Here is a 252,460-nt window from a genome sequence, read left to right as displayed (position 1 = left end):
CATCGGTTAGAATTGCCGCCTTCCACGTTGATATCAAAAGAATATAAACACACAGACTCACACGTAAGAAGCACAGACATGTACCTGTACATGCAAAAGCGATCGACAGCTCATTTATCGTTCTGTAGGCCTACTGTGCTTGTCATTGTCGCCTGTTGCCTCAAGTACGACTTCATCATTACATTATTCTAAGTGGGGCAAGCAACTGCCAAATAGTGGAGAAATATGTTGGAAATATTATGATGAGCTGATTATATTACATTTCACGCAAAACCAAATATTTCAATGATTTTCAATCTGTCAGTAAACAAGGTGCTAACAAAATCATCATACAAAGGAAGCAAGGACAACTAACAAGGGGGGGGGGGGGGGGGGCGCCAATTGTGAAATTCAGATTCGATTCATACTGCGCATAATAAAAGCTCATGGCCAGATGTGTAATGTGGCAAAGCACCAAGATGCACTTCTCAGCCGTTGTCGAGAAAATCGACAGTTAAAAGAAACCGTTGCGGTGAAATACTCTCTACGATTACTCATTCTATGCAGTGTCGTGGCGCAGCGGTAAGCGCTCGGGTTCGTAATCCGAAGGTCGCCGGATCGAATCTCGCGCCATGCAATATATATATATATATATATATATATATATATATATATATATATATATATATATATATATATCCGCCTTCACCAACATGCATAAGCAATTCATTAATAGTTTTTATAAACTATTAATGAATTGCTTATGCATGTTCGTGTGTTTATACACACACATATATATAATTCCCGGCAATCAGTTGCAACAATTATGCATATAATAAGTTAATGAAAGTCGTTTCTCGTGGAAAAACTGGCGACATCGAACATCATTATGTTTTCCGCAAACAAAGTTGTATTTCACAAATGTTGCATTTCACAATAGTTTTTATAAACTATTAATGAATTGCTTATGCATGTTGGTGAAGGCGGATCGCTCTCCAATTGTACCGCCTCCATTTTTCCGTTTTTTTTAACAGGGTGTACCAAAGCTCTCCTGTCCGCACTGATTTTCGACGATGTTATAAGTTGCGCTAGGGACCACATCTACCTTCCTTCGAAGTTAGCAGGCAACTACGCTGTTATGCGGCTGCTCGTTTCGGCCCATTCAACATCTGTCCTTCAAGTGTAACGAGCGAGTAACGTTTGAATTACGCTATACGTATTCGTTTCGAAATACCGTTTCTACGTCTTCCGTTAACTATACGTGGTTAACATTATGAAGACAATTAATAACATTTGTGAAATACAACTTTGTTTGCGGAAAACATGATGTTCGAAGTCGCCAGTTTTTCCACGAGAAACGACTTTCATTAACTTATTATATGCATAATTGTTGCAACTGATTGCCGGGAATTATATATGTGTGTGTGTGTATATACGCATTTGAATTACAAGAAACAAATACTAAAAAAAAAAGGTTGCATCATGCGAGATTCGATCCGGTGACCTTCGGATTACGAACCCGAGCGCTTACCGTTGCACCACGACGCTGTAGAAAATTATTAAACGTAGACAGTATTTCATGGCAACGGTTTCTTTTAACTGTCGATTTTCTCGACAACGGCTGAGAAGTGCATCTTGGTGCTTTGCCACATTACACCCCCGGCCGTGAGCTTTTATTATGCACAGTATGAATCGAATCTGAATTTCACAATTGGCGGCCTCCCCTTGTAAGTGACTAACAACAGAAGTGAATGAAATATATACCAAACATTACGCATTTGGAACAGAAGAATAACTGCATTTATTCTGAGCAATTCATCGTCAAAGCAGGTCTGTGTTGACGATTCACACGAATCTGGCACTGATACATGGAGAGTTGAACTGGTTGCTTCTGTGTCATTGGACTGTTTTACAACTTTAGATGGATTGTTGAAACCTTCTGACAGTTTCCTCTTCATCGTCAATGCAGGTGGCTTATTTGGGATGTCAAACGGCGTGGGTACTGCATTCCACACGAGTTTATTATTGTCTGCGTTCATGAACTGGTTTTGTTCGAAATGTAGGGAACAAAACCTAATATTATTATACAGGTAAATTGGGTCTTTTTTCACAAGGTCTTCTCGTCTGCTATTAACTAGCCATTTTCTGCCCCTAAAACGAAACAGTAATCATTAATACATATGCAGTTTGCAAGTGAATCCTGACGATACAATTTAGTAACATGATGGTATATACCTCTCAGCATCCTTAGGAAACCTAAAAAAAAGCAGCTGTGGTGTCTTCTTCCTGTTGTTGCTGCAATTTATTGCGCTACAAACGTTCCCGCTCGTAAAAACCATTGTAGAAATCAAAATAAACAACCACTATTCGGAGTATTCGCTTTCACGATCGCGCCGAACTCACAGTTTAAGTTACTGGCGTGGTAGGCAACAAAATTGAGGCGAAGTGTCGCGACTGTTATGTTAGACTGTGGTTGAGACGGCGTATGAAAATCGCAACGCTATTGCCAGCTTTCAGCTGCGATGCGCCAGTAGCTGTATGCGAAAACAGTATCCGCCTACGGAGCTGTAGATTTATTACCTGATTCGAAGGAAACATCTTTGATAGCTAAATATCACTCCGAGGCAACTCTTTATAAGGAAAATGGCTAATCCTCGAAGACATGAGCTCTTTGAGACCTCTTTTACATAAACGAAATATTTTAATGTTCCTTCAAATCAGTGAATAGCATTTTCTTAAGTAGCCTCATCTCTTTAAATCAATTAAATCCTTTTTTGCAAAACCGGATTTCACATTGGTCAATTTGATACCCCATTTGTCCCTGTCCTACTCTTCGTCTGGTTTTAAAAATTACTGACAAAGAGCCATTGTATTATTTATAGAGTGGTCTACTGCATACCTTTCCAGTGGTCAACACTTTAGTGATATGAGCGTTTCATGTTTTATGTCTAACTCTTCTTGATTGTAACTGTGTTCGCGCACGCCTTCTCCTGCTCACCGGTCAGCACTAGGACACACTGTCTATCAAGCATTGACATAAGTGCGCTTATGTAAAGAGAAGACCAAGACACACCCGATGCTACACACTGATAACGCCCCCTGGACAGCGTGCATATAGGTCGCTGCTGTAGACCGAGCTGTCTCAATCGCTCAATCTCTCAATCTATGTCAGTACCTCAGAACATCGCGTCGGGACTCAGTTCACATTGCATCTCAATACGTCGCACTGTGCTCTAGTCTTCCACAGTGGTAGTCGTCACCTGACACCGAAGCTAACTGTGAGGGAACGGTAGTCATTGTATATAGTTGTGATATGGACACGGACAAGATTCAAGAATTTCACTGATGTGCTCAATTGGTTCCCGTAGTGAAGGGTATTGTAACCACGTGTGCATTTTGTATTGTAGTGAAACCGCCTACCCACCTGTCAGACTACCCACTTCTCATCCAGCCAGGAACCACAAAACATTACAGGAGGACACAGCCACAAAAGTAATGAATGTGAGTAAAGTGTCGTTTCTGTTATGTATCCCTAGTATGGTAATACACCAGTAAGTTTCATACAAAATGAGATTCATGGCCTGATTAAATGGAAAGCAGGCCCAACAAGGAAATTTTAAAACACATAACATGTACAAAGAGCTAGAACAGTCAGAACAACAAAAAATCTTTATGACATCATTTTAAGGATACATTACAAGAGCTTAATTGATTACATCTTCAGCATGCAAGAGTGTTCCACTTAGCTGATACCAAACTAACTGAGCTACCATGAGATGCTACAAGTGGGACAGATACAGATACAAAACCGTATTTGTAGTAACTTAGTAACTGCTTCTTCAAAGCCCAGTCTGTTGAAAGGTATATTTTCGAGGGATTCCCCTATATGGATCTGTAAGCAACAGTTCCACTGGTTCCCACAGTATTTTATGTAAGTATGCAATCCTTCGTTACTGGTCTTACGTGCCCCATCTTACAGCACAGTCATCCCATATCGACCAGAGTGACGACCATACAGATTATTATAAAGCAAGCAAAATATATCTTTACAAAATATTTTCACTTAAAAACTCATGCCACATGACGCTATTCTCTCAGTGGTACACCCCATTCTCTCTTTCTCTCTCCTCCCCCCTCTCTCTCTCTGTCTCTTGATCTTCTTCTTCTCCTTCTCCTCTCCATACATAGCAGGTAATTGTTTATGTTAAGTATATTATGTGCCATGTAACAATACTCATTTTCTTCCAATGTGGCCCAGGTAAGCTAGAAGATTGAACACCCATGGGCTAGACCAATACAATATTATGCCAAGAACAACTTATTTTAGTCTTTAAAAACCAGTACTGCATCAAAAGAATTAAAAATTGTACAAGTTTATCACCACGAGTCTCAATAATAAATAACAAGCAATATATTATGTGTCAAAGTAACACACAGACAGTCAGAACGTGTTTTAAAGCTGGCCTCAGTTAGAAACACTGGATCCACACTTTAGCTGGGACACTTGACGATTTCATGCCATAAACTGGCGGCACACAGTAACTACAACTCTCAAAATAAAATTCTCATTAAATATGGCAATAAACAAGGATACACAATGAAAGGTATGAAAACAGACAGTTTCAGATTTAACATAAAACAAGAAAAACAAATCTCAGAGATTGGAATAAATATTTACAAAAATCTATAATCTCTACATCTTATAAAAATGCATATATGTGTGCATGTATGTATGTATGTATGTATGTTCAACTACTCCTTAACCACAGAATCGATTTTCAACCCAACTTGCTACTGTTATTCCGTGGTCATATAGAGAAATGGTCAAACAGGATACACAATTGATTATAGATCAGGGAATGTAAGGTGTATGCTTCGCCGGCGATGGGCGAGGCATGACAGAATCTCTGACCAGAGAATAGTTTATCGTTAGTTGTTGCTTGTCGCGAGTCTGCGCTAGTCTGCGCGAGCCGACAGTAGAAGTCAGTCTGCGCTTGTTTGCGCGAGTCTGCAGTAGTAGTCAGTCGGATACAGTAGCGAGTGGACGGTAGTAGTAGGGAGTCGGCATGCGTCGGCTGTGTGCTCTGGTCGCGACTCTGGTCAGGACTCTGGAGGATGAGTATTGTTTTAGAAGGTAAAGAAGCAGCCTTGCGCATAATTAATAATGTATGTTAATTGTAATTTAATTTGTTCAGAAAAAATGCCCCAATAATAATTTTTTTATAAAGTAACTCTTTTAAAGAAAAGTATTCATTTCAATTTAAAGAATTTTTCCACTCTTTTGAAGAAAAAGCATTCATTTCAATTTAAAGAATATTTCCTATGCATTCCTTCCAAGAATCAAAAAAAAAAAAATATACGCCAGCATTGCACGAAGCTGTGTCGATAAATAAGAGCAGATACAGTTGCTGTTTTTATTGAGGTAAGAATTTTGCTTTTGTTATTCAGAATACAGGGCTGAAGGTCAGCGCTGCTGTCCTTATAAAATTTACCAGATATTATTATTTCTGTTGAGAGGTTCCATTTGGTTCATGATTCATTATTTAATTGATATTATTGTGGGTTTTTGGACAATTTTCATTTATCAATTTTGTGGGGAGTTTACGCATGGTTCCATTTCACATTTTTTATTAAACATTATTTGCTGGGAGGTTACACTTGGCGACATCCGGCCAGGATCGTATTTCTTGGCGAATCTTCTGATAAGTAGTCATATATCTGCTCTTATTTACTTAAATGTAATTAGCATTTGGCACAACGCATTTTCTAATTTGTCACTCTTTCTTCCACAGATCATTGGCAAATTGTTGCTCTTTGTCGTAATAGTGTTTGTTGGGTTTTACATTGTCTTTGTTTCATTTGTGAACAATTTTGATTTGTGTAAAAATGCTGCGAAAAACTGTTAACAGTACATCGCGATGTACAATGAGTGAAATAACCGACTCGAATAATTTGACCGATAGTACTTGCGACACGCAGTGTAATGATGACAATCCTCCATTTACAGACAATCAGTGCATACCGACCACTTGTAATGATTTTTATCCTAATGATGAACAAACGAATTCAATTGTGTCCTTTGTTAATTTAACGACAATTGATGATGTGGGAAGTTCTGTTACAATGAACGCTGCCCAGCTTGAAACACCCGGTTTGCAAAACTTACGTAATGAACAGACAATTTTTTCTAACGAAAATGAACAGTGTAATCAGAGTACAACAAATTTATTTAATTCCGAGGTAGTGACTAACAGTGCACATCCGATTAGTAAACATTTTCAAGAATCACAAAATAACCAAATGGTTACACAAAATGTGACAATTGCAGATACACCATCACACAGCACAAAGGATACAGTAGCTAATTATGGCATGGATCGAGTTATAGCATTAATGCTACAACTTAATGAAAAACAAAACGAGAATTTCAAACAATTCAATGAACAACAGAACGACAATTAGAAACAAATTAATGAACGTCTTAAAAAACAAGACGAAAATACCAAACAGTCGAATGAAAGACAAGAGGAAAACCACAAACAACTTAATGTAAAATTAGACAACAATTCCAGACAGCTTAGTGAACAGATTACAGCCGTTGCCACGCAGTGTCATGATACTAAAGAACAATTACATGAGGAAATTGAGGCTTGTGCTAGGAAAAGTAGCGAAGAAATTAGATCTGTTGCACAGGAATTAAGGGATATGCAAACAGCTGCAACAGAATCACTTAGAGACGAAATTAGTGCAGTCAGTAAACAATGCTCTGAAAAACCAACACAGTTACGCGACGAGTTTAAGTTAATGAGAGCAGAACTTTCGCGGACACTGGATACAAAAGTAGACGCGAAATTCGACCAACAGAACAGTCAAATTAACGAACGTTTTAATCAGCACCTACAAAACAGTGAAACGCGTTTCCGTAAATTTATACAGGAACAAAATAAAGTAAAACGACAAGTCATGGAAACAATTACCGCACAGAGACACGAAGATAAACGTAAATTCTTTACGAAAGCAAAAACATACGTAGACAACAATATTGCTACAATATCGGAGGAAATTAATACCATCAAACAGTTGAACACCGAATTGCGTGGTGAAATTTTCGATCTTAAATCAAAAACAGATACACACACAGTAGACTTTCAAACAGTGACCGACAGACTCGAACAATTAGAACTAAAACAGGATTCCGATGTCGTCAAAGCTGACGTTAAAAAATTGAACGAAACCACACGTAAAATACAAAAACAAATTAATGCTTCTGACACTAAAAACGATGATCAGGTAAAAATACTGACTGAAAAATATGATGAATTGGCCAGTCGTATTGACGTTATTGAAAGTAATAATGACAGCAAATCAGACGATACTTCACCGATTTCGTTTAATCAAACACCTGAATTCCAAAATTTACAGCAGACGATCAGTGAGATAGATTCGTCTAATAATACATTACGTAGAAAATTGTCAACTTTACAGCAAGAGGTAACAGAGATGAAAAATTTTTCAGCGTTTAATACATCACAGCAGACGCCACTTTGCAAACATTTGTCAGACTCACACAGCCAGTATAATTTAGGTAATTTACAGAGAGTACGCGACTTAAAATCCGAAAAGCTACGCGACTTAAAATCCGAAATGATACAGACAAACAAATTCTCACATGAACCTGAATGTGTTCTCAAACTCAGAGGCGATAACGTTGATTATAAGCAATTTGTATCTGTAAGAAAATTTAAGGTATTTGAAAATGACAGAGCACAGGTACACGCATTGAACTGGATACGTCGATTTATTTTTGTACTTACACCGCCATTAGCTGTAATGCAGAAACTACAATTAGCATGGATACAGCAATTTATTTTTGAATTTTCACCGGCATTGCCTTAACGCAAAAGCTAAAATTTATTTGCAGCGCGTAATAGACCTCAGGGGATTCATTATGCTTTAATGAATATGTGCGTAGCGTGCACAGGGCCCCGAGCCGTAGTAGTGCTGTTTCATCTTTAGTTTTCTGCACTGTTGCCTTCTCTTCTACTATCCTTTATATCTATCAAAACAGCTCTTTAACTATTGCTCTACCTAGTATTAAGAAAAGTGTAAAGAAAACCTGATATGACAAGTTTTTACCGAAAGTGACAATTTTTCATTAGACACTCCCGAAATGACAACTGCCGCCGCAACATTAATAACAGATAAAATTATAATCATCAGTATGTGTAAAAAAAATATCAGCAACAGGAACCACATTTTAGTAATAATAGACGTTTTTCACCGCAACAGCATGAAAGCCAGCCGGTTAGCATACCTAACCAACAATGTAGTCTACAAGGTCAACCAAGCTTTCTTGTTTCGCCGCGCGCCGTATACTGTCAGCTCCAACAAATAGTAACGCACAGCAACAAGGAAATAAGTACGTACAGAAGACACACTACTTCAATTCCTATCACACTGCGCCGTATAGAAATGACTATCATGACAGACGTAAAAATAATGAGCACAGCTTTCAGCGTACATCTAATAACAGTCGGTCTTATCAGCAGCAAGAACATCCGCCACAACATATAATCATGAATGAACCAGACAGTAGGGATCATCCAGAACGTAATACGTCTGGAAGAAATAACCGAACAGTTCAAATAGTCGATATGCGACAGCATCCTCCTGAAAATAATAACACGTCAGATAGAATTTGACTAGATACAGTACAGGTTGCATATTCCAGTAACGCAAGCAGTACTTTTGACACGCAGAATCTTGTTCACGAGAATGTTATTTGAAACAAGCCTTATTGAATGCACCACTTTTATCACACCCAGATCTTACCAGAAATTTTTCCATTGCCACTGACAGTTCTAACACCGCTTTAGGCGTACATATTTTTCAGGAAATTGAAGAAGATGGTTGTACAGTAGTTAAAAACATCGCCTTTGCGAGTCGCATTCTGTCAGCTGCTGAGCGCAATTATTCTGTTACTGAACTTGAAACATTATGTGTTGTATGGGCTTTTACGAGATTTCGGCATTTCCTTTATGGAAGACATACCACCGTTTACACAGACCACAGAGCGATACAATTTTTACTTTCGGCTAAATTTACACACGACAGATTAAGGAGATGGAAACTTTATCTACAGGAATTTAATTTTACAATTGTTCACAATCCCGGCACACAAAATATTGTAGCAGATGCACTATCCCGTTCTCTCAGCAACAATCAGCAAGTCATTGCAACCAACTTCTACAAAGCAAATTTCAGCGTGATGTACGTTCAGCAAGCGGCATTTGAAAATTTCATTTCGTCGTCATTACAAGACATAGCACGAGAGCAAAATAAAGACAGTGTATGGAAAGAGATTAAACACCTTTGGCAAGATAGGAATAATGTTACCATTAGAAACCATTACACTGTACGCAATGACATTCTGTTTCGCCGCTCTAATCCGAACAGCAACAATTGGTAATTATGCATTCCTGACGAACTTGTTAACAAATTAATCTGGTATACTCATTTAAGTTACGCACATTACGGAGCCAGAAAATGTTTTCTTATACTGAGACAGGACTGTTATTTTACCAACATGGTGAAACGTATTCGACGAGTTTTAGCGTCATGTAAAATCTGCCAGAAAGCTAAATCAGATACGACTTCACATGCTCCTCCATTACATCCCATTGTACCTGTTAAATTGAGACATATGGCCGCTGTAGACATTTTTGGTCCGATTCCCAGAACTAATAGAGGTTTTTGCTACATCTTTGTCGCTGTTGAACTCACTGCAAAATTTGTTACCTTCACTCCGTTACGCAAATTTACTGCTAAAACTGTTTCGAAAGCATTCGTAAAACATTTTCTATTTCATGTAGGACATGTGTTGAAAGTAATTTCCGACAATGGATCACAGTTTCGATCTGCTATATGGACACGTATGTTACGAGCTAGAAACATTTCTCCGATATATATATATACAGGTACCATGCTTCTTCGAACCCTTGTGAACGATTAATGAAAGAAATTGGTAAACTGTGTAGAATTTACTGCCATAAAAAACATATTGTGGGACACACACATACTCTCATTCCAAGATGTAATTAATTCCATACCGAATGAATCTACTATGCTATCTCCGTCTGTTATACTGAAAAATGTTGAACCACCTAACAAAATTAAAGAATTAGTAACATTTCCTGCATCTCGTCGACTACGACACCATGAAATAATTGACATTGCGCTGAACAACATCAAACGTGCCGCAGAGCGCCGGAGAAGATATTAGTACGTACACACTATTTATCCAACAAAGGAAAGAGTAAATGCAGTAAATTTGAACTTCTATACGCAGGTCCATATCGGATTCGCAGCATTCCTCACCCCAATGTAGTACACGTCGAAACTTTGAGAACCAGAAAAACCAAAGGGAACCACCACATATCCAACATCAAACCTTTTATTGAATGAAAATACTTTATGATTTATCACACTGTAATTCCATTTCCTAATTTTTTATGACCGCTTATGCAATTATATTCACATGAACACTTACTGATGATTATCGCATTTTTTCTTGGCAAGTGCTCGGCAAGGTAAGGTTAGCAGGTCGCTTTTCTTGTCGTTACACATCAGACTGTGCATATTTTTATAGATGAACTTACACATTTTGTGACCACTTATGCAATTATATTTATGTGACTACTTACTGATGATTATCGTAATTTTTTCTTGGCAAGTGCCCGGCAAGGTAAGGTTAGCAGGTCGCTTTTCTTGTCATTACACATCAGAGCGTTTATATTTTCCATTTTTATGTATGTATGATTGTTTTCCTGTTTTGTTTGTATGCACTATGAAATATTTAAGATATAACAAACACCAGTTGACTTTAACATTTTGCCTTATGATAGCTAAACATCGTGACTACTTTTTTTTTTTTTTTGCTGCTACATTGTGATACACTGTGTACATTTTTGCTTTTGAACACTGTCAATGTTTTTGACATATTACGTTTTCTGTCATGCTATGCTGTATGCTCAATTATGTTACTATAAACCAGTTTTTATCTAATGGGTATATGAATTAAATGCAAGACATTAATCTTTGTTCATAATTTTCAGAAAGAAATAACGTGTAAACGAAATAAATTAAACAGAAATGGGAATTTCACCTTCGGAATGAACGAAAGAGGATGCAATACCTCGTGATGAAGAGTAAATGGATCAGAAGTAACAAGCATTAACAAGAATATACTGTACACATCGTGGAATAGCACTCTTAATTAATTTTTTCTTTCAGAATACGAGGCGATTGATGCAGGCTGTCAGACAGAACTACACATCTTAGTTTTAGTGATGAAATATGCTAGAAATAAGGAATAGTTGTATAATGAATAATGAAGTGACTTTTTTGCAGATGATAATGAATGTTGATGAATAATGATGAAGAATATGCTAATATGGATAATGAAGTTTTTCTTTACAGGTGATGATAATAATGGAGTTATGATGATATGGATAATGATGAATAATGATGAAGAATATGCTAATATGGATAATGAAGTTTTTTTCTTTGCAGATGAAAATAATGATGAAGTTTATATATTTGCTGTTAGTTAAGAGATGCTATGTAGTTATTTAAGTATTTGTTGCAGTTCGTTTTGACAGTATGTATTATATAGCATGGTATGATGACTTAAGGTTTTGGAAAGGACAGCTAGAGAACACATATTTTTATACACATTTCACTACCTGTTAATTCGAAGTTCATTACTTTTCAGCATAATATGCGTTTCTTCTTTCAGCTTAATAATCCATTTTGTATTTTTTCCAGGAGAAGCTTTTCATGATACTTACTAAACCTGTTACTTATTAAACCTGTTCTAGTACTTGCATTTTTTTACCCAGTTGTGTCTATCATTTATGAATGTGATCACATATACTCTACTTGTTTCATAACCTTGCTACAGCTGACTCATGACGAATGACGTTACACATCTTCATTTGCAGCAATAACTCAAAAGCAAATAAAGTAATTACCAGTCCCAAATAATGCTACTAGTTTAAGAGAGTTAAAAAGAATACTGATCAGCTCTGAATAGTATGTCACTTCAATAATGATTTCTGAATAATACAAAAAAAATGGTTTGTAACTGGCCAATGAATGCCACTGTTTATTGTAATAAGATGACATATGATGCCAATGGTTACTATAATTAGATTAATTATGTATAAATGCTATGCCAATAATTAACTCATTTTGAATAATGACTTCTGAAGAATACAAAAAAAATGCTTTGTAACTGGCCAATGAATGCCACTGATTATTGTAATAAGATGGCCAATGAGTGCCAATGACTACTATCATTAACTGAATCATGTTAATACTATGCCATTCATTAGCTTCTGTTTTGAATGATGACTTCTGATAGTTTGTAGCTGGGCAATGAGTGCCAATGTTCTCTGTAAACAAATGATTTATGAACATTATTCTGTAATACTACATACATGGTACAGAAATGTTCAGTAACTGGGCGATGAGTGCCACCAATTACTCAAATCAGTTGTTAGACTAGTGTAATTCTCAATGAAGACTACTATGTGACTTAATGTCCTTCACCTTCTGACCTAATTACCAGAAATTACTGCAATATCCATTTGTCCTGTCTATCCTCATGATCATGGAGCACTACATGTGGTTTTTGCACTAATTCTACGTTGGTCTACTTTACAAGAACATGGTGTTGACACGACATGCTGTCCACCACCTTGAGCGATGGAGATGTTACTATGGTCCCACTGTTTGGTGTACCTAGTGTACTACCAAAATGATAGCATGGGATATTATTACGACATTTCAGTGTCTTGGCTACACTGATTAATACTTCAAAGAAAAGAGCTTCAGATTGTCTCACTTGGTGTTGTGCTTCTGTAGAAAGATATGGACTTTCAGTGCAGCTGCGTGCAACCTAAAGTGCTACAACCATGACGCAATCCTTCCCATTCCTTTCCTAATTCTTGTAAAATGAAAAGGACATATACTGTGGGTGCGCACTTCCTTTCATTTGTTAACAAGATCAGTTGTCCTAAAAATACTAAAGACTTCTATAGTGCATGTGCACTTTATTTCACTCCTTAATATGTTTATTTGTTGTAAAAAAATATTAGAGAGTTTTATAGTGCATGTGCACTTTTATCATTTCTCAATATGATTTGTACTCGTTGCCTATACATTTGTGATTTCCTGATATGTTCACTACTTCAGTGCGTGTGCACTTTTGTCATTTATCAATATGATTTGTACTCATTAGGTTTATTTGCTTTAAAAATATTAGAGAGTTTTACAGTGCGTGTGCACTTTGTCATTTCATTTGTACTCATTGTGTATACATTTTGTCTTTACTTAATATGTTCTGAACTTCAGTGCGTGTGCACTTTTGTCATTTGTCAATATGATTTGTACTAATTAGGTTTATTTGTTGTAAAAATATTAGAGAGTTTTACAGTGCGTGTGCACTTTATGCCATCTGTACTCCTTACATATACATTTTGTGATTCCCAGATCCAGATATGTTTTTTACTACAGTGCGTGTGCACTGTCGTCATTTTGTTAACATGATTTGTATTCATTGCATTTTGTGATTTGCTGATATGTTCTGTACTACAGTGCGTGTGCACTTTTGCCATTTGTTAATATGTTTTATACTCATTGTGTATACATTTCGTCATTGCCTGATATGTTCTGTACTCAGTGCGTGTGCACTATATTTTATTTCATGTTCTGCACTTATATATCTGTAAATATTCTGTGATTGTAAACTTAGTTAATTAAGAAAAATTTGTTGCTCATGGCAAGTCCAATTGACTCACCATCGCTGCCAAATTTTGCCCCCCCCCCCCAGTGGAGGGTTATGTAAGGTGTATGCTTCGCCGGCGATGGGCGAGGCATGACAGAATCTCTGACCAGAGAATAGTTTATCGTTAGTTGTTGCTTGTCGCGAGTCTGCGCTAGTCTGTGCGAGCCGACAGTAGAAGTCAGTCTGCGCTTGTTTGCGCGAGTCTGCAGTAGTAGTCAGTCGGATACAGTAGCGAGTGGACGGTAGTAGTAGGGAGTCGGCATGCGTCGGCTGTGTGCTCTGGTCGCGACTCTGGTCAGGACTCTGGAGGATGAGTATTGTTTTAGAAGGTAAAGAAGCAGCCTTGCGCATAATTAATAATGTATGTTAATTGTAATTTAAATTGTTCAGAAAAAATGCCCCAATAATAATTTTTTTATAAAGTAACTCTTTTAAAGAAAAGTATTCATTTCAATTTACAGAATTTTTCCACTCTTTTGAAGAAAAAGCATTCATTTCAATTTAAAGAATATTTCCTATGCATTCCTTCCAAGAATCAAAAAAAAATATACGCCAGCATTGCACGAAGCTGTGTCGATAAATAAGAGCAGATATAGTTGCAGTTTTTATTGAGGTAAGAATTTTGCTTTTGTTATTCAGTATACAGGGCTGAAGGTCAGCGCTGCTGTCCTTATAAAATTTACCAGATATTATTATTTCTGTTGAGAGGTTCCATTTGGTTCATGATTCATTATTTAATTGATATTATTGTGGGTTTTTGGACAATTTTCATTTATCAATTTTGTGGGGAGTTTACGCATGGTTCCATTTCCATTTTTTATTTAACAAAATTTCGTGTGGAGAGGTTACACTAGGCTCCATTTTCTTGTTTTTCATTTAACATTTCGTGCGGGGAGGTTACAGGAATAATTGAGCAAGCTGTAAGTTCATACAACAGCCTTTTACAAGTTGCTCCCTGCCGCCGCTGGATAAGCAGGCACAGCATCAAGTCGTATACTCTTAGCTCACTTATTTGTTACATAGTTTAATTCTTAATTTCTTTGCGTGTTTTAGGTATTTGCATTGTTTAATTCATAAATTTCGGGTGTATTATAGTATTTGAGAGTTGTAGCATCGCGTTTTAGTACCTCAATAGTGTAAAATCGCGTAGTCTCCTTCCGCCGCCGAACAGTGCGTCAGCAGTGCGCAAATAGCAGCATTACTGCGTTTACTAGGCAATCTTGTATTTTAATAACAGTTTAAATTTTGTGTCGAATTTTTTGTGCTCTCTGTAGATTATTTCAGACGTTCTTTGTACAACAGTTTTTAGCATGGATAGGGACTGCCACTGCTGTGTTCGGATGCAGGCTGAGTTGGCATCCCTTCGCTCCCAGCTTCAGGCAGTGTTGGCTTCGGTCGCACAGCTTGAGGCTGTTGCTAATGGGCATCACTGTGGGGGTCCGGATTGGGGTTTGTCGGGGGCGTCCAGCTCGTCCCACGCATCCCCTGATTGGACTACGACTGTGGCTGCCCGAGATACTGCCCACATTGAGGCTGATCCCTCACCTGTGGTAGAGTGGGAGGTCGTCTCGAGGTATGGCATGGGGCGAAAGACATTCTGGAGGGCTGAGCGGAAGGCCTCTCCAGTTTGTCTGACAAACCGGTTTCAGACTCTGTTTCAGGCTGATACTGATCTTCGGCCGGACATGGCTGATTGTCCAGTTCCAGAGATTGCCCCTGAGTTTGCAAGATCTGGGCGGTCGCAGAGGGTGGGCTTACTGGTAGTTGGGAGCTCCAACGTCAGGCGCGTAACGGGGCCCCTTACGGATATGGAACCAAGAGAGGGGAAGAAAACCAATGTGCACTCCGTGTGCATACCGAGGGGAGTCATTCCAGATGTGGAAAGGGTCCATTCGGATGCCATGAAGGGTACAGGGTGCACCCATCTGCAGGTGGTCGCTCATGTCGGCACCAATGATGTGTGTCGCTATGGATCGGAGGAAATCCTCTCTGGCTTCCGGCGGCTATCTGATTTGGTGAAGACTGCCAGTCTCGCTAGCTGGATGAAAGCAGAGCTCACCATCTGCAGCATCGTTGACAGGACTGACTGCGGACCTTTGGTACAGAGCCGAGTGGAGGGTCTGAATCAGAGGCTGAGACGGTTCTGCGACCGTGTGGGCTGCAGATTCCTCGACGTGCGCCATAGGGTGGTGGGGTTTCGGGTTCCGCTGGACAGGTCAGGAGTCCACTACACGCAGCAAGTGGCTACACGGGTAGCAGGGGTTGTGTGGCGTGGACTGGGAGGTTTTAGAGGTTAGATGGCCTCGGGCAAGTACAGGAAGGGCAGCAGTCTCAAAGGGTGCGGGGCAAAGTCAGGACATGCGGGGGCCAAACAGCAATCGGTATTGTAATTGTAAACTGTCGAAGCTGCATTGGTAAAGTACCGGAACTTCAAGCGCTGATAGAAAGCACCGAAGCTGAAATCGTTAAAGGTACAAAAAGCTGGCTGAAGCCAGGGATAAATTCTGCCGAAATTTTTACAAAGGTACAGACAGTGTTTAGAAAGGATAGATTGCATGCAATCGGTGGTGGCGTGTTTGTCGCTGTTAGTAGTAGTTTATCCTGTAGTGAAGTAGAAGTGGATAGTTCCTGTGAATTATTATGGGTGGAGGTTACACTCAACAACCGAGCTAGGTTAATAATTGGCTCCTTTTACCGACCTTCCGACTCAGCAGCATTAGTGGCAGAACAACTGAGAGAAAATTTGGAATATATTTCACATAAATTTTCTCAGCATGTTATAGTCTTAGGAGGAGATTTTAATTTACCAGATATAGACTGGGACACTCAGATGTTTAGGACGGGTGGTAGGGACAGAGAATCGAGTGAAATTATAGTGAGTGCACTATCTGAAAATTACCTCGAGCAATTAAACAGAGAACCGACTCGCGGAGATAACATCTTTGACCTACTGATAACAAACAGAAAAAATGGTTCAAATGGCTCTGAGCACTATGGGACTCAACTGCTGAGGTCATTAGTCCCCTAGAACTTAGAACTAGTTAAACCTAACTAACCTAAAGACATCACAAACATCCATGCCCGAGGCAGGATTCGAACCTGCGACCGTAGCGGTCTTGCGGTTCCAGACTGCAGCGCCTTTAACAAACAGACACGGAAGTGCAGAACAGGGAATCAGTAATCATAAGGCCGTTGCAGCATCCCTGAATATGGAAGTTAATAGGAATATAAAAAAGAGAGGAAGGTTTATCTGTTTAGCAAGAGTAATAGAAGGCAGATTTCAGACTACCTAACAGATCAAAACGAAAATTTCTGTTCCGACACCGACAATGTTGAGTGTTTGTGGAAAAAGTTCAAGGCAATCGTAAAATGCGTTTTAGACAGGTACGTGCCGAGAAAAACTGTGAGGGACAGGAAAAACCGACCGTGATTCAACAACAATGTTAGGAAACTACTGCGAAAGCAAAGAGAGCTTCACTGCAAGTGTCAACGCAGCCAAAACCTCTCAGACAAACAGAAGCTAAACGATGTCAAAGTTAGCGTAAGGAGGGCTATGCGTGAAGCGTTCAGTGAATTCGAAAGTAAAATTCTATGTACCGACTTGACAGAAAATCCTAGGAAGTTCTGGTCTTACGTTAAATCAGTAAGTAGCTCGAAACAGCATATCCAGACACTCCTGGACGATGATAGCATTGAAACAGAGGATGACACGCGTAAAGTTGAAATACTAAACACCTTTTTCCAAAGATGTTTCACAGAGGAAGACCGCACTGCAGTTCCTTCTCTAAATCCTCGCACAAACGAAAAAATGGCTGACATCGAAATAAGTGTCCAAGGAATAGAAAAGCAACTGGAATCACTCAACAGAGGAAAGTCCACTGGATCTGACGGGATACCAATTCGATTCTACACAGAGTACGCGAAAGAACGTGCCCCCCTTCTAACAGCAGTATACCGCAAGCCTCTAGAGGAACGGAAGGTTCTAAATGATTGGAAAAGAGCACAGGTAGTCCCAGTCTTCAAGAAGGGTAGTTGAGCAGATGCGCAAAACTATAGACCTATATCTCTGACGTCGATCTGTTGTAGAATTTTAGAACATGTTTTTTGCTCGCGTATCATGTCGTTTTTGGAAAGCCAGAATCTACTCTGTAGGAATCAACATGGATTCCGGAAACAGCGATCGTGTGAGACCCAACTCGCTTTATTTGTTCATGAGACCCAGAAAATATTAGATACAGGCTCCCAGGTAGATGCTATTTTCCTTGACTTCCGGAAGGCGTTAGATACAGTTCCGCACTGTCGCCTGATAAACAAAGTAAGAGCCTACGGAATATCAGACCAGCTGTGTGGCTGGATTGAAAAGCTTTTAGCAGACAGAACACAGCTTGTTGTTATCAATGGAGGGACGTCTACAGACGTTAAAGTAACCTTTGGCGTGCCACAGGGGAGTGTTATGGGACCATTGCTTTTCACAATATATATAAATGACCTAGTAGATAGTGTCGGAAGTTCCATGCGGCTTTCCGCGGATGCCGCTGTAGTATACAGAGAAGTTGCAGCATTAGAAAATTGTAGCGAAATGCAGGAAGATCTGCAGCGGATAGGCACTTGGTGTAGGGAGTGGCAAGTGACACTTAACATTGACAAATGTAATGTGTTGCGAATACATAGAAATCTCTGACTGGTGCCATAAACATTTCTAAACAATTACTAAATAAGGCCACGTAAGCTATTTATTGTGAAATGCAAGAACTTTTACAGACTAGACTTTAGACAGAAAGTGACTTATTGCAGAACCGCGAGTTTAGCTTGCTAGTTAGCGAAATAATGCAAGCTCTACCAATACAAACTTTATCAACGTATGTAAACGTGTGCAGTGAACAGGAAGGCAAACGACATAGTTTTCTAATTCAAATTGTAAACTGAAACCCCTACAGAATAAAGAACCAGGTCTTTAAGAGGACGAGCCACTTCCTGCTATAGTAATTGATCTAAATTGCGTCCCTGAGACCTTAGTGAAGTAAGGTGGAATAGAAAACATTACGTTCGCTTAGCCAACCAGGGAGCGGTTTCAACTTAATAGGTACAGGAACGCAGGGTTTCGTACTATGAACCCGAAATAAAGAAGAAATGATTGAAAATACGAGGGGCGTTTGAAAAGTCAATGCAAAAATAAAACTACTTACGTGTTTGGGGTAGATTAGATTAGATTAGATTAATACTTGTTCCATAGATCATGAATACGACACTTCGTAATGATGTGGAACGTGTCAGATTAATAAAAGATGTCTGTACAAGATATTACATTACACAAAATATTGCATGACACTAATGTTTAAGTTGGTTTATATCTAAAAACTCAGCCAATGAGTAGAAGGAGTTGTCATCTAGAAATTCTTTTAATTTATTTTTAAATCGTAGTTGGCTATCTGTCAGGCTTTTGATGCTGTTTGGTAGGTGACCAAAGGCTTTTGTGGCAGCATAATTTACCCCTTTCTGTGCCAAAGTCAGATTTAACCCTGCATAGTGAAGATCATCCTTTCTCCTGGTGTTATAGCTATGCACACTGCTATGACTTTTGAACTGGGTTGGATTATTAACAACAAATTTCATAAGTGAATATATATACTGTGAGGTTACTGTGAGGATCCCTAGATCCTTAAATAGATGTCTGCAGGATGACCGTGGGTGGGCACCAGCAATTATTATGATTACACGTTTTTGAGCAATGAATACTTTTCTACTCAACGATGAATTACCCCAGAATATGATGCCATACGAAAGCAGTGAATGAAAGTAGGCATAGTAAGCTTATTTACTGAGATTCTTATCACTAAAATTTGCAATAACCCTAATAGCATACGTAGCTGAACTCAGACGTTTCAGCAGACCATCAATGTGTTGCTTCCAGTTTAACCTCTCATCAATGGACACACCTAAAAATTTTGAAAATTCTACCTTAGCTACAGACGTCTGTTCAAAGTCTATATTTAATACTGGAGTTGTGCCATTTACTGTACGGAACTGCATATACTGTGTTTTATCAAAATTTAAAGAGAGTCCGTTTGCTGAGAACCACTTAATAATTTTGTGAAAAACATCATTTACAATTACATCACTTAGTTCTTGGTTTTTGGATGTTATTACTATACTTGTATCATCAGCAAAAAGAACTAACTTTGCATCTTCATCAATGTGCAATGGTAAGTCATTAATGTATATCAAGAACAGTAAAGGACCTAAGACTGAACCCTGTGGGACCCGTACCTGATAGCCCCCCTCTTTGAGGAATCAGCTGTTGTTTTAACATTACATGAACCACTTATTTCAACTTTCTGCATTCTTCCAGTTAAGTAAGAATTAAATCATTTGTGCACTCTCCCCCTCAAACCATAATGATTTAGCTTATCTAAAAGAATTCCATGATTTACACAATCAAAGGCCTTTGAGAGATCACAAAAAATACCAATGGGTGATGTCCAGTTATTCAGAGCATTTAATATTTGATCAGTGAAAGCGTATATAGCATTTTCTGTTGAAAAGCCTTTCTGAAAACCAAACTGACATTTTGTTAGTACTTTATTTTTACATATATGGAAGGCTACTCTTGAATACATTACTTTCTCAAAAATTTTTTATAGAGCTGTCAGAAGAGAGATTGGGCGGTAGTTGTTGACATCCGACGTATCCCCCTTTTTATGTAATGGTTTTACAATGGCATATATCAGTCTATCGGGGAAAACACCCTGCTCCAAAGAGCTATTACATACGTGGCTGAGAATCCTACTTATCTGTGGGGAACAAGCTTAAAGTACCTTGCTGGAAATGCCATCAATTCCGTAAGAGCTTTTACTTTTCGGTGAGTTTATTATTTTACTGATTTCAGAGGGAGAAGTTGGTGGAAATACAGTTGTTTCAAACTTCGCAGGTATGGCCTCTTCTATTAGTAGCCTTGCCTCTTCTAGTGATGATCTAGGTCCTAGTTTCTCCACAACATTTAAAAAATGATTATTGAAAATATTTTCAATTTCTGATTCTTTGTTAGTACACTTGTCATTCAGTTTTATGGCACTAAAGTCTTCCTGTGCTCTTGGTTGCCCTGTTTCCCTTTCAATAATATTCCAAATTGCTTTACTTTTATTATCAGAGTTACTGATCTCAGACATGATATACATGCTCCTGGACTTTTTAATAACTTTTCTTAGTACCGCACAATAGTTTTTATAATATTGAACAATTTCGGGGTCAGTACTCCCCCTTGTTGTTAGATACAGTTCTCTTTTACAGTTGCAAGATATTCTTACTCTTTTAGTTAGCCAAGGTTTTTTATATGTTTTCTTGGAATTATGTTTAACTATTTTCTTGGGAAAGCAATTTTCAAATGCCCTTAAAAATGTATCGTGAAATAAGTTATATTTCAAGTTTGCATCGGGTTCCTTATACACTTCATCCCAGTCTAGCTGCTGTAGGCTTTCCCTAAAGTTTGCAATATTTATATTGTTAATTGAACGCACTGCTTTGAAATTCTGATTTGATATACTGCATGGAGCTATGTCATGTACTTAAACTAGCTGTGCACCATGATCTGAAAGACCATTCTCGACAGGATAAGCATTTATGTCCTTAAACTTCGACATAGTCTCCTTTTAGACTTATACACTTCGTCCAACGCTGTTCTAATTTGTTCATCCTTTCCAAATAATAGGAATTGTCCAAGTCCGCAAAATAGCTATTAGTTTCTGCAATCACCTCCTCGTTTGAATAAAATCTTTGTCCTGCTAGCTATTTCTTCAAATTGGGAAACAAGCATTAGTCCGAGGGAGCCAAGTCTGGAGAATAGAGGGGATGTGAATCGAGTTGGAATTCTATTTCCATTAATATTGCGACCACATCTGCTGAGGTGTGTGCTGGTGCATTGTCGTGATGAAAAAGGACTTTTTTGCGGTCCAATCACCGATATTTATCTTGCAGCTCGGCTTTCAAACGGGTCAGTAACGATGAGTGATATGTACCTGTACTAGTTTTACCCTTTTTCAGATAGTCGATGAGAATTATCGCTTTCGAATCCCAAAAGACAGTCGCCATAACCTGTTCGGCCGAAGGAATGGTCTTTGCCTTTTTTGGTGCAGATTCTCAATTGATAACCCACTGTTTAGATTGTTGTTTGGTCTCAGAAGTATAGTAAAGTATCGTAGTTTCATCCACAGTGACGAAACGACGCTTAAAGCACTGCCAATTCTTCCCGAAAAGCTGCAAACCATCCTTGCAAGACCTTACACGATTCCGTTTTTGGTCAAGCGTGAGCAATCGCGGAACCCATCTTGCGGATAGCTTTCTCATGTCCAAATGGTTATGCAAAATATTATGTACCCGTTCATTCAAGATGCCCGCAGCACTAGCAATCTCACGCGCCTTAACTCTTCTGTCAACCATCACCATATCATAGATTTTGTGTATGATTTCTGGAGACATAACCTCTACAGGGCGTCCAAAACGTTCAGCACCACTTGTGCCCATATGGCCATTCCGAAAATTTTGAAACCACTTATAAACTGTTCTAATCGAAGGTGCAGAGTCACTGTAATGTTTAGTAAGCTTCTCTTTAGTCTCTTGAGGCGTTTTGCCTTTCATAAAGTAATGTTTAATCATCACACGAAATTATTTTTCGTCCATTTTTGAGAATCACTCTACTTCCCCGATTCACAAGAATGCCAAACACAAAGAAATAAACCAATATGGCTTAAATTTGGTGTGCGTTCTTTCCAAAGATGCTACTAACTAAACATGATCTCGATATGCGCCCGTGGTGCCATCTCCCGGAATTTGCATGGACTTTTCAAACGCCCCTCGTACATTATTATTTAACCTAAACTACAAGTTGCAGGAATGCTGCTTACACCCTTCTAGTGGCGAGGTTCGAAAGAAGAAGAAGTAATGAATATCAGTTCTAATATTTTAATAAAAAAAGATAGAAATTTCATAGATAATTTAAAGGCAGAGATGAAATTGATGTTCTAAGATATAATCTTGTCCCTAATAATACTGAAATAAAATGTTTTGTTACATAGTCCACTTGAACAGTGGAGACAATGTCTATCATAGTACATGGATGTGGCATTCAAAGTCACTTTGGCTACTTCGGTCAGGAGTTTGAACACTTGACGTACAAGAATACAATCATATAAACACTGTAGAAGGAACATGCAGTAATTTTATTAAAGCAATTGTCATGTTGTAGCATAATAATAGTTTCTTGAAAACAATACAGGAAACTACTTTGATAAGGAGTGATAACCTTGTCGTGACACTCATCCAAGTAATATGAGAGCTATACATCTTTTAAAATTTTGCAGTATTGTACTAGGTGTCACGAATAAGCGTTAAAGTCTGAATTTGGTTCTACATTCAGGAATATATTGAAGTAAGATTCCATCTTCCCCCCCCCCCCCCCCCCCCCGCCTCCCTACTACCTCATTTGGACGCATTCATTAGAAAACTGACACTTTGAATGATTAAAGACGTCTCAGAGTACTGCACTATAAATTCACATTCATTCAAAATTCGGTACGAAATGCAGTACAAATGCTAGTCTTGTGGTACTGTTGTTGTGGTAAGTTACTTTAACAGGACGTATCGCTCAGGATAAGTATCATTTAGCATATGTTCTAAAATTTTAGGTGCGCACAGTTTACACTCACTTGAACCTTTTTTGATTTACGATATCAATATAGATGCATAGCTCTTTGCCGGCCGGTGTGGCCGTACGGTTCTAGGCGCTTCAGTCTGGAACCGCGTGACCGCTGCGTTCGCAGGTTCGAATCCTGCCTCGGGCATGGATGTGTGTGATGTCCTTAGGTTAGTTAGGTTTAAGTAGTTCTAAGTTCTAGGGGACTGATGGCCACAGATGTTAAGTCCCATAGTGCTCAGAGCCAATTGAACCATAGCTCTTTAGACATTGTCTTTGTTTTGAGTACGTATACTAATACAGGTAGCTTGGTATATGTGACATATAAAACGCAGTGCAAGTATAATGAAAAAAAATGATTTCAGCTTACATTTTATAATATAGTGGACTGTGGTGGTTGTCACATGGTCCAGCTGGCGAAGAGAAGGTAAGACGGACCCAAGGACGGGGGATGTAGGCGGCGGTTGCCGGCTGCAAAAGGACAGTATCCAGACACTGACGCTGTTGAGCTGAACGGCAGGTGGGGTGCCTCAGCTCAGCTTGGTAGCACCTCAGAGAGGCATCAGATAGTGCATCGTTATCAGGTTCCATGTACTGGTGCTCGTAGGAAACAGAACTACGTAATGCACGACTTACCTACGTTCTCATCAAAGAAAGAACTTTATTAACGCCCAGGTAATCTCTCATGTAAGTAATATAGAATGCGTCAAATACATGAAATGGATCCGTGATAGTATGGGGGAAACTCTTATAATTCATATTTATTGCATTACTTACCGTCCAGTGTTCATTTACCCCTTTGAATCAGCAGGTGCGGCCAATGGGAGTCTCGTAAAATTAATCTCCACAACATGCACCGACGAAGCGTCTCTGTCACTTAATTTTTCATCCATATTTACCGCACAGTTCAAGTCAGTAATGGCAGCGTGTACAGTACTTCACGCTGACAATCAAGTTTTGCTGAACGCAGACGGGATTCTCAGTTAGCCCACACCGAAGTACAGTGATGCGTCCATCATAGTTACTTACTGAGTACTATTGCAGATAAAAATATCTCACCACATTCAGAGAGGATTCCGATCTTTTACACAGCACCATTTACGAGAACACAGTTTACTGACATCGATTCACGAATCTGCGAGATACTTTACAGAGCTTTTATTGGTGTATTAGTCTAGTGTAATTGTCAATTTTAACATACGGTAACAAGATACTTTTTCTTCAAGTCTTATACCCTCATTGCGCGCTCACTAGTGCAAAAACGTTTTGAAAACTGAGTTCATTATTTTATAGTCTTGTAGTACTTATTTCTTACAGACAAGTGCGTTAATGTCTACACCGATCGTAATATTTTGTAGGAAGTGCAAGTAAAGTACTTAGAGCGTCAATACAAAGGCACACGTAATCATAACAATAAATAGGTTTTCTGTGAACAGCATAGTTTCTTAAGGCTCTTGTCTGAGCCTGTGAAACATCGTCATTCTTTATTAGGTCAGGACAACATTATTCATTCACTCATAGCAAAAGTAGTCTCTTATTTGTATGAAAACCATATCTAAGCACGAAATTTACACAGAATACAGGAAAGACGAGAAAGCAAGTTGAAATCAGAGCAAAATGTTTACTTGGTTTTCACGAAGTGCCACGTCCAAATGTGGTCCTACAAAGTCGACATACCTTTAATAATACAATAAATCATAAGACTTTTAACGCCATTAATACAAACACAAAATTTCATTTCCTCAATATAGTAACAAGTTATTTTACATATGTACAGACAACCAGTAGCGACAGAACCCTTTGCAATAAGTTCTGATTTCTTTCAATTCAGCGATACTAGGAAAGATAGGGAAGTAAATAGCTCTTGCAATAAAAAAATACTATGAAAAGAGATAAATTATCTACTTAGTGAAGGATTTAGCTTTACACACAAATGTCACCCCTGATTGAGAAACAGGTATACAGAGGTGTCCAGAAAAACTTAGACACTCTTTGATAGCCAACATCAATGGAACAAAGTGACATATGATTACAATTCTTGCACGGCGCAAAGTTACTTTATGTGTTCAAAGTGATCCCCATTAGCAAGCAAACAACGTCTATGCTGCTGAGCTATTGAACGAGATATGGCTGTCAGTAATGCCAGTGTGACAGCTGTACAGGATGCCACGGTGGTTTCTTGTACTTGTTCAGTGTAGCTGGCTTCTGTTGATAAATTTCATTTTTCAAGGTCCCCCCACAGGTAGAAGTCAAGAGATGGTCTGGAGGCCATGGTGAGTACTCAACGGCTCCTCTTCGACCTATCCATCATCCAGGTAGATTTTCATTGAACTCGGCTCTGACATCTCTATGGTAGTGAGGCGGGGCGCCATCTTGCTGCAGGTAAAATCTTTCATTCCTAGACACCTATCGTATGGCAGGTAACATCGATGTTTGCAGCATATGAAGATATACCTCACCAGTTATGGTAGCTTCAAAGAAGAATGGGCCAATTAAAGTGCGTGATGACACTTCACACCACACATAAACATCTGGTACATTAACATGTTTGTCCATGTGAATACGAAGATTTTGCCAGCCCGAGTACATTCCACTAGATATTTGAACTCACCCTTAGCTGATGGCAAAGGACTAGCGATATCGATAGATGCGATTTACTGTGATTTTGCTTGTGGTACAGGGTGCACTTGTGTGCGACAAGCTTTCTTTTCTTTTCTGACATATCATGCTGGTCTATAATAGCTGTTGCATATGCCTCCACATGTTGGGGAAGTAAACAATACAGATTTATCTTTCTTAAACATTTTGCAACTCCAAGTGTCATGTGTAAGCCAAATCAGAGCATATTGAGATGCAGGGGAATACAGACACACCAAAGGTCAGAGTGCACGTTTCACCTATATAACAGTATGTTATTTTGCTTTCTGTAGTTCTGGGTTAGTTTTCCAATGAGATTTTGTAGAGTAGGTAATTTAACTTCCTTCCATTGATGGCTAGATTCCCGTAAAGTTGTCATCTTCCTACACATTTTCAAGAAATATTGTCTGTAATTTTTGTCTTTCATGAATAGCACTCTGTAATCTGAGGTTTGACTACATGTTTTTAATGCCCAGACTATGGCCAGGGCTTCCAATTCTGTGGCAGAATGAGCTAGTTCACATTCAGAAGGTGTATTACTAGCAAAACATATTACAGGAACATCACATTTACCATTTTTTCCCTGAAATTGAAACATACTTGCCCAAGAAAGAGGCATTAGTGACAAAACAGAAATCTTTTGACACGTCAGGGTGACGTAAAATTTCAAATTCCACAACTCCACGGCATATTTTTCTGTAATAAAGTTAGTAGTGCTTTACTGTTCAGAAGTGTATCAACCAGGAAACATCTAAAAATGGGCATGACCTTGGAATGCTTTAAGGTATTTCATAGTTCATGGAGTCAGAAAATATTTTATTGGACTTGCCTTATCTGGATTCAGTGTTACACCAGTAGGAGAAATCACATGTCCCAGGAATTTGATTTTGTCTCTTCCAAACTTTGATATTTGGAGACTGGCAGTGCATTTGGAAAATTTGTAATGTCTGCTCTAATAAATCAATATGTTCTTCCCAAGCAGGAGTAGCTGTTAACAAGTTAGGTGCATATAAGGTTACTTTGTCCATTAGTTCAGGTCCTAACTCAGTGTCTAATACTGTGAAAAGATGCCTCCACTTACATTCAGTCTAAAATCTAACGCAAAAAGTTGACAGCTTCCTGCAAATATAAATGCTGTATATTCCCTAGATTCTTTGGAGAGGAGCCCCAGCCAGTATGTGGTGCTTGGATCAATGCTTCTATGGAACTTAACACCATGGATTTTTGTAGTGGCTCATCTAGATTTTCTGGTCTAGTATGAAATGGAACAATGATCTGATTAATAGCCCAGGCACCTAGTTCAAGGTAGACATAACACTGGATTTAGCTACTGCTAATAAAGGGCTGCCATTAGGTGACATTGATGGTTCTAAAATTTTCCATTCTAACATCTTTTGTATCTCTGTGGCAGCTGCCTCCTCATTTTGCCCATGGTATGAAGTATGAGATCTGGCAGTAAATTTTGGGTGGAAATACTTCACATGAAATTGATAAGTACATATGATATTCGGCTTCTTATTAAAAACATGAATATACTACACTTGGCTTCCTGTTGTGAATTAATAGTTGAAGTTTGTATCCCTTTGGCCATTTTTGTAATCTTCGCCATTCTTCACAGTACTACACTGAAGAGGTTGGCTACCTGTTGTACATTATAATACATTTCACTCTTGCACCTTGGCAGTATTTACCATGTTTGGCTTTTGTCTTTATCAGATCTAAAATAATATCTTCACCATTGATATTCATATAACACTTGCCTAAGGAGAATCCTGATTTTGCATCCTTCTCCCCCAGAAGTTCCATGCCAAAAATGCATTCAGCTATAAATCCAGTTACAGTTAGAAATGGATAGACTTTGGTTCCATTTCCTATAATTATCTCAACCTGCATCTGCACTTTTACATGTCTCGACCTGACACTAACTGTGTCAATAATCATGCAGTTTTGTACTGGGAAAGTAGACATACTTATAACCGCACTAAACTTGCAGTGTTGAGTAATCAGGTCTTCTGTCAGTTGTACATGTCGTTTTCACATGATATTTCGATGGCGAACTCTCTTGCTTTTTCCAGTGCTCCCTCAGGCTCGTCCTTTTTTCAATTTTTTTAACACACTTCATCCCTTCTCCAGAAAGGAGAAAGTGGGTTGCTCTAGGGCTTTTCTGGTTGCCCTTCGTCAGCCAGCGTTTACAAACACTATTTTATTTTTCATATGTCTGACTATATGCTATTACATTACATTGTATTGATTATCTTGAGGTTTTACAATTTTCAGTAGTGAAAATAATCGTAATAAGAATAGAAATAAGAGAAAGAATTTACAAAATTAGTACAATCAAAAAATTTTACAATACAATCAAAAAAATAATATTTAAAACTAATATGTGTATAATATTGCTTCTATTTTGTTGTTTTAACAGCTACCAAACATATAAGGAAGTACAAATGTTTATTCTGTATTTAATTTAAGGGAAAACTGGAGTTACAACACTGAGTCTCAAGTCTTATGTAGGAATTGAATAAAAAGATATGAAAGACAAAAGGTGTTGCTGGATAAAGACGTGGTGGTAGTGGTGGTAGTGGTGTGGATATCTTATGTTTGCATCTTATCGCACATATATTATATCTAGGGTTACAGGTTCTTGTTTCGTGTTCTGTTAGTACTATGACGTGGTTGCTGTAATAGTTCCTTAGATTCGTTTGCCTGTGTGTCTTATTATTATTGTGGTCTAAGTTTTGTATGTGTTCCTTTAGAGTGTATTGTTTGTATGGGCTAGGTAGGAACAGAAGGCCACTGTGGAGCATTGGTTTGCTTGTTACCTCATTACAGACTTTTGTCCAGGTGGATGAGAGGGGAAGGATTCTTTCTCCTTGTGTTAGTTGTGTCGCCGTAGGTCCAAGATCGTGGAATTTGTTCAAGGTGTTCTTTGCTACTACACTCCTGGAAATTGAAATAAGAACACCGTGAATTCATTGTCCCAGGAAGGGGAAACTTTATTGACACATTCCCGGGGTCAGATACATCACATGATCACACTGACAGAACCACAGGCACATAGACACAGGCAACAGAGCATGCACAATGTCGGCACTAGTACAGTGTATATCCACCTTTCGCAGCAATGCAGGCTGCTATTCTCCCATGGAGACGATCGTAGAGATGCTGGATGTAGTCCTGTGGAACGGCTTGCCATGCCATTTCCACCTGGCGCCTCAGTTGGACCAGCGTTCGTGCTGGACGTGCAGACCGCGTGAGACGACGCTTCATCCAGTCCCAAACATGCTCAATGGGGGACAGATCCGGAGATCTTGCTGGCCAGGGTAGTTGACTTACACCTTCTAGAGCACGTTGGGTGGCACGGGATACATGCGGACGTGCATTGTCCTGTTGGAACAGCAAGTTCCCTTGCCGGTCTAGGAATGGTAGAACGATGGGTTCGATGACGGTTTGGATGTACCGTGCACTATTCAGTGTCCCCTCGACGATCACCAGTGGTGTACGGCCAGTGTAGGAGATCGCTCCCCACACCATTATGCCGGGTGTTGGCCCTGTGTGCCTCGGTCGTATGCAGTCCTGATTGTGGCGCTCACCTGCACGGCGCCAAACACGCATACGACCATCATTGGCACCAAGGCAGAAGCGACTCTCATCGCTGAAGACGACACGTCTCCATTCGTCCCTCCATTCACGATAATGTCGCGACACCACTGGAGGCGGGCTGCACGATGTTGGGGCGTGAGCGGAAGACGGCCTAACGGTGTGCGGGACCGTAGCCCAGCTTCATGGAGACGGTTGCGAATGGTCCTCGCCGATACCCCAGGAGCAACAGTGTCCCTAATTTGCTGGGAAGTGGCGGTGCGGTCCCCTACGGCACTGCGTAGGATCCTACGGTCTTGGCGTGCATCCGTGCGTCGCTGCGGTCCGGTCCCAGGTCGACGGGCACGTGCACCTTCCGCCGACCACTGGCGACAACATCGATGTACTGTGGAGACCTCACGCCCCACGTGTTGAGCAATTCGGCGGTACGTCCACCCGGCCTCCCGCATGCCCACTATACGCCCTCGCTCAAAGTCCGTCAACTGCACATACGGTTCACGTCCACGCTGTCGCGGCATGCTACCAGTGTTAAAGACTGCGATGGAGCTCCGTATGCCACGGCAAACTGGCTGACACTGACGGCGGCGGTGCACAAATGCTGCGCAGCTAGCGCCATTCGACGGCCAACACCGCGGTTCCTGGTGTGTCCGCTGTGCCGTGCGTGTGATCATTGCTTGTACAGCCCTCTCGCAGTGTCCGGAGCAAGTATGGTGGGTCTGACACACCGGTGTCAATGTGTTCTTTTTTCCATTTCCAGGAGTGTATATGCACTGGGTATATGTACCTAGTTTTTGGTTGTGTCATTCTGCATGGCTTGGCCGTCAGTACGTCCTCCATGTTGGGTCTTTTGCGGAGGATGTGAGAGCCTTATCTTCCCCCTAACTTGAGGAGTCTGGCCTGTAATAGTCGTATCTGCAGCTTTGTGCACTTCGTCACTAGGGGTGCGGCATGGTAGTCTGGATATGCTGCATAAGAATCTTCGTTCTGTTGAGTACAGTTTCTCTGTTAATGTTTGGTGCACACCGCCTAGTGGTGCAGCGGTGTATTCCCAGATTGGTCGTATGTATGTCTTGTATGTGTGTATGGTGGAGCAGTCATATAGTCATCCTTGCACTTTTCGAATTAATTGTTGTCGTTTTCTTGTCTTGTTGAGTTGGTATTGTAGGTGAGTCTAGTAGTTCAGGTGCTTGTCAAGGTAAACGCCACGGTATCTTATGATGTTAGTTAGTAATAGGGTCTGTATCCATAGAGTGTTATGTCCGTGTTTTTGTTCTTGATTTCTGCTCAGGTTGCGGTTTTGGAGCAGTGTTAGCTGTATTTTGGTCACTTTGGCTCGTATCCTCCACTTAATCATCCAGTTTTCTAATTTGATCAGATGTCTTTCTGTTTTTCTTTGTATGACGTCGTTTCTGAGCCCAGTGCACAAGTAGGTGGTGCCATACTCGTATAGTGCAAGTTTTTCGTTTTGGTCAGTCAGGTTGGGTATGTCGTGTGTGTATAGTGCATACAGTAATGAGGATGAAATTGCAACTAGGGGGACTCCTGCCTCCAGGGTATTCAGGTCTTCATTAGGCATGTAAATTTTCGTGGTAGGCCTAATTTTAGCAGTTGTAGAGTAGCCCATTATGCCATAGCTGGTCGAAGGTGCACTCGGTATCCAGGAATACAGCTGGTTTACAGTGTGACTTATTGAAGCCTTTGGTAATATCACATGTAAATTTGAGTAGTGGGTCTGAAGTGCTGTGGTTGGAGCACAAGCCAGCTTGGAATAGGGGTGTACCTTTTTTTTCATAACCTGTAAGTCAGTATGCGTTCATGGGTTTTACCTATGACATCTAGTCATGAGATTGGTCTGTATGGAGTGCGTCTGTCCCAGGTTTGTTGAGCTTAGGTATCGTTATAGCTCTGCTTGCTTTCCATACTTCGGTCCATGCCGCACTAAGCGCTCCATCAGCGGTCGCACATGCGAGGGACGGTTCTGGTTGTCCACTCTTGTCACAGGTGCTCCGATGCTCCGACCGCCGTCCGCATCCGGCTTAAGTGCCCTCCGGCGTCGCGCCCGTCGTCTGGTGCTCCATTTTCCGTCCTTACCGCGTCAGACACTCAGTCTACGGTCTGTGCCCGCTAGGAGAGGCTCTAGTTATCCTTTCTTGTCATTGATGCTGTCTGTACCCGCGTCGTCGTCCTCAGGCGTGGTGCCCATCGTCTGTCTGATGCTCTGTTTCACGTATCGACCGCCCCAGATGCTCTATCCATCGACTATTGCCGCTTTGTCCATTGTCCGGTTGTCCACGCCGTTGTGTGTCAACTCCACGCCTGTTGGTAAAAACCTTCAGTGTTGTGCTTCTCATCAGGTGCTCCAAGTGTGGGAATAATCAGACGTTCGGTCCTACGCCTGCTACTGTTGGGCCTGTATAGTGACTTGTCATCTCTGGTCTCAACTGCCTGGTGCTCTTTCCAAGGGCTGTTTTCTCAGTCTCCACTCCCAATCGCAGAAGCTCACATGCTGGATTCCAGGCGGTGTTGAGATTCTCTATGACCTTGATATCGATGAATTCTTTTATGGCACTGTCCCTCTTTCTCTGGGTCTGCATCACAGCTTTGGTGTCATTGTAGTTCATCAAGATACAGAATTATAGACAGTGCTCCGCTGTTTCTTGTTTGATTGCCTGTCTATATCTAGCATACCTCGGTGTCTTTTACACCTGATATCCACCGTTCTGATGGTCTGGCCGATGTATGAACCAACACTGGCATGATATGTTGTAAATACCTCGTTTCTGTAGCCAGAGGTCATCCTTCACGTTTCCAACAGTGCCACAATTTTAGTGGGTGGACAAAACATGCTTTTAATGTTGTGTTTCAAGAGAGTTATACTGATTTTGACAGAGACAGATCTAGCGTATTGCAGACCTTTTCCGTCTCTTCTTGTTCTTTTGGACCCTCTGGCAGTGTGACAACGCGAATTATACGTGTTCTATTTCCACAGCCAAATTGTCGAAATCAGACTTGGTCTGTGTCTGATGGACTAGATTTCTGAGCACTTCGTTATTCTGTGCCTTACGGTGGCAACTATTGGCTTCTAGAAGTAAGTCGGTGTGAGTAGGTTTGCAGTATACAGTAGGCTCGAAGTTGCGTCCCTCTTTACTAATACATCCAGGAATGGAAGTAGTCCATCCTCCAGTTACATGGTGAATTTTTATGTTGGGGTGGCGTGAATTCAGATGCCCCAGGACAGATGACAAAGGTGTCAGAGCAGCCGCTAGCAGGTGCGGACCATGGGCGGAGCGCCTGACGCGGCTCGGACAAAAGCCGGAGCGAAACTTCCTGGCAGATTAAAACTGTGTGCCGGACCGAGACTCGAACTCGGGACCTTTGCCTTTCGCGGGCAAGTGCTCTATAAACTGAGCTACCCGAGCACGACTCACGCCCCGTCCTCACAGCTTTAATTCCGCCAGTACCTCGTTTTAATCTGCCAGGAAGTTTCATATCAGCACACAATCCACTGTAGAATGAAAATTTCATTCTAGAAACATCCCCTAGGCTGTGACTAAGCCATGCCTCCGCAATATCCTTTCTTCCAGCACTGCTAGTTCTGCAAGGTTCGCAGGAGAGCTTCTGTGAAGCTTGGAAGGTAGGAGACGAGGTACTGGCGGAATTAAAGCTGTGAGGACAGGGCGTGAGTCGTGCTTGGGTAGCTCAGTTGGTAGATAGAGCACTTGCCCGCGAAAGGCAAAGTTCCCGAGTTCGAGTCTCGGTCCGGCACACAGTTTTAATCTGCCAGGAAGTTCCATATCAGCGCACACTCCGCTGTAGGGTGAAAATTTCATTCTAAAAACCGGAGCGCCTAGCACCATCCAAGCAGAATTACTCGACCTAATCCACGCAAGGAAAGGAGAGTTCCGCTTGAGCAGCCGTAGCGAGAGGGTCACTGTTGCTGAGCCAGGTTGAAAAGAGTGGTTGCCCAGTGCAGCGCACAACAAAGAATTGTTGTGTTTTTGTTTTTACCGTGGCAAAAACACAACTGTCGCGTTTATAATAAGCGCTCTACAATCGGCAAAGGAAGACACGGCAGCCTAAAGGCGTATAAGCAGAAGAAGATACAAGAAGCAACGGCGGCCTCCTACACGATGTCATCAGACCATCACCACTCCGACAATCATTTGGACGGAGCAGCAAAAGAGGACATATCCTGCTACACCCTTACTGTGAACAGGAAGATGTATCTGACAAATGATCCCCAGGTCATTGCACAGAACAGCCCTGACGTGGATACACCAGCCCGTCCTCTGGGAAACTGGACGGAGTACCACGGTGCAATCGGAAATATTGCTTCATTCGAGGTCGATATGAAGTGCCTTGAGAACGACACGCTACTGGAGGTACAGGTGAAGAAGATGTAGGAGTACAAGCTATTGTGGTTGGCAGGAGAGCCAACACCGTGTTACTAGAGGAAGCCGAAAGGCACGCGTTTTAGCTCACGCAGGCTGGCGTGAGGTCTGGAACAGGACAAGGAAATTAGAATTTAAAAACAACGGACGTAGCTGGTGGAATACTTAACTTTAATCCATTAATGGTGAACGTCGCTCTTGACTGTACATTATTCACACTATCAATAGTAACTGGTAATGGCGCCTTGCTAGGTCGTAGCAAATGACGTAGCTATAGGCTATGCTAACTATCGTCTCGGCTAATGAGAGCGTATTTTGTCAGTGAACCATCGCTACCAAATTCGGTTGTACAACTGGGGCGAGTGCTAGGAAGTGTGGCGGCGCTCGGTCTGCAATCACTGATAGTGGCGACACGCGGGTCCGACGTATACTAACGGACCACGGCCGATTTAAAGGCTACCACCTAGCAAGTGTGGTGTCTGGCGGTGACACCACACAAGCCTGTCAAAACTTACTTTGACAGCCTAAAATGCGTCGTCTCAGCACCAGTGAAGCTGACGCAGAAGCATACCAAGAGGAAGAATACGATATCCGCAGCACAGCGTTGCAAGCGCCAGCAAGATGCAGTCGCAGAGGGCTGCTTTACGCTGGGTTTCAGAATGTAGCTGTCATACTACATAAACGAAAAAAATAAGAAGAAACCGCCGCTCTCCATCCGACCATCATTCCGGCGGAAGACACGCGACGGAAGAAAGACGTTAACTGTGTCTTCGAACCTAAGAGGCTCTTAAGCCCTGTACAGACAAGAACACATCTTGCACTACTAATGGTGCAGTAGGATGGTACAACTTCCAGCTCCAAGATCTGGCTTACAGTCTGCTAGATGCATTTATACACACAATAACTGCAGATAGCGCAACATTATTTTAGAAAATGGCTGATGTTGAACTGAGAGTGGTAGCTGCTCTTTATGCACTCATTACTGCAGTAATATCTCGGCGACGTGGTCGAAGAAATTTACTTTGGCGTAATAGAAGATGGTGGAGTAGACCTTGGATTTTGAAACGGTACGACGGCGGTCGAGAATTGCACAGTACATTACTCGATGAACTGAGTATGGAGGACAAGGAAACATACAAAAATTTTATGAGGATGGGCGAGGCGGAATTCTTGACATTGTTTCGCTTAATAGGCCCAAGACTAATCAAGCAAAACAGTGTTATGAGATAATTTGTCTCCGCTTCCAAGAGGTGAGTAGGTACCTTTATATAAGCAGCTATATGTACAGAGCATACTTATAGGCTTGTAACTTAGTCCATAATTTTCTTTAGATTAGGTCTAACACTGCGGTTTCTAGCTACTGTAGAAAGCTACAGAAGCTTAACGTATTCATTCGAAATGCCTGTAAACACGATATCCTCAATTATTCCTGAAACTTGTGACGCAGTTTGCCAGTGCCTGAAGGATTCATACATGAAGGTACGTTGATTTTGTAAATTTCTTCAGAAGGTGACCGCATTAAGTTTATGTAATAACAGATTTAACTAAACTGAAAAGTACAATAAGGGAACCATTTCTGTTTAGATGTGTTACTCTCAGCAAGAAACACGTTTCGGGGTGAGGTTGTGCTCTGGGTGCCTTTGCCACAACTTTGTAACGCAGTTCTATTTGCTACTTTTAGTTAACTGTCAGACTCCTAGCATTCCCTTTATTCCGCTAAATTCATTAAAAATAGCAAAGAATTCATTAAAGTGGCATTTTTAAAAGTTTCCAAAAAGTACTTCGGGTGAAGGATGTATCTCTGATCGAATCCTCAGCTATTCCTGTGTGGAGGTTTTATCACATGTTTTTAAAGTCTAGCAGTTATATTCAAAATGCAGACTGTAGTCCCACATAAGTTTATGTTAAGATATGATCATACTTCTTTCTCAGTTCAAGTGTGTATGAAAGTCCAGCTGACATATTCACATCAGATGTTTCTCTCTTTCAGATGCCATCAGCAAGAGATGAATGGAAAGATATATCAAAACAGTTTCAAGACATGTGGAACTTTCCAAATTGTCTTGGTGCTTTAGATAGGAAGCATGTGAAATCCCGACCACAACAGTGTATGGGATCATACAACCACAGTTGCAAAGGACATAACATCATTGTGTTACTGTCACTTGTTTAAGCACAGTATAAATTTACATTTGTGGATGTAGGTTGTAACGGGGCAGTTAGCGATGGAGGAGTGTTCCAGAACAGTCCACTCTGTGAAATTCTTACTGGTGCTCAATATTAAATAAACATATCTCCACCAGAGATATTATCAGGAACTCAAACTGCAGTGCCTCATATAATTGAAGCGGATGATGCTTTTCCATTATCAGAGCATATAATGAAGCCGTATAAGCGAAATCTCAGACAGTAAAAGAAAGTATTCAATTACCTTTTGAGCAGGGTAAGAAGAAGTTCTGAAATTGCTTTTGGAATAGTGAGGAATAGATTCATAATTCTTCTTAAGAAAATGGGTATCCGTTGGCCTGTAAAGACAATCACGCTGTACTTGTCTGCTACACAATTTTTTACCCAACACGTGTGGGAAGACTTATTTCGGACAACTGGAAAAGAAATAGAAATGTGTTATCATTCCAGAAAAATGGCAGCAATATCATCTGAGGGGCATATGAAGATTAGGTCAACACAAGTCAGTTAAAGAAGCTACGAAAGTCAGGGACATGCTTCAGGAATATTTCAACACTACTCGGTATACAGTTTTTGATGTTGCTGAGCAACAGTCATACAATAATTTCTAAATGGGTGAGCTACCGTACCGGCAATATTAAATGCACCACACAACTGAGATGTTCAGACACACCACGTATTATGCTCCTTGAGAAGGGCGACACGACATACCCCATGTATCAGCTCAGGATTTTTTTTTTTCACTTACTGCACTAACCATAGGAGAAACTGAAGGGGAAAATATTACTTACTGTGACGTTAGCGCTTTTAGTGTAGTCCATGCTTTCTTGTGCGAATTATGCACTGCAAGTGCCTTTCCTTGCCTGAATGTAGTATCGCAAAACCAGAAGTTTCTTAAAATAGGCTCATACACGGCCTCAAATTCCATGCCACTCTTTATGGAAGCTTTTATTTCTTTTTTACACAAACAAACGTCGTTTCTGAACTTTTCATCTTCGCTAAAATTTCAGCATGAGAGGGAGACCTAATCTCCCTCAGTGAATCAACTATTTTGTCGAGTATCTCCTGGCATGTTTCTTATATGTAGGTGATTTTGTGTCATAAAGACATGTTTCGTTTCTGTATGCCTCAATAAGAATTTCTATAGCTACCTTAGACAACTCTATTACCAAACAGTGCACTACCGATAGCAGAAACAAACAGATTTATGCTCTCAAATGGTAGCCATATGGCCATATGGCCATATTCCACGCCATATGGCTACCATTTGAGTGCATAAATTGCTTGCGACTTACGAGAAATGCATGGCAAGCCACCAGATAAGGTAACTGTTCACAAGACACAATTTACTTGCTGATTCAATCATGACGCAAAAAATGTCTCCGTTTGTACAGGGCTTTAGGATTCCAAGATACGATGAAGCCTCTCCCATCGAAACTCGACACTAAAGCGCAGTGCTTTAAGTGCCAACAAGAGGGACACGCAGCAAATTAGTGCCACAATCAAGCAACATGGCAACATGTGTCAAATACGCTGACGACCAGGACAACCACAACTGCACAAGGAAGAGTGAAGACCAGCGGACCTGTGCTCGCTGTGGCGGGCCACATGTCGCGAGCTGGCGCGGCTCCTAGAGCTTTACAGGTCGCGGCAACACCGGCGAGAGGAGAATTCAGAAGAAACCGACCCAGGCGTTCTTGGCGGGCAGTGACAACGCCAAAACCGCAATCTGGCCTCCAGAAACGACAAGAAGCGGACCGACGGCAGCCCGAATCCCCGCGCGTCCGGTTGTCCCCACCACCAGTGAGAGTGTTGGAGGGGTTCACCAGTAGCGCGACCCTGAACGGACTCTGTCTACGGCGGCTCTCTGCGAAACACAAGTCGTTGCAGTGAAAGAAGGCGGCGCAAAAGCGAACAACAAAGACGACGGCCAGCCCGCCAGCGTCAGCAACGCTGACGCCACTCTGCAAAGAGGTTGAGTCCTGCTGCCGGTTGGTACTCCACGTGGAAACGAAAGCTACCCGCCTCCTGCTGCGGGAGGCCTGTCATCAGCGCCGACCGCCGCGGGAGACGCAGGCAGTGCAGGCAGAGGCAGCCACGAGCGTCTCGGCGACAACGCAGATGGACGGCAGCACCCAGTGAAACGTCCCCTTAGAAAAATTAATGAATGACTGTGCTAATAAATCTCTTACGTTATTTGCTTTTCAAACAGCTGAGCAAAACTGAACGTACTCAGACATTACTCTCTCTACTTATTCTGAGCAACACTAAACTGACACACAATATTTTTTGCGCAACGCAATCAGTCTTTCAAAAATCCCTACAAAAGAATGGCCCTGACTAACAATAACCTATACCTTTCATGAATCACTTACCTCACTAAAATCTTCGTTACTCAAACTACTGCAATACAGCGAGTGCCAATACTACCAGCTGAATAAAAGATTCTAACTACTGAAGGCACTAACTACTGACAGGCATAGTTAGCAAATGAAAGATTTTGATAGAGAACAAACAATGTATTTACCTTAATAGTCTTCAAAAGTCATTATATATATACTCCTGGAAATTGAAATAAGAACACCGTGAATTCATGGTCCCAGGAAGGGGAAACTTTATTGACACATTCCTGGGGTCAGATACATCACATGATCACACTGACAGAACCACAGGCACATAGACACAGGCAACAGAGCATGCACAATGTCGGCACTAGTACAGTGTATATCCACCTTTCGCAGCAATGCAGGCTGCTATTCTCCCATGGAGACGATCGTAGAGATGCTGGATGTAGTCCTGTGGAACGGCTTGCCATGCCATTTCCACCTGGCGCCTCAGTTGGACCAGCGTTCGTGCTGGACGTGCAGACCGCGTGAGACGACGCTTCATCCAGTCCCAAACATGCTCAATGGGGGACAGATCCGGAGATCTTGCTGGCCAGGGTAGTTGACTTACACCTTCTAGAGCACGTTGGGTGGCACGGGATACATGCGGACGTGCATTGTCCTGTTGGAACAGCAAGTTCCCTTGCCGGTCTAGGAATGGTAGAACGATGGGTTCGATGACGGTTTGGATGTACCGTGCACTATTCAGTGTCCCCTCGACGATCACCAGTGGTGTACGGCCAGTGTAGGAGATCGCTCCCCACACCATTATGCCGGGTGTTGGCCCTGTGTGCCTCGGTCGTATGCAGTCCTGATTGTGGCGCTCACCTGCACGGCGCCAAACACGCATACGACCATCATTGGCTCCAAGGCAGAAGCGACTCTCATCGCTGAAGACGACACGTCTCCATTCGTCCCTCCATTCACGATAATGTCGCGACACCACTGGAGGCGGGCTGCACGATGTTGGGGCGTGAGCGGAAGACGGCCTAACGGTGTGCGGGACCGTAGCCCAGCTTCATGGAGACGGTTGCGAATGGTCCTCGCCGATACCCCAGGAGCAACAGTGTCCCTAATTTGCTGGGAAGTGGCGGTGCGGTCCCCTACGGCACTGCGTAGGATCCTACGGTCTTGGCGTGCATCCGTGCGTCGCTGCGGTCAGGTCCCAGGTCGACGGGCACGTGCACCTTCCGCCGACCACTGGCGACAACATCGATGTACTGTGGAGACCTCACGCCCCACGTGTTGAGCAATTCGGCGGTACGTCCACCCGGCCTCCCGCATGCCCACTATACGCCCTCGCTCAAAGTCCGTCAACTGCACATACGGTTCACGTCCACGCTGTCGCGGCATGCTACCAGTGTTAAAGACTGCGATGGAGCTCCGTATGCCACGGCAAACTGGCTGACACTGACGGCGGCGGTGCACAAATGCTGCGCAGCTAGCGCCATTCGACGGCCAACACCGCGGTTCCTGGTGTGTCCGCTGTGCCGTGCGTGTGATCATTGCTTGTACAGCCCTCTCGCAGTGTCCGGAGCAAGTATGGTGGGTCTGACACACCGGTGTCAATGTGTTCTTTTTTCCATTTCCAGGAGTATATATATATATATATCAGTTCATGACATCCGGTCTTACAAATTTACTCTCCCTGATGGACACACGTCCAGATCATCTGCTCTCAAAACTCCGCCATCTCTCTCCCCACATCCACCACTGCTGGCGGCTCACCTCCAACTGCGCAACACTACGCGCTGATAACAGCTAACTGCCCAACACTACAATAGCAAATTTCCACAATGCAAACAGGCCACATACTGCACACAGCACAGTCAGTGATTTTCATATAGAGCGCTACATGGCGTTACCAACATAAAAACCTAAACAGCCTACTTACACCAGGAAGAAACAACGGAGCGGAAGCCGAAAGCAGGAACCCCATCGCCACGCCCGGAGATGCTCAACCGACTGGTTCAGACTATCAAAGTGGTAGGGAATGGAGGGCAGCTTATGTCCTATCAGAAACGAGCGCTAGAAGATAAATCAGATGAATAAGGGAAGTAAGGAGAAAGCTCGGAAAGCCAGGCAAAAGGGAATGGGGGCTAATGGTAAGACGAGGCCTACAATGGTAACACCACCTATAGTTCTTAGAAAATATTGGTTTTTGGAGACGGTCTACCTTAGAAGTGATATCGAGCACCGTCAACGGACACACCGCGGGATGAGTGGGACAACCATGAGCGCCGCCTGGGTGCAATGAAGAATACAGAAGAAAAACCACAGACTGCGCAGTCGCCGATACCACATCAAACACCGGCAGACAATTTCCACATAATGAACTGGAAAGCCAATTTTATACGTAACTTTTTCTAATGTAAATTTCATCCCTCAAGTACGAGGGTAATCCCGAAAGTAAGGTCTCCTATTTTTTATGAGTACATAGACCTATTTATTTCTACAATGGTTTACATCAGTTTACAGCTTAAACATTTAGCTATTTTTCGACATAATCACCATTTCTGTCGATGCATTTTTGTAGACGTTGTGGCAATTTTTGTATGCCCATGTCATACCAGCTCGCCACCATGCTGTTCAGTAAGTTATGAACCTCTTCTTTGACCTCGTCGTCGGATCTGAATCGTTGGGACCACAATTAAAGCTGGCAGGTACTGTGAGACGCTGAAAAAACTCAAACGGGCAATTCAGATCCGGAGAAGAGGAATGTTGTGGAAGGGCGTTCACATTCTCCATGACAACGCTCGCCCACAGATCGCTCGGCAAACCGTTGCTCTCCTGCAACAGTTTCAGTGAAACATAATCACCCATCCACCCTAAAGTCCTGACTTGGCGTCCAGTGACTATCACCTGTTCCCTAAGTTAAAAGAACATTTGGCCGGAAAGCGATTCAGCTCCGACAACGAGGTGAAAGAACAGATTCATAACTTTCTAAACAGCATGGCGGCGAGCTGGTATGACATGTGCATACAAAAACTGCCACAGCGTCTACATAAATGCATCGACAGAAACGGTGATTATGTCGAAAAATAGCTAAATGTTCAAGCTGTAAACTGATGTACGCCATTGTAGAAATAAACAGGTCTACGTGCTCATAAAAAATAAGAGATCTTACTTTTGGGATTACCTTCGTAACTATTTTCTAATGTAACTTCTTGCTAAAGAAATTTTTCTCATTTATTAAATTCCAACCATTTGACGGTCAACTATTGTCAAAATAAAAAAATAGCACTATGCAATAGATATAAAGAATAAAACAAAATAACCTCGCACCCTTCAGACAATAAGAGGCAAAAGCATGCTCTAGCAAGACCCGCTCTTTCCCTCAGGGGAAGGAATGTGAAGTGCAAAAAAAAAAAAAAAAAAAAAAAAAAAAAAAAATTTGCGAAGACCAGTGTCAGGAAGCACCTGAAGAAGACGGAAAGTCACGCCATCACGCCATTGAAATATCGTAAGAGAACGACGCGAACAACCGGCAGAGGACGTAATTATTCAACATAACAACAAATCACTGCGAAAGCTTAAGAACTACCCCCAGTGTTACTAAATAGATTCGTTGACATCACATTTACTCTACTGCGTGTGTCAAGAACAATTTTCGCCTCCAATGGCGTTAATAGTGGCCTGAACTATATACGTAGGTTGGAACTTAAATAGTGGAAACACTGGTGTAGAGACACTATGCAATGGAATCTACTATTGTCACTGATAGCACACGTTGTTGACATACCTACCTTACCTCCGAGCAAATGGACTCGCCCGTCCCACGTCACCGGCGTGCGCACAATCGAAGCGAACACAATCACGGAGTTCGCTTGCAAACGCGGAAGTGTTAAGACGTGCTACGCGGTCGCTCTTCCGTGTGACGCTTGTGTTTATCTACTAGTGCACACGCGTAACAGCTTTCGTTTGGTACGGTTTTCTGTTAGGCACATTAACACCTGACATTACTATCGGTGACGGCAGGCCCCGCCATGTATGGTGGGGTGTATGGAGAAGGGGGTGGTGACTTCGACGCCCCTATGGGACAACATCAACAACAACCACCTGCCCAGCGGCTACATTCACATGCAGCACCCTTACCAGCTCCTCCAGGAACTACATTGGACAACACGACGGCTGTGATCAGCCACTCGTTAGCAGTTGTTCGGGGCCGGCAGAAGAGCATATGGATTTATCGGAACAGGATTCCTCCAGCTTCTCCGCTACGAGAAACAAGCGACAAAGTGAGGTCAGTCTGGATTTAAGAAATTCCAAAACCTTCGTAGCAGACGCTAACCAACTCTTACCTGTAACTGACGCTTCAAATGTAGCTGACCCCACTGTAGCAACTGCTTCTGGGCTCACTCCTCACCAACATGCTGCAACTAACACCCCTCCTGTGGGACCTGCACCTACTCCGAGGTCTCTCAACTTTTACGAACGTACAGATAGGGGACCATTCGTAGTTTACATGGAATGTTTGGACAAAAACTTAGGCCGCTTGCAATCTATGGCACTAGGGAAATTATTGCATATTTCCTTGCCAGAAGTGAAGAATTCTATACTTAACATCTCTTCAGCAGGAAAAACAAAAGGTGGAACTGGAAACCCCAGACAAGGCTAATTTCCTAGTTACCAGTGAGGTATTAAAGTCAAAAAAATATAGAAGCTTACATTCCTTCCTTTGTTGTCCATAAGCTGGGAGTAATCACCCGAAAGTAGACACCAACCTTGAAGAAGCGGAGATTTTGGAAGTCGAACAATCTCCCTTCCCTGTTATAGGCGTTCGGAGGTTTACGAAGAGTTATGGTAAAGACCAAATCGTTAAATTGCAGACCTGTTTGTTAACCTTCGACTCTCAAACCTTACCGGAAGCCGTGTCTATTCACGGAACAAGATGTCCCGTAGCCCTTTATGTACCAATTGTCAGGCAGCGCTTTAATTGTCTTCGTTACGGGCACATCGGCAAACAATGTCGATCTCAGATGAGATGCATTAAATGTAGTGGTCCACATAATGTTGAATCCTGTGTCTCACCTATCACTATTTGCGCTCATTCGGGGGACAACACGCATCCACGGACCGTTCCTGCCCTGAATACCATATACGGCGACGAGCTCAAGAATTAGCCACGTTCAACAACATTGACTTCAGGGATGCGCTGTCTATTGCTCGTCTGCCAACCTATGCATCCGTCACCGGGGTTCAACAACATCACTTGCCGGCTCCGATCATTCCTGCTCCAACAAATTTGAGCTCTCCGGAGTTTCAAAACCCACAACTCTTCCCGCCGCTGCCCGCCGCAAGCATGCAGAGTCAACAACGCGGAAGTGGGGACGCAACTCAGTGTGCAACTGTGCCCCAGCAGACACACGTCGCTTACCGGCCTCCCCGGCGGCAGGCGCAAGTAAACAACCAAAGTAACGTTCGTTAGTGGTCTCAGTACCGCAGCCTGTCATATCCCATGCAACATTCATTCACTCCTATCAGCCAAAATCCATACCAGCCTGCTGCTCACAGATTAGCAACCCCACAAGCGCCGAATCAACGACAGCCTCAAGGTCATGCTGAACTTATAGATAAGATAATAAATGTGATTGATATTGTCATGCAAAACATGAGACAGAATAGTGCTATGAACAATTCCGATGTCCGGCACCTCGTTACTGGCATATTTCAATTTCTCTCTCCCTAAATTAGCCATAATTGCAGTGGAATGCGAGATCGGCTAATTCTAATAGAGAAAGTTTGCAACGAGAACTGTTCGTAAGTCAGCCTGATATCGTTCTGTTATCTGAAACTTGGTTCAAATTCGAACGAACTGTTCGCTTTCAAAATTATTCTATAGTAAGGGAAGACCGTCTCGATGGGTGGGGCGGCGTAGCTATACTGGTAAGAACTTCGCTGCCGCATCGACCACACCCGTTACACGTACCTGTCACCAACCTTGAATTAGTTGCTGTGGAGATACGAACTGCCCACAAAACCTTTACAGTTGTCTCGTTGTATAACGCTCCCCACCACAGTATCGTGGAAGATGACTGGAGGCAATTAATAAGTCAGCTTCGTCCTCCCTTTATCGTAGCTGGAGACGTGAATGCCCGCCATGTAGCGTGGGGAGGAGACGTGACAGGAACGGCAGGACCTTGATAAGCGTTATCGAAGATAATAACCTAGTGATACTCTACGATGGCTCTCCTACTATGATAACTTCACCTCTCCGTAGACCCCCCGCAGTTGATGTAACTCTTTGCACCCCCTGCTTTACTGAAATATCTAATTGGTGCGTTAAAAAGGATTCAATGGGATCCGATCATCTCCCAATAGAGTTTCACATTAACATCAGCGTCGATACTACGCACATCTGTTACTCTAATAGTACGTAGAAAATCAAGGAAGCCAATTGGGCCTCTTATAAGGAAACGGTTCGGCGGGCACTCGCAAATACGAGACGTGACTTACGGAACGAAGATGCATACCCAGTTTTTTTCAATGCTATGAACGTCGCAGCTGGCATCAGCATCCCTAAGAAAAAAGAGTTTCCAGTCATGGAGACCCGTTCTCCTCCTTGGTGGAATTCTGAATGCTCTCGGGAAGTTGCGAAGCGACGACTCGCCTTGAAAACCTACCGTCAGAATCCTTCATTGGACAACTTCTTGGCTGTGCAAAACGTGAATGCGCGAGTTCACAAATTCCTGAAGAAAACCAAGAAGGACAGTTGGAAACAATTTTGCCTGTCCCTAAATAATGAAACCAGTATGGCAAGCATCTGGCATAAAATAAAAGCTTTTAGAACAAGAAGACTGTCTTCCTCCCCCCCTGCTACCACGGCCTGGTTAGAGGAATTCATAGATACAATCGCTCCTCCCACGGTGCCATTTTTAAACCATCGGTTCCCTGCTGAAGAAGACCGCTATCATGTTCTCCTTCGTCCTTTCTCTAAAGAAGAACTCAACGAAGCTATTAAAGTATCGACGACAGTTACCCTGGCATTGATCATATACACTACTCTATGCTTGCACACCTGCCTATAGAAGCGAAAGACTTTCTCTTGAACATTTTTAATCAGTACTGGATGAAGAAAGACCTCATATCAACATGGAAGACGCAAGTAATAATTCCAATTCTCAAAAGTAATAAAGATCCAAATGTCGGTACTAATTATAGACTTATTGCCTTGTCGTCGTGTGTTGCAAAAACACTGGAACGAATGGTAAAAAGGAGACTAGAATGGTGGCTTGAAAAAAGTAATTTGTTGCCTCGGAGTCAATACGGCTTCAGAAAAGGCAAAGCGACCATGGATAATCTGTTTTTGCTTAATATGGATATCACGTCAAGCCTTTCAAACGAAAGAGACAGTAGTGGCAGCTTTTCTTGACGTTAAGAGTGAATATGATCACGTACAAATACCGATACTCTTGGACAAGCTGGCAGGATTCGGAATTCCTTCACGGAAGATCTACGGTATCAGTACCCTGATTACTCAAAGCACGATCTACGTCCGTTTCAAAGGTACCATGATCGGACCTTTTTATGTCTCCCAGGGCTTGCCGCAAGGTGCAATTTTAAGTCCTCTCCTGTATATATACGCACGACCTAGAACGCATACTTACTCCCCCCACAAAAACCCTACAGTATGCTGATGATATATGTCTTTATTCTGCTGCTGCTTCATATCTTCAGGCCAAAACGGCATTAACCACAACCATCGCACACATCGATGAGTGGCTCCCTATCAATGGGCTGGAGATCTCGGCTGAGAAATCAGCAGTCGTTCCCTTCTCCAAGTCGACGACAGCTCGCACTGAAGATCACATTACCTGTGGCAAGTACACCTTGCAAATAAAATCTCACGTTCGATTTGTGGGGATGATTTTTGACTCTCGGTTAAGCTGGGCGCCCCACATCCGATCCACCGTTACCAAGTGTGAAGAAGGTTTAAATGTAATCAGATCACTCACTCGTGTCTGGTGGGAAGCACACCAGAGTGTTTTACTCACCATGTACCGAGGGATAATTCGATCTCGATTAGACTGTGGCTGTCAATTCTACCACACTGCGTCAAAGATTCATCTCTCCAAATTATATACTCTGTCTTGGAGCCATGCGATCGACGCCCACCATCGCCCTTTTAATAGAAGCAGGGGAGATGCCCTTGAGCATTAGACACCAAATGTTATCGGACAAATTCTACATTCAAGGCATGGCCATTATGGACAGTTCCGTCTATCAAAGTAGAGACTGCATTTATTGACTGTGGATTGCATCCCACAGAAGGAATAAAGTGCCAGCCGTTTGTGCCAGCTTTGACACTTGGTCACCTGTCATTCATTCTATACGGCGTTCAACGCATCTACCTGTCTTTGAATATGATCTTCAAACGCTCTGCTCCCAGATCCCAGTCCATTATTTAAGTACGACCTGGCTGGACAGTACTAATGTCAACGTTGGCTTGAATCGTCTCGTTCAAGCACAATGGCCGGGTTTTCTCTGTGTATATACCGATGGCTCCAAAATTCCGCAAGAAGAGTGTACAGGATGCGCTTTTTTCTGCCCTCAGATCCAGATCCGCAAAACCTTCCAACTGCCTACGAGCACTTCTATTTTTACGGCGGAGACAGTGGCAGTTTTGGAAGCACTTAAGTTTGTCTCTAGCACTCACTTCCCCAAGATATTGATAGTATCTGACTCGCAAAGCGTTCTTAAAAACATTCAGTACAGTCGATGGAACAAAACAACCAACAATTATATCTTGGATGTGATATTTGAATATATTCGCAGCACACGCACGGGCCGGACGATCCATTTGTTGTGGGTACCTTCCCACTCTGGTATCCTCTATAATGATGAAGTTGATGCATTAGCCAAACAAGCGGCAACCTTAGGCACCGTCCTGGATCTGCACCTTCCTTATACAGACTACTTACGTGAAGTCAAGGATCACGCAAGACAGCAATGGCAGGAAATGTGGAACGTTTCTCAAGAGACAAAAGGCGGTTATTACGCAGTGCTACAACTTCGGATTCCTTCACAGCCGTGGTTCATGAGGACACATCTGGACCGATCCACGATTTCTACCATCATAAGACTCCGCTTCAATCATGCCTCTTTTCCACAACATCTACATCGGATCAACGTTTACAGTTCACCAGCATGTGAGTGTGATCCTGAGTCGGAATCTGATGTCAACCACATCTTATTTATGTGCCCCAAATTTGACCGTGAACGGTTGGTCTTTCTGAAGACATTGCTGAGTATGGGCTACTATCTTCCTCAATCAGCTTCTTCTCTTTTGTGTACTAATGACGTTCGTCTATATAAAGTGATAGGTAACTTCATCTAGAGTACTGGTGACAATCTGTAGGTTTTAATGGTGCGTCCGCAGCTCGTGGTCGTGCGGTAGCGTTCTCGCTTCCCACGCCCGGGTTTAAGGTTCGATTCCCGGCGGGGTCAGGGATTTTCTCTGCCTCGTGATGACTGGGTGTTGTGTGCTGTCCTTAGGTTAGTTAGGTTTAAGTAGTTCTAGGGGACTGATGACCATAGTGCTCAGATCCATTTTTTAATGGTGTACGTAAATTATAAATATGTTTATAAATATGTCTTGCTGATGAAGATATTTCAGAATTGGTGTGAATTGTAAGCCAAGACACTTTTAATTATTTTCCAATTCAATTCAATTCAATTTTTAAAACATTATGTACAAAACTGTAACAGTTAAGCTTTTTATTCTTGTAAATATGCATTTCTGTATTTGTTTATTCAATTCTGTGTACATTGTCACTATGTGTTGCCGATGGCTAAATTGAGTACACACTCAAAGGCCAAATAAAAAAAATAAAACACAGTCACTTGTGAGCCAGCAGTCTAACGTAACGGTGTCACTATGTTTTCGAAACAGGAACAACGGAGTTGGATCAAGATTGAATGTGCCAGAGGTCGTACAGCACGACAGTGTCATCAAGGTCTTCAAGAGGCGTGCGGGGAATCGGCATTGCCGTACAGAGCAGTGGGACGTTGGGTAAAAGCCTTCAACGAAGGTCGGCAAACTGTGGTAGACATGAATCGGGAAGGTCGTCCTAGCGTCTATGAAGAAGAAGTGTGTTGTTGCCGCGTTAGTGGACAGTGATCGACGCCATACGATTCGTGAGCTCTCCCACGAAACCGGATTAGCGTATGCGACTGTGCTTCGCATCCTGAAGGAACGCCCCGGTATGCGAAAAACTGCATCACGATGGGTTCCGCATGACTTGACGGAAATGCAGAAATGAATGCGTTACGACGCTGCTCAGACGCACTTGGAGCGCTATGAGCGTGAGGGAGTGGCTTTCTTTCGCCGTATCGTAATACTGGATGAGACATGGGCCACATCTTAAGAGACAAAACTGAAACGCCAATCCAATGAATGGCGTCATTATGGGTCGACGCGAAAGTCTTAAGTGCGTCAGAGCCCCAGTATATTGAAAGTTATGGTGATTCTGGTGTTATCGTAACGCACTACGTTCCTCCGTGGCAAACCGTCAATGTACAGTATTACTCTTCGTTTTTGGAGCGTCACCTGCGACCAGCTTTGCGAAAGAAACGGCGACGCTTTCTGCGCAACCCACCCATCATTTTGCACGACAATGAGCTGGCGCATACAGCGCAAGCTGTGGCTGCTCTGTTCGGTCGATGGGACTGGGAAGTTCTGTACTATCCACCATACTCCCCGGACTTAGATCCTTGTGACTTTGATTTGATTCCGAAGATGAAGGAACCACTTCGTGGCATTCGCTTCAGAACTGTTGTAGAGAATCAACAGGCAGTAGACCATTCCTTTCGCATCATCAGCAGAACAGGCTCTGCTAACAGTATAGTAGTATACTGTATATAGTAGTATACTTCCACATCGCTGACAACGGGTTCTACACAACGCTGGTGACTACTTTGAAGGACAGTAATTGGTGCAAATACGTAGCTCTTTTGTATCGGTTGTGAATAAGTAATTGCCACTAGTTATGTTCCAACTCTCGTATCTACATTTATCATGGAATTTATAATCGTCAGTACCTAACTGACGCCGGCCGGTGTGGCCGAGCGGTTCTAGGCGCTTCAGTCTTGGGCCGCGCGACTGCTACGGTCGCAGGTTCGAATCCTGCCTCGGGCATGGATGTGTGTGAAGTCCTTAGGTTCGTTAGGTTTAAGTAGTTATAAGTTCTAGGGGACTGATGACCTCAGATGTTAAGTCCCATAGTGCTCAGAGCCACCTAACTGATCTCCAATGTCCACATCTTCGTTACATTTTGATAGGTTCATTGAATTGTGTTCTCTGCCCCCACTCCATCCCGCGACTATCGCTGGAGGACGTAATGTGCCGGGCCTTGTTTGTTGAAGTTAAAGGTGATTATAAATTATTTACACAAAAGTAATCTTTAATTGTGAGGAGGATAAATAACTTATAGAAACGTTTGATACATCAATAAATGCAGTATATCTTCAAGTTTTATTCCCGCCTAACACTGTTAGTTCCGAATATTCCCGCTAGGTGGCATGCGCGAATGAGTTTTGCCTACAGTGGTTATGGAGTTATGTAGTAGTGCACAGCGTGCGCAGCGTTGGTTGAGGTTTTATGAATCCAAAACCGCTACTTCAGTTCAGAAACAACTTAGGGCTAAATATCACAAGCCACCACCTCACGTAACCGAACATGTATGGTACTCGTTTAAGGTAATTTTTTTATTTTATTTTTTATTTATTTATTTATTGCTATTACCAGTAACAACATTTTCTGTGCTTTCTTTTTTGTCAAGTCATCTGTAGTTGGCAGATCCCACATAGGCATGCTTGAGCATTATTATTTTAATGCCTCACTTATAACAGGATATGGGCACACAATTTGTTTTCCAGCAAGATGGCATGTCACGCCGGCCGGTGAGGCCGAGCGGTTCTAGGCGCTACAGTCTGGAACTGCGCGACCGCTACGGCCGCAGGTTCGAATCCTGCCTCGGCCATGGATGTTTGTGATGTCTTTAGATTAGTTAGGTTTAAGTAGTTCTAAGTTCTAGGGGACTGACGACCTTAGAAGTCCCATAGTGCTCAGAGCCATTTGAACCATTTTTTGGCATGTCACCACATTATCGTCATGAAGTTGATGGAGGTCTCTGTAGAAATGTGCCAACTTGAATGGGACCTGGCAGTACAATATGCTGGCTACCACATTCACCTGATTTAACGCCGGTAGACTGTTGTGTATGGGATTAACAAGGCCGAGTGTTTGTTTCTCCGCTCCCGCGAAAATAATGTCGACGAGCTGCGACAGTGGATAATGCAAGCAGCTGCCACCATACGTCAAGACTTGCTTCAGCGAATTGGCAAGAAACTGATTAGATGGAATATTTGTCGTGTTACAAAAGATAGCCACACTAAGCATTTGTAAATAAAACTTAAATATTGCTGCATGCAGTGCTGTATGAAACATTTCTGTACATTATGCACCTTTTTCATAATTCAAGGTTTCTTGTATAACTAATTTATAAACACTCTGCCGTTATTATGGGGCACGATACTTCCATCAGATCAACAACACTGACTGTTGGATTTTGCTTAGACAGCGTGTGTCAACATTACGGTTTTTTACTGGGCCACTTTGCTGGTAGCACTGTTTACATTAATCTAACTGCGGTTTCGGTTCTTGGAATTCTACTGATTGTTATTGTTTTGTCCGCCCCGATAGCTGAGTGGTCAGCGTGACGGATTGCCGGCCTACGGGCCCGGGTTCGATTCCCGGCTGGGTCGCAGATTTTCTCCGCTCAGGGACTGGGTGTTGTGTTGTCCTCATCATCATTTCATCCCCATCCAGCGCGCAGGTCGCCCAATGTGGCGTCGAATATTAATAAGACCTGCACTGCAAGGGGCCTCCCGACGAATGACGCCAAACGCTCATTTCCATTTTTTCATTGTTGTTTTGATGCCATTGACCTAGTCCGTTACTGTAGTATGTGTACAGTGGTATATATTATCGACTCTTCTTTGTTTGTTAGAATTTGGCGCACCGTGGTTAGTATACTAAGTATTGTATAGCGGAGCCTCCACCAGCTGCATTAGAAAATTAATCTGACAGTCTTTTGGATATATCGTGAGTGTGTAGCTGTGTACATGATTCTCATTATTTATCTTAGAATCTTCATGTATTACATCAATAAAATCTAGTATGGACGTAAAGTGTTCTAGTTTGTCTCTGAAGCATGGACTTATTTTTCTCTTATGTTCAGAGGCAACTTCGCTTTAAGTATTCATAACACATTTCTATTCGAAATCGGTTCATCCCAATATCTGGTTCTATTTAAATGCATTTCTAAATGTCTTTAAAGACTGACCGGCCTACTGTACAACGGCACTGGCTACCTTGTGGAGTCCTTCCTGTATGTAGTTTGACCAATACTTCTACAAGAACGCTTCCTTATGTTGTTCACAGGTTTGGCAGATTTCAGCCATTACTGTTGCGCAAAGGGTGGCTTCTTCTAGGATAAAACTGGTAGTTAAACGTATTTTTTGTTGTTCTGAGAAATATATGTGAACATGACAGGGTAAAGAGTTTTCTGACCGCGTGCGAAAACCTGAGACTGTCGGTGACTCAGTAAACTTAATTCTAGCAAAACGAGTGATAAAAAAGGCTGCCTCCAACATATGCGACATAGCTAGGTGACAGACTAGCATTATTTGTTTCATCTCTACACATTCTGTCATATGATGCCAGACTATGGTAGTCACAACTTTCCCTAATAACAGAGGGTCATAACTTTGACAGCAGACAATTTACTGCAGAGTATTATTGATCTCAGAACTGACATTGTCATGGCATTCAGGCAAATCTTTACTTCGTTTTGATGTCGTTTAACTCTGATTTAACTGATTTCTGTAAAGTACCTATTTCAGATAACACTTCAGTAACAGGCTGCTATATAGCAAGTTGTAATTCTGGATCTAATTTTTCACAAATGTGGGAGTCCTTATCTAAAATCCGCTTTGAAAAATCTTGTAAGATACTTTTCCTGTGTGCATCAGATTCTTCCCTTGACTTAATTTCTTGTTCAACATTAAAACTAATGTAAGAAATCCTTATGATAACAATGTCAAAGACGTAATTCTCCTGTAGAGAGTACATCTCATAGATTGTGTAATATTATGGGTGTAAATTTTATGAATAAACTATTTTACAAAATTGATATACAACACATTCTTATTTCAATGCTTGCCTTGACTGGCTGTTATCTTTCTCTTGTCGGCCTCTGGGTGAGGAGGTCATGTACTTTTCCTTAAAATGTATATTAGTGAATTAATCTGACAAATTTTAAAACTTCATTCTTCTTCATGTAATTGCAAATTAATTTTTATCTCGCTAACTGCAAACTTTTTATATGATTTCAGCCAATTAAGCCATTTTGAAGTGGTTGTTTTGGTGATTGGCACAGTATAGTACGCAAAATTTACACTTTCGCAAGTCGAGTTTGCAGTCTATATTTCTTAACGAAATCCGATCATCATTACTATTTGTAGGCAAAAGCAGACCTTTGCATTAACAAGACAATTACATGTTCAGGCGTCATCAAGCTTTTCTATTTTTGTTCCTGACCATTTCAAGTCTTAAAGCTGTCAGGTATTTAGAGATATGACAACACAATAGGAGACTCATTTTAATTACTAATTCAGAAGTCTACAGCTCAATGCTATTATTATACTTCTGCTGTCATTAATGCGATGTGTCCCACTCCTCGCACGATTCAGATTCAAAGTACATCATCGTTTCTCTCTTTACATTTTATTTTGTGCAACACATTACAATGGCAAAGTTGAAAAAGGACAAAAGTTTTATGCATGATTGATGTCAGTTCTACTGCCATTATATTGTTAAACATTTCTTTGAGTCTATTTCATATAACAAAAAAGTCGACGAATCATATAATGACAAATTTGCAAGAGAAGAGAAAAAGAATTGTTGAGAACTCCAGTAACCAGATCACGTGAATAAGCAAAAACTTCAAAATAATCACAAAATATACATGCAGGATGTTTGTTTGAACTTGAGGGAACTAAATATCTCGAAAACGACGCAACGTATGAAAAAATTGCCCTAGGTGATAAGTTATTATTAGTAAAGGGGACATCTACCTGCGCTACGACTGGCCACCTCCGAACCACCCCTCCTGCGTGGGCGGAGTCAGCTGTATTTTCAAATGGGAACTTCCTCATTTCATTGCACATTCAGATTCTACGCCAAAAAATAAGTGCGGTTTACTCAACTGGCAAAGATGCACTGTAATCGAGAAATATCAAGTGTGTCTGTTTTTGCGATTACGGACCGACGCATTTGATTCTAAGTTTCATTTACGATGCAGATGTAAACCTTTGTGTTCTAACAGTTGTTACTTGTGTTCGAAATTTATTTTAGTGTAGCAAATTTGATTCTAGAGTTCAATACGGTTAGCTGGTTTAATGTCTGTTTAGAAATTACGTTTAGCGTGATCCAGGAATAACGAGATGGATGTAATAGTTTTCTGTTCCCATTGGGATGCTTGGTATTGGTGAGTCAACTTGCCTCTCGCCATTGGGGTGCTTGATTTCGGTGAATCCCCTCTCCTCTCACCACAACTGTAACTTTTCATTATTTGATGAAGAAATGCTTCCATGATAGAGGCAGGCGACCATTCAGATTGGCACAACGTTCAAATATAGAAAGGTCTTGATCCCATAAATGTTTATTAAGTGTTACGCGTTTCAAAATTTAACCATGAGAGTGAAACTGTGGAATGAAGTGTACAAAATACCAATGACAGAAAATATACATAAGTGTGAATCTCTGAGAACTGCAATATACAGAAATTTCAAACAGTATCGTATGTACATAACAATCAAGCTTCAGTACAAAGGTAACGAAAGAGAGCACATAGAGTGAGTACAATACAAATCTAATCTAATCTAGGCCTACTTGACAGTGGCGTCTTCTATTCGAATAGAACCAGTGCCAAACTGAGTGTGGCAGTTGACCTATAAAAGAGGTAAACGAAGGCTAGCATTGGACATAGAAAGCAAGTCAAAGACTAACTTTAAAGAAACTTCTACACGCTGTGGTTAAGAACATGTCACCACCTCGTGAACAAATTTGACAAAAACAACACTAAGTTAAAGAATATTAAAAGAATGCCACCTTTTATAGTATAATAGTTCTTCCGTTTTAAGTTGTTGCCACCAATGTGGGCTCACCTAAATCATTCTATTATGTCAATTATTACATGTTCGTCTATTGTAATTTGACTACAGTTTGTGACACTTATGTGTATTTTATTTTGTGATGGTTGTGAACTATTCCTTCACACTTATATTTTACTTATTGCTCATGTCGATTTATGTTTATATTGTACCACAACAGTTATTGGTTGCAAATGCCTTCTGTTTAGATAATTGGCTGAAGACTATCTAACGACGCACTTTTCATGCTGTTGCCGTCCGCTGTGGCCGAGCGATTCTAGGCGCTTCAGTCCGGAAGCGCGCTGGTGCTACGGTCGCAGGTTCGAATCCTACCTCGGTCATGGATGCGTGTGATGTCCTTAGGTTAGTTGGGTTTAAGTACTCTAGGGGACTGATGACCTCAGATGTTAAGTCCCACAGTGCTTAGAGCCATTTGAACCATTTTTTTCATGCTGTTAGTATGAGCTTCTCTTCCATAAAAATAGCATAAATGTTTTTTGTCAAATTTGTTCACGAAGTGCAGACATGTACTTAATCGCAGTGTATGGAAGTTCGTAAAGTTACTCTTTGATATGCTACCCACGGTCAATGCTAGCGCCACCTACTGGCCTTCATTTACCTCTTTGATAGTTCAATCGCCACACAGAGTTCGGCACTGGTTCTGTTCGAATAGACGACGACACTGTAAAATATGCCTACATGAGAAAAGATGAAATTTGTATTGTATTCAGTCTACGTGCTCACGTTCTGAGCTTTGTACTAAACTATGATTTTTATGTAAGTGCGATACTATTTGAAATTTCTGTATATTTGAATACATACACGCACATTTATGTGTGTTTTTGGTCATTAATTTGTTGTACATTTCATTCCACGGCTACAGTCTGATGATGAAACTTTGAAACGTATAACGCTTAATAAAAAAATTATGCGATGTAGACCTTTCTACATTTCGAAGTTGTGCCGTAACAGTAACTCGCAATGAATTCTTAAACTGACGATCTGCCATTCTGATAGTTTCATTAATTCGTGCGTGGAATGCATGTTGTTGTTGTTGTTGTTGTTGTGGTCTTCAGTCCTGAGACTGGTTTGATGCAGCTCTCCATGCTACTCTGTCCTGTGCAAGCTTCTTCATCTCCCAGTACCTACTGCAACCTGCATCCTTCTGAATCTGCTTAGTGTATTCATCTCTTGGTCTCCCTCTACGATTTTTACCCTCCACGCTGCCCTCCAATGCTAAATTTGTGATCCCTTGATGCCTCAAAACATGTCCTACCAACCGATCCCTTCTTCTAGTCAAGTTGTGCCACAAACTTCTCTTCTCCCCAATCCTATTCAATACCTCCTCATTAGTTACGTGATCTACTCACCTTATCTTCAGCATTCTTCTGTAGCACCACATTTCGAAAGCTTCTATTCTCTTCTTGTCCATACTAGTTATCGTCCATGTTTCACTTCCATACATGGCTATACTCCATACAAATACTTTCAGAAACGACTTCCTGACACTTAAATCTATACTCGATGTTAACAAATTTCTCTTCTTCAGAAACGATTTCCTTGCCATTGCCAGTCTACATTTTATATCCTCTCTACTTCGACCATCATCAGTTATTTTACTCCCCAAATAGCAAAACTCGTTTACTACTTTAAGTGCCTCATTTCCTAATCTAATTCCCTCAGAATCACCCGATTTAATTTGACTACATTCCATTATCCTCGTTTTGCTTTTGTTGATGTTCATCTTATATCCTCCTTTCAAGACACTGTCTATTCCGTTCAACTTCTCTTCCAAGTCCTTTGCTGTCTCTGACAGAATTACAATGTCATCGGCGAACCTCAAAGTTTTTATTACTTCTCCATGAATTTTAATACCTACTCCGAATTTTTCTTTTGTTTCCTTTACTGCTTGCTCAATATACAGATTGAATAACATCGGGGAGAGGCTACAACCCTGTCTCACTCCCTTCCCAACCACTGCTTCACTTTCATGACCCTCGACTCTTATAACTGCCATCTGGTTTCTGTACAAATTGTAAATAGCCTTTCGCTCCCTGTATTTTACCCCTGCCACCTTTAGAATGTGAAAGAGAGTATTCCAGTCAACATTGTCAAAAGCTTTCTCTAAGTCTACAAATGCTAGAAAGGTTGGTTTGCCTTTTCTTAATCTTTCTTCTAAGATAAGTCGTAAGGTCAGTATTGCCTCACGTGTTCCAACATTTCTACGGAATCCAAACTGATCTTCCCCGAGGTCCGTGTACATACTTAAAATCATGTCTGGTGGAATGTTTTGCGCAGACATTTATGAACATTCTGTCAAGTCCTGTCGAGTAGCTGGGCATATACTTTGTACTTCAGATAACCCCACAAGAAAAAATACGGTGTCATGAGGTCGGGTGACCTGGAAAGTCACGTTGCCGGTCTATCTCTGCCGATCCAGCGACCTCTGAAATCGCGATCCAGTGTTTCTTTGGCTCTTGCAGAGTAACGTGCCGGACAGTTATCATGTTGCAACCACTTGTTCTGTCCCACTGCGAGGAATACACCTTCCAACAAAATGGATAGCTCCTCTTGCAGTAATTTACGATTTTTTCCCACCCTGAATATGGCTTCCACAATAAGGGGACCAAAAATACCGCCAATGATAGCGCACCAAACGTTAACGGACCAAGGTCGCTGACGAGGAACATAACGTATCCAGTGCGGGTGTTCCGCAGTCCAAAGATGCGTGTTATGCCAGTTAACTTCACCGTGCCTCGTGAATGTTGACTCGTCAGAGAATGTTACCTGACAAAAGAACTGTGGGCTCTCTTTATTTACCTGAGTGCCCAATAGCAAAACCGAATCCGATTCTGAAAGTCATTCCCGTGTAGTTCTTGCTGTTTGAAGACCTTGTAGGGATGGTATTTTTAACTATGTAGGATCGCGCTTGTGTTAACAGTTCAGGACTGCTGCGATATGTGTCGGGTGTTTGCATGTGTATTATGAGCCACCGCAACTAGCACTGTAATTTTGTTATTTATGTTCCTCGTTACAGTCGCTCTACGAGTTCGGTTTTAGGTGTCACACTTCCTTCGGTAGTAAACTGTCGTACAACATGACAGGCCCATATCGTTAACGTCGATATGCAGCAGGATTTTAGAACATATATTGTGTTCGAACATTATGAATTACCTCGAAGGAAACGGTCTATTCACACACAGTCAACACGGCTTTAGAAAACATCGTTCCTGTGAAACACAACTAGCTCTTTATTCACATAAAGTGCTGAGTGCTATTGACAAGGGATTTCAGATCGATTCCATATTCCTGGATTTCCGGAAGGCTTTTGACACTGTACCACACAAGCGGCTCGTATTGAAATTGCGTTCTTATGGAATATCGTCTCAGTTATGTGACTGGATTTCTGATTTCTTGTCAGAGAGGTCACCATTCGTAGTAATTGTCGGAAAGTCATCAAGTAAAACAGAAGTGATTTCAGGCGTTCCCCAAGGTAATGTTATAGGTCCATTGCTGTTCCTTATCTACATAAACGATTTGGAAGGCAATCTGAGCAGCCGTCTTCGGTTGTTTGCTGATGATGCTGTCGTTTAGCGACTAATAAAGTCATCAGAAGATCAAAACAAACTGCAAAACGATTTACAAAAAATATCTAAATTGTACAAAAAATGGCAGTTAACCCTAAATAACGAAAAGTATGAGGTCATCCACATGAGTGCTAAAAGGAACTCGTTAAACTTCGGTTACACGTTGAAACAGTCTAATCTAAAAGCCGTAAATTCAACTAAATACCTAGGTATTACAATTACGAACAGCGTAGATTGGAAAGAACACATAGAAATTGTTGTGAGGAAGACTAACCAGAGGCTGCGTTTTATTGGCAGGACACTTAGAAAATGTAACAGACCTACCAAGGAGACTGCCTACACTACGCTTGTCTGTCCTCTTTTAGAATACTGCTGCACGTGTGGGATCCTTACCAGATAGGACTGACGGAGTACATCGAAAAAGTTCAAAGAAAGGCAGCGCGTTATGTATTTTCGCGAAATATGGGAGAGAGTGTCACAAAAAGGATACAGGATTTGGGCTGGAAATCATTAAAAGAAGACGTTTTTCGTTGCGACGGAATCTTCTCACGAAATTCCAATCACCAACTTTCTCCTCCGAATGCGAAAATATTTTGTTGACACCGACCTACATAGGGAGGAACGATCACGACGATAAAATAAGGGAAATCAGAGCTCGTACGGGATGATATAGGTGTTCATTCTTTCCGCGCGCTATACGAGATTTGAATAATGGAGAATTTTGAAGGTGGTTCGATGAACCCTCTGCCAGGCACTTAAATGTGATTTGCAGAGTATCCATGTAAATGTAGATGTAGATGAACGTGACGAATAGATGCATAGAGTTGTGGCCTTTTAGAAAAACGTCCAACTTTCTAGCAACTTAGCCATAAATTAAAATTATTTAGATCTTCTCTGCAACAGCTACATCATTCATTACACCAGCTGTGCCAGAACAGACTCCAGAGGTGAGTGCTGCCGACACTTTCGGTATTCGTTCTTTTAAAGGTCCCGACGATCCAGTGGGGCATGCCGCATGTTGGGTGCTTAGCAGTGGAGAGAGGACATTTTTCCTTATTACGATGTTTGTGGTTTGTACTCTGATGGCAGCCGCACGGCTGCCGGCAGGAGAGTTACGGTGGCTGGATGGATAAACTCCTCCCGAACACGCCATGAAGGCCCAACGGTACCGACCGGCCGCCGTGTCATCCTCAGCCCACAGGCGTCACTGGATGCGGATATGGAGGGGCATGTGGTCAGCACACCGCTCTCCCGGCCGTATGTCAGTTTCTGAGACCGGAGCCGCTACTTCTCGATCAAGTAGCTCCTCAGTTTGCCTCACAAGGGCTGAGTGCACCGCGCTTGCCAACAGCGCTCGGCAGACCGGACGGTCATCCAAGTGCTAGCCCAGCCCGACAGCGCTTAACTTCGGTGATCTGACGGAAACCAGTGTTACCACTGCGGCAAGGCGGCTGGCTGTTGTATGGATACTCACACCGAAACCAGTCGCCCTGATGGTGGGGTTCCTGCCACCGAACTCAAGCATTCTGATGGTTTGGGGATGCATCACAATCAGCCCCATAGGGTACAGAAAACTACTTTACCATGTAAGTAGCTTATTTATCAGAAGTATCAGTATCCAGTCACATTATTTGTAGTGTACAAACACATTTGGAACACTCAGGTAACTTTTGTACATCAGTATCAACAGTAAGAACATAAAGGTTTACATTTAAACCGCAAATTAAACGTAGACTCAAACGCGTTGGTTATTAATTGCGAAAACACCCCCACTTAATATTTCTCGATTACAACGCCATCTAACACAAATGGGAAATAATTTTTCGAGTAAACCGTACCGTTTTTTTTTCTCAGAATACGAATGTGTAATAAAAATGAGGCATTCCCATTTGAAAATACAAGTAGACTCCACCCACGCAGGTGGTTAGGAGGTGGCCAGTTGTAGCACAGATAAATGTTTCCATTTACTAATATTAAGTTTTCACCTAGAAAATGATTTCTACCGATGCGACTTTTTCGAGATATTTAGTTGTATCAAGTTAAAACAGACATCCTGTATACAGCGTGATTCAGCTGCCCCTACCACTGTCGTTTTACGCAACCCGTAATGTTATAAGTGGTCTTCATAAACCACGCCTGAGATTTTTCATGTTCTCTAGCTCGTTACGCTCCAACTACTACTCCTACAGAAAAGTGAACAGGGCCTTTTTGTAGAAAGTATAATGTAGTTAAATTTTGTACTGGTATAAGTTTTCACTGGGAAGTCATGGTTTTCCTATTATTCAAGAAAAACGTATTAAAGTAACCCCGACCCCACACTCATCCCTCACCAGTCAAAATTTCTACTATGTTTCACTGTACAAAATCTTCCCACTACACAGACTATTCCCGATATTCGACCTTTTCTGGTCTCCACTGAGGGTTAAAAATCAAATAAAAACAGACTCGATCGCATTTTCGGATTTTTATGTGTTAGAAACCGGTTTCGGCACTTTCCTCGGACAGTCTACAGGCTTTTTCCCGCCATTATGGCTGCTGGTGTAAGAAGGTGGAGCGAGATTCAAAAACGTAAAGATGTCACTGCGAATGTAAACCAACAAATGAACAGAAATTGTAAAAAATTATCAGACATTTCATACATCTGTATAAATCTCATGTGAGAAAAGACACTCGGAGATATGATCAAACTGCGCAAGCCGAAGACTCTATGTGACAAATATTTAATATACTTATTCTGAACATGTAACATGTCAAAATTATTCTGTCAGTGAAAAGCTAACAGACTTTGTATGTATGTTACATCTCATGTCACGTTTCATATTGAATCTATATGTCAATACTTCGTTACGTTTCCTTAAATTCTAAAATCTATAAAATATTCAGCCCTTATGCGAATTAAAGTTGAATGTTGCATGCAAACTACTGTAAATTTCGTCTCCGCTATTCAAGAGGGGCATATAAGAAACGTTTACAATGACAGTGCCAAACACGTAATTATCCTACAGAGAGCACTCCTCTAGAACGTGTAATATTATCAATGTAAATTTCATGAATCAGCAGTGTTGGAAAACTGCCGGCCGCGGTGGTCTAGCGGTTCAGGCGCTCAGTCCGGAACCGCACGACTGCTACGGTCGCAGGTTCGAATCCTGCCTCGGGCATGGATGTGTGTGATGTCCTTAGATTAGTTAGGTTTAAGTAGTTCTAAGTACTAGGGGACTGATGACCACAGATGTTAAGTCCCATAGTGCTCAGAGCCATTTGAACCATTTTGTTGGAAAACTGATGTACGACACATTCTTGTTTCAACTCTAGTCTTAACATGTACAGTATTCAACATTCCATTCTCCTTCATTTAGCACCTAATTAATTTTTATCGTGTTCTCTTTATTGTGAATTTTTTTATACGATTTCAGCTAATTAAGCCAGTTGCCAGTTGCAAGTGGCCGGTTTGGTGACGCGAAGATCGCGTGCCATCGGCCAGCAGCCTATATTTCTTAACGAAATCCGTTCATCATTCCTATTTCTACGCAAAATCAGACGTTTTTTGTTAACGGGAAGCATTACTCTGTCATGCGTCAACAATCTTTTCCTTTCGCCGACAACATTTTGTGTGCCCGATCATTTCAAGTCTTAAAGCTGTCAGGTATTTAATACTTCAACGGCGCAGGAGTAGTTCCATTCTAATTACTCATTCACAAGCCTACAGCTCAGTTATACACATATTCCTCAATGTCAATGTGATGTGTCTCACCACTCGAACGATTAACATTCAAAGTCACATCATCATTTGTTTCTTTATATTTTATTTAGGTGACAAAAGTTCATGGGATACCTTCTGATATCGTGTCGGACCTTCTTTGGTCCGGCGTAGTGCAGCAACCCTGCGTGGCGTGGGCTCAACAAGTCTTTGGAAGTCCCCTGCAGAAGTATTGAGCCATGCTGCCTCTATAGCCGTCCATAACTGCGAATGCCGTAAATGGATGGCCAAATCATTCGCTCGAATTATCCAGAATGTTCTACAAATCGATCGCGAACAGTTGTGGTCCGGTGACATTGGACATTGTCATCCATAAAAATTTCATCGTTGTCTGAGAACGTGCCGGCCAGAGTGGCCGAGCGGTTAAAGGCGCTACAGTCTGGAACCGCACGACCGCTACGGTCGCAGGTTCGAATCCTGCCTCGGGCATGGATGTGTGTGATGTCCTTAGGTTAGTTAGGTTTAAGTAGTTCTAAGTTCTAGGGGACTTATGACCACAGCAGTTGAGTCCCATAGTGCTCAGAGCCATTTGAACCATTTTTTTTCTGAGAACGTGAACTCCATGAATGGCTGTAAATGGTCTCCAAGTAGCGCAGCATAACCATTTCCAGTCAATGATCGGTTCACATGTAAACACAGCCCACCACCAGTCTGCACAGTGCTTTGTTCACAACTTGAGCCGTGGCTTCGTAGAGTCTGAGCCACACTCGAACTTTACCATCAGCTTTTACCAACTGAAATCGGGACTCATCAGACCAAAGCTACGGCTTTCCAGTCATCTAGGGTCCAGCCGATATGGTCACAAGCCCAGGAGAGGCGCTGCAGGTGATGTCGTGCTTTTAGGAACGCACTCGCGTCCGTCCGTCTGCTGCCATAGCCCACATACGCCAAGTTTCGCTGCACTGTCCGAATGGATACGTTCGTCGCGCGTCTCACATCCATTTCTGCGTTTGTTTCACGCAGTGTTGCCCGTCTGTTAACAATGACAGCTCTGCGCAAACGCCAATACTCTCGGTCGTTAAGTGGAGGCCGTCGACCACTGCGTTGTTCGTGGCAACATTTAATGCCCGAAATTTGTATTTTCTGCACACTCTTCACAGTGTATATTTCTGAATATTGAATTCCCTATTGATTTCCGAAAACGAAATCCATTCCACATTCATAGTCTGTCAATTCCCATCATGCGGCCATAAACCATTTCACACGAATCACCTGAGTGCAAACGATATTCCATTTTACAGACTCTGTCTCCATCTGTGTATGTGCATAATGTTATCCTAAGACTTCTGTCACCTCAGTGATTTCATGGGATGGATTCCAAACAGGTTCTTTCAAGTAAGCTTGGTTGTCTGTTTATTTTTGTGTGGCGTCAGTACTGACCTGGTGAGTGGTTTTCAGCTCCGAAAACCTGGAAACTCAGAATCTACTCTGTAGGAATCAACATGGATTCCGGAAACAGCGATCGTGTGAGACCCAACTCGCTTTATTTGTTCATGAGACCCAGAAAATATTAGATATAGGCTCCCAGGTAGATGCCATTTTCCTTGACTTCCAGAAGGCGTTCGATACAGTTCCGCACTGTCGCCTGATAAACAAAGTAAGAGCCTACGGAATATCAGACCAGCTGTGTGGCTGGATTGAAGAGTTTTTAGCAGACAGAACACAGCATGTTGTTATCAATGGAGGGACGTCTACAGACGTTAAAGTAACCTCTGGCGTGCCACAGGGGAGTGTTATGGGACCATTGCTTTTCACAATATATGTAAATGACCTAGTAGATAGTGTCGGAAGTTCCATGCGGCTTTTCGCGGACGATGCTTTAGTACACAGAGAAGTTGCAGCATTACAAAATTGCAGCGAAATGCAGGAAGATCTGCAGCGGATAGGCGCTTGGTGCAGGGATTGGCAACTGACTCTTAACATAGACAAATGTAATTATTGCGAATACATAGAGAGAAGGATCCTTTATTGTATGATTATATGATAGCGGAACAAACACTGGTAGCAGTTACTTCTGTAAAATATCTGGGAGTAGTGTACGGAACGATTTGGAGTGGAATGATCATATAAAATTAATTGTTGGTAAGGCGGGTACCAGGTTGAGATACATTGGGAGAGTGCTTAGAAAATGTAGTCCATCAACAAAGGAGGTGGCTTACAAAACACTCGTTCGACCTATACTTGAGTATTGCTCATCAGTGTGGGATCCGTACCAGGTCGGGTCGACAGAGGATATAGAGAAGACCTAAAGAAGAGCGGCGCGTTTCGTCACAGGGTTATTTGGTAACCGTGATAGCGTTACAGAGATGTTTAGCGAACTCAAGTAGTAGACTCTGCAAGAGAGGCGCTCTCCATCGCGGTGTAGCTTGCTGTCCAGGTTTCGAGAGGGTTCGTTTCTGGATGAGGTATCGAATATATTGCTTCCCCATACTTATACCTCCCGAGGAGATCACGAATGTAAAATTAGAGAGATTCGAGCGCGCACGCAGGCTTTCCGGCAGTCGTTCTTCCCACGAACCACTGGAACAGGAAAGGGAGGTAATGACAGTGGCACGTAAAATGCCCTCCGCCACACACCGTTGGGTGGCTTGCGGAGTATAAATGTAGATGTAGAAATTTCGGTTGTTAAGGCACCTGTTGCACTGACAATTTTGTCAGTTTAGACGATACGGCAATTTGCGTAAATGACATTTCATTTGGGTGTAATGATAGGTGTTCAAAATTCGTTTTTATCATTGCCTCAAAACTTCGATATAAATCTGTAAATGGGTCTTCAGTAGCACTAGCTGGTAGAATAATTTCTTCGCATTCATCCCGCGATTCCATTTCGCTTGCTGAAAAGACAGTATTTCTAATAGCCGTATCTGTAAATTCGTTAGCTTCTGCGTATAATTCTATGGAATTGAGTTCTTCATAATCAATTTTACGCATTTTCCTATATTTACCATAACACTTAGATGGGTGAAATTATTTAAGTAAAATTACGTATTTTAGTTTAATAACACATACAGATAATTATGCAGAACATGAATCAAGACAATATTAATCTGTTGAAACAGTGTAATAGTGCTATGACATGTTGCGCGCCTCGCAAGATAAAGTCAGCCATATTTTGCAACTTAACATCGTGACTGTTAACCGTAAATTACGAAAAAATTTAAATAGCCAAAATTTGAATAAAAATGGCTGTGTTCGATTAATTTGAGTAGCAACAATTACGAATAGACACGGGAAATAAATAACGTCGTACGTCTTACCTTATACGTTGTGTCGTAATGGAGATCATTAACAAGAAACGTGATTTCGCGTCACCAAAGTGCCTGCTTTCCAATGACGGCTGAAGTTAAAACCAGTTTAAGCCATAAGAAAACACTCAGAATACTAAGCCTACTTTCTAATTCTTACTGTTAAATGTCTTCTTTTCTTATCGGCAACGTTATGCATCCTTCCTCTTAACGACATTCTTCCATCACGAATAACTTTAAAATAATTCAGCATACTAGAGAGAAAGATGATAAAATACACTTTCGACGTTATTAAAGGACCATTATATGAATATTCTGTGCATGAAATTTATTGTCTTCAAGTTAGTACAGGTTGTTTCTTCTCTGTCTTATGAAATGAACAGAAGACGGAAAAATACTGATGAAAACCGACTAAAGAAAAGCAAGCCTTATTGAAAGAATCAGTGTTTGCAAAAATGAATTCCAAACAAATTAAAAAAAAACAAGTTATGAAACAAAGAAACAGTCATTTTTTAAATTAACGTTAACGGTTAAAACAGACGTTAGTTTTGCATGGTAATAATTATCTCAACCGGATTTTCTTAGTAACTCTGACTTAGCAGCTCTGACTTACAAACGTTAAAAAGGAGAAATCGATAGCGTGCTATTTCCAACTAATTTACAGGCCAAGAATTAAACAAAATAAACTTAATTAGCTCTTGTACTTAGCTACCAAAATAAAGAGGATCTGATTTAATTTGCATTATTACTTAACATAAAGTAATAATTTCGATGCAGAGATGAATTTGATGTTCTGAGATGTAATCTTCTCTTTAACATCGCTGAAATAAATTGTTTTGCTACAACGTCAATTGAAAAGAAAACACTGATATGGTGAGAATCATAAAAACCCGTTAATAAATGTCAGACAAAACGTAGCCGAATAACCTTATATAATCAAGCATAAAATACCTTCACAGACAGCCGGCCGCTGTGGCCGAGCGTTTCTAGGCGCTTTAGTCAGGAACCGCGCTGCTGCTATGGTCGCAGGTTCGAAACCTGCCTTGGGCATGGATGTGTGCGATGTCCTTAGGTTAGTTAGATTTAAGTAGTTCTAAGTCTAAGGGACTGATGACCTAAGATGTTAAGTCCCATAGTGCTTAGAGCCCTTTGAATCATTTGAAACTTCTCAGACACGGTTAAAAAGGCGACAGATGACTGCGGCCGGGTGACTACTTAGAAATGTTGGGTGACTGTGCCACTCTGTGAAGTGTAGGTGTTGTGTCACAATACCCACTGCGCCACTGTTGTGATGTGCCCTCTACTAATGGTGAGCTGCATCACTATTAACGACTGTGTCAGAGTAGTGTTCTGAGACTAATGCACTAATAAATTAGTCAAAATAGAAGAACTCTTATTGATTCTAACTCGAAAGATACGTCGACATGAACTCTGGTACACAAGTATTTAACACAGACGAAAACTTAGCTCGTGACAAGTTATCACTTCCAGTAGCAATTATCCTCCTGAGAGTAAATCTACGTTTACGATGTAACACTGTGGGTACTGTGGTTCCAGTAACAAGTCTGTTTACTAATAGGGCGTATTCCAGTGTGGCTACGTCAATTGCTGGTAACTCCGTAACTGCAACTGCAGCGCGATCTGAAATAGAACTATAACTCGATCTGGAGTAGAACTGCAGCTGTCTCTGCAGCCCTCGGGCCCTAGGATACAACGCTACGCAGGTTGCTACATCGGATCCACTGCCACTGTTGGAGATATCGATCTCCTCGCCAATTTGACGTCCTGGCCACTTGATGGTATTGTAGCCTCGCCTGTCATGCATGCAACCCACAACACAAAGGTGCCGGAAGGAATATCTGCCCAGCAGGGGTAGCCGAAGGACTCAACAACGACATGAAATGAGAAAGTTTACCACCAGTAGCCCACCTTACCCGATCCATTAAAACATCGAACTGCAGTGTATAAAACGGCATATGTGCTAAATTACATAACAATTACATAATTTTGCAGGCTCTTTCAGTTGTATGAGTGGATTCTGTCTACAAAATGTGTTGTGAATTGAGTTAGTAATAAAGAACTAACAAATCAAAAGGTCATACCTGCTTTACTGCAAGACACTGAAAATGTAGTAAGCGACCATTTTTTTCCTTCATCGTTTTATGGAGGGCTTCAGCTAGAAAAAGTTTTGTAAGGATTTGAAATTATGTTGATAGTTTGCTGGTAGTTGCTAAGTCTCATTTTTAAATAGTGGATGAATATTGTCTGGGTAATTTGCTTTCCGTGAGCTATGCTAATGCAAGACGGATACACATTTTCTAGCTGTAATACTTGACTTGCTGCGTTAAACCTTTAACACAAGATTCTAGCTCTCAATTACAATAATAGGACTGCATTTTAAGTATTTAAATTCGGCCAGTAATTGTAAGACTTATTGGAAATCAAATTTGCCTTGCCCCTGGAAGCCATTACACAGGCAGTTTGCAAGTGGAGATCCCCAAGTGTAACTATTTAATAATCTAAGAATGGACCCCTTCTCTGTGAAGAATGTGACAATACGCTAAGCATTTACATTTAGATATGATTTCCGTTCAGCCTTGTCTTGAGCTGTTAACAACAATATTTAAAATGCTTTTGTGCATAATCAAATTCTAAATAATGAGTTTTCCATTATGTGGTCTATGCTCTTCCCAGCTGAGCAACATTGGTAATCAGACTCGTCTAGCCACAAGGTTGCTTTGCATGTTATTCTTTACAAAGTTATCTTCAATAATTTTGCACCAAATTATGACACTCCAAGGTTTCGATCATCGTTACAATATTTCGTATGGCATGAAACAAATATCGAAGCGGAAGTCTTGAGCTATGTATTTCACAAAACTAAGCGTATAAAATAACATAATATAAATGCTTAGTGATTAGTAAACATACTTATAGATTAACCAAAGTCCATAAGTTGAAGAACCTTGCTGTGTTGTGCCTGTCCTGCTCATTTATGGATTTAGCAGGCAATGTGCATGTTTTAATCATCAAATGCAGTGTTGGAAGGCTTAAGTTGTGTAAGAGCAATATCGTAAATGACTTTAGTGGGGTTTACTGGATTAATTCAGGGATATGAATTTAAGTTCCCAGGATCATGGTTAGAAAGAGATAACGATGATGTTAATGATTATTTGTTTTGCCACTTTCTTGTATTCTGGTAGTTACTTGTTCTTCTGCCAAGATCCACTATAAATCGTAAAATAGTGAACTATCTACCCATCTTATACTGTTAAAGTTTGTTAAATATCTCCAATGACTCAAAAAATTATTCTTGTGCGTATTAAATAAACCCTGTTTCATTGAGTGGACAAAGTTATGGATAATGAGAAATGACATTAATGTGGCTCCTGTATGGCCCACCAACCACAGCTTAAACTGAGAAAAACATTGTCCCTTCTTTCACCTACAAATCTCGAGGTTCTTTGATCCAGTGATTGAAACTATGAGTCAGTGTACTTTATAATTACTCAAAAGATTCTATTACGTGAACAAATTATCTCAACTGTAAGTCTCCAGAATATTGACCGGAAATGCTTCATACAGCCCATTCGGTGTTCCAGGAATTTTAATTGTTATATTTCAACAAAGTATTCCAAGACATAAGTAACTGGATCCCTTTATGCTGATCGACTCTAATGATGATAGGATGTGAATGGAGAACGGACTGCTGGATTCAACTATAACATTTATTTTTACACAAGCTTCATTAACAAACACAAAAAAATCAATAAAAATAGAATGGACTTTAACTACGTGTGTCTGTATATCGAGTTGGTTTACTCGAACTGCTCAATCACAAAATGCCTGAAGTCATAAAACCGATATCTGCCTGCCATTTGCCATTTGAATCAGTGACAGGACACAAAGATACACACTCTCTCACACACACCTCGTAGCGCCAGGGCTGCAACTAGTCACCCGCTCGGTGGTGTTTGGGAACTTCCCACGTTAACAATTTGCACGGAACGACTTGTCTCAAACGTGCCGCTTCCAGTACTCACCACCGCACACCTGCCACAGGCAGCTTATAAGCCGCGTCTCCTTATGCTGTCCACTTGACTACTACTCCGAAAAATCTGCGTCTTCCTCCTCCTATGCAATATTTCGGCAGCCCTCTGTTCGCGTACCAGTAGCGAAATTAGGCGTTTATCCAACCAATGAGGATATTTCTGATAGAACTTCCCACCAAAAGCTCACAATTCTTCCCAAATCCAATCATGCCAAAATATCGTCTCCCACTATCAAAATTAAGGCCTCCCTCGTTGAAGACATTGACATCACAAGCTCTACACCAATGACTCTGTTGCGTTCTTTCAACTTTTAGCCTCTTATTCAGGCCTTGGCTTATAAAGCTCAATGCACCGGGACCGAGGCTACAGAACCGTTTGCAGCCACCTCCATGCTGTTTGCTCCAGGGAATTTAGCTCCCCAGTTTTCTAAAAACCGCCTTGTTGCGTTACCTCGGCCTGGCACCGTCAAGTCGTCAAGCCAGTCCACACACACCAGGCTGGAACAATGCATTCCAGTCCCTGGGAATCATCGTTCGGCCTCTGCCAACGCGGCAATGCACTACCTGCTCGGGGCTCTCAACAAAGCGGCTGCTACCAGGATTTCTGTTTTCTTGAATGGTAGCCTCCATCCACATAAATCAATGAAATACAGACTCTACCACCACCAGTCAGTATAATATGCGGAAATAAGATATTACAGTATTATCTCTTCCTGATTCCTGATCTAACACATTCATCGCTGCAATTGCAGTCTGATGATTAACGAATTAATAAAGAACGCTACATGAAGAAAAATTATAAAAATTTGGTCAGCTCACAAAAGCCTAACGTCTTTCTGTGGCCACGCGGAGTGGCCGTGCGGTTAGAGGCGTCATGTCACGGACTGCGTGGCCTCTTCCGCCGGAGGTTCGAGTCCTCCTTGTTGTTAGCATAAGTTAGTTTAATTCCCTTAGGAATTCAGACACATTTGAACTTTTTTTGTCTTTCATTGTAACAGTTCCACATTACGTGCAACAATTCCATCGTCCATGATCCATGTTACCGCATTGACATCCTTTTTTTCTTTCTTTCTTTTTTAAAAATCAATGTATGTCGAAGACTGCCAGTTTGTGCCATAGTTATTGCTACTGTGTCACCACATGCGAATACTGAATGAGAGAATCCACCTAGTTGCACATCTCATACGAAGAAGTAAACCACGGAAGAATTTTGTTCATTTTATCATGTGTCACTGATTTGTTATGAAATACCGTAGTCAGGCGACGTGGGAAAGTAGACTGCTATTTTGGATGTTTCTACTAATAAAATTTCAAATAATATTCCCTTTTGCTCGACACGAAGTCTCTCAACAATTTCTGCACTGAGCTCGAACATTTTAGTGTTCTATAATGGTTTAGATTAGAACAACTGATGTTCCTTTACCTCTTTCTTTTCAAACTCCGTATAAACTGAATACCAGCCAAGCTAAAACTGTGTGCTGAACAGATACTCTTGACCGAGTTTTTATGTTTAGCTATCAGTACTGTAGCATACCACAGTCCGAGCACGTCCCACAGACCCTTACAGAGTTCATCTTGTCACTAATATCCATTTCCATATATGGTATTGTTATCTAAAACATTATTTTTATGTGGGCACATGTAAAAGCGATGTCCGAAAAAGAGATATATTTGAATTTAATTTCACGTCGACAGCGAGATCATACAGGAGATGGACTCTCCGCGTATTACAGCGCTCTCCGCTTAAGCAAGCTGTCTTGATTTGAGCCTTGATCTGGTACTCAGTTCTCACTTGCCGCAAAATTTCAGTGCTGCATATGCTCCATTAAAATACTGAAAAACGTCACCTACAGAAACACTCTAGCAGAGGGAGAGTATTGTACCTTGCAGCACTTTTCAGACTTCCGCCTCTTGGCACCCCTTTAAAAGAAGTTTAATATATTTTCTTAATCCATTCTGAAATTACGGAAATTACTTTTTGCGTGCTGCAGGCTTTTTAAGAAACTGCAAAAATTATTCCATAAAAGTAAGATACATCCAAACGCGAAAATATGTTCAAAGGTACAACACTATCGCATAGCTAGGAACAAGTATTCTATTGAAATTTGAAAACTTCGAAATCGAAAGAATTTAGACAATACTGTATTTCATAGTCTCCTATACCATCCCTTTTACTTTCGGCACTAAATTTTTGAACACCCTGTATAACTAGATTTAAAGACATATGGAACTGTACTGAAGACCTTCAAAATAGCTTTAATATACACCGATGGAAAAAATCGTGAACCCAAGAAGGAGCTGTGCGACGCAAACGAAATTTCCTTGGCGTGTTTTTACATCTGAAAGATGATGTCTATACAAATTGCGTACCAGTGACATAAGAGTGTTCTAGTAGCGCCACTACCAGGATGCAAATAAGGTTTGCTTTAAATACACGCTGCAATGGTCGTGAGCGTTAGTACCCTTCGAGACTGGATGTGATGGGTTGATGTCAGACAAGAATGCCTAAAAGGCTACAAATATGCCATTATCAACACTTCACTGAGTTTGAAAGAGGTCATGTAATAGGGCTACGAGAAGGTGTATGTTCCGTCTGCGATAATACAGGAAGACTTGGCAGGAATATAGCACTGGATATGACTGCTCACAGTAGTGGTCACTGGAATGTACGGTCGCAAGAACACCGAGCTCCGGACGGCCACGTGGTTTTACCAAGCAGGAAGACCATCGTGTTCGGAGTGTTGCTCTAGCGCATCGTACTGCATGTGCAGCAGCAATTTGAGCAAAGTTGGCATCACAGCGACACAACGAACTGTTATAACTCGGTCACTTCAAGGACAGCCCCGACCCAGACGCCCTGTGGTCTGCATTACACTGACCGCAAACCACCGCCTTTCGCGACTTCAGTGCCATAAAGCAGGAGCACACGGGAGTGCAGAGGTCTGTTGTGTTTTCCGATGAAAGGTGCTTCTGCCTCGGTGCTAACGATGGGCGTGTGTTGGTTAGAAGGAAGCCAGTTGAGGGCCTGCAACCAACTAGTCTGTGTGCTAGACACACTGGACGTGTACCTAGAGTTACGGTCTGGGATTCGATTTAGTGTGACACTAGGAGCTCTCTCGCGGTTATCCCAGGCACCCTGACTGCAAATTTGTACGTCAGTCTGGGAATCTGACCGGTTGTGCAGCCATTCGCGAACAGCATTCCAGGAGATATTGTCCAACACGGTAACGTTCGCTCGCATACCGCTGTTGTAACTCAACATGCTCTACAGAGTTTCATGTTGTCGTTGCCTGCTCGATCACCAGCACTGTCTCCAGTCGAGGACATTCAGGACATCTTCGGACGACACCTCCAGCGTCATCCACAAACAGCTGTATGGACCGACCAAGTGCCACAGCCATGGAACTCCATCACAAAAGCTGGCATGCGGCACCTGTACAACACAATCCCTGCACGTTTGCATGCTTGCATTCAACATTCTGGCGGTCACATCGCTTATTAATGTACCAGCATTTCACATTTGCAATGGTTTACCTCGCGCGTACATTAACCTGTAATCTTGTAATGTTAATCACTAAGATATATTAGCTGCACAAAATGTATTGTCGATTGCGATTTTTTCCGCCAGTGTAATATACAGCACCAAAATGTGTAGAACCCAAAATATTTACAACTGCTCTACGAAGCACAACCTCATGTCGCAGAAGAACAAAATCAGTAGAAAATACTGTTTATGGAAGTCTCAAGTGCGTATTCCCTCGCGTGATTTTAAAATCGGTCACTTGACTGAAACACTAGAAAGAATCATGTTCTAGGTACACTGTCTCCAAGGTATATCTGTCCCCCCTACACTTTGCAGATAGAAACTATAATGGAAAATGCTTTGGCCGCTACTAATGAATTGTATCCAGAATGTGTCATACACTGTGCTTGACCGGACCTCGAACTCTGGGTCTTCATCTTTTACTTGACCTTCCGGTTGGTAGGCAGCATAATGGTATAATGGCGAGTTTCCCTGAACTCTCCGTTATCTTTTCGCCTCCTCCAAGAATTCTGCTCGTACCCTTCCTTGTGGTGGTCTCTTACTTCTGTTACTATAGTGCACCGATATAATAAATGACTGATCCAGTTACGTCAATATGTCTTCGTTGTTATCTCACTGCAAGTTTCTCAGTACCCTCCATTCTACCTTCTTCTAGCTTAGGCTATACGTAATGCACAACATTTGTCTTCCGCACCACATTTCCATTGTTGCTAGTTGCTTCTTGTCATCTTTCAGGAAAGTCCAGGTTATTGGTTCATCTGTCATATCTTCGAAATAAAACTTTTTGCGAAATATCTTTTCTCTCATAATGAGATTGCCTAGATGCCAGTAGAATATGCTTTTTGCTGAATGCATCTTCATCGTGACCACTTATAGCACGGACATCTCTTTTCCATCTTTCAGTTTGCCAGGTAATTGTTCTTATTGTGCTAGTATGTTATCTCGTAACCGGAAATTGAATTCTGCTCTATCTGCTGCGCCCACTTCTTTACTTTGCTTACTGTCATTCATTTTCATAAAGCATTGTGAGCTAATTAGTCGTTCACTTTCTTTTGTGAAAATAAAGATGAACAGGCGGTGAAAAGAGAAATAAGCAAAAATCTCGTTTACAAGGAGCAGACCATTGGTTCTCTTTTAATCCATGACAGCCTTCTTAAGTACAATAACAGAGGGACACGGCAGTCAAAACAGAAGTACGAGGTGCGGCTAGAAAAAAACCGGACTGATGCTGGAAAAAACATTTATTTACAATTATTTACAATTTCATGTTATCTCCTTCAATGTACTCTCCTCCTCGGTCTCTACACCGCTCCATACGAATTTTCCACTGTTCATAGCAATGCTGCAGATCATTTTCGGTAAGTCCATACATTACTTCCGTCGCCTTTTCTTTTACTGCTTCAACAGTCTCAAATCTAGTTCCTTTCAAAGCTGACTTGACTTTAGGGAAAAGAAAAAAGTCACAGGGGGCCAAATCAGGTGAGTAGGGTGGATGATCTAAGATGGGAATGTTGTGTTTTGCCAAGAACGTCTTCACTGACAACGCACTGTGAGCTGGGGCATTGTCTTGGTGAAGGATCCATGACTTTTTTCTCCACAAATCGTTCCGTTTTCTCCGTACTCGCTCACGTAGGGCAGCCAGGACGCTAATGTAGTAATGCTGATTCACTGTTTGTCCCTCTGGTACCCAATCAATGTGCACAATCCCTTTGATGTCAAAAAAAACAATCATCATTGCCTTGAATTTCGATTTTGACATTCGTGCTTTTTTTTTGTCGTGGAGAACCAGGAGTTTTCCAATGCATCGATTGGCGTTTAGTTTCGGGATCGTAATTAAAAAAACCACGATTCATCGCAAGTAATAACATTTTGTAAGAAGGTGGGATCACTTTCAATGTTTTCCAGGATGTCAGAACAAATCATTCTTCGGTGTTCCTTCTGTTCAATTGTGAGACACTTTGGAACCATTTTTGAACACACTTTGTTCATGTTGAAACTTTCATGAAGAATCTGCCTAACACTTTCCTTGTCAACTCCTGTTAACTCAGACACTGCTCTGATTGTTAAACGGCGATCTTGTCGAACAAGTTTACCGATTTTTTTCAATGTTTGCATCAGTTTTTGCTGACAATGGTCTGCCAGTGCGAGTGTCATCACTGGTGTCTTCGCGGCCATCTTTAAATCGTTTAAACCACTCAAACACTTGTGTTCGCGATAAACAATAATCGCCGTACACTTGTTGTAACATTACAAACGTTTCACTTGCAGATTTTCCTAGTTTGAAACAAAATTTGATGTTAACACGCTGTTCTTTCTGTACACTCAACATTTTCCGACGCACAGACAAAACGTCAACTACTTAAAACAGACGCCACGGGCAGACTGAGTGCAGGAGGCAGATGAAACTCGAGCAGTAGGCGGAGCGAGAGTCACGTGACAGGCCACGCGACTTTCAGCCTTATTGCATTCGTTTTATTGTTTCACCAGTACTAGTCCGGTTTTTTTCTAGCCACACCTCGTATATAAATACCACGACTGAGGCATGTGGCTGCTACTATGAAACTGAAACACACAACGCAACCCAAAGAAGACGACGCTGCAAAAGCTAAATACAAACTTTATTAACATTCAAGTAGGCACACAACCATCTCGCATCATCGGGACTCCGTTGCGCACATCTCATATGAATTGAGGGCACGCACGATATCCAGACAACGACGCTGAGTGAACATTGCAAGATGTGGAAATGTTCCGCAGTCCACCGTTGAAAACAGCGACACATCAATGATGCACTGCACCGAGTATGTGCACCAATTCGTCTATACGTCCCTACAGCTTCGCACAGGCTCACAATGCGACCCTGTTCCAATGCCTGAACCTATCCAACAGGAGTACATACTCGTTGGTGGGGCATGGTTGTGCAATATCACATTTTATTAAAGAAAGAACTGTGTCAGGTATGTGCTCTGTGTAGGAATAGAAGACATTATTTCTTGCATAAGAAAAGCGATTTTGTTCCTGCTCTGATAAATATGAAGGGAAATTATAGTTATGAATATTATGTATTACAACTCGATAGTAAGAATAAAAATTGTATTCAAGAAAGAAATAAACAAGTGTTCATCTATGATAAGTAATTAAGTGAGAATCGAATGTAAACATTACTCATTCTAATTCTTATTACTACGGTAAGTTTCAGCTACACTACGTCGATGTGTAGTTGGAGAGACACTGGGAAGGTTGATGAACTAACCTGCAAATAAACACGGCGACTTTCAACGGAGTCAAGAGCACACCACAAGAAATTTGCCACAGCTCTTTACCAACATATTACCACATGACGAAACACACACACACATAAGGCGAGTTTAGTTTGAATGAACATTTCAACACAGCATTTGAACACCAAGAACACATGCTAATCTTTTCTGTAAGACCACAAAATACAATAAAAAATAATAGTATAGTTGTATCCTAGAATGAATTTGACAAAGACTGTTCACCTCTAAAAGCGCAGCTACTGCTTGCAGAGTCAAAACAGAGGGTGCAGAAACAGGCCTTCTGAGGGCCATCTGAATGCCGATGATCGTGACAAAAGACTCACTATATTTGAGAAGACAAATTGATTCGCCGGCCGGATTGGCTGTGCGGTTCTAGGCGCTACAGTCTGGAGCCGAGCGACCGCTACGGTCGCAGGTTCGAATCATGCCTCGGGCATGGAGGTGTGTGATGTCCTTAGGTTAGTTAGGTTTAATTAGTTCTAAGTTCCAGGCGACTGATGACCTCTGAAGTTAAGTCGCATAGTTCTCAGAGCCATCTGAACAATTTGAACAAATTGATTCCGTATTTTTAAATTTTCAGAAGGCTTTTGACACCGTTCCTCACAAGCGTCTTCTAACAAAACTGCATGCCTATGGAATATCACCTCAGTTGTGCGACTGGATACGTCATTTCCTGCCAGAAAGGTCACACTTCGTAGTAATAGACGGAAAGCCATCGAATGAAACAGAGCTGATATCCGGCGTTCCGCAAGGAAGTGTTATAGGCCCTCTATTGTTCCTGATCTACATTAACGACATAGAAGGCAATCTGAGTAGCCCTATTAGATTGTTTGCAGATGATGCTGCCATTTACCGTCTTGTAAAGTCATCAGATGACCAAAACGAATTGCAAAATGATTTAGATAAGATATTTGTATTGTGAAAAAAGTTTCAATTGACCCTGAATAAAGAAAAGTGTGAAGTTATTCACACGAGAACTAAAAGAAATCCGCTAAATTTCGATTACGCGATAAGTCACACAACTCTAAAGGTTGTAAATTCAACTAAATACTTAGGGATTATAATTACAAATAACCTAAATTGGAACTATCACATAGATAATGTTGTGGGCAGAGGAAACCAAACTGCGATTCATTTACAGAACACTTAGAAGGTGCAACAGGTCTACTAAAGAGACTGCTTACACCACTCTTGTCCGCCCTATTCCGGAGTATTGCTGTGCGGTGTGGGATCCGCATCTCGTGGGACTGACGGATGACATCGAAAAAGTTCAAAGGAGGGCAGCTCGTTTTGTGTTATCGCGAAATAGGGGAGATAGTGCCACAGACATGATAGGTGAATTGGAGTGGCAGTCATTAAAACAAAGGCGTTTTTCGTTGCGACGGGATCTTCTCATGAAATTTCAATCACCAGTTTTCTCCTCCGATTGCGAAAACATTCTGTTGGCACCCACCTACATAGGGAGAAATGATCATCACGATAAAATAAATCAGGGCTCACACAGAAAAATTTAAGTGCTCGTTTTTCTCGCTCGCCGTTCGAGAGTGGAACGGTACAGAGACATCTTGAAGGTGTTTCATTGCACCCTCTGCCAGGCACTTTATTGTGAACAGCAGAGTATCACGTAGATGGAGATGTAGATGTGTCTGGTGCAAGATCTGCGCAGAAATGAGCAGCGAAGCAGAGACGTGTAGAATGAAAATCATCTGATAACCATCATGCTGCCAAACTGACAGCTGAAAAAAAATTCTAAGGTTAAGCTTTAAAGGAAATTCACTTCACAGCAAAAATGTTTGAAACTACAAGCACGCTGTTTGTAAGAAAACTTCCGGAACCGATCAAACAGTCTAGGAATGCTGTAAAATATAGCGAGAGAAACTTTCAACCTCCGTTCGTTTCCTCTTATCAGTACGCAGGATATACTCCGGAGGGCTTCGAAGAATTAATGTTCACAGTAATTATAATCTGTGACAAATCGCACCAACCAGCAGCTTATGTGACAATACGACCTTTAAAGATTAAATGTTTGAAAGTTAAATTTCTGATGGACAAGGCAGACACCACATAGCCGACAATCTCTTTTGAAGACTATTTGCATTTCCCATTACGCTATCAATAAACCGAAGTCTACCATCTGCTTTATCCACGACTAGTCTATATGATAATTCCATTTCACATCCCTACTCCCAGATATAAGTACCAGTTGGCCGATTCCAGCTGTGGCTTTGTGATATAAAAGTCATAGGATACGAAATTTTTTTCATTTTGTTAAGTGCACAATTTTACGTTTCTGAAAATTTAACGCAAGATGCTAATCTTTGCATCACTTTGAAATCTTCTCAAGATCTGATTGCATGTTTATTCAGCTTCTTTCAGACAATACTTCATTACAGATAACTGCACCATCTACAAACGGTTTCAGGTTGCTATTAATAACGCCCGCGAGATCATTAATACACAACACGAACAGCAAGTGTCCCAACTCACTTCCGTGGGGCATATCCGTAGTTACTTCTACATCGATCGATGACTCTCCATCCAAGGTAACACGATGCGTCCGCTTGACCAAAGCATCCTCAATCCAGTCACAGATTTCGTTTGATACCCCATCTGATCGTACTTAAACGTAGATGTGATACCGAATCAAATGCTTTTTGGAAATCAAGAACTACTGCATCTGCCTGACTGCCTTTATCGAAAGCTTTCGGAAAGCCATGTGAGGAACGTGTGAATTGTGTTTCGCATGATCGCTGGTTTCGGAATCCACGCTGGTTGGTATGGAGTAGGTCATTCTGTTCGATATACCTCACAATGTTTGAGCTTAGATTATTTTCTAAGATTCTATAACAAACTGATGTAAGGATATTGGACGGTAGTTTTGTGGATCCCTTCTACTACCATTCCTGCAAACGGGTGTGACCGTTGCTTTCTTCCAACTACTGGGCACAGATTACATCAGGCCCTGGAGCTTTGTTCGGTATTAACGATTTCAGCACTGATACTAACGCTTATTTCACTCGTCTTTTCAGTAGTACGAGGATTTAATTCAGGAAATTCTCCTAGGTTTTTCTCTGTAAAGAAACGTTTGAAAGCGATTTCTGCGTTTTACTTTGCTTGAAGATGGACGCCAACCAGCCAGCAAAATCCCGCTTACATATTCGTTAATATTAACCGTATTGTTACCGTAGAGCGTCAGTCAACGCACTAAAGTTGACTACGAAGTTTATTAGTCAATGTTGGCACATAATGTCTACTTACAATATTTCAAGAACCGGCATAAAGTGAAGAATGTAGGAATATTCCATGTACAATCTCCTGTGCATCGCTCTAGTAGGGATCTTGGATACAAGACCACATGAATTAAAGTTCGTACAGAGACATTTAAGGAAAACCGTCATCCCGCACTCCACGCGCCAGTGGAACAGGAAGAATCTGTAACAAGCACCACAATGGAGGGGTCTCCTGCCATGCACATCACAGTGGCTTACAGAGAATAGATGTGGACGTACAGGCAGAACATCTGTTTGAATCTGATTACTGAATTCAAACTTTGGTCTGCCTCCGCAACTTGCAGTCTCCATATGCCTCTCCGCCACCAAACTTGTTTAGCGTTGTGTTTTTTTCCCACCAGTCTACTTGTTGTTAAATATTTTTCTTTTTCAAAGAAGTTATTTTTGCTATATCCATTCTGCATTTTATATCTTCTACACATCTGTCATCGCCTGTTATTCTGATATTCGTATAGCTAGCAGAACTCACCCACTACTTTCATGATACGGATGAGTAGGAAAAACATACTTATAATGTTCGGATACAGCATTAGTAACGCTGCAAAGTGATATGAAATCGAACGAGTATGTGAGGATTGTGATAGAGGAGGCGAATGGTTGACTTCGGTTTATTGGGAGAACTTTAGGAAAATGTGGTTCATATGTAAAGGAGACGTACATATGGCGCCAGTGCGACCTACTCTTGAATACTCCTCGAGTGGTTGGGATCCGTACCAGTTCTAACTGAAGAAGGACATCAAAGAAATCCAGAGGCGGCCACTATATTCGTTAGCGGTAGGTTCTTATAACGCGTAAGTGTTACGGAGATACTTGGGGAACTCGAGTAGGAATCCCTGGGGGGAAGGCGACTTTCTTTTCGAGGAACACTATTGAGAAAAATTAGACAAGCAGCATCTGAAGCTGACTGACGAATGATTCTACTGCCGCCAACATATGTTGCGCTTAGGGACCACGAAGATACGAGAAATTGGAAATCTTCTAAAAAGGTTTCATTTTTAACAGAACCCCGTTTCTAGAATAGCCTTATCCGTCTCACGTAAAAGAATCTTTTAAAATTTATATTGGCTTTAGAGTAGTTTCGCCACTCTTTAGACAATCACATAAGGTAAGTAGCAGGATCAGAGTTGTCGCGCCTGTTCGTATATTTCTCTGGAATCCAAACTCATCTTCAAATGGTTCAAATGGCTCTGAGCACTATGGGACTTAACTGCTGAGGCCATCAGTCCCCTAGAACTTAGAACTACTTAAACCTAACCAAACTAACGACATCACACACATCCACGCCCGAGGCAGGATTCGATCCTGCGACCGTAGAGGTCGCGCGGTTCCAGACTGAAGCGCCTACTACCGCTCAGCCACACCGGCCGGCCGTTAGAGTCATACAGCCGTCTTTGTTATAGTAGAAACCTTAGGATTGCAACGCACATATTCGCACTATTCACACAATATTCCTATACTTGCACATCCATGTAGTACTTCTCAAATTAGTAATGTTTATAATGAAGAATAGGACATATACCTACGCTAATGAACTAGATACACACATTTGATTGTAAACCACAAGCTTTGTCGACACCTGTGAAAATTTAGGACTTAATTTAAAACTACTTCACAATACCAATATATTCTAATTTTAACAAATAGTTAAATAACACCGAGACTGCTTCTATTGAGTGTTCTGCAGTCATGTAATCATACAATAGAGCGTCTTTCTTTCTGTGAATTGGTGATACGTTACATTTGATTCCGTTGAGTCGATTAACATTCCCTGTACCAAGCGTCGATCCTCTTTGTATACAACATCGTCATCAGCGGAAAGACTCATGGAACTTGCGACATTACCTACTGAGTCATTTACATATACTGTGAAATGTAATGGTCCTATAAAACATCCCTTTGCGACATGTCCGATGTCACTTACACGTCTGAAGACTTTTCTTCGTTGAGAATGACGTATTGTATTGTGTTTCATAGAAACTCTTCAGTGCAATCACACAACTGTCCTGATACTTCGTACGCTTATATTTTTTCTTTAGGCGGCAGTGCGGAACGGTATCGAACGCCTTCCGGACGTCAAGGAGCGGGTTATATACGTGGGCGCCTGTATCTACTGCTTACTGGGTCTCGTGGACGAAGCGCGAGAACTGGGGCTCACACGATCGTTCTTATAAATCAGTTTCCTCCGGGCTTCATTCGGAACCTCCCTCTATTTCTAGTTCCCATGCCTGGCATAGAACATGATCACTTTGAAACAAAGCGGTTATAGGCACGCACACACACTATGCTTCCGTTCAAAGCAGTGCTCTGTTCATCTGGGCGGGGACTGAAAATTGTAATTTTAAACATAACTTCAGTTGAAAAAATCAGCAACCAGTTGCACAAAACGAATTTTATTTCTTTGCCGCTTTCAGGCATCTGTTGCCATTCTGCAAAAGACTAAAACTATCGCATTATTAGAGAGTGTCAAAAATAAGCAGATGTATGCGTCATATTACTGTAGTCACGTACATCATAGCAACACGCAGCATACATTTTTATTTCTTTATTGTTATTTTCAAACCTTTACAGAAAAAGGTAGGCCGGCAGTGGCTCTTCGGCCATAGAAAAACAGGAAGACATAAAAACAAACATACATGCAGGATAAAAACAGGAGACATACATATTAAAATAAAGGAAGGCGTTCACAGACGCACTGGTTCTGTAAAAAGGTTCAGTACTATACACAAACGGAGACACAGAGTTGCACACGTGAACGTAAGAGCACCAAAAGAGAGACACTGATGAACTGATGCCTAGCACAATGGCGACGAACTTAGGCGCACTAAAACACAATGTTTGCCCGAAAATCCGGGGGCCTGGCATATGGAAGAGGTAACGTAGGAGGGGGGGGGGGGGGGGGGAGGGGGAGGATGCCAGTGGGAGAGAAGAAAGGGAGGGGGAGGGGAGGGGGTACTGCATACATTTGCCCACTCGTCTAATACAGGGTGCCTAGGAAACCTGCTTTCTCGGATCGCTAGAAAACAATTCAAGCAAATCGTATTAATAAAGTTTATTACAGTAAGATAAATGACAATAGTTAACTTTGTGTATTCACAGAGGTGTGTCAAAGGAAAGATCCTTCGGCATATACAGTTCCAACGCAAGCAAAGCAATACAGTCCATAAGTCAGTACTGTAGTGCTGCAGCACGGCTCGTCTTCAATGCGGGGGCGGCCAGAGGCCGCGGCGCTTGTATTCTCTTCGTGTAGAGGCCGCTCCTGTCTCTGTGTCGTCCTAGAAAGGGGTCCGCCAGCGTACAACTGGTTGACGTCGTCTCGCGACCCTCTCTGCTGTAACGTTCCTAGGCCGACGTGCCGGCGCTTGATATTACGCCGGAACATTTTTGACGCTCGCTAATAATGCGATAGTTTTAATCTTCTCGATAGGGGCACTAGGTGCTGAAACCGTTAAAGAAATAAAATTTCTTTAGTGCAACTGCTTGCTGATTTTTTTGAACTAAGTTTCTAAAGATGGATAACGCACTAAATAACAACTTTTTAAACATTTCGTTCCCTACCACGAAGCTGATCAGTTTGAGAGATGGTCATTTGTAGAAATGTGGACATTATAGCCAAATTCCAGTGTGCTATGAGCTGGAAAGCAAGTTTACCAGTTACGAATACTTTGAAGGGGAATACCAGCCCCGACAATTGCCTTCACAACCACAGAAAACTTCCAAAATCCTAGGTTGGAACCTGCGGATTGCAGCTATTTTCACTTAGATTCTGGGTCGATACGACCCAACAAAAATATGATGCCCTACTATTTACACTACTGGCCATTAAAAAAGCTACACCACGAAGATGACGTGCTACAGACGCGAAATTTAACCGACAGGAAGAAGATGCTGTGATATGAGCATTCACACAAAATTTCCGCCGATGGCAACACCTAGAACGTGCTGACATGAGGAAAGTTTCCAACCGATTTCTCATACACAAACAGCAGTTGACCGGCGATGCCTGGTGAAACGTTGTTGTGATGCCTTGTGTAAGCAGGAGAAATGCGTACCATCACGATTCCGACTTTGATAAAGGTCGAATTGTAGCCTATCGCGATTGCGGTTTATCGTATCGCGGCACTGCTGCTCGAGTCGGTCGAGATCCAATGACTGTTAGCAGAATATGGAATCGATGGGTTCAGGAGGGTAATACGGAACGCCGTGCTGGATCCCACCGACCTCGTATCACTAGCAGTCGAGATGACAGGCATCTTATCAGCATGGCTGTAATGGATCGTGCAGCCACGTGTCGATCCTTGAGTCAACAGATGGGGACGTTTGCAAGACAACAACCATCTGCACGAACAGTTCGACGACGTTTGCAGCAGCATGGACTATCAGCTCGGAGACCGTGGCTGCGGTTACCCTTGACGCTACATCACAGACAGGAGCGCCTGCGATGGTGTACTCAACGACGAACCTGGGTGCACGAATAGCAAAACGTCATTTTTTCGGATGAATCCAGGTTCTGTTTACAGCATCATGATGGTCGCATCGCGGTGAACGCACATTGGAAGCGTGTATTCGTCATCGCCATACTGGCGTATCACCCGGCCTGATGGAATGGGGTGCCATTGGTTACACGTCTCGGTCACCTCTTGTTCGCATTAACGGCACTTTGAACAGTGGACGTTACATTTCAGATGTGTTACGACCCGTGGCTCTACCCTTCATTCGTTGCCTGCGAAACCCTAAATTTCAGCAGGATAATGCACGACCGTATGTTGCACGTCCTGTATGGGCCTTTCTGGATACAGAAAATGTTCGACTGCTGCCCTGTCCAGCACGTTCTCCAGATCTCTCACCAACTGAAAACGTCTGGTCAATGGTGGCCGAGCAACTGGCTTGTCACAATACGCCAGTCACTACTCTTGATGAACTGTGGTATCGTGTTGAAGCTGTATGGGCAGCTGTACCTCTACACGCCACCCAAGCTCTGTTTGACTCAGTGCCCAGGCATATCAAGGCCATTATTACGGTTGTTCTGGGTACTTATTTCTCAGGATCAAATTGCGTGAAAATGTAATCACATGTCAGTTCTAGTATAATATATTTGTCCAATGAATACCCATTTATCATCTGCATTTCTTCTTGGTGTAGCAATTTTAATGGCCAGTAGTGTGTGTGTGTGTGTATGTGTGTGTGTGTGTGTGTGTGTAGCAGAGCAACGTCGATGATTTCCTTGACGTTTGCCTGAGTCCAAGTGCAATAAAATATAGTAAATGTATTACTGTAGGTGTGAAAAGTGAAATAGGGCACTCGAAAGAAAAAAAAAAGCTACGTGGGAGTTGGGGATAAATTAATGTACAGCGAAACAATAGTGGGTTGTGACGCCGGTGGTGCCACCAGTTCGCTTTCGAACGTGGAAAGAATTCGGAAAGCACGTTAATTCACTCCCAGCTCTGTGCCGTCTGACTGAATGGTACTGAGCTATAGAAAGAACCTAGTACTGAAATAGCCTAACATGCTCATTGGACAGAGAATTTTAGAAAAACGCAAAAAAGATCATTTTAGTTACCGTTAACTATCGCTGTTGAGCTTCGCTCATGTTATTCAGCTACACTGTTGTTTTGTTGTGGTCTTCAGTCTGAAGATTGATGTATTGAATCCCCCCATGCTTGTCTATCCTGTGCAGGCCTCTTCATCTCCACGTAACTATCAGGACCGACATCCATTTCAACCTGCTTACCGTATTCAAGCCTTGGAATTCTTCTAAAGTTTTTACCGCGCATGCTTTCCTCCATGCCAAGTTGACGATTCCTTGAAGTCTTAGACAGTGTCCCATTAACCGATCCTTCTTCTAGTTAACTTGAACCATAAATTTCTTTTCACCCCCATTTGACTCAGCACTATCTCATTAGGTATCCGTCTTAGTCATATAACCTTCAGCATTCTCCTGTAGTACACTGTTCAAAAGTTTCTATTCTCTTCCTCTATAAAAGGTTAATTGTCCATGTTTATCTTCCATACAAGACTACAGTACAATCAAATACCTTCGGAAATGACTTCATAAACTGAAATTAATATTCTGTGATTACAAGTTTCTGTTTATCAGATATGCTTCTCTTGCTAGTGCTAGTTTATATTTTATATAGGCTGTAATTTGGCTGTCGTCAGTTATTCTGTTGCCTAAATAACAAAACTCACCAATTTTACTATACCATTTCCTGTTATAATTTCCTCACAATCGTCTGATTTAATTCGACTTCATTCCATTAGCCTTCCTTTACGTGTGTTGTTCATCGTCTTGTGACTTCTTTTCAAGACACTATCCATTCAGTTTGAAGCCTCTTCATGTCCTTTCTCACCTCTGACTCAATAGAAATGTCATAGGCATTGTTCACGCTGAACGTCCGTTTCGAAATTTTTCCTTGGTTTCCTTTACTGCTTACTTATTTCACAGATTGAATAACATCATGAATAGGTTACAACCACATCCCACTCCTTTCTCAACTACTGCCTTTTTTACATGTTCGACTCTTATAACTGCACCCTGGTTTCTATACAAGTTGTAGATAACCTTTTGCACCCTGTATTTTATCCATACTGCCTTCAGAATTCCATAGTTATTCCAGTCAGCATTGTCAGACATTTTCTATAAACTTACAAATTCTATGTACGTAGTTTCGCCACTCTTTAGGCAATCACATAAGGTAAGTAGCAGGATCAGAGTTGTCGCGCCTGTTCGTACATTTCTCTGGAATCCAAACTCATCTTCAAATGGTTCAAATGGCTCTGAGCACTATGGGACTTAACTTCTGAGGTCATCAGTCCCCTAGAACTTAGAACTACTTAAACCTAACTAACCTAAGGACATCACAAACATCCATACCCGATACAGGATTCGAACCTGCGACCGTAGCGGTCGCGCGGTTCCAGACTGTAGCGCCTAGAACCGCTCGGCCACAAAAACTCATCTTCCACGAGGTCGACTTCTACCAGTTTTGCTATTCCATTTTATACTCTCAGTATTGTTGCGACATTCTAATTCTCGAGGTTTTTCTTGTGTTATGCAGAATGATATGCGAGTAAGAAATTCAGAAATCTAGATTTCTGTTCACAACACAGATTTCCAATTGCTACTTTCACTTCAGATAGGACACGTAAGTCTTCCTCTCATTCCACAGTCGGCCAGAGTGGCCGTGCGGTTCTATGCGCTGCAGTCTGGAACCAAGCGACCGCTACGGTCGCAGGTTCGAATCCTGCCTCGGGCATGGATGTGTTTGATGTCCTTAGGTTAGTTAGGTTTAATTAGTTCTAAGTTCTAGGCGACTGATGACCTCATAAGTTAAGTCGCATAGTGCTCAGAGCCATTCGAACCATTTGAGCCAAGCCATTACACAGAATATTTAAGTGATAGCCAAATCTCTGTTTCCAATGGCTTACATTGACGTCTAGATCATAATGCAATTTCCATTCAGCAGCTTACTTACATTTTTCTCCAGCCTACACTGATCAAAATGTGGTCAAGGACATTTAGACAAGAAAAACAATGAATTTTCTGAGAGTTTTCATGGTCTTTTATGTTAGAGTTGATAGGGGAGAACTGGTGTGTAACAAGGCTTGAATTTATGACGAAGCGCGATAAGATACGCGTATCACCGAAGTGAACGTTTTATCTGGTAGGACGAAGTCGGCCGGTACTCGTTGCAGCAGACCAGAATTAGCAGCGGCAGCCGAGTAGCACAGGCGAAGCAAGCTGTAGTAAAATAACGGTTGTTGCTTACAGCAGGGGGCAGCTGCAATGAAAATTAATAGGCCATGTTCTGTCAACATACTGTAAGTAAAATGGTTTAGTCCTCTACAAGCCAGCTACACTTACTTCCAGTTCAAATTTTGGTCTATGTTTCAAAGGCACTAAGATGAACACTTCCTTTTTCGTGAAGTGACTGCAGAAAGTGAGTGTCCGGGGAATGGATTACTAGTTCAGTTTGTCTGAGGTTGGAATGGAGACAGCGACGCGATTATTGAAGGGCTCGCGTTCGGGAGAAGCGGAGTTCAAGTTCCCATCCGGCCAACAAGATTGAAGTTTTCTTGGTTTTCCTACTAGTTGAGGCAAACATCGGAATAAATCTGTTGAAATGGTACGGATAAATTTCGTTACTCATCTTTGTGCTGTGTCACCTTGGGCTAAGTGTCAAATGGTCTCAGTGTGTACAAGACACTAAATCCTAATCAATTGTGTCATCTACAAAGGCTTCCACAAAGTTTAGCCACATGTTAAATTAAATAGAACCTTTCTTCCGCCGCAGCATCGACCGTATTGAATTTAGAGAATGCCTAGAACTTAACTTCTGATACGTCAGCGTCTCTGTTGACGCGACACGCGGCCAACCGGAGGATCTGAGTTTGATCACTTGTATGAAGCAATGGATTTAGAACGTGCGAGCTAACATCCCAAAGGTGGCCTGGCTTACATGCGGTTCCTCTTCGTCGAAATGTCTTGGCTCAAACTCGTCTAGGGGTTGAACCGCACGTGTCGCATTACACGCCCTAAATTAGACACTTGTGACCCTTTGGTTAAATTGTCTGGCTGATGCCAAGTTTGCGAAATACAAAGTTAACATAATAAACAATAACAGTAATAATATATCGGGAACTAAATTAACGACCCATAAATGATGTAGGCCTCACAGCTGCTATTTGTTTAGAATAATGTTTATTCAGAAAACAAACTAATAGCGAAAGTAATCTTATTTAGAGTTACTGTTGCACTCGAACGTATATCCATTTGATACAGTTCGATCATTCACAATCTCATCGCGAAATACAAGTTATCTATGCGCAAACTTAGAGTTCACACCAGGCGCGCGGCTGCTCATCGCTCAGAGACTAAGTCCCGCGATACCACTCAACGCGAAATTTTCTAAGTCGTTTCACTTCCTAGCTGCCTAAAGACCGACTGTCCGATTTCGCGTCTCAGTCCGAACTGCAGCCTTTGGTGTCTCCAGCCGAACTGTCCGCTTTCGCGTCTGCACCAGCACCGTCCCTCTGCCCGTCCCCGGCCGCGTTTCCCGCTTGCCGAACTTCCTCACTCCACTGACTAGGGCAGTTCCCTTTCGTGAAGCCGTCCATCTGATTGACTGCAGCTTATTCTACATTATTTTACATTTTAACATATTTAAATAATCAAAGCTTGACCACCTTCACGTTCTAAATAAAGTAAGCCCGCAGCTCGTGGTCGTGCGGTAGCGTTCTCGCTTCCCACGCCCGGGTTCCCGGGTTCGATTCCCGGCGGGGTCAGGGGTTTTCTCTGCCTCGTGATGGCTGGGTGTTGTGTGCTGTCCTTAGGTTAGTTAGGTTTAAGTAGTTCTAAGTTCTAGGGGACTTATGACCACAGCAGTTGAGTCCCATAGCGCTCAGAGCCATTTGAACCATTTTGAACTAAATAAAGTAACAATAATATCCAGTGTTAAATTCTTTTACATAAAACCAATACAATTTCCTTCTTGACTTTGAATGTCACGGCCAGTAGCGTTGCATCAACGTGCTTTCTGATAAATAAATAAAGAACAAAAGTAATTATTATGCACTAAACTTCACAACGCATAATCTATTACCTAATGATTCAATAAGGTGTCATGCTATCATCGTTCAGTGTGTTCTGTGTGGAGGAAATAATGATCTGATGCTTAACTGAAAATACTGATAATTTAAATTGTCTATAACTTTTAAACAAATGAAGTTCAGGGTAGATATTTACAAAGTTTGTCATTTTAATGATGCGCTTCTATATGAAATGTCGATAGTTAAGGTCGACGAAAGCGTTCAGATTGTGGCATTCGGGTTTTTCTTACAAAGCTTGTGAATTTCACTTTAACAGTAAATGCTGAACTATTATAGATATGATCAATAGTTAAGTTTTATTGGGATCACCATGAAAATTTATGATGGATAGTAGATTAAAATTACTGTGGCTTCATTCCCTGCATTGCTACAGAATTAAATAGTTTTCATAAATGTTTCCCTTGGGTCTGCCATATTTAACACTGCTACGTCCCCTTGGCCACAAATGGCTTCTACTGGATTTTCCTATAATGTATGTTCTCGTCTGTCTCACTCGCACACTACAGCGCTTAGGACTCAATAGACAATAAACGCCTGTGAGTTTCCCCATCTCGTGGTGAATCTGCGCCCTTTGTGGCACGCATTCCTTGACGACAGGGTTCATTTCACAATTCCTGTAGGCTGACTCTTTCGGCCATATATCTAAATGAGAGCGCAGTGCTCGTTAACTCACAAACGGAGTCACCTTGGCCTCACGAACATAGCTAAGGATGTACTCAAACGACAAGTATGGCGGGGAAGTGGTGTGCTGAATACTACAGTAATATTCCCAATGAGGACGAAGAACAGGGTAGTCAGCGTTTCTTGATTACCAGGACCTTATATTGGAGTGATTCAGTATTGTTTTCCTTCCTGTTCGAAACAGAATGGATCTTCTTAGCATTTCGTTGTCGGAACAAGATTAATTACTATTTGTATGTGTTTGTTAAGTGTTTCCCGTGACGATGTCGGCGAAATAGCGTTATTGTTCTTTGGAATTTAATAAACAAGAAGGTTGTTACTCCATGGTATTTTTAATTCAAGTTTCACTGGGTGCGCGATAACAAAACAAAATAAAAGGAACAATGTAGGTCAAATTGAGTCCTTAATGAACGTAGACTGAAACACCTTCCTTGGCAGTGTACCGACATCTATTGGTGGTTTACCATGTGTGTTATTTATATTTATTCGATTGAATCTCTGTAGCAAAGTCACAGCATCATAAAACACTTCATAATATACCCAGAACTTTATCAGAGAAAATAGATAGAGTATTAAAGCGTTGAAATATGAAATTAGACGAGATAACTCCAATGAAAACAAAAATATTAACACAGAGCATATGAATGTACATCATTTTATTGATCTTATAAGTCAGCAGTTAAGGGGCGGGTATATATTACACTCTGTCACTTGCAGTTCATAATTTCTTGAGGAGTGGTTTCGGATACCGAGCACCCATTATCACATTTCAAACGATGAAGGTATAGCGGATACTCGTCATCCCAAATCTTTTCTCAAGAAATTGTAACATGCAACTGAGGTTGTGTACTTCGCATCATATTCTGACAACTTGCTGTCGTTCGGTGCCACAATGGAAAATATTACCAAAAAATAAACGGTATTGGTTATGGCCTTTTGTTAGGAACCATAACAATTATGTTATACCATTTTTGTATAGGCACTATGAACCACATGATCTCAGCAATATGCATCTTATTCTTGACACTCGCAAATAACCCGATAGTGATACCCTTCTGAAGAAGGGCAGTAAGTACCTGAAGCCTGTTAACAAATTAAATGTCTTTTATGCGTCAGTTGCTAAAGGAGATGGATAAAATTCTAAAAGCATAGAAAATCCAAACGAAGATTGCCGAGTCACGTAAACAAGCCACGTTTTCAGCAACAGCATGTCATGAGGAAATCAGTACCTTGTGTTGTAATCGTTTCTCCTTTTTTTGTGAATTTTGCATTGTACTAACTGATTTTTTATGTAAATTGTACGTAAATTCACAAGAAAACTACTACAGATAAAGAACGTTGTTGACATGTTTTCAGCGATAGTATACTGCACGATTCAGAATGAATTATACACTGCGAGCGATGAAAACATAAAACATTTTAACCGCCAGAGAAGTCAGAATACGTAGTCAAATGTTTTTTCCCCACAAATACGAGAGCTGAAGCTAGCTTCCTTCCGCTATTTCAGTTGCTTATCTTAGTTACTCCAAGGTAATGTCGTGTACGCGTACTTAAATAATCATGGACATGCTCAAAATGCATGAAAATATTCTTGGAGGTGGAAGAAGTTGTGATTTGTTGCTGGATAATTCGGATGTGTCCTGATATTCAACGGGACAGCTCCTGGAAGGTGAAATCCCGTCGTACCCACGGACAGCACGGAAGTTCTGGATACTTAAAGGCTGTCGGGCTGCACATATTGATGGAAACGACGCGTACGCCTCGGTTGCAATGTCAGGTAAGAAAAAATGCTCTGCATCACCGTAATTATTACTGCAAAATTCTGAGTGAGAAAAGCGTTGTTTGCTTCAGATAACTAACACATAAAATCGGACACTGTATTTGTGGGGTCTAGTGAAGCAGGGGATACAACCCGACGGCTTTGACCAATAACGTCATACATTAGTCATAGATAGTAATATCTTCGCCGGCCGAAGTGGCCGTGCGGTTAAAGGCGCTGCAGTCTGGAACCGCAAGACCGCTACGGTCGCAGGTTCGAATCCTGCCTCGGGCATGGATGTTTGTGATGTCCTTAGGTTAGTTAGGTTTAACTAGTTCTAAGTTCTAGGGGACTAATGACCTCAGCAGTTGAGTCCCATAGTGCTCAGAGCCATTTGAACCATTTTTTTGTCAATTGGCGAGCAAGATAACAAATCTTGCGTATAGCTATATAGCTCAAGTAACGAATGGGATACTATTAGCGTCCAAGGCAACAAGAAAACTGTACCCCATAGTGAAGTACGGGATACAAATTGTACATGTGTCGTCTTCTAGTCTCCGTGTAGTTCAATTGAGGTACAGGTTGCAAATGCAACGTATGTCTATTTCCACCTTTTCGTTACCAGTGTACGTATATAGAGGTCAATGGAAGTCTGGTATACATATATTAAATACGTAGGTCCTTCTGTCAACAGTAGTACTGATATGTACGTAAGAAAAGACTGTTAATAATAGCGGAGACGAAATAAACAACACATCTACAATTTGTATCCCGTGTTCCACTTAGGGTTTACTGAAGCGGAGGATACATCGTTCAAGTGAAGAACAGGACGGTAATGCTAGTGAAAACGAAGAAATCGACGTACGCTGAACTTGTATCCCGTACTGCGCTTCAGCAATACAGTTCGAAAGAGTTTCGAGATACAACTGACATACATGTAACGTGATGTATTCTTTGCTAGTAATATATTTCATTCATTTATTTCCATTGTACACTCCTGGAAATTGAAATAAGAACACCGTGAATTCATTGTCCCAGGAAGGGGAAACTTTATTGACACATTCCTGGGGTCAGATACATCACATGATCACACTGACAGAACCACAGGCACATAGACACAGGCAACAGAGCATGCACAATGTCGGCACTAGTACAGTGTATATCCACCTTTCGCAGCAATGCAGGCTGCTATTCTCCCATGGAGACGATCGTAGAGATGCTGGATGTAGTCCTGTGGAACGGCTTGCCATGCCATTTCCACCTGGCGCCTCAGTTGGACCAGCGTTCGTGCTGGACGTGCAGACCGCGTCAGACGACGCTTCATCCAGTCCCAAACATGCTCAATGGGGGACAGATCCGGAGATCTTGCTGGCCAGGGTAGTTGACTTACACCTTCTAGAGCACGTTGGGTGGCACGGGATACATGCGGACGTGCATTGTCCTGTTGGAACAGCAAGTTCCCTTGCCGGTCTAGGAATGGTAGAACGATGGGTTCGATGACGGTTTGGATGTACCGTGCACTATTCAGTGTCCCCTCGACGATCACCAGTGGTGTACGGCCAGTGTAGGAGATCGCTCCCCACACCATGATGCCGGGTGTTGGCCCTGTGTGCCTCGGTCGTATGCAGTCCTGATTGTAGCGCTCACCTGCACGGCGCCAAACACGCATACGACCATCATTGGCACCAAGGCAGAAGCGACTCTCATCGCTGAAGACGACACGTCTCCATTCGTCCCTCCATTCACGCCTGTCGCGACACCACTGGAGGCGGGCTGCACGATGTTGGGGCGTGAGCGGAAGACGGCCTAACGGTGTGCGGGACCGTAGCCCAGCTTCATGGAGACGGTTGCGAATGGTCCTCGCCGATACCCCAGGAGCAACAGTGTCCCTAATTTGCTGGGAAGTGGCGGTGCGGTCCCCTACGGCACTGCGTAGGATCCTACGGTCTTGGCGTGCATCCGTGCGTCGCTGCGGTCCGGTCCCAGGTCGACGGGCATGTGTACCTTCCGCCGACCACTGGCGACAACATCGATGTACTGTGGAGACCTCACGCCCCACGTGTTGAGCAATTCGGCGGTACGTCCACCCGGCCTCCCGCATGCCCACTATACGCCCTCGCTCAAAGTCCGTCAACTGCACATACGGTTCACGTCCACGCTGTCGCGGCGTGCTACCAGTGTTAAAGACTGCGATGGAGCTCCGTATGCCACGGTAAACTGGCTGACACTGACGGCGGCGGTGCACAAATGCTGCGCAGCTAGCGCCATTCGACGGCCAACACCACGGGTCCTGGTGTGTCCGCTGTGCCGTGCGTGTGATCATTGCTTGTACAGCCCTCTCGCAGTGTCCGGAGCAAGTATGGTGGGTCTGACACACCGGTGTCAATGTGTTCTTTTTTCCATTTCCAGGAGTGTATTTTATGAAACAAAATACTAAGATACAAACACGCGATATCGTTAACGTGAAAATACTACTGGGCCTTATATATGTGAAGTACAGTTTTCTCTCTTGCATTCCTTTATTTCCGAACATTCTTCTCAGCTCTTTCATCTTTGTAATACATGCTCTCTGGCCAATTCGGACGTCATTGGTCAAAGCCGACGGGTTGTATCCCCTGCTAAACTAGACCCGATTTGTGGAGTCTTGAGACAAAACTCACGCACTTTTCTGTGTTTCCTTAACGATACAGAACAGTGCATTTGAAGTTTACAGTGATTTGAGTGAGAAAGACATATGGCTAAAATATCGAGTAGAATACAATTAAGTTGCAGTCAGAAGAAGATTATATCTTCATATGAGACGAAACGTTCCTATAAAGAGAGGAGACTTTTAAACTGAATGCATTTGTTTGTAACGAACACAATAGAATCCGTGGCTTGTTTTTGTGCGGTGCGGAGAGATTCTAACTGTTTAACTGTTTGCATCATTCACTTACGGAAAGCAACTAAGGATTGTGAACAATCTGTAGACTTAGGGGGGTGATTATTCCAGTACTTGCGCATAACCATTTAAAAAAGTGGTTTGTAAAAAACACAAATTGTTTGAGATCCTTATAGGCAATTTTTATGAAACAAAACAGACTCGTTTAAAATTTCTTTTCATGTAAATCGATCATTCGTATTTTATATATCGATCTGCCTAAAGCTGAAGTTTGGCATAGCCCCATCACGCGGGCTACAAGGTTCATTTCTGTTGTTTAGCACGATTCAGAGTAAGCTGTATTCTTCGGAGATACATTTACTCAAATATCTTTGAAATCCATTCCTTTATACGATACTAAAATGTAGACTTTCACGGCCAGAAATATCATGTCCATTATAACTATCCGGGCTGTTATGCCGTGGTCGGTTGATGAATTCTGTGTCGATTCCCAACGTTTCGTCTCCGACTGCGGGAAACATCTTCAAGGGGGTCTGTAGCTCAATGGAAGGTCCAACACACCCACTGGCTCGCTACTTTCAGTCAGTAGCGAGCCAGTGGGTGTGTTGGACCTTCCATTGAGCTACAGACCCCCTTGAAGATGTCTCCCGCAGTCGTAGACGAAACGTCGGGAATCGACACAGAATTCATCAACCGACCACGGCATAACAGCCTGGATAATTATAATGGACTTTATACGATAGTTACTGTCAGTTCTTAAGGGTAAATTTGCTAGGCTTACAGAAACGATTTTTAAAAACTACGTTGTCATCAACATGTTGTCGAGCAAACACGCTCTTTTTCGCACACAGAGTGATTTAATTGCAGTCCACGATAGGAATACAAAATTATAACTTTAAAATTTCTAAAGAATTTGTTTTTGAAAGATGTAGTTATTTATTTATATCAAACCTACATTACGAATGGGCTATAATGAGTAAGAGTCGATTCACTGGCAATTCGATTATGTAAATAATTCGATTAATTGTATTCTCTTTATCGCTTATTCAATTGTCATGATACGAATTTTCATTTTGGTCTGTAAGGTACACCTCCAAATTATTTTCTATGATAAAATGTTTGTACCATAAAAAGCAAAGCGATGCTGTCACACATATGTCTCACTGTCTACGACTAACAATAGTTCCGTTTGTTATTTTAGCAGAAATACATACCTTTCCAACACTTACTAGTAAAGCTAATGAAATTTTTTAACGCAGGTCTGTACTGATAAACTTACAAGTTCCAAATTTTTTTCAAAAAATGAACAAAGAAACACTAAAAAAGCTACATAGCAACTTTTTTTTCTGAGTCCCGGACGGCAAACTGTTGCTGTGTCCCCTGTCTCACAAACAGTGTTTCGGAAGGAACCGAGGAAACCACTGGCTTCAGATATTTACGAACCACACCGTAAGCAGCCTCATTGTCTTTACAGAATTGCAGAACAGATGATTTTCTGTTGGTTACAGATAGTAAATCCTGGCTATTCGCCGTTACTTTGGATTTGAAACTGTACTGAAACTATATCTCATGAGTCATTTTATGTAGTAGCCGGCAATTGTACTTCTTCGACACACACAGCACAAGTCTTGGGCACGTTGCTTAAGAACCACACTGTTAGATCGCTGATGACGGCAGCATTCGTAATTCGTAAACAGAACACAGTCGACACGAAATGTGCCGAAGACATTGAGTATTAAGGGACAGTAGGACTTTTTCCGTAATCAAGCTACAAACTGCAATTCAACACGCAACAGACTTTAAAACAAAGAGGGAAAAAGCTGAAATAGTTAATCGTAAGGGTAATCGATTACGTAGAATTAATAGACGTGAAAAAAAGTCAGTGTATCCATAATTGAGTACCAGAGTAATTGCGGTTAATTCCACTTAATCGCCCATTCATATCCCAAATCTAAAATTTCAGGTTGATGTAAGTATAGCGTTCGCTGTGGGTTCAAACTGTTAAAATGTACACTGAATATGACAATTGATACCATAAAATGAACATATCTGCATTGAGACATCAGCCAACGAAATGCATAAATGACCATCGTGATAAAGTAAGGTGATAAAGTAAGAGCCCGGACGGGACGGTATACGTCTTCGTTTTTGACATGTTGCCGTTGTAGAGCGGAGCGGTAGGGATACGGTCTAATAGTGTTTTTATGCACCCACTGCCAAACACTTAAGTGTGAACTGCACAATAATCACGTATATGTAAGTGCAGACTGCAAAATACTCCCTGATTTAGCCGTTGCTGGTCACTTTTCCCTAATACCTACGAGTTGTGATAGCACTTTGTTCGTAATATCGGCCGGCCGGAGTGGCCGATGGTTCTAGGCGCTACAGTCTGGAACCGTGCGACCGCTACGGTCGCAGGTTCGAATCCTGCCTCGGGCATGGATCTGTGTGATGTCCTTAGGTTAGTTAGATTTAAATAGTTCTAAGTTCTAGGGGACTGATTATCTCAGAAGTTAAGTCCCATAGTGCTCAGAGCCATTTGAACCATTTTTTTTCGTAATATCGTTACAAATAATCACACCTGACGTTTGTCCGCCACACGATTTAACTTGCATATTGTGGTACAGCGATAACGCCTAACACGGCTGCTCCCATCACTGAAGAACATGGAGAAACAGAAGTCGTCCAAAAACATTACATTTTGGCACTTAATAACTCAGCAACGTCAGTCACGTCGCAGTTGCATTCAAAGGCCTTTTGATTTTTTTAAGGATTCTACGTATTGGAGAGGTGGCACCAGTCTACCCGCAGAAGACAGCTTTGAACCGCCAATACAGATAGGTGCATGCGGTTCAGTTCCAATGAGCTAGCGTGAGTGTAGCCGAAGCTTTACGACCGCTTCAACCTCGTGAACGAGGTAATGGTCGCACCGTGCTGTCGTCATACTGCGTAGTCTAGTAGTCGTTCGTCGCGGGCGACCGTCTTTTAGTCACCGGTTCCACGCGCGCCTCATCGTCACAGCCGGTTTCCCTATAACGTTTATTAACGAAGAAAATTAATTTCTTGTATGAGTCCTCGATCACTGTGAGTAGATTGTGAATAAAACCGTCTAGCTCGCTTATGAAAGCTGCTTTATTTATTATGACGTTTCTGCTACTGCCATCATCAGATATCTACAACAAAGAGGAAAGAAACGTAACGAAAGACAGTCGTTTGTTATAAAACAACACACTAACAAAACATAATAGTTTAAAGATTAGAACTCATAAAAAGAAGTTCTGTGTCAGTGCTAAGACCTGTGCCTAACTGGGGTGTCAACTAACAGCTTGATTTTAAAAATTTACAAAAATATAAGTTTTAGTCGACAGGTAGTGCTAGTGTTGGGGACGTTGCCTTCAAATTTTATTTTATTACAATTGAAAGAAAAACAGCCCTCGGTCACTATATTTAAATGAATTAACCGGGTTCCAACACTGCTAGGAGTGTCTTCCTCAGAATGTAAATCAAAGAATGGTCTATATTCTATAACATGGTCACAGCATTATGACTAAAAACCTATGGTGGAGTGTAAGTACGGAATTATCGGAGTTATATGTCATTTATCAAATAATAAGTATGCCAAAGGGGTATTAGTCACAAAGATATTTAAAATAAAGAAAAATGTGGTGGCGAGCCACTAAGGGCTGCTCGTTACTTGAGTGGTGCAGGTTGCGAAACGTCCGTTGCAGCACGCACAGCGGTACGAAGCCGAAGTGACTAGCAGCCGATACAGGCAGACTATTCTTCGTAGTACCGAAAATTGTGTTTAGAGTACATAATACTGTTCAAATTTCGCTGACCACGTGCTTCCATGCATGCATAATAAGGGTAGGATACTTCACTGTGTTCCAGAAACTGTCATAAATGTCATATTATGTCATTTTATTCTCATTCATATCGATGTCTTGTTTTGGATTTTACGTTTCGGAATATGAGTTAGCAATTGACTGTAGTACCACATTGTACAAATTCATCTATGAAAACACCCGAAAAATTCGTCATTTTTTTGTTTTCTGCCGTTCCTTAGTTGCTTCAAAATTCAAGGAGGTATGTTCTGTCTATGCAGCTAATTGAAGGCAGTTTGTTTATTACCTCTCGGATGCCTTCTGGCGATTCTTCAGTGAAGCATAATCACTAAATCCGAAACTATAAACACTCAATAATTATAAAACAACAAATTCTTGCTGTAAACAAATATCACACCAAATCGAACGAGTGGCCATACCGAAACCCAACCACCTCCCAGTACAGTCGAAAAATCGGCGGCTGGACCGATGGGTAACAGGTCTTAGAAGCTTACAGAATAGCAACTTCGGATAAAGAACCGAAAATGACGTCACTACCGAGGGTAACCTACCGCCCCGATCGGTATGAACGATATAGAATAGGACCCCAGGGTCAGCTCTTCCGACTTCGAGAGTGTCTCCTAGCCTCAGGGCTAGCTAGCATTGTCTTAGGAGGCTCTCAAAGCCCACCGCAGGGGCCGACGCCGCTGTATTCAGCATCAATCGTTGTTCCTCTCTGTGCAATCAGACAGTATCCAGGACAGACTTTTGTGTCCATATGGTGATGTTATTCATGGGGTGATGTTATTTTTCCATACAAGTGTATTTGGCTATGAAGATCCTAATTGCATTACTTTGTCAGGCTCTGGACCACCATACAGTCAAGTCTTCGTACCTATGAGAACTGTAATTTGATTTTGTTATTATCGTCAAAGCAGACGTTTTTTTCCTTGATCAATAAAGTTTTTTAAGCTTTGATCACTGTTTTCCCTGTTTCCCCTGTATCACAAAAGCCTCTCGAGAAATATGTAGTCTGTTGAACTGATATAGGTCAAACGGCCTAACCGTAAAATTTCTAATGCTGCTGCTGATAACGATGGTTAAAGGTGTACCAAAACCATGACCTACGACAGTTAGAATTTTGTAGTTCGTGAAATGGTTTTGATAGGGAGGTATAACCAGGCATAGGCATACCTAGCAAGAAACAGGAGAGGGAAAATGTTCAAATGTGTGTGAAATCTTATGGGACTTAACTGCTAAGGTCATCAATCCCTAAGCTTACACATTACTTAACTTAAATTATCCTAAGGACAAACACACACACACACATGCCCGAGGGAGGACTCCAACCTCCGCTGGGACTAGCCGCACAGTCCATGACTGCAGCGCCTAAGACCGCTCGGCTAATCCCGCGCGGCCAGGAGAGGGCATCCGTGCCCCTAACCCCTACTCGCCCTGCCCGTCTCACCCCCATCCCATCAACTGAACTAGTATCTTGCCCTGCCAAACTGACGTATTATTAACCAGCTATTGATTTGAAGAACATCAGAATATGTAATGCCTATTGACTAGCAGTAAATATACTCAGTCTCTCTCCCCCCTTCCTCCCCTATCGCCTCCGCAACTCAGGTCATGTATAGACTCTTGCTTCAGGTAAGGCACTCATTTCGTTTCAACACTGTTTTCTGTAAGATGCTAGCCTTTACCTTCGCACCGCAGCTCTCTCACCTACTGCAGATACAGAAAGACCCAAAATGTGAACAGTATAAAGACTTATTATTCCTGTAAAACATACCACACTTCACATTTCAGCAGTAATTCGCAAGTTTCTTCACAGAAATTAATTAATATTCAAAAAAAGTTGTCGTTCATGTCTTTGCTCCTGAGGAAAAGCAGTACCGAATTTCTGTCGCTGCAGAGCTTACAGGCATATAATCTGTAATTAGGTGTGAGCGAATAAATTTGTAGACGGCATCGTATAATGATATTCGTAATACCTTAAACCACCTTGATAATTAGCATATGGCTTCATGAAGCAATTTCCTGATTTATTTTGTAAGCAATACAACGAAGTGCACACCCAAATTGTTTGAGGGCAACGGTAAACATGTTTGTGAAAACCTTCCTTCATTGTTTTCATATCAGCTGCTCAATTTATTCCTCTTGGCTCGCAGCTGCTTATTTACTACATTCCTTTACATAGCGGCCACGTGTTACTTTCACGTAATTTGGGTGCATAGATCCTGAGAAATCAGTACCCAGAACAACCACCTCTGGCCCTAATAACGACCTTGATACGCCTGGGCACTGAGTCAAACAGAGCTTGGATGGCGTGTACAGGTACAGCTGCCCATGCAGCTTCAACACGATACCACAGTTCATCAAGAGTAGTGACTGGCGTATTGTGACGAGGCAGTTGCTCGGCCACCATTGACTAGACATTTTCAATTGATGAGAGATCTGGAGAATGTGCTGACCAGGGCAGCAGTCGAACATTTTCTGTATCCAGAAAGGACCAGCAGCATGCGGTCGTGCACTATCCTGCTGAAATGTAGGGTTTCGCAGGGATCGAATGAAGGGTGGAGCCACGGGTCGTAACACATCTGAAATGTAACGTCCACTATTAAAAGTGCCGGCAATGCGAACGAGAGGTGACCGAGACGTGTAACCAATGGCACCCCATAGCAACACGCCAGGTGATACGCCAGTATGGCGATGACGAATACACGCTTCCAATGTGCGTTCACCACGATGTCGCCAAACACGGATACAATCATCATGATGCTGTAAACAGAATCTGGATTCACTCGAAAAAATGCTGTTTTGCTATTCGTGCTCCCAGGTTCGTCGTTGAGTAAACCATCACAGGCGCTCCTGTCTGTGACGCAGCGTCAAGGGTAACCGCAGCCATGGTCTCCGAGCTGATAGTCCATGCTGCTACAATCGTCGTCCAACTGTTCGTGCAGATGGTTGTTGTCTTGCAAACGTCCCCATCTGTTGACTCAGGGATCGAGACGTGGACGCACGATTCGTTACAGCCGTGCGGATAAGATGCCTGTCATCTCGACTGCTAGTGATACGAGGCCGTTGGGATCCAGGACGGCGTTCCGTATTACCCTCCTGAACCCACAGATTCCATATTATGCTAACAGTCATTGGATCTCGACCAACGTTGCCATACGATAAATCGCGATAAGGCTACAATGCGACCTTAATCAAAGTCGGAAACGTGATGATAACATTTCTCCTCCTTACACGAGGCATCACAACAACGTTTCACCAGGCTACGCTGGTCAACTGATGTTTGTGTATGAGAAATCGGTTGGAAACTTTCCTCATTTCAGCACGTTGTAGGTACAGTCTAGCGACCTAACGTCACAATTATTTTTTTTTTTACAGTTGATGGGAATGACAGAAGAGAGGGATGATTATTCCCAGTTCATATAAGCGATGGGTATTGCCTATTTGCAATGAAACGACCTTACAATACCATGCACAAAGAATTTCAAAATGTTGCTGACAATGGAAGAGCAAAAAATTACAATGACTGACAGACGGGACTCATCGTTCTGGACATCAAGATGGACATTGTACTAAATTTTCAGGCACAGAGCACGTGAAGAAACTGATGGTACAAGTAGTAAAATTTCTGAAGCCGCACGCATTATTCCAGTGTCATTTGCAAAAGTGCAGTGGAACTGAACGAAGAGTATGGAGACTTCATACAAGTATTTTGGTTAAGTCAAAGGACATGCCTGGAAAGATTTTTCGAATTAAAACTCGCTATTGATTAATTTATGAAGGAAAAAGGAGTGCAGGAAGGAAAATTAGAGCATCAGGAATGGATTGTAGACTCCACACTGCACACTGCCCACAGTAAGATATTGAAAGGTAACTTCTTTCTGAGTTGTTGGGGATGTATTTAAAAAGAAAATTACGTTGTATAAGAGACGCATTCTGACAAAGACAGTCCAGATCCCTATGCTCACTGGCGTTAAAAAAACTCGAGGTGTTAAGTATTCATTGTGGCCTTGAAAGAACTACAAGGATAGTTTCATAAAAGTTTTGAAGACACTACCAGTCTCTCAAGTGTTTTCGAGACCGTTTCCCATTTCTGTTGAAAGGGCCCCTGTGTAAGTGCAGATGTAATTGATTTACCTGCAAGGTAATTCCAGGTTTAATGACAAATCTTTTTACATTAAAACTGTTCAGGTCGTCTACATTGCTTTCCTCAGAGTGTCCAAGCCTCCACGGTGAGGTTGCGAACGTGCTACTATATTCCCATCTACATGTTTGTGTGCAAGACCTTTATTTGATTATGAAACTAAATACACATGAGTACCTGGCAATTTGAATGTGCAAATTGTCTACGTTTATCCATATGCTGACAGTTCGTACCACATATCCTCAACATGCCCAAAATAATTAAATAATACCGAAAATTTGTTTTGTTTGCGATCTGTGTTCTTGAGAAATGTGCAATATAAAATCAAGTCGTATGCAGTGCAACTGCACTGCCATTTGAAGCCGGCCGTGGTGGTCTAGCGGTTCTAGGCGCGCAGTCCGGAACCGCGCGACTGCTACGGTCACAGGTTCGATTCCTGCCTCGGGCATGGATGTGTGTGATGTCCTTAGGTTAGTTAGGTTTAAGTAGTTCTAAGTTCTAGGGGACTGATGACCACAGATGTTAAGTCCCATAGTGCTCAGAGCCATTTGAACCATTTTTTGCCATTTGAATACGGCGCGTTCGCAGTTTTCCCCTTTTCCTCCTCATCCTCTAGCTCAGACAGCGTGGCTTGGCGGAGGGAGAAATGTGCAGCGAGCCTGTGAGCTTGGCACTAGGGCCTGGGAACAGCACAAGAGGCGAAATCTTGGCCCCCCCTGGACTAACCTATGACGGCATTTCCGGTGGCAATGTTGTTGTTATTGTTGTTTGGTCTTCAGTCCGAAGACTGGTTTCATGCTGCTCCTCATTCTACTCTGCCTTATGTATGTATGTATCGTATGTATGTATTAAACGGGGGGCCTAGAAACGACGGAGAGGCTTCGTCCCGCCGAAGCCCTCAGTGGTTCGCAACCCCACTACAGACCACAGCAGTCCACCCACCCCACCGCCGCCCCACACCGAACGCAGGGCTATTGTGCGGTTCGGCCCCCAGTGCACCACCCCAGGAACGTCTCATACCAAACGAGTGTAACCCCAAATGTTTGCGTGGTAGAATAATATGGTATATGCGTACGTGGATATGGTGTTTGCACAGCAATTACTGACACAGTGTAACTGTGTAACATTCCCTGAGTTAGATGGAAAACCGCCTTAAAAATCATCCACAGGCTGGCCAGCACGCCGGACCTCGACACTAATCCGCCGGGCGGATTCGTGCCAGGGACCGGCACGCCTTCCAACTCGGGAAACAGCGCGTTAGACCGCGCGGCTAACCAGGCGGGCTACTCTACCTTATGTGACGACCTTCATCTACGAATAATTATTGCAGCCTATCTTTTTCTGAATATGCTTCCTGTATTCCTCTCTTGATCCTTTCTCTACGACTTTTACCAACCACACTTCCCTCCAGCACCAAATTGGTGGTCAAGTTTTGTCACACATTTCTTGTGTCCTCCTCATTGGTTACGCAATCGACCCATCTTCAGCATTCTTCGTTAGCATCACATTTCCAAAGCATCTATTCTCTTTTTATCGAAACTGTTTATCGCTCATGTTTAACTTCCATACATGACTACACTCCATACAAATACCTTCAGAAAAGAGTTCCTAACACTTAAATCTATGTTCGATGTTAATAAATTCCTCTCTTTAATAAATGCTGTTCTTTTAGTCTGCATTTTATAACCTCTCTACTTCGGCTATCATCAGTTATTTTGCTGTCCAAATTGCAAAACTGACCTACTACTTTAAGTGTCTCGTTTGCTACTCTAATTCCCTTAGCATTACCTGATTTAATTCAACTACATTCCATTATCTTTATTTTGCTTTTGTTGACGTTAATCTTATATCCTTCTTTCAAGACACTGTCCATTCAGTGCAACTGCTCTTCGAAATACTTTGCTGTCTCTGACACAATTACAATGTCATCGACAAACCTGAAAGTTTTTACTTATTCTCCCTGAACTTTAATTATTACTCCAAATTCTTCTTCAATGTACATAATAAATAACATCAGGGACAGGCTACAACCGTGTCGCACTCCCTTCTCCACCACTGCTTCCCTTTCCAGCGCCTCGACTCTTATAACTGTCGTCTGGTTTCTGTAGAAGTTGTAAATAGCCTTTTGCTTCCTGTATTTTACACCTGCTACATTCAGAATTTCAAAGAGATTATTCCATCAACATTGTCAAAAGCTTGCTCTAAGTCTTCAAATGCTATAAACGTAGGTTTGCCTTTTATTAACCTATCTTCTAAGATAAGTCGTAGGATCAGCATTGCCTCACGTGCTCCTACCTTTCTCCAGAATCCAAACTGGTCTTCCTCGAGATCTGCTTCTAGCAGTTTTTCCATTCTTCTGTAAACAATTCCTGTCAGTATTTTGCAACCATGACTTATTAAACTGATTGGTCAGTCATTTTCACACTTTTTAGCAACTGATTTGTTTGGAAATTGAGTTATTACATTCTTCTTGACCTCTGAGGGTATTTCACTATCTCATACATCTTGCACACCAGATGGAAGAGTTTTGTTATGGCTGGCTCTCCAAAGGGTACCAGCAATCCTGACGGAATAACGTCTACTTGCGGCGCCTTACTTCGACGTAGATGTTTCAGGGCTTTGTTAAATTCTTTTCGCGGTATCGTATCTCCCATCTCTACTTCATCTACGTCCACTTCCCTTTCTATAATACTGCTTTTTCAAGCTCATCTTCCTTGCATAGACCACCTTTATACTCCTTCCATCTTTCAGCTTTCCCTTCTTTCCTGAGACCTAGTTTATAATCTGAGCTCTTGATATTCTTACAGTTGCTTCTTCTTCTTCTTTTACTACTGCCTTTGTCCCGCATCGTGCACAGGGTCGGCAGGGTTAAGTACGGATTTGACATGGTTAATTTTAAGGGGTGGCCGGATATTCATACAGTTGCCTCTCTTCTCCTCAAAAGCCACTTATTTTTCCTGTAGGCTGTATCTACCTTTCCCCTAGTGAAACATGCTTCAAAATCCTTACATTTGTCCTCTAGCCTTCCCTGCTTAGCAATTTTGTGCTTCCTGTTAATTTCATTTTTTAAACGTTTGTATCTTTCGCCTGCGCCGTTTAAATTTTCTCCTTTCATCAGTTAAATTTAATACCTCTTGTGTTATCCAAGGATTCCTACTGGGCCTTGCCTTTTTACCTATTTCATCCTCTGCTGCCTTCTCTATTTCATCTCTTAAAGCTACCCATTCGTCTTCTACTGTATTCCTTTCCCCTGTTCTAGTCGACCGTTGTGTGACAGACCCTCTCCAGCTCTCAAGAACCTCTTGTTCTTTCAACTTACCCAGGTCCCATCTTCTTAATTTACTACCTTTTTCCAACTTCTTCCGTTTTAATCTACAGTTCATAACCAATAAATTGTGGTCGGAGCCCTTGTCTGTCCCTGTAAATGTCTTACAATTAAAAATCTGGTTCCCAAATCTCTGTCTTCCCATTATATATTCCGAACTTTTAACGTGAAAGGTGATGGGAGTAATACATGTTGCCGCAGGTTGGTAGAGAAAACATTTTTGTAAGTCTGTTGTTACAGTATCACTATCTAGCAGATTGCTGGCACTGTTTTATGGATTTTAATGAAACCCTCATTTGGTTATGGTATAACACAAGAGCACACGTTGCTGGTATTTCGATACCGGCATCTTGACACTGATTATACATGCAGAGAGTCGCAAGTTTTACGTGTGTCAACACGTGGTCTTTGAAAAAATGAGGCTCAGCTTCTTTCGCTCTTTCACACACATTCTTTGCCATTTCAGTCACAGTAAAAGCTCGTGTATCCATTTTTCACCCATGTGTAGACTATCAAAACAGAATAATTATACAGAAATGACGCTACAAATCCAATGAAGTACAAAAAGTAAAGCGAAAAGCCGCGCCACCTAGCCATTGACTACGGCACTTATATCACAATAACCAGAATATGGCACTGGACCTACAACATTCACCACTTAGTGCTATTTCTTTGAATTATAAGTAGCACAAATTGAGAGTTACGTCAAATATAACTGCATTGGCGGCGGAACGCAGCGCACTTTGAATGAGAAAACTGAAGTTTGGATATGTTTCACACTTAGGCTACATTACTCCGCTACACAATTATTATTTTTATCTGTATTTTAGTGTGCGCATGCTACAGCTTGAAATAATACGATAGAAATTTTTATGGTGCACTTAGATTCAAACCCAGACACACGCCTTTCGTGAAGACCTTAAGGAATTTGGAATCTCTTGAACGTAACAGAACGATAGAGCTGCGTCGCCCTGAAGGGGGGCAAGTCCCACGAAAGGAACTATGTGAGTTTGAATTCCAGTCCACCACAAATATTTTCAACATCTCAAGTTCAAAACATTGAGAAAGAAGCATCCTGTGACCGTATGTGACGATTGTTTCTCTAATAAAATAAAAAATATCTGTAAATAGTCTTCACGGGTGTGCCATCGAATGACGTTGTGCAAATCCCACAATATTTCTTCGGAGCAACTGTCCGACGTCATCAGGTGGTTGAACCAGGCTGGTGGGTAGGTAAGACTGACAAGATCCGCATTTTTTTTCCTTTATTGAATTTCAATTCCCCCGAAGGGGGCGGGCTGGCAGCAGCTTAGTATGCCGCTCTTCAGCCTACAGACTTTGTTAGAAATATGAAGAGAATGAATAAGAAAAACAGGCGATAAAATCGGAGACTTAAAGAGTAACATGGCGAAAAGAAATCGTGGAACTTAAAACAAAGAACAGAGGGATGATGACGCTAAGAAAATACATACAAAGCAGACAGGTAAATCAAAAGACAGACAATTAAAAAAAAACACGGTGACAGTCTGGTTTCTGTTCACAAAAGACATAAAATTCACACCCAGCGACAGCATGGTTTCTGTTCGCAACATGAGAAAGACGAACAACACTGAACAGTCACTGGAACACTGCACTAAAAAGTTGTCAAATGTGACAGACCACAGCCGAGAGCAGGTGGGGGGAAACTGGACAGATGATGGGAAAATAAAAAAGGGGGGGGAGCCGGGAGTGGAGCTGATGGAGGATGAGGACCCATAAGAGGGGTGGGGGCGCTGGGCAGACGCGACAGGGAGTGGGGTAGGCAGAGGAGGGGAATACAAAAGGACTCGGGGGGGGGGGGGACAAGGGAGGTAGGGAGAGGTTTACTGGGGAGAAAACAGGACGGAAGGGGGGAAGAGGGAGCCCAGGGAAAGGACAGAGGAAAGGAGGGGGAGTGAGGATCAGAGTTGATAGGAGGGATAAATGGAGGGAGAGAGGGCATCATCCGGGAGGGGGAGTTGATGGAAGCCACCTTGGGAAAGGAGATGGTGTAGAGATGGAGGGTAGGGGGGACACAACGGTGAAGACGTGGCAGGGAGTGGGGATCGGAGAGGAGAGGAGCAACCAGGGGGTGAGGGGGTTCAAGACGGCGGGAGGTGTAGAGGATGCGGATATGTTCGAGGAATAGGAGCAGACGGGGGAAAGGAATGAGATCATAGAGGATCCGTGTGGGGGACGGGAGGCGTGTACGGAAGGCGAGGCGGAGTGCATGACGCTCAAGGATCTGGAGGGACTTATAGAATTTGGGGGGGGAGGCAGATATCCAGGCAGGACTGGCATAACAGAGGATGGGACGGATTAAGGATTTGTAGGTGTGGAGGATGGTAGAGGGGTGCAACCCCCAAGTCTGGCCGGAGAGGAGTTTGAGAAGTCGGAGGCGGTTGTGGGCTTGGGATTGGATGGAGCGGAGATGAGGGATCCAGGTGAGGTGACGGTCAATGGTGAGGCCAAGGTAGGTGAGGGTGGGGGTGAGGTGGACAGGACGGGCGCAGACAGTAAGGGAGAAATCCAGAAGCCGGAAGGAGCGAGTGGTACGACCTATGATGATTGCCTGGGTCTTGGAAGGGTTGAGTTTCAGGAGCCACTGGTTACACCATGCAGCAAAAAGGTCAAGGTGATTCTGGAGAAGGCGTTGGGATCGTTGGAGGGTAGGAGTGAGGGCGAGGAATGCGGTGTCATCAGCATATTGCAAGAGGTGTACTGGAGGGGGGGGGGGGTTGGGGCATATCTGCCGTGTACAGGAGGTAGAGGAGAGGGGAGACGACAGAGCCCTGGGGCACACCTGCAGAGGGGTAGAAGGTGTAGGAAGTGGCATTATGGATGGTAACATAGGAGGGGCGGTGGGAGAGGAAGGAGGCCACCAGACGGATGTAGTTGATAGGAAGGGCGTAGGTTTGGACAAGATCCGCATGTCGACGCCGCTGTATATAGAGCACGCGCGGGAAGACTGCGCAGGCGCGGGAACCACGCAAAAATTTACAGATAGATGGCGCCAGACACAAACGCCCTCTGCCGGGAAACGCAGAGCGGCCGTTCTGCGCGTGCGCTGACGCTGTGTTTACTAACATGCTGCCGAAGTTATGACGGGTCTATTACCGAGAGCTCTTTACTTTCTCATCGTGATTTAACAACAGCCAATGCAGGGTTCCAGGCTGTACTCAATTGAAATCCCGCATCCCTGTTGATAAGCTGTACAGATACGTATTGCTTCCTTAATGATGCAATCCCAGAAAGAGGATGCTGGGGATAAAACTTCCGTCTCTTCATAAATCACGTGATGTCCTGTGTTCAGACAGTGTTCTGCAATTGCCAACTTCTCCGGTTGGCGTAGGCGTGTATGACACTGATGTTCATCGCAACGTTCTTGTACTGTGCGACATGTCTGACCTGAGTCTGGCGCCATCTATCTGCAAATTTTTGCGCATGCGTGGTTCCCGCGCCTGCGCAATCTTCACGCGCGTGCTCTATATACAGCGGCGTCGACATGCGGATCTTGTCAGTCGTACCTAGTCACCAGTGAGGTTCAACCACCTGATGATGTCGGACAGTTGCTCCGAAGAAATATTGTGGGATTTGCACAACGTCATCCGGTGGCACACCCGTGAAGACTATTTACAACATATCCGCCGGGAAAGCCTGAAGAGTCACAAAAAATATCTGTCTGACGTAAGAAACTATACTGGTGACAAACTTTCTACTCGCCGCGACTTTAGCCTTTGTCATAGCACAACCTATATCGACTCTCCTAATGTCGGTACCGAAGGGACATCATGCTTAACACCAATCTGAACCGTGATACAGCCCTATACTGTTCAGTTAACGTTATCAGAGGGATGAGGGTCTGTTCGTGTTTTTTAAATTCTTTGCCCGAAATGTGAACTGAGTCTAAACCATAAGCATACACAACTGGAATCATTTCAACAGACCATCGAACTACACAAGTAACTGACTCATGCTCTTTAAGTAATAACGGACGTTCCAGACTATATTATTTAATGTAGAAATCTGTATTAGCAATTACACGTTGATAATTCTCACGTGAATGTTCTGATGGCCTAGAGGCATCGTTAGTGTGAAACAACCAGGAAATAAACTACGAGAAAAATGAGCCATCTACAAAGAGCTGCATACATAATTCCCCCCCTCCCCCATACTCATCAAGGTGAATCTCTTCCTGTTACTTTGATTTCTATTTGTCTTGAGCTGTCTGGGGATTAAAGCTGATCCTTCTGGCGGTTTTCGCACCAACATTTATAGCGTAGTCTAAACGAGTAGATAACATTTGTTACTAGGTTTCTATACTCTGAAGGACAGTTTTGTTTAAGAATGACATATTCGAGACATTACTGTAACCATTTTGTGTTCCTCGTTCCACATCCTCGTTACAACCGCTTCTCCTGTCATGTTATTAAAAGCTCGAAAGAAACTTGCACTGCACGTATCCATTTGTTTCCTTTTTTCCGTTTTTTAAATTCTATTTTTCAGTAAAGCAAGGTTTTCTTGCAAAGATGGCTTTTCTGATTTTAATCTTTATGTCTATCGCTGCTTATGAGGTTTCTTTGTGTATGTTCATGGTCTGTAATCAGTGTCATGCTGTCTTTTCATTTGTGTTATAATGTGTTAGGAGTGATGCCAATGAAAGCGTTCGTAAGGAAAACTGTTTGTAAGCGTATACTATTAAAAAGAGTGTTGTTTACTCATCATGTTAACAGGATCTTTTAATGAGCTTGTTAGTTTCCAGTATGCTTAACACAGAAAAACAAAAATAGCTATGACAGCAACTAAAGAGGAGGACTGCCCAGATAATTCCACCAGCTCTTTATTTATGATGTTCGAGTTGCATCTGGTGCATCTGGATATTATTAGTAACTATAATCTTTGTCCAAATCATAATTGAAGAAATGTGAACAAAACTCTTTAGCCTATTCGCTAGGAATTTGGATCCCAGTCAGCGTGGCGGCAGTCTGTGCAACAGCGTCTTCTGAGTACAAGCTTTGCCATCTGAAGGAACACACAGATTGTGCAAACACGTCTTCTTATTGCCAGTTCGGTAGAGTATTGGCAACGTTGTAGAAGACGTTTGGCAACCATGTGACCGTCGATTTACTTCCTGTAGAGGTTCAGAATTATCCTACTTTATATTTTCTTGTCATTGCCATTAAATAATCTGAATTATTCTCACTTAAGGTATAACACTATCCAATTTGTGATGTGATTCCAGGGAGGTCGTTCAGTGCAGAATCCACAACTAAGCTCACATTTTACATTGCAAATTATCTGCATTATCAGTCACTATGGCAATGAAATCTTACCGCTAGCTGTAGTGCCACGCTACCTAAGACGTAACGTTGCCACTTTGTGGAAGATAAGCTGCGAAAGCCCTTGGTTCCAGTCTTCCTAGAGACCAAGAGAATTTATTACAGTTTTACTTCTTCTCCAACAGCGCTACAACCTTCCAGATCGATAATCAGTGAAGAAATCTTAAGTCTACTCGCAACCTTGATTTAATGCTGCCGTGGATCTAATGATCAAAAATTAAGAAACTGTGACCTTACACACTTGTTCAGACTTGTATTTTTCTACTTATAGTGACTTAATGTTTAGTTTTTGTGGATACACAATCTGATTCATTTATCTGTGACATTGAATGATTTGTTAACTGCTTATTTTCTCACTTTAATTAAAATAGCCCGATTATGCTCACACAGGTTTAGGATTCCATTACAGTAAAAAATTAATAGTTCGGAGATAAATATGTCATCTATCCCAGTTCAAAGCGCAGTTTCATCCATAGATACATTCTCTGGATGGTTGTTCGATAGAGTACAAGAAAGGTAAACATTTGAGGGCAGAATATTAGAATAAGTGCACTAGAGGTGGCTTGTCATCAAGTTCCTGGATGGGTTCTTTTGTGAAGATGTGCATTCTCGTGCAGGTGTGCATTCTCGTAGTCTAGAGACACATGAAACAGTTTACTTGGTTGGTTTTCTTACACTGCCACCGCAAGACATTTCAGTTGTCATCAAGAGTTGCTAACTGCGATGGACAAACCCCTGCGGTGTAGTTTGTAACACAAAACACCTTATTTGTGCCACGAGATGTGTAATATTTCATTTTGAGGACACACACTGCTCCTCGATTCAGATAAAGTCAGTTAGGTACAACCATTATTTTATTTTTATGAAGTTAACACACTGTAGTTCAAATCCCCGTCTGGTCACCCTGATTTAAGTTTTCTTAAATCGATTAAGGCAGATGCTGGGATGTTTCTTTTGAAAGGGCACAGGCAGTATCCTTCCCCAACCTTTCCAACCTTCTGCTTCTTCCCTAATGACCACATAAGAACATAAAATCATAATCTTTCTTTCTTTTTCTCCAACATTTCCCACTGAATGCAAGTGTATCACGAAAGTTAAATGGTCGCAGATTATGACATCTGTCAATAATTGGGTACACTGACGTGGACCGTAGTGATAAACTGTAAAAACGTCCTTCGTCAAAGTCCACTGGATCGGACCGAACGTCGTGAAAAATTCACATTGAAACGATTCTGCTATAAACGAGAAAACTATTTTGTAATGTGATTTCTTCCATGCACTTATCCATACACAGGACAAATATTTCCAGCTGCGTTATCCAAAGATAACAAAACGTCAAGAACTTTAGTCTTTTTTCCATTTAATACTTTTTCTAACGCTTAAACAACCTTCAAATGTGCAAAGTTCAGTAAGTCACTCGAGAACAGTTCTAGAACCTCAAACAAAAATTGACATTTGATAAACACAATTACAAAAAATCTTGTAACAACACGAGGAACAAAATCTTCATAAACTTACTCACCAATCTACTGTTTTCCATGCAATTTTTACCTGCATTTGTGGATTACGTACTTCACGTCATGTATTGGATGAACAATGGTTACAATACCATACTGTTGCCTATGCAGTTGTATCAGTTTCCAAAGTAAAGAAACGAATGCGCTCCATATTTCGGCACCTCGTATACTCTGTGCAACGTTTGCCACTAGAGCACTAATACATACAGCAGTACAGCAGCTTAAATGAGAAGTAATAGTTCCTGTATAAATTTTTGCGTCCTACCATGTTACCAGATCGTACAGATGGTTGTTACGTGATTTTATTTTACTGATTACAAAATCAAGTCGAAAATACACATTGGCTAGTTGATAAACCTGGTGAAGGCGATATTGACCAATTAGGAAATGAGTGTTTTGAACAGGCCTTAATCCACCTCCAGGGAGTTAGAATTCCGTCCAGTGTGGGGCATCCGTCATTAAAATAGAATCATGGCCAGTTACAGGTGTAGTCCAGTGGTCTGTTGGAATAGTTCTAGCTTTGTATGTTTAAGTTCAGAGTTCAATACGCACTTTGGCAACAAATTTCAAAAAGCACGAACAGACCCGCTTCACATCTGATAACGTCAACTGAGCAACGGAGACTTTCACCGTGGTTCCACGTTCACATCAAACATGATGTCCCTTCGCTACTATCCGCAGGATAGCGTCTGTGGCTTGGGATATACACGAGCCATCATATAAAGTCACAGGGCACTTGTTTCCTGTTATATTTGAACTAGAGATGTTGAAAATATTGCTGCTGGACTGGATTTCAAACCCAAATATCATCTTTCGAGGGATTTGATCCTTTCAGGAAGATGCATTTCCATAGTTTCGTTGTTTTCCCAAGATACCAAACTCCTCAACGCCTCCACAAATGGCGCGTGTCTGGGTTCGAATCCTAGTCCGGCATAAAAATTTCCACCATATCATTTCAAACTGTAGATTGGGCACATCAAACTACTGATAAAAATAATTGTGATTTTTTTAATATCTCTTCGTGCGATGTCGACAATAGCGATTGGAGCCACATTTAGCTCTCAGTCGGACAAGGAAATTTCGTCACGTAATTTCCTGTTCAGACATGCGATCATCTCGCTACCGGTGATGTAAATCACCTATTTAACGACTATTCATGACTAGAAAACGACGGCTAAGGGTGCCGAGTTCGAATCCTGGGAGCCCAAAACGTTTTTGTCCCGTCATTTCAGTTTCAGTCATCTCAATACTTCGATATCAAACATTTGATTGTGCTTACTTAACAAACATATTAAGTGCTGGATTCAAATTTCCGCGCAAAATAAGCTTTCCGTCACGTCATTTCGAACTTAAGCGTGTGTACATTTTCTTACTTTTGATTGCAATCATTTTTAAGATATTTCCTGGCTAACTAACAGGAACAATCATCGCTGGATAGGGGTCCCGAGTCCCGGTCGCCTGCAGACATTCTCATCCTGTAATTTCAAACTGAAACTTGCGTTTTGAAATGTTATTTAATGCAATGAATTTAAATTTACAAGCGTCAAAGGCCGTATAATCTCTAATAACATTTTTCTGATATTTGCATTATCTTACTACTGATTTTCGTCTTCATTATAGACATACAGAGCGATGTTCTATAGTCTTGTATCAATAGTTTTGTAGTCTAATGGATGCGCCGGAAAGAAATTAGAGGACCTGCAAGAAAGTTGCGTTATGTGGGCTGCATACAAATCAGGCGGAATGCAATTTAGATCGTTGAAATACCTTTGAGCACGATAGGACATTCTAAATCACTGCGCAGTGTCACGTGCACGATTCGCTGATGATGTTTCTCTGTGTGTAGGATGGAGAAGTTAAACTCAGTGCCTTCGTTGACTCTGTTTGAAAGTGGCAGGCTACGTGTCAGTCCCTGATACCACCAGTTTACTGCTCTCGACTTGATCTACATCATCATCAACATCAACAATGACTACGATGATGACGCGATAAGGTCACTACACTAGACAAGCAAAGTGGATATACATTTGTACTCCGCAAGCCACTGCCCTTCGTATGACGTGCGCTGCATGGGCACGTGTATCATTCCACCCCCATACCACCTCCACACACACTAACGCTGTTTTTCTTCAGCATTCGCGGATAGTGCGTGGGTTGGGGCACCTCCGTATGAGCCGGAATTTTTCTAATTTTTGTGTCGTTGTTGTTAGGCGAAAGACGTCGGATGAAGCGCTGTGTTCTTGGACTCATTTTGGAAAGTTGCATTCTGCTATAATACCTACACGAAACAGTTTAAGCCAACTGGCATTTTCGCGTTCACCTGAATGTACTATTTCATGCACTTAGGTTACATGCCATGGCCCTGACACATCGCTTTATTATGTTGTCCATCGTCTGCTTTGTTCTCCTCGTGTCCGAAGGTACGATGGAGAACTGAAACAAAACCCTTCAACCCATTCAGTGACCATATTTCAAAGAGAGTAGAAAAAGACATTAAAAGATACAGTTACACTGCAGGCTGTCGCTATAGATGAACATTAATAAAGCTGATAATCCTTGAGAGTTTGCTTTGTTTTTTAATGTGTGTGAATTCCTAAGGAACCAAACTGCTAAAGTCATCGGTCCCTAGACTTGCACACTACTTAAACTAACTTAAACTATCTTATACTAAGAACAACAGACACACCCATGCCCGAGGGAGGACTCGAACCTCCGGTGGGAGGGGCGACGCAATCCGTGACATGGCACCTCAAACCGCACGGCTACAACGCGTGGCTATGCTTTGTTTCATTAATGAATTAGCTTTGGCGACTGTACGTCTGTGCATCAGCTTAATGCGTTGCTAGTGGTCAACACCTATCTGTTGCAGGTTAACACTAGAGTTTGAGGCGATAATGTGTCCACTGGTAGGGACACCTGTGTAGGACTCGCCTAATTGAGGATATCTTGAAAAGCAAATTCTATCTAAACAGTCAGTGATACTTAACAAATTTAAAGTCCTAAAAAGTGCAGATATAACGGAGGAGGGCCCAATGTACAGTTCTACATGACACTGGTATATATGGCAAATGTTCTAATGCCAAAAGATACCGTCTCTTCAAAAAAATAACGTTTTACGGAGTATAAATTAATGACATTCCTCGCTTTACAAGCTATGATATTCTACCCCAAGATTCACTTCATAGTTTGGTTGAGCTAAGGTGTGAAGTAAGAGGTGGAGTGACAGAGGGACGACAGATGGTACAGTGAGTACCACTTCGGTGAGAGACTGGCATCGCGAGCAGATCTCAGGTCTGATGGTCCATCATCCTAAACACTCTGTCAATAGTGAGCTATCAGCCAAGCACTTTAGATGTCATTTTAATAACCAATTACTTACATTAGCATTAGAATAACGATACTCAGAAGAAGCACTTCATGCATCGTCGGTTCCCATCAAAGGAGCACGCCGAGGGAAATAATTCATGCTTACTATCTCAGTCTGAAACGAGAGGTTTGATGCTACAGTCTGTGAGGAGAGAGCATATGGTACAATTCGCATTAGAAGCGGCGCGATTAAGATCTGATTTGTGCACCATTTAGAATGATCTTAAATAAACGTGACTGTGTGCAAAGTAGAGAAGAACAGAGTAGAAGTACATACTATTTCGGGCATCTAGTTCCTCCAATGTACTTAATGCACAAGACTTGCTAGTGTTTCTAACATCACCTAAGATATGTGTGACTTTATAAGTGTACGTTTTTAATATTTACTGTTATCGGTTTGATGCTTTTTCTGTAACGTGATTCGTGTGATAAATGAAAAACCATCTTGCATCCAGAATTGAAATTGGACACATCATTTCGTAGTGTTGTGAAGCTTAGCCATCTCACTACTTTCTCACAGCCTCATCTTAAGAACAACGGATTCGCGACATGAGGACATCTTTATAAGGCATGAGGCTAGTGAATCATTACAGAATCTCAGTGTTCTGCCTCGAGGAGGTAGGGTACACGTAGACCGCTGCCATGTCCAGCATTCCCAGTACAAATGAGAACAGTTACATGTTACACTGAGGAGGGGAAGAAAGAGTGTGGAAGGCAAGTATTGTTCTTGTTGTGGTATCAGACGCCAAATGTGGCGTATTGACACCAAATGCAGTGGATGGGTGCCAGGAGGTGCTCGGCAAGAACTTTCCAAGTGATTTATTTGTTTCCACTACGATGATCCGTTCACCTCAGTCCGTGTCACAGGCCCCGAAGTGCTGAGGTAGCACCCCAGCAAGCTGTGCAACGCGAGGCTCCATCGTGCCGGCCTTGTACGTCAGCTGCAGAGATCCGATTACGTCAGGATGGCTGCGCCAGCAGCCGACTCAGTGCTGCTCGGTGTGAGCCGCGCTGCTCCTCCGGGAGCCGTAGGCCGGCCCCGCTGCCGCTTCTTCTTCACTGGCAACGTCCGCCCACGATCCAGCGTCCGAACCTGCGGCCCTCCGCGTGTGTCGGGAGCCGAGACGACTGCCCGCTGTAGTGAGCCGAAGAGTGGCCCGTCGCTGTCTGGCTGCGGACACCGCGTCGGCCTCAGAGGGTCGAACCAATGACCTGCCGTGGACTGGGACGCTGGCACCCCATCTCCAGCTGCGTGTAGCCAGTGGTGCAACATTCCCCGCCGTCCAGGAGAGCTGTTACACTTCAATGAATCTCGTTAGAAAACGGCACCTATTTATACTCGGCTGTGCGCCTGTGTTTTGCCAAGCGCGCCGGTTTGCGTGACGTACGCGTAACACTTAGGTTGGTCAGAGGGCCTCTTTTGCCTGTGACTCGCGCCCTCTCCAGCAGTTCTAAATCCCTGTGGCCTCACTTTGCCTTCGCAACTACTGATATGCGTAACTTACTGCAATCCAGCCCACACCCAGCTGTAACTCGTGCTCTGAATATCGCACAAAACGAGCTTTCGCTATCCTAAACGGTGGTGCCGCTACATTATTACACTCTTTCGTAAGACCCGGATATCAACAGACCTGGCTCCAGAGTTTGATTCAACAAGGTCAGATTCTCCCTTGGCAAAAACTCTAAAGTGGTTTCTGGCCCGTACAGCTGTGGCTGCGTAACATTCAATTGTGTGATTAATGAAATTGACGCTGGCAGATGGAAGGTTGGTCCTATTATGTTACACTTAGTTCCATTGATTAAAATTCCGCTCTCCTCCAGATCTGTACGTTCCGCTTCTACGTAAACTCCCCGCTGAAAACAAATTGCTACTACTACCAAATTCTCGTAGGTGGAGAAGATTCAATGCATCCCGACCCGTTGCAAGCTCAATTTTGGCTCCACGATGTCCCTTGGACAGCCTATTCCTTTCCTCCTAGCTAAAAAGAACTGCACCGTGCATGTGTCTCATATTTGTAGCTTCACAGATTTTCCTCTAACATTCACTATTTTTTATCCAAACTCAACACTGATCGTGTGACTACTTTTATCCTTAAATTTACATTATGTGAACTGGTCAATAAACACGACTTTCCTGACCCAGCACTGTCGATAACTAAAAATTTAAACAGGAAATCGTACGACTCTGACATCGTTCAACACATATTTATTACGGCTTTGCCGCAAAATTTACTCTGACGAATTTATTTCTCCAGAACTGCGTTCGATTTCTCCTCCAACAACGTACGTCAGACACTACACTTCCCTTTTCAGTGACCTGAGGACAAGGATCAGCATCACCCTTCCTCCCTCTTCAAAAGGACTGCTGCCCTTAGCAGGCTCATAATACTCGAAAACACATATAAAATACAACGCCTAATTAATCTATGCAAACCCAATGATACATGACACGAAAACAAAAAAAAAAAAGAAACTACAAATACTCTACCACTTTCTGGATCGCAAAGCATACGGTACTTCATGCTGTACTCTATCTTCCTGGTTTTCTCTGCGCTTAGCACCTCACTTCACTCTCTCTTTCTTCCTCTTTCTTTCCTGTGACACGCCTGGAATCACATCCGGGCAACCCTTGAATGGCCGTAACCGCCCAATGTGTACTATCGTCGTTCTAGTTGGAAGCTGAAACTTAACATTAACGGGAGATGTGTTTTCAACAACTTGGTATGGCTCTTGATACCACGTGAGGAACTTCTTCGTTTTCCATTTTTGAGTATGGGGGCTGGACAGAATTACCCATTGTCCCACCCTATACTGCGGTAAACTTCCTTTCCGCTTTACAGCGTCTTCCTGCCTTTCCAAAGCCTCCGTATTCGCCTTTTGTACCCGTTTCCAAACATCCCGAATTGTTCTCGCCAAATGACGTACAGATTCACCGGTCCTTCCTCTCTGTAGCTTCACTAAATCAAACGGTGACGGCATTTTCCACCAGGATAGTACCTCATACGGAGACAAACCGGTATTTGTATGGACTTCTGCATTGTACGCGCATACAATATGCTTCAAATACTCGTCCCTCTGATGGCGATGAGAATCCACATAAAAACTCAGCATCTTCTCGATTGTTCTGTGTACCCGTTCTGTCCTTCCGTTGGCCTGTGGATGAAACGCGATCGTTCTCAACTTCTTTACGTTCAACAATTTACATAATTCCTTCATTAAATCCGACATGAAGTTGGTCCCTTCGGCAGTAAATTATTGTCTCTGGTACACCAAACTTCAAAATCCAGTTATTTAGTAACGATTGCGCAACCATTTCTGCCTGTTGATTTTGCATAGCCACCATCTCCACATACCTCGAAAAATGGTCTATTATTGTGAGAACGAATCTGTTCCCAGATGGTGTTCGCCTAAAAGGTCCTAAGACATCAATCCCCAGCAAAAATAAGGGACATGTTGCTTCTGGTAATCGTTGTAGCTGTATCTGTTTCCGACTCAAATCTGCTCTCTGCGCACATGTTATACAATTCCTGACATACTGATCCCCATCTGCTTTCCTACCTCTCCACCAATACCTCTCCGCCACTCTCCTATTCGTCGCTCTGCACCCTCCATGACCAGATAATACGTGATCATATGCTTCCTTTAAAACCTCATCCCTCAACTTCGCTGGCACTACTACCCTTGGCCCTAACTTCGTTTCCCTGAACAGAAGACCGTCGTACACATTAAACTGTGGCTGTGTCCGATACAGTTTACTATCGTTGTCCGCGTCCTGTAATTTTTGCCGTACTGCTAGGTCATAACCTATTACTTCTACTTTTGCCACCTTCCTACTTAGTACATCCGCATTACCGTGCTTCTTCCTTGTGCACCACGTCGTAGTCGAATTCACTAAGCCCCACAGCCCATCGAGCGAGTCTAGTGGACGGACCCTTCAACCCCAACAACCACTTCAATTTTCTCTGCCTCGTGATGACTGGGTGTTGTGTGATGTCCTTAGGTTAGTACATCCGCATTACCGTGCTTCTTCCCAGGCTTGTGCACCACCTCGTAGTCGAATTCACTAAGCCCCACAGCCCATCGAGTGAGTCTAGTGGACGGACCCTTCAACCCCAACAACCACTTCAATTTTCTCTGCCTCGTGATGACTGGGTGTTGTGTGATGTCCTTAGGTTAGTTACGTTTAAGTAGTTCTAAGTTCTAGGGGACTGATGACCATAGATGTTAAGTCCCGTAGTGCTCAGAGCCATTTGAACTATTTTGAACCACTTCAATGCAGCATGATCTGTCACTACCCGAAATCTTCTCCCATATAAATAACATTTAAAATACGTGATTCAATAGATTATGCTAAGCACCTCCCTCTCTGTTGTTGAGTAATTCTTCTTTGCTGCATTTAGCTGCCTAGACGCACAGGCTACCGGATGTTCTTTCTCATCAATTTCCTGACTAAGAACGCACCCTAATGCTTGATTCGATGCATCGCATGCTAGTATAAACTCCGTTTCAAAATCTGGAAACACAAGAAGCGGATTTGATGTTAACACTTCTTTCAGTTTGTCAAATGCTTTCTGACACTCTTCTATCCACTCAAATTTCACACCCATCCGTAACAATCGCGTCAACGGCTGTGCTAAATCTGCAAAACCCTTCACGAACTTTCGATAGAAATTGCAAAGTCTGATGAATGAGTTGACTTCCTTAACTGTTTTCGGTTCCCGAAAATCCCTTACAGCTTGTACCAATCTCGAATCTGTTCGCACTCCGTCCTTAGTGATAACATGACCCAAATATTCTACTTCTTCTAATGCGAAATGAGGCTTCTCCAGGCTCAACGTCAAACGAGCTTCTTTTAACTTCATAAAGATTCCCTTAACCGCTGTCTATGTTGCTCCATACTACTTGAAAACACTATAATGTCATCCAAATAGACAAGACACTACCGTGGATTCAAACACCTCAAGACACTGTCTAGCAACCTCTGAAACGTTGCCGGACCGTTTTTCAAACCGACTGGCATTCTAATATACTGTTAATGGCCTCCAGGCGTAGAGAAAGCAGTTTTAGGACGATCCTCTGGAGCCACCTCTAACTTATAATAACCACTTGTCAACTCCATCGTTGAAAAGTACTGGCACTGTCCTAAATGATCCATAGTGTCCGATATGTTTGGAATGGGGTATGCGTCCGTTACTGTCTTATTACTGAGGTATCGGTAGTCACAACAGAACCTGTATTTCTTAGTTCCATCTGTAGATTTTTTAGACACAACGACAATGCCCGCTCCCCAGCAACTATTACTATGCTCTATAATACCGTCCGAAAGCTTCTGATCAATGAACTCCTCCACAATCGGCTGCAAATACCTCGGTATTGTGTATAGCTTACGGTAAACAGGTGCTTCATTCCCTGTTGGTGTCCTATGTTGAACTAATGGAGTTGCTGGTAACGGCCCTTATGGAAAAAACAAATTCTTAAATTCCCACAATAATTCTTCCATATGCTCTCTTTCTCCTCCTTTCAAATGCTTAATTTTGTCACGCATTGCAGTTCTATCGGCAGTTAGTGGTTGATCGCTTAGCCTACCTCTCGAATACCAGTCTTCGTCATCTGGCACATCCAGATTTGCTACTAAAACTCCTTTCCTCAAATTCGCATCTATAGCGCTAAACGTTCACTGGAATTTTCGCCCGTCGTTCCCCTCCTGTACGCGTACAACACTACGTTTCACAAAACAACACAATGAACCCAAAACTTCATTATCCTTCAATGGCTCAATAACACATACTGTACCCACAGGTAGATTCCACTCCACACTTACCCAAAGTGACTTCCCGGTGCCACAAGACACACACTCATACGAATTAAGCCTTAATGCTAATGTACGCGGTTCAATTGGTTTGTTCACTGCGTTGGTCGTCCCTCGCGACAGCTCTGCATTGACAACAGTTTCCCCTACCGGAAATAACATTCCACCAAGTTCCACAGTTCGTTGTCCAAGGTCAATTTTGGCATGATGTTGATGCAAGAAATCTGCTCCTAGGATCATGTCGTAGCCCACTCTTACCCATGGTACCATCTCCATGTATGCATTAAATCGGAATTTCCATATGCGAGTCAACAGTCACTGACCCCAAAGGCGTCAACTCCTTATCCCCCACTCCACACAGCCAATAACGCGGTGGGCCTAATTTCTTTCGTCCCATTATATTCTTAGTAGCCACTGACACTTGCGCCCCTGTGTCCAACAAAATCTTAAACTTTTTAGTTCCTACGGATCCTACCACTGAACATTCCACATATGCATACGTATTCGTTGCATTGAAATTAAACGGGAGCTCCCTTAGGTTGGTCTTGGGCCCCCTCTGCCGTTTAACGATTGTCCACCTCTCCTATCTCCACTTCTCCATCCTCCTCGCTGCCGATTTCCACCCCTTCCTTTATTCCTTGGTGACTGGGTACAGTGCCTCGGCACATGTCCCACACGAGCGTACTTATAACATTTTATACCCGCTGCAAATACTGTTAGCCTCTCGCGTACCACTGTTGCCATGTCTATTTGAACTGCCAGCTGAATGGCCGAATACAAATCTTTCGGAGTCCCTTCACCCACTTTCCGTGACATATGCTCCGGTAACCCTCTCAAAAATACATCAAGTGCCCTTTGCTCGGCCTCCTGCAACAGAACACTATTCGCTTTATCGCTCTGACCCAATTCGCAAGTGTACTCATTAATTTCCCTTATCCTGTCCGAAAATTTCTCCACTGTCTCCCCCTGTCTCTTTGTCATTGTACTTAACCTCTCCCTAAAGTACCGAGCGCTGTTCTGTTTCTTGTACCTTTGTAAAAGCCCTTCCTTTAACTGTTTAAACTGTCCTGCCTTCCTTAAGGCCTCAGAAACAACTTACATATGTTTTCGCTTCACCCGTTAATCTAATCTTGGCTACATGTAACAACTGTTCATCAGACCAACCATTCATCGCAGCTGAAATTTCAAGTCCTTCACAAACGAACGCACATCCTCAGATGCCTTGCTAGAAAACGGAATAATCAAGTTTGCGGCGGCTGGATCAATCTCCTGCACCCTAGGCAACAACGACTGATCAGATTCACTTCTAGATGGTAATTCATTTCTCAAATGCATATTGTCCGCTGTCAATTGTGCTATATTTTCCATCAAAAACCGCACCGCTTCTGGTTCCGATACACCTTGCGTCCTTGACTCTGAGATTGTGTTGCTTTCGTTCTCAGTCAGTCATTTTGTTTCGGGACTAAGTACAAGAATAACCCGACTTCCTACAGCTCCGTATCATCATACTCAGTATCATCATAAACTAATACAGAAGTAATCAAATGTCACAAAAAAATGTTACTGCTCCAAATACACTAACACTTACTCTGACAACAAAAAATACTACGCCCACGCACAACATCTACAATGTGGCTTTTGACACTTCATACTCAAAACACAAACAAAAAAGGAAAGATAACGTCCAACACTCAAAAGAAAAATTTTGACAGGACTCACCACATCTTGTGACTGTACTGCAGGAAGTGGGCTCAAAAGTCCACATTCTGACACCACATTCAGGACACTACATTCTGGACATTTGCCTGTGATCATCATATTCAGTTGTTAGTTCAGTTAAAATCAGTCTAACTGCCCCCAACATATTTAATACATTTCTTGTATCATCATACATGGCATACGTGGTGGGGTCTTCGAAGAAGACTCTCTTCATTAAAGAGAGTTTTATTGAAAAGTTGCGTCTTAAAATTACTAGACAGGACAGCGTACATCACTAAACGCAGAAAGAGGACCTTTATGGAACTGTATTAGAATGGTGTTTCAAATGTGATTCTACTGTTCCTGAGCTGTGTTTGAACTGTGTAAACTTGTGCTACATAATGTGAGTTGCTTCATCTTGAATGCCGTGTATAAAAAGGCTAAAGGCTCTGGTTATCAGTCTATACTAAACTCTGTAATGTGCGTACTGCTTTGATTACGCGAGTGCTAACGCTACAAGGTTACACCGTACAATTAGGTAACGCGGAAGGCGGTGCAGTGGGGCTACGAGAAGCAGCCAACACCTCCAGGTGTAAGATTCAGCGGCCGGGAGCAGCAAACGAGAGACATTAGCAGAGACACCAAACAAGATGATCCAGCAGTCCTGAAAGCAACACGTAGCGCTACCTTCAGCAGCTCTGGGCAGAGCCAGAACATCTCGGTTGAAACGAGCAGTTTAAAGGAAATTAGATTTGTTGGTTAGTTAACTCAGAGGCGGGGACCAAACAACAGGGTCATCGGTTCAGTCGGATTGGGGAAGGATGGAGAAGAAAGGCGGCCGTGCCCTTTCAAAGAAACCATTCCGACGTTTTCGTGAAGCGATTTAGGGAAATCACGGAAAACCTAAATCAGGATGGCCCGACGCGGGTTTGAACCGTCGTTCTTCCGAATGCGAGTCCAGCGTGCTAACTACTGCACCACCTCGCTCTGTAAAGCAAATTAGAGCAAGTTAATGATTTTGGAAAACATTGTTGGGAAAAAACCGGGATCTGCATTTAAAAAATTTAAAAACTTTTTAAAAGCAATCTTGATAGCATGAAATGTTCATTAAACAAGTAAAATGTTTCGATTTACTGCAGTTTTAATTTGTGTTTTTACACATTTGGTTCGTGCTCCACCCCCACCACCGCTCATCACCCAAGAAGATTGGTCTGAAGATGATCATTATCGATTGAAATCGGTTACCACTTTAATAAATATTTAATGCTATGATGACTGTTTTCAAAAAAAATTTTAAAAATGATTAGAGCAAGTGTTAAGCTTGCATAGCGTAGTTTGTAACACATAGTGGCTGGTATAAGTAACTGAGTAACTTGAAAGTGGTTAAAGTATATTATATAATAATTGCTGTATTGAGGAAAACTTGTAAAACCGTTTGTAATTTTTTTTTGGTTTTAAAATGGCTAGGAAAGTGAGAGAAGTATCCTCTTAGAAGTAGGGGAGTGGCTCAAGTTAATATTGTGGCAGCGAAGATCTTCCAGATCAGTTACAGGAATTAAAAATTAATGTCAGTGGCGATGATACTTCAGAACAGCTACAAGTCACAGATAATGAACTTAGAGTGAATCTGTATAAAAATGTAGAAATGATGACTGACGTCCATATTTCGAATGATCTGACACAATATTCTAATAGGTTAAGCAGTGGCACTGCATCAGCTGAAACTTTGGAAAACGACGGCGGTGTTGCGGAACAGAACCAAAACCTAACACCAGACGTTAAGGTCAACGTTGACGTTAATATTAGCAGGGCAGAGCAAGTTACATATCTCGCTTAAAGAAACTGATCTAAAATTAAATGGAGGACATGGTGAGATTAACAGTAACTTTAGAGGATTAAAAGTAAAAACTGATAAAATAGGTACAGAAAGGAAAGAATGATTTAAAATTTTAACTAACGTTAAGATAGAATAAATGAACAAACTGACATCATGAAATAAATGTGATTCTGACTGGTACTGACCGATTAGGTTGTAATGTCAGCCAAACTATTGACACGCCAAGTGAAGTCAAGTGAAATTTGTGTTACAAATAACCAAAGTCAGTACACTTGCGTTGTATCTTTACCTAAAGAACAATGCAAACTTAATAGTAATATTTCCTATGTAGAACCCGATTCTGAAGACAACGGGAATGTGATTCAACTCAGTTTGAGAGACAGCGTGGAAAAAGTAGAGAAATTCACTGAAGCAGTGAACGTCACTGTGACCCTTAAAGTTAATAAACTTACTGGAAAAGTTAAACCCAAAGTAGAATTTCGATTTGAGTGGGAAAAGAGAAAAAGTAGATTTAACATTAGACAAGCAGTGTGTTATCTAACAGCACGCGAAGTTCGCGCTGTGTTAAAAGAACGAAACGCGTGATCGCTGACATTCATGCGTAAGTTAGATTTTTTTTGTTTTTTGGCAGCAGCTTAGTACGCTTCTCTTCAGCCTACAGAATTTTTAAAACATAAGAAGAAGATAAGAAACAATAAAAGCAGGCGATAAAACGGTGACTTAAATTGTAAAACGGCGGAAAATTGTGGAAAGTTAAAACATAAAACAAAGGGTTGGCGATCCTAATAAAATGCAAAGGAAGCAGACAGGTAAAATAGTAGACAGACAGTTAAAAAACACGGTGACAGTCTGGTTTCTGTTCACAAGAGAGATAAAAATCACACCCAGCAACGGTATGATTTCCTTTCGCAACACTTCGGAGAAGACGCACAACACTGAACACTCACTGGAAACATTGCACTAAAACGTCGGCACGAAGGTGACACACCACAGCCAAGGGCAGATGGGGGGGGGGGGGGGGCTGGGCAGATGAGGGGAAAAAGGGGGGAGGAGAGGAAAAACGAAGGGGGGGGATCTGACGGAGGTAGATGACTCATAAGGGGGGGCAGGGCAGATGCGAGAGAGGTATGGGGAAAGGCAGAGGAGCGAAATGCAAAAGGACTTGGGGGAGAGAAGGGAGACAAAGAGAGGGTAGGTGGGGAAAAATCAGGATGGAAAGGCGGGAGAGGGAGCCCAGGAAAATGACAGAGGAAGGGAGGGGGAGGTGAGGATCAGAGTGGATAGGAGGGATAAATGGAGGAAAGAGGGCATCATACAGGAGGGGGAGTCGACAGAAGCCACCTTGAGAAAGGAGATGAATGGTGTAGAGATGGAAGGTAGGGGGGGACACAACGGTGAAGGCGTGGCAGAGGGCAGGGGTTGGAGAGGAGATGAGCAACCAGGAGATGAGTGGGATCAAGGCGGTGGGAGGTGTAGAATATGTGGATATGTTCGAGGAATAGGAGCAGATGGGGGAAAGGAATCAGGTCGTAGAGGATCCACGTGGGGGCGGGAGGCGTATATACGGAGGGCGAGGCGGAGTGCATGGAGCTCGAGGATCTGGAGGGACTTATAGAATTTGGAGGGGGGGGACGGATATACAGGTGGGACTGGCATAACAGAGGATAGGACGGAGTGTCAGTTAGGGGTAATTATCCTGATGCAATGGACACATTTACTCTGTACATCCCGGGCTCCTTTTCTCTGTTTCTTCACAAATAGTGGCGTTTCTCTGCTTATCAAGCGTATGTAATCGAGCACGATTTTACCCATTCTACCAGCAATGGAAATTAGTAGCTTTTCATCCATTTAGGATTTTACCCATTCTACCAGCAATGGAAATTAGTAACTTTTCATCCATTTAGCCAGGTAAAAAATGCACACCATACTTGATAGTTCCATTCCCTTGCAGCGCCATCTAACGTTGTGGAGATGATGTGTACTCATCAGCAACTATTCTTTTTCCCTGTCGATGGCGTCAGTGTTTCGATCTAGTTCGCTGAAGAAGTAGATTAACAGATTATGTCGTTACTGTTTTTCTATCTTCTAATGGTTGACATGTTATCAGTATCATTTTACTCGATATATGGCGGCCTTTATATTTTTTGGGCAAACTTACATAGCTAATTGTTGTTTCAACTAATATTTTAGGCCATTAGAATGTAAGTTTGCTGCATTGAGCAGATGATCTGTGATCACAAGATTGTTTCATATTTGTTCACATTAGGACGATATATGTTGTGTTGTTCTCTTCCTGATGATTATTTATGTCACCTTACATCGAGTGACGTCTTTTTATTCTACAATTTTATACTTTTGGTTTTATAAATAGTTTTGTATCTCCTTATACAGTATGTACTAACTTTTAACAAAAATATGTATTTTGTAAAATCTGATGCAATTTCCAATTTTCGCACCTAAATTGTTACTACTATACTCATGAGAAATACAAGGGCGCATGGCACATTTGTTCATGAGGCTATAGTTCGCATAGTAGATCTAAAGTCGTTATCCAGCTATATGGTTCTTTATATGCACAACACTATGTTAATCGCATTATTTAAGTGATACGATTGTTCATCTCGTACGGTAATTTTTATCTGAACTCTGTCAACTTTGGAATTTGCATTCAGTAACATAGCGTCAACTATTGGAAGTAACATAAATGTGCATTTTGATGCATTTGTAGTTCATATGTAAAACGGCAGATGGCCATTGATACCACTATTCGGTTTCGTCAGTGACAAGTAAGTTTCATTTCCTAAATTTGTCAGAATGAAATCATTTCTTTAGTGAGTTTATCTCTTCTTACAATTTTGACGATTGTGGTTTTGACGTATTTAATTTGCTATTATCATCTGACGAACAATGTTAACACATTTTCACTTCTTGTAATTATTTAAATTGTTATTATCAATTACCAACACTGTATAATGTTTTGTAATCTCATATATTCCATATTGCTTGTATTTTATATTACTGTTGTATTTTGCATAGAGTGCGCTTATTGCAACGTGGCGCCACCTCATGTTGTCTTCTTGTAGTGTTGACCTATGATGTTTCACTTCATGATAGAAACCTGCCAAGGACAGTACTTCTGCTTATGGCATGTATCGGTTAGAAAAATGATATGACTTCGAATTTTAATTTCAGACATCTGTATATGTTGTAATTGGTGTAACTATGTTTTTGTCAATTTTTTCGTTTGTTAAAGCAGTTGTTGTTTATGCCTTGCCTTTTGTATTTGTTTTAGCACCGATGATGACTGGTATCAGTCGAAATCTATTTGCAACAAGATAAATAAATAATGTTTCCGCGACTGGTTGCCTCATTCTTTATAATTTAGTATTATGTCAGTATGTGATGATGATATGTAATGAACAGCTAAAACACTTTGAATCAGTCTGCGTATTTCGACTACACAGTGCTGAAACGGAACATCGACCGAGGTGTCACAGTCCGCTGTTAGCAGCGGTGAGGCAAGGACGTCGTGGCTGTGTCCCGCCTGTTAGCGTACCACGCGCGCGATTGTTTTCCTGTTTACCTTCAGCTGTGGCGAGTGTAACGCGTACTCTCCCGGTAGTGCCATGGCACACCCGTACCTCAAGTCCACAATTAAGATCACATTTCCAGCGGATTACGCAAGACCTCGAGCACTTGAAATTAAACGTTTCATCCGAGAAAAACTTCATATTGCACCTCAAGACATCATTGGGGTCCACTTTTCTATAACAACCAGTGTCGTAGACATAAAGCTGATCAATGAAGAGGCGTGCACTGATGTTGTGTGCAGACACGCTCATGGACTTAAATTTAAGCATCCTGATGGCCACATAGGAACAGTAACGATCGCCACTCTCGATTAGGCCTTCGCACTCTGAGGGTCTTCGAGCTGCCATTCGAAGTCCCGCCAGATGTGGTGACAGCTTTCAAACCGTACGGCAACGTGCTAAGTCATCTGGCTGAAAAATGGAAAACTTTTGAGGAATACCCCGCCTTAAAAGGAGTGCGAGAAATTAAGATTGCACTGACGAAGCATGTGCCTTCCTAACTAGTACTTGGAGGCTGCAGAGCCATTGTCATGTACGAAGGACAACCGTATTTCCGCCGGCTGTGGCCAGGAAGGACACGTCCGATCGGCCTGTATACAACGCCGATTGACTCGGACACCGGTTGGTGAAAATCCATCCCCAGCGATACCTACTTCATTTCCCATGACATATGCAACGGCCGCAACCGCAACAGCTGTTCCTGCCCAGGATCGAAACACCATATTGCAGTGAATGGTCGATGACAGTCTGACGGACACCATATCTCCCTCCACGACGTCATTGGTTGAATTACCTCAAGACGGTGATCAATTGTGCCACCAAGACGAGCCTAAAGAGAAGATGGAAGTAGAAACAGAAATTGTCCTGACTTCTGCCTTCCTACCAATGGAGACCGCATCAGACGATAGCCACCGGCCTCTGTGGCCGAGCGGTTCTAGGCGCTTCAGCCCGGAACCGCGCTGCTGCTACGGTCGCAGGTTCAAATCCTGCCTCGGGCATGGATGTGTGTGATGTCCTTAGGTTAGTTAGGTTTAAGTAGTTCTAAGTCTAGGGGACTGATGACCTCAGAAGTGAAGTCCCATAGTGCTTAGAGCCATTTGAACCATTTTTGAGACGATAGCCGCCCGCACTCTGACACAGAACAACATGTCCGAAAACAACGGTCCCCGCGAAAGCGCAAGAAACGGTGCCATACGCCATCCGATGATTGCCTGCTTCGGATGTGTGACCCGGAAGAAGATCCGGCATCGGATGACACGGCCCTACCACCACAACCCGCCCGTCCCGTCACGGTGCTACGGCGAATACAGTTCCTGAGCCTCAGACTGACAGCACTAATCAATATTTACCCATTGCTACATTGATTCTTGGGCGGATGATGTCGAGGATGAGCCACAGCGCCCGGAGGATGCCGAGGGTAGAGATGTCCCCTCGGCTGTACCCAGCTCCGACCAGCTACAGTGACTCTCTGGGGCCACCCATGCCGCCCACACCTGACCTCTTAAACAACCCAGTTGCCGACCTGGCTGACCAAACGTCTAGCAACGGTTAACATTAATAACATACGTGCCCGACATATCCTAGCCATGCTACAGGATCTGCTCAATGCAACAGACATCGACATTGCACTCCTTCAAGAAGTGTATGTCGAAGACTTCAAGGAACGCTATGGCTACAAGACTTTGGTCTCACATGCGTCGGCCAATGGGAGTGGTGTGGCAGTCCTCCTCAGCGAAGGTATACCCGCAGAAGACGTCGAGTATCTTCCTGTCTCCAGAGGCATGGCTCTTACTATCCGAGGAGTCAAACTTATTAACATCTACGCGCTGTCGGGTTCTGGTCGGCGCTGCGAACGTTCCACATTTTTCGCTCATGCAATCACGCCACTCTTTCTGGGCCGTCAGAATGCCTTGATATTAGGAGGAGACTTCAACTGCAGCCAAGCACCTAAGGATCAGTTACCACACCATATGTCTGCGCAGAACTTGGGACAATTATAAATAATCATCAAATGGTGGACTCGTGCGAACATGTTTGTGGCGATCGGCCCGGATTTACGCACTACACCAGCCATTCCTCTAGCCGCATCGACTGGATTTACATCTCGTGCTCCATAGCCCGGGGACGAGAGCTGCCGAAGTTTGGCCCACAGCGTTTTCTGTTCACGAGGCCTTCATCTACGCCGTTACCCTCGGCCGCCAGAAGGTATGGCACAGCCGTGGTCCTTGGAAGTTGAATGTCGCCCACCTAGCCTCTCAGGAACGTCGGCGCCTTATACAGAACACGTGGGATTCCTGTAGTCGCCGGCGGGGCACCTACCAATCTTGTCTGTCGTGGTGGTTACTCTGCGCCAAACCAGCCCTCCGGAAGACCTTGATAGGCTACGGTCGAGATATAGCAGCATGGAAGAGACATACCATGGACTTTATTGCAGCACCTTAAGGGGATGTACAAAATTTCCGTACTCACCTGCCAGGCAGGTGACGGTGAATCGTGCCAAGGCACGGATCCTCAGATTTACCGGAGGAACCGTCCACGTACCACGTCATTGCAGAACGACGGCGCCGCCGCAGGACACTAATCTAAGCTATCACGACGGAAGCCGGACGACGGATTGATACCCTGCGCGATATAGGAAACGCCCTTCATGCTCACTGCACTACGCTGTACTCGGAACACCGACATCCCCCAGTCTCTCAACTCACTTATGGCACGATCTCTCTGATAGCTGCAGCGGATTTGACTGCAGATGAAACGGAGGAGGAAGTCATTGAAGTAATACGGGCGGGGGCTACTCTAAGTCCCCAGGACCTGATGGCTTTCCTCTGGAATTTCATCGGACATATCAGCAATTAAGGGCACCAGCATGGACTGATATTTGTCGCGATCTTACGTCTCCCACGACGCACATCCCTGGGCGTTCCTAGAAGGACTGATTGTGCCCATAGCCGGCCGTTGTGGCCGAGTGGTTCTAGGCGCTTCAGTCTGAAACCGCGCGACCGCTACAGTCGCAGGTTCGAATCCTGCCTCGGGGATGGATGTGTGTGATGACCTTACGTTAGCTAGGTTTAGGTAGTTCTAAGTCTAGGGGACTGATGACATCAGATGTTAAGTGCCATAGTGCTCAGAGCCATTTGAACCACTTGATTGTGCCCATACACAAACCACGAGGCGGATCCAGGATCAGTGATTATCACCCCCTGACTTTACTCAACAGTGACATGAAGATTTTCACCCGGCTTCTGGCAGCACGCCTAAAGTGATCAGTCCATTGTGTTGTTCTTAGCATAAGTTAGTTTAAGTAGTGTGTAAGTCTAGGGACCGATGACCTAAGCAGTTTGGTCCCTTAGGAATTAACACATATTTGAACATTTTTGTTGCCACCAATATGATTTGTGTTGATCTTTATAGACAAAGGACGGCCCGACCAATGAGCTTTACGTTGTATTAGGCAAATTTTTTAGGCTGTAGGTAAGTCGGTCGAAGGGAGTTGCGTTTACGGAGATTATTTATGGGGACGTTGAAAGGTGGCTACACTGAGCCACAGCGCCAGAGATCGCTAGAGAGCATTGTTCCGCCGCCTCCACGGGCAGTCATTATTGAGATGTGCTAGAGGTCAGTGCTTGTCCAGGACTCGTAGTAGTCAGTTCGTGTTGAGATGTGCTAGTAGGGAGTGCTTGCTGAGATGTGATACTGAAAAATTCTTGTTGAGATGTTGTAATAGCGAGTCGGTGTGGAGATATATTGTAATAATTTGAGTGCTTGTCATCAATATATGAAGGTAACGAAACTTGATTTATTTTTCATTATTTCCATGTTTTAAATAATGCGTCATTACAGGTTCAGTCAACAAAGCATCTGGCTTGTGTTCTTGGATTAGAGTGTAATTCTGGTTTTCTTGAGTAATTATGGTATTTCTATTTTCTTTAATTAATTCAGTATAAATGATATCTAAAATTTCTTGTGTTGTTGAAGAAGAACCGTGCCAGATGCGTACGTTGAGTCATACTCCCACACACAGAACAGTTACACTTGTGCTTTGGCTTCATAGGTTTTATAGTTGCTGGGGACTTAATTAATTAATTGTGTTAATGAAAATTTCCATTTCATTCCTTGTTGTTGTTCTAAGCAGTCAGATTGCGTAATAATAACAGTCAGGGCCAACCGTTTACGAGACTTCGTAAACGGACAGACAGCTACTAAAGCAAAAATTTAAAATTATTTTCATTTCATTTAATTAAGCCCCCATGCACGTGGCGACCCTGCCCCGCCTTCACGAAAACTGCGGCATTCTGAAGTTGTCAACCTGGCTCTACAAAATATTGCATCTGCGGCTGCTAGAAGAGAGAAATCAGCTAAACGTCCTGGTCGTTTAAAAACTTCGTCAGTTGGTCAAAAGGTATTAATTAAGTCCCACCGTTTATCTCACAAAGGAAAAGGCTTGTGTCGCAAATTTTTTCTGCTTTATAACGGTCCGTATAGAGTTCGCAAAATTATTCATGATAACACTATCGAAGTAGAAACTCTTAAATCTCGGCGCTCTAAAGGAATACATCATATATCAAACGTTAAAATTTTTGTGGAATGACATACTTTAGAGAAACTAACAGCTACATGTAAACATGCAGAGAATACAAGCATACCGCGCTGTGTTTTGGCGGCGGCACATACTCAAAGCAACAGTCAAGTCGGCGCGCCGCACGAGGCAGTCGTTGACCGCAAACAATCACTTCTTACGTCACGCGCCTACAGCTGATCGAGCGCCCAGTGTGAATGCAATGACAGCCGTAAACAAATACACAGTCTAATTTCTCGGATTAAATTCAGTATAAAACTATAGTGATTTGGTAAATTATGTTATTAACGTTCAGTATTTTTCAGGATACGGATGTGAATTTTTCAGTATCACATCTCAGCAAGCACTCCCTACTAGCACATCTCAACACGAACTGACTACTACGAGTCCTGGACAAGCACTGACCTCTAGCACATCTCAATAATGACTGCCCGTGGAGGCGGCGGAACAATGCTCTCTAGCGATCTCTGGCGCTGTGGCTCAGTGTAGCCACCTTTCAACGTGTAAGGCGACCCATTGTTTGATAAGGATTGAGGTATTAAGAGATTCATGCTATGTGATTCCCACGATTGATTAATAAACTGCCACGAAGCAGACATACAGAGTTGTTAACTACGAGATACAGCATCACCAATATTAACCAAACAAAGGCCACTAATGAGAAAAGAAATAGTACGTAAAAAGTTAGAGAATAATGCCACAACATAATGAAGAAACAGAAACGTCATGACTTTTACAAAAGTCACATTTACTTCACACAAAGGATTAGCTGTGGGACTGAATATTTAATTAGCCTCATTAGGTGTATCGCAATTTTCATTCGAAAATGTTTTACTAAAACTGAGACACAACGGAAGGAGGAATATTTTGACAGGTGAGTCTATAACCACACATAAACACACAATTCACAAACACCGTTCCGCGACGTTTAAATACAGGTAACACGATATATGCGTTATAGGTTTAACATAAAGGCAACAGCAATGGAACGAATGTCTAACTGTCGAGTGGAAGCAATGACATTTTATACTGGCAACTGATTTTTCAATTATACCATTGTGTGAAAACGTATCGTCGGAAATTATTGGACGTAGAGATCGAAACGTCCTCTTAGAATAGCGATGAATCACATTTGTACATCTGAGCCGTGAGCAGGCCCTATCTGAGCCTCAAACGAATCGTACCGATAGCTGCCGCTGTACGGGATCATCTTTGCCCAGTTGGTATACTGGTGGACGTGCCTCCGCGAGGGGACAGTGATGTGATGCCAGTAAGCGATATATGGGAGTGCCCGGCATACGTGAAGAGAGTTGACTTATAGAAGGCAACAGCTCGGGGTATGCTGTTGCTGTGAACATTCCTGGTGGGCTGTTCAACGGGGCAGAAAGGGCAACCTGGCCGATGGACTATTTCACTCAGCCATTTGTCGGGCTGGAACCTGGCCTGGAATTTCTTCTCATCTGAAAACTGTTGGAATATTTATGGCGAGCGACTACCTCCGTCATTAGTCAGCGATTTGAAGTTGTTAAACAGATATCCCGAGCCCCGTCATCCTGATTACATCGCCGCCAGCAAGCGTGTTTTCTTTGCCTTGTATGATTCCGGGCGAGTGTGCGCTTGTCGGCTAATCGTAATTGGCTGTTTGTGGCCGTTTTGATTAGCTATCACGAATTGCTGCGGGCGTATGTTATTCTTGTCAACTGCACGAGGCGAGCAGTTGCCATGCTTATTGAAGGTACATATCTCGTTGGTTCTCACGTAAGCTTCGCAAGTTAGGTTATTCTTTCAGTGAGCTGTGCTCTTGAGATAATGGTCCTAAAACTTCCTTGCTAGTTTGCATCTTATGTACGTTTACGCTAAGTTGATTTACGCGTGTGTGCCTGTGTTAGCAGGAGCTTTGTTAATATAATTTTGTATGTTCCAGAGGAGCACAGGATTATCATTGTTACTGTTATTGTAATTGTACATACATGTTAAGGAAGCCCGGAAGGGGGCCTCACTTTATAGTGCTATACGCCCTCCATCCGATGCTCCAATCGACACCTAATTCAAAACAAAGAGCCGCCTTGATATACTACTTAATTTCTAAATGCAGTGGCAGATATAGGTAACTGTCTCGTTTTATTAAAACACCTGCCCTGCTAGTTATAGTCATGTGCTTCTGTTGCAAATTTTGAACGATTCAGCCAAATTTTGAGTGCACTCGACCCTTTGCGATAATTCCAGCATTTTCTGTTTCAGTTGTTCTGCCTGTCTGCTAAGCAGTGGGCGAAAGTTGATACAAGGAACTTGTATTTACCGTTGCTGGCCGTTTAACGGTGTTAGCTGTTAATCTTTTTTTAAAGTGAATTTTAGAACTTTTTTACCTTTAAAGTTTTTGATTTCCTTGTTGCCGCAAGGTGTTTTACCTGATTTATTAACTGGTGCCAGAAGGCGTTATACTTAAATATCTAGACTGTAAGATCATGTTAGCAGCAAGAATTTGCTACTCCATTTTTGGTTATTATTGTTCTAGGCAGGTGTTCTAAGCCTAATTCTACATGATCACTGATGGCGGTTCCTTATGGTTTAAAAAAAAACTAAAATAAATCTTTGCTAGTATCGTCGTAAGGCGATTTTCAATCTGTTCCCACGTAACTGACCGTTTCGGTGAATTCGGACTTAAAATTGTTTTTGTCGTCTGTAGCTGTCCCCGGCAGACTGGGTTTCTGTGTACGTTAAGCACAATTTGGGGCGCCCAACTTACTGTAAGCTTATAATAGACCACTCATCGTAAATATGTTTTAGAAAAGATTGATTAAGCATTTACCAGAAGTACTTGACCATAATTAAAAAATGCAATTACGTGTATTTTTCAATTGCCTTAAGGCGTTAATGTCGTTATTAAGCTTGTATTTGTCTGTGGTGCTAAAAGAACAGTAACCAATCGTCTTTCTAAATTATTTTCTCAATGGAGAACTGAAACATTTATTCCCCCTTGCGAGGCACTTTGACAAGAACCATAAGAGATTCCACATTAAGTGTTTACTGTTTATTTATTTCGTGACTCTTAACGTTAATGGACTATTGTCCAGATTTTATATAAACTACTGGCCATCAAAATTGCTACACCAAGAAGAAATGCAGATGATAAACGATTATACATTGGACAAATACGTTATACCAGAACTGACACGTAGTTACATTTTCACGCAATTTGGTGAATAGATCCTGAGAAATCAGTACCCAGAACAACCACTTCTGGCCGTAATAACGGCCTTGACAGCCTGGGCATTGAGTCAAACAGAGCTTGGATGGCGTGTACAGGTACAGCTACCCATGCAGCTTCAACACGATACCACAGTTCATCAAGAGTAGTGACTGGCGTATTGTGACGAGCCAGTTGCTCGGCCACCATTGACTAGACGTTTTCAGTTGCTGAGAGATCTGGAGAATGTGCAGGCCAGGGCAGCAGTCGAACATTTTCTGTATCCAGAAAGGCCCGTACAGCACCTGCAACAAGCGATCGTGCATTATCCTGCTGAAATGTAGGGTTTCGCAGGGATCGAATGAAGGGTAGAGCCACAGGTCGTAACACATCTGAAATGTAACGTCCACTGTTCAAAGTGCCGTCAATGCGAACAAGAGGTCACCAAGACGTGTATTCAACGGCACCCCATACCATCACGCCGGATGATATGCCAGTGTGGCGATGACGAATACATGCTTCCAACACGCGTTCACAGCGATGTCGCCAAACACGGATGCGACCACCTTGATGCTGTAAACAGAACCGAGATTCATACGAAAAACTGACGTTTTGCCATTCGTGCACCTAGGTTCGTCGTTGAGTACACCATCGCAGGCGCTCCCGTCTTTAATGCAGCGTCAAGGGTAACCGTAGCCATGGTCTCCGAGCCGATAGTCCATCCTGCTGCAAACGTCGTCGAACCGTTCGCGCAGATGGTTGTTGTCTTGCAAATGTCCCCATCTGTTGACTCAGGGATCGAGACGTGGCTGCACGATCCGTTACAGCCATGCGGATAAGATGCCTGTCATCTCGACTGTTAGTGATACGAGGCCGTTGGGATCCAGCACGGCGTTCCGTATTACCTTCCTGAACACACCGATTCCATATTCTGCTAACAATCATTGGATCTCGACCAACGCCAGCAGCAATGCCGCGATACGATAAACCGCAATCGCGATAGGCTACAATCCGACCTTTATCAAAGTCGGAAACGTGATGGTACGCATTTCTCCTCCTTACACGAGGCATCACAACAACGTTACACCAGGCAACGCCGGTCAACTGCTGTTTCTGTATGAGAAATCGGTTGGAAACTTTCCTCATGTCAGCACGTTGTAGGTGTCACCACCGGCGCCAATCTTGTGTGAATGCTCTGAAAAGCTAATTATTTGCATATCACAGCATCTTCTTCCTGTCGATTAAATTTCACGTCTGTAGCACGTCATCTTCGTGGTATAGCTATTTTAATGGCTAGTAGTGTACTTCTATTGGTCCTCTCCCCCTACCAGCTCTCTACCACTTCAGTGTATACGTAATTCCTAAAAGAATATACTATTGTCGAAGCAAAATAGATGTGGACTATGTGTAAGAAATACACACTCAGATGTGACAGTTTATAAGTATTTATAAAAAGGTTTGTTTAACTTGGTACAAATAACGACGTTGTATTCTCATATGTGAAATAACCAGAGCAGCCAAGTGTCACTGCGTAATGTGAAGAGAAGGTTATGTGGCAGTAGGCCGTAAAACACATTTAAAGGATAGCCGACGCGCCGACAGTGAACCTGCATGACTCGCAAGTGGCATAGGCCATTAGCGTCGGCTGTTCGCTGACGCATTGGCTTACACAGATGAAACGATGGGCTTAAAGCCGTGAGTGGAACAAAACATTTAGCCACTACCATTTCAGATTGAAATTCTGAACTAAAGAATTTAAAGACATGATAATGATTTATATAACATTTGTGGTACTAATGAAGATATTGACGAGCAATTCCAGTAAGGATTTCTTGTGATTTATTCCTCGTTACTATCTGATGCTATTTTTTGTATATTACACATAATTGTGTACCAGTCGTGTGAGCTGACGTTGGAGCCGAGCGGAGGGAGACAGAATTACAGCTGAATGCAATCTAGGAAATCGGACGTCACGCAAAGCAAGATTACGCTACAGATCACACACTCACGTGTTGACGTCGCTGATGCTATCACATCTACGCGTGTCCCCCGCAGCTGTGTCAGTTTAGGAAATCCTTCGCCTTTATGTCTATGACAACTGTTTAAGAGTAAAGTTTATTGAAAAAGAATTGCAAGGAATCCTGTGCAAAAAAATTTAAATTATTTAAGGGTAGGGTTTAAAAAACTTTAATGTCAAAGCAACAAAATTATTTTGTGATAGTGTTCAAGGACGGCAATGTACTAACGAAAACGTTGTTCATAACAAACAAATGACTTAGTGTTAAATTTTTCTTTGTGGTTGCAGGACAGCTCATGCACACTTCCATCAGAAAAAAATGTAAAATAAAACCATTGTGTCAGGATTTTGTGATGTATTTGATAATAAGCCGTCTCGCCTTTTCGAGTTTATTACGTCCACATTGACCTGTTGTCCAATTGTACTATTTATTACACAATTTGTCAGAGCCGCTCCTTTTATGTGACACAGCATCCGCATTTCCACAACATGAAGAAACTGCTCTGCGGTTTTGGCATTGACCATCTATCTGTGGCATACAAAGCGACATTATACTGGGGACTTAAGTTGGATCGTAATTTTTCTGTCTCAGAGACCAGTTGTGAATTTTGACATCACACTCATGTTACATTCTCGCGTACCGGAAAATTGGCTTGGCTCATGTGATATTAGTTGGTATAATGCAAGCAGGGATTTTATCTTGCGGGCGTTTCTACATGGGCCATATTATCATAGTCGATCATGCCAATTTTCAGGATATGAAAAGGTTGAGGAAAGAAACCGACCTTTCCCTTTTCAAAGGAAACATCCTGCCACTCGCTTTAATCGATTAGAGAAACCACAAATAACTTAAAGGTGGATGGCTAAACGGGAATTTGAGCTGTTGCTCTCCTGGAAGCGAACACAGCGCCTTACCACTGTACTATTCCGCTCGGTAGCTATTTACTTTGTTCTGCAATGTATTTACAGGAATGATGCAACGCGAATTCTCTGTAATATGTGTCAGGCATTACACTGTAGCTACACATGACGCAAGAGAATCACCACAACAGGTAAGAACTTACAGTTTTTTGCGACAATTATAAAATCCGAGAAAAGCACCCTTTGAACACAGCGACTATGGTGTAAAGTGAGGTTTTTCCGCGCAGAAACACGATTTAATATCTTCAAATATATAAGCTATTAATGCAGTATCGCGCACCAACACTAGTTGGTAGTCATGCACAAGTCTTCGCCAAAATTAAAATGGTACTGTACCAGCAAGAATATTGTGCAAAACTGTCTGATCCTTTCAAATAAAGAGGCGCTAGGGTAAATAAACTGTTCTGGGATACACCAGGATGACTAAACGCTTAAAAACAACTCAGAAGTCAATTCCAACGGTAATAAAGTGCGAGACAATAACCTTCGATAATTTCGTGTTGCTGAGAGTGTACAAGGCAGCTACTTTCTTTTTAAATGAGCGAATGTAACACTCGCATATTTTCAAGGAATTCCTTATAGCTTGCAAACATATAGCAGCAGACGTATACTACATGAGAGATACAGTCATGCAAATAGGTCAAAATAAGCATAGTGCACTGTTAATTTTTTAGGCCCATATTCACTTGTTCGTTGGACCATAGCAACGTGCCACAAGCTGTAACTCTTGCAGGCAGTCAGTGACACATCAGAGAAATGAAGTAATTTCGCATATATCTTTTTCCGAATCAGCTGTCATTTGATTACTTATTTGCCTTAAAACTCGATATATTTTACATCTCCATGTTTTAGACGTCTAAACTAACAATTATTTAAAATTTTTGCCTGTAAAATGTCTACATACATTACCTTAGTACCACTGGCCTTATGCGTGGTTTGAAGCAATTAGCTTTCTTGGTAGATATCTCGAATGAATCTAGACAGAAGTCATTCGTGTTCCCCCCTGCGAAGCCAGTACACATATGTTACAGACAACAATAAAGCCTGCAAAACACATGTGCTTGCTCTGTAGATATGTTCATCACCCTATTGTATTCCTTGAAGTCAGTCCATCGCAAAGTGTATTAGATTCCAAAAATAATTCATGTGAACCGAGAATTTCTTCTATCTACTCAATTTCTGTGACTGGTATTATGAATTACATCTACACATCGAGCTCTTATCCTACAACTTACAGATGTAAATCGCTCTTTCGAGGCCACTAAACACAATATATGTTGTTCGGATAGTTCAGTAGAGGATTCATACAAAAGTCGCTGAAATATTTACATTTCACATTTAACATAGTCACGTGTATAACCACAGATAACGTGACTCTGGAAGTATTGATATGCTTATGACACCAGTTTCTCGTCATTTATTACTACAAGCTTGTGCCGTAGTACAGTGCAATCTTGAACTGGATAACAGGTAAAGTAATAATTCTAACATTTACATGACCATAATGTTCCACAGCTGTTGACAGTTTCAATGAAAGTCTTCTGGGACATCGACCACAGCACCTTCCTCAATGTTCTACGTTTCGGTTCGTTATAACAGTGGCCGACTAATTTAAACGTTTTTCTTATGACACAGCAAAAAATTTTTATTGAAAAGTATGACTTCATGAACGGATGGCGCAATATCGCAAAGGTTTAATATGAAGATGTAATGGAAGTGTAAATTGTAAGAGCGTCAAATATCGAAATACGTACACAGTTTGTGGAAGACATAATAGGCATGGATTCGTGGAGGGACGAGGAGACTGAAATGTGGGGGGAAGAAGTGCTGGACGGAATCAAAAACACTCAAAGCTCTAAAAAAGACTGCTCAGTCAGTGAAGTCCATATTAAACATCTCGGAAGGGGCAGCTGAATATCAGATTTGAAAGCCCAATGTTACATTTTTAAAGTGATTTTGTTGTGAAACCGATCGGTATTCCACGATGGGTTTGTTTATAAAAATGCGTTTTCTTTATGTGCTATGCCATGTTTTAGTAATGTTTTTGATGTGTGAGGTTCTTCTTCGTTTTGTTGACTTTAATGTAATATATTAAAAAATGCAGTTTTTAGTTGGTTATCGATTTTAATATGTAGCTATTGGCGATATTTGGAAGAACGTGTGCTTTCAGTTTTCTTATGGTCCATTTGTGAACAGTCTCACACAAGTCTTTTTTTAAACATCGCCCACAATTTTCCGTGCACATTATTAATCGAAAACAACTTGTATAAATAGTTACAATTACGTCTTTAGAAAACTGTAAGACAAGTTCTTCCAAATTTCGCCACTAACTACATATAAAAACCGATAACCAACTAACAACGGCGCGTTTTTTATAGATTGCAGCAAAGTCGACAAAACAAAGGAGAACCTCACACACGAAAAACGTTACGTAAAAATGTCGTAGTACACAGACAAAATGCCCTTGAAAATGGGAATCATCTCCCGAAAAGCGTCGTGTAAAATATGGATAAAAGAAAACTATGACTGGTAGCAGAAAAGTTATTTATTTTCAGTCACAGGCTTTCATAAAACCGTTTTTAACGGACAAAATCAGGTATTCTACGAAATGAAAAGATATTAGTAGTAACAGACAAAGAATGCAGAAGAAACACACGCTAAAAGAAGAGACAGATTAGTCGGACATGTGCTAAGGTAACCACGAATGGCTAAGTTGGCTGTGGAAAGAACAGCAAAGCGATGAAAGTAAAGTGACAGGCAAAGATCAGTGAGGACGTTTATGTACAGAGATGAAGATCGACGCATGAGTCGAGGAGACAGAAGACTGGATCATGGGATCACATCTACAAGAAGGAGATGAATTTGGATATCTTCTTCTAGTGTATGGGTTTAAGTGGCGACCAGACGCTCTTACCAAAACGCGCACTCACTAACTCGTCACCCACCACTGCCATAGCCTCCGGCAGCACGCGCGCGCCTTGCTGCATAGAGCAAGCATCGCACATCCGTGACAAACTGGCGACATCGTGGTTAGTTCTCGTTATCTTCGCCCTCGTTTCAGCTATAAGCGAGAGGATTATGGCAGGATGCGTGTCAGAGGAGCCCCTTGCTCTCGAAGATGGGCGTGACGTGTTTGATGTAGGAGAGAAGCGCGGGGTTGGTGAAGACCCTGCGGTGCACGGCGGGGCTGTTGGTGGCGTTGGTGGCGATGGCGTTGGCGGAGCCGCTGGGCGCCAGCGTGAAGCCCATGGCGTTGCAGGCGCAGTAGAGGCCGAGCAGCGCGTGGTCGTCCATGTCGCGGCGCAGCTGCTCCAGCGGGTAGGACGCCGCCCGCTCGTGCTCGCCCATCGCGCTCAGCGTCGACTGCAGCACGCAGTGGTACTCCGACAGCAGGTACTCCATGCTGTTGCGGTGCACCTCCTCGCTCGCGTTCCCGTACAGGAAGAACTGCAGATCTTGAGCTGGAGAGCCAACGTACGCCATCTGTGGGGAAAAAAGATCGAGTACAATCCGACTGCACAGGCAGTGGGTTTACTGGAAAGGAAATGGACCAACCCGACATGTCGAAACCCACCTTGAAACTTCTGTGCATGAAGAAAAGAACGAAACAAAGGCATTGCAAATGCTTTTTTTTTTAATTGTTGCAGTTACTCGTTGTTTTCACGCGAAGAGCCGCTTATGACATCGGTTTGTACAGCCCTTCCAGCCTACCACGGCGACAAGACAGCACAGCGCTGCGTAGTGCTAACAGCTGGACTGACACAAACCATACAGAAAATGTCATGTATCATTAATGTTTCGAATGAGAGTCAGTTCGCATCGACAGCTAAGCTGTTGCGTATGTAATTCTCACAAACGTGTCTAGCGGACGAAAATACGAGGAGCGTTCGATAAATAGTGCAACCCATTATTTCCTCGGCTAACTTTCGTGGATAAAATGCGCAGTTTGTTGTGAAACATCGTGGAATATACCCGCTTTAACAACGACAGTTTCGTGAAGGTCTCATCTCCTCCCCAACACCCAATGTGGCATTCGAAATTCCTGCTCCGCCGATGACCAACTCCTAAACCTCATTCATCTCCTCTCCCTCCACCTTAACTCCCGTCGCTCCGCCATTTTTGTCTCCCTCAATTTATCTCCCTCAACCTCGAAAAGGCCTTCGACCATGTCTGGCATCCCGGTCTCCTGTTTAAACTTCAGACCTACGCCCTTCCTGTCAAATACGTCCGTCTGGTTGCCTCCTTCCTCTCCCACCGCTCCTCCTATGTTACCATCCCTCTGCAGGTGTGCGCCAGGGCTTTGTCCTCTCCCCTCTCCTCTACCCCCTGTACACGGCAGATATGCCCCAACTCCTTCCCTCCAGTACACCTCCTGTAATATTCTGATGACACCGCATTCCTTGCCCTCGCTCCTACCCTCCAACAGTCCCAATGCCTTCTCCAGAATCACCTTGACCTTTTTGCTGCATGGTGTAACCAGTGGCTCCTGAAAATCAATCCTTCCAAGACCCAGGCAATCATCGTAGGTTGTACCACTCGCTCCTTCCGGCTCCGTGATTTCTCCCTTACCATCTGCGCCCATCCTGTCCACCTCTCCCACACCCTCACCTACCTTGGCCGCACCATTGACCGTCACCTCACCTGGATCCCTCACCTAAGCTCTATCCAATCCAAAGCCCACAACTGCCTCCGACTCTTCATACTCCTCTTTGGCCAGACATAGAGGTTGAACCCCTCTACCATCCTCCACACCCACAAATCCGTAATCCGTCCTATCCTCTGTTATGCCAGTCCTTCCTGGATATCCACCCCCCTCCCCAAATTCTTATAAGTCCCTCCAGATCCTCGAGCGCCATGCACTCCACCTCGCCTTCCGTATATGCCTCCCGTCCCCCACACGGATCCTCTATGACCTGATTCCTTTCCCCCATCTGCTCCTATTCCTCAAACATATCCGCATATTCTACACCTCCCACCGCCTTGATCCCCCACATCCCCTGGTTGTTCCTCTCCAACCACCGCCCTCTGCCGTGCCTTCACCGTTGTGTCCCCCCTACCTTCCATCTCTACACCCTTTACCTCCTTTCCCAAGGTGGATTCCGTCGACTCCCCCTCCTGTATGATGCCCTCTTTCCCTCATTTATCCCTCTTATCAACTCTGATTCTCACCTCCCCCTCCCTTCCTCTATCCTTTTCCTGAGCTCCCTCCCCCCTTCCATCCTGTTTCTTTCCCCACCTACCCTATCTCTGGCTCCATTCTCTCCCCCAAGTCCTTTTGCATTTCCCTCCTCTGCCTTTCCCCATTCCCTCTCGTGTCCACCCTGCCCCCCTTATGAGTACTCTTCCTCCGTCGGATTCGCTCCCCCACCCCTTCGCTTTTCCTCTCCCTTTTTTCCCTCATCTGTCGAGATCCCACCCTCCCATCCCCCCATCAGCCCTTGGCTGTGGTGTGTCACCTTCGTGCCGACCTTTTAGTGCAATGTGTCCACTGAGTGTTCAGTGTTGTGCATCTTCTCCGAAGTGTTGCGAACGGAAATCATTCTGTAGCTGGGTGTGATTTTTATATCTCTTGCGAACAGAAACCAGACTGTCGCTGTGTTTTTCAATTGTCTATTTTACCTGTCTGCTTGCTGTGTATTTTAATAGCATCACCAACCCTTTGTTTTATGTTTTAACTTTCCACAATTTTCCGCCGTTTTACAATTTAAGTCACCGTTTTATCACCTGCTTTTATTGTTTCTTATCATCTTCTTATGTTTTAAAAATTCTGTAGGCCGAAGAGCAGCGTACTAAAGCTATTGCCAGCCCCTCCCCCCCCCCCCTCCTTCGGGGGGAATCGAAATTCAATAAAGGAAAAAAAAGTGAAGTTCTCATAGCTGGTGGCGCTATACGTAGTCTTCAAAAAGGCGTCTGTAACGGAGGTGCGTTCGAAGCAGAGAGCTGTCACTCTGTAGGAGGCAAATGAGAGCTAGAGCTTCGCAGATATCCGCAGGTGCTTGCAGAATGTCGACAGAGACCTGGCAGAGAACAAAAGTACGGTTGGCGCCGACGAGGTGACTGTCATCGTCGCAACATGTTCTCGCAAACGTGTCCGATCTTCCGCGTGCCGGTTGGCTGCACACAGTTGTGACTCCTGCAATGTTGGAACCTGCGGAAACACTCATTCGAGGTGACCGATTGATCACACTCAAATACTTTGCTGCACAACTCGACGTGTCTGTCTGTAGTCCCGGCACATCCTTCCACCAACTGGAGAAATCGAAAAGTGTGTGCCTCGCCTTCTAACAGAAGACCATAAAGAGAAACGACGACCATCTGTGTGGAATCACTTGCGCGTTACGAAGCTGATCCCAAGAATTTTTTGTCGAACATCAGTGAAACATGTCTTCATCACATCGAATCGGAAGCAAAACGGAAATCCGTGGAGTGCCGCCTCATCACTTCTCCTCCGAGGGAAAACTTCAAGCAGCCACATCAGCCGGTAAAGTCATGGCGACGGTCTTCTGAGAGTCTGAAGGCGTTATTCTGTTTCATGTCCTCCACCATCTTGCATCGATTAAGTGTATTGGCTACCCTCAGGAAACTTAAACGAATTCAATGTGTTCGGCGCCGCAAAAATGGGAACGAACTTCTCCTTCTCCATGACAAGGCAAGGCGTTACACAGGTCTCTGCACCCGAGAGGGGCTCACAAAACTTCATCGGACAGTTCGTCCTCACTCGTCCAACAGCCAGATCTCGCATTTTCCATCTGTTTAACCCAATGAAGGATGCACACCACGACACGCAGTACAAGGATGATGGCGGGGCTGTTGATGCAGCAAGACGTTGCCTCCCACGACGACTAACATTGGTACCATGCGGGCGTACAGGCTCTCCGAGTATGCAGGCGTAAGGCCGTCGCATTGAAAGGAGACTATGTTGAAAAATATGGTTTTATAGCCAAAAGAGTGGGGAATAATATAGTGTATTGGAATTCTCGATAAAACCAGCCTGCTTTCAGAAAAAATTGTTTCATTTCTTATAGAACGACCCTCGTGAATCAAGCCAGTGTTCGATGTTGTATTAACCATCAATCATGACTTTAATTTATCGAAATGAAATATTTCTTACATATATATCATTTCATAACAATCCCTACTGCACAGTTCTTGTGATAATTTCTGAATAACCAATATTTTACACTACTGGCCATTAAAATTGCTACACCAAGAAGAAATGCAGATGATAAACGGGTATTCATTGGACAAATATATTATACAAGAACTGACATGTGATTTCATTTTCACGCAATTTGGGTGCATAGATTCTGAGAAATCAGTAGCCAGAACAACCACCTCTGGCCGTAATAACGGCCTTGATACGCCTGGGCATTGAGTCAAACAGAGCTTGGATGGCGTGTACAGGTACAGCTGCCCATGCATCTTCAACACGATACCACAGTTCATCAAGAGTAGTGACTGGCGTATTGTGACGAGCCAGTTGCTCGGTCACCATTGACTAGACGTTTTCAGTTGGTGAGAGATCTGGAGAATGTGCTGGCCAGGGCAGCATTCGAACATTGTCTGTATTCAGAAAGGCCCGTACAGGACCTGCAACATGCGGCCGTGCATTATCCTGCTGAGATGTAGGGTTTCGCAGGGATCGAATGAAGGGTAGAGCCACGGGTCGTAACACATCTGAAATGTAACGTCCACTGTTCAAAGTGCCGTCAATGCGAACAAGAGGTGACCGAGACGTGTAACCAATAGCACCCTATACCATCACGCCGGGTGATATACCAGTGTGGCGATGACGAATACACGCTTCCAATGTGCGTTCACCGCGATGTCGCCAAACACGGATGCGACCTTCATGATGCTGTAAACAGAACCTGGATTCATCCGAAAAAATGACGTTTTGCCATTCGTGCACCCAGGTTCGTCGTTGAGTGCACCATCGCAGGCGCTCCTGTCTGTGATGCAGCGTCAAGGGTAACCGCAGCCACGGTCTCCGAGCTGATAGTCCATGCTGCTGCAAACGTCGTCGAACTGTTCGTGCAAATGGTTGTTGCCTTGCAAATGTCCCCATCTGTTGGCTCAAGGATCGAGACGTGGCTGCACGATTCGTTACAGCCATGCGGACAAACATTTTCCTTACATCAAGCACACCTGACGAAAGAAAATCAATGCTTTCAGGCACGTCACAGTAATTACTAGTATTATTTAGACATAACTGGGGTGGAGTAAGAAATAGTACTGCCCGTTGCTTTGCTTACAGTGCTGCATACGGAGCATACTTACAGCAGTTTGTAAAATGTGCCGGTGCAAACTGATAACGCACAAATGACTGAGAGTTAAGAACACTGCCCTCCTAATACACCGTAACTAAGACGGAACTATCGGAAATAATATTGTCCAACAGTTTCCTTAAAAATACTTTCACACAGTGGAAAAAATTCTGTAGCAGGAGTCGCATTGGTTATTCCGGATGGAAACAGGATTATATCGTCTTTTCGTCATCGTCCTGAAAGACAGAGGAATCGTTATGTCAAGACCAAGAGTCCAACAACAGTAATGAATTAACTTCTGCAACTGGTTAGGAACCGTTTCAAATGAAATGTTAAAAATTATGGTTTCCTATTTTTCCAGGTTTTCATACACCGAGTGTAAGAATTTGGCCTAATTTGGTCCTAATTTGTCATGAGGGCGCTGAAGATGTAAATCTGCAGAAATTGTAATCTACTCATACTTATCACTGTCGCTGTTGTATATGAATGTGTCACCTTGAAATGATAAATGGCGGTGTGCTCCCAGTTCTTTCATGAAAACTGACTGATCAGCGTTGTACACAGCAGATGTGGGGATAACAGCAAGCTCTTTCTTCACGTCAGCTTGTAATGGTCGCCTAGTCGTAGATATTGCTAATTGCTATAATCGCACTATTTCACTCCAATTTACGGAGCTTGTTAGCACTTGATGTTAGGTTGGCGCCATTAAAATGCATTGTAGTAATCGCTGCTGCTTGCTGGATCGCTGCTGTGTCTCGATGCTGATGCTGGCTCTAAATCTGGTTGTCTAGGGTAAAAACATGAGGTCCCGTGTTTTTTATGTGCTGTTGATGATAAAGAACGAGCGAAACCAACAAATATGTAAACATCAAATATTTATTACTCTGGTGGCCATCTTAATTCCACTGTCCACCAAAGACCATGACACAACACAAAGTAGTACTTCCTTTACATGTTCTTTGCATTGTTTATCCACCTCAAACAATAACACACAAACACACTTTACCAAAGTGACGTTCCGACATGATCGAGAAAGTGGAGAGAATTGTTTTGGGGGATCGCCGAATGCCGAATGACTGGCATTTCTGTTGGTTCTGTGCACACAATCCTGCATGACGACCTGAAAATGCGAAATGTGTCATCCAGGTGGGTGCCACGAATGCTGACAGACGACCACATGGCTGCCCGTGTGGCGTGTTGCCAAGCAATGTTGACGCGCGTCGACAGCATGAATGGAACTTTCTTTTCGTCGGTTGTGACAATGGATGAGACTTGGATGCCATTTTTCAATCCAGAAACAAAGCGCCAGTCAGCTCAGTGGAAGGACACAGATTCACCTCCACCAAAAAATGATGGTGTCCATGTTCTGGGACAGTGAGGGCGTAATCCTTACCCATTGCGTTCCAAAGGGCACTACGGTAACAGGTGCATCCTACGAAAATGTTTTGAAGAACAAATTCCTTCCTGCACTGCAACAAAAACGTCTGGGAAGGGCTGCGCATGTGCTGTTTCACCAAGACAACGCACCCGCACATCGAGCTAACGTTACGCAACAGTTTCTTCGTGATAACAACTTTGAAGTGATTCCTCATGCTCCCTACTCACCTGACCTGGCTCTTAGTGACTTTTGGCTTTTTCCAACAATGAAAGACACTCTCCGTGGCCGCACATTCACCAGCCGTGCTGCTATTGCCCCAGCGATTTTCCTGTGGTCAAAACAGACTCCTAAAGAAGCTTTCGCCGCTGCCATGGAATCATGGCGTCAGCGTTGTGAAAAATGTGTGTGTCTGCAGGGCGATTACGTCGAGAAGAAACGCCAGTTTCATCTATTTCGGGTGAGTAGTTAATTAGAAAAAAAATCGGAGGCCTTAGAACTTGAATGCACCTCGTACATTTATGTCGATATAAAGGGCCGAAATGTTTTCTTTGCCTAGGGGCAGCAGATGACTAAATTCGACCTTGTTCATATCTCAAGAAAATTCTTCTTAACAGCTGTTGTTCACGTTGTTTATTCAAGTTTAGTGGTTTGTGTTTGTTATTAATGGTAGGGAGGGAGTCGCCCCCGACTAACTGCGCCACGTTTGTTTGCCACTGAAACACCAGAGCAAGATACGCTGTTGGGCTGTACTAGTATGCAGACTTATTTTTATAAAGCTCGTTTATGTCGTACTGTTGCGCAACATTAGCGCTTGTCGTGAAACTTTCATCACTTTCAGTTATGAGGGTCACTCCAAAAGAAATGCACACCATTTTTTTTTTAAATTCATCTTTTATTCTACATGTTTGAAAGTTTTACAGTGTGTAGATACATCCTTTAGGAACAATATTTTCATTTCTCCACATAATTTCCATCCCTCTCAACTGCCTTACGCCATCTTGGAACCAGCGCCTGTATACCCGCACGGTAAAATTCTGGACCAACCTGTTGGAGTCAGTTTGGCAGCGTGCACAAGGGAGTCATCATCTTCAAACCTTGTTCCACGAAGAGAGTCTTTCAGTTTCCCAAAGAGATGATAGTCACATGGAGCCAGGTCAGGACTTTAAGGCGAGTGTTTCAGTGTTGTCCATCCGAGTTTTGTGATCGCTTCCATGGTTTTTTGACTGACATGTGACCATGCATTGTCGTGCAACAGCAAAACATCCTGCTTTTGCCGATGTGGTCGAACACGACTCAGTCGAGCTTGAAGTTTCTTTGGTGTCATCACATATGCATCAGAATTTATGGTGGTTCCACTTGGCATGATGTCCACAAGCAAGAGTCTTTCGGAATCGAAAAACACCGTAGCAATAACTTTTCCATCAGAAAGTGTGGTTTTGAATTTTTTTTTCTTGGGTGAATTTGCATGATGCCACTCCATTGATTGCCTCTTCATCTCTGGTGAAAAGTGATGGAGCCATGTTTCATCACCTGTCACAATTCTTCCAAGAAATTCATCTCGTACTGTTCCAAAAGTTCGCTGCATACCATTTTTCTTGTTTCTTTGTGAGCCACTGTCAACATCCTGGGAATCCACCTGGCACAAACCTTTCTTAACGCCGCCGGCCGCAGTGGCCGTGCGGTTAAAGGCGCTGCAGTCTGGAACCGCGAGACCGCTACGGTCGCAGGTTCGAATCCTGCCTCGGGCATGGATGTTTGTGATGTCCTTAGGTTAGTTAGGTTTAACTAGTTCTAAGTTCTAGGGGACTAATGACCTCAGCAGTTGCGTTCCATAGTGCTCAGAGCCATTTGAACCATCTTTCTTAACGCCAACACTTTCAGTATTCTGCAAACACTTCCTTCCCCTATCCCAACGTAGCGTGACAATTCGTTCACTGTGATGCGTCTGTCAGCAGTCACCAATTCGTTATCTCTCTGCACATTGTCTGGAGTGTGTGCAGTACGAGGCCTGCCGCTGCGAGGACAATCCTCAATATTGCCATGCCCGCTTTCATCACGTAACCTGCTCGCCCACCGACTAACTGTACTGCGATCGACAGCAGCATCTCCGTACACCTTTTTCAACCTCTTGTGGATCTTTCCCACTGTCTCGCTTTCACAGCACAGGAATTCTATGACAGCACGTTGCTTCTGACGAACGTTAAGTGTAGCAGCCATGCTGTGACTGAGCACTCACGGGAACGGTTTGAACTAAGTTTGAAAACAAGCGGGATGGATGTATGTAGACGCTGTAAGACTTTCACACATGCAGAATGAAAACTGCATTTTTACAAAAATAGTGTGCAATTCTTTTGGATTGACCCTCGTATATGTGAAATCTAAAACTTGAATAAATCGGGAAAATCATTTAAATTTATGGCCGCTTTTTTATTTATGACAAACGATTTTATTATTAAGCGAACTGCAACTTGGGGATTGCGAACTTGGAAGTAATAACTAAGCAGTTTCGACGTCAAGATAAGTAAAGTATGACTACTCGGTTTTTATCGTCATAGGCTGCATATTCACATATGAGCCCAAAAACAAAGTAGTCGGCTCCTAAAAATCCGTCCGGACGCCATCCTCGGTCAGTGGAATCGGGCGTCGTACAGAACGCATTGGATGGAGCAAGTTCGGAAAGAAACGCGTACTGAATGTCAGCGCAAGGACCAAAAAAAGGCAGAGGGTGAGAATATTGTACCAACAATTCATCCATTTGTCACAGTAAAAGGCTGTTACTTGGAACGCCTTTATGTATTCGAGCCATTTTAAAGTGAGCAGGCGTGCAAATGATAAGACCAAGTCCACAAGAGGTTATCCAAAGGTGAGCACAGCACCACTGCCAAAAATAAAGCCCAGTCAAGTCCTGGAAAACAGCCAATTGTCGAAGTGGTGGAACAACCCTGCGTATCTGTTGCACAATTCACTTGAAGCGCTTGCATACTCAGAGAGTCCCGTGCTGGGCTGCAGCCAGTAACAGATACTCATGCCCCGTGTTGTGACGTCTGCTCAGGTTGTGTGTCGTTCGGTCGTGGCGAGAACGGGTTCGCGAAGGCACCGCCCGTGGCGCATGATGCAACCGATGGTCAGTAACCTCGCAGAGCCGTAAAAATGACTACCACATCGCTATCGGAGTAAGACGCAGTTACATCCATCATACATTTCAAAAACACACATATGTTCTCTAATTTTTGTCTGGGAAAATGATTATTATTGTCACAGAAATAAAATTTTAAAAATTCCAATTTACTCGTTTCGAAAGGGTTTTTCACCATTATCAGGTGAATATCGAAATGGAAATTTGCCCTCCCCCACCCCTCCAACTATTACCAGTTGGGAAAACATTTGAGACTCCCTCCTAGCTTGCTGAGATTTGGCTGAAAAAAGAAACAAGGAAGTACTTCAACACTACACCAAACTCTCACAGGTATGGAATGAAAAATGCATCCAAGCTGCTGCTGAAGTGACGCTAAACGTTCTGCTGCCGTCGTATCGTCATTTGAAAGAATCTCTCACTCACCTTCATTTTCTCATGTATTTCAATAACTATTGTCTGTGATTTGCTTCTGTTGGCCGAAGAGCGACTGTCTGCCCAACACGCAAAAGTTGAACTGTTTATACGTGTTTCGCCTCTCGTTTCAGTACTATCACAGTGACAGATTTACTAATTTCCTGTATCTGTATATGAGGGAATTATTCAATACTAGTGACCCGGAGCGGCTTCGGGCTGGTAGAACGAATTATCTCCGGCCGGGCGACTTGCTTATACTATGTAATGATGTACACAAACATTCCTAGTGAACCAGTCTGTCTGTTAGTGACAACCGTATCAAAATCGCTACAGTAGTTCCCGCGATCAGCCGTAACATACAAATAGAAAAGCATGGCAAGGAACTTTTCAGTAATCAGTATTCCGGTTGGTTTGACCTGTCCCGCCACGAATTCCTCTCCTGTGCCAACCTTTTCATCTCGGATTGGCACCTGCAACCTACATTTTCAATTATTTCCTGGATTTACTCCAATCTCTGTCTTCACCTACAGGTGGCAACACTGCGGGTTCGTGACAGTCAGCGAGTAAACAGTCCGCCGTTTCAGTAATCATAGATCAGTGGAACGGACGACAGGGTGCGTTAGCCATAAAAATGTTTTATCAAAACAATGATAGTTTGGTAGCGGTGCAGAGGCAGTTTCGACGTTTTTATAATATAGGACCTCATCATGCCGTTCCGTCGAAACACGCGATAAAATGTTGGGTTAATAACTTTGAAGAGACTGGGTCTGCCGTTAAGAAGAAACCAACAGGCCAACCAGCGGGACTCATCAGCAGAAGCGGCATTTTCCTGAAGATGGCGACCATCTGGATCGCCGAAATATCGAGTCAAGTTGATTTTAGGATTCGGCAGCAAACCCAAAGAGACTTTCAAGACTTATTACGCCGGGAAAGCCTACGTAATCACAGGCCAACAAAGAAGTTTGTGTTCTCCAAATGGTTCTAATGGCTCTGAGCTCTATGGGACTTAACATCTGAGATCACCAGTCCCCTAGAACTTAGAACTACTTAAACCTAGCTAACCTAAGGACATCACACACATCCATGCCCGAGGCAGGATTCGAACATGTGACAGTAACAGTTGCGCGGTTCCAGACTGAAGCGCCTAGAACCGCTTAGCCACAACGGCCGACTTGTGTTCTCCAGCGAGCATTGATGTTGTAGGCGAGTCTGTCTTATGGAGCCCACGGCGTTCAATTCGTAAGCAAGAACCAGTGGTTGGAATGTCCCGGGAGAGTGTTCGCAGAATTCTTCATCTTGATTTAAAATTTCATGCGTAAAAACTACAAATGATGCAAAACCTGAAGGACAACGATTACCGGTTACGACTAGGATTCTGTCAACAAATGATAACAGAAATAAACAAGGTTGTGGACGTCATATGAGGCACATTTTCATCTCACAGGGTATGTGAATAAACAGAACGACCGTTACTGGGCAAACACAAATCCTAATGACGTTCATGAGCACCCTTTACACGCTAGTGAAGTGCCAGTATGGTGTGGTGTTTCATCACATGGTATTATCGACCGTATTTTTCATAAATGGCCGGCCGAAGTGGCCGTGCGGTTAAAGGCGCTGCAGTCTGGAACCGCAAGTCCGCTACGGTCGCAGGTTCGAATCCTGCCTCGGGCATGGATGTTTGTGATGTCCTTAGGTTAGTTAGGTTTAACTAGTTCTAAGTTCTAGGGGACTAATGACCTCAGCAGTTGAGTCCCATAGTGCTCAGAGCCATTTGAACCATTTTTTCATAAATGAACAGGGAAACACAATATGGGACTTAACATCTGAGGTCATCAGTCCCCTAGACTTAGAACTACGTAAACCTAACTAACCTAAGGACATCACACACATCCATGCCCGAGGCAGGATTCGAACCTGCGACCGTAGCAGCAACGTGGTTCCGGGCTTAAGCGCCTAGAACCGCTCGGCTACAGCGTCCGGCGTAAACACAATAACTGTCAATGCCCATCATTACGTGGAGATGTTACGAACTTTTGTTACACCTGCATTAACAACTTTCCAAATGTTCAAGAAGCTTGGTTTCAACAGTACGGAGCGACATCACACACTGCCGGGCAATCAATGGCATATGTGCGAGAACTGTTTGGCAACCGTGTGATCTCACGATTCAGTAACATTCCCTGGCCCCCTAGATCATCAGATTTATCCGTTTGTGATTTTTTCTTGTGAGATTACCTCAAGAGCAAAGTCTACACCACTCGACCAAGAACCCAGGATGAGTTGAAACAGAGAATTCGGAATGCAGTTCACTGTATCCCAGCTGAGATGTTGCAGCGGTCAATGAGGATTCTCAACAGCAGATTTCACGAATGCATTCGTACAGGAGGACACCATCTAAAGGACGTAATTTTTAAAAAATGTTAAATGCCATCATTGTTTCGTAAATGTCAAAGTTGTAAGGTTTCAATTACTATGAATGCAATTTCTTTCCTTCATCACTTCTAGTTTTATGGGATTGAGGAAATATTCCCGTTTCCCTGTGTCATCCTGTACTAGTGGATCTATCTTGGCCAGGAATACCCTTTCCGTCGGTGCTAGTCTGCTTTTTATGTCATCCTTACTCCGTCCGTCATGGGTTATTTTGCTATCTAGGTAGCAAAGTTTCTTAACTTCATCTGCTTCGTAATCACAATTCTGATGATAAGTTTTTCGCTGTTCTCATTTCTGATACTTCTCATTACTTTTGTTTTTCTTTGATTTACTCTCAGTCCATATTCTGTTCATCCCGTTCAACAGATCCTGTAATTCTTCTTTACTTTCACCGAGGATAGCAATAACATCAGCGAATCTAACCACTGATATCCTTTCACTTTTAATTTTAAATCCACTCTTGATCCTTTCTTTATTTCTGTCATTCCTTCTTCTATATATAGATAGAATAGCAGGGATGAAAGAATACATTACTGTCATACATCCTTTTTAATCTCAGAACTTCGTTTTTAGTCTTCCAGTCTTACTGTTCCCTCTTGGTTCTTGTGAATTTTACGTATTACCCGTCTTTCACTTTAGCTTACTCCCATTCTTCTCAGAATTTTTGGATCATCTTGCACCATTTTAGATTGTCCAACCAACGCTTTTTCCAGGTCGAAAAATGCTATAAATGTGTCTTGATTATTTTTCAGTATCTTTTCCGTTATCAAGCGCAACGTCCGAATTGCCTTTCTGATGTCTTTACCTTTCCTACAGCCAAAATTCGTCATCTGACAGATCCCCAATTTTCTGTCCCATTCTGCTGTATGTTATTGTTGTTAGCAACTTGAATGCATGAGCTGTCAAGCTGACTGTACGATAATACTCACACTTGTCGGCTCTTGCTATTTTAGGAATTGTGTGGATGATTTTTTTTCGGAAAGCCTCATGGTATACCGCCAGTTTCATACGTTCTACACCCCAGCGTGTACAGTCGTTTTGTTGCCAATGCTTTTATGAATTTTTTTTTTTTTTGTCATCAGTCTACTGACTGGTTTGATGCGGCCCGCCACGAATTCCTTTCCTGTGCTAATCTCTTCATCTCAGAGTAGCACTTGAAACCTACGTCCTCAATTATTAGCTTGACGTATTCCAATCTCTGTCTTCCTCTACAGTTTTTGCCCTCTACAGCTCCCTCTAGTACCATGGAAGTCATTCCCTCATGTCTTAGCAGATGTCCTATCATCCTGTCCCTTCTCCTTATCACTGTTTTCCACATATTCCTTTCCTCTCCGATTCTGTGTAGAACCTCCTCATTCTTTACCTTATCAGTCCACCTAATTTTCAACATTCGTCTATAGCACCACATCTCCAATGCTTCGATTCTCTTCTGTTCCGGTTTTCCCACAGTCCATGTTTCACTACCATACAATGCTGTACTCCAAACGTACATCCTCAGAAATTTCTTCCTCAAATTAAGGCCGGTATTTGATATTAGTAGACTTCTCTTGGCCAGAAATGCCTTTTTGCCATAGCGAGTCTGCTTTTGATGTCCTCCTTGCTCCGTCCGTCATTGGTTATTTTACTGCCTAGGTAGCAGAATTCCTTAACTTCATTGACTTCGTGACCATCAATCCTGATGTTAAGTTTCTCGCTGTTCTCATTTCTACTACTTCTCATTACCTTCGTCTTTCTCCGATTTACTCTCAAACCATACTGTGTACTCATTAGACTGTTCATTCCGTTCAGCAGATCATTTAATTCTTCTTCACTTTCGCTCAGGATAGCAATGTCATCAGCGAATCGTATCATTAATATCCTTTCACCTTGTATTTTAATTCCACTCCTGAACCTTTCTTTTATTTCCATCATTGCTTCCTCGATGTACAGATTGAAGAGTAGGGGCGAAAGACTACAGCCTTGTCTTACACCCTTCCTAATACGAGCACTTCGTTCTTGATCGTCCACTCTTATTATTCCCTCTTGGTTGTTGTACATATTGTATATGACCCGTCTCTCCCTATAGCTTACCCCTACTTTTTTCAGAATCTCGAACAGCTTGCACCATTTTATATTGTCGAACGCTTTTTCCAGGTCGACAAATCCTATGAAAGTGTCTTGATTTTTCTTTAGCCTTGCTTCCATTATTAGCCGTAACGTCAGAATTGCCTCTCTCGTCCCTTTACTTTTCCTAAAGCCAAACTGATCGTCACCTAGCACATTCTCAATTTTCTTCTCCATTCTTCTGTATATTATTCTAGTAAGCAGCTTCGATGCATGAGCTGTTAAGCTGATTGTGCGATAATTCTCGCACTTGTCAGCTCTTGCTGTCTTCGGAATTGTGTGGATGATGCTTTTCCGAAAGTCAGATGGTATATCGCCAGACTCATATATTCTACACACCACTTCCCCCAATGATTTTAGAAATTCTGATGGAATGTTATCTATCCCTTCTGCCTTATTTGACCGTAAGTCCTCCAAAGCTCTTTTAAATTCCGATTCTAATACTGGATCCTCTATCTCTTCTAAATCGACTCCTGTTTCTTCTTCTATCACATCAGACTAATCTTCATCCTCATAGAGGCTTTCAATGTATTCTTTCCACCTATCTGCTCTCTCCTCTGCATTAAACAGTGGAATTCCCGTTGCACTCTTAATGTTACCACCGTTGCTTTTAATGTCACCAAAGGCTGTTTTGACTTTCCTGTATGCTGAGTCTTTTGTGATGACCCTTTTTAGAGATGTCCATTCCTCTTCAACTGTACTGCCTACTGCGCTATTCCTTATTGCTGTATCTATAGCGTTAGAGAACTTCAAACGTATCTCGTCATTCCTTAGTACTTCCGTATCCCACTTCTTTGCGTATTGATTCTTCCTGACTAATGTCTTGAACTTCAGCCTACTCTTCATCACTACTATATTGTGGTCTGAGTCTATATCTGCTCCTGGGTACGCCTTACAATCCAGTATCTGATTTCGGAATCTCTGTCTGACCATGATGTAATCTAATTGAAATCTTCCCGTATCTCCCGGCCTTTTTCAAGTATACCTCCCCGTCTTGTGATTCTTGAACAGGGTATTCGCTATTACTAGCTGAAACTTGTTACAGAACTCAATTAGTCTTTCTCCTCTTTCATTCCTTTTCCCAAGCCCATATTCTCCTGTAACCTTTTCTTCTACTCCTTCCCCTACAACTACATTCCAGTCGCCCATGACTATTAGATTTTCGTCCCCCTTTACATACTGCATTACCCTTTCAATATCCTCATACACTTTCTCTATCTGTTCATCTTCAGCTTGCGACGTCGGCATGTATACCTGAACTATCGTTGTCGGTGTTGGTATGCTGTCGATTCTGATTAGAACAACCCGGTCACTGAACTGTTCACAAAGACACACCCTCTGCCCTACCTTCCTATTCATAACGAATCCGACACCTGTTATACCATTTTCTGCTGCTGTTGATATTACCCGATACTCATCTGACCAGAAATCCTTGTCGTCCTTCCACTTCACTTCACTGACCCCTACTATATCTAGATTGAGCCTTTGCATTTCCCTTTTCAGATTTTCTAGTTTCCCTGCCACGTTCAAGATTCGGACATTCCACGCCCCGACTCGTAGAACGTTATCCTTTCGTAGATTATTCAATCTTTTTCTCATGGTAACCTCCCCCTTGGCAGTCCCCTCCCGGAGATCCGAATTGGGGACTATTCCGGAATCTTTTGCCAATGGAGAGATCATCATGACACTTCTTCAATTACAGGCCACATGTCCTGTGGATACACGTTAAGTGTCTTTAATGCAGTGGTTTCCATTGCCTTCTGCATCCTCATGTCGTTGATCATTGCTGATTCTTCCGCCTTTAGGGGCAATTTCCCACCCCTAGGACAAGAGAGTGCCCTGAACCTCTATCCGCTCCTCCGCCCTCTTTGACAAGGCCGTTGGCAGAATGAGGCTGACTTCTTATGCCGGAAGTCTTCGGCCGCCAATGCTGATTATTTATCAAAATTTGGGCAGTGGCGGGGATCGAACCCGGGACCGAAGACGTTTTGATTATGAATCAAAGACGCTACCGCTAGATCACGGGTATCGTGTAATTACGATGGAATATTATCCACCCCTTCTCCCTTGTTTGATTTTAAGCCTTCCCAAGCTCATTCAAATTCTGATTCTAATACAGGATTTCCTATCTCTTTCCCTATCGTCTCTTGTTTCTTCTTTATCACATGTATAGATATCTGTTTACCTGAGTGTGTCTAAAACTTGCGCCACCAGACTTAAGCTGTCTGACAGAGATCTCGTATCTCAGACGGCCGGAGTTTGCAGGCGAGATAAGTATTAACAGGCTGTCGGAATTTCAGATTAATTTCGTATCCTGTATGAGACCGTAGGAAGGCATTGACTACGCAGCTACTTGTCGTAGGCCACTGATTTATATTTTTACTGGAGCAGGAATCGCAACATCAATAAATAAAAGATTTAGAAAATACAAAACCGAGATATATTCTGGAATCAAAAGAGAACAGTGTACCATTTAATTGGGGGCAACCTTCAAGTGACATAAACACATTCACACGAGGACATAACAGAATTAGTAGTGAACTAGTCACAGACACGTAATTGCGAATACATCAGAGAGCCGGCCGGAGTGGCGGAGCGGTTCTAGGCGCTTCAGTCTGGAACCGCGCGACCGCTACGGTCGCAGGTTCGATTCCTGCCTCGGGCATGGATGTGTGTAATGTCCTTAGGTTAGTTAGGTTTAAGTAGTTCTAAGTTCTAGGGGACTGATGACCTCTGATGTTAAGTCCCATAGTGCTCAGAGCAATTTGAACCATTTTTTTGACATCAGAGAAAGGAGGCAGGACCGTGAGAACCAGATTTGGGCACGGCTGACGCTGCTTCTGTCCCTCTGTACCGTGAAATACTCTCGATCACCAAGCAAGCAAAATAGGGATCGAAATCGGGCGACATTACTAAACGCTGTTCAAAGTAATTAACAGCTGAATTTTGCTGTACCATGTTGGTGAAAGCCAACAGCGATGACAGGTTGCAGACGAGGCAGCTGCTCCAAGAAGACCTTACCAAGTGGGCGCCGTGGCGGCAGTCAGGCGTTATGTTAGTTGGGCGGAGCTTCACACTAGTGTACTTATGCCCTCAAACAATAGGGCAGGTACCAACTTGCTGGGTGGGCCAGCGGCTTCCTTTTTCTCTTTGAGGTTCCCTGCCCTGGCGCTGTTAACAACAGCCAGTACGGCGAGCCTTCCTCTATCCCCGTGCATCTCACCACGCTCCGTACAAAATGAATCTTTTCAACGGTAATTTTTGGGAAATTTGTGTTAAGGTCTTATGGGACCGAACTGCTGAGGTCATCGGTCCCTAAGCTTACGCACTACTTAATCTAATTTAAGCTAACTTACTCTAAGGACAACACACACACCCATGCCCGAGGGAGGACTCGAACCTCCGACGGGTGGGGAACCGCGCGGACCGTGACAAGGCGCCTTAGAAAATGGTTCAAATGGCTCTGAGCACTATGGGACTTAATATCGGAGCTCATAAGTCCCCTAGAACTTAGAACTACTGAAACCTAACTAACCTAAGGACATCACACACATCGCCCGCAGCTCGTGGTCGTGCGGTAGCGTTCTCGCTTCCCACGCCCGGGTTCCCGGGTTCGATTCCCGGCGGGGTCAGAGATTTTCTCTGCCTCGTGATGGCTGGGTGTTGCGTGATGTCCTTAGGTTAGTTAGGTTTAAGTAGTTCTAAGTTCTAGGGGACTGATGACCATAGATGTTGAGTCCCATAGTGCTCAGAGCCATTTGAGCCATCACACACATCCATGCCCGAGGCAGGATTGGAACCTGCGACCGTAGCAGTCGCGAAGTTCCGGACTGAAGTGCGTAGAACAGCTCGGCCACCGCGGCCGGCAAGGAGCCTTAGACCAGGCGGCTTTTCAACGGTCGCTGGCATCTTGAACACATTATTAATTCATGTCAAAACGACAACAGCCGTTATCTGTTTACAGATTTTGGTTTCCTGTATTCGAGAATTTTTATTATGATGTCTTTTTCCTCTGAAGTTACTTTCGTGCTTTATTCGTGGTTGAATTTTTTAGGTATTTCGCAGTGAAACAGATGCACAAATTATGAATATAGTAGCTGTATGTTCATCCACAACCGGTCATCTGACTTAATATTTATTTAGGGAGGGTAGGCACTTGCCTGCAGGGGAACACCGACCGTTAGAAATTAAAATAGTAGAGCCACCACAAGTCGCATGCAACTTTTTTCTTTATTTTATATGTTTTATTCGACCAAAGGAGGCATTTTCAGAATTGGGGAAATCCTATGTGTTACAGCACCATACAATAAGAAATTCGCAGATTCAGCTTACTGTATGGTATCTTGCCGCGCGGGATTAGCCGAGCGCTCTTGGGCGCTGCAAATGGTTCAAATGGCTCTGAGCACTATGGGACTCAACATCTTAGGTCATAAGTGTTGTGTCGATTCCCTAAGGTCTCGACACAATGAGTGGCTAGGTGCACGCGAAACTAACGCAGACGGGCGTAAATTCTGAAACAGGAGACTGGATGAAAACTATAAAGAAAAGAAGAGAGATTTTAATATACTTAACTTTAATGTAGTCTTGTTCTTGTTGAAATACATCTCTTGCATAGTAGTAAGCAATTAGCAATGATACACATGGCGCCTTGCTAGGTAGTAGCGATGGACTAGCTGAAGGCTATTTAATCTGTCTCTCGGCAAATGAGAGGAATACTTGGTAGGTCTAGTCGCAAGCTATGTCGTCCGTACAACTGGGGCGAGGTCAAGTCCGTGTCTTGTGACCTGCCCTGTGGTGGCGCTACGTTTGCGAATACACAGTGGCGACACGCGGGTCCGACATGTACTACAGGACCGCGGCCGATTTAAGTTACCACCTAGCAAGTGTGGTGTCTAGCGGTGACACCACATTCCTCCCCCGCAAATCGGCGAACGGTCGTGAGATAAGGCTTCCGCCCGCCGTGGGGAGGACCCCATGTTGACGTATGCGATGAGGTGGGGAGCCTAACAACAGGCGAGGCTGTGCCACCCGCACCCGGCCATTCGGTCCGAGGGGAGCTAGGAAACGCCTGCAAACCTAGTCCAGGGTGCACGTCAACATGAGGTGTATGCGCACGTAATGAGACAGAAGGGTCGACCTCCATGTGGTCGGAGCACCCGACGGGCGAAGACGACATCTGGTCCGGAGCGGGCAAGAGGTCCATGGCGGAGGACGGCTGGTCACGGGAAGCAAGCGGCGGCGCGTGACCCAGGGAGGCGCGAGGCGGCTGCAGCGAAGCGTCCGCTGCTGGCGGCGCCGGCGGCGGCTGCGGCGGCGCGACGCTATGAGGCAAAATGGAAGGCAGCGTCGGTAACACCTGGGGATGAGGCGAGCCAGTAGATGGGTCCCCAGGGCGCTGACCTGACGGCTCCGTCGCTGAAAGCAGACGGGGAGCGGCAGAACCCAGGCGACGACAGAGGCGCAGCTGATTGAGATGCCGACGCACCTCACCAGAGGCCCCCAAAACCAAATACATCGCGCGGCCGAGGCAGCGAAGAATGCGCCCTGCGAGCCAACGCTGTGAACCGCGATAGTTGCGATAATAGACAACGTCGCCAGGAGCAAAAGCAGGAGTCTGCCGCTGCACAGGAACCTGATGTGGCGGATGCAGCAAAGACATCAGAGTTCGATGAGATCGACCATGGAGCAATTCAGCCGGCGAGCGACCATCGCGGGGCTGAGAGCGATACGAAGACAAAAAGAGCAACAAAGCGTCCTCCCGTGAATGCGACTCTTTCAACTTCAACATCTGTGACTTGAAAGTCCGGACCAATCGTTCCGCGGCACCGTTTGACTGAGGCGAAAACGGCGCGGATGTCAGATGTTGAATACCATTGGCCTTGCAGAACGACTGAAATTCTGCGGACATGAATTGTGGGCCATTGTCGGAAACAATAGTCTGCGGAAGACCTTCAATGCAAAAGATAGCAGACAAGGCTTGGATGGTGGCCGAAGACGTCGTGGAAGACATCCGGACAACAAAAGGAAAATTACTGAAAGCATCGACCACAACCAACCATCGAGCATTCCAGAATGGCCCAGCAAAATCGATGTGCAATCGTTGCCAAGGGGAAGTGGCTTTCGGCCATGCAAAGAATTTCCGCGGCGGTGCGGATTGTTGTTCGGCACACGCCACACAAGAGGAGCACATATTCGTAATCGCAGCATCGATTCCGAACCAAGTACAGTGCTGACGAGCAAGCTGTTTCGTACGCACTATACCCCAATGTCCTTGGTGAAGAAGCTTTAAGACAGAGGACTGTAACGAACGTGGGACCACGACTCGGGATTGATCATTATCGGAACGCAACAACAAAACACCACGTCGGACAAAAAGTCTCTCCTTGTGGGCAAAAAATCGGCGAACCAAAGGATCCTCGATCCGTGACGTTGACAAGGGCCATTGCGTAGCAACAAAACGCAAAACGGAAGCAAGGACAGGGTCAGCAGCTGTGGCAGTAGCTACACGACGAAATTCAATCGGAAACGATGCGACCACGTCATCGGCTTCCGAATCAATGAACATGCAAGCAAGTTCGGAAGAATCGAATGCCTTATCCTCAGCAACAGGCAAACGGGACAACGCATCAGCGTTTCCGTGCTTAGCAGTGGACCGATACAAGATATCGTAGCGGTACTGCGAGAGAAAAAGTGACCAGCGAATGAATTTCTGCGCTGTACGTGGAGGTACAGGCGTGTTCGGATGAAAAAGCGATGTCAAAGGTTTGTGGTCCGTGATGATTGTAAAGTGACGACCATACAAGAAATCGTGAAACTTTGTTACACCAAACACAAGAGCCAAAGCTTCCTTCTCTATTTGTGAATAATTTCTTTGCGCAGATGAGAGCAATTTGGACGCAAAGGCAATAGGGCGATCATGCGAGCCATCCTTGTGCGCAAGCACCGCACCGATCCCGAAATCCGATGCATCGACCATCAACAAAAGGGGTTTTCGGGGATCGAATGGCGTAAGGCAAGTATTTGAAAGTAACGCCGATGTCAACTGGCGAAAGGCGCGTTCGCATTCCGGCGTCCAGACGAACGGAACACCTGTACGGCGTAAGCGATGAAGCGGAGCTGAAATGGAAGAAGCATTGCGCACAAACTTTGAATAATAATTTACCTTACCCAGCACACTCTGTAGCTGTTTTAAGTTCTGCGGTGACGGCAAGTCCTGAATGGCACGAAGGTGCTCTGGACTCGGATGTATACCTTGGGCATTTATGACATGCCCCAGGTACGGTAAGTCACGAGCAAAAAACACACATTTGTCCTTCCTCAAGCGAAGACCATTCTGACGCAAGACCTGAAATAATGTCCGGAGATTCTGCAAATGTTCTGCTTCTGTCTTTCCTGAGATTACAATATCGTCCAGATAGTTCGCAGCCGTAGGGACCGACGCACAAATAGTTTGTAAATATTGCTGAAATAAAGCAGGGGCGGATGCACACCCGAATGGCAGTCTTTTGAAGCGATACAAGCCAAGATGCGTGTTAACCACTAAGACGCGCTGGGATTCTTCGTCCACAGGTATTTGCAAGTACGCATCTGCTAGGTCCAATTTTGAAAAATATTTTCCCGGGCACAGTTTGTCAAAAAGATCTTCCGGGCGGGGCAAAGGAAAAGTAGCAGTCACAAGTTGTGGATTCACAGTTGCCTTGAAGTCCACGCAAAGTCTCAATTTTCCGGAAGGTTTGGGCAAAATTACTAAGGGTGAGGCCCAGAGAGAAGCCTGCACTCGTTCAATGACACCTTGAGATTCTAAATCGTGCAACGTCCGTGCGACCTCATCACGCAATGCGTGGGGAACATTGCGCGCTCTGAAGAATTTCGGTTGCGCGTTATCTTTCAGTTCCAAATGCGCTTCATAGTTCTTAGCGCAACCAAGGCCCGGTGCAAAAATGTCTGCAAATTCTTCACAAAGACTAGAAACACTGGCGGAAGGCACAGTCTGATTCACTGATAGGACCTGATTCACTATAGACAAATTAAACAATTGAAACAAATCTAAACCAAACAAGTTCACGGCACTAGAGGAACGAAGAACATAAAATGACACAAGTTTTGTCTGTCCCTTGTATGTTGCAATAAGACTGCACTGTCCTAACACAGGTATGTGCTGTCCTGAGTAACTAGTTAACGTAACATTTGCGGCACGCAAAGGCGGGGCGCCCAGTTGTTTGTACGTGTCGTGATTGAGCAATGAAACTGCAGCTCCGGTATCGAGCTGGAATGGTATCACTTTTCCTGCAAAGTCTAAGTCCACAAAAAGTTTATTGTCTTGTTGACGACAAGAGCGACTGTCTCGTGCAAATTGAACTGATACAGGTACAGAAGCACTTGCGACTTTACGGGATTTCCGGCGACGTCGACGCACACTTTGGGTGGGACGAACACAGTCACTGTTAGCTAAAGTGTCACTGGACGGGTGGGAATGAACTACATTAATGTCCATGGGCGAAGGTCCACGAGCCTGATTGTCCTGGGTTCGATTCCGGCGCGAAGCAAAAGGCCTGGAATTATTGCGAGTGTCTGATCTAAGCTTTTTCTGGCAAACACTTTGTACATGTCCTTTCTTGTGACAGTAAAAGCAAATAGCTTGGCGTGACGGGCAATTTTCACGCGAATGTCTAGTTGCACACCGCGGGCAAGATTTCACTGCATTTGCTTGCTGACGCGGCGCACGTGGTTGCAAGCTAGGCGGCCGCAGCGAAGTCGGGCGCGAGGGCCGCTTAGCGTCCCGTGCAGCGGGCCGGGCGGGCCGATTAATGTGACACACTGCTGGCGAAGTTTCAAATGATTCCTGAGCAAAGTCAAGTGTGTCTTGCCTGTCCAATATGTCTATCACTTGTTGCAGGGAGGGATTAACTAGCTTCAAAATCTGTTCCCTTATGCGAACATCAGAAACGTTCTGTGCAATTGCATCACGCACCATAGTATCGGAATATGGGAGGCCACATTCACAGGCAAACGCGCAGTCTCTAGTAAGTCCTTGCAAAGTTGCAACCCACTCCCTGTTAGTCTGACCGGCCGTACGTTTTGTACGAAAAAACGTATACCGTTTGGCAACTACATTTACTGTTTCTTTGAAATAGGCATCTAAAGCAGACAAAATTTCTTCGTAGGACAGAGTTGCGACGTCGCGTCGGGGAAACAATTTCACTATCACACGGTAGGTAGACACACCGACACAAGAAAGCAAAAACGGCTGCCGCTCTTTACCTTGAATTCCATAAGCTGTGAGGTGGAACCGGAACTGATCGGCCCACTCAGTCCAGTTTTCGTTATGGGCCTCAAAGGGCCTAAATGGCGGTGCGACAGCGTTGTGTGGCTGCGGTAGCGATGAAGCGGCTGCCGCCGCATCGGTTTGCAGCGCACGTTGACCCTGGACGAGCTGTCCAAGGGCTTCCAATAACGCCTGCGTCTGCTGATTCTGCAAGCGAAAAAATTCGGACAGTACATCTGGAGAATGCGGCGAAGCCATGACACAAGCAAATTAGAGCAAATAGAACACAAAGACTGCAACGTGGGCGCGGCATCACTCCTCGGCGCCAAAATATTGTTGTGTCGATTCCCTAAGGTCTCGACACAATGAGTGGCTAGGTGCACGCGAAACTAACGCAGACGGGCGTAAATTCTGAAACAGGAGACTGGATGAAAACTATAAAGAAAAGAAGAGAGATTTTAATATACTTAACTTTAATGTAGTCTTGTTCTTGTTGAAATACATCTCTTGCATAGTAGTAAGCAATTAGCAATGATACACATGGCGCCTTGCTAGGTAGTAGCGATGGACTAGCTGAAGGCTATTTAATCTGTCTCTCGGCAAATGAGAGGAATACTTGGTAGGTCTAGTCGCAAGCTATGTCGTCCGTACAACTGGGGCGAGGTCAAGTCCGTGTCTTGTGACCTGCCCTGTGGTGGCGCTACGTTTGCGAATACACAGTGGCGACACGCGGGTCCGACATGTACTACAGGACCGCGGCCGATTTAAGTTACCACCTAGCAAGTGTGGTGTCTAGCGGTGACACCACAATAAGTCCCCTAGAACTTAGAACTACTTAAACCTAACTAACCTAAGGACATCACACACACCCATGCCCGAGGCAGGATTCGAACCTGCGACCGTAGCAGTCCCGCGGTTCCGGACTGCAGCGCCAGAACCGCTAGACCACCGCGGCCCCGGCTTGGGCGCTGCAGTCATGGACTGTAAGGCTCGTCCCGGCGGAGGTTCAAGTCCTTCCTCGGGCATGGATGTGTGTGTTTGTCCTTAGGATAATTTAGGTTAAGTAGTGTGTAAGCTTAGGGACTGATGACCTTAGGAGTTAAGTCCGATAAAATTTCACAAACAATTGAACATTTTTGTATGGTATCCTGCATTACGTAGCCGACGGCCAGACGTTACAAACATCGGGCTGCGTATAGCGCCTCCGTCATATGTAAAATGGAGTAAACGGTTGTGTACAGTTAACATAAAATCTCTGGTAAGGTGCATTCTGAGATTAAATAGCAAGATATACGATTTCGTGTATTACATAGCCGTAGTTTCAATGACAGCGCATTTCGATAGAGTTTTAACTCGTTCAACAGGAAATGATAAGTCTTGCTGTTTAATCTTAGAATTCACGTTAACTTTACACAACAAACTTACTCCATTTTATGTATGAGGGCCGCGCTATGCACAGCCCGATATTTCTAACGCGTGGCCTTCGGCTACGTAATATAAGTTATTATATTGTAAGCTGAATCTGCGGATATATCTTATTGTACGGTGGCGTAACGTACTGTATTTTCCCAGTTCTGTAGATAGACGCGTTGATCGAGTGAAACATGTAAAATAAAGAATAGTTACATGCGACCTGCGGCGACATCCACAATTGTAATTAAAATTTATTGATTACTTCTCGAAGCGTCCTTTGTTTTCGGTCTTGCACGGCCGACTACGCTCTTATTACGTCACATGGCGTGACACGGTGCGTTACAAATTCTTATTTATATAGCATTTTAATCTCCTCATCTGTCGTTAATTTCTGTTAGTAGCTTGACAATAATCAACCATTAAGCTCTCCGCCCATAGTAGTTGAGTGGTCAGCGCGACGGGATGTCATACCTAACGACCCGAGTTCGATTCCCGGCTGGGTCGGGGATTTTCTCCACTCAGGGACTGGTGTTGTGTTGTCCTTATCATCATCATTTCATCCCCATCGACATGCACGTCGCCCAGGTGGCGTCAACTCGAAAGACTTGCACCATGCGAACAGTCCACCCGACGGGAGGCCCCAACCACACGGCATTTCCATTTCCAATGCTTAAACTAGAGGCGGAGGTTAATTACGCCTGCAAGTACGAGAGGAAGCTGACTCCTAGGTAACACACAGGATATAATGTGTGAGGCAGGTGTCTATTAAAGCAAGAGAAGGCACAACCGGGAAGAGACTCATAAGGAAACACGGCAAGCGCTATAAATCGATTTCACAGGACCTTTACTCAATGGAAGAGAGTTCAAAATAAGCGAATACGTGTCCCAGCTTCTACGTAGATACTCGACCGTTTCTGAGAAAACGACGGTAAAACATTTCGAGGAACCCTATGAGCCCTTTAGCGTGTAAACAGATCAACTGAAGCGGCTTCACAATTTTGCTTCCCGTGTTCGAATCCGGATAACTGTTTTTAATTCTGGAGTTCATTAATCTACCCATTTCCGTAGAAGATTAATACACGAATGGTTTCCAATGTACATTGAAACAGCATTGTTCTTATTCGTATACTAACTGCGTCTAGTGGACGCCCTTAAAAAAAAAAAAAAAAAAAAAAAAAAAAACAATAAATGAATCGAAAATTATTTTCAGTTAAATTCCTGTAGTGCAAGTTCATTCACAATCAGTTGTAAGCGGCAGTCTTCGATAAAGTGATTCATTATGCGTGACTTGCCGCGAAATTATTGTCAATGCGTGACATTTTCAGCACGTTGAGGATTTTTTTTTCCTAGTGAGATTCATAAGAAGAAAAATCCATGTGGCGAACTTGCCTACACGCGATTGTAGTCGTGTTCGGAATTTCTCTGTTTCGATGTGTCTACGATCGGTCTCATCCAAGGGAATGCATAAAGTCTTCCTGAAGAATAAACATAAGAATAAGATATTAGTACTGATCTAAGAATGAAATATAAGAATATGAGAATTTAAAAATATTGTAACCCTTGAAAATACCATAGAAATAATAAATGTGACATTGTAAATTACAGCTGTAATTTTAGAGTTAATGTGACACCACTGTATCGCGTAAAATGGTAATAAACATCCGAGTAGTAACCTTTGTAAGTACATAGGTAGAGAAATGAAGAAAAGTAAAACAAATAAAAACAATAATCGGGTTTCGAACAGGGGGCGTAAAAGTGAAGAACCGCGACGCTAGGCACTGTGCCGCCATTTCGTCTACATGACCGGGCCAAACATCTCACGAAATAAGCGTCAAACGAAAAAACTACAAAGAATGAAACTTGTCTAGCTTGAAGGGGGAAACCAGATGGCACTATGGTTGGCCCGATAGATGGCGCTGCTATAGGTGAAACGGATATCAACTGCGTTTTTTAAATAGGAACCCCCATTTTTATTACATATTCGTGTAGTACGTAAACAAATATGAATGTTTTAGTTGGACCACTTTTTTCGCTTTGTGATAGATGGCAATGTAGTAGTCACAAACTTATAAGTACGTGGTATCACGTAACATTCCGCCAGTGCGGACGGTGTTTGCCTCGTGATACATTACCCGTGTTAAAATGGACCGGTTTACCAATTGCGGAAAAGGTCGATATCGTGTTGATGTATGGCTGTTGTGATCAAAATGCCCAACGGGCGTGTGCTATGTATGCTGCTCGGTATCCTGGACGACATCATTCAAGTGTCCGGACCGTTCGCCGGGTAGTTGCGTTATTTAAGGAAACAGGAAGTGTTCAGCCATATGTGAAACGTCAACCACGACTTGCAACAAATGATGATGCCCAAGTAGGTATTTTAGCCGCTGTTGCGGCTAATCCGCACATCAGCAGCAGACTAATTGAGCGAGAATCGGGAATCTCAAAAACGTCGGTGTTGAGAATGCTACATCAACATCGATTGCACCCGTACCATATTTCTATGCACCAGGAATTGCATGGTGACGACTTTGAATGTCGTGTACAGTTCTGACACTGGGCACAAAAGAAATTACGGGACGATGACAGATTTCTTGCACGCGTTCTATTTAGCGACGAAGCGTCATTCACCAACAACGGTAACGTAAACCGGCATAATATGCTCTATTGGGGAACGGAAAATCCACGATGGTTGCGACAAGTGGAACATCAGCGACCTTGGCGGGTTAATGTATGGTGCGGCATTATGGGAGGAAGGATAATTGGACCCCATTTTATGTAATGTAAATGGTGCAATGTATGCTGATTTCCTATGTAATGTTCTACTGATGTTACTACAAGATGTTTCACTGCGTGACAGAATGGCGATGTACTTCCAACATGATGGATGTCCGGCACATACCTCGCGTGCGTTTGAAGCGGTATTGAATAGCATATTTCGTGACAGGTGGATTGGTCGTCGAAGCACCATACCATGGCCCGGACGTTCACCGGATCTGACGTCCCCGGCTTTCTTTTTGTGGGGAAAGTTGAAGGATATTTGCTATCGTGGTCAGCGCATTGTCAATGCATGTGCGAATATTACGGAAGGCGGACTACTAGCTGTAGAGAGGAATGTCGTTACACGTATTGCCAAATGCACTGAGGTTGACGGACATAATTTTAAGCATTTATTGCATTAATGTAGTATTTACAGGTAATCACGCTGTAATAGCATGCGTTCTCAGAAATGATAAGTTCACAAAGGTACATGTATCACATTGGAACAACCGAAATAAAATGTTGAAACGTACCTACGTTCTGTATTTTAATTTAAAACACCTACCTTTTACCAACTGTTCGTCTAAAATTGTGAGCCATATGATGATGACTATTACAGCGCTATCTATCACAAAGCGAAAGAAGTGATCCAACTAAAACATTCATATTTCTTTTAGTACTACATGAATATGTAATAAAAACTTGGGGTTCCTATTTAAAAAACGCAGTTGATATCCGTTTGACCTATGGCAGCGCCATCTAGCGGGCCAACCATAGCGCCATCTGGTTTCCCTCTTCAAGCAGACGAGTTTCGTTCTTTGTGGTTTTTTCGTTTGACGCTTATTTCGTGAGATATTTGGCCCGGTCACGATCAATGGACCACCCTGTATAGTGAATGCGTGCTGCAAGACATCTAAATTGCACCGAAAACTTTGACCGTCGTTTCCTAAGAACCGAGACACGTGTCAGTTTATTCTGAGTCCTGTTCCACTGAGCGAAGTGTCTGGGAAATCGGGTTATGGCACCCGCCGTGTTTACCTCGTCAGCAGAGCCTCGTACAGAGAAAAGCTTCTTTTACCTGGAAGTCGACCAATCTGACGTCGACGGGCCGGCCGTCGGAGTAGCGGAACATGAGGTTGTTCCGCCAGAGGTCGCCGTGCAGCAGCACTCGCATGCGGCCCTCCTGGTCCCGGTGCAGAGCGAGCAGCCGGTCGAAGATCTTGACGGCCAGCTGGCGGTACTTCTGCGCGTACCCGGCGAAACCGGGCACGGCGTCGAGCGCCTCGGCTACGGCGAGCATGTTCTTCTCGGTGAAGTGCTGCATGTCGGGGCGCGACGCCTCGTTGAAGAAGGCGGAGTCGCGGAAGAGCTCGCCGACGTAGGGCTCGCGGTCGACGAGCGGCGCGGAGGCGGCGTGCAGGCGCGCCACGGCGCGGGCCACGAGCGCGCAGTGCGGCAGGTCCAGCGAGGCGCCGCCCGCCGCCAGCCGGAAGCCGGCCGCCGACAGGTCCTCCAGCACGAGCGCCTCGCCCGACAGCAGGCAGCGCGCCGCCACAGGGTGGAACGACGCGCCCTCCGCCGCGCGCAGCGCCGCCTCCGCGTCCGGCAGCGCGCGCGAGTAGACGAACACCTCCCTGCGGAAGGTCTGCTGCAGCTGCGCGCTCATGCCCACGGCCGGCGTCTTGAGCACCAGCCGCCGCGGCCGCGAGGGGCTGCCGTCCGGCGCCTCCAGCTCCGCCGCGACGCGCATCACGCGGCTGCCCGCCACCTGCGCCGCCGTGTTGAGCGGCGTCGCCACGAACGACTTGAGGCGCAGCCCCGCGGCTTCGTCGTCCTTGCTCAGGCAGGTGGCCACGAAGTCGCGGTCCAGCCACTCGGGCGTCGTGTCCAGCGTCGTTTCCGTCATCGTACGGGCCCTTTCCTGTTAACAAGGGACATCGAGCACGACACGGTAAGCGAGCCTCCGTGGTGACCCCTCCTACACAGCACCTACTCTTACACAATGTAGTATACACTACTGGCCATTAAAATTGCTACACCACGAGGATGACGTGCTACAGACGCGAAATTTAACCGACAGGAAGAAGATGCTGTGATATGCAAATGATTAGCTTTTCAGAGCATTCACTCAAGATAGGCGCTGGTGGCGACACCTACAACGTGCTAACATTAGCAAACTTTCCAACCGATTTCTCGTACACAAACAGCAGTTGACCGGCGTTGCCTGGTGAAACCTTGTTGTGATGCCTCGTGAAAGAAGAAGAAATGCATATCATCACGTTTCCGACTTTGATAAAGGTCGGATTGTAGCCTATCGCGATTGCGGTTTATCGTATCGCGACATTGCTGCTCGCGTTCGTAGAGATCAAATGACTGTTAGTAGAATATGGAATCGGTGGGTTCACGCGGGTATACGGAACGCCGTGCTAGATCCCAACGGCCTCGTATCACTAGTAGTCGAGAGGACAGGTATCTTATCCGCATGGCTGTAACGGATCGTGCAGCCATGTCTCGATCCTTGAGTCAACAGATGGGGACATTTGCAAGACAACAACCATCTGCACGAACAGTTCGACGACGTTTGCAGCAGCGTGGACTATCAGCTCAGAGACCATGGCTGCGGTTACCCTTGACGCTGCATCACAGACAGGAGCGCCTGCGATGGTGTACTCAACGACGAACCTGGGTGCACTAATGGCAAAATGTCATTTTTTCAGGTGTATCCAGGTTCTGTTTACAGCACTATGATGGTCGTACCCGTGTTTGGCGATATCGCGGTGAACGCACATTGGAAGCGTGTATTCGTCATCGCTGTACTGGCGTATCACCCGGCGTGATGGTATGCGTTACCTCTTGTTCGCATTGACGGCACTTTCAACAGTGGACGTTACATTTCAGATGTGTTACGACCCGTGGCTCTACCCTTCATTCGATCCCTGCGAAACCCTACATTTCAGCAGGATAATGCACGACCGCATGTTACAGGTCCTGTACAGGCCTTTCTGGATACATGAAATGTTCGACTGCTGCCCTGGCCAGCACATTCTCTAGATCTCTCACCAACTGAAAACGTCTGGTGAATGGTGGCCGAGCAGCTGGCTCGTCACAATACGCCAGTCACTACTCTTGATGAACTGTGGTATCGTGTTGAAGCTGCATGGGCAGCTGTGCCTGTAAACGCCATCCAAACTCTGTTTGACTCAATGCCCAGGCGTATCAAGGCCGTTATTACGGTCATAGGTGGTTGTTCTGGGTACTGATTTCTCAGGATCTATGCACCCAAATTGCGTGAAATGTAATCACATGTGAGTTCTAGTATAATGTATTTGTCCAATTAATACCCGTTTATCATCTGTATTTCTTCTTGGTGTAGCAATTTTAATGGACAGTAGTGTACATTAGTATTGCAACATCTCTATACTGTATGATTCTAGAGCATATTCTATGCAGGAACACCCTGACATTTGTGGAAGATATGAAGCTTTTCTCAAAGAAGCTGTGATGCCACCCCTAAAAATTAAATAAATTTTTAAAATATTTTTTTTTTTTACTTTGCTTTAGGGTATTGGTACGAGGGTGAGTCAAATGAAAACCTTAAATATTTTTTTAAATATTATTTAGTGTGCAGAAGTGGTACAAAGCTGTATCATTTTTCAATATAACCTCCCCCACGCTCAATACAAGTCCTCCAGCGCTTACAAAGTGCATAAATTCCTTTAGAACAAAATTCTTTTGGTAGTCCGCACAACCACTCATGCACCTCGTGGCGTACCTCTTCATCAGAACGGAACTTTGCCTGGTTCAAACGTATGGAAATCACTTGTGGCAAAGTCTGGTGAGTATGGTGGATGAGGAAGACACTCAAAATGCACGTCTGTGGTAGTTGCAAGTTTTGTACGGGCAGTGTGGGGCCTTGCATTGTTATGTTGCAAAAGGACACCTGCTGACAACAATCCACGTCGCTTTGATTTGATTGCAGGCCGCAGATGATTTTTTAGGAAATCTGTGTATGATGCACTAGTGACCGTGGTTCCTCTAGGCATGAAATGCTCCAAAATGACGCCTTTTTCGTCCCAAAAGAGAGTCCCCTGCCGATGGTTCTGTTCGAAACTTCTTTGGTTTTGGTGATTTTTCTTCGTATGAATCTCACTAGGAAAAAAAATCCTTAACGTGCTTAAAATGTCATGCATTGACAATAATTTCGTGGCAAACCACGCATAATGAATACTTTACCGAAAACTGCCGTTTGCAACTGATTGTGAACCAACTTGCACTACAGGAATTTAACTGAAAATAATTTCCGATTCATTTATTGTTTTTTTTAAAGGTCATTCACTAAGCGCTGTTAGTATACGAATAACAACAATGCTATTTCAATGTACAATGGAAACCATTCGTGTATTTATCTTCTACGGACATGGGTAGATTAATGAACTTCAGAATTAAAAACAGTTATCCGGATTCGAAAACGAGAAGCAAAATTGTGAAGCCGCTTCAGTTGATCTATTTACACGCCAAAGGTCTCATAGATGATGGCGCCATGCCATTCCTTGCTCGCTCTCTTCATTTCCGGTTGATGGAAGTGAACCCAGGTTTCGTCCCCAGTAACTATTCTTGCAAGGAAGACATCACCTTCTCGTTCAAAGCGCCGAAGTTCTTCTCAAGCATCAACATGTCGTTCTCTCATTTCAGGAGTCAGCTGCTGTGGCACTCATCTTGCAGACACTTGGTGAAACTGGAGCACATCATGCACAATGTGGTGTGCTGACCCATGACTAATCTGTAAACATGCTGCAATGTCATTCAGTGTCACTCGGCAGTTTTCCTTCACTATGGCTTCAACTGCTGCAATATTCTGTTGATTCACATCTCGTTGTGCCTGACCTGGCGAGGAGCGTCTTCCACTGAAGTCACACCATTTGCGCACTTCCTACTCCATTCGTAGACTTGCTGCTGTTACAAACATGCATCACCGTACTGAACCTTCATTCGTCGATGAATTTCAACAGGTTTCACACCTTCACTACGCAAAAACCGACTAACAGAACGCTATTCTTCCCTGGAGCAAGTCGCAAGTGGGACGGCCATCTTTATACTGATACTGCGACGGTATGTGTGCATTTGCACTATGCTGCCATCTATAGGCCATTCTGCACGCTGTCTGTAGCACGCTCACCAACTTACAGGATAACAGCGCGAAATTTCGATATGTTATTACAAATTTAAGGTTTTAATTTGACTCACCCTCGTATGTTGAAGGATCGATATTAGGTTTTACAGAGAGATGTAAAAGTAGTCATCAAATGAATGTATAAACTGTTATGTTTGTGGGCAAAGCTCTTTGACATAAAAGAATTACTTCATACCTAATTGTTAATTAACGATAAGGAAAATGTTACTGCCATTCAATGAAAAAATTGTAATGACTGTAACCACCTCAGGGCAAATTTTCATGGTTAATATGTTAAACAAATGTACAGAATAAAACGAGGGGAAGTATAAAGGGTTTTACGTGACCGGTAGTGGAGGTGACCTTGGCGAGAGGAGCGCCAAGGGAAAAGAAGGTGGAAAGACAGGCAGTTGCTTGGGAGCCTTCACAGTGTGTGTATCGGGCTGTGAAGGTCCGCTAAAGTGAGGCTTATATGGTGCTACAGTTGTGAAAAAAGTGCAACCAAATATTCGGACGGCAGCTGCTTTTATGCCGCAAAGTCGTCTCCAGTATGTATCCATTCGGAAAGCAAGATTATCCGAATAATGTTATGATGGAATTCGGTCGACGCTCCGACTTGTAAAGATGGCTGCTGCTTATGACGTGGCTATCAGTAAGGAAGTCCATCACTGGGGACGCGAAGAGCCGACCGAAATTGTTGTACCAACAGTACTATGAGCCCTCCAGCACACAACTCAAGGCAAGCACTAATTTCATTGGCTTGTTTGTTGATCTCAGAACATGTAAGGGGTTACAGTCAACTTACTTTGAAACGAAAAAAACAGAAGATGTGCATGCTTATTCTCCGAAAATTTCTGCCCCAAGTCATCACCAGTCCTGTTTCCTGGTCATGTTTGTTGTGTAATGACGGTTTGAAAGTTAAATTGCTTGTTTGTTTAATAATTAAGTAAAAAGTACGATAAGTAAATTCATTACTATTACGAACTGCTTCATAGTAGAGAGAGGGAGACTTTCAATCTAAGAAATTGCTTTGATTTATAACACAATCTTTAAATATGGTCACTTTGTTCAAAGAAATAAACTACAGTCCCTTGAATAACATTAATTTTGCTACAAATTTAAATTTGCTTTGCTTGCTAATTCATGATTTACATAACAAGTTTTAAAGTAAAGCTGGCTGCGACTTGGCCAGTCCCAGTTTGCTTCCATGTTGTTTCGAATTAAATTCACGTAATAAAAAAAAATTACAGCCATTGAAAGGCACTGTCACCACTAAAAGTAAGTAAAAGAAAAACGTTTAAAGATTTCAGAATTGCTCCTTCAGAGCTGGCCACCGAAAATAAAATTTTAGGGATAGTTTTTCTTACAGTGGGCCTAACTAAGGTAAGGTTTCGAGTCTGCTGTGGTGTGTTACGGTGGTGTGGATGGATCTAATAGCAGATAGGTCAGACATTGTGTGCCCCACCGAATTTGCGCATTGAGCCCCTTCATCCACATTTTGCTTTGGGTAGAAGCCCACGTTAAATGATCCATTACGTTACACCGGTCATAGGTTTTGTTGAACATTGAAAGTTTATTAAGAATATTTGCAGTAACATTTTTCAGTGTAAAGTTTACGATAGCGGGAGTGAGTGAACGGCTGTATTGTGGCTTGAGAAAAGCAGCGGAATGCGGCCGCGGAGACACCGTTAAGATTTTTTTTGTGCCAGTGTCTGCTAGGCGTCAGAATAGGGGCGGCCGCTACCCGCTTCCAAAGGGTGTTCACTTTCGTCCGGACAGCTGGCGCGGAACTTTCACTCAGCAGCAAACAACTAACGTTATTATGTGCACTGAAAATGTATTTATTTAAACAAAACTAGTAGAAAGAAAGACGTACGTAGTTAACAGTTTGTTTTTGTATTTTTTAACTACGTTTCGAAAATACAGTACGATTCCGTGCGATTTCGTACGAGAATTATTTAATACTACAAAACAGTCACACGTGGAATCGGCGGGTTCGGTCACAAAGCCTCAGGATAAACTAGTCTTGTAAAACACAGTCCGCCTGCATATTCTACACTGAAGCGCCAAAGAAATTGGTATAGGCATACGTATTCAAATACTGAGATATGTAAACAGGCAAAAATTGGCACTGCAGTCGGCAATGTCTATATAAGACAAAAATTGTCTGGCGCATTTGTTAAATCGGCTACTGCTAGTACAATGGCAGGTTATCAAGATTTAAGACAGTTAGTACGTGGTGTTATAGTCGGCGCACGAGCGATGGGACACAGCACCTCTGAGGTAGCTATGCAGTGGGGATTTTCCTGTAAGACCATTTCACGAGTACACCGTGAAAATCAGAAACACGGTAAAACACCAAATCTCCGACATCGCTGCAGCGGGAAAAAGTTCCTTTAAGAACGGGACCAACGGCGACTGAAGAGAATCGTTCAGCGTGACAGAAGTGATACCCTTCCACAAATTGCTGCAGATTTCAGTGCTGGGCCCTCAGCAAGTGTCGGCGTGAAAACCATTCAACGAAACATCATCGATATGGGCTTTCGGAGCCGCAGGTCCACTCGTGTACCCTTGATGACTGCACGACACAATGTTTTACGTCTTGTCTGGGCCCGTCAACACTGACATTGGATGTTGATGATTGGAAACACGTTTCCTGGTCGCCAAGTCTCGTTTAAAATTGTATCGAGAAGATGGACGTGTACGGGAATAGAGACAACCTCATGAATCCATGAATCCTGCATGTCAGCACGGGACTGCTCAGGCTGGCGGAGACTCTGTAATGGTGTGACGCCTGTGCACTTCTAGTGATATCGGATCCCTGATACGTCTAGATGCGACTCTGACAGGTGACACGTATGTAAGCATCCTGTCTGATCACCTGTATCCATTCATGTCCATTGTGCTTTCCGACGGACTTGAGCAATTCCAGCAGGACAATGTGACACCCCATGCACCTAGAATCGCTACAGATTGACTCCAGAAACATTCTTCAGAGTTTAAACACTACAGTTGTCTACCAAACTCCCCAGAATGAACATTATTGAGCATATCTGGGGGATGCCTTGCAACGTGCTGTTCAGAAAAGATCACCCCCTCCTACTCTTACGGATTTATGGACACCCCTGTTGAATTCATGGTGTCAGTTCCCTCCAGCACTACTTCACACGTTACTCGAGTCCATGTTGTGTCGTGTTACGACACTCCTGCGTGCTTGCGGGGGCCCTACACGATATTAAGCAGGTGTACCACTTTCTTTGGGCTCTTCAGTGCATATCTAGCAAATATATCCACATGAACTTGTCGATTGCGCGTAATAAAAGTTACATAGTGCATCTTGCACTATGTACTGGCCTTCCAAGACATTCCAAGACTTATTTTGTTCACAAATTTCCTGTTGGCTTCTGTCTTCAGGTTTACGGCCAACGTTTGTTTGGTGATGCTTTCTGAAGTTTCGCCAGAAATAGTGTCTGGCATTGTCAAAGCTTCATCCTCCATCGCTGGTTCACTGCACTGCAGGCCAGCACGCGGCCTCAGATTACATGTACCTCGCACGCCAGCGTCCGAGGATCTTTCCGGGGGCATTTCCGATGCACTTCTCCCCTTGCTATCTGCAACGATCGTTCGTTGCAGCACGTGAATCCAGGAACTGTTCACCTTGAGGCTTTCTTCTTTCTTGTTGAAGCTATTCTCAGGTTTGTGTATTTCTATAGCTTCTCTGTACAAGCGGTTGAATAGCTCTTTTCTACGGCAAGAACTTCTGTGTCCGTGAATTTTACTATGCGGTCGGTCTCACACAGCGCAAGCTCCACCATAACAGACTTCTCTACCTTCTCCAACCTGTATGCCAATTATGTTCGGTGTTTCTGGTTCTGATTGATTTCCCAGTCATTTACACATAAACTTTTCCTCACGTACATGGTATGTGGTGTATTCCCGACACTGCAGGTGGGTCCTTGCCGATTTCAGACACTCTTTGATCTTCATTGTCGGAAAAATAAATGTTGCGTACGGCCTTTCTGTCTTACATTCCCAGAGTGATGGTCAGAATATTGGGCAAACACAACGTAGAGATTATTTATAAACCGGCGGAGAAGATCAGTGAGCGTCTCAGATCGACAACGGAAAAAGGGCACCCACTTGCAATGTCGGGAACATATCGCGTACATGCGGAAATGTCTGTGGGGGAATGACTGCTGTAGAGAAGGCAAATCACACCCGCTTGTTAAGGGAAGCTATAGAAATAGGCAAAGATGAGAAAAGCTTCAACAAGAAAGAAGAAAGCCTCATTGTGAACGGTTTCTGGATTCCTGTGATGCAGCGCATTTTGTACTTATTTTATTCCTGGAAAAAAAGGGATGTCAGTAACTTCGGTCGCAGCTTGAATTAACACTTGTAAACAAGGAGAGTGCAATCGACCAGTCAATTTTGACAGGGAGTGTTAAGCAGTAGAAGTGAGGTCGAACGAGGGGCGTTCGATAAGTAATTCATCAATTTTTCTCTCAGCCAGTTTCGCGTAAGAAAATGCTGAATTTGGTGTGGGACGTCGTGCAACATTCCCGTTTCAGCTCCTATAGTTTCATAAAGTTCCGATGCGTAGCCTTCAAAATAGCGTCTGCATCGGAAGTGCGTTCAAAAGCAGATGGTGGTGATGATGATGATGATGATGATGATGATGATGATTTGAGGTGAGGTGCGCTCAACATCATGGTCATCAGCGTCCTGACGAAAGTCACCATTCCAGTGTTATGGTTAGGAACGAAGGTTGTCCCCACATGACGAACTGTTTATTATCCATTGAAGTCTGTCTTCCTTCCCCAGCAATTTAGGGATGAGGCCTGGCAGTTCACAAAATTTCACCACTCTTGTATTACTGGAATCAGTATCAGCAAGGATGGTGGACAGACCTCCATCGAGACAGAGCATTGCCCTAATATCATTATATAGGACACATGTTGCCAAAATATGCTGAACTGAAAGTGGCACACCTCAAACTTCACAGAGTGATGGATTCTTCAGCCGGAGGAGGAAGCCATGTGTTAGAGTGATGTTTCCGATGCACAGACTGGTAAGCAGAACCTCCTTCCAGTGGTGACGCTGACATGAAACCATTCACAGTGAATGGCTGTGAGTGAATACAGTCATTCACTCACCCCCACTAACGTAAACTTTGGACCTTTGTGGTCGATCTGAGCGACCTCAGTTTGTTTTCTGTCACCTGCAGACATTCAGTCTCACACTGGCGCACGATGCGTGTATGGTAACGGGCGAGTTGTGGCGCCCTGGAAATAATCTAAGTTCGGAGTTGGCGTGGCTGCATGGGCCACTCGGTGGGCGCGGCCCGCTCGGCAGGCCGACCACGTCGTGCAGCATGTAGGACAAAGCAAGAGTTGCCCATCCCGATCGCGTGCCTGGGAATTCCATGTTGAAGCTGTGATGAGGATGGTGCTTTGTGTTGATCAAGGAGATGTCTATGCCGAGAGTGCCAAAGATGGTGGACTTCATGAAATGATAATAGCAAACGTTTCACAGTTCGTATAGAAATTAATAGTAGCCATATGAATCATGATACCTCAAAAAGAAACATGTACATTACCATTATTTACACGACGATTCTGATGGTCTAATCAGATTTTCAATATCTTTATCAGTTTAAAGTTTAGTATCTGACAGTAAATTATACAAGTAACACCCAGCAACGAAATTCCAAAATCTATACTATTCCATCAATCGACGTGTCTTTAGAAAGCTGTTAGTATAAACCTAAATTGGTATAAATTACAGGCATGTATCTTGAATAGTACATGAGTTATTGGAGGTCAAAGTGGCTGATTACTATCGATCGCGTCAGGCCATAAGTACTCCATAGTTACACTAAAAAACTGAAGCAGCATGCTTATAAATATATTTATTCATCTATATCTTTGTTTATATCCGATATATACTATTCATGAAGAAACTGGTCAAATATTTACTGGGGTTTAGAAAGCACAGAGACATTAGGCTACTCGCCTACTTTTGCTTGCTATTTCTCTGATACATGTGTATCTAATTTGTCTATGTATTTAATACATCTACATCTACATTTATACTCCGCAATCCACCCTACGGTGTGTGGCGGAGGGCACTTTACGTGCCACTGTCATTACCTCCCTTTCCTGTTCCAGTCGCGTATGGTTCGCGGGAAGAACGACTGCCGAAAAGCCTCCGTACGCGCTCGAATCTCTCTAATTTTACATTCGTGATCTCCTCGGAAGGTATAAGTAGGGGGAAGCAACATATTCGATACCTCATCCAGAAACGCACCCTCTCGAAACCTGGACAACAACCTACACTGCGATGCAGAGCGCCTCTCTTGCAGAGTCTGCCACTTGAGTTTGCTAAACATGTCCGTAAAGCTACCACGCTTACCAAATAACCATGTGACGAAACGTGCCGTTCTTCTTTGGATCTTCTCTATCTCCTCTGTCAACCCGACCTGGTATGGATCCCACACCGATGAGCTATACTCAAGTATAGGTCGAACGAGTGTTTTGTAAGTCATCTCCTTTGTTGATGGACTAAATTTTCTAAGGACTCTCCCAATGAATCTCAACCTGGTACCTGCCTTACCAACAATTAATTTTATATGATCATTCCACTTTAAATCGTTCTGCACGCATACTCCCAGATATTTTACAGAAGTAACTGCTACCAGTGTTTGTTCATCCATCATATAATCATACAATAAAAGATCCTTCTTTCTATGTATTCGCAATACATTACATTTGTCTATGTTAAGGGAAAGTTGCCACTCCCTGCACCAAGTGCCTATCCGCTGCAGATCTTCCTGCATTTCGCTACAATTTTCTAATGCTGCGACTTTTCTGTATACTACAGCATCATCCGCGAAAAGCCGCATGGAACTTCCGACACTATGTACTAGGTCATTAATATATATTGTGAAAAGCAATGGTCCCATAACACTCCACTGTGGTACGCCAGAGGTTACTTTAACGTCTGTAGACGTCTCTCCATTGAGAACAACATGCTGTGTTCTGTTTGCTAAAAACTCTTCAATCCAGCCACACAGCTGGTCTGATATTCCGTAGGCTCTTACTTTGTTTATCAGGCGACAGTGCGGAACTGAATCGAACGCCTTCCGGAAGTCAAGGAAAATGGCATCTACCTGGGAGCCTATATCTAATATTTTCAGGGTCTCATGAACAAATAAAGCGAGTTGGGCCTCACACGATGTTAGAGCGTGTTTATGGTCCAGCCATAGGAATACGTATTTAATTTCAAGTTATCTCAATGTAAATCCAGTATTTCGAATGTGTTTTAATATGTTTGTAAGTGTGCATTGGCTTGAAGACATGGCGGGAGCGCTCTAGCCAATCACAGCGTTCATTAATGGAGAGACTGTATGGAAGTGGGGGAGGAGCATGGAGGGCGGCACAGGGCAAAGGAGATGCTGGACGTGACGGCGCGATGGACAACAGTCGGCGGAAAGACTTGGACAGTGGAGCAGTGTGCTCCTGGTCGCGGAGGATAGAAATATTTCGGTGTGCCGACCTGTGCTCTTGTGTGATTTCCGTGGCGTCTGCAGTGAAGACGTAGTATGCGTTCAGAAGTGAATATCTCGTGAACTATGTTGTTGTTCATAACTAATTATGTGAAGAAGGAATCTATCGTTTCCCTGTTATTCAACTTATATGTTATTTAATTGCTGGACCATCGACACCAATAAGTGTTTTGCAGAAATATACCGCATTCTCAAAAGTACTTCTACTATCGTACTTCACATTTAAAGTCGTTAAGATAGTACCTGCACATTTTATTTTAATGCAATCTTTCATTTATAAATTTATATGTTACATTCATAATTCGCAATTGCCGAGTGATAGAAACCTTCGACCATTCGATTCATGTGTATATTCATATCGTATACTGTAGACTCCGCAGTATTTGGCCTGTAATGCAGCAACTATGTATCCCAGCCCCTAGACAACGAAACCACCCAAAACTTTTAATATAGCAACTTTGAGTACGTAGTTGAGGGCCACCACCTCACACCCTTTCATCATCTAATTTAAAATTTCCGCATGCATCTGTCAGAAAATGAGATGATGGCGTGCAGCGGGATGAGACATTGATGCACAGCACCATCCCGACATGCTACCTTGGGCGGCTTTGTTAGCCATGTCATTGCCCTGATCCCAATGTGTTCAGGTACCCAGCAAAAGATCACGTCCTTGCCATGGTGTTGGAGCCACTGTAAGGAGACATGGACGAGCAGAATCAACTTCTCTACTGGATTCTTCTGGCGAAGTGCTTGCAGTGCACAAATCGAGATAGAACAGACAAATAACCTTGTACGGTTATGTCTGTGAATCCTCTCAATTGCCATCGTAATGCCATATAACTCCACATAATAATTTGTAAATTGTACATACTTAAAACACGCATCAAAAAAAGTTTTGCATCAACTCGGTTCGAAAGTTTCGGAACCTGTAAAGAAATTGGAATAGAGAACAACATAAACATCATTTCCGCCATTTTTATTGCTCATGAAAACCACACTTGCATGATGTACCACCTAACTGCGAGACTTTCAGAGATGGTGGTCCAGATTGCTGCACCCACCAGTACCTCCAATACCCAGTAGCAAATCATCTTGCATTGGTACATACCTGTATTCGTCGTGGCATACTATCCACAAGTTCATCAAGACACTGTTGGGCCGGATTGTTCTACTCCTCAACGACGATTCGGCGTAGATCCCTCAGAGTGGTTGGTGGGTCACGTCGTTCATAAACAGCCCTTTTCAATCTATCCCAGCATTTTCGATAGGATTCATGTCTGCAGAACATGCTGGCCACTCTAGTCGAGCAATGTCGTTATCCTCAAGGAAGTCATTCACAAGATGTGCACAATGGGGGGCGCGAGTTGTCGTCCATGAAGACGAATGCCTCACCAATATGATGCCAATATGGTCGCACTATCGGTCAGAAGATGGCAGTCACGTATCGTACAGCCATAACGGTGCCTTCCATGACCACCAGCGGCGTACGTCGGCCCCACATAATGCCACCCCAAAACAGCAAGGAACCTCCACCTTGCTGCACTCGCTGCACAGTGTGTCTAAGGCGTTCAGCCTGACCGGGTTGCCTCCAAACACATCTCCAACGATTGTCTGTTTGAAGGCATATGCGACACTCATCGATGAAGAGAACATGATGAAGAGAACATTCGGCATGTCGTTGGGCCTATCTGGTACCGCGCTGCATGGTGTCGTGGTTGCAAAGATGGACCTCGCCATGGACGTTGAGAGTGCAGTTGAGCATCATGCAGCCTATTGCACACAGTTTGAGTCGTAACACGACGTCCTGTGGTTGCACGAAAAGCATTATTCAACTTGGTGGTCTTGCTGTCAGGGTTCCTCTGAGCCATAATCCGTAGGTGGCGATCATCCACTGAAGTAGTAGCCCTTGGACAGACTGAGTGAGGCATGTCATCGACAGTTCCTGCCTCTCTGTATCTCCTCCATGTCTGAACAACATCACTTTGGTTCACTCCGAGTTGTCTGGACACTTCCCTTGTTGAGAGCCCTTCCTAGCACAATGTGGACGCGATCGAACCACGGTATTGACCGTCTAGGCATGGTTGAACTACAGACAACACGAGCCGTGTACCTCCTTCCTGGTGGAATGACTGGAACAGATCGGCTGTCTGACCCCCTCCGTCTAATAGGCACTGCTCATGTATGGTTCTTACATCTTTGGGAGGGTTTAGTGACATCTCTGAATCGTCATAGGGACTGTGTCTGTGATACATCATCCACAGTGAATGTCTATCTTCAGGCCTTCTGGGAACAAGGGTGATGCAAAACTTTTTTTGATGTGTGTAGAACAATACGGAACGATAAAAATGTAATCTAGAGTACAAGTTTTCTTGTACTGTGACAAGCTTCAAATCACTTTGGGCCTCTGAAGACACCAAGGCGTTAACGAATTCCATCCCTGCCTGTGTATTTGGAGGCTTGATAAATACAGATCCTGGAGACTGTCAGTAGCACATATACCTAATGGGTCGGTCACAGGGGGCTGTCTCCTTAATAGCCATTCAAAGTTGGGTTGGACCAATGCACTAAATACCAATGACTGATGTGATGTTGAGATTATCAGGGCCTGTTGAGCCAAAAGGGTACATCACCGAGTGGTGTTTCACCAGCCTCTGCACACAGACTCTGAACTGATCCAAAAGGTTTCTGTCGATATCCGAATGCCCTCATGTTGGACAGCGTCTAACATCTGAGGTGGTAGGCAATATGTGCTGATCCACAGACCACTCTGCCATAATCTAAACATGATCGATAAGATCCCCATGCCTTTCCACTAAGGTATTTCAAAATATTCAATGACTGGAAGTCTTTTTCTTGTAGGTTTCTCAGATGTGGAAATTAATTTTGAGTCAAGTAATAAACCCAATCAGCGCACAGTTTCTTGAAAACGTAAAACATTGTTCTCTGTTGTGAGCACTGATTGGTTAAAGCTTCGACGACCACAGTTAAAATTGACAGACGTAGTTTTCTCTTGTGACAACCGAAAACCAGTTGTCCTGGCCCAGGTTTCCAGCCTCCTGATAGTCAGCTGTAGCTGCCTCGCCGTCATTGTAAGATCGGAGGAAGATTGCGAAGTCATCGACAAACAAAGAGAATTTGACAGGGCACCTAACTGCGGAGGAAATGACACTAAGTTGTCAACGATAGAACGGTAGCGCTTGAAACCGCATTGGGAGCGGCTCAGGTGGCCTCAGGATCCGAACGTCCAGACGAGGCGGCAGTTGACCATGCGTTCAAGTGTCTTACCCATACAACTAGTAAGGTCTTCATTGCTTAATGGTCCTTGCCTGGTTTCCAGAATGGAATTAATACTGCATCTTTCCAAGTTCTAGGGCACCGTCCATCAAACCAGATCCGATTGAAACGAGAGAGGAGCTGTCCCGGCACTTCAGGGCATAGATGACGAAGCATGACACAATCCATCTTATCAGATCCTGGTCTCTCGCCCGCAGACAGAGATGATTCCAGTTCCCACATGGAGGTACGAAAGTCGTCCACTGCCTCATTAAGCGAGAATACATGGAGCTTCTTCGTCTCTGTGGTCTTATGGAGCACTTGAAAAGCAGGAGCTTGTCTGGATGACGCAGTGACAGTAAAAAAGTGTTCGGCTAAAAGCTGCGTCATGACATCTGGCATGCCCATCAAGACCCCATTTCTTAACAAGGCTGTAAGGGGATATGTAATGCCCTTACCTGAAATCCGCGTTATTGATTCACAAACTTTCGCAGTGGAAGTGGAACCATTAATGGAAGTCATGAATTCTTTCCAAGAATCTCTCTACCGTTATTTTATCACTCGCTTCACATATACTCCTGCAGATCCGAAGGCTTGAAGGTTTTCTGTAGTTGGATGGTGTTCGAAGTTCTGCAGAGCAGTTCGTCTGGCTCTGATTGCTGAAGGACAGTCGTCCAAGGTACAGGCCGTCGTCTGAGGTGGTTAGTAGACCAGGGAATGGGCTCTGAGACAGCAGTCTATTGGCTCTCACAAGTGATTTGGGCCACCGTCTCCCGTGTACAATTTTTTTGTTCAAAAATAGCCTGTCTACTGTGCTACAACCAAATTCCCCAATCAATCATCCATCTTCGTGGTCTCCTGCCAGCCACCGTCAAGTTGGCAGACGAATCCACTATGGAAAATGGTCACTAGAATGTAAATCTGTAGCCACTTCCCACTGAACTGAGTCTGCAATAGCTGGGGAACAAAAACCAAGGTCAAAAGCCTTGTAACTGTGGAAAAGTGTGTCATTTGACTAGAGTTCAGCAGAATGGATGAGTCGCATCATTTGACCCCTGGAAAAAGTGGCAGCCGAGCCCCACAGTACACTGTTTCCAATAATATCGTCCTTCCTGTAGGGGTGGTAACCCCATAACGCTGGTGTGTCGGTGACTTTCAAATGAGTTTCTTGTAAACAGATGCAGAACGGTTTCTCCTGGACTAGGAGCTGTAATTCTTCCAAGTGTGATTGGTATCCATTTAAATTCCACTGCAACATAGAAGTCCCTGTGGGAGCCATTCATTAGAGCTGGTTAGTCTTGTCTGTCTCCCTTAGAGACGGTAAATTACTGGGGAGGGCAGGGGGAACCTTAGCCGGTTCCTGGCTCACCAGTTCCTCCAATTGGAAGTCCATATTCACAAGAACATAGTTCCCTGAGAGGGAGATAGTTCCCCAATCCGAAGGTTTAACTGCTACTTTATCCGACTTTGAACTACTTTTTGAAGTACTTTTTCCTTACTTATGGGAGGTTCAAATGGCTCTGAGCACTATGGGACTTAACTGCTGAGGTCATCAGTCCCCTAGAACTTAAAACTACTTAAACCTAACTAACCTAAGGACATCACACACATCCATGCCCGAGGCAGGATTCGAACCTGCGACCGTAGCGATCGCGTGGTTCCAAACTGTAGCGCCTAGAACCGCTCGGCCACTCCGGCCGGCACTTATGGGAGGAGTTGGTTGCTTGGGTTAAGGGAACGGCTTAATAGGCTTCTGATGGTAGGCAGTGGTATGTGTTTTATGTGGAAAGCTTGTCGCTGACAGCTTCGGAATGATTTCTGGTTGAAGTGTAGAATTTCCCCCACAGGTACTTGAATCTGTGGTCTGAGTTTGTGTAGAGGCATCGTACTTGGCGAGTGGCTTCTTAAGGGCCGATGAAAAAGAAATAGCAAAAACCGTAGGTTGCCTAGCTTTGACAGCTGTTTTAGCTTCTCCATAGGGTATGCGTCTCGTGACTTTCAACTCCTCAATTTTCCTCTCCTCGTTGTAAACCTCTCACTTTCTGCTCCACACTGGTTGATCCCCGGAGCAGTTTATACATTTAGGAGGGAGTGTACAAGAATTGTCTGATTCATGAGCTGGACCTCCACAATTTTCACACGTAGCCATCCCATTACATCCCATAGTGGTATGGCCAAATCTTTGACATTTGAAGCATCGCATTGTGTTAGGAACAAACGGGCGAACCTTAAGATGGACATAGCCCACAAGGATGTGTTCAGTTAATTCTGGAGAACTAAAAGTAAGAATAAATGTTGCAGAGTTTTCCAGTGTGCCATTGATTCTCCTCATATAACTCTGCACTTTCATGACGCTCCATATTTTTTCATTCTTTACGTAACTCTGCGGTGTCCATCTCCATCCTATCTAAGCAGTTAGCCACGCCTTTACTAACGTTAAGTGTGTTATGCAACTGTCCCTCGACTGGGTAGTCACCTAAGGCCCTACATCCCAGAATCTTATATACTTTGTTTGGATTAGCAGTTTCAACTAGAAGTGTTCCATTACGAAGTCGTTTGATACTTTTTAGGGATCCAGCAATACCTTCCAATACCTTATGAATACGGTAAGGGGAGACCTTCTCAGAGGTTCCCCCTGTTTTCTTGATTACAATGAAAGTGTTATGGCACACTAATATCCTATTACTATGAGGCCATTCCATAGGGACCCCACGAGACGCTAGGGAAACAACTGTAGGGCTCAGGCAGAACCCTGCATGGCGAGCAAGCCTCCTACAACTGGGAGGGGGGGGGGGGGGGGGGCAAAGCCAAGGTCCCCGTTCTCCGAAACACACAACACTCCACCGTCGCGCCGCAAGGTGGTCACTGAATGCCCAGAGCTCACGGTAACAGAGGACTGGTGGAGCTTACCAGTCTTTAATTCAGGATTCCGGGATCGCCAAGCCCGTACCCAGCAACCGTATGCTGAGCCCACGAAGGGTTCAAAAGCAGAGAGCCGTCATTGAGTTTCTTTTGGTGGAAAACCAGAGCATCGCAGATAGACGCTTGCAGAATGTCTACGGTGACTTGGCAGTGAAAGATAGCCGGGTGAGTATGGCAGCATCGCAACAAGGTCACGCAAATCTATCACAATTCCCGCGTGCTGGTCGGCCGCACACAACTGTGACTCCTGCAATGTGAGAAGGTGCGGACACATTCATTCGAGGCGATCGACGGTTCACAATCTAACACTCTGCGGGCAGCAGTACTTAGATGATAGGGAGGTTATTGACGCAGCAAGGCGTTGACTCCGACGTCGACCAGTAGAGTGGTACCATGCGGGCATATAGGCCCTCCCAGTAACGTGGCGTAAGGCTGTCGCATTAAACGGAGATTATGTTAGAAAATATCGCTTTGATCGTTTTGTAGCCAAAAGAGTGGGGAATAATATGGTGTACTGGAAGCGTGAATAAAATCAACCTGCTTCCAGAAAAAACGTGTTGCATTTCTTATTGAATGCCCTCGTAGTTCGCCAGCGTTTTGTGTCGCAGGTCGCTAAGGAAGACCATCAACTGTTCAAGACACTTTCTAGAATGTTTAAGGGAAAAGCAAAGTGTGTCCAAAATTTGTCCCGCACACCATGGCTCCCGAACAAAGACGAGGACTTGCAGGTGCCTGCCGCAACTTTATTGAAGTACAAAACGTGGACAGTTGTTTTCTGAAGAAAATCTTCACTGTTGACGAGACCTTGTGTTATCGGTACCAACCTACCATAAAAAGGCAAAGTGGAGAAATTCACTTGAAAGGTCAGCACTTTGACGATATAACCGACATTGAAGCCAATGTGAGGTGCGAGCTGAGCAACGTCCCAAAGAAGAACCTTTCTGAAAGTCTCTTGTGATTCCATGAACGTTTCGTGCGCTGTACACTATATAGAACACCGTAAGAGTTAAAACCACGATCTTAACATTTCTCTGTTTTTTGATGATACAGTCTCGAAACGTGTAGGACTGACGAAGTATTTCAGTGTCGGTTGATAACCACGTCACGCAAAATGCCTTTGGGAATACTTAGTGCCTCGAAAACTATTGACCGATAGAAATGAATGCATTATACTAACGACTTACGTTCCATAGAAATGAAGCTAATATGGGGTGCGCTCGAGGGAGCGTAATAATGGCGCTCATGTATTCAGCAAACATTAATAATACGTCAGATACTGTCGCCAGCCGCATTAGGTTATTCACTAACGATTTTCTTGTCTATATGAGAACATTATCTATTCATGATCAATTGTAAGGAAATTCAGAATGACAGACAGGATTTAGGCTTGTTGCAATGAACGACAGTTCTTAATTACTGTTACATGAATCTAGTAACACACAGAAAGACCTCGACAGCATTCAATTAGAAGATAGGTTGTAAATTTCTTGGCACATCAAATGGTTTAAATATCTAGGGTTAATGCCACCAAGCGATATGAAAAGAGACGTACGCGTGACAGAAATGATAGCGTAGATGTTCTAGATGGCTTTTTGAAAGGTACTCGAAAATTGCTGGAAAAGAGACTACACTGAAGCGAGTAACGAGACCGATTCTAAACTACTGCCCCATCGCTTGGATTCTCAAGTCAAGTAGGAATGGCAGCAGCACCTACTTAATTTAGAGACGCACTGCTTCTGTCACAACGGTTCAGCCCATGTGGAAATACTGCACAGATGTGTCCGCACCTTCTCACATTGCAGGAGTCACAGTTGTGTGCGGCCGACCAGGTGACAAACATAAATATTTTAAATTCTTATATTTCAGATTTGCTGCCCTCTTCTCATTTAGATAACTGAGAATATTGTTGAATTAATTACAGTATTTTAAAAGCTTTTAAGTAAAATGAGTAGTTGTGATGAAAAAAACATTAAGACGAGATAGAATATCAATCATTTTGACTTAACTTACAGCACAGAAATTTCAACACCATATATAGTACACGATATAATAACGCTTTACAAATTTTCATGTTTGTAATTAAAATAGCTCAACGGACCGAGTTTTAAATCGGCACTTTCGGAGGTGAAAGTCTGCAGTAGTTACATTCAAAAAATTACAGTTTTCATTTTTATAGGAAGCAAAAATTGTAATTAACTTCATCATTAGATGGAAACTTCAGGCTATTATGGTGAAATTTGGAGTTATACTTCCACTTCGGAAAAAATTTAGATTTTTTGTATGACGTGAGAGCCCTTTCTTAGTCTCCAGTAAAGGGCTAGCAGCAAGAGATTTGAGCGTTCCCTGTGTCGTCCGAAGCCACGAACGACAGGCAAATCGCTCTGGGCCGTTGGTCAGTGTATGCCAAGCAGTCAGTGTGAGGTCTAAGCCGAGTACTCTGTGTGGTCAGTCCGTGCTAGACTGCGCGAAGAGGTTGCTATAAATGTGGACCTTGTTGGACGGTTTTGGTAAATGTCGTATTGTGAAAAGGACAATGTGAGTATTTTATAGCAGTTACGAAATTGACTTTTTTAAGTGGCATTTTTATAATTATACTGAAAGTGCCTTGTCGGTTAACACATCACAGATTTCGTAAAATGTTCTGTGAACCTCCTGCATAAAACACCTCGTCGTCCTTTAAGGGCGAGCAAATTTACTCTTGAGCTAAGTGCCAATAATTATTTCAGTTAACACAAACAAACAATGGAATATTCTCAGGCTTTCAAATCGGAAACACACCAGGTGCTGTTTGTTTATATCGTAAGAAGGCTTGCTTTCCAAATAAACTTTTAATATACGTCAGTTTTACCAGATTCATCTTTACCTTTTTTCTCGAAAAGCACAGTTTTGCTATCAGTTTAAATACTGCAGGCGTGTTTTTCAGCAACTCGAGCTGAGGTGTCAGAAGGTAGTCTGAGGATTGCAGGTAAAGCTTTTAGATAATTTTGAGGTTACACTATTAGAGTGATCTGCAGGTCCTTGCTGCGTTATTTGCAAATAAATATAGTGGAGAAGGAAGATTGTGTATAACTGTGTAAAAGGAATTTCGTGCCGTTGTATTGAGAGGCACCCACACGCCTTTCTCATACTGTGGCATCAAGCAGTCAGGCCTGCAAGATGAGTGGTCTGCCAAGCGAATGGATTCATTTTTTATTTATCAAGTAACATGAACTCTAGTACTCACAATTAAGTTAAAATTATTCTCCTGCTTGGATATTACGCAACGGAAACGCACATCTGACTATTAGTAATTTACACAACACTGACTGTTCACTACGCACTGGCAATACCACATTTTCTTTCTTATTTAACGGCTTTTATCAACACGTGGCCATCGCACTGAATATGAATGGCGCACACATTATAAATTCTGGATATCATGACAACATACAATTCGAAGGAAATGGCCACCAATCTTTTTCTTTTCACTATCTTATTTATTCCGATAAATTCTATAACCTAAACACACAAATTCTATAACCTACAACAATAACGCATGAGAAATTCCGCCCAGTGGGTATGGCTTTACAAGGTGATTCTCTATCTTAGGTCTCGGAATTATTTAATGCTACAGTGCACTTTCTGGATAGGATGGTGGATCTTTTTCTATATCTCACACTTCGACTCTCACAACCATCATCACGAAACTTTCCTCCAGACCGAGCGGTACAAAAGGAACATGCATAACCCACTACCTCTGAAACTACCTTGCTACTCTCCCATGCAAACCACACATACTTAAATTACATGACATACACCACACTGCAACATGGAATACGACATAAGGAATAGTCACAACATTATAATCACATCACTTTCAGCTTTCCCACTTCAATTAGTATTCATCCCAGTTCGACACGACACTGCCCCACTTCGTAACTTTTCTTTCGTGCTACGAACTCTGGACGTTATATGCACGTCTTCCTGTGCAATGCAAGCCAAGTGGCGTTGCTGGATAGACGGCCGACTCACCTTGCTTCTCTCTCAGAGTATTATACACTCCTGGAAATTGAAATAAGAACACCGTGAATTCATTGTCCCAGGAAGGGGAAACTTTATTGACACATTCCTGGGGTCAGATACATCACATGATCACACTGACAGAACCACAGGCACATAGACACAGGCAACAGAGCATGCACAATGTCGGCACTAGTACAGTGTATATCCACCTTTCGCAGCAATGCAGGCTGCTATTCTCCCATGGAGACGATCGTAGAGATGCTGGATGTAGTCCTGTGGAACGGCTTGCCATGCCATTTCCACCTGGCGCCTCAGTTGGACCAGCGTTCGTGCTGGACGTGCAGACCGCGTGAGACGACGCTTCATCCAGTCCCAAACATGCTCAATGGGGGACAGATCCGGAGATCTTGCTGGCCAGGGTAGTTGACTTATACCTTCTAGAGCACGTTGGGTGGCACGGGATACATGCGGACGTGCATTGTCCTGTTGGAACAGCAAGTTCCCTTGCCGGTCTAGGAATGGTAGAACGATGGGTTCGATGACGGTTTGGATGTACCGTGCACTATTCAGTGTCCCCTCGACGATCACCAGTGGTGTACGGCCAGTGTAGGAGATCGCTCCCCACACAATGATGCCGGGTATTGGCCCTGTGTGCCTCGGTCGTACGCAGTCCTGATTGTGGCGCTCACCTGCACGGCGCCAAACACGTATACGACCATCATTGGCTCCAAGGCAGAAGCGACTCTCATCGCTGAAGACGACACGTCTCCATTCGTCCCTCCATTCACGCCTGTCGCGACACCACTGGAGGCGGGCTGCACGATGTTGGGGCGTGAGCGGAAGACGGCCTAACGGTGTGCGGGACCGTAGCCCAGCTTCATGGAGACGGTTGCGAATGGTCCTCGCCGATACCCCAGGAGCAACAGTGTCCCTAATTTGCTGGGAAGTGGCGGTGCGGTCCCCTACGGCACTGCGTAAGATCCTACGGTCTTGGCGTGCATCCGTGCGTCGCTGCGGTCCGGTCCCAGGTCGACGGGCACGTGCACCTTCCGCCAACCACTGGCGACAACATCGATGTACTGTGGAGACCTCACGCCCCACGTGTTGAGCAATTCGGCGGTACGTCCACCCGGCCTCCCGCATGCCCACTATACGCCCTCGCTCAAAGTCCGTCAACTGCACATACGGTTCACGTCCACGCTGTCGCGGCATGCTGCCAGTGTTAAAGACTGCGATGGAGCTCCGTATGCCACGGCAAACTGGCTGACACTGACGGCGGCGGTGCACAAATGCTGCGCAGCTAGCGCCATTCGACGGCCAACACCGCGGTTCCTGGTGTGTCCGCTGTGCCGTGCGTGTGATCATTGCTTGTACAGCCCTCTCGCAGTGTCCGGAGCAAGTATGGTGGGTCTGACACACCGGTGTCAATTTGTTCTTTTTTCCATTTCCAGGAGTTTAGTTTGAATCAAGCGTCACACGGAAACACAACACGCAAAGTAATATTAAGAACATATTCATCACACACGCGAGTCCTCAACTGATACCATGGACGAGTACTTCTCTTTACCCTTTGTCTCATACACAGATTGAGACTCACACTGTACTCACCACGTGGAAGAACTCGTCTCTAATTTCAAGTCCTGCACACGCCATTTGTTAAATATTTCCAACTTATAGTACACACTCTAGTAATTCAGCTTAACTTAAGCACTCGGAAGTATTTCAGCTTATTGCTACACGTGGTTTCATTGTGACCGTTGGTCACTTCCGAAGATTACTACGATCCCATTAATATTACCTGCCTGACATTTAATTCTCCCCACTAAAGTTCCTGAAATAGATAAATTATTATTCTAAACTACTCTTAAGTATTTCACATGCATACCATGTCTCCACTCTTTTGTCCTTACGGACCACGCCTAAGACAGGTCTTACCAACACTAGATCCAGCGGCAGAGTGCTGAAACATGGCCGTTCTTCAGGTCATCTCGCACCTCTGTCGAGGTGGGGGAAGACCATGCTACTGTATTGGTCAGCCAAATTTCAGGCGCTCAAAGCTCCGGTAAGTTTCATCTCTTTGGCTCCACGAAAGGTGGCCAAAGGATCGTCTCAAAGATGATCATATATTCACATTCACTATCTGCGGTTAGCAGACTACCATACATTCATTCATTTCACAGATCTCACCAAACTGGATGTAGGGATTTATTTTGTGGGAGTGCACATGTGATCAATTAAATAAATAAATTGTCATTCTTTCCCACACTGGTATCCGGCTTCGCTGTAGTAATTGAAATTGAGTTATTTTTACAAAAAATATGTTGTTCTGACAAGAATAATGAAGTATGTTGTACCTATTTTCAATGTCGGGCGGTACTGTACCCTTTCAGTATTGTGCATGTACTGAACTGTGTTTAACTATCCATTTCTAAAACTAAACAGCCAATGTAAACAGAAAGTCGTCACTCCACAAAAACTAAATTAGGAGTACATCTGCTCCCTGTAGAAGTGATGATTGACTTTATAATTTTTTTTTTTTTTTTTTGCGAAATTCCAGTAGAAGTAATTCAGATGGCGCCACATAAAAAATCTCCAGCACCGATAAATTACATTAGAGATACCAAGTAAATGATCCAGTCACACTGAGTCTGTATGTCTCATTAATGTGATAGGCAAAAGACTAAACAAATTTCTGGGTGACGAACGATATGCGAAAAAAGCGAGTGGCAGTTCGGATTTCGCAAGCGTGAATTTATAAAGGATGAAGCATATTGTTCAGTGGAAGTTGTTCAGACATTATAATATAGGTATGTTGAAAGTCATAAGCTTCCGTAGCCAGTATCAATTGGAATAAAATCTTTATGTGTGTTAGCCTGCGTATTAATGAAACACCTATGTTTCGACTGTCATCTCACGGCCACTGCAGGTTTCAACAGATCAAGTATGTGGGCCCACGCACAAGAGTCATATCCACTACTGAAACAAGTGAGCGGTTATGACAAAGTAATTGTGTCCTAGAAAGAGGTTTATACGGTCTAAAGTTCAATAATTCGAACAAAAATAAAAAATAACAGGAACTACGAATTTTTAAATCACATAGGTGGCCACGACATGACTGATGTTTTACTGTTTAATATGTTCAAAATGTCTTCTATCGGCAGGAATACACTATAGCATCTGCAACGCTGCGCAACACGTTGACACACATCTGTCACGGTTACCATTGGAATGGATGCACAGCCAGTCGCAATCGCCTCCCTAATGTCACTCGGCGTACGCGGCTCTGAGGCGTAGACGGTGTTCTTCAGAGTTCACCACAGAAAGAAGCCTAACGGTGTTAGACCAGGGGATCTGGGTGGGAACTCAGCACTTCTTCGTTGTCCTAACTACCTCTCAACAAATGTTTCATTCAGGAACTGCTGCACGACTCAATAGTAATGTGACGGTGCACCGACTAGTTGAAATAATCTTGATCTCGGTACAGCTGGTAAACAGATGGTACGATTCGTTTCTGTAACGTGGTAAGGTTATTTACACCTGGCACTGTTCCTTCAAAAAACAAAAACCCTAAAGGTCCTCTGACAGGCATGCCACACCACTCTGGTAATCCAGGAAGATTAACAACTCATTCTTCCGTAACATGAGAATTATCTCTTGTCCAGTACACACAGTTACTGCGATTGATGGATCCAATCAGTTTAAATGTTGCCTCATCAGACCAAACAGTGATATCAGTCAACTGTTCCCTATCGCAAATCAAATCACAAAATTTGTGGCGCCTATCTGGATCGTCCTCACTCATCGTCTAAAGCAACCAGGGAATGTTTCCAGTTCGTTTGCTTTAATATGTGGTGAAAACTGTTTGGTAATACGTGGTTCAAGTGCAGCTTGCAGTATGGATCTTGTGGAAGCTTGCCTCGCTACATCCAATCCTCTTTCGTCAGCTACTTATGCCTCCTTTCACACCGTCCCTTCTCCAGATCACGCGCCGCGCAGGGTTGCCGTGCGGTCTGGGGTGCCTTGCCACGGTTCGCACGGCTCCTCCCGTAGGAGGTTCGAGTCCTCCCTCGGGCATGGGTGTGTGTGTTGTCCTTAGCGTAAGTTAATTTAAGTTAGACTAAGTAGTGTGTAAGCCTAGGGACCGATGACCTCAGCAGTTTGGTCCCATAGGAACTTCCCACAAATTTCCAGATCACGCAACTTCCTTCCCTCACACATTTGTCGCGTAATTTCGTGACGGTGGCGCAGTATCAATCTCTGGCCACCATTGTCTCTTCAGTTCTCCCACGTTTACACATTTCCAATAACATTTAAAATTCTCTTCCTTTGCTCCAAGGACAAGTTCCCAGCCATCTTAATGTATTACAGTAGTTACTGGCAACTGAAGATTAACAGAACAAAAACAAATGCATGGCTACACACACTAGCCATAATAGCAACATAGAATCACAATTTAATGAGGTTATCCCTAATACCTCTCGGCTATTTAAGTTCAAACAGTATATGAAAAGACTGTATATGAAAAGAATAAGTAAATACAAGTTATATTCTTGGAATCATGACGATCTCTCGAGCTTTCAGCAATCCAGGGAGGCCTTCCCTGCTCTCTTGGTTGTGGGAGATATAGTGCTCGAAGCCACTGACTGTTTGGGTCACTACTGGTGGAAACAGATGTTGAGTCTGTCAATCAAAGAGATATCTCTGAGAAAAAAAAGACTACCGTTTGGAGTCCGTGTGCGTGCCCTTCTTTTGAGACATTAGCATACAATTACTACTGGAGACCTTACAAAACGAAGATTCTTCTCTGGGAACGGCAGCAAATGCGGACTGTCTCTTTTGCTAGCAGAACAGAGATCGAGCAGAAGAGTAGCTTCGAAAAGTGGGCTTCTTGTGTTGGTGCACAAAGCTTTAGATTGTTTTCCAAAACTCAAGCTATCTACAGTCTAGTACTGAACGGCTAAACCGGTTCTTGGTTCGTGGTTCACGGTGAACGTTCCCAGTTGTAGGTTGTTTATTTAAGAGGATCCAGTGGCAACAAAAATTTGACTTTCAGTTTTCAGATAATTATTCACAGAATTTAAAAATTTCTGTCATAATCAATTCACTAAGAAGTCTAATCTTATGTTAAAGGTTTAACAAAATAAGAAAAGTATTACAGTTAGAAACATAACGCAGCGTAGTTCACTACGCTCAAATTTCCGGCACTACACTCAGCCAGTATTTGAGAATGAGAGCATTTAGCGACTTCCAACAAACTTTAAATATAATTTCCAACCTTTTTAAGCTTTTTCTCGCTTACATGCTTAACGCCAAACTCCTAGTACATTGGCCCCTTTTCTTGCGGATATGTTGTGTCGTACGTATGTTTGTGCTGTGTCATGAAGATGACGATGATGATGATGATAAGAGAAGGGACAGTGTGAAACCTGGTGCCAGCACATAGTCTACTCCTATCCAATAGCACAAAGTGGCCGCCGAGCTTAAAATTTACCATCCAAAGGACAGATCAGTATCAACAGTTTTACAGGCTCTCGTTGCTCAACACACTACGGAGAGGTTTGGAGTTTAATCCAGGACACCGGTGACAAATTTGGTGATCAGGAACTTATCACTCCTTGTCGGCTAAATACTGGACATGAAAATTTCTCCCCGTGCCTGGATTCGAATCGGATACTTCTGAGTCTAGCGCCACCGCAAACGCGAGCGTTGGCGACCTCTGTTACCGTTACAAAGCGTTTCCATAACGGTTCACTTGCTACAATAGTGGATGTCATTCAAGTACCCGCAGGCTTGACACCGTTAAACCTGTCATGGTCGCAAAAAGTGGAAATATTATTCCCAGAAGTTCTGGGGCCTTCGGTTTAGTCCAACGGAAGCAATAATAGTCATACCGACGGTATGCCCATTACACTGGTAATTCGGAGAGAAACTGCATGTATGTTTGTTCCAGTAACAGTAATATCAGCAAGTATAGATACCTTTGTTTCGATACATATACACTCCTGGAACTGGAAAAAAGAACACATTGACACCGGTGTGTCAGACCCACCATACTTGCTCCGGACACTGCGAGAGGGCTGTACAAGCAATGATCACACGCACGGCACAGCGGACACACCAGGAACCGCGGTGTTGGCCGTCGAATGGCGCTAGCTGCGCAGCATTTGTGCACCGCCGCCGTCAGTGTCAGCCAGTTTGCCGTGGCATACGGAGCTCCATCGCAGTCTTTAACACTGGTAGCATGCCGCCGACAGCGTGGACGTGAACCGTATGTGCAGTTGACGGACTTTGAGCGAGGGCGTATAGTGGGCATGCGGGAGGCCGGGTGGACGTACCGCCGAATTGCTCAACACGTGGAGCGTGAGGTCTCCACAGTACATCGATGTTGTCGCCAGTGGTCGGCGGAAGGTGCACGTGCCCGTCGACCTGGGACCGGACCGCAGCGACGCACGGATGCACGCCAAGACCGTAGGATCCTACGCAGTGCCGTAGGGGACCGCACCGCCACTTCCCAGCAAATTAGGGACACTGTTGCTCCTGGGGTATCGGCGAGGACCATTCGCAACCGTCTCCATGAAGCTGGGCTACGGTCCCGCACACCGTTAGGCCGTCTTCCGCTCACGCCCCAACATCGTGCAGCCCGCCTCCAGTGATGTCGCGACAGGCGTGAATGGAGGGACGAATGGAGGCGTGTCGTCTTCAGCGATGAGAGTCGCTTCTGCCTTGGTGCCAATGATGGTCGTATGCGTGTTTGGCGCCGTGCAGGTGAGCGCCACAATCAGGACTGCATACGACCGAGGCACACAGGGCCAATACCCGGCATCATGGTGTGGGGAGCGATCTCCTACACTGGCCGTACACCACTGGTGATCGTCGAGGGGACACTGAATAGTGCACGGTACATCCAAACCGTCATCGAACCCATCGTTCTACCATTCCTAGACAGGCAAGGGAACTTGCTGTTCCAACAGGACAATGCACGTCCGCATGTATCCCGTGCCACCCAACGTGCTCTAGAAGGTGTAAGTCAACTACCCTGGCCAGCAAGATCTCCGGATCTGTCCCCCATTGAGCATGTTTGGGACTGGATGAAGCGTCGTCTCACGCGGTCTGCACGTCCAGCACGAACGCTGGTCCAACTGAGGCGCCAGGTGGAAATGGCATGGCAAGCCGTTCCACAGGACTACATCCAGCATCTCTACGATCGTCTCCATGGGAGAATAGCAGCCTGCATTGCTGCGAAAGGTGGATATACACTGTACTAGTGCCGACATTGTGCATGCTCTGTTGCCTGTGTGCCGGCCGAAGTGGCCGTGCGGTTAAAGGCGCTGCAGTCTGGAACCGCAAGACCGCTACGGTCGCAGGTTCGAATCCTGCCACGGGCATGGATGTTTGTGATGTCCTTAGGTTAGTTAGGTTTAACTAGTTGTAAGTTCTAGGGGACTAATGACCTCAGCAGTTGAGTCCCATAGTGCTCAGAGCCATTTTTTTTTTTTTTGTTGCCTGTGTCTATGTGCCTGTGGTTCTGTCAGTGTGATCATGTGATGTATCTGACCCCAGGAATGTGTCAATAAAGTTTCCCCTTCTTGGGACAATGAATTCACGGTGTTCTTATTTCAATTTCCAGGAGTGTAGTATCGACATCGAAACCACCATTCGGTCATTTCATATAATTGCAAGATATAGCAGAGTTTCCATATTGTAAGTATCGTGTGGTGTGGGGGAAAATAATACCCTTTCAGTGCTAATTTAAGGGGTATTAATAACTGTGCCGTACCTCTGTAGCATACAGGAAGCACAAGGGTTGTAGTAAAAACTCTTTATCACGAACAGTCTATAACGAACGTATCAGATTTCAGCAACAAATATCAGTAATATTAAGTTTGTACCCAGTATCTTCTAAAAGTGATTCGATTATCGTAGGGAAAGGCAGGCTTTAATAGCTCAAATGAACTGTATTTTTCGAGAACCTTTTCTTACTCTGATTTACTTATAGACCGGTAATGTGGGAACTCACTGTTTTATTTGCAGTAACCTCGTCCATGGGAAACCTCTTTCACTAGCGGCCACACGACAGGTCAGTTCTGGGGGAAGCCTACGGTTTCGCAATTTTTACAACCTAAGCATACGGGACACATATGATCGCAAGTGAATTTTTTGTTCAGTGCATCTGGTGAGTCTCTGTGTCAATGTGTTTGGCAACAGGTATTGTTTACTTCTCTATCACTAAGAGGGCTATAAGCCTGAAGGTACGGCCACATGTTTGCAAGGTATGGCCACATGTTTGTTTATAATTTTCATCAGCATATGATGCCTCAGGAAATTCGCATGACAGTGAATTCACATTGTCTGCTTTAGTATTAATACCGGACACTATTTCTAATGGCAGCCATTCTTTGATTTCACTGCATGGGACTAGCATTTTTAGGTACGTGAGTAAGGTATTGCGGACATATGGCTTAACCACGTATGGGGGGGGGGGGGGAATTGTTTCCAGGATGAATTTTCACTATTCAATGGGGTAAACGCTGATTTGATACTTTAAGGCAGATTAAAGCAGTGTGCTTGACCGGGACTCGAACATAGAACCTTTGCCTTTCGTTGTGGGGGGTGCACTTATCTCTCTTCCAGTCACGCTAGACCCTCAAAGTTGTAGGAGAACTTATTTGGCATTTGGAAGTTAGGGATGAGGTACTAGTGGAAGCAAATGTATGAGAATGGGTCGTAAGTCGTGGTTGGATAGCCCAGTCTCTAGAGCACTTGCCCGCGAAAGGTGAAGGTTCCTGATTCTACGAGCGGTACAGCAAACAGTTTTAATCTGTCAGGAAGCTTCAAATCAGCGCATACTCTGCTGCGGAGTGAAAAATTCAGTCTAGAATACTGACTCTTAGCCAGAAAGCCCTTCTCGGTGTTTAAAGAAATCTGTGGACCTTAGAGTGTAACTGACCATTCACATTATATAAGATCTAACACCCCCACTTTTGGAATAATAAGGATCGTCTCTCTGCACCCAATGCAGGTGTGACGCTCACCTGAGTGAGAACACATTGTAGACGCTCTCACTGTCTTTCACACAAAGAGGCCTCATTTTCATTGTGTTTTATACAGAATGCAATCAACAGGAAGTGGAAAGTGATATTGACGGTCGTAAAATGGTTCTTCACAGAACCTGTTGTCGTACAGCAGCCTGGTGAAAGGACTGCAAAAATGGTTCAAATGGCTCTGAGCACTATGGGACTTAACTTCTAAGGTCATCAGTCCCCTAGAACTTAGAATTACTTAAACCTAACTAACCTAAGGACATCACACATACATCCATGCCCGAAGCAGCATTCGAACCTGCGACCGTAGTGGTCGCGCGGTTTCAGACTGTAGCGCCTAGAACCGCTCGGCCACCCGGCCGGCTGACTTCAAGGAGAGACGATATGTGTGTAATGACGGCTCTAGGGAAGAAAGTGTATCCTTGGACGATGTAGACAATGTCCTCGCGCATTGCTCCCACATGAAATTGAAGGAAGAAAGGAAGTTTGAGTAACTGTCTCTTCCGGCATCATGCTCGCAAGACAGCGATCAGTAGCTCAGATGAACGAGGAAGCTACCGAAACAGGCCGTAGCCCCCTCGATCAAACGTCCTCTTTATTCATGTGAAGTGATATAGAGCAGGCCCCGAAGACCTAAGTAGGGATGTTAAGAAATAATCTGTCCTACTATTTAATAAGAAATGTAAGATATTTTTGGACACCTCGAGTTTATAGGTAGTCGAGGCTGAACGCCGTGATGTGGTCATTAGCTGGGGAAATATCGAGAAACGTAAGTGGAGTCCTGCGATAGTTACATTCGGATCAATACACCGTCCTGAAAGATAAAATGCGTAAGATCAGCTGGAAGTAATAGCGAGCTTCAGGGGACTGTTTTGGAGAACAAACTCGGCGTAATGGCTGCAACAAGTTTAAAGCCACTTTGCTTGAGGTACATGAAGATGTCGAGTCCAGAGGCTAGGCAGGATCAAGTAAACGATATGTACGTTCTTCTGGGTAATAAATAAATACACAAATTTTAAAATGCCTTTTCACAGAAATGCAGGTTTATTATGTTATGATTGCATCGAAAAAAACAATGAGAAGAACAATGATTACCTTAATGTTTTCTTCCTAATCTTATACATTTTTTCTGTTTCGGATAGGTTTGGTTTTCAGAGATTACCGTAAAAAAAGACCAAAGATGAATGTGACTAATTCTGGAACTAAGTAGATACTTAAAAAGACCTTCTAACATAAATAAGAAATTGCAAATGTAGAATAACTTCATATGCGGATTTTGTGGTATTTTCAAAACAGGCAGTTAAATATTTGTAAAATTCAGGCATACGCATTGTGCTGATTTCGTCTTCAAATCTGATTTGTAGTGGATTTTAATTACCTTAATTTTATTTGATCAGCCAGACATTTAATACTCGTTGAACAATATGAAGAAAACAAAGAATAATTATCTTCCGAAATTACACTGCCCACAAAAAAAGTGAAGCACCCAGAAGGGGAGAACGAACCAAAATGAAATTACGCGAATTGAGGGGGTATGTTATGTTATTTCAGCGACTGCAAATTTCAGCCAAATTTACAAATAACTTGGCAATATGTGCTCACTTGTCATTATACGTTGCACTCTCTCTGGCCTGGATGCATGCATTGATTCCGTAGGGAAGTGCGTCATAAAGCCGTTGTATCCTCTCCTGAGGCAAGCTGGTCCACAAACGTTGTAACTGGTCGTCGATATACGGTATTGCGGCTGGCATATAAGCGATGCCCGTGTTGGCCCTACGCATGTTCTATCGGCAACAGATTTGCTGGCTATGGGATACCTCAATCTCACGTAGATACACTACTGGCCATTAAAATTGCTACACCAGGAAGAAATGCAGATGATTAACGGGTATTCATTGGACAAATATATTATACTAGAACTGACATATGATTACGTTTTCACGCAATTTGGGTGCATAGATCCTGAGAAATCAGTACCCAGAGCAACCACGTCTGGCCGTAATAACGGCATTGATACGTCTGGGCATTGAGTCAAACAGAGCTTCGATGGCGTGTACAGGTACAGCTGCCCATGCAGTTTCAACACGATACCACAGTTCATCAAGAGTAGTGACTGGCGTACTGTGACGAGCCAGTTGCTCGGCCACCATTGAACAGACGTTTTCAGTTGGTGAGAGATCTGGAGAATGTGCTGTCCAGGGCAGCATTCGAACATTTTCTGTATCCAGAAAGGCCCGTACAGGACCTGCAACATGCGGTCGTGCATTATGCTGCCGAAATGTAGGGTTTCGCAGGGATCGAATGAAGGGTAGAGCCACGGGTCGTAACACATCTGAAATGTAACGTCCACTGTTGAAAGTGCCGTCAATGCGAACAAGAGGTGACCGAGACATGTAACCAGTGGCACCCCATACGATCACGCCTGGTGATACGCCAGTATGGCGATGACGAATACACGCTTCCAATGTGCGTTCACCGCGATGTCACCAAACACGGATGCGACCATCATGATGCTGTAAACAGAACCTGGATTCATCCGAAAAAATGACGTGTTGCCATTCGTGCACCCAGGTTCGTCTTTGAGTACACCATCGCAGGCGGTCCTGTCTGTGATGCAGCGTCAAGGGTAACCGCAGCCATGATCTCCGAGCTGATAGTCCATGCTGCTGCAAACGTCGTCGAACTGTTCGTGCAGATGGTTGTTGTCTTGCAAACGTCTCCATCTGTTGACTCAGGGATCTAGACGTGGCTTCACGATCCGTTATAGCCATGCGGATAAGATGCCTGTCATCTCGACTGCTAGTGATACGAGGCCGTTGGGATCCAGCACGGCGTTCCGTATTACCCTCCTGAACTCATCGATTCCATATTCTGCTAACAGTCATTGGATCTCCACCAATGCAAGCAGCAGTGTCGCTATACGATAAACCGCAATCGCAATAGGCTACAATCTGACCTTTATCATAGTCGGAAACGTGATGGTACGCATTTCTCCTCCTTACACGAGGCATCACTACAAAGTTTCACCAGGCAACGCCGGTCAACTGCTGTTTGTGACAAATCTGTTTGAAACTTTCCTCATGTCAGCACGTTGTAGGTGTCGCCACCGGCGCCAACCTTGTGTGAATGCTCTGAAAAGGTAATCATTTGCATATCACAGCATCTTCTTCCTGTCGGTTAAATTTCGCGTCTGTAGCACGTCATCTTCGTGGTGTGGCAAATTTTAATGGCCAGTAGTGTAGTTTAAACAGGAAAGTGCCAAGTGTTATGGAGCATTGGCATCTTGAAATATGCCACCACAGTAGTGCCGCTTGCGAGGTAACAAACACATGGGGCCGCAGTATGTCGGTGATGTACCGTTGTCCGGTCAGAGTTCCGTTAAACAGTACCAGCCGTGACCTGCACTCACGGCTTCCCATACCATGGCGGCAGGAATAACACTGCTATGCTGCTCCAAAACACTTGAAGAGTGGGACCTCTTCCCAGGCTGCTGCCGTACTCGACGAGGAAGGTCATCCAGGGAGCACGGAACCACGATTAATCGCAGAACGCAATGCGACTCCATTCGTCAGCACTCCACGCTTCCCAGTCACAGAACCACTTCAAACGCAGCCGTTGGTGTTCTGGTGTAACGACTGCTTAACCATAGGACGCTAAAATTCTAGTCCGGCTGCTGCTAGTCCCAGACAGCTGGTTTGTGATGGCACAGAATGTAGAACGGAGGCCACTATTTGTTCTCGTATGGCAGGTGCAGATGTGAAGGGCTTACCATTTGCTTGGTGCACACTGTGGTGATCCTTCCTTGTGGTGGTGAGACGTGTCTGACTGGGACCTTGACGACGAGTATGCCTGCCCGTGCAGTACAACATCTGTCCATTGTCGCATCCAAATGCCCCACACAACTAGATATTGAATGATTCCACCAGGTGGCCAAACGGAGACCCACAATGAGGCCCCTTTAGAACTACGTAAGTGCTGATACCACTCCTCCGTGTCCTTCATAATGATCACTCAACATCTGACGCTGTTCACGCGCATTAAATACAGTACAAATTTTTCCACAGGTTTCTAATATAATATAGTTTCACTTGAACGCTATTTGTTAATGTTGTATATCGGAAAGTGCATCGAATCTTCATTCTCAACTGATTTTTGAAAATAATTTCTATAATGAAATTTTCGCTCTTCAAAGGAGTGTGCACTAATATGAAACTTCCTGGCAGATTAAATCCATGTACTGAACCGAGATTCGAACTCGGGGGAATGGTCAGACTTGTCGTGCCGAAACATGTATTGCTTTTCTTAGCACTGTTATTTAACTGTGCAAAAGGTCCGTATGCCATATTGTAGCTGCTGACATGAACTGGAAGTCACATAAAAAAATTACGAACATGACTGTGTTTCCTGCTTGGCGCTTGCAGTGACGGCTGGCAACCCCTGGAAATGGCGAGTCGCGAGCGTCGTGCACATGGTCGGGAAGTGCGGCCGTCTTACCGCGGCGTTCACTGAAGAGGAATATCGCTGCACGGTTTTGGTGGAAACGGGAAACGAATATTCGTTTCTGTGGCATGCACGTCCTTTTAATTTCTGGTACGTATTTCGAAACATACCGTCCTGAAACTGGTTAGAGATGTGAAAGATGTTCTTTACACGTTCATCTATACTCCGCAAGCCACTTTACGGCGAACATTCACTCTCCCCTCACAGGTGATGGCGAACCCTGTAAATATTTTACTGCATGCCATGGAGATATAGACGCCAAATGAAGCAATCAACAGAAAACACGTGTGAAGACTATGTGTTGTGCGACATGGTTGTTAAACTTCTAGACGAGCATGTAAATGGCGCGGACATGTGGCTAGAAACAACTCAAACACTCGATATTGCAGACAGTGAATCTACAGACGGCGAAGACACCGACGAAAGTTGCACTCATGAAGACTCTTCAAGTGATAGTGCCACGTACCATCATCAATTATCTCCGAAAGTAACACCAGCAACTACAATTACCTTATGAGACAAAGAAAAAGCGGTGAGGTATTGGTTGAACGAAAGTGGTAAGAAACGCCTACGTGTCAGTACCGTTCAAAATAAGTATCGCTTTGTCCGTTCTGAACGTGAATTGTATAGATGGAAAAAGGAAGTCGCTGGACGACGTAAGAGTCGACTGGAAATTGCGACGGAGATGAATGCGCGACTTTTTGAGCTATTTACCGATTCCAGACAACAGTCATTTAGGCTTGTGTCTTGAGTTTTAGTTGTTAAGAACAAATTCTCTCAAGGCTCAAAATTGTTTAAGAATCTTCGTCGGCTACGTCTACAGAAGCAACGGTATAACAATATGTGGGAGCTGCCAATTCATTAGTCGATGAAATGTGAATGGTTACTGGAGAGATATTCCGTGTTATAAGAGACAATTTCTTTACTTTTGCTTTACCAAAATATGTGTCAGCAGTTTCAGTGTGCTGTTGGTTACTCTGAAAATAGTTATGAGATGATAACATCTCATGGAGGTTACGTTAATGTCTGCTCAAAGTTATTTCTGTATACGAAGGAGCGAAAAATTACATTAAATTTTACGTTGGTTTATACATTCGTATACAGCTGTCGAAATATGTTACACAACTGAGTCATGAAATGTTTTTATTCTGTGAAAGCAATGATGACTATGGCACCGATTCAATTGCGAGAGATAAATGCACATATTTACTGAAAACGTTAATTTTAAATGTACTTGTGTCGTGTTATGAGCAACTAATCTCTGTACGTTTCATCACTACAATGTCTTGACCGCCAGCATTTCAGCAGCATTCATTCGCTGCCATAATTTCTTCGCTCTGTCGCCATCACAACTAAAGGGATCTGATTCCTAACGCCTCTTACAAAAGGGGGAGGGGGTGGAGGGAGCGGGAGAATGGGCCAGAAAGCAGAAAAGCTCTTGCTCGGCAAATACAACACGATTTTTTGCACATCACTCAATAAATAAAGCTGACAGCATTTGAAATTTCTGGTCTGTGTGTCTCTTTTTATCTCAATAGAATGATTCATATCCAGTAAGTTTCAAAGCTGAACTATGTGAGTGCACGAATGCGCTTTACTCCGACCGCTCACGCAGCTCACGGAACAGTTATAACAACCGAGTAGAAACAGCCTTTAGTGGCTACTGCTGAGTGAGAGCCACTAACGCTGTTCGTCCTCTGCCAAGGACACGTGTAGGTCAGGCGTCAATCACAGGTGTGAAACAGCGCCGGCCGCCCACCTGTCCCTAGGTGTCCGCTTGTTTGCTGGAAGAAACTTTGGAGCCTGTCGCATGCTTATACAGTCGGACACTAAAGTCTACACAAACCCTAAATATAACACTTGAAGTCAAAAATCAATCAAGAAAATATTTTGTATTCACTTTCTGTGACATAACCATACATGTTACGAACTGAAAAACAATATATACACTGCATAATTAATAATAATTCCATATATTGACGTCTTGAGCATACAAATGATATAGCCCATAGGCGTCACTGGATGAGGACATGAAGGGGTGTGTGGTCAGCACACCGCTCTCCCGGCCGTATGCCGATTTCCGAGACCGGAGCCGCTACTTCTAAATCAAGTAGCTCCTCAGTTTGCCTCACAAGGGCTTAGAGCACCCAGCTTGCCAACAGCGCTCGGCAGACTGGATAGTCACCCATCCAAGTGCTAGCCCAGCCCGACAGCGCTTAACTTCGGTGATCTGGCGGAAACCGGTGTTACCACTGCTGCAAGGCCGTTGACATAGAAGGAGTTATGATTAGCCACAAAATTAGAGGTTGTATCGTTTTAGATACATTCACGTCCACAGCTAAGACTGCTGGTGGATACAAAAGGGGAGAATTCAGGCATAAAAACGAAAAGAGAACGGTCGAAATACTGAATGTTTTGTGATTCGCATCTTCATCGGGCACAAGAGTGTAAGAAGATATCGAGCGTCAAGGATAGGATCGACAAATTTGAATTCTCATGTCGGTATTTCTTGTGTCTAAATAGGGGGCGCAACGTCAAAGAAAGCAGGAAGAAAAACAAAGTAGCTTATTCTAGATGCAACGGGCCCCGTCATGTAACTATCTGCAGTGAAGAAAGGTGAGTCTCCCTGGGAAAGACTAATTTTCAACGACTTCTCTTTACGTATCTTCAAACTGCCTCCGTTTGGATCACAGGACCGTTTGGATCACTGAAACAACATACGCGCTATTTACTCGACTCGGGGAGCCAATACGGCTTCATCAACATGAATTTTCGTGATAGTGGCTAGATTGGACTGTGTAAAAAAATTGGACCATGTAAAACTTGGGACTTTGTACGGGCGCTGATGATCGCGCAGTTGAGCGCCCCACAAACCAAACATCATCAGCAGCAGCATGAATTTGGCGAACAGCTTGCAATTACAAGTCAGCGCCCACCAACCATTAGCCATTGTAGGATTTGAGTCACATTTCGCGTCAATAAATCGCAGGCTTGTTCACTTCAAGCTGACTGGAGTTTGTACAAAAAATACCTTGCCTTTCTCCGCCTTTGAAAGTAGAAACACGTATTAATCACCTCCAGGTGTTCCTGAAGAAATTAACATCCATAATCTGCAACTTGCTAATTCCTAGGACGACGAGCTCCAGTACTGTACCGAAATTCTTATAGCTGCAGACCAGTACTGAAAAACAATAAAGCATGGCCCACCAACATGCCTTATTGATTCGGCAGTCCTTCCTTCTAGATTTGGATGCATTTTCAGTGGGCGCAGGTAGAGTATTGTTGTTAGGCATGTTACTCTATGTGATCAAAAGTATCCGGACACCTGGCTGAAAATGAATTACAAGTTCGTGGCACTCTCCATCGGTAATGCTGGAATTCAATGTGGGTCATCCCACACTTACCCTTTATGACAGCTTCCACTCTCGCAGGCATACGTTCAGTCAGGCGCTGGAATGTTTCTTGTGGAATGGCAGCCCATTCTTCATGGAGTGCTGCACTGAGAAGAGGAGGAGAGGTATCGATGTCGGTCGGTGAGGCCTGGCAATAAGTCGGCGTTCCAAAATATCCCAAAGGTGTTCTATAGGATTCAGGTCAGGACTCTGTGCACGCCAGTCCATTACAGGGATGTTATTTTTTAATGTTGGGCTCCCATTTTGTGCAGCGACCGTGGAATATAAACTTATAAGGAAGGTAGCAACCAGTCGCGGAAACATAATTTATTTATCTTGTGGCATGTTATTGTCGTGTAACCACTTCGCCACAGGCCGTGCATTATGAACAGGTGCTCGATCGTGTTGAAAGATGCAATCGCCATCCCCGAATTGTTCTTCAACAGTGGAAAGCAAGAAGGTGCTTAAAACATCAATGTAGGCCTGTGCCGTGATAGCGCCACGCAAAACAACAAGGGGCGCTAGCCCCCTCCGTGAAAAACACGACCACACCGAATTTTACTGTTGGCACTACACACGCTGGCAGATGACGTTCACCGGGCATTCGCCATACCCACACCCTGCCACCGGATCGCCACATTGTTTATCGTGATTAGTCACTCCACACAATGTTTTTCCACTGTTCAATAGTCCAATGTTTACGCTCCTTACACCAGTCCAGGCGTCGTTTACCATTTACCGGCGTGATGTGTGGCTTATGAGCAGCCACTCGACCATTAAATCCAAGTTTTCTCACCTCCCGCCTAAATGTCATAGTACTTTCAGTGGATCCTGATGCAGTTTGGAATTCCTGTGTGATGACCTGGATATACGTCTTCCTATTACACATTACGACCCTCTTCAACTGTCGGCGGTCTCTGTCAGTCAAAAGACGAAGTCGGCCTGTACGCATTTGTGCTGTACGTGTCTCTTCACGTTTCCACTTCACTGTCACATCGGAAACAGTGGACCTAGGGATGTTTAGGAGTGTGGAAGTCTCGCGTACAGACATATGACACAAGTGACACCCAATCACCAGAGCACGTTCGAAGTCTGTGAGTTCCGCGGAGCGCCCCATTCTGCTCTCTCACGAAGTCTAATGGCTACTGAGGTCGCTCGGTGATATGGAGTACCTGTCAGTAGGTGGCAGCACAATGCACATAATATGAAAAACTTATGTTTTGGGGTGTTCGGATACTTTTGATCACTTAGTGTATGTGCACCTCAACAAAGATTCTGCGTCCTTAGCCAAGAACATGCGTCGCTCCTCGTACTCAGAATTGATGGGGATAAAAGAACAACAAGAGCGATCACTCTCACCGCAACATGCCACAGTTTTGCAGAACTTCCATGATACGTTCCAAATGGTGGAAGGTATGAGGCAAGTTTCATTACTAACAAGATATGATCCTTTCCTCAAATCGTTGCAACACAGAAAGGCTTTTTACTTCGCTACAAAGAAAATTTTCTAGTAGCATTCATATTTGTGAGATTTATTACTCACAGAGGTTGCTTTATATCCAAAATGAGCACGCTGAAAGTATCAGTACGCAGGGTACTTCGGATGATGTATTCTACCTCCCTCATCACGCAGTGAAATGAGAAAGACTGGGAGTTACAAACTGGAGAATTCTATTTGATGCTTCATCAAGAGAAAATAATTCACCGTTGCTTAATATCACACTAGATTCAGGACCGATTTTGTTGCCTGAAATACTGTCAACTTTAATTCGTTTCAGGATGTATCAAAAGGCCATTGTTGGTGATGGCACTCAACGATTCTTAGAACTATCACTGAATGAAACAGACAGAGATCTAACGTTATTTTTCTGGTTTCCTGCCGAGAAGAAAGAAACTGAAACTTGGCAAACTACAAATGACGACGTCATTTATCGATTTACATGTTTACCATTTGGCCTCACACGCAGTCCATTTCTCCTATCTACAAAGTTGCTTGAATAGGGTACCAGGCTCAACGCCACTTATCCTACTGCGGCAGAACTTAAAGATAACAAAGCACTTTCATGGACGACTTTGCCGCCAGCTATGAGGACGACAATACAGTCACATCTGTATACTGTCAGGTTACAGGTCTTTTGCAATAAAACTTCCAAAAGCAAAATGGGCTACAAACGCTAATAAACTAAAGCGCGTATGGAAAACAGAAGGGCGATCAGTTAAAGAACATACTACAGTCTTAGGCATTAACTGGGACAGGAAACCAGATTCAGTCCCCTTCGATCACCATCTCATTACCAATAAATTACAAGATGGATCCGTAACTAGACGTCAACTACTGCACACGACAGCGAAATTTTATGTCGCTCTTGGCATCTTTTGACCGATACCCATAACAGGAAAAATCCTCTTTCAGGATACATAGTGTACAGGCATACACTGGGATGAGATCTTACCTCCGTACTTAGTTCCCGATGGAAGTTTTGGACATCATAGCTCATTCATCTGCAATCAGTCGAAGTACCCATATGGCTAGGCTTGCACAGTCAAAAACCGCAAATTTCACGAATTCACATTTCTTGTGATGCCTCAGAAAGGTCATACAGAGCAGTGCTGTGCATTCAAACATCCGACACCAAAAATACGTTTGTCCGTTTGGTTGTGAGTTGAACCAGAGTTTCTCCTACCGAAAGGGTAATGCTTCCACGGCTTGAATTATTAGCTGCACTACTGGGTTCACGCCTCCCGAGATATTTCTGCCAGGCTTCCGGATTTGACATCGCGAACACAATAATGTGAAGCGATTCCGTGCTGGCAATTGGTTGGACACGAAGCGATCCAAATCGCTGGAATACGTATGTTGTTTTTAGAGTAACTGAAGTCTATGAAATTTTAACTCAGTGGAGAGACTGCGCTACCATAAACAGTCCTGCAGATTTATTATCACGAGGAACTTCGATAGAGAGATTACAATCTCCCAAACTATGGTGGTATGGGCCCTCATGGCTAACTCAGAAACCTGTGGCTTGTCTTCAACAACAAAGCTCTTGTGAGCCATTACCAGAGACACGGAAGATATGCAAACAAGCCTTAGCTATTAGCGCATGGGTGCGTCCCACTGACGCATCAAAATACAGTTCTTATTGGAAACCGTTGCACCTAGTGGAATGGATTCTCCGTTTCATCCATGATGTTACACGTCCAGAAAAAATAAAGGGTAAATTCACTGCCCATGAACTAGAATCAGCAACACGAAACTGGATACGGTGGCCCAGCAGGAAAGCTTTCCAGCGGAGTACCATGCGCCTAAAAACAAGACCGAGTTTCCAGCGAAATCAAAGACAGAACGTTACAACCCGTTACTTCGGGACAGACTCATACGACTTGGAGGACGACTTCTCTTTGAGGACCTGAATGGACTGGAAAAGCATCCACTACTCGTACAAGATTCTCATCGATTTACGAAGTTACTTATTCGACCAACGCACATACGCTTACACCACCTAGCACCTGCTACAGTATTAGGTGAATTACGGAATGAAAATTGGATTTTTAAGAGAAGCCAAACAGTAAAAGAAGTCATACACATGTGTCTCCCTTGTAAGATAGCCAGAAGTGCCCGAGGATGTGAGGGAGAACGTCCTTTGCCACGCATTAAATTCACTATGTCGTTTGCCGTAACAAGCTTAGATTTCGCAGGACCGCTTTTCGTCAGACTCGGCAACTTGTTACGAAAATGTTATAGTTACTATTTGCATGTGCTACTGCAAGAGCTCTCCACATCGAACTCGCATCAGATACGAGCGCAGATAAATTTATGATGGTCTTCATAAGGATTACTATAAGAAGAGGACTACCGGATACTACGAGGGCAGTTCAATAAGTAATGCAACACATTTTTTTCTGAAACAGGGGTTGTTTTATTCAGCATTGAAATACACCAGGTTATTCCCCAATCTTTTAGCTCCACAACACTATTTTTCAGCGTAATCTCCATTCAATGCTACGGCCTTACGCCACCTTGAAATGAGGGCCTGTATGCCTGCACGGTACCATTCCACTGGTCGATGTCGGAGCCAACGTCGTACTGCATCAATAACTTCTTCATCATCCGCGTAGTGCCTCCCACGGATTGCGTCCTTCATTGGGCCAAACATATGGAAATCCGATGGTGCGAGATCGGGGCTGTAGGGTGCATGAGGAAGAACAGTCCACTGAAGTTTTGTCAGCTCCTCTCGGGTGCGAAGACTTGTGTGAGGTCTTGCGTTGTCATGAAGAAGGAGAAGTTCGTTCAGATTTTTGTGCCTACGAACACGCTGAAGTCGTTTCATCAATTTCTGAAGAGTAGCACAATACACTTCAGAGTTGATCGTTTGACCATGGGGAAGGACATCGAACAGAATAACCCCTTCAGCGTCCCAGAAGACTGTAACCATGACTTTACCGGCTGAGGGTATGGCTTTAAACTTTTTCTTGGTAGGGGAGTGGGTGTGGCGCCACTCCATTGATTGCCGTTTTGTTTCAGGTTCGAAGTGATGAACCCATGTTTCATCGCCTGTAACAATCTTTGACAAGAAATTGTCACCCTCAGCCACATGACGAGCAAGCAATTCCGCACAGATGGTTCTCCTTTGCTCTTTATGGTGTTCGGTTTGACAACGGGGGACCCAGCGGGAACAAACCTTTGAATATCCCAACTGGTGAACAATTGTGACAGCACTACCAACAGAGATGTCAAGTTGAGCACTGAGTTGTTTGATGGTGATCCGTCGATCATCTCGAACGAGTGTGTTCGCACGCTCCGCCATTGCAGGAGTCACAGCTGTGCACGGCCGGCCCGCACGCGGGAGATCAGACAGTCTTGCTTGACCTTGCGGCGATGATAACACACGCTTTGCCCAACGCCTCACCGTGCTTTTGTCCACTGCCAGATCACCGTAGACATTCTGCAAGCGCCTATGAATATCTGAGATGCCCTGGTTTTCCGCCAAAAGAAACTCGATCACTGCCTGTTGTTTGCAACGCACATCCGTTACAGACGCCATTTTAACAGCTCCGTACATCGCTGCCACCTGTCGGAAGTCAATGAAACTATACGAGACGAAGCGGGAATGTTTGAAAATATTCCACAAGAAATTTCCGGTTTTTTCAACCAAAATTGGCCGAGAAAAAAAATGTGTTGCATTACTTATTGAACTGCCCTCGTATTTATTCGGATAACGCAAAAACGTTTCAGGCAGCAAACGCAGAACTGAAAGACGTTGTTCACTTCTTCGAAGACACAAGGTCAGCCAGCACTTCGCTCACCAAGGTGTATCTTGGAAATTTATTTTCCCACGGGGAGCTTGGTGGGGAGACTGGTGGGATCGCATAATAGGAACTACGAAACGTTGCCTCCGGAAGATTCTGGGAAAATAACTAGTAGATGAAGAAACACTTAGAACTTCATTAGTAGAAATAAAAGCCGGCAACAACTCACGACCAATAGTACATGGAATCAGATTCACTGACACCAAACCATTTCTTGTCGGGAGAACGGTTAACTATAATACTACGAGAAAAATTGCAAAATGATTTTATGAAAAGATGGAAGAAAGAATATTTGTTAAAGAAACTTTCATGAAGTATAGCGTCCTAACAAGAAACCAGTTAAATGTAGAGAGGGAGAAGTTGTGCTATTACAAGACGATAAGCAACCAAGGCATATGTGGAAGAGAGCCCACTTTATGGAAACAGGAAACAAAAGCAGGGAGAGATGGAAAGGTGCAGTCCTTAATTCTTCAAACCTCGGATGGAAGAAATATTACTCGGCCGGTGCAGCTGATCATCCCAATGAAGATAGACGAGGGTGGGGAAGATGATGAGGGTTAAATAAATACTCTGTTCGCAGTGCAATAATCTTTCTATTATACAGGGTGTATCATAAAGAATCATCCGATTTGGCACGTCCATATTTCTGAAACTAAGAAACATATACAATGAATTTTGTTTTTTGATGAACGGGAAACGCAAAAATTTCTTTTTCATACCTTTTCATAAGTGTTCAATATGCTCCCCTTAAGATGCATAGCATATGTCACTGCGGTATTCAAATTGTTCCCACACTGCAGCGAGCATGTCTTGAGTTACAGTTTCCACAACTGCTGTTATGCGATGTCTCAGTTCATTCAGTGTTGTTGGTAACGGAGGCACATAAACAGAATCTTTTATAAACTCCACAAGGAACAATCACATGCAGTCAGGTCCGGTGACCTTGGAGGCCAGTAATGCAAGGCTGAATCATTTGGTCCAGTGCGACTGATCCATCGTTCAGTAATCCTTTGATTTAAAAACCCCACACTTCCAGATGCCCGTGTGTGCCCCATCCTGTTGGTAAATGAAGTCGTTCGAATCAGTCTCCAAGTGTGGGAAAACAAAGTTGTCAAATTTGGCTGATGCGTTCGACCTCTGTATCAGACACTCGGGGACGGCCCGGCGATTTGCGTCTACACAAACAACCTGTTTCACGGAATTGTTGATGCCATCGTCTGATGCTCTGCGCTGTAGGAGGATCCGCATCGTACCCAGTACAAAAGTCACGCTGAACAGGTACTACTGACCACCACTGCGCAAAACGTACAACACAAAACGCTTTCTGTTGTCCCGACACCATTTTTACTAGATCTGAAGTTGGAGCACACTGCTGCTACCTAGTGGGAACCATGTAAAACTCGAGAATTTTACTCTCTCGAACAGTACGTTGTTCATGCACGTATCTCAAATAACATAATAGTTATGGTTTTTTTTAATAGGATGATTCTTTTTGATACACCTTGTATATCTCTGACTAGTAACGTAAATTAAGCTGTAAGAAAGAGATATGTTGTCCTGTCAGTTGTTATACGATGCGCAAAGACCTTGCATGCTCAGCACTAAACGGTGAAGTGGGTCGTATCGCAATTCTGTGAAGAACAGTTATTGGGATCCTAGGTGTTTTACATCATTGCACACTAAAAATCACAAAAAAGAAAACTAGGTGTTACGTTACAACAACTGTTATTCTCAAGATGCAGATACCGCATTAAAGTTACTACTGCATGAAAGTTACTACAAGCATCGATATACAAAGTCAAGTGTTTGTTTATGTGTCACAATTTTAACCAACATACGGTATATCGTTCAAATGGCTCTGAGCACTTTGGGACTTAACAGCTGAGATCATCAGTCCCCTAGAACTTAGAACTACTTAAACCTAACTAACCTAAGGACATCACACACATCCATGCCCGAGGCAGGATTCGAAACTGCGACCGTAGCGGTCGCCCGGATCCAGACTGAAGAGCCTAGAACCTCTCGACCACTCCGGCCGGCCATACGGTATAATAATAAAAGACAACCCCAGTTGTGAAGGTGGAGGTAGGGATGGGAAAGTAATAGGTAAACATAGCTGTCGAACGGCATGAGCAACATCAGACACACTTTTCATACACAGTACATGGCTTACTATTAAGAAAAGTATACTGCTGAGATTAGGGGCGGAGGTAGCGTTTGGAGGAGGTCACATGTAGAGCATAGCTCAGGAACGCTTGGATCAGAATCAGCCAAACTTGGTACAGATATGGCTTATTATCCACTAAAAAATATCGTATAAGACAGCCCAAGCTCCGCTTAGAGTGCAGGAAAGAGGGAGAGGACATATGAAACTAATTGAAAACGACCGATATTTTTCGTTCCTATAAGGGTGACTGATTATAGTCTCGGTGGCAAATTGCCCGTGGGAGTGTGATTAGCATTACAGTGCGACGATTTTTAAAAATAATCGAAAAGCACGAAAATTAATGTGTCTCATATGTGATAGTGCAAATATCATTTTTCACCTAGTGTTTCATGTCAGAGAAGGAGAAGGGGTGACGCAGAAATAATAAAAAGACAACCATTATTAGTGTCGAAATAATAATACTTAGGTTGTTAGACTGATTGCTGGGGGTCCTGGAGATATTTTACGCGTAGGACTGGGTGTGGGTTTGGGGAACGAGAAGAGGGTGACATAACACCTTAATAGTGAGCTGCGTGAAATTTCAACCAGTCTTGGATGACGTTGGGTAATCATCTAGCAACTAATAATACACACCGTGACGTGGTCTATCACTCCCAACACACAATGTGCACAGATTCTGGTTGTTGCGCACGAGTGCCGAGAACAGCAGCTGGTCATAACTGCTCAGTCAGTTCCGAACATTTTCGTAATTACGTTGTCATTCAGTTACATCTTTTAACAAGCGCTATTGAAACAATTTCAAAATATAAAATTTTTATATTACTTCCAGTATTAGCTTTCCCACTCGTAAAACTACCTTCATAAGAATGGTAACATGTATGTTTCTATCTCGAGTATGTAGTACTCCCATTACTTACTAGCTGACTCGTCAGTATGTACTGAAGTGATACAAGTCATGGGATAGCTATATACACACATAGAGTGCCTTGGCGGAGCTGTCATTTGTACTCTCATTCACGTGAAAAGGTTTCCGACGCAATTACGGCTGCTCGACGAGAATTAACAAGCTTTGAACGCGGAATGGTAGTTGGAGCTAGACGCAGGAGACATTCCATTTCGGAAATCGTTAGGGAATTCAATATTCCGACATCCACAATGTCAAGAATGTGACAAGAATAGCATATTTTAGGCATTCCCTCTCACCACGGACAACGCAGTGGCTGACGACCTTTATTTAACGACTCAGAGCATCGCCGTTTGCGTAGGGCCGTCAGTCCTAACAGACATGCAACACCGCGTGATATAAATGTAGAAATCAACGTGGGACGTACGACGAACGCATTCTTTAGGACAGTGCGGCGAATTCTGGCGTTAATGGCCTTTGGCAGCAGACGACCGACACGAGTTCCTTTGCTAACGAGACATCACCTGAAGCGCCTATCTTGGGTTTGTGACCGTGTCGGTTGGATCCGAGACTACTGAAAAACCGTGGCCTCGTCAGGTGAGTCCCGATTTCAGATAGGAAGAGCTGATTACAGGGTTCGAGTGTGGCGCAAAATGGTTCAAATGGCTCTAAGCACTATGGGACTCAACATCTGAGGTCATCAGTCCCCTAGAACTTAGAACTACTTAAACCTAACTAACCTAAGGACACCACAAACATCCATGCCCGAGGCAGGATTCGAACCTGCGACCGTAGCAGCCGCGTGGTTAGTGTGGCGCAGATCCCACGGAAGCCGTGGACCTAAGTTGCCTACGAGGCACTGTGAAGCTGGTGGTGGCTTCTTAATTGTGTGACTGCGTTTACATGGAATGGACTGGGTCGTCTGGTTCAACTGAATCGATCATTGACTGGAAATTTTAATGTTCGGGTATTTGGAGACCACTTGCAGCTATCAATGGAGTTCATGGTCCGAACAACGATGAAATTTATGTAATTGACAATGCGCCATGTCACCGGGCCAAAATCGTTCGCGACTGGTTTGAAGAGCATTCTGGACAATTCGAGTTAATAATTTGGTCACCCAGATCGCCCGACATGAATCCCATCGAACATTTATGAGACGTAATCGAGAGGTCAGTTCGTGCACAAATCCTGCACCGGCAACACTTTCGCAGTGAAATGAAATGAAACGAGCGTGTGGCATAGTTGGCCGGGAGGCCCCATCCGGGGGAGTTCGGCCGCCTAGTCCAAGTCCTAACTGCAGTCGACGCCATTTTGGGCGACTTGCGTGCCGGTGATGAGGATGAAATGATGGTGAGGACAACACAACACCCATTCCACGAGCGGAGAAAATCTCCAACCTGGCCTGGAATCGAACACGGGCCCACGGCAGGGTAGGCAAGCACGTTACCACGCAGTTAATCAGACGGACACTTTCGCAATTATGAACGGCTATAGCGGTAGAACGACTCAGTATTTCTGCAGGAGACTTCCAACGACTTGCTGAGTCCACGCCACGCCGAGTTGCTGCACTATGCTGCGCAAAAGGAGGTCCGACACGATACGAGATATCCCCTGATTTTTGTCACCTCCGCGTACTTAGTACACTGGCTGATTGCTTCTGACTCACACCAGACTGTGCCTTACCTAATGCTTAGACGCTGAGAAACCACAGGCCAAACCACAGCATTAGCAGTTGGCCGCCGTACAGCAAGCAACGCAAGCTGCGGGGCTGCCAGCGTCTATAACATATTCGTCAGCCAATGTACTGTAAGGTGCCAGGACATGGGCACTTACACGTTAGCTTACCAACATTAGTTTTAATAATAAAGGGACTGGCAAAGGCATCAGATCATGACTCTATTGCCGGCCGCGGTGGCCGAGCGGTTCTAGGCGTCCGGAACCGCACGACTGCTACGGTCGCAGGTTCGAATCCTGCCTCGGGCATGGATGTGTGTGATGTCCTTAGGTTAGTTAGGCTTAAGTAGTTCTAAGTTCTAGAGGACTGATGACCTCAGATGTTAAGTCCCATAGTGCTCGGAGCCATTTGAACCGTGACTCTATTGAATTATGATAAATATGAGGCACTCTCGAGCAGTATTCCCTGCATGTCTGCATGATTGAGCCACTAACTTAAAGTGTTGGTGAAAAGTGTCGGAAATGGAGAATTATAGTCTGCAGCTGGCCGTAGCTCGGCGGACCGCCGTGGGCGGCAGGTAGTAGTCACCATACGCGCGGGATAATGCGGCGCTTTTGGGGATAGCCCAGCATCCAGAGCCACCTGTGCTGGGCAACACGTGGCGAAGACGGGGATTTCGTTTTCCTAAGAGCGTTATGACCTACTCGATCATTGGGTAGATCTCAGAAATGCCGTTGGAGGGATTTCGGCGATGATAGAGCGTCCGACATTGGCCGAAACTGAGTATTCTTCCGCCGCGTTTTCGTACGCCTGGGAGACGGGAGCATTGTGGAGAGGGGTCTTCGTCTTCAGCCCTCGAGCGGTACGGACTTCAAGACGCCGTCTGGGCCATCGTCTTCGAAGGGAGATATACGGTCTGTATCGCAGCACTGCACCAACGCGTGTTCCGTGCAGAGTTCTGCGGTTAAAGCTCTTTGTGTGCTCAGAAGCGAGATTTTCACCAACGCTTAACCACTTCCAACAACTTACCTATTATTTTCGATCTAGAAGTTATCCTTGCGAGGTGCCGAGTATTTACCAACGCAGCTGCCGGTAATAGGGCGCCTTATTGCAAATTGTTAATGTGCCATTCTCAGGAGTGTGTGGGTGGACAAAGAAATTCACATTTTTTTTTTGTAAATTTTGTCAGTTGTGGGGGATATCAAATTAAAATGCCAATACTACAATCGAATTATCGACTTCATTGTGCCGGCCGGAGTGGCCGAGCGGTTCTAGGCGCTACAGTTTGGAACCACGCGATCGCTACGGTCGCAGGTTCGAATCCTGCCTCGGGCATGGATGTGTGTGACGTCCTTAGGTTTAAGTAGTTCTAAGTTCTAGGGGACTGATGACCTCAGAAGTTAAGTCCCATAGTACTCAGAGCCATTTGAACCATTTTTTTTTTTACTTCATTGTAGCTAACATTTAACCTGTCCCAGTAAGCTTTACATGTACTCTAGTCACTGCACAGCTTGCCCAGACGGGAAGGAAAGAAGGTTTGCGGTCTTCTATGTCAGCGACGGACAAATAAGCTTACAAGTACGACACGCTGATGTGAGAACTAGCTTGCCACCGAAGACCTTAATTTGCCTTTTAAAGTCTGAAATTTTTCTCAGTAGTGGAGAAAGCAATGGCACACAAGACAAGAGTCCATCCAATACACAGCTTCGAACCATTGACACAGCAGATCCACAACCGTTGCAGCTCTGACCATCCACCAATATTGTGGACGAAGTTGTTACGAATAACCTCATGCTGTGGTCACACTGCCTGCTCAGTACAAATTAATTGACTCTTGTTGTCATCTTCTACCCACGTGTCCATTGTCGGAACAGCATGCCCTGTACGAGTCAAAACGTCGAGAGTATGACGGAGTCCAATCATTCTGCGCAGTACAAATTCACTCGCTTATCTTTGAACTTCACGCGGCATACTGATATTTGTCACGTTTCCGCCTCTTTCTTAAGCCGTTCACTGACTAAAATTTCTGATTACGCAGGAGCGAGCGGCTTCAGGCTTAGGTGAACACCTCTACAGTCTTAATTATGTATTCCTGGTACTCTCCTACACGTCATTTGAATTTCGATTAATTTTTGCAGGATGTTGTAATTTTCTCAACTATTAGCGTATTTTGTACTATGTTGGTGCATAAGTCTGCAACGTTTTTGTGTTGCTTCTTGGAATACGGATGCTAAGGGTTTATTTATCGATTGTCTTTCTTCATTTGTAGAAGAAAGAGTTTATATATTGTCATTTTGTCATTTGCAAATAGTGAGTGGAACTGTGGACGCTAGAAAGTGGACAAATCGGAACATTTCCGATATACACTCCTGGAAATGGAAAAAAGAACACATTGACACCGGTGTGTCAGACCCACCATACTTGCTCCGGACACTGCGAGAGGGCTGTACAAGCAATGATCACACGCACGGCATAGCGGACACACCAGGAACCGCGGTGTTGGCCGTCGAATGGCGCTAGCTGCGCAGCATTTGTGCACCGCCGCCGTCAGTGTCAGCCAGTTTGCCGTGGCATACGGAGCTCCATCGCAGTCTTTAATACTGGTAGCATGCCGCGACAGCGTGGACGTGAACCGTATGTGCAGTTGACGGACTTTGAGCGAGGGCGTATAGTGGGCATGCGGGAGGCCGGGTGGACGTACCGCCGAATTGCTCAACACGTGGGGCGTGAGGTCTCCACAGTACATCGATGTTGTCGCCAGTGGTCGGCGGAAGCTGCACGTGCCCGTCGACCTGGGACCGGACCGCAGCGACGCACGGATGCACGCCAAGACCGTAGGATCCTACGTAGTGCCGTAGGGGACCGCACCGCCACTTCCCAGCAAATTAGGGACACTGTTGCTCCTGGGGTATCGGCGAGGACCATTCGCAACCGTCTCCATGAAGCTGGGCTACGGTCCCGCACACCGTTAGGCCGTCTTCCGCTCACGCCCCAACATCGTGCAGCCCGCCTCCAGTGGTGTCAGCGATGAGAGTCGCTTCTGCCTTGGTGCCAATGATGGTCGTATGCGTGTTTGGCGCCGTGCAGGTGATCGCCACAATCAGGACTGCATACGACCGAGGCACACAGGGACAACACCCGGCATCATGGTGTGGGGAGCGATCTCCTACACTGGCCGTACACCACTGGTGATCGTCGAGGGGACACTGAATAGTGCACGGTACATCCAAACCGTCATCGAACCCATCGTTCTACCATTCCTAGACCGGCAAGGGAACTTGCTGTTCCAACAGGACAATGCACGTCCGCATGTATCCCGTGCCACCCAACGTGCTCTAGAAGGTGTAAGTCAACTACCCTGGCCAGCAAGATCTCCGGATCTGTCCCCCATTGAGCATGTTTGGGACTGGATGAAGCGTCGTCTCACGCGGTCTGCACGTCCAGCACGAACGCTGGTCCAACTGAGGCGCCAGGTGGAAATGGCATGGCAAGCCGTTCCACAGGACTACATCCAGCATCTCTACGATCGTCTCCATGGGAGAATAGCAGCCTGCATTGCTGCGAAAGGTGGATATACACTGTACTAGTGCCGACATTGTTCATGCTCTGTTGCCTGTGTCTATGTGCCTGTGGTTCTGTCAGTGTGATCATGTGATGTATCTGACCCCAGGAATGTGTCAATAAAGTTTCCCCTTCCTGGGACAATGAATTCACGGTGTTCTTATTTCAATTTCCAGGAGTGTATTCTTATGTTTGAGTTCAATAGAGGGGTGACAGCAGAGAGGCAGCCAGAAAGGTTTGCGCCGTGTATGAGGATATTGCCATTGGGCAGAACAAAGCAAGAAAATGGTTTTATCGTTTTAAGGGGGATTAGTGACTCCACGTTCAGGAAGACCTTCGGTGTTTGATGAAAATCGTCTACATCTACATACACGCTCCGCTATCCATCAAGCGGTGAGTGGCGGAGGGCACAATTCGCGTCTCATATTCCCCTCCCCCCTCCCCTCTGTTCCACTCGTGGATCGCGCGAGGGAAAAACGACTGTCTGAACGCCTCAGTACAAGCTCTTATTTCCCTTATCTTTGGATAATTATCATTACGTGATTTGAAAGTTGGTGGTAATAATATATGCTCTACATCCTCGGTGAAGATTGGATTTTGGAATTTAGTGAGTAGCCCCTTCTGTTTAGCGCGTCATCTATCTGCAAGCGTATCCCACTTCAAACTTTCTATGAGATTTGTAACGCTCTCGCGATGGCTACATGTACCAGTCACGAATCTTGCCCCTCTTCTTTGGACCTTCTCAATCTCTTGAATCAGACCCAACTGGTAAGGGTCCTATACAGACGAACAATAAGACTGGACGAACTAACGTATATTAAGCTATTTCCTTTGTTGAAGGACTGCATCGCTTCAGGATTCTACCAATAAACCGCAATCTAGAGTTCGCCTTACCTGTTACTTGTGTAATCTGATCATTCCATTTGAGATTATTTCGAGTAGTCACACCCAGATACTTGACTGATGTTACCGCTTCCAAAGACTCATCATTTATTTTGTACTCGTACATTAATGGCGATTTTCGCCTTGTTATACGCAGTAGGTTACACTAACTAATATTGAGAGATAACTGCCAGTCATTACACCACGCATTAATTTTCTGCAAATCCTCATTCATTTGTTCACAACTTTAGTGTGATACTACTTTCCTGTAGACTACAGCATCATCGGCAAACAGTCTAATGTCGCTGTCAATACCATCAACCAGATCGTTTATGTAAATCGTAAAAAGCAGAGGACCTATTACGCTGCCCTGGGGCACACCTGAAGTTACTCTTGTTTCTGTTGAAGTTACCCCGTTCAGGACGACATACTGCTCCCTGTCTGTTAGGAAACTTTCTATCCAACAGCATATGTCATTGGATAGACCGTAAGCGCGCACTTTTTGTAGCAAGCGACAGTGCGAAACTAAAGACATTAATCCAAAATGATACACGCCAGCGCACTCGAGAACTGGCAAATGTGATGAACTGTGATCCTCACACACCATCTTACGACATTTGCACGTAATGGGGAAGGTTCAAAAATCTGGTGTATGGATACCGCATGCTACAGGCCAAAATCACAAAACTCAGCGGGTGACCATACGTGCATCTCTGCTTGCAAGTCTTCAATTAGTTCGTGAACAACACCGACCATTCCTATTACGTATAGTTAGTGGTGACGAGAAAAGGTGTCTTTATGCAAATATAAGGTAAAGAAAGGAATGGTTGAGCCCAAACAAAGCAGCAACTCCTCGTACAAAGACCTGTGCGCATTGCCCGCATCTCGTGGTCGTGCGGTAGCGTTCTCGCTTCCCACGCCCGGGTTCCCGGGTTCGATTCCCGGCGGGGTCAGGGATTTTCTCTGCCTCGTGATGGCTGGGTGTTGTGTGCTGTCCTTAGGTTAGTTAGGTTTAAGTAGTTCTAAGTTCTAGGGGACTGATGACCATAGATGTTTAGTCCCATAGTGCTCAGAGCCATTTGAACCATTTGAACCTGTGCGCATCCACAAATGATAACCTAATGGATCCGGTGGAACAGCAACGGTGTAGTGCATTTGCTTCCTCGACTTTTAACCATCAGTGGCGAGCTGACATTTATTGTGAACAACTGAGACGTCTTGCAGACGCAGTCTAAGAACAACGACCAGGAAGACTGCGTGACGTGACGCTACTGCACGACAAGGCCCGCCCGCATTCCCCTAGACAAAAAACGCTATACAGAAGTTGGATTGGGAAGTCATTGCGCACCCTCCTTATTCATCTGATCTTGTGCCCTCAGACTTTCATCTTCTCCATTTTGTATCGAACAACTCTAAGGAATTTCCTTTCCGGATGAAAATGCGCTGCAAACATTGGTCGATGAGTTTTTCACCTACAGTCGCAGAATCGAAATGTTACCCCAGCGTAAGCAGACTGTTGTAAATAGTGAAGGATAATATATTATTGGTGACTATAGTCTCTGTTGTGCGTATCTGTTCTATTTACTAAATATATAGAAAACCACTACGAAATTATACACCAATCCAATAATATTGTGTAGCAACGCTGCTTAATTAACACAATAGCGTACTGCTTTATGTTTCCCAGAGTTACTGCAATTTTCGTGTTTTGTGAGCACGACCCACCGTTACAGCTTTGTTTCTGCCAGCACTTTTCTCCCTCTTTGTCAATTTTCCGGAAACTGTCCTGCATTGTTTGCAGGGCTAGTACTCCTGGAAGAAAGAATATTGCGGAGAAATGGCTTAGCCACAGCTTAGGAGACTGTTTCCAGAATAAATCTTGGACTCTGCAGCCGAGTGTGTTCTGTTTTGAAACGGAACATGATCCTTAATGTTTTAAACATTCAGGAATTTTCAGCATCATACTGTAATATGTTATGTTGTGCGGGAATAATTACCTGCAAGCAACTCGTGTTATCATATTCTTCTGCATCTTGAGTGTCAGCGATACCACAAGACGTTGTACCCTGTTTACTGTCGACTTTATGATGATGTCAGAGTCAATCCTGCGATATTATGTGTCTGTTACGTAGCCGGTAGCTTCCCGATAAGAAGATCGAGACACAGGCAGCAGCTATCTTGTCGGCTTTGAAGTGGAGAACAACGGCCAAAATCCGAACTGGTATTAAAAACTGTATATGGAAACACACAATCGGGCATGGATGTTTGTGATGTCCTTAGGTTAGTTAGGTTTAACTAGTTCTAAGTTCTAGGGGACTAATGACCTCAGCAGTTGAGTCCCATAGTACTCAGAGCCAGCCACACACAGAAAAGAATTTTTTTCTGTTTGATCGTAAGTAGAAAAGGAAATGGATACACAATTCGACGAGCGCCCTATGATCATAGATGCAAGTTGCTTGTGATAATTCGCTTACTAGCCTTAGAATAAGAAAGATGAGGGTTTAACATTCATTAGGCAAAGAGGTTCTGATATTCTTCACAGGTTTGCAGCCGGATCATCTCGTCGTCCAGACACAATATTTCGGCGGACCAGCTGGCCGCCATCTTCAGGTGAGTTAATGCTAGTGCACTGCCTCGCCGGAACTGAATTCCAGCCACAACGACGGAAACCTTTATACACCACGGACAGAGCACCGCGCGTGCGAGAGAAGATGGGCAGCGCCTCCTGGCGGCAAGTAGACACGCAGCGCGCCGGTGGGAGAAGCCGGCAGAAACGTTAAATCGCAACAGCAGTAGTTGGAAGAATCCAATGATAGAAAAGAAGACCGTTGTTGTTTAATGTCGGACAAAATCGGATTCCGTATCTTACTTAGAGGAAAACCTTTATCCCTGTAAATAATATTACTGGATAATCTAATTTCAATGGATTCTTTAAGAACACATTCCCAATAGCGAGAAGCAGAAGAGATCAATTGTGTCTTGTCATACATCATCCTGTGTCCTTCGTTCAGGCAATGTTTCGCCACTGCCGACTTCTCAGGTTGGAACAACCGAGTGTGCCGATGATGTTCCACGCACCGGTCCTGAATAGTTCGAATAGTTTGACCAATATACTTCTTTCCACGGTGACACGGAATTTCATAAACCCCGGGCTTCCACATGCCCAAATTATCTTTAACTGGGCCAAGAAGGGCTCTAGTCTTGGCCACCGGCGTAAAAACACTTTTAATATTATATTTTCTTAAAATTCTTGAAATTTTGGATGATATACTTCCCGCAAAAGGGTAAATAAGCAACAGCTTCAAAATTATCCTCTACTGGCTCGCGTGACGGACCAAACTGAAGAGCACGGCATATTTGTTGTTCCGTATATCCATTCTGTTTAAAAACAATCTTAAAATGATCAAGTTCTTCTTTCAGATGTTCTTCGTCAGAAATGGCATAAGCTCTTTTAACCAGTGTCCGCAAAACTCCACTAAGTTCGTGTGGTGAATGACAGCTGGTCGCATGTAGATAGCGGTCAGTATGAGTGGGTTTCCTATACACACTATGTCCAAAAGTCCCATCATCCTTTCTTTGCACTAAAACATCAAGAAATGGAAGTTTACCATCACTTTCAATTTCCGTAGTAAATTTAATACTTGGGTGTAGACAATTAAAATGATCTGAGAAACGATTCAGAGCATCAATTCCATGTGGCCAAACCATAAAAATGTCATCAACGTATCTCACAAAACACTTTGGTTTAAGAAACGAAGTTTTGAGTGCCATGTCCTCAAAGTCTTCCATAAAAAGGTTGGCGACTATGGGGGAGAGTGGACTCCTCATAGCCACCCCGTCAGTTTGCTCAAAATATACATCATTAAAAAGAAAATACGTTGAAGTCAACACATGACGACATAACTTGGTAGTTTCTTCATCTAATTTCTCACCGATAAGTAACAGGGTCTCTTCAAGAGGAACCTGAGTGAAGAGAGTAATAACATCAAAGCTAACGAGCGAGTCAGAAGGACCACAGTACAAACATTTTAATCGTCGAATAAAGTCGGACGAATTTGATATGTGGTGTTCACATTTTCCCACATATGTCCTGACGACTGAAGCTAAATATTTGGCCAAATTATAGGTACGGGCGCCCAAGTTGCTGACAATGGGACGCAGAGGAATACCACTCTTATGAATTTTGGTAAACCATACAATCTTGGAGGAACCGCCGCACCAGGATGAAGTTTCTTGATGACATCACCAAGTAAGGAGCTCTTCTTTAAAAGTGAGAGAGTCTTCCGTTTTATACAATCCGTGGGATCATTTTTGATTTTCCGATAGGCCGATTCCTCTAACAAAAGATCCATTTTGGCGACATAATCCTAACGTGAGATAATAACCGTGGCATTACCCTTATCAGCCGGAAGAATTATTAGATCCCGATTTTCTCTCAGAGACGAATAGCAGCCCTTTCACAAGATGGTATATTATTCCGTGGAGCGGAAACTCGACGAAGTTTATAGGCAACCTCTTGCCTGATCTCTTCTATCCTGTTCTCAGGAAGGCGGGCCACAGCATGATCCGGCTGCAAACCCGTGAAGAATATCAGAAGTTATTACGCCGGGAAAGTCTACGAAATCACAGGTAAAGAGGTTATTAGGGACGGGGAAGCAAGTTTGCCGTACGCTTTTAAAACAAACCATCCCGGAATTTGGCTTACGCGACGTAGGGCAACCACAGAAAACTTAAATCTGGATGTCCCGGCAGGGATCTAAAGCTTGCTCCTTTCGAATGAGAGTCCAGTTTTCTAATCATTGGATCATCTTGTTCGATTTAAAACTTACAAAAGATTGCAGTTATGTTCGTGTCAGCATTCGTGGTGAGGATGTGAATAATACCTACTCGTGCCTGAACTACACATCCTATCCGAATGGACAGGTTGAAAGCGAGCCTAGTGCTCGTTTCCATGGAGTAATTCTCACTTAAGTTTATGTGTTGATTAGTAATTAAATCAATTTAGACTGGACTGAATCACTGAGATATTATCTCTGACTAGCATTTGATCAAATTTAGAATAAAACTTTGGTATTGACACCAAATAAAAGATTAAGAGCCAAATAGTCAAATCAGGTGCATGTGAGGGAGCCAGACTATAAGTCAGACGGTTTCACAAGTAACGTTAACAACAAAATTTAAAAGTCATTTAATATTTACTCACGAATAAAATCACAAGTAACTTCAATTGCTAATAATAATGACCGAAGGAATGCTTGAAATTGTTTTTATTACACGGTAACTATTTCAGTAACTCTGTTGGTATGCAGGATTCGTCTCATCTACATGCACAAGCACATTCATCCCAGAATACATACACAAAAAAGAAGAGAACGTAAGGATAAATGTACACACAAGATTAAAGCACGCTGGACCAGAGAAAAGTAAGCCTTACTGATCGACTGCGTGGTTAGTAGCTCGCTTAGAAATTCTCTATCTCGGAGGTACGACAATATATGGAAATACATAAGACGATAGCAAATTGTTATACCATTCGAAATTCAAGTTGAGCAACACGCTTGAGTGAATAATAACGTTGAGATGAAATATCTCTACGTAGCGTGAAGGCACTTGGTCTAGTTCAGCTAACCACTACGAAGAAACTGCAAGCTCACGAAATGAATTTAAATTTGAGACAAAAGTTGTACTAAGTACTCTCTTATCACCATGTAGGCATAGGACAGAGACTCGCTTAAATAATTAAAATATTAATAAGCATAGTCATTGCCCCACAACTGAAATAGATACGCCGGTACGATTTACATGGCTATACTGCTTACAGAGAGGCTACTCAAACTCTGAAAATTTCAGGTATGGGCAGCAAGAAGGAATAGTGTTCACATAATAAACATACTTTGAAATATTAAGTATTTTCAACTTTTTGATTTATAAAACTCACTAAAATCAAAATCCAATGCTAGGTTAAAAACACAGAATTCCCTGAGATTTTATGAAATTTCTGAAATTTCCTGAGATTTCCCTGGTTTTACAGGTAAAATGTAATTCTCTGAGAATTCCAGGTTTCCCAGAAAAATAGCCACCCTGTGCTAAGAAACTTATTAGCATCTCAACTTGGAGCAAATTCTTACAAATTCCAAATACTTAAACTTAAGTAACAAAGAGAAGAGATGAAAGTCCGATACAGCCATCAACAGTGCAACGAGAGACGCTACGACGGAATAGATATGAAATCAGACGGAGAACTTGACCGCGTGAAAAAGAAGGACGAGGCGCGCTGCTGCTACGGTCGCAGGTTCGAATTCTGCCTGGGGCATGGATGTGTGTGATGTCCTTAGGTTAAGTTAGGTTTAAGTAGTTCTAAGTCTAGGGGACTGATGACCTCAGATGTTAAGTCCCATACTGCTTAGAGCCATTTGAACCATTTTTTGGGGACGCTTTAGTGAGGTGCCTGAATGTCTGTGGAGGAATAGCAGCGGATGTTTTCTTAAAAACCGAAATCATAGACGCTAGTGATATTGGACGCTTGAGCGAAATCGAAGTTCCAACTCATCCCAAAGCTGTTCCATAATAATCATGCTGATACGAACAATCATCGAGTCCTTAGTCGTCCTCAGTTGTACGCAGTACACAATATTGTGAAACGTATTCGTATCCTTCCTCATTTAGGATTTTCTTAAGCGCTGTAGGGGGACCACATCCTGACTACCCATACCATAACATCACTTCTCTGTTGGCACTACACATTATGACAGATATGATTGTCCAGGCATTCGCAAGCCCCAAACCCATCGTTTGCCATACGGTACAGTGTGAGTCATCACACCAAATAATTCGTTTCCAGTCGTCTACTATCCAGTAACGTTCCTTTATAGACCTCATGAAGCTTCACTTACCATCGAATACATAGATGTGTGGCTGATAAGGAGCTGATCGACCATTGTACAACATTCGTTTTAGTCGCGGCGCACGATCATTGTGCTGTCTCTTTCCGACCACACGAGTGATTGTTTACGCTGATTTTACGTTGTATGTTTACAATCACCATTCGCAATGCTCGGCGGTTCCTTACCTTGTTTTACTTGTGCTTGTTCCTTTGCGTTCCCAATACAAAATCACATCGCAAACAGTCGAAATGAGCAGCCCTGTAAGGGTTGAAACGTCTCTGATGAATCTGTTACTCAGGTGACGTCTAATGACTAGCCGATGTTCGCAGTCACTGACCTCCCCTGGCCGACTCATTCTGTGTTACTGCTTCCCTACTGCTTCCCTACTGTGCTACTGCTTCCCTACTGGCAACGCCTTTTATATTGCGGGTTCCTACCCTCGTGACAACTAGGGTCGATTACGCATTATTTCCGGATACTTTTCATTAGATGGTGTATATTCGACCCTTCTTCAAAGGTCAGATACAGGTAACAGCAAATTCCCTCTAGCCGGCCGCTGTGGCCGAACGGTTCTAGGCGCCTCAGTCCGCAACCTTGCGACCGCTGCGGTTGCAGGTTCGAATCCTGCCTCGGGCATGGATGCGTGTGATGTCCTTAGGTTAGTTAGGTTTAAGTAGTTCTAAGTTCTAGGGGACTGATGACCTCAGATGTTAGGTCCCATAGTGCTCAGAGCCATTTAAACCATTTGAAATTCCCTCTACTAGTGTCGCGGAGGGCAAATACTCCTGCAGAACGATTTTCGCCTCTTGCTGTTCCACTCGCGGGCAGCACAGAGAAAGGGAGTGTTCATTACGCGAGTTTCACACTATAGGTGCTTGTTGTATCCGAGTTTTCCGATCTCCAAAAAACGTCGTCGTACCTAAGTGCAAATAACGGTTTGTTGCATAACTCTACAGGATATGCTCATCAGACAGTAGATATCGGCGGCCGGTTGATGCCGCGTTTCTTGACTCAACGGAAGGTGTTTGATACATTTCCCCACTGTCTTCTAATGAACAAGATACGAATGTACGGGATATCATACCGGTTTAGTGATTCGATTGACACTTTCCTAGTAAGAAGAGAAATTCAGGTGTAAAGGTAGCTTCAAATATGTGGTAGAGGCGCTTACCCTGAGTACCTGGCTGTCCGGTTTTTTAGCGACGGGCCTTGGTTTATCGTCCCCTCTGCCCTGAAAACCGTTAGCCGTAACGGGAACCCCAGCTCCTAGGCTAATGAGGATGCGAGTTGCATTCCTTTACTTCGCATCTAGCTACAGCGTCAGTTGCTCGCAAAGAGTCTCTCGTGCCGTGTGTTAGAAAAATTCTGTGAAGTGGAAGAACCAAGTGTTTCTGCAGTAGTGCAGCCAGGAGAAGATCCACAAGTAGAGAAGTTGAATGAAGAATCAAAAGGCGAAATCACAAATGCCATTAAATACGCCGAAAATCTACTCCGCGATTTGAATCTCGTAACGAATACACCGCCTAGCGTGATCTCTGTCAATTCCGTTGCAATTGGCGATGAGATATGTATCGCAATACAGGATCTCTTGGTCGAAAGACAGATCATTATTGATGATGAATTGATAGATTTCAACGAAGAAGATGAATTGGGAGTATATGATGCGAACCAAAAATGGAATGAATATTTGAAATAATTAATAAATGAATATATCTTTATAATTTGGGACACATTACACTGTTTATTGATATTCTTTGAAATGAAATTGAAAAATTCGCTCTATTTTGAAAAAAAAAAGTACACGAACAGGATTCGAACACGGTACCTCCACCGCGGTAGCCGTGAACCTTTACCGCTGCGCTACGCTAACTTACTCGGAACATATCTAATGTTACAGATATACATATAGCGCAATGAACTTCAAAATTGATTTTCTCAAAAACCGAGGCCCGTCGCTAAAAAATCGGATAGCCAGGTACTCAGGCTCTGAGCACTATGGGACTTAACTGCTGTGGTCATCACTCCCCTGGAACTACTTAAACCTAACTAACCTAAGGACATCACACACATCCATGCCCGAGGCACGATTCGAACCTGCGACCGTAGCGGTCGCGCGGTTCCAGACTAAACCGCTAGAACCGCTCGGTCACCCCGGCCGGCAAATACTCAGGGTAAGTTCCTCTACAACATATTTGAAGCGCATCAAAATTCGTGATTTACAGTATGGAGGGTCCCCTTGTTAGCGGATAACGTTGGAAGCGCATAGAGGTAATTCACAGACGATACTGTTGTGTGTACAGATGTCGCAACGGTAAAAGACTCTAGCGAAATGCACGAAGACCTGCAGATGACCGACAGTTCTTGCAGGGACTGGCAGTTGACTCTCAATATTAACAACTGTAACGTACTGGCGCATGAATAGAAGAAGTAAAGACCCATATAATTCGATTGCACGATTTCTCCACAATCACAGGAAACGGTCACATCCATTAAACGTGTGGGAGTATGCACACAAAACGGTTTAAAATGGAACGACATCATACAACCACTCGTTAGAAAAGCTAACGTCGAACTGAGATTCATTGCAAGAACATTCGGGAAATATAATCCATCCAAGAAGGTGGTAGCTTACAAAAGACCTCGTTTTACTGATATCTGGGTAGCCTATTACTCTGAACGGGCCCTTACCAGATGGAATTTATCGAGAAAGAGGAGAAGATCAAATGAGAAGTAACGCATTTCGTCACAGGTTCGTTTAGTAAGTGCAAAACGTCGCGAAGATGCTCAGCCTAATCCTGTGGCCGACGGTAAAGAGACGTTGTGGCTCTGAGCACTGCAGGACTTAACTTCTGAGGTCATCAGTCCCCTAGAACTTAGAACTACTTAAACCTAACTAACCTAAGGACATCACACACATCCATGGCCGACGCAGGATTCGAACCCACGACCGTAGCGGTCGCGCGGTTCCAGACTGTATAGCGCGTAGAACCGCTCGGCCACCCCGGCCGGCAGAGAGACGTTGTGCACCACGGTGCTGTGCAATGTTAAAATTCTGAGAACGTCTATTCCTAGAACCCATTGCTTCCTCCTACGTAAGCTCGCGAAAGATCCACGAACGTAGCAGTAGAGAGCTGACGCGGAGGCCAACCCACAGCCGCTCTTCTCGCGTACAATTCGCGACTGCAGCAGGAGACGGTGAAGTGATGGTGATAGACAAAATACCCTCCGGCTCACACTGTAAGGTGACTTGTGGAGGACAGACACAGATGTAGGCGGAGACGTTAGTGATATAGGCCAGTACTTCTCCACATCTGTTCTGTGACAACCTTGTAGGATGGGACGACCCACAACGGCACATTCCGCGACACGTGACAGAAGTTGGTTAGCGACAGTCACGTACCTCACAGGCCGGTGAGCAGCGGAGACGGCCGGCTGGCGGGGCCTCTGGTGGGCGACTGTCGGCGAGAGCTGCGTCGCTTGCAGATAAGCGAGACGATAACACAGCCCAGCAGCGCACCTGTCGCGCCGCACTGCACCGCACCGCGCAGTGCAGTGCTAACTCAGCGGGACCTTCACCGGACCGGCCCTCAGGCAGGCAGCCGACGCAGCAAGGCATATGCAGAGCATTCGTCCAAAAATCTGAGAAGTTTCGAAGTTGCGGGCCTATGGGGTATCGTCTCAGTTGTGCGCCTGGATTCGTGATTTCCTGTCAGGAAGGTCGCAGTTCGTAGTAATAGACGGCAAAACATCGAGTAAAACTGAAGTGATATCAGGTGTTCCCCAGGGAAGCGTCCTGGGACCTCTGTTGTTCCTGATCTATATAAATGACCTGGGTGACAGTCTGAGCAGTTCTCTTAGATTGTTCGCAGATGATGCTGTAATTTACCGTCTAGTAAGGTCATCCGAAGACCAGTATCTGTTGCAAAGCGATTTAGAAAAGATTGCTGAATTGTGTGGCAGGTGGAAGTTGACGCTAAATAACGAAAAGTGTGAGGTGATCCACATGAGTTCCAAAAGAAATCCGTTGGAATTCGATTACTCGATAAATAGTACAATTCTCAAGGCTGTCAATTCAACTAAGTACCTGGGTGTTAAAATTACGAACAACTTCAGTTGGAAAGACCACATAGATAATATTGTGGGGAAGACGAGTCAAAGGTTGCGTTTCATTGGCAGGACACTTAGAAGATGCAACAAGTCCACTAAAGAGACAGCTTACACTACACTCGTTCGTCCTCCGTTAGAATATTGCTGCGCGGTGTGGGATCCTTACCAGGTGGGTTTGACGGAGGACATCGAAAGGGTGCAAAAAAGGGCAGCTCGTTTTGTATTATCACGTAATAGGGGAGAGAGTGTGGCAGATATGAAACGTGAGTTGGGATGGAAGTCATTAAAGCAAAGACGTTTTTCGTCGCGGCGAAATCTATCTACGAAATTTCAGTCACCAACTATCTCTTCCGAATGCGAAAATATTTTGTTGAGCCCAACCTACATAGGTAGGAATGATCATCAAAATAAAATAAGAGAAATCAGAGCTCGAACAGAAAGGTTTAGGTGTTCGTTTTTCCCGTGCGCTATTCGGGAGTGGAATGGTAGAGAGATAGTATGATTGTGGTTCGATGAAACCTCTGCCAAACACTTAAATGTGAATTGCAGAGTAATCATGTAGATGTAGATGTAGATTCCAAAAGAAAGAACAGGTTTCAGTTGTTTATTACAGACAAACTACGAAAGTTAAGAGCACACTGCGGACGTCGCTGGATAGAGGAAGGTTCAGAGTTTTAAAACAGCCGCGTTGTATGTTTGTAGCAACACGGCGACTACATCAAGAGAGAAAATATTTTGTATGTTGGGAGCTGTGAGAAGTGAATCCGTTGTTCAAGTGCAACGTGCATTCCGCGTCAATTCAGCGAGAAGCCGTCGCTGCACAAGCAGGTTTATGCCCGGCGTACAAAATTATTGGCCGGCCGGTGTGGCCCAGCGGCTCTAGGCGCTTCAGTCCGCAACCGCGCGACCGCTACGGCCGCAGGTTCGAATCCTGCCTCGAGCATGAATGTGTGTGATGTCCTTAGGTTAGTTAGGTTTAAGTAGTTCTAAGTTCTAGGGGACTGATGACCTCAGATGTTAAGTCCCATAGGGCTCAGAGCCATTTTTACAAAATTCTTGGAAGTTGGTTGCACGTGCAAAGGGAAGAGCACTGGTCGGCTACGCCACGTCTGGTGAAAATATCGAGCTTATCCGACATGCGTTCACACGGAGTCAAATGGTTCAAATGGCCCTGAGCACTATGGGACTTAACTTCTGAGGTCATTAGTCCCCTAGAACTTAGAACTACTTAAACTTAACTAACCTAAGGACATCACACACATCCATGCCCGAGGCAGGATTCGAACCCGCGACCGTAGCGGTCGCGCTGTTCCAGACTGTAGCGCCTAGAACCGCCGGCCACTCCGGCCGGCCACACGGAGTCCTCGGAAGTCCATAAGGCGGGCAGGTCAGGAACTTCGACTTCCTGAAACTGCGGTGTGCCGCGTTCTGAAATGACGCCTGCATATGAAGCCTTAACAAGTTTCAGTTACTGCAGCAGTTGTGTCCCGACGACCGTAACAGAAGGTACGACTTTTGCATTTGAGTTCTCCAGGATACGGAACACGACCCTTTTTTCGAATGACTCATCTATTGGGTAAAGTAAACCGCCACAACCTGAGAATGTGAGGATCACAACATCATGGCGTCGTCGTCGAACATCAAAGAGACTCTCCAAAACTGAATCTGTTTTTCGCCGCTTCTGTTCACAGTCGGCCGCGGTGGCCGAGCGATTCTAGGCGCGCAGCCCGGAACCGCGCGACTGCTACGGTCGCAGGTTCGAATCCTGCGTCGGGCATGGATGTGTGTAATGTCATTACGTTAGTTAGGTTTAAGTAGTTCTAAGTTCTAGGAGACTGATGACCTCAGAAGTTAAGTCCCATAGTGCTCAGAGCCATTTGAACCATTTTTTCTGTTCACAAAGTTTATGGACCTCTCTTTTTTACGGAGGAAACTGTGACAGGAATATCATACCTGGACATGCTTAAAAATTATGGTTGTTTCCTCACCTTCAAGATGATTCCAATGATTTCATTTTTATCTATGATGGTGTCCCACCTGATTTTCACACTGAGGTGCAGCATTTTCTCAGCAACAGCATCCCACAACAGTGGACTGGAACAAATGACAACAACGTCTTGTACATTGCGTTTGGCTTCCCAGGTCACTAGACCTCAACGCCTTGCGATTTTTTTTCTGTGATTGTACCTAAAAGACAGAGTCTTTGTCCCACTTATGGCAGCTACTCTGCAAGGACCGGGAAATCGAATTGTTGAAGCTGTCGATTCGATGAACAGGGTCCTGTTGCTTCATGTGTGGTATGAAATGGACTTCCATTCCGATGTTTCTCGATCAATGCATGCTGCTGATGTTGAGGGTATAGTATAGTGTTTAGATTAGATTAAATTAGATTAATACTAGTTCCATGGATCATGAATACGATATTTCGTAATGATGTGGAACGAGTCGAATTTTCCAATACATGACATAATTAGGTTAATTTAATAACATACTTAAGTTAATATAACAACTTTATTTTATTGTGTTTTTTGTTTTTCTTTATTTTTTATTTTTATTTTTTTATTTTTTTTTCTTAATTTATATCTAAAAATTCCTCTATGGAGTAGAAGGAGTTGTCATTCAGAAATTCTTTTAATTTCTTCTTAAATACTTGTTGGTTATCTGTCAGACTTTTGATACTATTTGGTAAGTGACCAAAGACTTTAGTGCCAGTATAATTCACCCCTTTCTGTGCCAAAGTTAGATTTAATCTTGAATAGTGAAGATCATCCTTTCTCCTAGTATTGTAGTTATGCACACTGCTATTACTTTTGAATTGGGTTTGGTTGTTAATAACAAATTTCATAAGAGAGTATATATACTGAGAAGCTACTGTGAATATCCCTAGATCCTTAAATAAATGTCTGCAGGATGATCTTGGGTGGACTCCAGCTATTATTCTGATTACACGCTTTTGTGCAATAAATACTTTATTCCTCAGTGATGAAGTACCCCAAAATATGATGCCATATGAAAGCAATGAGTGAAAATAGGCGTAGTAAGCTAATTTACTAAGATGTTTATCACCAAAATTTGCAATGACCCTTATTGCATAAGTAGCTGAACTCAAACGTTTCAGCAGATCATCAATGTGTTTCTTCCAATTTAATCTCTCATCAATGGACACACCTAAAAATTTGCAGTATTCTACCTTAGCTATATGCTTCTGATTAAGGTCTATATTTATTAATGGCGTCATACCATTCACTGTACGGAACTGTATGTACTGTGTCTTATCAAAATTCAGTGAGAGTCCGTTTACAAGGAACCACTTAGTAATTTTCTGAAAGACAGTATTGACAATTTCATCAGTTAATTCTTGTTTGTCAGGTGTGATTACTATACTTGTATCATCAGCAAAGAGAACTAACTTTGCCTCTTCATGAATATAGAATGGCAAGTCATTAATATATAATAAGAACAACAAAGGACCCAAGACTGACCCTTGTGGAACCCCATTCTTGATAGTTCCCCAGTTTGAGGAATGTGCTGATCTTTGCATGTTACGAGAACTACTTATTTCAACTTTCTGCACTCTTCCAGTTAGGTACGAATTAAACCATTTGTGCACTGTCCCACTCATGCCACAATACTTGAGCTTGTCTAGCAGAATTTCATGATTTACACAATCAAAAGCCTTTGAGAGATCACAAAAAATCCCAATGGGTGGTGTTCGGTTATTCAGATCATTCAAAATTTGACTGGTGAAAGCATATATGGCATTTTCCGTTGAAAAACCTTTCTGGAAACCAAACTGACATTTTGTTAGTACTTCATTTTTACAGATATGTGAAGCTACTCTTGAATACATTACTTTCTCAAAAATTTTGGATAAAGCTGTTAGAAGGGAGATTGGACGGTAATTGTTGACATCAGATCTATCCCCCTTTTTATGCAAAGGTATAACAATAGCATATTTCAGTCTATCAGGGAAAATGCCCTGTTCCAGAGAGCTATTACACAGGTGGCTGAGAATCTTACTTATCTGTTGAGAACAAGCTTTTAGTATTTTGCTGGAAATGCCATCAATTCCATGTGAGTTTTTGCGTTTAAGCAAGTTTATTATTTTCCTAATTTCAGAGGGAGAAGTGGGTGAGATTTCAATTGTATCAAATTGCATAGGTATGGCCTCTTCCATTAACAGCCTAGCATCTTATAATGAACACCTGGATCCTACTATATCCACAACATTTAGAAAATGATTATTAAAAATATTTTCAACTTCTGACTTTTTGTTCGTAAAGTTTTCATTCAATTTGATGGTAATACTGTCTTCCTCTGCTCTTGGTTGACCTGTTTCTCTTTTAATAATATTCCAAATTGTTTTAATTTTATTATCAGAGTTGCTGATTTCAGACATGATACACATACTCCTGGATTTTTTAATAACTTTTCTTAATATAACACAGTAGTGTGTGTAAACACAAAACTTACAACCTTCGTCTATTCAGTAACATGCGCAACGTGTTTCCATCTTTCATAGTTTCTCTGCAATAAACAATTGAAACCTATTCTTTCTTTTTGAGCTGGCCGGGGTGGCCGAGCGGTTCTAGGCGCTACAGTCTCGTACCGCGCGACCACTACGGTCGCAGGTTCGAATCCTGCCTCGGGCATGGGTGTGTGTGATGTCCTTGGGTTAGTTAGGTTTAAGTAGTTTTAAGTTCTAGGGGACTGACGACCTCAGAAGTTAAGTCCCATAGTGCTCATAGTCATTTGAACCATTTTTTCTTTTTGAATCAGCCTGTGTATGTGTCTTGCAATTCATTTAAGTATCTGAAAAGTGTGTGAGTGTTTGTTTTCTAAAAGCATAGGCTACTCCCAAAAGTTGTGATAATTAAGCCTTGTTACTTTCAGGATATGCAAAATCTGTAGTCCTATTGTCCCCGGAGAAACAATTAGGAAACGCGATCTGACTCCTAAGTCGAATAGAAAATAGCCTCGCAACACACACAGACGTTCATAAATTTTGCGTAACCAAAGACAATGGACCTGCGTATCTAATATTTGTATATTGCACAATGAGTGTACTGGTTCGTGCAGGCAATGCATTACGTTGAACATGTGTTTTCTGCTCATAGTGTCCAACTGTGCACTGAGGCTGTCTCCTCATATGCGTAAATGTAGTCTGGTGTTGCTGTGTCGTCTTCAGTCCGAAGGCTGCTTTGATGCCACTCCCCACACTACGTTATCCAGTGCAAACCTCTTCATCTCCGAATAATTACTGCAACCTACATCCTTTTGAACCTGCTTACTGTATTCACCTTATGATTCCTCACTACAATTTTTACCTCCCACACTTCCCTCCAATATGAAATTGGTGATCCCCGGTATCTCAGAATGCGTCCTACCAATAGATCCCTTCTTTTAGTCAAGCTGTATCACAAATTTCTTTTCTCCCGAATTCTATTCAGTATCTGCTCATCAGATACGTAATCTACCCATCAAATACTCAGCATTCTGTAGCACTATGCTTCTGTTCTCTTGTTGTCTGAACTCTTTACCGTCCATGTTTCATTTCCATACAAGGCTACAATCCAGACAAACACCTCCAGAAAGACCTCCTGACACTTAAATATATATTCGATGTTAGCAAATTTCTCTTCTTCATAAATGCTTTTTTTGCCATTACCAGTTTACATATTATATCCTCTCTACTTCGGCCATCATCAGTTATTTTACTGCCAAAATAGCAAAACTCATCTACTACTTTAAGTGTCTCGTTTCCTAATCTCTTAGCATCACCTTATTTAATTCGACTACATTCCATTATCCTTGTTTTCTTTTTGTTGATATTCATTTTATATCCTTCTTTCAAGACACTGTCCATTCGTTCAACTGCTCTTCCAAGTCCTTTGCTGCCCCTGACACAATTACAGTATCATCGGCAAACCTCGACGTTTTTATTTCTCCTTCCTGAACTTTAATTTCTTCTTCAACTTTTTCTTTGGCTTGCTTTACTGCTCGCTCAGTATACAGATTCAATAACGTCGGGGTAGGCTACAACCCCGCTTCGTTCCCTTGTCAACGACCGCTTCCCTTCCATACCTCTCGGGATTTTTTTTTTTTTTTTTTTTGGAACTATCGTCCGGTTTCTGTACAAGTTATAAATAACTTTTGGCTCTCTGTTTTTTATCCTGCTACTTTCTGAATTTCATAACAGCTTTCTCTAAGTCTGCAAACGCTACAAAGTAGTCCCTTAACCTATCTTCGAAAGGAAATCATAGGGTCAGTATTATCTTACTCCTTCCTATATTTCTCCGTAATCCAAACTGATATTCCCCGAGATTGGCTTCTACCAGTTTTTCCATTCTTCTGTAAAGATTTCATTTAATAGTTTGCAACTACGACTTCTCACATTGATACTCCGTAAATATTTATACTTGCCAGCACATGGAATTTAAATTATTACACTCTTCTTAAGAAAAGTCCGAGGATATTCCGCCTGTCTCATACATCAAGTACATTAGCGCTGTAACAAATATTGAGAAGTTCGCTCGCAGAACCGTGGTATAGGAGAGGGGCGGGGGAAGGGGAGCATGGTACTCGGTTACTATTTGAGGTTGGAACATGGGGTATACGTTCCCGGTTTAGGCCGGACCAGCGGCCCATTTGTGTAGACATTCGAACACCTGTCTTACTTTATCTCTGTTACAGTACATTAAGCAAGAACAGACACCACGTATAATTAAGGAGATGGCGACCAATAATCCATACAGTGCAGATGCACATCAAGCTCGAACTCTTACGTGAATCGCCGAAAAGTCGCGAGTAACGAGGCTAATGAGCAAGTGCAGCATATCAGTAGTGTGTGGTACAAGTTGAGAATTCAGGTCTGACAGGAGGCGTGCTAGAGTTGTCCGTGCAGGTGTGGTGAGCACTGTATCCAAATACTGCAGAGGTAGTGCGTCTGCCTAGTAAACGGGAGACGCGGGTTCGAATTCCGCTGGCACAAATTTTAAACTTGCCCCATCAATGCTGACAACTAATGTCTTTAATTCCTTTGTATTAAACGACGAAGGACGAACCGGAGCTGGTGCCCAAGCGAACTGTGCGAATCGATTAATTCTTTTTGCTAAAACTATTACTCAGCAAATGGCACCATTTGTATGTGCTCTGTTCGGATTTTAAGTGCAAATAGTGCAAAAAACACGTTTTTGCAGGAGATTTTTGAAGCGCGCCACTTCTATACTTTAAACTATTACGAATTGGTTCAAACTTTGCACGAATATAGATAAATTGGTAAATTAAAAACGAATTTTTTCAGCCAATAATCTTTATTCGTTGTCGAGCTAAATGTAATATGTAAAAATCATTCTTACGTGAATTAAATGCGCGGAAACGGTTTAAAGCGATTCAAATAACTAAAAAATGCATTCTTACCATGAAATTGAAAATTTGCTTTCACGAAGCTTCATCCCGGTTTTACGTGCAAAAAACACGTTTCTTGTGAGTTCCTTTATGCGCACAACCTACATGTTTCAAATCGGTTAAGATTTTGTATGAAGGCAGGCAAATACATATAACCGATGGTCATCCTTTTGTTTCATGAAAACTTTATCCATTGTTACGGTATAAGTAACATGATACGAAAACAACAAAAAAACCTGTACCGGATCAGTCGTCGCCTGAGTTAACAAAACTCTATATCGTTTGCCAAGCTATGGCGGTATAATGACAAAATTATGCTAGAGTAAAAGTTAGGAACTCCACTGAAAAATGCTATCACACCACAAAAAAGGCAATATGTTCTGGGCAGAGTTAGGGATGTAACAGAAGAGAGCTGGTTTTCGACTGTCTGGCAGCTTCAAAAACATTTAAATCAAAACCTTTTTGACATATTTGGGCTTTATTACTTCTAATGTCTTGACGCACGCGCATCTTGCAATTTATAGGCTACAGTCCCCGATCCTGTGCCCAAAATCCAGAAGATTACCCAGCAATAGTAATATACATACAACATCATATGGCTGAAGAGCAAACATGTAAAGACTAAAAAAGCTTGTTTTTTTTTTTGGGGGGGGGGGATAAAATTTCTGCGGATCGATTTGTTCCTGAGGGAAGACATGATGTATCACGTTACTGTACTTGACACGATACGTTGTACACTGAAGAGCCAAAGAAACTGGTACACATGCCTAATATCATTTAGGACCCCCGCGAGCGCGAAGAAGTACAGCAACACTGACTAATGTCTGAAGTAGTGCTGAAGGGAATTGACACCATGAATCCTGCAGGGCTGTCCACAAAGCCGTAAGAGTACGAGCGGATAGAGATGTCTTCTGAACAGCACGTTGCAAGGCATCCCAGAAATGCTCAATAATGTTCGTTTCTGGGGAGTTTGGTGGCCATCGGAAGTGTTTAAACTCAGAAGAGTGTTCCTGTATCAATTCTGGACGTGTGGAGTGATGCATTGTCTTGTTGGAATTGCCCAAGTATGTCGGAATGCACAATGGACATGAATGGATGCAGGTGATCAGACATGATGCTTACGTATGTGTCACCTGTCAGTATCTAGACGTAACAGGGATGCCATTCATTCCAACTGCACACGTTCCACACCACTGCAGAGCCTCCATCAGCTTGGACAGTCCTTTCCTGACATGCAGGGTCCAAGGATTCATGAGGTTGTCTCCATATCCGTACACGTCCATCCGCTCGATATAATTTGAAACGAGACTGACCCGACCAGGCAACGTGTTTCCAGTCATCAACAGTCCAATATTGGTTCAAAAATGGTTCAAATGGCTCTGAGCACTATGGGACTTAACATCTTAAGTCATCAGTCCCCTAGAACTTAGAACTACTTAAACCTAACTAACCTTAGGACATCACACACATCCATGCCCGAGGCAGGATTCGAACCTGCGACCGTAGCAGTCCCGCGGTTCCGGACTGCAGCGCCTAGAACCGCGCAGCCACCGCGGCCGGCCCAATGTTGGTGTTGACGGGCCCAGGCGAGGCGTAAATCTTTGTGTCGTGCAGTCATCAAGGGGACACGAGTGGGCCTTCGGCTCCGAAAGCCTAGATCGATGATGCTTCGTTGAATAGTTCGCACGCTGACACTTCTTGACGGCTGAGCATTGAAATCTGCAGCAGTTTGCGGAAGGGTTGCACTTATGTCACGTTGAACGATTCGCTTCAGTCGTCGTTGGTCCCGTTCTTGCAGGATCTTTTTCCGGCCGCAGTGATGTTGGATATTTGATGTTTTAGCGTATTCCTGATATTCACGGCACACTCGTGAAATGGTTGTACGGGAAAATCCCCAGTTCATCGCTACCTCGGAGATACTGTGTCCCATAGTTCCTGCGCCGACTACAACAACACTTTCAAACTCACTTAAATCTTGATAATCTGCCATTGTAGCAGCAGTAACCGATCTAACAACTGGACCAGACATTTGTTGTTATGTGGGCGATACCGACCGCAGTGCCGTATTCTGCCTGTTTATATATGTCTGTATTTGAATGCACATGCCTGTACCAGTCTCTTTGGCGCTTCAGTGTATTACGTGGCGAGGGTACTAATACTAACAAGTAAAATAACGCGAATATGTCAATATTTTTTTTATTTAAATGTCTTTGAAGCTGCCAGATAAATCGAAAAGCTAGTTCCCTTCCTACTTTCCTAACTCTGCCCAAGACATTCGCCTTTTTTGTACTATGTTAGGAGCATTTTTCACTCGGGTACAGAAAGAAAAATGGTTAATTCTCAAGTCAATATTAAAATCATGATCGTCCTTCCTACATAATATCAAAATTACTTTTTATTACTAATGCTTACTGGCAGCTCAACTGGTGATCGCATGTCTCAACAGAGTGCATCTGCGTTGTGTAATTAGCTCACAAATTTCAAGATGGCGCCCAAGCACCAAGCAACGTGGCACAATCGACTGGCTGAATACGAAGAATGATAAAGTTCTAAGCAAAATGAAGTAGAGAGAACTGAATAAACAAGAAAATAGCTGCACAGCTCCGCAGGGATGTTTCAACCTAAAACTGCAAGATTTAGATTTACAAGTAGAGGAAACATTGTCATCGCAACTCTTAATTTTTATTGAGCCAAAAATTAGTCTTCACAATTCAGGAGAAGATGACGTTTTGGAATTTTTGTTAACATGAAGTGAAGTGAAATAGTGTATGACGCTATATCGGCTTCCAGTCAGTTACATGCAAGCAGTCTATGACCTCCTATTTCAGTACATTCAAGCACGCGACTCAGTACCTACTCGCGAATGGTCTTAACTAAGCAGTGCCAAACTAATCTCCCCTTGAAAAACTAATCTGCATCCCAGCAAATAAACTGCAATGGTTTCACCCAATTCTTTATTCATTGCAGTATTTGCACAGCAGCATGCACCTCCGTCAGAAAATAGCAGTCGTCCTCTCAGCATCAGAGCACAGCACAGATTTCAGGCTTAAGACACCACAAAACAGGATTCGAGCAGCGATTCTAGGATAATGGTGAATATCTTTCAAACGAGCAGAACCACATGTCAGCAACCTGTGAACAGCTCCCACTGGTTGAAAGCAAAAACTGCTTCCAAAGACTTAAAATTGCCACAGAGACCAAGCAAATACGTTACTATTGAGTTTTATTGATTAGTCGATACTGGTTATAGCAGACTCACATAGAGTATAGCAAGGATAAATATCGTGATTTACTAGAAACAAGACATAACGGGAGGAAATGAAAGAGCAGAATAAACAGTCACCTCATAATACGGAAACTTTTTGGGGCATACAAAGCGAATGGCGTAGCCTCAACGGCTGTCCAGGCCAGTCTCTGACGCAAAGAAAGAGGGCCAAATAAAATTAATTTCGTGATTCCAACCTCAGATTCGGATTACCTACAACATTTTGAGCTTTTTGACAGACTGGATGCATCATTAAATCAAAAGTTGTAGAACTTAATCGATCAATTTATGCACTTACATTAATTTTCACTGGCCAACAAGTACCACCGATGGATTGCCTAGTAGAGCATCATCGAACAGAGAGGGCGAAGTAATCTCCTCACTTTCCATTCGTTTAATGTAGGAAGACCTGAAGATAACGAAATTCTGAAAAAGTTCTTAGTCGTTACATTTGAATTTAAGTTGAAGCCACATGGTGGTTGATACATTCCAGTTTCTCCTTCGTTCGGTGAATTTGCACCTAAACGGGTGACCCCAGCCTGTGAGTCAAAGAGACCAAACCGCCCACCGGGGCGTGGCTGCACCAACAGTTCGTTTCCTCCGTCTCTCATGTTGATGTTGGCTGCAGGGGTCTATTTGTTAGCTGCGGACGCACACTGCGGTGCGGCGTCCGAGTTTAAAAATAGCAATGAGAGCCACCATCCACGCCCATTCGGTCAATGATGGCAGGATGATAGGAGTGCGGCAGTTCCAGCCATTTTGGTACGCAAGCGTTGCATTACACCACCCTGCGAACAGCCTTTGTTAAGACCGTCGGGTTTGGTCATCTTGATTCTCGTTAGCAAACGCGCAGCAACTAAAGATGGTTACTTCCGTGTGAATCGCCCAAATGGCTCTGAGCACTATGGGCCGAGGCAGGATTCGAACCTGCGACCGTAGCGGTCGCGCGGTTCCAGACTGAAGCGCCTAGAACCGCTCGGCCACACCGGCCGGCCAAAGCTTCCGTGTGATCAAACTGTTTTTAAGCGTGAGATTCCAACATCGCTATTCCATTGATAGCGGTGTGGTAAGTCCTGACGTTTGGCCCCTGCCTCTGTACACGCAATATGCCGCTCATTGCTATCAACTCTCAGTTTTTGTTGATTAGTTCCCCCTGCCAAGTGAAAAAGTCTTCACGGTCCAGGGACAGCAGCTTATAAGGTAAGTGCTACAAACTGTCCTATAGAGTAACGGTTATAAGCATTTTTCCAGTTTTCTTCACGTCGTTTCTTAACTACAGACCAGACGCTACAACATTTCTAACTATAGTTGCAACACACTCCAAAACTGTCGCAACATCAAAATTTACACAACACAAATTCTAAATCCTTAAGCATTTTTGTAGGTATTTCACTCAGCACTATGATTGTGAAGGCACTTCGACGGAATGTGGCTAGACGAGGTGTAAACGAGGTAAATGCTGTGTCTACCAGTCATTTCCACATATGTACGGCAACTCAGTGTTCTTGTTATTTGCCGGCAGGAGTGGCCATGCGATTCTAGGCGCTACAGTCTGGAGCCGAGCGACCGCTACGGTCGCAGGTTCGAATCCTGCCTCGGGCATGGATGTGTGTGATGTCCTTAGGTTAGTTAGGTTTAATTAGTTCTAAGTTCTAGGTGACTGATGACCTCAGAAGTTAAGTCGCATAGTGCTCAGAGCCATTTGAACCATTTTTTGTTCTTGTTATTTACTTCTTAGTAGAAGTGAGGAGGTGTCTTGCCCCTCTATTCCTGGCTTACTCAATTTGCTGTGTTTCGCAAGTCGTACCAGTGGACCCTCGAACCGCGTCGGCTTTGTCGCCGCTAGCAGGTACAGTCGGTCCGTAAAAATATTACTATTTCTATTACTTTTGCAATAAATTTATTCTTGTATTTTAAGAATAATGTGAAGGTAATTTCAAGAAGTGTGACTGGACCTTTCCTGTTTACATTATATAAAAATTATGTTCGAGCAAAGCTGCTTCTTTATGTATCAGACCATACCCCGCTTTTTCTCGCAAATGTTATGATATGTTCCTCCTCACCATCCTACAAAAATGGACTTCTGGGGCAATCATATCAGCTGGCTTTATTACAGTGATATTCTGAATCGAGCCACCATCCTGGTGAGATTTAATGTTTCTTGGAACACATCTTGATATTTGTTGTGATCAGTGCGGATAGGTTTTTCTCAGTTATGAAAAAATTATTCCACTTGTTTTACAGGCTGTTCAATAGTGTTTTTTCTTTCATTTCGTTCATTTTTTTTCGGTTGATCTTTATGATTAATGCTTGAACTGGTACTCATTGTTGACCCCGAAAGTGACCACATGCCGTCAACACTAGTCTCTCTTTGAATACGAACCATGTTTTCATTAAGAATAATGCGTCTTTTAAAATTGCAAGAATGAGAATGCTGATTTAAATTTTACCCTTAACCCTAACCACATAATTCCTATTCCTCCAGCAAACAGAGCAAGTCAGCAAGATAATTGACTAGCTAGAGGTTACGATTCTAACAGTCAATCAATTATAATTACGGCGTGAGGTGGACTCTGATTGCACGTGTGCGATCACCATAAACGAAAGTGAAGTCATTGCTCAGGTTCAAAGAAAATCAGGTCGATATTAACTGCAAGATACCCTTTCTCCTCCAGCGTAATGGTGATCACATTAGTGGCGTACAAACTGGTGTGTCTGTCCAAAAATATTTACTGTGTCCAGACTCTTTGAATGGCCTACGTATAAGAATCTGGACTGATCAATTTGATAACGCAATACCGATGTCCTGGTCACACATATTAAAAATGAATTTTGGTGTGGATGCCTCAGAGAAGAAGTAGTAGCCCACATGAGTTTACTAGCACGGAAATCCAGGACCTATGACGAGTTTAAACGCTCCTTCTTAGACGAGTACTGGTCAAAGGGTAACCGGGACCAAGTCATCTTGACATCTTAATGATGGAGGCATACGGAAGCTCTGATTATCAAAACCCAATACAGTACTTTAAGGAGATGATACATAGGAATCAGTATCTGAGCGCATCATATGATCAATTTGAGTGGACCTAACCGACTGCAATGAGAGATAATGTTTGTTGGTCGGAACATGCATCGCATTAAAGCATTCCAATGCCTTCTACAGTAACTCCGCTACGATCATGGAACTGAAGTGCGGGAACCTGTGCATACTGTAAGTAATGACTTTCGGCGATCATCAAAGTATCCACCATAACAAAATAGTCGCACATGGAATAGGAATTCTCAGAGAGACCATTGGTCTTCGCAGAATAGTCGCAATGGGAGAACAAATTTTGATTGACGGGAGGTAGTATCATGTCACGAGTAGCCAAGGATAGTTGAAATTAGAAGAGCAAACCCGCGCAACAGGAAATGGAATGGAGGTTAGTGCAACTTTTCTTGACAGCATAAATATGAATGAGCACGTGCGGTGCTGGAGGAATAGCTAGGGAGATTGAGAAAAAATTAGGAAACACTGAATCACTCATCCTGAAGGAAGGACTGACGAGTATTTTAAATATTCATGCGAGGGTGTTATCAGAGACAACAGGCACCACACTAAATAGCGCATAGCAGTTCAAAGTGAAGGAGAACAATAAGTTTTTTGTCCGACTGTACCCTATATTGTGAGACCTGAGTTTCTCCTGGCGTATACAACTTTCAAATAACTTCCGGGAATTCAGCCAGGCTGAATTCCCGGAAGTTATTTGAAAATGTACCCTATATTCTTCATTTATAAACAGCAGGTTGAAAAGGAGATTCGAACAATTCTTGTCTAAGGGGCTATTGAGAATGAGTGAAGCTCACGTAATAGTCTTGCCCTCAGCATCACTAAAGAGGCAGATTGGTGCTTGATTCCAGGCAAATCAATGCCATCATAGAGGCGGATAGACCAGAGACCCTTGATGAACTTCTGCAGTGATTCCTTGGTGTACATGTATTCACTTCCATGAACCTTAGCTACAGTTATTGACAGAGGAGATGCATCCGAAGTGTCGCCAGTACAAATTATCTTTATGTTATGGATGTTATGGATGTTTAGGAAGGTACCATTTGTCTTGAACCTGCCTTCAGCTGCTTCCATTAGGAGACTTCATACCACTATTCCGGAAGAGCTGAAAGAAAAGTGACTCTTCACATTGATGATGTATTAATAGCAGAGATTCTTGGGGATTTCATAATCTAACCTTAGATCTGTTGCTGAAAGCCATTGTGGAGGACGGAGCTACAGTTAACCTAATGAAGCCAGAGATCAGCCATAAGGAATTGGGTCTCCTGGGTCACATTATTTCGTCTGACATCATCCATCCCGATCCATTGGAAGCTATAAGAATTTTTCTTGTGCCAAGTACCAAGCGTCAAGTACATGCATTCTTAGGGCTCGTGAATTTCTACAAGCGTTTCGTTGATAAATCGGCTGCCACACCGCAGTTGCGTCATTTCATATGAATCGAACGAGCATGTGCAGAAATAGTTTGAAGATCTTAAAGAAGTGCTCCTGAACACTCTATTACTATTTCACCTCAACGTAGCCAAGGAATTCTACCTGTCGTCCAAATCCTCACGGAATGGGTGAGATACACATTTCTTCCACGAAAAAGAGGAAGATACTGCTATTACTCGTCAAACAGTGCCCTTCTCCAGTCACATTCTAAACACGTCAGAAAGAAATTATTCAGTAACAGAGTTAGAAGCGTTGGAAATCATGTAGTGATTCTCTAAGTTCCATTACTGCTTGTTTGGAAGGTCCACGAATGTTTATAGTGATGGCTGAAATGACACACGGACGCCTTACTCAATGAGCATTATACTTAACAGGAGTGGTGTTTCCATATTGTTTGCACGTCAGGAAAAGAAAACGTTGCTGCTGATGCTGTATCTCAAGCACCTACTGGATTAAACTGTGGCTGTGACAATGAGTTGAGGGAAACAAATTTTGATATATATCTGGAGCAGGTCAATTTTTCGAACTTCGTCAGCATGAATCCCACAGGCATCACACAGCAGCAAGATAAAGTTCCAGTTCTCAACGACGTGAAGATTCGGTGACAAAACGATCATTTAACTGTACTAACTGGCAAATGATGGAATTCTGTTTAGTGGGACGAATCCATGTGATAGAAACTGGGTACTGTGTGTACCTGAAGAGTTTATTAATGAGTAGATTTCGTTCACACACCTCAGGGACGCACATTTCGAACTATGTAGATACTATTAGAAAATAAAGGAGTCTGTTAATATTAACAGCATGGAGAAGACGATAAGGAAAGTCCTTGCTTCCTGTGGACGCTGTCAGATACCCAAGCCCCCCACAGTATCTCACATTTGTTCCGTTATTTCCGATAGTACCCACACGACTGCTTCAGATTGTCGCTTCCGACCTGTTCAGTTAGTTTCTTTAGATATGGAAGGGATTTCAGCCTGTATTAGT

At 43.5% G+C, this 252,460-nt stretch overlaps 1 protein-coding gene across 1 annotated transcript; it reads right to left on the bottom strand.

Moving 5' to 3' along the window:
* Window positions 1-141,192: 141,192 nt before the first annotated feature.
* Window positions 141,193-235,655, bottom strand: LOC126235249 (uncharacterized). Its single transcript, XM_049943980.1, has 3 exons — window positions 235,612-235,655; window positions 172,043-172,885; window positions 141,193-143,281 (listed from the first exon to the last, which is right to left on the bottom strand). The coding sequence occupies exons 2-3, from the start codon at window positions 172,868-172,870 to the stop codon at window positions 142,892-142,894; spliced, it is 1,218 nt and encodes a 405-aa protein (XP_049799937.1). The 5' UTR covers window positions 172,871-172,885; window positions 235,612-235,655; the 3' UTR covers window positions 141,193-142,891.
* Between the last annotated feature and the right edge of the window lie 16,805 nt (window positions 235,656-252,460).

This window comes from Schistocerca nitens, chromosome 2, assembly GCF_023898315.1.
Source record: "Schistocerca nitens isolate TAMUIC-IGC-003100 chromosome 2, iqSchNite1.1, whole genome shotgun sequence".
Classification (NCBI taxonomy): Eukaryota; Metazoa; Arthropoda; class Insecta; order Orthoptera; family Acrididae; genus Schistocerca; species Schistocerca nitens.
The sequence above is the reverse complement of the archived record's forward strand: the minus strand, read 5'-3'. Positions and strand labels throughout refer to the sequence as shown.

Coding starts and splice junctions, on each gene's coding strand:
- LOC126235249 (XM_049943980.1), bottom strand. CDS start 172,870: ATGACGGAAACGACGCTGGACACGACGCCCGAGTGGCTGGACCGCGAC. Junction 143,282..172,042: donor TCAGATTGGTCGACTTCCAG/GTAAAAGAAGCT, acceptor TTTTCCCCACAG/ATGGCGTACGTTGGCTCTCC.